General features: G+C 46.9%; 5 protein-coding genes, 1 long non-coding RNA gene and 1 pseudogene across 6 annotated transcripts; 2 read left to right on the forward strand and 5 right to left on the reverse strand.

Moving 5' to 3' along the window:
* Nucleotides 1-1,672: 1,672 nt before the first annotated feature.
* Nucleotides 1,673-49,674, reverse strand: LOC121838336 (fatty acid synthase-like). Its single transcript, XM_042294527.1, has 10 exons — nucleotides 49,565-49,674; nucleotides 49,053-49,408; nucleotides 47,445-47,798; nucleotides 37,555-37,798; nucleotides 35,639-35,875; nucleotides 28,946-29,155; nucleotides 18,663-18,904; nucleotides 6,968-7,225; nucleotides 5,438-5,695; nucleotides 1,673-1,884 (listed from the first exon to the last, which is right to left on the reverse strand). Exons 2-10 carry the CDS (start codon nucleotides 49,281-49,283, stop codon nucleotides 1,768-1,770), a joined length of 2,151 nt encoding a protein of 716 aa, XP_042150461.1. The 5' UTR covers nucleotides 49,284-49,408; nucleotides 49,565-49,674; the 3' UTR covers nucleotides 1,673-1,767.
* Nucleotides 49,675-52,150: 2,476 nt separating this feature from the next.
* LOC121838354 lies at nucleotides 52,151-69,236 on the forward strand (annotated as a pseudogene).
* Nucleotides 69,237-70,172: 936 nt separating this feature from the next.
* Nucleotides 70,173-93,328, reverse strand: LOC121838355 (fatty acid synthase-like). Its single transcript, XM_042294550.1, has 7 exons — nucleotides 93,100-93,328; nucleotides 92,368-92,541; nucleotides 84,550-85,774; nucleotides 83,156-83,313; nucleotides 80,416-80,619; nucleotides 79,399-79,728; nucleotides 70,173-70,228 (listed from the first exon to the last, which is right to left on the reverse strand). Exons 1-7 carry the CDS (start codon nucleotides 93,326-93,328, stop codon nucleotides 70,173-70,175), a joined length of 2,376 nt encoding a protein of 791 aa, XP_042150484.1.
* Nucleotides 93,329-110,208: 16,880 nt separating this feature from the next.
* Nucleotides 110,209-134,815, reverse strand: LOC121838356 (fatty acid synthase-like). The gene is made up of 8 exons (XM_042294551.1): nucleotides 134,639-134,815; nucleotides 133,033-133,222; nucleotides 129,595-129,824; nucleotides 126,850-127,083; nucleotides 116,584-116,814; nucleotides 112,913-113,129; nucleotides 110,473-110,523; nucleotides 110,209-110,318 (listed from the first exon to the last, which is right to left on the reverse strand). Exons 1-8 carry the CDS (start codon nucleotides 134,798-134,800, stop codon nucleotides 110,209-110,211), a joined length of 1,425 nt encoding a protein of 474 aa, XP_042150485.1. The 5' UTR covers nucleotides 134,801-134,815.
* A 1,097-nt stretch (nucleotides 134,816-135,912) lies between these two features.
* LOC121838358 (fatty acid synthase-like) lies at nucleotides 135,913-156,583 on the reverse strand. Its single transcript, XM_042294552.1, has 4 exons — nucleotides 156,501-156,583; nucleotides 144,998-145,299; nucleotides 136,076-136,231; nucleotides 135,913-135,936 (listed from the first exon to the last, which is right to left on the reverse strand). Exons 1-4 carry the CDS (start codon nucleotides 156,523-156,525, stop codon nucleotides 135,913-135,915), a joined length of 507 nt encoding a protein of 168 aa, XP_042150486.1. The 5' UTR covers nucleotides 156,526-156,583.
* Nucleotides 156,584-234,470: 77,887 nt separating this feature from the next.
* LOC121838337 (RING finger protein 151-like) lies at nucleotides 234,471-236,890 on the reverse strand. Its single transcript, XM_042294528.1, has 2 exons — nucleotides 236,571-236,890; nucleotides 234,471-235,154 (listed from the first exon to the last, which is right to left on the reverse strand). Exons 1-2 carry the CDS (start codon nucleotides 236,838-236,840, stop codon nucleotides 234,471-234,473), a joined length of 954 nt encoding a protein of 317 aa, XP_042150462.1. The 5' UTR covers nucleotides 236,841-236,890.
* A 25,373-nt stretch (nucleotides 236,891-262,263) lies between these two features.
* On the forward strand, nucleotides 262,264-267,947 carry LOC115310565. The gene is made up of 3 exons (XR_006078466.1): nucleotides 262,264-262,303; nucleotides 264,910-264,980; nucleotides 267,930-267,947. It is a non-coding gene; the product is annotated as an uncharacterized LOC115310565 (long non-coding RNA).
* The last annotated feature ends 20,411 nt before the right edge of the window (nucleotides 267,948-288,358 follow it).

Raw genomic sequence — 288,358 nt, forward strand, 5'->3', positions numbered from 1 at the left:
ACTCCATTCCCTTGAGCTGCGGCCATCAATACATAGGTCAGACCGGCAGATGCACCAATCACAGACTCCGCGAAGATCACAACGAAGTTTCTAAGGCATCTCCAGATTCCAATCATCTTATAGTCATACAGGCCCGTTCGTGTTCGCTTTGTCATTGCCTCTTTGACGAAACAAATATCCTGGGGGCATGACAGCAGATTCGGCATGACCACAACAAACAACAACCTGTCAATCCCTTCCCTCCTGCTGGCGAAAACTGAGGTTGAATTTCCCCCCTAAAATTGTAATTGTAATTGTAATTGTAATCTTTATTTGCTCAGGAGAGCCGTGGCACCGCGGAAAGGCGACAGCCCGTACCATGGAGGCCCGCGGTGCCACGTCTAGTGATGATGATTATGAGATGATATATACAAGGGGGGGAGGACGACGCGGCCTTCTCAACATCGCAAGCAGCGTTGCTTTGGGGTTTGCCAAGACACTTCTACCAGCTGTAAGAAGTGCCCGGGCGAACGGTAATGTCCGGAGGCTTCACCGTGCGGTGGGAAAGCCTTGGCAGTTTGATGGTGTTGAGGACGACGTGCTCTTCTGATCCGCCGTCTTGGAGGTTCGGCGGCGGTACAGGCCAGTAGGCAAGCGAGCCAAGGTGACCTTAGGTAGGCTGTTCAGTTCTGGATGGTAAAGCCGTGGAGATTGATGGTGCGCTCGCTCGCTTCGTTGAAGGCAGCGGCTCCAGGCGGTGGCCCAGTCAAAGTAGACTGCTGCCACCCCCGATGCATGGACGTCCAGGGCTAGAACGTAGCGCCCCGGTCACCCGGTATAGCTTCCTGGCATCGTCGTCGTCGTCATATACGAAATAAACCTGTCTCTCTCACTTGCTCTTCGCGTTTCTTATCTCTCCTTTCCCCCCTTTCCGTCCTGGGTTTAGTCGGCTGCTCGCTGTGTTAATTTTGAATCGTCTGTTGCTAGTTTAAAGATTGGTTGTCTTCTTCCAGTTTTAATTGCTTACTCTTCCTTCATCCATCACTTGAACCAACACGCTCTTCTCCCAAGAATATAAATGAGTCAGCTTTTTTCTTAAATTTCTATGGCGAAAACATTTTGTGGCTCTTTGTTTTTGTATTTTGGTTTTCTTTTTACAACTTCGAGGACGCGCGGTGGATGAAATTTGATTTCAAAGTCGTTTCATGGTTCCTTTAACGACGTTAAGATTTTCCCCATCAAAAACACGTCTCGTGTCTGTATGAAACCACAACATCTATAATGTTAAATACATAAGCACGCACTTATCATCTCAAGACACTGGCTTCACACGAGCTGTGCTCCTCACGGGAAAGTGTAAGAAGAGAGGATGTTGGGGAGAAAAGCGACGGCGCCCACGCCTACAACAAGCGTCCATGTCCACAATATGATGCACTCGTTGCAAACTCAAACGTTCCAAGTTCTCGGAACTATTTTTACGCCGGTTTCTTTCGAGGTTGGGGATATGCACTGCGAGTCCCAGCAGGCCCCACACATCCTGGAATTCAATAGCTCTTTATTGGCGGCAATACAATCAACAAAAATACAATATGAGTATACATAAATGCACAGTAGTGGCGAAAATGCTGTTCGCGTCGTCTGTCTGCAGTAAAAAAGGAGAAAAGGGGTGGGGGGGGGGGGGGGGGGAGAGCACCGGAGGGACAACACACGAAAACAGCCAAGCGGCAGCGAGGACCGTTCCGCCGCAGTAGCCCGAGGATGCCGCCACTCTGGAATGGGCGGGCCGAGCTACCCCGTGCCGACTTGTTGGGAAATCAGGTTGGCACACTCCAGCGCCCCTTTGCCTAGGATGAAGGTTTCATGGAGTCCCTCCACCACGTGGATGCGAACTTTTCCCTCGCAGCACTGCGAGAAAAAACGAAGGACGCTCAGCCAATGTCAGGGAACAATCGGCCTCTGGAAAAAATGTGTCGACAACCCTGGATTAGGAGAGGTTTTCTTCGGACAACTTCAGCGCAGATGGCCCAGACTCGTTTCCTCGCAGTATTCCAATATATTACTGCTTCGAATTCAGCCGCATTCACTATACTTCATTCACCCCTTCAGCTCACAGTGTGGTGGAGGCTGCATGCTCGTTGGACCAGTCGTAAGCTTTTCTTTCGCCACGTGATCATCCCGCCCATACACACACAAAAAGAGTGGAGCCGGACGACGAAAGGGGAGTGGAAAGGGAAATTGCACCACACCTGCGCCGAGATGGGTGTAAAGCAAAGAAATTAATACGTTATTATTGGTCGTTCCTAATATTTTAAAAGTTAAAGAAAAGTGCAAGTCATGGGACATTCGCTGCACTTGGTCAACCGTATTCACCAGGCGCGGGTAGGGCCTGTCTGACCACTGACTAGTGACGTCATCGACTAAAATGATCACGTGGCGAGCGATAGTCGCCGCTAAGTGAGCGCTTGGTATTCTCCGGTCGTGTTTAGGGTTTATTCTCCCCGCGCGACTAAGAAGCCGACTAACAAATCTTAGTCATGGGGTAGGGCTAGTTTAGCCGGTGTTTAGCGGTTGACTAGCGGCTCAGCGCCATGGCCGACTCGTACCACCGCTGACCGCCACCGCTAGCGAAGCAGTTACTGTCTCGGAACGCTGGGGGACACACCAAGAAAGAATTGGAGGAGCAAACATTGTATAAATAGCCATCTTAAACGGTCAGAGATGCCGCAAAAGAGATCTCAGCAAGGCGCTGGACGACGAGAAAATACGCGTTTACGGGCGCTTCCATAATTATTTATGTCGTTGGCAATGCGGCTGCTGTGATTCTCCCTTGCGTTTTCTTCCGCACTTTTTTCTTTGTAAAACTCTCTCGCGGACAATTATTCTCTCATTGTAACTTTCTTTTTCCTGACAAACATTTAAATATTAGTTTTTATAGAATAAAATGCCCATTTACGCAGCGGTGTTTAAGTACGCGTAAACGTGACCTATCTTTTTATGTCACTTCCGCTAGTTAGTTCTGACTAGATAGTCACCCGCTCGCTTCGAGCTCGTGAATACCGCAGAACTAGTCGATCCTTAGTCGCTGATTTTTTCTCTTAGTTCGCGACTACTTAGACGCGATACTAACTTTAAAACAGCGCTAGTTTGTCACTACTGGTGAATACGGTTGCACAGGTTTAGGCGATGAAGGAACACGTACAAGGAGATGAGGAATGCCACGATGTCGCTCTTTGACGGTGCGAACCAACCGGCGAGATCCACTGATAGTGAGCATCAACCGCTCTGGCCGGTTGATCGCCGACATCGTCTAAATTTGCGGACGATGTCGGCGATGTTGAGAACTAAAACTCCCGAGAAAACTTTGCAGAATACTAAGATTGCGGCTAGTGTGGTTAGACAGAACCAGGGTCGTGTACTCCTGACCAGATCACTCGATTATCACATCCGCCACATGCTTTCGTGCCGTGACTGCAGAGCAGAGTGTCAATTGTGCCACTCTACGTGTACCTTCATCTCACCAGAGTGCGAGGGTCGAGGTTCACCCCTTTGCATCGGAGTGCTATGGGCAGCGGCTGACTTGGAAAAGCGCCTGGGTTAGCGCGATGGGCACGCAAAATATGCTCAGGATTATTACAGGTACACCTTATTCGTCCTAATTGTAAATTAATGTATAATAAAAAATGAAAATAAAAACTGAGCCCAGGGTAGGTTCTTAGGGGACAATTTTACAGAAATTTTATTTACATCCTAAATAAACGTTTTATTTAACCTGCAAGCTAATTATCAACCAATGAAGTGTTCAACTAGAATTCACTTTTCATCCTTTTTTAGTACCAATTATGAGTGAAACCTACTCCTAAAGCCTTATTTCTAAAAAGAAGACTGTAATACTTTTGCACCGTACCTCTTCTTATCACAAAAGGTAATATGTAATATGCACTAGTCTCAAAGAGGAACCCTCGATCACTATCATAAATTAATTCATTTAGAGATGCAATCACTTTTTATCTTGAAAGGGACGCCGTAACAGTTGTGGGCATCTTCTCCAAAAGCGTCAGTAGCTGCTACAGAACAAGCTACAAAACGTCAAATGCCGCTTCCATCCCTGGGATTGGCTCTGCGAGCACGTAGGTTTGGCCCCATTGTCAGCTTAGGGGTGTACGGTGTATAGGCACAGCTCTGGCAAGTTATACCATTCCGTTCCGGTGGTTAGCACTCTATCGTTGAGGTAGAACCTAGCATGCCAGGTTTTTTACTCTATTAATTTATACCCGAGGAACACACCTTGCTCGGATGTTGCGGACGGACGAAAGCAGGCACGAAAACAGCAAACGCGCGAGGCACAGCCAACCCAGACTCTGGGTATCAATCGTTAGTCCGCGACTGTTTCGCCGACATTCTCAACTTTCCGACGATTATAACCAGCGATATTAAGTTGAATGTGGCATACATGTAGGACCTTGGAACAATGGTAGTGCAAGCTGTAAAACAGCAGTCCCCCCATCCCCCAATCACACACAGACAGCATGTACAACCCCCTTACTTTATGCATCAGGTAGCTGAACAGGCTTTGCGCCCCGGTCTTTGTCCGCATGTGGAGCTAACCTAAATTTGTTTTTAAGATCCTCTCCAAATTGGTGAGCACTGGTTCGGTCCCGAATGACGTTATTTCGGACCATCCACTTCAAGGCTGCTTCATACACTCGCGACTGGTTCCGAACGACTGCATTACAACCTCACGCGATATCTCGTGGCCAGAAAATACGCTGGCACGCTGGCGCCATCTATGAGGCAACCCTGGAACTGCATTTTACGACATTGAAGCTTTTGCAGTATTTGCGGGATGAAACGTCCGTACTACGAGAATGGTTGTTTATAAAATTTTCAAAAACTTTTCAAACAAATAGCGAAAGAATGATGCGCGCAGAAAACGGTAAATATACGAAAATCGCGAGTGATCCACGGCTATTGGCAGCAGTGGTCTCCTGGTCGTAAGGAATCGCAAAGAGTGGCAACGCACTGAGTTGCAAGCAATCGCAAGTGTATGAAGGACCCTTGACGCTTCGGTCCAACTGCTAATACAAAAGACAATCTGCAGCCGACGACGTCTTCTTCCTTGTAGGACGGCGCACTCACATTGGTCATGCAAAACCTCGGACAGGTTCGAGCGTGCGCATGACACGATACACTTGAGGCGTTTCCGTAGGTAATTCTGTCACCGCGTCTTCAGTGAACAAAACCGGTTCCTTCTCTCCATTTCCATTCTCTCGCGCACTTTTTTCTCCTATAACCTAAGGAGCGGGTGTCTAGACCCCCCCCAGAAAAGAGGAGGTGTCTCGCCCCCTCAAATGAAAAGCGGGAATCGAGTTGCCCCCTTTCTGGTCGCTCGTCAGCCTTTAAGGCGCGACCGCGCGCAGATTCCAAAATCGGGCGGGAAACGTCACCGAACGCCACGCACCTCGGAGAGGCCGTAGTCGGGGGGAACCTGCATGGCCACCTTGCGGGGCCTGGAGGGCTTGACCAGGGTGACGTCCCCCCGGAACTTGGCCGTGGGGGCGTATGCGCTGCCGGCCTTGAGGAAATCATAGAAGGCGCTCGTGGCCAGGGCGATGTCCTCCCGGCTGGGGCGAACGTCGGAAATGCCCGCCAGCAGCAGGTCCGTGGCCGCCTCCTGCTTCGCCTCCCACGTCGGGTACTGCACCATCTGCCGCTTCACCTGCGGCCGCACGCACGGGACCAGAGTGTAAAATAGACAGGTGGGGAAACGAGAGCCAAATGAGCGACCGGATTGTGTCCCCCTCGGGTTTCTCTCTTTCTGTGGCGCCACCTATGTGGAGCACTACGAACTCTCACTCCGGGTGGGCGACCGGTGGCGACCGTCTAAACTGACAGAGATGGTTTCTTGTGGATTTTCAATAGAGGACTGTCGTGCTCTCGGTTTATTTCGCGTACTCTTCCATAGAGTTCCATGCAATTCCGATTCCAATTTTTTTTCCTCTCGCCGCACCGCCATCTGTCGCAATTCGGGGGTACCCGCAAGCAGACGAGTACACAATCCGGTCACGACGCTGCGGTAGGCTTCTATGGGCAGTTTCCCCACCTGTCTATCTTACACCCTGCACCGGACGTAGCACAAAACACTCCTTTCTACGAAACCTCTCGCTACGGTGGCTGGAATGCGCCTCCGATCAGTACGGCGCGTTCGTTGCATCCAACAAAGCGACCTCTCGATTTCCACCGGATGACGTTCTAAAGGTGTCCCGCTGTCGCCGGCCACGATCCTGGCAGTGTCACGGCAGCGGAGGTGGAGGAGACAGGCGTTCGTTCCGCCTCAGGTCCCTCTCCGGCTTGAAAGTCCACGGAAGCGTCGGCAGTCAGGAGCTGTGACGATACGACGACGGCGACGCTCACAGTCTCGCGCCTTATGGCGGGACTCCTTCGTCCAACTGCCAGCATCGCGACATCCGGCAGCGCGACACTCCGGCTTTTGTGACGTCACTTGCTGCCCCTTGGAGGCCACTTTTGATGCACTGTGATGGGAACTACAGTGTGCCAGAATACGCAGGTTTTTAAGAGCAGCATTTATATGGTGCTTCACCATAAATAGCGTCAAATTACGGCCTTTAGGTGGCGCTTTGAAGGAGGGAGGAACAGAATAGGATAGAAAGAATAGGATATGGGTTAGGTTGAGGTACAATGCCTCGACTGCATTTCCGACTTTCGTATTCGTCATCCTTTCTATCCAAGCATCGAGAGTGGCACGAAAGTGGCAATAAATTGCGTCACGAGCACGTGTCTAGAGCCGCAACAGCAGGTCACTTCTATGACACCGTCGCGCGGAAATATAGGACCACTTTCGAAGACTTCCCAAACACACCAGTCGGAGAATGTTAGTCATTCTAGTTCAGGTAAGGGTTCGGTTAGATTAGGTTAGGTTAGGGTAGTGTGGGCCCAGCTTTGCTCTTAATAGCTTGCAAAGGGCGCCCACCTGAAGGAAATCGATGTCTATGTACTGCGCAAGAAAGGCGCACAGGAAGAAAGCCTCCTCCTCATGAACGTCGGTGTAGCGGCTACGGTGGTGCACCTTGTGCACCTGGATGTACTGGGGCGCCCCGTCGAGGAGCACCAGGCTGCCCACAGGGGCTCCTGCCCGCTGCAGCTGCACCGCCATCTCAAAGGCCACTGTGGCCCCAAACGAGTAGCCCACAATGTGGTAGGGCCCTTGGGGCTGCACCTCCACTAGCCGCTGCACAAAGGTGAAGGGCCACGTGAGACAACGGAAGCGGGACTACGGCACACTCATTATTTCAAACTTCAGAAAGCCAAGAATTTTGTTTCAATTATCGAAAGTTTCAATTATCAGACATTCATCTAGATTAGATGCGAGATAAAATTATGACTTGCCACATGAACGGCTACATATACAAAGCAGATATTTAATAACTTCCTCTGCGTAGGTCTACAAATCATAAGCAGGTGTGCACGCATTAAACATTCGTGAAATGTGCGACATAACTATATTTATCCCACAAAGAGGGTTATCGTGGACGGTTTAGACAGCACAAGACAACTCAAATCAAAATTAGGTTTGTTCACTGGATGAAGAAGTTGTCTAATGTGACCTTTTAGGAAGGTGACACATGAGCGATGAAAATGGACACCACAGGGCAGTTTTCATAGCGACTTGCGCGGACGCTGTGATGTGAACCTATGCCATGTCGCCACGTCACAGTGACCGCGAAAGTTGCTGTGGAAATTTTCTCGTGGTGCCCGTTTTTATAGCTCAGGTGTGCCCTGCTGGAGCCCCGTTGAGTGCGCTACTCACTGAGCAACGGTGCACCGCGGAGAAGCAACACGTGCGGAAGCAAACTCCGCGAGTGTTGCCACTCTGCAGGGCCACGGGAAGAAAAAGTATTAATTATACGAAAACTGCGTTCGAATAAAGAAGTTTTGGAATTAAGCACAAGTATGAAATATCCGAGTTTCAACTATCACGATGCTTACAGACGGCCCTCTGGCGGCAAAGCCGGAATGAGTCGTACAGCTAACCTATTTTCTGCACAAATGGAACCCGAGAATACTTGAATAAAACGCCGCTGTCCAAGAGGCTGATGATGCGTTTGCATTAGTACCCGCATGACAGAGAAAAGCTGACGTTGTCCGTCTGTGACAAAACAGTGGAAAGGGAAGCGCGCTGCTTAGAGACGAGGAAAGTAGTGAAGGACAAAGGCGAGATGGAGATGATGTCACGGGGCGGAAGCCAGTGCACGCGCGGATGCTGGGGAGAGTCTGAACTTGCATGTGCACGGAGCGCGTATGCCTTGTTTGCGCTACAAAAAAGAGTGTGAAGCTTGTACTAGCGCTGGACTAAGTAGTCTAGGAAATCGCGTACCGCCGCCGATTCGCAATTTCCCACGTGGTCCGTCAACAACCCAAGTCCAGCCTGGTTCTTTCACGAGAGAGAGATTCCACTCCCCTCTTATTGGTACATAAGACACAACTCTCAAAACACTCAATCTAAACTATAAATAAACGCGACGTCACACAAATATTCACAAACGCACGCAAAGCAAAGGCTAAACACAAAAAGGGTCCCCAGGCCTCGTGTCCCGCGATTACCCCAGATCCCGTCGCACGCACTTGCCTGTCCCAGAGCCCGCCCGGAGTCCTAAGAGACTTTTGCCCCCGGTCCCCTCGTCTATATCCAACACCCCCAAGAAGTGAAGGCCGCAATGCTCTTCTCGTGACGTCGCAAAGGAAGGCCATGGGGGGCGCGCGTCGAAGCGAAGGCAACGCGCGTGGATCGACCGTCGTAACGCGCTTTTAGTCACATACGCGTGTCATATTAGCTAAAATGAAAGCTGCACGTAGCAATGGGTCTAGAAAACATTTTATTACACGTGCAAAATATTACACCGCTAAATAATTGGTGTGAAATGGCACGAGGTAGGCGTATAAGGGAATACATTGAGTCACGCAATTATTGCTGTAGGAATGCATGTTTTACACAGAAAGACTTTGACAAAATGGCGAGACACGCAATGCTTAGACACAGCAAAACAGATCACTGTTAAATGTCAGGTAGATGTTATCAACACGGACACGGCTAGACAAGTGTCACTTACAATCATGTAAGCAATGCTATCGCATTCAGTCACTGAATTCTTGCATCATACCGTGGCCACAGGGCAAGAGTAATGTAATTTCGATCAATTGACATTATGGGGTCGACAAATCAGCTTGCGACGCTCGTATAATCACTCAAGACCGTGAGCTGTTAAGTTCCATATCATTTAATGAAAATATATTAACTTTTCCGTGTGACAGGGGTACTAAACTTACCATTTACAGTCAACTAATTTACCTCTCCCTATGAGCTCGAGCTACCTTAGAGTAAAATATAACTTATTTTGTATAAAATTTACAATTACCTTAGTACAGTTAAGATTCTAGTATAAACGCGGTAAGGACAATAAATTAACATTAGTATAAATAAACACATAAGCACAAGCAACGCACTTTGTATAATTGCACGAACTTGTTCACCTTCCAGTGAAAACTAGAACATTACCACGCATATTTACAAATGTCGACGCAACCGCACCCGGGTACCGACGATTGGTGGCCAAGTGTACACCCTACTAAGTTGGCTTGTTCCTTCGTTATAGCGTCAACTCATCTTTATCTGTCTCGTGTTGTCGCCCTTTCCACCACCCGTCGAGCTCGGCTCGCGCCTGGCTCCGGTTGGTCAACTTCAGAATCACCCAAGAAGTGACGTCTGCTGGACAAGACTTCTCAGTGCTCAAAAGGACTGTCGTCCATCAAAGACGCAGGATTTGCGGCCAAGTGTACACCCTACTAAGTAGGCTTGCTCCTTCGTTACAGGTGAGTGAACAGAACTTGAATCTTCCCTTTGTTTCGGAATATTCTTCGAGTTTTTGTGGCCGCAAATCCTTGCAAATCTGTGTGAATCTCTGTGATTTCTTTGTACTGTTAAGGGGGTTGATTTGGGCACGTACAGAGTTTGTATTGGATGCTTTGTTCCGCGAAAAAAAAGAACCGTACCTTTACTTCGCATCAACATGTTTTGAACGTCAAATCAATCTTTCCCAACGCGAAAATTCTGCTTCTGTCATTATGCATTGCGCGACTGTTGCTTTGCGCGGGATGTGTTGAGGCTAATCCGGGACCTGACAAGATGGATCTGGTCTTGGAGTTCCTTCAGGGTGTCATTGCTTCGAACAAAAAGAACCAGAGAGAAACTACAGTTACACTAGCGTGCATTAACGCCGAAATTGCAGACATATCACGGCGTGTGTCGCATCTTGAAGAATCTTTTCGCGAGGTTACTCGCTTAAAAGAGGAAGTAAAATCTCTGAATCTGACGGTTTCTAATCTTAAAACAGAGATCGAAGGTATCATCACCAGGCAACACAGAATGGAAGATGTAATTAGTGTCGTTGATGACTTAAACAATCGTTTTCGTAGAAAGAACCTATTAGTGGAAGGTCAACCTGAACAAGAACGTGAAACCTGGAACGACACAGAGAACAACGTTCACGCGTTCTTCTTAACCCATCAAAGCATCACCTCCGGTGAAATCGAGCGCGCGCACCGGATTGGGCGGCCTAGGGCTGGGACACATAGGCCGATAGTTATAAAATTTCTGAGTTACAAACGCAAGTGCGAGGTCTTAAGCAATGCTCCCATGTTGAAAAACCTGATATCCCCCGAAGTCTGAATTGAAGAGGATTTTTCGCCCAGTGTGCAGCTTGCCCGCAAAAGACGCCGTGACTATGCGAAAGAAAACCGAGGTACAAATAGATTCTGACTATCATACGATAAGCTTACATTGAATGATGTTGTTCACTCTTACGATGCAAACAGTGATCAAGTTATCTCAGTCACCCGAGGCGACACGATAGACCACCGCCATGACCTCAAAATAAATATAAAACCAATTCTTGCCCACTACGCATATTGGCCCACACTTTTTCCTGGTAGCCAACTTCCTCAGTCTATTGCCGAAGCAGGATGACTTGATGGCTTATATTGACTCTTGTTCTGCTGATGCTGTTTTGGGAACGAAACCCTGGCTTATTTCGAATATTGCGAATTCAGAGCTGTCTCTTGCAAACTCGTTTACTATTTATCACAAAGACCGAACTGGTACCAGGGGAGGCGGAGTTATGGCAGCTGTCAGAAACACCATCCCATCCTCTTTGCTTTTCTTTCATAGCTTTCTCAAAATTTTATGGATTACCGTTAAACTATATTTTCAGTCGTGTCTAATAAGGGCGTGTTACAGGCCCCCTAGCTCTTCCAGCCGACTTTGTTGAAAATATAACTACAGTTATTGACGAAGTTGATTCTAAAATCCCTCAGAGCCCTCTCATATCAGCTGGCGTTTTTAACTACCCCGGTATTGATTGAGCTAGGGTGCCTTCATGTGCACTTCGCAATGCCAACTGCCAGTTTCCCTTTCCCACACCTTCTTCCACCGCCATTTTGTTCCTCTCATTGTTTTCCAGTGCGCCGGAAAGTGACCTTTAGTCCATCGGTCCTCCCATCCGAGGGGGAAAATGCTAATCCTTCCTCCGTGGGTTTCACAACGCTGCTCCGAACTTGTGAGATAAGGTGCTTGTTTCCCGTAGGGTTATAAGTAGGGTGTGTATTTTCCGGTTTTAACCGAAAAACACCGATAAACATCCGTCGGTGACGAAAATACAAAATCGGTTAAAACCGAAAAACACCGGTGGTTGGATTTTTTCGTTCTGGTTAAAACCAAAAAACACCGGTCGTGGCATGATTCCGACCTAGCGAAACCCTTCCCCCGTAGAGGTTCGTCAAACGTGTTATCTCGTGGATCCTGCATTCTTCCAGTGTTTATACATGGCTTGCACGTGGCGTCAGTCCGCCCTCCTTTCTAGGGGTCAAGAGCATTTAGTGAACGCAGTGGAAGCTAAGCTCTCATACGCCTTTTCCCCCATTGTGTCTCCCATGGGCCCCTTTTGTGGAAAAATTAACGCAGTGGAGGGTAGGCTCTCACGTGCCCTTTCCCCATTGTGTCTGGCCAAGTGATGTCGGTGCAAACCATGTATTCAGAGGTTGCTGAGGTTCCTGGAAGACACTGCCAACGTCCGTGTCGTACAGGAGCCTGCCTTTTCATAATTGTGGGTTGTGAACCGCAAGGAACGTGCTGCCATGACGGATGCAAGCCTCTCGAGGTATGCTTGCATCTACTATAATAACCAAGTGTGAGAATTAGATGCTTCCTAGAGAAGAAGTGTATGAAATATGCGAATAAAATTGGAACTCTCTGTTGGTGATCAATCGCATTTTTTTCCACCGATAATCACCGATTTTAGCCTCGTAGTGAGACGTTCCACCGAAATACACCGGTGTTTTGAAAATAAATAAACACCGAAAAACATCCGCCGATTTTTCTCACAAATAAACACCGGAAAATACACACCCTAGTTATAAGCCCCACGGATTATCGCCAAGAACCAAAATGGCTGCTGGTTTGTCGACAAATTGTATTACAAAGGGTGGCATCACCCTAGCAAAGCGCACATGAAGGCTCCCTTGATTGGGCTACATGTACAGTGTCCGATAAATGCCCCGAAAAAAATGAGTGGCGGAGATTGTTGGAAATGGCCGACTATACTTTAATCTGCAAGATATGATTACCACGCCTACACGTGAAAATGCAGTTTTATATTTAATTTTCACCACCCTTCCCGAGCATGCATCTATACGCGTCATCGACAAAATTAGTGATCATTGTATTATCCACTCCGATTTTGCCCTGACTCTAAACAAACGGAACCAAACTAGCAAAGAAATCTTTGATTATAAGAGAGTTGATACGAAAACTTCGTATTCTTTATTAAGTGAATTTTTTTTGTGCATTTCTGAGTGGGTTTGATGAACGGTCTTTAAACCACGATTGGGTCCTGTTTCGGGATAAGTTACTGGAGGCTCATGCTGTATGTGTATACCCACTGTAAAAATCACCCCTAGCCTGTACAAACCATGGTTTACGACAAGAATTAAACGCTACCTCCAAAAAAAGGAACATCTGTACAGTCGTGCCGTGCTTTCACATAGTTAGCACGATTGGACCATTTATCATGCTCACTCAGTATTCTGCGAAAACGAAATAAAAATGCCAAGCAACTTTTTTTCGATGACGATGTCTGAAACATGTCTCAATCCGCCGCAAAAACGTTTTGAAAAGTAATAAATCCAAAGCCAACTCCAGTATTACCTTGTATCTTTTGTGACGACGGATCAGTACAAACTTCACATCAATTAGCTGTTGGTTTTCATACTTTTTAGCAGTATTTTTACTGAGGAGAACGCGTTTCCACATCCTACTTGTATTTCCTCACTTACCGAAAATATAATGAACGATATTGGCCATTTCTAGTTACGGAGTAGAGTGTGCCATTGATCGTTTGCAAACCAACTCTAGCCCAGGTCCCAATGGAATATCTACTAAGTTTTTAAAATTAACCAAACACATATTGTCACGGATGACAAGTCATGAGGCGATAATAACTGAAGAGACTAAACGTTTAATGGGGCGAACTTGTGCACAGAAAATAAAAAAAGAACAGAAAAAAGCAGAGAGTCGCGGGCGTCGAGGTCGGCGTGAGAGCAGAGTCGAACGCTGGGGCGAAACTGACTGCGGCTCGCCACGCGGAGCCCCTTATGTACAGTCGGGGCCCAAAGTCTCCAGGACGCGCGAGCTGCGACTGAAACGCATTGTTCTGCCATCTGCCGGCGGGTTGCCTTGTTTCGAGATCAGACAAAAGCGCATGCGCGTCCTACTGTGCCTGCAAGCATGTGTGGTTTTCCGCTTTTTTCCGGCGCGGCGCCTAACTCGAAATCGGGCGGGTGGTACTGCCTCGGAGATAGCGCTTGCGGCCGACGAGCTCTGCTACACATTCCGAAACCGGAGATACCGCCTACGGCATTACGCCGCATTTTGCCGTGTCAGCGCATCTTGCTTTATAACCAGCTGAGCTTATCGCTCAGTTGAGCAGCCGTGACTCCTTGCTTCGTAAGTGCCATGTCAGTAAGCGGTATCTGCGAGGCGGTACCACGCGCCCGATTTAGAGTTAGGCGCCGCAATGCAGAAAAGCGGGAAAAAACACATGCTTGCAGACAGAGTAGGACGCGCATGCGCTTTCGTGTGATCTCGAAACCAGGCGACCCGCCGGCAGATGGCAGAGCGATGCGTTTCAGTCGCAGCTCGCGCGTCCTGGAGACTTTGGTCCCCGACTGTACATGCGTTAGCTTCTGGAATAATCGGCGTAGAATGTTCGACGCGTAGAACATTCAGACCTCGAACAAGCCCAACAGGATTCTCGAATTTACCAGAAAACTAAATTGCAGGATTAACAAAAATGCGTCGCTCCCAGGAATCGAATCCTGGCTTTTCGCGTGGGAGGCAGGCAAGATAACCGTTAGGCCACGCACGCGCTGCCTACTTGGCCAGCTGCGCGCGCGGCAATATCTGGAGTTCTACTGTGCAGGCTGTTTCAACAATCTGTCTCCACTGTCAACTACCTGATGACAGGAAACTTGCTCATGCCATTCCAATTTTTAAAACCGGAGATAAAAATAATTTCAATAGCTACAAGCCCATATCGCTCACTTCCGTTTCATTTAAAATCTTTGATCATATACATTCATCACACGTTATGACCTACTTACCTTCAAACAGCCTTCTGTTTTCTAATCAGCATGGGTTTCAACGTGGTCATTCCTGCGAAAAACAACTATTTGAATTAATTACTGACCTTCACCTTTCTGTTCATTCCTCTTTTCCTACGATGCTATTTTTATTGATTTCGCTAAAGCTTTTGATCGGGTTCCCCATAGCAGACTTATAAAGAAATTAGAAACTATGAATATAAACGCTTCTGTTATTAAGTGGATAACTGCTTTTTGAACAAACCGCTCTCAATTTTTTGTAATTAACAAGTGCGTCTCCTCCCCAATGCCGGTGAAGTCTGGCGTCCTTCAGGGCTCCGCCCTCGGTCCGGTATTGTTTCTTTTATATATAAATGACCTTCACTCTAACATTCAATCTACCATACGTCTCTTTGCGGACAATTTCGTCATTTATCGGGTCATTTCTAACCCCTTGGATTTTCGCATACTCCAACGGGACCTAGACGTTGTCCAGCAATAGTGCGCCACATGGTTTATGCAAATAAGCACTAACGAAACTAAAGCTGTTACATTTACAACGAAATTACAAATCCCTCATCACGCGTACATGAATGGAGAGGACCACTGAAAACGTTATGTCGATTAAATACCTCGGCGTCCACCTAACAGCTAACTTATCATGGAACCTTCATATTGAACATGTAGCCCGGAAAACTTCCAGAACTGTTGGTTTTCCTAAACGCTCTTTATTTCAAGCTAAGAAAGAAACTTAACTCTTTGTCCATACTACCCTCGTCATGTCGCAGTAGGAATACGCATCCACCATACGGCACCCTCGTCAGCTTTACTTAACCAACCATTTGAGGCACTTCAAAATAAAGCTGCAAGATTTATAACCCGCGAGTTCTCCCGTACTTCTAGCGCGTCTAACGCAAAACGTAGCCTCAACCTAACCCAACTGCAGTACAGACGATGTATTGCTCCCATGTCATTTTTCTGGAAGATCTATCATAAATCATCTCCCTTTAGGACCTCATTCATTCAGCCTGCACATCGTATTTCGTCTCGCGTAGATCATCGCCCATCTTTGCCCGCACTAACTTGTTAAAGAATTCCCCTCTGGGTATTGTCATCTCCGGATGAAACAGCCTGCCCGGAGAAATCTCGTTAATCACTTCACCTAATATGCTCATTAGTTCCTTAAGTAATATGTACCAACCTATATAGTGCTGCTTTGTGTCATGTTTTCATCCAGTGTTCTTGTTATTTATATTGTTTATTGCTTCTTTAACATTGTTTAAGCCAACTATGTAATCGTTTTGTTTCCACTTGGCCCAATAGTATTAAATTTTGTACTATCGCTCCCCCCCTATGTAATGCCCGTTTGGGCCTTTAGGGTAAATAAATAAATAAATAGAAAAATAAATATCATTCTATCACGAAAAAAAAAAACCGACTGCAGAATTTTACTCGCGTCCCACATGACCAAGAAAGCCCGTAAATAGTTGTTTCTCACCTGCCGATCGTATCCATACGTTCCACAATATCTGGCACGAAAACATTTGAACACGAACTTTAAGTTTCTCTTTGTCGTGAGAGAGAGGTCTATCGATAATCGACCAGTGTCATCGTTGGCTAGTTGCCACACATGTCACTCAAACCGTAGGAGGACCTGTCCCGCGAATCCACGTAAATGCCGTAGTATCAAGCGAACACACACAAAAAAAAAAACTACCCGAGACTGTGGTGACGACAAAAAAAAAACGACGGCTGGGAAGATCAAAAGAACTTCATACACACACACAAACAAGAGCAGCGGTAGCAGTGTAGGAGGCTTAACGTTGTCGATTCATCTCTTGCTCGTGTGCGCTACCAGCGGAGATGACTGGATTTTTCCTCGGTTCCCTTCCCTTCTGAATGTCTCAGCCTTCCTTCTTAGATAGTCAGCAGGTCACACACAACGTAAATTTACCGAAATCGGAGCCCGTAACGGGGGAAGAAAGCGTCGCAGCGTACCGGTTCATTTGAAAAGTGTGGGGGGCTGCTGGACTGCACGTCGTCCCGCGGTTACGGGGATAATCATGAATATAAACTTGGTACTTTCAACTTTGGTAGCGCGTTGTATATTACGTTTATATTACATATATAATAAATTGTACAAGACTGCGCTTTCAAAACATATATTAATGTCGGATAAACGCTCATGAACACCACCGTGCCACTCGACTAGGAACGTTTATTTCACGTCGATTCCAGAAATTTTCTCACGTTGTTGCGCCATGGACTTCCTTCTCCGACATTGTGACGTAACCACTCGGAGCGCTACGGCCTTCTCTTCTAGGAGGTGTTTCTATATCTCGTCGATGGGCGAGAAGGTTTCTCTTCGCCCGCCCTAAGGCGCCTGCAGCTCCATCCAGTGGCTAGGAGAGAAAGTGGCACGTCGGGAGCCGAATTCAAGATCCAAATCGACCCCGCGGCAATACGACCATGTGGTTGTCTGTCTGTATGGGCCCCAAGGCACTCTCAAGCTGTCAACGACAACTTTTTCGCCTGGGGACCCTCAACTCTGTGTTGGAAATAAATGGAATTGAATTAAATCGTGTCTGAGGCGAGGCAACTGCATAGCCGCATCGTGGAAACGATGCCAGAGTGGCTTGATGGGCGCCCTCGTAAATGCACGGTGTACCGTAGTAGGTGGCAAAAAAAATAAATAAAAGAAGATCCATCGGTGGATCTTCAGGAAATGCGTCAGTACGACCCTTGGGAAACGCCACACATGTTCCCCTTTGGAAAACGATAACACCGATCCTGTAACGAAGTGAAAAAAAGACATCGAAAAATAGAGGAAGGAAAAGAGAAAACCAAAAGAGAAAAGGAAAGGGGTGAGCATTAGCGTTTCCCAAAAAAGGCATCATTGGCGTTTCTCGAGAGTCCCCCTAACGCATTTTATACCCCACTTACACGGGCAACCGTAACCTGAGTTGAGGTACCCTTGACTGCAGTTATGCTCAACCGCAGTTACAACACTATACTTTCGGTCAGCTATTTTTCGGAAGTCAAAAGTGTGCGTGCGCAGCTTCGATGGGCGCTCAAGAGGCGGAAGCGCACGTGCGCTTGTCGTTGGTGTCGTCAGCGATGCAACCCCCAGGATATAATCAACGAGCTTGGCGATGTCCGCAGCGTCAATATCCAAACGGGTGCCCACTGGGCAGCCGTTTAGCCACTGTCGTGTGCGCTTCCGGCTCGGGTACAGTGTGTGCAAGCATGCACTACCAAAGCGTTCGATTCGGGCTCGTGACAATACCTCGACGTGAATTCGGGTAATGATTCGTGCCCGATCGCCGCGATAACGGGAATAGCCGAATCCTATCAATGTCGGAACTCTGTCGAGTGGACGAATATCGCTCTTTTTCTTTAATTTTTTCCGCCACTCTCATCGCGTGGAGAAAAATTAAACTAAGGCGCGCTTCACAGCTATAGGTTACGAATTTCAGGGAACGATTCTAAGCGGTATTAACTAAAAGTCCAAGAATGGTTACATCGCCCCTTTAAGCTGCAGTCGCACTTCCCATACATAGTACAGAAGACGAGATCATCTGCCCTCGCGCAGGTTAGGAACATGTTTGTACGTATGCGAGCTTCGAACATGTCTGTCCAATCTGGCAGGAAGGAACAAGCCTCAGAAAGTGTCTGCAGAATGTATTTAGGCGATGTATTACAGCGCGGTCCACTTGTAACGACAATGAGAAATCCCTAAAATTCATTTGTAATAACCGATTATTGTAGTATCAGGATGAGAAACTGGGCCTTTCTAGTCTGGAATCGATTGTTATGGGCGGTACATTGTTATACGTGGTATCGTTATAAGTGGATTGCACAGTAGGAGCGTCACCGCGACTAAGAGTTTGTGCAGTCCTCCTGCAATCTTTCGGTCGACACCGCGCGCGACACCTCGCGCCTGCCGGCCGGAGGGAGGGCGGGCGGTGCGAACGCACCTTTAGGTAGATGGCGGCCAGCTCCCCTATGCTGCGTGCGGGGACGTCGCGAGTGCGCTGCAGCCCCACGGCCCGCACGGGAAGCTCCCGGGCCAGCTTCGAGAGGGACCCCACGTGGCCCTCGATGGGATGCACCAGGAACACCGGCCCGCCGGGGCGCCCGTTCATCTCCACCGCCACTTGGTCCGGCACCAGCTTCTCGATCAGCGTCAGCCGGGGAAACTCCGACACCGACTCGTCCTCTGCGCGGCAAAAGTGCCTGTGAGCCTGGCACGCTCGCTAGGTATTTTTAAACTACGGCAAAGAAGATCACCTCAAAATCTTTTTACTGTTTGGACCATTATTCACTTTGTGTACGATCGCTGTTGGCTCTGGTGATTAACATTAGCAAAATTCGTTCCTATGTACGTATTGTTTTGCAACTAAAGCGGTATTTGGACGGGGGGGGGGGGGGGGGGGGGTGGCGACATGAAGTGCTTCGATCGCTTACGCCTTCCTTGTACTTCACATTTTCTTCGCTGCCTGGAACATACAAGACGGCACACCAATTCTTCGGGCCACAACAGACCTGGATGACATTGGCATTATCGGCAACCTGGATGACATCGGCATTCCCCAACACTCGACTTCCTACGACTGCCTGCATCTGATGCCTATCGGCTGCCGCTGATTGGCATAAACTTCGACGCCAGGGGACCAAAAATGGGCACGGCCTTTGACCACAACCTACAAAAGGAGCCACCGGTCTCCGTCTGGACGGGGCTCGGTGCCGAAATGAAGTGCTTCGATCGCTTACGCTTCCTTGTACTTTAGGTTGGCCTCTCTTATTATGACGTTAGCTACCGTTCAAAAGAAAGTTACTTGTCGGTGCCGTGCCTTAGCACCATCGTGTATGTGTGTATTCATGCCATTTGTAAAACCTTGCTATTTCAATGTGCTGTTGAAGCGTATGTAGTTAAGCTGTTACTAATGATGGCCGGAGATGTCTAGGACAACCCTGGGCCATTCACAGAGCGACAAGCGGAACATCTGCTCAAGGGTATTGCGATCCTGCCAAAACTAGAAAAAGGGCAAGATTCTCTTTTTAACGAATTAACAGTTGTAAAACAAAACCAGCTTAATGTTAACACAAAACTGGATAACCTATCGCGCAAAATGGCTGCACTAGAAACAGAAATGGCGTCGTTAAGTACTGTGAAAGTAGAGATGCAAGAAATAAAGGATGTCGTCACAGAGCTTACTAGACAGGTCGATCATCCGTCAGCACTACAGGATGACTTGGAAAACAGATCGAGGCGTTCCAATCTTATCTTTTACGGAATAGAGGACGACGAAAAAAAAAAAAAACGTTGTCCCAAGCACAAATCAAAGATATGGAAATATGTGAAACTAAACTCGGACCAAAACTTTCCGAGTCATTCAGACATAGAGCGCTCCCATACGCTGGGATGCTTTAGATCTGACAAGCTAAGGCCCGTGACTGTAAATATTTTGTCTTTAAAAAAAAAAAAACGCCTTCTATCTTTGGGATTTAAGCTCAAGGATTCTGGAATTGCTATTAGTGAGGATTTTTCCAAAAATATGCGTTACGAACGAAGGCAGCTTTTGCTATTTGGGAAGTCGCAAGGAGATAGGTTTATTGTCGGGGACTCTACTTTTTTCTATGACGACAATAAACAGTCAGTTAGAGCTCTATCATAACAATCCCGTAATCGGCATCATCAACCCGTATCTCCAGTGCTTGATCTTCTTGTTCTGCTTTTGAGCTGTCGCAGCATACAAATAAGGTCGACGACTTCTCCTCCCTTCTTGCATCAATAAAATCTAGCCTAGTCATTGGCACTGAATCCTGGTTGGATGCTTCTTTTACTAACGCCGAGGTTTTTCACTCCGACTTCTGTGTCTGTCGCAAGGACAGAAACACGCATGACGGTGGCGTCTTTATCTTGGTTCATCACAGCTTGCAGAGCACTGGAATCAATACTAATCACTGTGCTGAGTCAGTATGGTGTAGGGTAGCACTTCAAAACGGTGTATTTTTGACGGTTGGTTCTTTTTACGGACCTCCAGGTTTTAGTTGTCAGTCCCTGCTAGAAATATCAGACACGCTGCTATTGCCCTGAATATTTGATACTAGGAGGTGATTTCAACTTTCCCTTGTGCAATGATAATCTGGTCTTCCATTTCTTCTTCGTTCACCAATTTTATTTCAAGTTGCAATATTTATCAAAACGTATTATCGCCAACAAGAACTGGTGTTTAACGAGCCAGTATGCTGGATCTCCTTTTTACGAATCAAAAAGCTATTTTGTCTTCTGTGTCGGTTCTGCCAGGAATCAGCGACCACGACGTCATTATTGGTAATTTGAAATGCCCTCAAGGCTAAAACTTCCAATTGTGTTTCCAGAAGGGTTTACTTCTATGACCTGGGTACTTACTCTAGCCTGACGGAAGAACTATTTTCCTTTAATTTTGAGTTTGAGGAACTCAGTTTATCTTTAACGAACGATCTGTGAAATACCTTCTCATGTAAATGAAAGCATGTAATTGATATTTACGCACCATCAAAAATACTACGGTCAAGGCAGTGCAAAGATAAATCATGGATAAACGGAGAGCTGCGGTCCATCATAAAGAAAAAAAGGCGTGCTTATTTACGCTATCGTAAAAACCAAACCACTGAGATTTTTAGTCAACTAGAACAATCAAATAGTCTTTTAAACAGCAGCTAAAAACGGCGAAACAAAGCTTCCATAATTTTCTGGAACAACGTTTAAAAACAAATTCCAAAGTTGTATGTAAATATATTGGAAGTAACAAAAAAGAGGACGCCAGATTACCGCCAATTGACAGTAATGGAACAACGGTATCTGATGATTGCGAGGAAGCATTTTGCTTCAATAATTACTTCCAGTCAATTTTTTCCCAACCAGGAACTTGCGTGCTCCATCATGTTCTGGATGAGTCACTTCCTCCAATGTTGAACTTAGAAACAAATGCTGACGGAATTCGTAGCCTTCTTCTGAACTTGAACATCAATAAAGCCACTGGCCCTGACGAAATCCTAAATCGAGTTTTGAAGGAATGTGCTGACGTGGTTTCCTCTTATCTCGCTATTCTCTTCCCAAAATCCTTGACATCCTTAAAGATGCCAGCAAAGTGGAAGGTAGCCAGCGTTGTGCCTGTGCAAAAAAGTGTATCTAAGAGTAAAGTAGATAACTACCGGCCTATATCTCTTCTACCCGCATGCTCAAAACAACTTGAGCACATAATATTTAGCACTTTAGTCAATCATCTGAACATGAGCAACTATTTTTCTCCCTTCCAGCATGGGCTTAGAAGCGGCTTCTCATGCGAAACGCAGTTACTAGAATTTTTGATGATGTGGCGTTCTCTTATGATAGAGGTTCTCAAGTGGATTGTGTTTCTCTTGATTTTAAAAACGCGTTCGACACTGATTCACACTAATTAATATTACTTAAATTATGCTCATTAAATATTTCAGTTAATGTGTTACTGTGGCTAAAAGATTAATTTACTGAGCGAAAACAGTGCGTTGTTGTAAACGGTAAAAAAATCTGCATATGTAAACATCACTTCGGGGGTCCCGCAGGGTTCCGTTCTAGGTCCCATTTTATTTCTCATTTTCACTAATGACATTACCATGGACATAGAGCCAAGTATTCGTCTTTATGCCGACGACCGCGTAATATATCGATCTGTTCAGAATTTTGTTGATGACACTGCTTTGCAACAGGATATAGACTGCATTGCAGACTGATCAAAAAGTTGGCATATGAATCTACACATTGATAAATGCCATCATGTGCGCTTCTCAAAAAAAAACAAAAAAAAAACAACTAAACCGCAAATTTTTTTTATACAGCCTAAATGGCACTACACTGACCATAACTCTAGAAGTAAAATATCTTGGGATAGCTTTTAGAGAACGCTTATCCTGGCAGTCTCATGTTAACAAAATAACCGCTAAAGCGACTAATAGGTTGTATTTTTGGACGCAACTTTAGAAAGTGCCCTTCCAAAGTTAAGGAGACATTGTATTCGACAAATATAAGGCCCAATCTTGAGTATGCTTGTTTACTCAAAACTTCCAGATACGGTATCTTTGTGATGACCTTGAAAGGGTTCAAAACGTAGCAGCGAGATTCGTGACCGGAAATTATGATTTTAATGTAACGTCGAGTCTCCTAAAATACTGTCTTGATTGGCAGCCGCTAAAATGCCGAAGATTTGCTTTAGGTTTAAAACTCTTTTATAGCATTTTTTTACCAAAACGGGCATAAACAGGGGATCGTTTCTTCAGCTACCTGACTTCATATCACGCAGGGTAGATCATCAGAAAACGGTTCGCGAATATTCGTGCCGCACCAATATCCTTAAACACTCTTTTTTTTCTTACGATTCATCAATGGAACTGTCTCCCGGAGTCGCTTGTCCTGAAATTATCCAGCAATGTCTTTTTTTTTCAGACTTATTGAAGAGTGCTTGTACATTATGTCCTGATTGTGTTAAATGTGTTGAAGTTTGTATAAAGCTTACTATTCTTATTGGTCTTGCCACTTGCAAACTTTACGTCACAAACCTAGAGTTCGGTAATGGTTTTCCTCTCTCTGTATGTACCCCCCCCCCCCTTTTTTTTCTGTAATGCTTTTGAGCGCTGAAAGGAATATTGAATAAATAATTAAATAAATAAAGCTTGAGTTTCAGCGCGACATTGAACCACTTATTTAAAGAAGGGTTCATTTTCGAGCGTCTTTTTAAATGCGCCGCAGTCACCGGTAATTTAGCGCGTAACTGCGGACACATAAGACAAAAGCCAAGCTTCGAACAGAATTTCTTCAAGATAATCAGCTCGGAGGAAAAATGCGCGCAGCACTGTCAAAGCATCTCGACCGCTTCACAAATTCAGGGAGAGAAGTCGCCGTAAAGAGGCGAATAAATATTTCTCCAGAAAAAACCTTCCTCGATTCATCACTAAACTCTGGTTCAGACACTTGCGTTTGGTTTCAAGAAAGCGCAGCCTCGTGCTGCCTCGTAAATAGGATTCCGGGTTTTCGGAGTTTATTTTTCGTCAAGTACGGAGGGTGTTTTTCGGAGTTTATTTTTTCCCGAAAATTCGGAGTTTATAGGAGTTTATTTTTGTTTGATTCCAAAATCTTCAAAATTCGGAGCTTAATTTCGCAGCGTTTCTTATGAAAAACAAAAAAAAAATGATACCCGGGTGTATGCCTATGCTAGATAAGGAAAAATAAGACGCGCTTATATCAAATAATATTTCTTCAGCTGCGTTTGGTGTTGGTGCCATTGCCATTGGCAATACTAGTTTGTCCCAATGCAAAAGTTGCACACATACGTAACTTGGATAAACGCCGACACCTTAAAACTAAACTCGTGGAGGTAGTCGCTGGGAAGCAGGTATTTATCCAATCATATTCCATGCTAACCCGCGGTTGCGCTAGGGGGTGTGGTAAAGGATGTAATAGGGAAGTTTCAACTGCCCCTCTTCCAATTTTATGCAATCTCTAGGATCCATATATAGCTTTAGCTGTTACAAAAACACAACCTCTCTTCCTCTTAAAACACAAATAGTATGGCCCAAACTGAAAACCAATACAGGGGCTTTTGTCGTGACCCGAATGCACAATGAGATGTCGTTCTGAACCTTGACAAGATGATCGGTAAGACCCCTTTTTGTCAATGAACCGAGATTTGAAAAATAACTGGTGGCATTTTCCCGGGACCATTGACTCTTTGCGCTAATCAACCTAATTATAAAATACCATCTTTATTTAGTTTATTGGAAGGGGGAGCGGGGGGCATTGGCATATCAAAATTTGGAGTTTATCGGATGAATCCGAATTGATTAAAATTTTATCGGCGGTGTTTCTCGAAGATTTGGGGATTTATCCGAAAACACGGAGCCCTACTCATAAATGACCAGAAAGAATAGTATAATTTCTTCACAACTGAGGACAAAACGTTTGGTGTTAAATGAATGCTCTCGAAGCTCGCAGCAGCACGGAACAAAAGTGCACTGTGCGCGTTTTTCTAGACTGCCCGCCCGTCCTGCAAGTCCGCCTTCCAGTGACGTTCCGAATTTAGAGATCCCAAACAAAGTGCGGAAAAGAGTAAAGGTAAAAAAAAAGAATAGCCACTCTGGGTGTTAAAAACAAAACTGATCTCCATCCGAGGGATAAAGTCTGTGTACGCAGAACGTGTTTCCGTGGGAATCTTTCGGGGTAGCCGCAAACTTTTAAGTTTTTTCTTTTTTTTTTCTTTTCGTTATTTTAGTTATACAGACAAAAGCAGAGAGATCAGAGATGAGAGCACGCTGGGATATCCGAGCGCTGAATCCTGCTTGGAACGATTGTTGGGTAGACTCCAAGATAGCCGCCTTCGTCTCTGCTCCCCCTTCGAACACGTTCACACGCCGAACGGCGGCGTTTGTGTTCTCCACTGCCCCTCTGTGACCGGCGCTCTACCATTACCCGTTTGGCGGTTCCTGTTGTTGTACTTTCGGAGTTTGGTTTTCTTCTCAACTATTTACCGCGCCTTCTCAATAATACTGCCGGGAGCGTCTCTGACCAGACCCACCCGTGGACGAATAATTATCGTCCTTGGCTCCTACGCAAAGGGCTCGAGGTTCGATGCCTGGGAGCGGACGCGCCTTTTTGTTGTTACTATAATGGTCGCGTTCTAGAAAATTTGATAACAGCGCTGCGTATTCGAGTTCCGAATGTTACACGCACAGAACTTTCTACGCCGACTGTTTCGGATTCGGATGCCCACGCGTGTACATAACGGGCTCCGCGTGGAGAGCCGCAGTCAGGGCTTCGCCAGCGCTGAATCCTGCTGCTACGGGGAGTTCAACCCCTACGACGTCAGCCTTTTCCGACTTTCGTTCTGGGCACAAGCTCGCCCCCTTAAACGTTCATTTCTATCTGTTTGTTTCACCACCCGTGGCATTCTGGTGGAGGTGGGGGTACGCACCCTATGTTTCTTTACCGTACCCCTACGACGAACCGTTCGGCAAGCCCCACTCCAAGTCGAACTTTTGTAGAAGAGACAGGGCTCCCGGCAAAACAGCGTCTCCGACGACAACGCCCTTAGTTTCGACCACTGCCGGAAAAGACAAAGAAGTGTCGAGGCCGACGATCAGCTCCACGGCCCAGCAGACGGAAAACCCTCGAGCAGTGTCGTCCCACGTGTTCTTGCCTGTGTTTCCCCGTGCGCTGATGCCATTTTGCGGTGAAATATACGAGGACGTAGAGGACTGTCTGCAGCAGTACGACCAGGTGGCCCGCCACAACGAATGGACTGATGAGCGACGCCTCCAGAACATCTACTTCTCGTTGGAACGAACAGCGCCGCAATGGTACAAAAATCACGAAGTCGCCTTGACCACGTGTGAAGTTTCTAAGAGCCACCCGACGGGAGCGGGCCAAAGAACTGCTTCAAGAGAGGAACCAGGCATTCAAGGACAGCGTCACCAGCTTCGCTAATGACGTCCTCCACCTGTTCGCCCGCGCCGAACGGTAAACCACAGGTGAAAATGAACTGCGGGTACTCATGCGAGGTGACAGGGATGAGATTTTCGGCTGCCTTGCCCGCAGTCCTCCGACGACAGTGGAAAGCTTCGTCTCAGAGGCAACCAACCTGTAAAGGGTGCTCCTCGCGAGGGCGAACCATTACCAGCGGTTCACCGGCACTACCGGGATTGCACCGTCGAATTGCAGGATCGGTTCCGGCAGCTCTGACCTCTCTGCGATCCGTGAGATCGTCAAAAACATTGTCCGCGAGGAGCTTAGCAAACTGGTGCCGGCAGTAGAACGACCAGCTACGCTCTCTGTCACTCAGCTCGTCCAAGAAGTGCAGCGAACCTTTCAAACGGAGGCTCCTGTTGACATCGCTGAGCCCGAAGAACCGGTGGTAACCTACACTTCAATGACTCGACGGCCGCCAATGGCTACCCGCCAATACTCGTCGCCACCTCGTCGAGGGTTCCAAACGCCGCCGTATAGCCGACGCCAGGAAGACGGTGTTCCGAACAGCCGCCCCCAAAAGCAGTGCCAAGAAAGAGCGACCTCTGGCGCACAGCTGACCGACGACCTCTGTGCTACCACTGCGGCGAGGTTGCCCACGTCTACCGGAGGTGCCCATACCACACAAATGGGCCTACGAGAGTTGGCGCCAAACGACGCCCGGCCAAGGTACTGTAAACGCCCTTGCGACATCGAGGAATACCTCCGTCGAGCTCTGTCACCAGCGCCGAGACCACCACGAGTTTCCCGTTGTCCATCCCCCACATTCCGCATCGCCTTTCCGTCGGTCGCGCACTGACAGCCTGTCTCCTCTATCTCGTCGGGGAAACTGAGTTTGGCGACGCCTGGAGTTGGCGTTGCCGAAGACGACCGAAATAAAGAGCCCCCAAGAACGCCGGAGCGCTGCCACTCTCCCGACGCCACGCATCGCAGCGACACTCTTGCAATGGTGCCCAACAACCTAAACTGTAATACTGGAGCAGACTACTCAGTCTTAAGTAAAGGCTCTCTCGCTGCTTGCGGAGAGTGACGACGACTTGGGATGGACGTCAATTCCGAAACGCCGGAGGGCAGCTCATTACACCAGTCAGGAGATGCATTACTCGCGTCGAAATCCACAGTGAGACGAGCCTGTGAATTTCATCGTTCTTCAAGACTATGCGAGGGACGTTAACCTCGGAATGGACTTCCTCTGCGAATATGGCGCTGTCATCGATCTAGGAGAAACCATTCGACGCTGCGAAAGCCTGTTCTGCCGCCGGTGGTGACCAACACAACGTCAACCATGATCCGAGTAATTGCCGACCATGTCAACCTGCCACCGCGTACGAGTGTTTTTGTAACCGTCATAACCGACGCAGCCATGCGCGGTGAAGCTCTTCTGGAAGGCAGCGTCCAACTGCTCATTGAAAAAGGAATTGGAGTCGCACGAGGCGTAACGGATTTCCAAGGAGGACGAATAACTTTTCTCGTGGCGAACGTTTGAGAGGAGCCGCAGCCAGTGGCGTCACAAGGAGGAGGTGGCGGGTGGGGGGAGATGGGGTTGGACCGCCCCGGGTGCAGCGCTCAGGGGGGTGCCGCGGCGGGCCACGAGAGCGGGGGGTGGGGGCGCGGCGGGCCACGAGAGCGGGAAGGGGGGTGCGGTGGGCCTCGAGAGCGAGATGAGGGGGGGCTTGTCGCGGCGGGCTACCGTCTTAGGGGCGTCTGACCTCCGAAACGCCATTGGCCGCAGCACCTAACGAAGGGTACTACCGTGGACAGCGTCGAGGGGCTTCAGGCGCCAGCCGTGGTCACCGCAATCTCAGAGAAAATCTCGTCGTCACAACACAAGAGCACGTCGCCGCCGCATCTCGACATCGAACGCCGAGCACCGAGCTCCAAAGCGTCGGCAACTGGTTGATCTCCTCGCTGAATACAGCGACTATTTTACCACGTCGTTGAAAGTTCGCCAAATACTAGTGGCGAAACATCGTATTTTTACCGACGACGACGTGTACCCAGAGAGGATTCTAAACTGCGAGGTCTCATTGAGAACCTAGAAGGACAAGAAAGTGCTGTTACCCGCGTTTTCATACGAACACTTCCAACATTCTCCATTAGAGAAGGTGCGCTCTACAAGGAGAGCTTCAGTGAAAACAACTCGCAGTAGCTGTTTATTCTGGAATAAATGCTTAAAGCCTGCCACGATGATCCTACGGGGGGACACCTTGGCTACTGCAGGACTCTGTCAGGATACGCCAGAAGTACCACTTGTCCAGGCTTCCGAAGACATGCTATCACTACACCCGATCTTGCCACGAGTGTGAACGACGGACGAGACCACCGTTGAGACCGGTATGACTGCTTCAGCCTATCGCGCCACCATCTGCCACAGCACAGCAGGTCGGAATAAATTTACTTAGACCGTTCCCACCATCGACGCAAGGAAACCGATGGATAATCATGGCGACCGATTATCTCACACGGTACGCCGAGGCGAAGCTCCTTCCATTAGGTACGGCTGTTGAAGTCGCCAAGTTTTTCATCGAGTCCATCGTCCTCTGGCACGGCGCCCCTGAAGTCCTTATTAGAGACCGTGGATCATCATTCATGGCCCAGCTGACGCAAGAGGTCATTCGTCCCAGTCCACCGTCAAACAACTGAGTACCACAGGCACAAAAATAAACCAAGTCAACGGCTAAACAAAACTACTCCGCGTTCCGCGAAAGAGGGAAGGCCCACCTGCCCCCCGGGGAGCGGCGGAGCCTCTGGCCGCTGCCCCTCTGCCGATCTCCTTGAGTTGTCCGATGCTGAGCTGCCGAATCTCCTGCATGGACAGGTTGAGGTCGTAGTCCCTCTCGATGGTCTGCATCACCTCGACGCCCATCAGGGAGTCCATGCCCAGCTCCCCCAAGGTCAGGGAGGGGTTCAGGCTCGAGGGGTCTTTTACACCTGCAGCCAGGGAGCGCCACCTCAGGTCGCCGCCATGACAAGCCCGCGAGTCACCCCACAGAACTCGTTCCGAGAGCACCACTACGCGGCCTAGAGCAACGCTTGGCTGGTTCGCGCACTTCGAATTGCTTACGAGGGAGTGGAGAGCTTCGCATTTTCGTAAATTTCCTTCCTTTTCACGCATCGTTCTTTCTTTCTTGGCTCGATAAATTTTCGATAATGTTATAACCTAGCAGTTCTCATGGTTAGTATATACTATCCATCGCAAATATCGGGAAACCTACGCTCTAGTGAAATGCAGCTTTAGGATCCCCTCATTGACGGCACCTGTGTGGCAGCGCACTCTCCGTTAAGATAACGCGGTTGGTCGTAATGCAGTCGGCCTTAAGGAAGCCCTGAAATGATGTTCGCTTGAAATGTGTTTTGCTTTACACGAGCATACTTGCACTAAAAATACCCAAGTATATGAGCGCACACAACACCGTTGACCAAGAAACCTTTTGTTGCGGTGTAATTTCACGAATAAAAAATTAAAGTCGTTTAAAAATCTCTAATTCGAAATATAGTGCAGCTCAAGGTATTTTGCATTTGGCGAGATACTGTGTTAAACAATTTCAGAAAGAAATATATATATATGTACAGATATAGATCACTCTCCTCACATAGTGGTTCTGCACCCTCCTACTCTTCCGGGCCCTCTTCCTCCTTAGGATCCTCCTCCGTGTATTCCCCTCTTCCTCTTCCGTATTGTCCCGTCCTCCTCCATACCCTCTCCTCCCCCTACGTACCCTCCCCTCCTCCTCCTCTGTACGCTCCCATCCTCCTCCTGAGTACCATCACCACTGATCTCTATGACAATTGCTGGATCGCGCTTCCCCGCTTCTTCGCTGCAGCGCAAGTGAAGCCACCGGACTTCACTCGCTTGGGATACGATTTGCCGTTTTTGCTAGCCTTTGCTGCGGTTTTCCAGCGTGCTGTAGACACGTTTTCTACTCGTTCGTCGTCATTCGCTGAAGAAGTTTTTTGAAGACTCTGTGTATTGTTCAGACTTGCCGTTGTGAACACGTGGAAAATTTTACGAAAGTGCAGTGTCGCAGGAAAAAGGCACAACGCGTCGAAAGGAAGGGCTGGCGGCGTGTTCAAAGCTTCCTTGGCACGCCGAAGTGCCGTGTCTCTGTGCCTTCGCGCGCTTGGATACCGACCAAGAACCGACGCCGTGTGTATGTGTTTAGCGAGTGCAATGTGCGTGTAGCTGTTCGTGCCTCTGGATCAGCGTCTTTTCCCCTCGCGGTTTAGGAACGAGCTTAATCCAGCGTCCACTAGCGACGGAAGATGGGGACAAGGTGCGTCTTTTTTTCGTCTTTAGACGATTTACACAGTACCGTGCACAACAGCTCCTTATCACTGATCAGTGCTGGCTTATTATCAACCTACTTAATTGCACTTGACGTTTGGGCGCGGCTCGCCTAATTGTAATTGGTCAACAGATTGCACACAACCATATCGGCCGCGCTTCAAAGATTTTCATTCTCGCCGTCTTGTACTTTTGCTTTCGAAAACCCCCCTGGCTCTAGAACGTTGCCCTATTCGTGCTCCCACGGAATCTATTAGAGTAGATTTGGGAGATAGCCATGGTTAATATAGTACATAAGAACACGTACGGATCTCCCCCTTTTATTGATAGCAACTCACCGGAACAGCTGGACGATCCAGAACTCCGTGTCCGATATATATAAATGATCTAAAGGCATCTACGCGCGACACACGTTCAGAACTTTAGCGCGGCGTCAATACTTGACCGGTATCCAAGCGTGCGAAGGCACAAAGATGCATCACTCGGCGTGCCAAGGAAGCTTTGATCACGCCGCGACACCGGCGACACTTGTTTTCGACGAGTTGTACGTTTTGATACGGCTTCACGCACATTGCACTCGCAAAACACATCCACACGGCGTCGATTCTTGATCGGTATCCAAGCGCGTGAAGGCACAGAGACACGGCACTCTGGCGTGCCAAGGAAGCTTTGAACACGCCGCCAGACCCTTGCTTTCGACGAGTTGTGCCTTTTTCCGGCGACACTGCGCTTTCGTAAAATTTTCCACGTGTTCACGACGGGAAGTCTCAACAATACACAGAGTCTCAAAAACTTCCTCGGCGAATGACGACGAACGAGTAGAAAACGTGTCTACAGCACGCTGGAAAACCGCAGCAAAAGGCTAGCAAAACGGGAAATCGTATCCCAGCGGGGTTGGGTCCGCTGGCTTCACTTGCGGGAGCGGCAAGCGCGATCCAGCAATTGTCATTGAGATCAGTGACCATCACCTCCCTATTCGTACCCTCCCCCTCCTGTGTACCCTCTCCTCCTCCTCCCTACCCTACCCTCCTCCCACAGCTTCCCCGCTAACTTCAACTGGAAAATTGACGCCACGTGACCTCAAAAATTTAATTTCCCCGCTAAGTTTAGCGTGGATAAAGGCGTCACACGACACCGTGTCACGTCACCTATGAATAAATTCAGTTTCTCCGCTAGATTAGGCGAGAGGATTGACGTCACGTGACCTTAACGCCATTTCAATTCCACGCTAAATTTAGCGGAGAAACTGAATTGGTGTGTAGGTTTGTGACATTTGATAATGCAACACTGCGCATTCAGTTTCCCCGCTAAATTTAAAGGCAAAACTGTAGCCACATGACCTCAACACCAATTCAGTTTCCCCGCTAAATTTAGCCGAGTCTGTGACATCCAATAACGCAACATGCGCGGTTACACCGACGCCAACGGCGACGCCGAAGCCGATGCCGCTCAACGCGGAAACGGGTGCTCAAGAGCTGCGCTCTAAAACGAGCGTTTTCTTTCAATCTCTTCGCAAAACTTCACGACGTAGTTTAGAGGTCGCAGTATTGTCATAGTCCCCAGTGGCAAAATTTGAATGCGGCTCGTACTTTGGACCTGATCATGGCACGACCACTCGATTTGGGCTGACGATAATCAATAACTTGACGAGCTTCCGGATAGTGGCTCGTGTCCAATCGCTGCAATGACGACAATAGCCGAACCCCTAACAACGTATGTCTATAAGAAACATCGGCGGCATATAATCGGCTCCAGATCACATGGCTGCTTGTTCTGGCTGCGAATTGAGAGAAAAAATGCTGTTCGTGTTTCTTATAACTGTTTAGGGCGCTGCGCTTAGGCGCCCGTTTCCGTGTTTCGCGGCGTCGGCGTCGCCTTCGGAGTAACCGCGCTAACTTTAGGGTGAAAACTGACGCCACGTGAACTCAACACCAATTCAGTTCCCAGCTAAATTTAGCGGGGAATCGAATTGCTGTTGAGGTCACGTGACGTCAATTTGCGAGCTAAATCTAGCGGCGAAACTGAATTTGTTCCTAGGTGACGTGATACCAAGTCATGTGACGTATTTTCCCCACTAAATATAGCGGGAAACTGAAGTGGTGTTGAGGTCAGGTGGCGTCCATAGGGAGTTGTAGTAGATCGATTTCTCCTCCGCTACGGCATCCATAAAGAAAACGCCGCAGCTGCGCATGCGCGCCGCCAGCCTTGTGTGCATAGTTCATGGTCTTGTGGCGGATTACGGAGCGCTATCCCGGTGCTCAAGGGGCTGCGGCGGCGGTCTACTAAAACTCCCTAATATTTTAGCTAAATTTAGCGGGGAAACTGTGGGAGGAGGGGAGGGTATGGAGGAGGACGAGGGTACAAAGGAGGAGGATGGGAGGGTACGCAGGAGGAGGGGAAGGTATGGGGGAGGTGGACGAGAAGGAGGAAAGGTACAAAGGACTAGGAGAAAAGGAAGAGGAGAAGAGAAGGAGGCTAGAAAAGGAGGAAGATGAGGGAAGGAGGAAAAGGAGGGAAGATGAGGACGAGGGAAGGCGGAGGAGAAGGAAGGAAAGGAAGGTGGAGAGGAGAGAAGGAGGAGGGGAGGAGAAGAGGGTATGGCGGAAGAGGAGGGGCCCATACCCTCCCCTCCTTCTTCCCAAAAGCATAGCTCTCGAGAACGAGGAGGGGAGGGTACGGAGCAGCATCTACATCTACGGCGGAAGCAGCCGTATATGTAGAAGCTGCTGCCGATATGGAGGCCGTAGATGTAGACGCGGTCGCCTCACAGTCCTTCGCACAAAACCCAACCATGAGCACAGATCAAGTCCGAGGCGCAACTGACACGCCCGAGGGAGCGCTCCACGTCTTCCTTCTGCACACGGCGCTCCGGCGGTGACATCGCGCACCCCCACTGCGCAGGCGCGGCGCCCCCGCCGGCTCCACGGCTTCCGCGACGAAGCACCTGCGTTGCTCTGCATTTTAGAGCGCAGCTCTTAGGGGCCCGTTCCCGGCTTGAGCGGCGTCGGCGTCGCCGACGGCGTCGGCGTCGGCGTAACCAAGGTCATGCCAAGGTCACGTGACCCCCAAGGTCACGTGACCCTTCTCAAGGTCATCTCAAGGTCACGTGGGGTCATCTTGGGATCACGTGACCCCTAAGGTCACGTGACCCCTCCCAAGGTCATCTCAAGGTCACGTGACCCCAAGATGACCCCACGTGACCCTTTGAAGGTCACGTGACCCCAAGGTCACGTGACCCCCGAGGTCACGTGGTCTCCTCCCCAAGGTTACGTGACCCCCGAGGTCACGTGACCCCTCTCAAGGTCATCTCAAGGTCACGTGACCCCAAGGTGACCCCCACGTGACCCCCAGGTCACTTGACCTCCAAGGTCACGTGACCCCCTGAGGTCACGTGGGGGTCACCTTGGGGGTCACGTGACCTTGAGGTGACCCCCACAAGATCACGTGACCCCCAGGTCACGTATCCCCGAGCAACAGTGCATCATGGGAAATGTCCCATAATGCACCGCGCCAGCCCCCCACCGGGGTCACGTGACCTCGTGGGGGGCACGTGACCCCCCCGAGGTCACGTGACCCCGGTGCATAATGGGAAATGTCCCATAATGCACCGCGCGAGCCCCCCCACCGGGGCCACGTGACCTCGTGGGGGGCACGTGACCCCCCCCCGAGGTCACGTGACCCCCCGAAGTCACGTGACTCCCCTTAGGTCACGTGACCCCCGCCGATGTCGCGTGACCCCCCAATGACGTCATCGTGACTGATGACGTCACCGACATCCACATCGTCATCGTCATCATCACTGATGACGTCACCGGCATCCACATCGTCATCATCACTGATGACGTCACCGGCATCCACATCGCCATCGTCATCATCACTGATGACGTCACAGGCATCCGCATCGTCATCGTCATCATCACTGATGACGCTACCGACATCCGCATCGTCATCGTCATCATCACTGATGACGTCATCAGTGACGTCACTGATGTCGTCACCGGCATCCACATCGTCATCTTCACTGATGACGTCACCGGCATCCGCATCGTCATCGTCATCATCACTGATGACGTCACCGGCATCCGCATCGTCATCGTCATCATCGCTGATGACGTTACCGACATCCGCATCGTCATCGTAATCATCACTGATGACGTCATCAGCGACGTCACTGATGACGTCACCGACATTCGCATCGTCATCGTCATCATCACTGGTGAAGTCTTCAGTGACGTCACTAATGACGTCATCGGTACCCGCATCGTCATCGTTACTGATGACGTCAGTGATGACATCATCGGCATTGGGGGTCACGTGACCCCCAAGGTCACGTGACCCCCAAGGTCACGTGACCCCCCCTGGTTAGTTTAACCCCCCCCCAGTGCCCTTCCCTCCTCCTCCTCAAGAGCTGCGCTCTAATTCGGCGTTACAGGGAGTTGTAAGCAGCTTTCACTTTTTTAGAGCAGCTCTTAGGCGCCCGTTTCCGGCTTGAGCGGCGTCGGCGTCGGCGTAACCGTGCGGCGCATTATGGGAAACGTCCCATAATGCACTGCTGTGACACGCGCGTTGTATTATGGGACATTTCCCATAATGCACCGCACGGGAGGAATAAGGAGGGTGCAGGGGAGGAGGAGGGGAGGAGGAGGATGTAGAAGGATGGGGAGGAGGAGGAGAGAGGAGGGCGAGGGAGAAGGTGGAAGAGGGGAAGGAGGCGAGGAGCACGGGAGGAGTAGGTAGGATGAGGAGGAGGGGCATGCCATCTCCTCCGTCCCCTCCCCTCCTTCCCCTCAAGAGCTGCGCTCTAATTCGGCATTACAGGGAGTTATCTTTCATTTTTTGGTATGTTTTATTTCTGAGGCGCGTCCGCTTTGACCTTGAGTGGCGCGTGCTTGATGACTTATTTTTATGGCCATCTTTCGGGCACAACGCCGACGCCGCCTTTTACCGTAATGGGAAATATAAAGCTTTCCCATTAAAAGCGCACGAGTGTTTCATATGTTATAACCGCAAGGTAGTAATTCTAAATGACGTTTTTCTAGAGTACATTGTTGCACCGCCCCTTTGTGTAAGCGCAACCGTGTGAACGAGCCTCGGCACCTCCTACGATGATCACGAGGGGGAGGACTTACCGAAAATGTGGGCTACGGTCTGGACGAGGTCGTGCTTGTCCTTGGTCTTGGCCCCGGAAAAGAGGTCGGCCTTGACCAGGCTCGAGACCACAGGGTGGCCTTGGCGCAGGAAGCGGTCCAGCACCGTCAGGCACGAGCCGATGCGCTGGGGCACCGTGCCGCCTACCACCACGTCCGCCCCCATCGTCTCCCGCAGGACGCCCACGTCGCCGATGGCGCCCCACTGGATGGCCAGGCCTGTGGGGACGAGAGGGGTCAACGGGGGCTGTCCGGCCTCGCGTCCAGCTTCCGCGAGTTTCACCTCCAACTCACTAGATTGCTCCACTGTATCGGCAGAGATTTCCGGCTTCGCGCATCTTGCGCTTCAGGTATTAGAAATAATGGAAACAGCGCGCAAACGACAAGGACGGGAGGAAAAGGGGTACACAGGACGAGCGCTCGTCCTGTGTACTCCTTTTCCTCCCGTCCTTGTCGTTTGCGCGCTGTTTCCATTATTTCTAAGCATGAACCAACTCGCCCACATCGCTACTCTGCTTCAGGTATGTACAAGAATCGTTCAAGGTGTGCCAGGACCAAGGGCCCAGATATAGAGGTGTCGGTACCGCGCGTGTGGACGCCACACGTGATAAATTTAGGGCAAGTGTGCATTATAATTGAGTACATTCTTCTAAAATTCACTGTTGACCCTAGTTTTGTGCCTCAATTAACGGCAGCAAGAGCAACGAATTGAAGTGGAGAGATTTTTGACGCAGCGCTCGAGCCAGGGTTCTTTGAGATCGGAGCAGATGCACCAAGCAGAAAGTGCTTGCACCCGGGTGCCATGGCAACAGAACACTTTTTTTTTACTCAGTTGCGCCGTTAGGCCAACATTGACGATCTTGGTATTGGCTATTCGGGCACATGGCAACACGACTCTATGCAGTCGATCACGTCGAAGCATTCGCCGGGCAATGTGTCCTCACGCAGCCCGGCGGAAGTAGTATTTTACACCGTGGCTGGGACTTTTGTCAGTGAGATATCTCTGAACAAGTGTAGCACGATGAAATTTACAAAGGACATTAACATAATGCTTCGTGCCAGGAAAGACATCTTTGGTGCGATTCCGGCAGTTCCGGCCATCGTGAAGAGCGACGTGTCCACCATTGGGGCAGCAGTGCACAATAAAATGTTTAAAGGAGACGGTCAAACTAGCTGCAATTTTGAGAAGATTGCAAGCACAACATGGTATCTTCGATAGATGTACATAAGAGTATTTTACACCATGTCCCAGAGACTATTGGTCCCTAGGAACTCTGGGGCTCCACAGAGAGATTTTAATTCAAACCCCTAATTGAATATTCGCACAATCCTAGTTCCCCAAACCAATTCCCTGACCGCTCTTCCTCTAAGCCACAGTTTAGCAGAAATGTAAGCGCTACTTCGGAAAATTTTAGCCATCCAATGATGCACACTCATGAACCAGACAGTCTCTAGTGTGTACATATTACTGTTTATGTTATTATTTGTGGGCTTCTCAACCGCTTTATCGCATCACCGCCGAGTTTAGGAGGAGTTACTCAGCTGTCATATTCAAATACTGTTGTGCGAATGTTCAAATTTCCTAATAGTAGTTTCGAATGACACACCATTCGATATTCGCCTCGAGGTGAACTGCGATATTTATACTTTTTGAAGCGTTTATCGCCGCGGGTTAGCCCCGTTGAGTGCACTTCTGAACGAGTACCTGTGCTCCGCGGCGAAGCAATAACAGCGGAGTCGCCACAATCAATATTTCGGTAAGTATGAATATTGCGGTTCACCTCGAGGCGAATCAGAAACTAGTTTTAATTGAAACCACTAATTGAATATTCGCACAACCCTAGTTCCTCGGGATCGCAAAGTCCGAGACGCCTTGACCCAGAGCTAGAGACACCCACCGGGCAGTCCGTCGGCCACCCTCCTCTCGCAGACGCGCTCCATGACCGAGTTGGCGTAGCCGTAGTTGGTCTGTCCCTTGTTGCCCCGGCCGCACGACACCGACGAAAAGGCTACGAAGTGGTCCAGCTGGGGACACAACTCCCGGGACGCCGCATCCAGGTGCAGGGTGCCGGCCACCTTGGAACGGCACACCGCCTCGAACGCTTCTGCAGTCTGGTTCTCCAGCAGGGCGTCCCTCAGCACCTGCGCTTCACACACACACACACTCGGGAAAGGCTCACGCGTCCGCGTTTCCCTGCGACAAGAGTAACTGTAAATCCTCCGCTTGCAGAGCAGAGTGTCGCGACAAACTCAAAGTGTTTACTGCAAGTATTGCGGGAGAAGAGATCGTCGCCCTTGCAGGAGACGCAGCGGGTGAAATGACATGAGGCGGCGATTAACCGCGCATGCGCCGTCGTGTCTCTCCCAAGTTGTCGTCGGCCGTCCCTCGGAGTCGACCGTTCGCCTCTAGGTCTCCAGATGGTAACTTCTTTTACGAAAGAACGACATACACCGGTTTCTTAGGAACAAATCGCAATTATTAGGTCAACAGGAGAGATCTGGTCAATGCTTTGCCCGCGAGGTCACATATATGTCGAGTAAGCCTGTGCGCATGCATACGCCTGCACCCCTGGCCTTTTATTCCTTCTGCCGCCACTTATAGAGGGCGCTGTATATATAGTACAACCAACATTGCCGGCATCTATTTACGCAAATTTCGTCCTTTTTGGCGATTCCTTTCCGAGCATAAGTAGCAAGGGACATAAAAAGGCGACAGAAAGCGATACAATGGTACGATGCCAATACACTCTTAAGAAAAGGGTCTCCATAGTGCTCCGTAAAGGGAGGAACGCTCTTGTAACTTATGATTTTTTAGAAAGGGAGAAAGTTTTGTCCGGAAAGCAGGGGAGCAATGTTTCTCCGTCACCTGCTTCGCATTATGTCGGACCCGAATCGAGCAAATCGAGCTCAATAAGGCTTAGCGAGGACGCTACGTCTATTTTACGAGGCGAGAGGAGCAGAAAATAAAAAGCATAACATGAGCGTTCCGCGAACTGTATTTATTTGCGAAGCCAGCATCCTCCTTCAGGTAAAGAAACTGGGCGTTTCGAGAGCAGTCACTCAGTCTTCTCGTCGTCAGAAGATGTTGAACGGAGGCCGCCCCTGATCTCTACGGCAGTTGCTGGATCGCGCTTTCCCACTTGGTCGCTGCAGTGCGAGTGAAGCCCCCGGATGGCCATCTTGCTCATAGAGAAATTGCGGTTTTGCTAGCGTTGAAGAAGCTGGCTGACGCACGAGTAGAAAACGTGCTGAAGACACGTTTTCTACTCGTGCGTCGTCACTCTTGCCGTTGACAACACATAAACTTGCCGTTGAGAACACGTGAGACTTGCCGTTGAGAACACGTGGAAAGTTTTACGAAAGCACATGCTGCAGGGAAAAGGCACAACTCGCCGAAAGCAAGTTTCGCCGGTCTCGTGGTGTCATCAAAGCTTCCTTGGCAAGCAGAAGTGCTGCGTCTCTGTGCCTTCGCACGCTTTGATACCAATCAAGAATCGACGCCGTGTGGATGTGTTTTGCGAGTGAAATTTGCGTGAGGCCGTCTATGCCTCTGGAGCAACTTTTTACTTTAGTCTGACGACAGTATTTGTAACTTGCGGCTCTCGCAGACCAGAAATGAGCTTGACCCAGTGTTCAGTGGCGACGGAAGGATGGGGGGGGGGGGGGGGGGGGGGGGAGGTAGGTGTTTTTCTAAGTCGTTAGACGGTTTACAAAATACTGCGCACACACCTCATCACTGATCAGTGGTCTGGCTCATTATCAACAACTGCACGTGACATCAAGTTTGAGCGCGGCTCGCCTAATTGTGATTGGTCAACCGATTGCACATGACCATATGGGCCGCACCTCAAAGATTTCCAATCTCGCCGTGTTCTACTTTTGCCTTCGAAAACCATGCTTGCTCCACAGCGTTGCTCTATTTGTGCTGCCATGTGATCCATTAGAGTATATTTGTAACATAGCCATGGTTAATAGTGCATAAGAGCAACCGTACATGTTGTTATCCCCCCTTTATGGATAACAAATCGCCGGAACAACGGGTTGATTCAAAACTCCGCGGCCGATATAGGATGCAAAGACATCTACGCGCGACATACCTTCAAAACTTTTCCGCGGCGCCGATTCTTGATCGGCATCCAGGCGTGCGAAGTCACAAAGACGCAGCACTTCGGCGTGCCAAGGGAGCTTTGATTAGGCGGCGAAACCGGAGACACATGCTTTCGACGAGTCGTGCCTTTACATACGGCTTCACGCACATTGCACTCACAAAAAACATCCACACGGTGTCGGTTCTTGATCAGTATGCAAGCGTGTAAAGGCGCAGAAACGGAGCATTTGGGCGTGCCAAGGGAGATTTTATCATGCCGCGAAACCGGCGAAACTTGCTTTCTATGAGTTCTGCCTTTTTTCAGTGGTACTGCGCTTTTGTAAATTTGTTTACTGGTTCTCAACGACAAGTCTCAGCGCTTACACAGGGTCTTAACAAACTACTTCGGCGAATGACGACGCACGAGTAGAAAATGTGTCTTCAGCACGCTGCCGCCAGCCTCTGCAACTCTAGCAAAACCGGAATTCGTCTACGAGCAAGATGGCCGTCCGGTGGCTTCACTCGCGGATGCCGGATCCGCGATCCAGCAATTTTCATAGAGATCAGTGAAGCAACCGATACCCAGTTACTTCGCACACTTTACGTCTTACCTTCGCTATTCCTCGAGCCACAATTCCTTCGTGAACCGCACATCCCGGAGATGTGGTAAAGCATTCGCGCTCGTTATTTGGTCTATATGTGTTCAAAAGAGCAGCATCACATCGAACATACAATATCTTATTAAAAAAGTCACAAAAAGGAATTTTAGAACGAATTAAACGATTAGCAAAGAGCACCTGGTGGATGTCGCTAACGCCTCGCTTATAATGCCCGTCAAGGAACCTTGACAGCTAGTGACGGAGGTTGTCTTGCCTCCAGCCACGACGAGAGAAGAGGGCAGAAGGAACTCCCCTTTTCCCGAGAATGCCTTTTGTGTGTCGCAGAAGTCGCTATTGTCCCCGTACAAGATTATAGAAGATTAACCCGTCACTCAAAACTCGTACAAAAGCAGTCGCTTCGGTGGGTGCAGCGACTAGGCCATCCTCTCGACGTCAGCCTCGCCGTAGCTTTGCTCGTCCTGAGACGACCTACGTCACGATTGCGTTGGATGTCACGTGGTCTCCGCTGGGCCTTCTTCGAGCGCTTGCCAGAGTGGGCCGTTTATAACTAAGAATGCAGCCACCAGGCTCAAAATACAAACGTGCGATTGTCATTTACGGATATTGTGGATCATATTCAACCTATTTTTGAACACGACGGTAATATTTCAAATTTCGTTGAAGTATCCCTTTAATGGAGCAAATTCGCAGTGGCCTACTTGGCTTTGTTACACGAAATGAACGCGAAGCATGAAAAAAGGTTCAATCGCTTGCCACCAGATGGCAGGGTCAAGCAGAGTAATTGCAAGTGTCTAGGCTAGGGGGCGCTACATACCGCTCAAATCATGTTCTACAAAAAAAAAAAAAAAAACGTTTATTTACTCACGCCACCATTGCGCTTCAGGCCCTTCGGGCACCTTTTTATACAAATGCAGACACATTGCGGATACTACAAGCATCAGCTAAACATATAGACGCTTTGCAGCAGCTGTGCATGGGCACCGCCATAATCAACCTTTAGTTTTTGTCTCCTCGAATTCCGTTTACTCGACTTCATCGTTACCACAGCTGGACAGGTTATTGTCGCTTTAGATTCCACTGGGTCCTTCTCCCCAGCATTGGCTTTTGTGGAAGCTCGTAAAAGACAGTTTCAGAAGCCCGGTATTTCGGTAAGACACGGAAGGTCAGCAATGGCGGCTGTAATTTGACGCGTGTGTATGCCCTGTATGCATTGACCGCATACACATACACGGCGCATACGAACATCACACTTACCCGATCACTATTTGCGAGCTCTGTGTTTCAGCATTTTATTCTTGTCAAATTGAAGGTACGAATTTTCTCGGTGTCCACCTCAGCCATAAATAATATTCCCAGCATGTTGATTTTTTTCAGTAATGTCTGCCCTCTGAGAGTATCTTGAACAGCTCAGAAGATAAACCTCTCAGTAGAAAGTAAACGCTGATGCCGTAAATATTTGAAAACCAATAAAACAAGCCGTTCCACTGCGGTACGTTCCAAGCAATGTGTTTGCTTCCCCGCACGGCACGTCGTAGCCAGTTTTTTGTTGTTGTAGTATTTTTTTTCTATTTGTGCTGTTCACATGCGGCTGCCATTGTCGTCTTGAATTAATCTTTGTAGAGGAAGTGTTCACTGAACTGGAAGCGATGCTTCACGGGCAAATAAATCACTTTTTGATCAACAAGAATGCAGTCAGAGCCGTGACTTGCGGCAGGTGTTAAGTATACGGAACTATGCCGTGGTGAGTTCGAAAACTTCTTGCGCTCTTTCCGGCGGGCCACTTTTAGGGCAGTTTCTTCGGGAGTCTTAGTATGTTTAAACAATAAAATAAAGGTTAACTTTTTGTCAATTTTACCTATCATCCTCCCTTAATGCTAAAATTCCAAACTGTAAATATACGTAATTTCCGTTATATTTTCATAGGGTGCAGTCCTTTCCTCAGAGCGCATAAGCTCTCGGGGTAGGGACAACAGGCAGACGACAGTCATTTTGGCGACTGTACGATAGGAGCTACGGCTCAGACCGGCGTTCCAACATGACTATCCGCAGGTCGTTCGATTGCACCGTAATTCCTCAAGCGGTTTCTAAACTCTTTAATGTGAAGCGGAATGTCAACATTCGACACCCCGCCGTGACAGATCGTGATAGATGGGGATAGATCCGGTGCAGATCCTGGAGTGTATCCGGAACAATTGGCTCAACCAACAAGATGACAAAGTTTGTTTCCATTACCCAGAGTTTGAGGTTGAGCCGACACGGCAGCGGCTCATGCAGCGTGCATCTTTTAAAACCATCAGAGATGGTCGCAACTTGGAATGCGAGCAAGTGAGCAAGTGTGTTTGGCTACACTCTGTCAAGGAAGGCTCTGGCAAATTGAGCAGCTTGCTCTGTAGATCTTCCACGAGTCTTTGCCCGATGCCCTTCGTGCCCTTAAATCAAACACAAGTCTTTGATACTGTGAGGAAACAGCGAGCTTCATCGAAATCATAGTGAAATGGTGGAAGATTATGAATGTCAAGACACCATGCAAAGGAATGGCTAAAAGGGATGATTTTAAAAAAACCCTCCTTCCTTCGATGGATGATCTCAAGGTGGATTTTCTGTGCAACCTTCTTGACTGGCTTAACGAGTGGAAGAGTAGGGGTTTTACCGGAGTCAAGCTAACCCCGGAGACCCATGCCGCTCTCCACCAGACGACTTATGAACCCTTGGAGGTCGCCAGGTATTGCTTCGAAGAACTGCAGCTCTCCTACGTTCTCTTGGGGAAGACCCAAACGGACAGCTTGAAGGACCGCTTTGAAAAGTACAGACGGCTGGTTGGATCCCAATATCATGTGTCTATAAGGCAAGTTTATGAAGCTGAGCATGAACAGCGGCTGCAAATCACTCTGTCAAAGATCGCCACAGTGTCTAGATGTGTCGGGGAAAGAGATGAGCAACGGGAAGATATCTTCAAACACACGGTTGCCCCACGCCCCATTTGCGACGTCGAAGTAACTGAGGGAGCGCTGTCACAGATAAACGGCACCATCCCGGTCTCTGTCTACGTGCCAAGATACGCTCTGTATGCAACTTTGAAAGAGCTTAATTGTGCGAAATGCAGGGCTGCATTGACAATACACAAGAGAATCACGGTTTCAGTCATGCAGCAGCACTACGACCTTGTAAGATAACTTGACAGGGGAGGACTCATCCATCCGACAATGTTTGTTGTAAATGCCGTGGCAAACAACTATGTTGTTGTTGTCCAACTGTCGAAGCAGCCAGTTTTTGGAGATGCCGAACCAGCGGCAGGTGGCAACAGAGCTCACTGTTGAACTTCTAGCCAATAACGAATGCTCGGACTTTGACGCCTGTAAGAATGTACACACGGGCGAGCAGTTGCTTAAGCATATTTTATGGTGCAGCAAGAACATTCTGGTGAAGAATCTGTCCCGCAGGTTAAATGACGAATTATTTGATGCTGACGTAAAGCCAAAGAAAAAGAAAGCGGAAACTCTTAGAGTTAAATCAACAACCACTGGACATGCGCAAGCTCGCCACAAGTCTTTCGATTCAACTGCCACTCAGCGATAAGTTTTCCGCTTTTATACCTGTGAAAGCCTATATCACATAACAGGCACCTCAGTGTTTTATTTCATTAGTGATATCTTGCTGATGATCAATTTTGATATGAACATTATAATTGTTTATCCTGAGAGTCACGCAACCAAAAAACTGAAGCCCTTTAAGGGGTATTCACACGAGGGAGAAATCCCGGGGATTTCTCCCCGGCACGCGAGAATCACGAGATGAAAACGCGAGGCTTTTGCACATCGCAAAGCCTAACGTTTTCGTCGTGGAATGCGCGTGCCGGGGAGAAATCCCCGGGATTTCTCCCTCGTGTGAATACCCCTTTATTGCACACAGCGAAGAAAGAGTATTGGTGCGTATCTAAATTATATGTGGTGTAGGGTTATGACACATTATTCTGTGTTATGTGTGCTGTTCCTCGACTATTCTGGTGGTGGTACGACATTGAGGTCTACATGCAGTATGATTGGTGCATGTCACATTGTCGGGAGAGCAAAAAACGGCATGCGAAATGCGCAGGCGCGGCTGTATGAGAACCAATGGACAGCCAAGAAGCTTTCTTCCTCAACTCTCTCAGCTGAGAATTGCCGTATCTACAATTTCTTTTTGTAGTGCTGAATGGAGTGCATAAAGATCATCCAACTACTAACATTTAAACTGAAAACCTACTTATACGATTGTGATACTGTCCATATTCCTTTTGTTGAAGTTTGTAGGCTTGTCAGATGACACTGGAGTACTATTCCTTGTAACTGGAGAGATTTATTTTCAGTTTTCATAGAACACTGTGATTTGCATAAGAAACTGGATTGGGGCTTTGTCATTTCTGCCAAGCACGAATATATTGATGTAATGCGCGACTAATATATTGAAGCAGGCACAAGCAATACACATGCTGCACCAAACTAGTTACAACTAAGTTCTTATGATAACATTACTGGCTTGTTAGAAATCTTCCCAATTTGTCGGAAGCATGTGATGAAGCAGACAAGTTTCCTCCTATTAAAGCTTTTGTTGCAGTGTCAGGTAGCCATTTCCTTAAAAAGCCTCTGACACGCGAAAAGAATTTTTTTTTCATGTTATGCGTTGATATGGCGTCAGGACATTACAAAAAAATTGTTTCACCATAGAGTTGCGTAGTTTTTTTATAAAAAATAGAAATACGAGGCCCAATTTAAAGTTCCCGCCAGTGTACTGTGACGTAACAGTGTACCGCAAGGTGTCGGGGCTGTCAGAAGGGAGGCATCGTCCTATGTCAGTAAAGGTGGGTTCGCAGGAAGTGACGTGAGTTTCACTCCTCGTGCTCTCCGCGACCGTGCCTAAGACTTTTTTTTATGCTCCTTGTACGAGCGAATGTAGGAAACGAAGTTTCAGTTCCACTAGCTCTTTATCGCTGCACCGTTGGTTAGTTTGCGCGCTGTAAAAGTTGAGGACGAAGAGTCGGTGGATCTACGTGATGGAGGTCTATGATGAAAGCGTTCCGAGTACAAGCCAGTGTACGAGCGCATGCCGTCAGTCCGATGATACAGAGCTATACTGGGCACAAAAAAAGCTATCAAGTTTTGAAAAAAAAAAAATTTAGAACGCTCGCAGAAATTAGGATTGCTAGCGTACGACACGCCCAATTGCATTGCTGAAGGTTCGGACACCGAGGTCGTCGAATCATCGTATACCCTCCAGGCTGAAGATGCCTGCCGTCTCTCGGAAATGCACGCAGTGTGATCTTTTCTTCAGTTGCTGAAATACCGGGACAGTCCCTCACACAGCACCTTCTAGGCATTGCAGTTGATCACGTCAATTCACTGACTCCTCTTCTTCTACCTTTACAGCAACTTTAAGCGATGAAAAGCAAATAAAAGAAACCTTGTCTGCTTGGATCGCTCGTGGAAGTGCGGAGAATAACAAAAATGTGTAAAAAATATTACACGCGCTCGCGGTAAGCACGAGGAGGGATACAACTCACGTGACTTCCGGCGATGCCTCCCTTCTGACCGCCCGACACCGTGCTGTACACTGTTACGTCAGTGTACTGGCGGGAACTTTGAATTGGGCCTCGTATTTCGATTTTTTATAAAAAAATGTACGCACCTCTATAGTGAAACAATTTTTTTGTAATGTCCTGACATGCCATTTCAACGTTTATTATTCAAAAAAAAAAATTTTTTTTTGGCGTGTCGCTGACTGGAATATAAATGATAAGATATTAGTTACATTCCAGCTGACAAGTTACATGCAGTCTTCCTCAGATAATGTTCACTACTTTTGTAAACATTTTATTGCCAATCCTTTGGTGCTGTACGTTTTGCACTTACGCATGAAAAAAAAAAAGGAAAAAGAAACAGTTCGTGATCAGAGGAATTAGACCACTCGTCTTCAGTTATAACTTCTCACGCTTTAATTTCACGCAAGGATGTGGTTAAATCGCGATCACTGCATCTAGTCATTTCATAAAAATTAGTTTTTTTATAAAATCTATCTTCAAAGAATAATTATACCACTCAGAATATTGCTGCTTACAAATGAACTCAGCATACCTTGTGACAATGTTAAACACGTACAGCATTCGTCCATTTAACGTCAAAAAAATTCGACGCCCCAATACTTTTCCCGAGTAATAAAATCAGCTTCCAAGCTTAGATTGTGAGCGCAGTGGCAATATAGCTACTTAAAAACGCTTGTGTGACTAAAAAGCTCGGGGTACACCTAAGCACTTCTTATGAGTTGTGAATGCGAAAGCATGCAAGCCGCTGGTCCGCTCCCTTTGTCGTCTGCTCGTCCGCTCCCTTTGTCGTCTGCTGCGTACTATCGCGCGCGCGCGCTTCGGGATCTTGGAGGCCATGGCGCAGCGGCCAATGGGAGCCCCGTCGACGCGCTCCAGTCAATGAAACCGAAGACGAATCGCTCCTATTAGGATCGCGGCGGAAACTAGGAGCCGTTTTCGCGCTTCAAACTGATGACGTCAGCTCGCTCCATGAGGCACTTAATTCTTTCGCATTAAAAAAGCGCAGCTGCGACGGTGGATCCACGTGCGTTACCTTCGCTCCGGCGTTTCGACGCGCGCCCGTAATGGCCTTCCTTTGCGACGTCCCGAGAAGAGCGCTACGGCCTTGTCTTCTAGGAGGTGTTGCTCGCTCCCCCTTCTTCTGATGTCCGCGTGGGGACGCATCACTAGAAGGGAGGAAAACGTGCCATTGCTACCTTATTCCTCCATTTCTTTTCTTATAGTGTGTGTTCTGATGGAGGGAATAACGCTGGGGCAAAGTTGGGATGCTCTTCATTTGTAGTTCGCAGGCGACACCCCCGAAGGTACTCGCCACTCGGAAAAAGTCCCTCGATCGAAGAACCAGTTCTCGTCTGCCACTGACACGCGAAAGTGACGATGCTCGACCAAATACAGCTTCGCGACTGCCATTAGTTTGCGAAAAAGCGAAACTGCTTTTCGAGCCACCAGATGACACCACATTTCAAAAAGAGTGCGACGCTTTCGCCGCAGCCGGGCGACACCCACCAGGGCGAGGTTGAAGATGCCGCCCACAGGACCGAGGGCGGCTGCCTCCCGCAGCAGCGCCCTGGCGCCCTCCTCGGTGGCCATGTCCGCTCGGCTCACGGCCACCTTGGCGCCGGCCAGCCGCCAGCGGTGCAGGCAGAGGCGCTGGTAGCCCATGCGGACGCCCGAGCGGGCCGTGAGCAGGAGCCTGCGGCAGCCCCGGGCCACCATCCAGTCGGCCAGCTCCAGGCCGAAGCCGCCCAGGCCCCCGGCCACCACGTAGCTCTTGTCCTCGAAGAAGTAGGTGCGCGCGTGGGCCTCCACCGAGAGGGGCGTGGCCGCCATCGTCTGCCGCTGGGGCTCTTCGGGCCGCACCTGGGAGAGGACGCGTTCGGACGTTAGGCCTCTCGGCAAAATTCACGCTTCCCGTTTGTTTCGAGTACCGAAAATAATTCTTTTCAAGTACCGAAAATCGCGAAGTCGTTCCGGGGCACGAAGAAAGTAGAGCATTGTTATTATTGTTGCTCAAAACGCGCGGCACCAACGAATGCTCAGTCGCCATTCGCATCCAAGGGTGGCTCATTTCATAACTTCACCGCCATTTCCTTTTGCCGCACGAGCCACGGGCAGCGTGCACTGGCAGATTTGACGCTGAAAGAGCTTTTGACACATCGAAGAGCTTTACCTGGTTGCAGTCAGCAGTGACTCCGACCGTCCGTGGAACGTGGCAAAAACAAGTCAGGCAACGCAGAAAACGGCGGCGCTCCAGTGCGGATCAAAACGCGACACAACGGCCATCTTCCGAATTCACTCTATAGGCTGGTTCACACACTCGAGTTGAGTTGCAGCCGAGCGCACTGTGCACTATTGTGTAGTCTAAACGTCGCTTCACACACTACTTACTACCGAGTGCATTACAACCTTCCGTGTTCTCTTATGACTAGAATAGGACCTAGAAGTAGAGAGGATCCATCTCAAGCCACGGGGAGCGTTTGCAATTTAATGGTGAAGATTGATCGCAAGTGCGCATGCGCCATGGTTTCGCGTGGCAAGCTTTGGAACTAAACTTCATAAAAGCACAGTGCCAGTGGTCTTGAGAGGATTCCACTTCAGTTGCCCTTGAAATCTAGAATTACTGACAAAAGGTGTTGGTCTTTTAGCACTTCGACGATCCTTTGAAACAACGCGTGATGGTACCCGGACCTTATTTATTTTGCTCTTGAATTTTCATGTTTCTTATTTTACGCAGTAAAATAAACTCCGAATTTCAAAGAATGCGTAATCTAACAAAAATAAACTCTGATAAACCCCGCATCCCCAGCAAAAAATAACCTCCGAAAAACACCTTTCGAAATTCACAAGAGATAATCACCGAAAACACGGAATCCTAGTCATAATGCACTCGGTCGCAAGTAGTCCGAACTGTCAATGCTTGCGACCGAGTGCAAAAAGACACTTGCTGCGGATGCAACAGAATTCTCTGCAGAGGCGCCTCAAGTATGTTGCAAAATGTCTGTTTCATACGTGTGCTTGCAACGTGTCCCAATACAGTCCTCGTGCGACAAATGGGACGAAAGCGCCACGGCAACACTGGCCGGAACTATCTGGCGAGCGGCGTGGGGCACCCACCTCGAGCACCACCTTGCCCATGTGCTTGCCGGAGGCCATGAAGCGGAAGGCGTCCTCGACGCGGTCCCGGACAAAGCGGACGGCGTCCAAGGGCCGCACCGCGCCCGAGGCGATGCCCTCGCGCACCAGCTGGATCACCCGGCGCTTGTCCACCGCCACCCGGGGGTCGTCCCCGAACAGGGCGCCCAGCAGGATGCCGTGGAAGCTGACGTTCTTGAGGAACACCGCCATGCCCAGGGCGTTGTTCTGGAACAGGTCGGACTTGCCGATCTCCAGGAAGCGACCGCGGGTGGCCAGGCAGCGCACGCTCGCCTGCAGCTTCTCCTCGGCCAGCGAGTTCAGCACCAGGTCCACCCCTGGGTGTGCACGAGTGTGCTCTTGGCCAACTCCCGCGAGCTCCCGGATGTAGTCTTTTTTCTCGCACCGTCTTCTCGTCCGGTATAACGCGGGAAAAGGGAGGGCCGTCGAGGCCTGGGGTCTAGGTGCGGGGCAAACGCAAAACGCCGACTCACCCCTGCCCTCGGTCTCGCGTAGGATGTGCTCTTCGAAGGACAGGTCCCGAGAGCTTGCAAAGTTGCGGTCCTGCAGTTGTGGAAAGCGCCGCTTCAGGAACTCCCGCTTCTCCTGGGAACCTGCGGGCAACGTCGAGCCGGCAGCGTGAGCAGTATGGATGCCAGGGATCGGCAGTTCTGTTAACACCGCGGGTTTTGTTTTCCTACCCCCTCTAGCACTTGGGCATTAAATGGCTCGTAGTACTATATTTCTCGGATTATAGTCCGTGCAATACCTTAAAGGGACACTCAAGCGGTTTTTGGAGAAGCTACTTTTTGGTGCGATGGTGTTAAGGAAGTGTCAGTGAATGAGTATCTTCAGTTTTAGAAGGCAGAAACGTCTATTAATCACGCAGGAATAAAATACGTGCGGACTCTTTTCTGTACTTGCGAGGACCAATGAAATTATCGTATGTTTGAAAATTTTGGCGGTCTTTTTAAAGTTTCGCTAAAAAAACAATTTTCAGTTCATTTAAATATGTTGTGCATGATAATTTCACAAGACGTAAAATATTTCTAGTTTAGAATACGCGATAGCGAAATTATCGTTTCACAAACAAGGGACTACGTTTTCTATTTCCCTTCCTCCGCGGGGGGTGAATTTCCCGTTCCCCAGGGATGCGCTGAAGCGCACGTATCTCCGCGCGTTGCAGGCCGGTCGTGCCGGTCGCGGGCCGGCCGGCTCCTTCTATCCGCAAATGTGGCGTCGGTGGTGATCGTCGGAATGGACGGCCTGGTGAAAGCTCATCGTTCCGCGTAAAAGCGCTATCCTTGACTGTGAATTTTCGTCGTGTTTCGCTATGATAACCCAGCACGTACTAGAAGGGAACATCCACCTACTCGTGCGGCGATGTCGTGGCGGCACTCTCAAGAAAGCAGAAACGCCCGTGCCGTCGTGTTTGTTTACTTGGACTACAGTGGTGCTTTCTAAGCATTTGTGTCCTCGAACATCGCCCGGATTTCTGATTTGGCGCATTTGATGCGTGTGCTCAAGTTCAAGGTATTACTGGCGCGTACCGTATAAAGGATACGAATTTTCACGCGTTTTCATCACCGGAGAAAAGTGATTAGTGTTAGCAATCCTGAACGCTCGCAACGTCTTTCTGATCACGAAATCATATTTCTACGTTGCTATATCGCTGTTAAGATTACATTGTCTTTTATAATCGTAGAAAAGGCGTGTGGCGATATTTGTACTATTGCAATGTCGTGTATTAGAGTCGTGATCGTCCAAGACGGCGCTGCATCTTTTTATTTTATTTTTTTTTCATTCGCTGTACCCTGCAAGCCTATCAAGAAAAAATAATAAAGCTTTAGACTAGAAAACTGTCTGTCTATATTCTGCTACGGCATTGAGTAGCAGTGCGTCCCCTTTTTTAGAGGGGCCAATGACACAGCTGACGGCGGCGCACAGAAGCGGTCGCCGTGCTGACGACCCGCTGCGCTTGTTGTAGTGGTTACAGGTGCGTGTACGCGCGGCGCAGTGCGGTCGTTCCCGTCGCTCCGGTTGCAACGGACGCAGTCGTAGGTACGCGCTCGTTGCACATGTCTGAACCAGCGTTCCCCCCGTTCTCCCGAGGCGAAAGTCAACGTGGCGACATCCTTTGACATCACGTACCAGAGGTAACGCTGCGATGTCACACGTTGGTTTGGTTGCGACTTGCCCCAACCGCAAATCGAAGAACGCCCGAAAAGGTCTGCGTTTCGTCGTCCTCGGAACCCGAACATGACTCCGAAGCGCTGCTATCGTCCACATCGCACGTCGGAGTGGCGTCATAGGAAATCATCCCCAGGTCGGCTGTCCGCTGAAGAACTTCAACCTCTAACGGCGTCAGGTCCTCGAGCGTGGAGAACACCGCCATGATCGAAGCTCGAATGACAAAGAGGTTCGGCCGATGCGGCTACCTCGGGATCACTGCGCGACGGAACGTCGTCCAACGCCATTGGCCCGAGATCCTTTTGATAAGCGTGCGACGACCAATGAGAGTGGTTTCGTTTTCGGATGGATCCGAGGTTTGGCGGCCTTCAATTACATTTTTATTAAAGAAATAATCACCGTATGAATATACTTTTTGGTTTTTAGGGATACTTAAGGCGTCTAAATTCAGCTGTCATTATCAAAACACAAACTCAAAAACCACTTGACTGCCCCTTTAACGAAATAATTGAGTGTGCAGGTGAGCTGGTGATCATTAGTCCTAATGTAACACCTAAGTCTGGTGTGGGAAAAGTAAGAACCTTTTAAGTCGAAAAAAAAAGACAACAATAACCAAATTACATTTTGTTTTGTTTTTTTACGAGGAGGGTACATTTGGTTTTAGAGAGCAGCCCTTAGGCGCCCGTTTCCGGCTTGTACGGCGTTGACGTCGCCTTTGGCTTAAACGGGCGGTGCATTATGGGTAAATTACCCCGCTAAATTCAGCGGCCATTGTGAATAGCCATTGTGAAAAAAGGTTGCACAGTTTAGTTGAATGGGTCCTGATGTAATAATAATAATAATAATAAAGAGTTTATTTCCATCGAACATTGATGGTGGCGCACGGCGACTCCACCAGGACTATGCGTCTAAACAATCCTTTCGCTCTTTTCGTCCAGGCAAGAGACGAACGTTACGATCACTGCTCTAGTAGCAATGGTGTTTGTCTGTTCGAGTTGCCGTGCCCACGGCCATTGTGCGATGTTATTCGCCTTTGTAGGAGTGTATTTAGTGTGCTTCTCGTGCTGAGCGGTGAAGTTAAGTGTAATCCTGGACCCGACATGGCTCAGCTTATGGAGCAGCTGCGAATAATCGCCAGAGACGTTAAAGATATAAAAGAAGGGAAGGCTGTGACGGACTCACTAATTGCAGAAACGAACGGGAGACTGACCACAATCGAACAAAGAGTGGGCACCCTGACCAAGCTGACAGCAACTGTGACGGCTTTGCAGGATAAGATCTTGTGTCTGGAAAGGAATGTCGACGTTCTAACGGCTAAAATTGACGACTTAGAAAACCGGAGCAGACGTAATAATTTGATTGTGTACGGAATTCACGAAACAGCGGATGAGAATAGCACCTTTCTTGAAAACCTTGTGAAGAAAGATGTGTTTGAAAGTATCCTGAAATTTCAAACTGCTGAGAAAGAATACATCGACTGGACAGGAAAAATCCAAACAAAACCAGGCCAATCACTCCTAAAGTACTCGATACTAGGGACAAAACTAAAATTTTTAGCAGTTGCCGGCTATTGAAGGGTTCGGCTTATAGCATTTCGGAAGATTTTTCCCCACAAGTGCAACGAATTCGAAAAAAGCTATGGGAAAGTGCCAAAGACCTACACACTAAAAATTTCAACACCCATGTTCGTGTTAAAAGGGTGTTTTTCCGAGCTCACACCCTTCCTACACCATTTTTACATGATTTTTGAATATTCAAGGGTGTACGGAAAGGCCTACACCCTTCGTACATCCTTTTTACACCCTACGGCTACCGAAATCGTGTTAAGAGGGTGTTGCGGTGGTACACCCATGATTTCCGAATCGTCGAACTCGGAAACCGCCGAATTGCAGACATAAGCGCCGACAGCAGAAGTCAAGAAGCAGCCTGCTCAATTTAGAGGATTTCGTGAAGTTCAAGTAAGCACAATGGGCAGCTGACATCCAAGCCAAGCCAACGCTCAAGTTGTTTTCAAGCCAGATGAATGCCGGCGTTGTGTACAAGCTCCTTGGTTGTTTACGTGCAAGCGACCACGAAAATATCATCGGTTACTCACGCACTTCTGCTCAGAATGGTGAGACCACATCGGTTCTATTATGATACATTCCGTCTCATCCTGAGATGTACTAAAGCGAAGGCTAGACGTGCGAGACGGTTCGGGCTCACAGCTTTACTGTGAGCCTGTACCGTAAAGGTCGGTTCCGACACTTGCGTTTGAGTGTGTTTGTCTGCGTTGCGTTTAGAACCGAAAACGAGTCACCGGCACATCTGTGCTTCATATGAAGCGTGGATTCCAATTCAAAGAATCATCTTGGCACGCGATATAAGCAGCAGGGATGTCCTGGTTTCTCGCAGCCGCAACGCGGTCAAACGCAACTGTTTGAACCAGGCTTTACGTGGTTGTCCTGGGCTTGTCCCTCGCGCTTTATTCTTTCGATTTTAAGTATTCATTTTCAACTCGCTCGCTTTTACCAGTATTAGTAGATACTCAGGCTGCACGAGGGTTCGTGCAGTGCGACCATCTAGCGATGCTATGAGCTTGTGCTCGAGCCTTGGCTTTAATGCATCTTAGTGGGGAAGGCAATCATCGGGGATATATGACACACGATGATGCCAAGTCTGTTCACGGCGGACCCTCGTGCTGTTCTGATTGGAGGAGAAGGGGCGTGTAAAAAATTGGCAAATGGAACATGGTTAGCGACAGCGCAAATATATGTTGGAAAAAGTTCAGAACGTTAAAGTGCAGCAGCCTGAAACTTTGGAGTTAAGCAATTAGAGAATCATTTGAAGACATCTTTAGAGGTTCAGCCTTCTCTCCCCCCACACCAATATCGAAGGCTGCTAGGATATTGGTTCAGGCTAAGCCCTCTGTCTTTCAGTCAGCGAACTCGAGCCGTTCCACCTGACCTTGTTATTTCATAACAGATATGTTAGAAAATGGAATGCAGATTTTCTTTACACGGCCAAAACATAAAGTGTTATCAAATAATACCTGCCATATTCATATTCTACATTTACAGACCGGGGCTGCCCCGCCTGTGGAGGGTGAAGATGCGAGCAGCCTCGAAGCCCACCAACAGTGGCTGTGTGCTGAGAGCGAAAGCTGGTGCCTGACGAAGGCCAGATTGATCTTCGAAAGGATGCGACTGCCTGCAAATGGCTACATGTGTTGATATTGATGGGCATATAGACTGCAAAGAATGCTTATCCCTACCTGATGGATGCTAGGAGGGTATGCATTCCATATTTTTTTACTGATCTCTACAACAATTGCTAAATTGCGCTTCCCCGCTCCGTGATTGCGGCTGCCGGACGACCATCTTGGGACACGGAAAATTAACCTTTTGGAGCGTTGCAGAGGCTGGCCGGCAGCGTGCTGCAGACATGTTTTTTGCTCGTTTGTCGTCATTGGGAGCGTTAAAGTGGCCCTGCAATAACTTTTGGACTGGTTTTTAATTTGGACCGAACCTGAGCGCACTCAACGTAGTAATTTAAAGAAACTTTTCTCCAATTTCGCTTTATTTTAAAAGTTATAGGCAAATTAGACTTACAAAAACAAGCAAAAAATAACATCCTTCATGACGTCGTAGGTCCTGGTTTGAGTGGCCGTGAAGTAGTGAGCTCATCGAGCGCTCACGGCTGCCGCACTCAGTGTCGACGGCTCGAGAGGGTGCCACTAAAGCACGTGTTGACTAGGCTGTATGAAGTGGGCGGCCAGGGCAGCTCGCATTGCATTTGCCGCGCGATTAAAGACTGATTCGGCATAACACTTCATTGGCCACAAACGACGGTAAACACGGGGTAAAGATCAGTTCAGAACGGGAGCCACTTCGCGCTGTCATACCGCCAAAGGGTCAAATCGCCAGCCAAGCCCGCGCCGAAAGCCTTGGGAACGCTCGGAACCGGTCGGATCCTCGAGCCAGTATACGACCGCAGCGCCACCGCGTACATCCGGGACCTTTCTAAGCCCATTGTTCGTCGGAGCCTCATCCCACTACGCCTTTCTAGTACAGTAAAACCTCGTTATAACAAAACGGGATATAACAAAGCAATCATAATTCCCCTTGCTTGCTAATAGTGGGAAGAAATGGACATTGGCTATAACAAACTAATGGTTATAACGAAATAATTACGACCGCTCCTTCAACTTTGTTATAACGAGGTTTTACTGTATGCGCCGTTTTTTTCACCGCTTGGTGGCGGGTTTGTCGACGGGTCTTTTCTTGTTTCCGTACTTTATAAACTGCATTTGTTTCTTTTCTGATCTAAAATACTGAACAAAAACTACTTTCATACATAATTGAAACGGTTCGCGACACTTATATTTTGTATCGACTAAAAAAAAAGCTTTTAGCAGCTCTGACCAGTAGTAAGCCCAGGACCAAAGACGTCACATATTCCGCGCTTTCGGCAACGCGGGTCGCCCTCGTAGGTGGAGGAGGTTTCCGCGTCGTCCGGTTAAAATATGACTCACTGATATTTAGTTCTTCTCTCCGTGCCCGCTGGCTTACCCGAACCCAAAGAGACGTGGAAACCGCAAAAGAGGTAGACGCTTAAGTATGATTGCAGCTCCCCTTTAAGTCCACACTCCTTTACCCCTACTCTGACGCTCCGAGTTTCATACTCCAGGCACAGCAACTAAATGGCGCATGGCGTACAGGAGCGCGACACACCGAATCTATTGACAAGCCGCACAAGCTCCTTCCCACCGCACGGTTATGACGAACCTGGCATCCCGTGGATACGGGTGGGAGAAGCCAAAATTATTTCGGTGGTAAATTAATTAAAGCCAGTGTAGAGCGGCAGGGTACAAAGTAAAAGAGACGGCGACGTTATGAAGTTTCTACGAACGTTTAAGTATTTCTTAGAGGTTTGGAGACTCGCTTCGAGCACGTGCGGGGAAAGGCACCTTGGCTGATCTATTTATTGACCGTGCAAGCTGTTTATATTTGAATTAAAGACAACATTCTTGAACTTGTTCGTCGACGCACGAAACCCTCACACTTGCCAGATATTTCGTGGTTCCATATTGCAGCGAGACGGAATGCGATGGAAGCTGTTGATGTGCTATGCCGATACCGGAACACTGTCGTTCAATAGATAGCACGTCAATTCGTTTCAGGCGAGACTTGAACATGATGTTTCGGCTTTCCATTCGAAGTATCTTGATTCTCTGGGCAAAGCATCCTAGAAAGGGCAGCGCTCTGACTGTCTTCTCATCTCAACAACTTTTCTGTCGCTGTGCTGTCGGTAACCTTCCGTTCAATAGATGAATTCGTTTTCAGGCGAGATGCACAAACAAACCTTTCCCGCAATGCTAACTGATGCTTCGGCTTTCCAATCTAGGTATCTTTATTCGCTGCAGCTGGACTAAGCAGTTTAAAAAGGGCAGCCGTCCCACTGTCTTCTCGGCCGGCAACTTTTCTGTCGCCGAGCTATCAGCACGCTCGTTCGATAGATCGCTTTGTTCTCAGGCAAAGCACATGAACAAACCTTTTCCGGAATGCTAATTGCTGTCTTGGCTTTCAAATCAAATTGTTTTTACCTGCTGGATTAACCACTAATGACTGAAAAGGAGCAGCTGTCCGGCTACGCCTTTTGTTTCAACAATCTCAACAATGGCACAGCCATCTTGTTTGTGGACGTGACATCACGGAGCGCAAAGAAGTCACTTGTGCTCCAAGAAATGCTCGGAGCACGAAGAGCACGCTCGAGTGTCAGTCTCCGGCGGCGCTCCCTCTGTTTAGTGAAAGTAGCGCCAAACGCTCGCAATGTGTAAACTATAAGAATTTCCTTTGAAATCGCATAAAATTTTTTGCAACAGCGCGGCACCGCAAGAAAAAGGCACAACTTGTCGAACGTCGAGTCTCGCCGGTCTTGCGGCGTGATCAAAGCTTCCTGGGCCTGCCAAACTGCTGCGTCTCTGTGCCTTTTCACGCTTGGATACTTATCAAGAATCGATGCCATGGCAGAGCTTTGAAGGTATGTCGCACATAGGCGTCTTCTCTATCACCCAGCTGTTCCAGCGAGTTGCTATCAATAGGAAACGAAATCGGTGGTTGCTATTATGGATTAATCATGGCTGTGTTCCAAATCTATTTAAATGGATCACATGACAGCACAAATAGAGCAATGCTGTGGAAGAAGGTAGGTTTTCGAAGGCAAAATAATGAAGCGGCGATATCTGAAGTTTTTAAAACGTGGCCCGTCCATATGGTTGTGTGCAATCTGTCGTCGTCGCCATAGCTTCCTACCCCTCCTTTGTTGCCACTGGATCATGCCCGCTTCTGGACTGCAAGTGCCGCGAGTTACAAATACAGTCGTAAGAGTAAAGTAAAATGCTGCTCCAGAGGCACATGCATCTTCATGCTCTTTGCACTCACGAAACAAATCCACACGGCGTTAATTCTTGATCGGTATTCAAGCATGCGAAGACAAAGATGCAGCACTTTGGCATGCCAAGGAAGCTTTTATCATGCCGCCAGAACGGTAAGACTTGCGTTAGACGAGTTGCCCCTTTTTCTTGCGGTGCTGAGTTTTCGTAAAAATTTCCACGCAATGCTCCAAAACGTTGACTGATAATCTTTGTCCCAAGGTGGCCATCCGGTGGCCGCACCTGAGCTGCAACGACCAAGCGGAGACACGCGATCCAGCAAATTGTCGTGGAGATCAATGGTATTGCTTGCACGGAGTACTATTAGTCTTCAGAGCAAACACAAGTGTCGCTGCGGTCGCCACATCTTGATTGGGTCAGGTGTACCGTGACGTCTGGTGACAGACTCCGCTTCGCGTTCTGGCATCTGGCTGGCTTCCCTGCGCCCGTTTCCTCACGATCGGAGGTTTGTGATCATGCTGACCTACTGTTCAGCGCTGCAATGCAATTTCCAAAAAGAAGCTGGTATCATATTCTACCACCCGAAAACTTCGAGATTAAAAAGAGCATGGACAGTCAGACTAAGGATGGGAAAGGCACCGTCAACATCGGTCGTTGTGAGCTGTAAGCACCTTGAGAAGCGGGGCTTCGTTTACCCAGTGTAAGAGGCGCTGGGTGAGACTTATGCCGACAGAATTTTCATAGCTTTTCCAACCGTGTTTGTCACGTTTACCCTTATAATTGGGTTATAAGTATGGAAAGCTATCGGTGGAGGCAACTCCCGTCGATGAACCCCCCCCGCCCCCTCCACACGATATAAGGCGGTTGTGCAAGGGGTTGTGGAAGCGGCGGTGTAAGTGTTTCAGACACTGAAATTCTGTTCTTTGCAGATTCATGAGTTAAGCACGAGACACATGCGCGAAAAATCCATCCGATCCGACGTCCGATCCGACAATACGACTGCCTGATCCGAAAAATTTGGTCGCTTCAGGCGTCAGATCGGCGATCCGACATGCGTCAAACGCGCCAGATAGTTTTGCACGGCAAACGGATTGTCGGATGCGTCCAGCCAATGACAGCACAGCTAGTGCGGACGTCATGATGACATACTTGGTCTGTCGGGACCAATAAGAAAACGGGACGGGCGACGGGAAGCCGGACGCGTGGATCCCGCTGATCCATTCGAGAAAGATGGCCCCGGCAAAGAATGCACGCGCTAACAAGAACGAGCTCCTAGCTTCGCTCGTGCGAGCTAAACCATCAATCTGGGACCAGAGATCTATGAACGCGGACCTCCGCTGGAGTGCTTGGAAGTTGGATCTCCTGGGCGGAGCCGAACGGATCGTTGTGTCGCTTGCAAGATCGGAAGTGTGTGCGTGTGTCTCAATTCGGAGCGGCGTTCGGACTGTCGGATCGGACGATTCTGCCGTCCATTTGTCTCGCGCTTTAGGAGAACATCAGACCCCGCTTTGCGGGCATACAAATGGCATTTAAGTCGAAGGCCTTTGGGCGGTCTCACTTGTAATTTTCTCCCCATGGCCCAGAATATATTTAACATGTTGCTCGAGCAGAGTGCAGCTTTTTCGCTGAGACGTTTTTGTTTAGAAACAAAGTTGAAAAAAACCTCTTAATTTATTCAAATCATCAGCAGTGTTGATTGTGCAGGATGCAAATATATTGCAATGCTCCTGCAAGTGTGGTGGCATTTCTTCCTTTTCATATACCATCTGTGATTCATGCACTGTCTGCCCTGGAAACCATGCTCGGAATGTTGGTTGAAGTTTCGCCTGCAGCTACAGACCATACCTCAATAAGGCCGCATATAATAATTCACATTTCCTACGTAAAATGCGCACAAAAAAAAAAAAAAAAAAAAAATGAAAGTAATATGCCGACAGCTAACGCCGTCTCGGCCTTTGTAGGGCGAGTGAGGGGGTAAATTTTGTCCTCAGCAGGATGTCGCCCTGGCTCGCTTTAAAAGGTCGCCTCCCAAACTTCTCGGTGCTAATACTCTCACCATACAATGCACCTGTTATTTGTTTGGCCCCTGGTCATGAAATCATTCTCAGTTTGCCATTCCATCTCACCGAGAGCCCGATTTTGGTCATTGAGGTCTCAACCGGCTTGCACTGAAGAAGTATTAGCGAGTTCGTTTCACGGCACTCGTGCCCACGCGTGTCCACTCGCAGCGTGGAGCGGGTTCGTTTCAGCCGGCACTCCACAAGTGGTTGCGCCCTCCGAGTTCGTTTCATTGCTGACACCCCACGCGTGCATGCACTCGCTGCACTGAGAAAATCGAGATTGCGCCAAAATGCAATCCCGTCGTGCCTCGCTCCGGCTAGGCCGGCAAGGTGCTGGAGCAGATGACGAAAGTTTGTCTGCTACGATGTGTCGCAGAACTGAAAGGAAAAAAAGTAGATTTTCTGATAGAAATTGCGTCCCGCGGGCAACGGAATCAAATGCGAGCTTGAACTGTGAGCGTCTCCTATTTCATGAAGGAAGCAGTTGACAAAATGTGCTTTATTTGGAGGTTTTAAGTCGCTCTGTTGCCATAAAAACGCTGAAATATACCAGTGTGTAAAGAAATGCTCAGAACAAATGCATCAGCGGCCCCCGAGATGTTTATCACCAACGTGTGCGGGTGAAAAATTGAACATTTGTCGACAAAACTGCCCCAGCAGAAACTTTGACTGCCCAATAAGCATCAGAGAAAGCTAAATTTAGTGATTTTACCCGAGGCTTGGGCAACATCATCATGTTTAACATTTACCTACTTCAGCTAACTTGCCCCGTCATATTTTGTTCGAGAAAGCTCTCGTTCTCGACGCCCTCACCAAAGCTAATATCTGATCCACCTGTAATGACGATCGAAATCGAAAAGTTTTGCTGGGTATTCCAGCAGACTAGTTTTAATGCGTACCCTTTCAGTGGTCCACGCATAATGCCATGCTGAAGTGGATCAAGCTTCTGCTCAGACAGCATCATCCATTTTCTTCAGTGTAAACGGTTATGAGAATTGAAAGATCGCAACCAGCTGCTTTGTAGACAGCTGGTTGCGGAAATTTACGCCGTCTGTAACTATCCCTATGACGGCCGTGTTGCTTGAAGTAATCGCAACTATAAACTAAAGGCTGCAGCGACCAACGTTTGTAGATAATCGTTGGTAGCGACTGTACTCTCGCATTCCCACCCATCACTCCGAACAGCAAGGCGCCAGTTTCGGTTTGAGGTCGGTATTCTTCCTACAACATAGATGGCGGCAGCATCAGTCTTCCGCACTTGGTGCATTTGGCGAATTGGTTTGAGTCTAGTTCTCAGTGCAACACTCTGCGAGTGCAATGCATTCTGGGAGAGAACTCGAACGGTGCCAGTGCGTGTGAAACGAACTCGCTATAAAATACCGCTACCAGACGCATCGCCTGCTAACATGAGGGAATAATAATGAGTTTGTTTGCTACTAGGTAGGTATCATTCTCTGACAGAAACAAAACGACGAACAGACTGGCAAGTCATCTGCGAACATGCCAAAAAGGGACAATCGTCTGCTATAAATTGTGTGCTGCGCAGAGTGAGATCAAAAACTAATTGAAATATGGAACATCGGCTATTTTACGGATGCAATTGTCCTGTGCTTCGTTTGGCTATGCTGATTTGTTTTCTGGCTGTGTGTAACTTGACACCCACTGGTGCTAAAACAAGAGCTTGGGACAAGCACCCACCTTACCACGATATTAATCTCACTATCCGAAAGAGTATTGGATTTAATTACTGAGTGCCTTTTCCATTGACAAGAAGGCCCCAGCATTTTTTAAGAATGCCAGTAGGGTTTTGTTGTTGCATCTTTATACTCGCAACTCATTCACTTTGCCAATTTCGTTTTTCTAGCCTGGCTCAGCTGGCAAGCTGAGCAGCGAGTCTGAAACTGTACCAATATTGTTTCCGGTCAGACTGTCCATTATTATTTATTTTTCTTCCCTGCTATTGTGATATGTCTGCACTGTAGTCATGACAGGGGCTTGAATGGTGGCTCCTACTTTCTACACATGGGTCCTAGGAAACATTTTGTAAGTGATGAGGTGCCCACAATCATGGGCGTCAGCAAAGTGGCGGAAAAGGGGGGCGGGATTATTCTGAAGGGGTGTAGCTTTCAAACCTATAACTTTAAAAGAAAACAAGGTTTGCCCTCCTCCCCGTCCTTTTCCTGCAAAACATACTGCAGGTGCCCATGCCCGCAGTTTAGGCCAACGGTTCTGGAAAGAGGGTTTGTGGAACCTCTCTGTAAAGGCATTTTAGGAGTCCGCAAAACTCTGCCGGCAATAATTTTTTTTAAAAATATGATTTGGGGCATTGAGTTGAGCCCAGCCCGGCCATGGCACATTCACAGCTCTGGGAGAAAAAGGAATCTACAGAAGAATACCTCTTTTCACTCTTCCCCCTTTTTATTCTTGGTAAACACGTTTGCAGTCCACCCCCCCGCCCCCTTCCCCTTTTTTTACATTGCCTGGCGCCTCCCATCACTTCTGCCAGTCCGAAAAGGGTTTGCTTGCCACGATTGGTGGTTTCCTTCTTTTCTCTATAACATCCTTTCTGCTAAAGTGAAAAGAGTGTAGACGGAGCTTCTTCCCCTCACCGTACCATCTTAACCTGCAACATACTATACTCTCGGGAACAAGATAATAGCCTTGTATCTTTTCTGCCGCCACAAATGCTGTGCTTAGCATGTTTTTGGCAGAGGCTTTTGCTGCCACCACATGCCACGCTATGAAGTGAGTGCCTCGGTGTGTGCGTGCCACCTGTCGCATAAAGCAGTGCACTTTCAAGCTGCGTGGATGCAATGACGGCAGAAAAAACACCAGCAGAGCGGACAATACAGAGCATGTTATTAACAGCACTGGTTAATTCCCAATAAATCACAATCTGAATCATTACTGTAAAGCCATTTATTTTTGCAAATCGGTCACAGAGGACATAATCGTGGCCACTAAATTTTGCGAATTATAGACGCCTGCATTCAAACTCTTAAAGAGATTATAAAAGCAATTTCGAAAGTTTATTTGACGTCTGAAATGGGCGTCGGGCTCATCTCAGACACTGTTGACCAAGTTCCAGCCCGAACAGAAGTTTGTGTGCCGCACCAATCGATTAAACAGTTGTGGTAATATTCGCGCGGGGACGATGCCTGAGACCCCCCCCAAGACGGCGGCAGAAAGGTGAACTAAAGTGCGCCGTCAAAGCGTGACGACAACGGGCTCCTCGTCAGGCGATTGCTTCAAACGGTTTAAACGAATGATGCGCTCTTGGTTTAGAATTCGGTAGTGAGATGGCATACAAAAAAGTAATTTGAATGTTGGATAATTTTTTTAAAGCTGTAGTTCGGAATTAATAGGTTTCATAGTGTGTATAGGAATAGGTTCCATAGCATGTGTAGCGTGTGGGATGACAAGGAAGAAGACTTGTGGAAATAAATGACAGCTGTATGCTGTGCTGGTTTTGAGACGGTGGTGTGTATGTTCCTTTTTGTTTCCTTGTCTCAAGGAAACAAAATTTTGACAGCAAATTTTGAACCCTGCTAGTGCACACCTTTCTGATCCAAAACTGACTTCGAGACCCAGTAGGTTTCAAAGCCGGTTTCAAATAAGAAAACCAACGCAAAAGTCAACTTCGAAACCTGGGATGTTTTGAAGTGATTTTTGGCGTTAGTTCCCGAAAAGATATGTCATCAGTTTGGTGGCCGGGAGCTAAAAGCATTTCATGCTTAAAATCATACTCATCAGTGCGGCCTTTATTATTCTCTGACTGAATCAATTCTGCTTTTATATGCAGGAGGGAACCATTTGGCTTTTCAAAGGCTTTACTGTGGTCATGGCGGCCTACTGGCTTTTCGGCTTCGCCCATGGCCAGAAGACGTACAATACGAGCTGCCTTCTTGAGAGGCTTTGTCTTGTTCTAATCTACTCACAGCTACGGCCAGTTGCAATCAAGGTGATTAATACAATCAAGAAAACACCTGTAGCCTGATTGCTGATCACATAGTGCAATCGCCAAAGTCTGTGAAACTCCTGCCAGGATTGTTCCGATTTTCGAAATCATTAAAGGCTTTGTTTGTTTTTCTTGAGATGGCAGCTGCAAGTTGTGTGGCTCACATACCTAAGTATGCTTCAATTCATGACCAGCTTTATTCGTTTATATTCATCACATTTCTCTAGTCCTCCGTGTTGTTTCCTAGTCATCAAACTAGGTATTAGGCACCTGTATGGAGTAGTTACATTTTGTTTTTACGTTTTTATCAAAACGGTTTGTGTCACTCTGTCTGGAATTCATCACCCTTACTACGAAATGTCAAATTAATCTCACGTTGAGATACTTTTTAAAAGTGGAGATGACCGGCATTAAATGTTGTGTTTCTTTATCACTCCTGTTCATACTTTGTATATTACTTCAGTCAAAAGACACCACCAGTGTTCAATATGCCCCGTCCGAGCACAAGCTTTTCAGCCTGGATAAGGTGAGCGTGAGTGAGCACGTACTAAGCAGTACCGAAGGTAATGAGCGTGCACTGCTGCATTTTCAAAGTTTCATAAATGCTCTTTTTTAGAAAAAAATAAAAGCCAGGCATTGTTGTGGTATATTCATAACATTGTGGCTTTCTTGAAGAATGCGGGCATTCTGAAGGTGTTGCCGAAGGCTTGCCAGGGTGACAGCGCGGTCGAAGGCGACAAGTGCGAGCTAGTACACGCTCTATCGCAAGCTCTTGTTCTGCGAAAGCGCTTCTCAAAGTCGCTCTTGCATGCCTGTAGCCTTTGCTGCCCCACAGTGGTAATGGTAGGCAACTCCGGCTGACACAAGAAATCATCCCATCGCCGCCACACTCCGTTTCCCTTTAAAGGACTGGTGAACCGAAATTTGGATTTCAGAAAACGATGCAGAAGCCGTAGGCGGGACGCTACAATCCCTAAAACACTACTCGTAGTCACAAGGCGATATCTCGAATGGACGGCCGTATTTGGAGAAAGAGGTTGAGATTGAACGAGACCGATGAGGCGCGTGACGTCGAGATATCTCGTTTTCTCCTCTCTCTGCTTCGCCCTTTCAAGGCAGCGAGGTGGAGGAGACGCGAGGTCCTTCCCTTTCCTTCTCGGAGAAACAAGACAAACAAATCTGTCAAATGCGCCTCCTATTTTTAAAAATAAGGTCATCCATTCGAAATATCGCTGTATGAGTGATGTTTTGGTGTTTGTAGCATCTTGTTACACGCTTTTGCCGCCGTGTTTTATGGAATCCAGATTTCGGTTCAACATCCCTTTAAGTGCAAGTGAAACTGAAATGCCAAGAATGAGCACGTTGTCCTGAACGACAGTTGCACTGCACAAGCGCGCATGCTTAGCAACATTCAAAGCATGGAGCTTGCTCTTAAAGCCTCTGCATCAGGCTTCCTGTTGCAGCTTGTGGTACCGAAGCAAGCTTTTGGGCAGACACTTTTTTATAAGCAGAAACTTCACCTGGCACCGCAGAGCTCCGACCGGTACTCGGAGTACTTAGTTGCGGTACTTTAGATAAAACAGAAGGGCAACAGGTGAAGTAGAAACTTCACCTGCACCGCAGTGCTCCGACCAGTACTCGAAGTATTTAGTTGCGGTATTTTAGATAAAACAGAAGGGCATTGAGCAGTGCAAACTACGATTATTGTCAGGTAAGAAGTATTCAGTTGCAGTAATTGTTTTGCTTTACATACAAAGAGGCTGGAGTATGCTTAAATGCTGGGCTAGCCCAATTGCTACCAGGGGCCCTATGCTACACGACGGGACCAAGCGGAATCAAGGGACCGGGAGCCATCCAGCGACCTGGATGCAAAGATGGGTTCAGCTTCCACGGGATTGGTGCCACCTGGATCTTGTCCCAAAGGGCCAGCAGCAGCTGGATAGCCTCGCATTGCGATGCGGGGATGGGGATGCCGAGCGAGCTCGGGGCATGCCGCCCACTCAGTGTGAGGGCCAGGTGCTCCCACTGACTGGCTAGGTGCACGTTGACGAGTTCCTGGAAGGTGTTGTTTACACTTAGCCGCCGGAGCTTGGCGTTCGACGCGTATGGCGGCACCCCCAGTGCCATCTAGTACCCCTTGTGAATAATCACGTCCATCTTGCCCTTACCTCTCGACAGCAGGTTGAGATACGGATTTGCGCAGGCGATGTGGCTCACGACGAGTGGTTGGGTCAGCCGGATCAGGTCCGACTCCTCGAGCCCGTGTCTGTGACTCGTTATCCTTCTCACCATGCGCATGACTTGCGTGGTTGTCTTGACGAGTCGGTCGACCGTGTACTTGGGTCCGCCGTCCCGCTGGAGGTGAAGGCCCAGGATCCGAACCCGCTTCACCACCGGCACGGGGGTACCATCCTTTAACGTGAGGCGGATGTCCGCCTTCTTCTTCTTCGGGAATTGGCTTGCCCGCGCGGAGGAGCAACAGCTGAGACTTATCGGGGGCGCGCTGGAGGTTGCCGGCCTCGAGGTAGTTCTGCACCGTCTCAATGACTTCTTCGAGGAAGTCTTGCCTCCCGCTGTTCGATCCCGACGTAGCCCAAATCGTCAGGTCGTCCACATAGAGTGGCATAGAGTGTATGCTTCATCCGGGGAATCCGTTCCAGTAGAGGAGGCGGCTTGCACATCACCAGGTAACAAGGTGGGTGACAGGACCGAGCCTTGCCGATTGCCCTTGCTCGGTATCGGGATGGTGCTTGTGCGGATGGACTCGATTCCGATGGTGGCCATCCAGTTGCTCAGGAAGTCCCGCACATAATCATACATCCAGGGCCCGCACCTAGTTGAGGCCAAGTTCTCGAACACCAGCGTGTGACTGACGTTGTCAAAGGCGCCCTTTATATCCAGGGCCAGGACCGCCCGCGTTGTCGTACAGGAGATTCTGTCAAGGATATCCTCCTTGATCTGAAGCAGGACATCCTGCGTGGAGGTGTGACCAGAACCCGAAAATGGTGTTCATGGTGGCATTGAGTTCAATACAGGATGGTCCCCTCAAATATTGCTGTAAACAGCTGATCAGGGCATGGGCATTTAAAAAACTGAAATGGAGTGTCCAGGTCTGTGACGCTCGGTGGTATACCTGATAACTTCTATTTCTTTTGGATCCTTTTCAAGGGAGTATATTTTCCACTTCGGGGCACTTTTCTTGTTTCTGGCACTTACTACTGCAGGAACTGTTTCACCCTCATTTTCTTCTTTGCTTTCACAGCACTCATTTGATGTTAATGTGGAAGGCAATTGGCCCGATTCCACTCTTCGTTCCTACGTAAAATGTGCTGGCGTCCAATACCTGCCACAAAAAGGGTACTTAAGATTCCAAAAATAACTAAGAGTCTGTAAACATATGATGCCAGCATTTCTTTTTTTTTTATTTCCAATGAGCAACATTATATTATGCCAAAACTCTCCCTAAATGCACACTGCATTTCACAGCGTGCTAAACTCTGCCGGAAAAATCGGCGCCTGCACGCAAAGGGGCGTCGTTTCCTCAGCAGTGTATTTTACCTAGTGAAATTTTAAGGCGCTCCTTTCTTTTGCAGCTAGAACATCCTTAAAAATACTAAAAATGCGTTCGCCACGGACGACCGAGTCTTCCACCGGCAAACGCTGTCGTTTGCATACGATACGCCTTGAAATTTTCACCCCATGGTCGATCAGGCGCCGATTTTCCGGTTGCTTTCCCATACCTTGAGCCACCCAGAAACACCGCACGCCCCCGTAAAGAAAAAAAAAAAAAAAAAAAAAAAAGAATGGAACGGCATTGAGTGTTTTGTTTACTTACCGACTTTGTGCGTGGACCGCGCCACGTTGCGCTGCCTGTTGCACCCGCGTTTTGGAACTAATTCAGTTGACAGTTCCCTCCGAAGATGAAGCCACTGAAGCCACGGCGGTAATCGGACTGGTAGGCTGCTCCCTTTCGAGCGGGCGGAAGAAGACTACGAAGAATTCGGCAGCGAACGGGCGGAAACTAGATTACGTACAGCTTCAGTAGTCGACGCTTTGTTTTCTCGATTGCGTTCGCGGCGTTCACCGTGGACTCGCGCACTCGGCCGTAGCCGAACGGCCGAACCAGCTGGACGGCTGCCGGCGCGCGTATCGACAGCGTCGCCATAGCAACCACGCCGCGAGTGTGGTTGCCAGACAGAATTCACACGATTTTTTTTTTTCTCGTCACTCACGTTGAGTTACTAGAAGTTAGGCGCGTATCATTATAATACATTATGCTGTAAGAAGTTATTAAGGGATATGTGTACCTACCTAAGACAAATGCAGAAAAAATATTATTGAAAAATAAAATTGCCGTAATCTTTTCATATCCTGATTAAGACCAGCGTGGTCACCGGGCTAACCGATGCGCGAAATAGGAGGGCATATATACCGCTCGGGGCACTTGTTGGTATAAGTAGGATGTATGTACCATTTGTTGTGTGTTGTGCAATTGATCAGTGCTTGTATGCCCTTGTGTATGTACAGTGTTGTGTGTATGTCCATGTCGTAAGTGAATGTAACCGCGCGGTGGGCAGCAAAAAACTGCAGTTTTCTTTTTTCAAATGTTGATCACTTTTTTTTTTCGTCGCTAGATGGGGGTTGTCGCCGCCCAATTTGAAAAGTGTGCCGGTTGGTGGTCTATAACTATTAGAGGGCTGGATGCCATTAGTCCATCCGTCGTGTTGATCGCTCCGAGTTTTTTCGGTTCCGCTGGTAGCTGTGTCGTCGTGTTATGCTGCCTGATTGCAACAAAAGGAGGTTAGGCGGCTTCCCCAGCGCGTGTTCTAGGTGCTGAATGCCGCTGTTCACGCACAAGCGTTCATGAGTGGATAACGCACGTAACAGAGGTGAGCACAGGCAATAGTTAATCGAGAGCCACACGGAGCGCGAGTGCGATACCTCCTAGCCGCTGTCGACAGAGGGTGTCGGAGCGATTCGTTGTCAACTTGTCGTCCACGGCAAGTGGGCGTTTTGTTCAATAAAGCCAGCCTGTCAGTGTTTTGTAAAGCTATCCCTTCTTTATAAGCGCTTCTGATGCGATGAAAATGCGACCGGCATCGAGCAGGCCGAGCGAGACTTCGGCGACAGTCTTGGCTGTTCATTCTCCAGCGGTTTCGGCCTTACTCGTATTATTTGCGGTGTTGGCGCTTGGACATAGAGATGTTTGGAAAGTTTTTTGCGCCTACAGATGACACCAAACGAGCGTGCGAGCCGTATGCTCTTGCTCCGGCGAGAAGCCGCGTACGGCTCGCCACGCTCGTATCGCCTGTCGCATACTGGCCGCCATATTGTTTTTAGGGTGTTAGCAGTTAACACGATTTTCACCACCTCCGGCGGCTAACACCCTTACACGAATAAAGGCGTTAGCCAGAGGACGAGCCATTTACACGAATAAGGGTGTAAAAATTTTAAGTGTGTACGAAAAAATGGCTATAAAGTTATCTTTCAACAAAATAAAAGTAAATGGCAAGGCTTTCCGCTGGGATGACATTGCGAACGAAAGAGTGCCACTAACTTATACCAGGCGAGAAGATACTAATTGACTCTGGGCCAGTACCCCCCCCCCCCCCCCCCCCCCCCCCCAGTTCTAGAGCGGTTTCCGTCAACTGCTCCTGAAAATAATCCTTGTATTGTAACTAATAATCCCCACGCTGCAACTAATAAACCGCTTCGATTAATTAACTTAAACGCTAGAAGCATTGTAAATAAAACGGTGGAATTCGAAGATATAATTCTCAGTTATGACTCCGATGTAATAATAGTTACAGAGACTTGGCTCACGGATGGTAGATCTGATATTGAGATTGTTCTTATAAAATTGTTCGTAAGGACCGTTCCTCCCGGGGAGGGGGGGTCGCAATCGGTAGCAAAAATAGCATTGATTTTTTCCAGCTAAATGCGAAGTTCACAGCTGAGGCTCTATGGGTGAAACTTTTTTTCTGTAACTCATTTCTTCTTGTTGGAACTGTTTACAGGCCACCAAGTGCTGGCATAGCTGTGATGTATGAACTTCAAGACTTCTTACAGCAGCAATCTAAGAGTTTCATGAATACAATTATGGGGAGTGACTTCAACCTCCCAAACATCGATTGGCCTTCGATGACCACAGTGGCCTCTTGTAAACATTCCGATGCTTTAATTGATATTGCCTTCGCATATAATCTAACGCAAATAGTGTCAAGTCCCACTCGCATCACAGATTCTACTAGTTCGATTTTTGATCGTGTTTTTGTTTCTCAGAATTTGTATGTTGCCGATGATCACTTTCTGGTCACTGGGGGTTTATCTGACCACCATATGGTTGTTTTTGATTGTCCGGGACTGGTCCCCAAGCGTTGTCCTGATAAGAAATCAAAGTTTCAGGACTATAAGAGAGCACAAAACGAAAGTGTAATAGATTACCTCGAGCTATCGTTCGACAGATTTGCTGATACGGCTTCAGTTCCGGGATGCAATGTAGACGAACTATGGTGCACTTTCTAAAATGCGGTGCACACGTGTATAGAAAGATTTGTGCCATCTCGTAGGAAGCGAACTAAAAAGAATAACATATTGATCACGAGGGAGATTTTAAAAATCAAAAGGAAAGCCAATAGGCTAAGCAGAAAACGAGGAAACAAAATATAATTGACTGTCTTACGTCATAAATTGAGAACATTCATTATGAATTCCCAGTATGAGTATTTCAACGTTAAAATGTCGAACTTCCTTCGTAACGATTTCCAGAAGTTTTGGAGGCATATATCGGGTTAAAGACACTCAGTTAACAATATCATTCATCACGGGAGAGAATTTGTTGATACTAGTTCAATCGCGAAGATATTTAACGACTACTTCGCCTCTGTGTACACCGCAAGTGACAACTTCGTTCCTGTGTTCTCGATTAAACTCGCTCACGTACCAGACATACAACTATGAGAGGAGGGAATCTTCTCTGCGTTACTAAATTTGAATACAAAAAAAGTCTTGCGGTCCAGACAAAATTCCTAATGTTATTTTTTAAAAAGGTACGCTGAGTGGTGTTCTAAATTTCTTTCTCTAATTTATAGCAGATCTCTAGAGAGAGAGGTGGTACCTAAACAGTGTAAAGTGGCAAAAGTTATACCCATTCATAAGAAAGGAGATAAACATGACGCATCGAATTACAGGCCCGTTTCCTTGCTCTGCTCGTGCAGCAAGGTTCTAGAGCACTTTTTATTTAGTCACCTCATGTCACATTTTAAAACGAATAATTTTTTATCAGAGAGCCAGCATGGTTTCCGGCGTGGCTACTCTACGGTAACTCAGCTCCTTATAGAGCAAATGACCTTGCAAAAGTCGTTGACAAAAAAGGGGGGGGGGGGGGGCAAATGGATGTAGTATTCCTAGATTTCGCCAAGGCTTTTGACCGCGTGTCACACAGCGAACTACTTATCAAGCTAAGAGTGATTCTAAAAAACGATAAGCTCCTGCGATGGTTGGATTCATACTTGAGCATCCGTCATCAGTTCGTTGAAGTAGGTGGGGCTTGTTGCCCATCTGTATCAGTTATCTCGGGCATTCCACAAGGATCGGTGCTGGGCCCACTGCTCTTTTTTGTTTTTCTAAACAATTTGACGGTTGACGAGCGTGTGCACTTCCTGTTTTTTGCAGATTACTGTGTGCTTTTTACTGAAATAGCTTCAAGCAGTGGCCAACTTAATTTAAACAAGTACCTGTGTTCAATTTCTCAATGGTGTAACGAATGGCAAATGTTGCTAAACAGCTCGAAAAGTGTACGAATGAGAGTAACGCGCAAGAGGTCACCCTTGAAATTAAACTACTGTATACAAAACTCCCATTCATAAGTTGTGCATGAATTCAAATACTTAGGTGTCATTATCTCCTCGAACCTCAGTTGGAATAGCCGCATGTCCTGGACTGCTCAGAAGGCATCAACAAAGCTATGGTCATTGAAGAGGCGGCTGAAGCACTGTACCCCTGCAACCAAGCTTGCAATCTACACGACAGTAATACGACCTGTTTTAGAATACGCGGATGTCGTTTGGGACCCTGCAACTAAACTTAATATTGATCGACTCGAGGAGGTACAGAAGAAAGCACTGCGCTTCATTTACAACGAATACAGAAAAATGAGCTCTATCACTAACTTGTACAATAGGTCGAAAATTGAGCTTCTTTCAACCCGGCGCAAAATTAATTGTCTAAAGCTTTTGTATACCATTGTACATGACTCATCTCGCCTTTCATTCGACATATTGATGCAATTTAACACATCCCGTCACACACGACACCAGCACTCGAACACAATTGTGGTACCTTACAGCAGAACCCAATGTTTAAAAAACTACTTTTTCGTACGAACCATTAACGAATGGAATAGCCTCCCTGCCAACATTGCCAATGTCTAGTCCGTTCAGGAGTTTGCCTCATTATTACAGCGTCCTAGATGCTTTTTCTTTCACTAGCCTGTGATGCGGTTTTCTTCTTGCCTGCTGCCTTGTGTGCCCTCTCCTGCCTCGGCACCCAAATGACAGCCGGCAGCATGTATAAATAAATAAATAAAATAAATAAATGAAAAAGCTGTGTGGCATAGCTTGACAAGTCCTTGACCGGCTCCAAGGCACCAATAGCAGCAACTCAAAAAAAAGAAAGAAAAACACTTAAGAGTTTTTATTACCGCAATTCAACAAAGCGTGTTTCAGACAATATATTTTATCATTGGCTATAACATAAAAAGTGACCATTTGCAGACAGAAATTATGAGACCCAAAAAGTTTGGTTCATACTTAAATTCTATTACGGAAAAAATCAGTCGAATTTCTCTAACGGACAATGTACTGAATTCTAATCCTTCATCTTCAAGTAGGTTAAGCATTTTTGGGATAGTATGTTTAAAGGGAAGCTACGGAGCTTCTTAGAAAAAATGAGTTGGAATGAATTCTAGTGTATTTTTACCCCGTGAACCCGAATACCCAAACCATTTGCTGCGTAAGTATTGTTAAACGCGAGAAAAACGCGAAAGACAGTCGCTGTCCGTGACGTCATCGACGGATCTTTTGGCTGCCCAAGGCTAGGGAGGCGGGGCTTCAGCCCTATTTTGAAATTGCTCTTGTGGCTCTCCGGCGCGTTGCATTGAAATATAATTTTGATATGTGTTATTCTAAAGGCCAAATGAACGCAATTCAAACGTTTTTTCTCAAATGTAGAAGTGCCCCATCTTCCCTTTAAGCATTTGTGTGCCATAGTTCGTTCTTGCAGTGACCATTTTCCAACATCCTACACGACAAGTAGAATACGTGTGAATATGTTGCGAGAGTACGCGTGATTATGTTAAAAAGGTCATTCGGTTGTTGTTTCCATTAAAAGTGCATCCGTCAAGAGGTAGGCGATATCAACACCGGGTATATATGATGAGAGAGAAAGATAAACATTTTTAGCTGCGTTTGAAACGTGCTCCTACTGTTGTTTTTTTTTTTCTTCGACTTAAGTTTCTTAATTTTTTCGCACCATAGTCTTGGGTGTTACATTATGATGAATACACTATACATGTTTAAAAGTTAAACTTTTATGCAGCGCAGACTATCTACAGGAGGACTATACATAAAGTTCTGTTTTTCTGGTGGTTTATTACAATAAGACGTGAGATGTGTATTTTTTAATGACTGAGTATAGGCTAACGGTGATTAATGCGTCATATAGGTTTTTTCGTGAGCTAATGAAGCAGGCACTTGCCAAGATGTGCTTTGCCTGAGAATTTTTTACACGCAGACTGGGCACCACGTACAGGCGATCTAAGGAAAATATTTTCTTTTTCAACCGAACTCGTCCCTTCAGACTATACACCAGTGCACGGCTCCTACGCCGTGCCGCCGAGGTGCCGCCAATGTCGGAATGGTGCAGGCAAAGACAATTCACGTCCTGCTAATCAGGTTTCTGCACACGTGTAGTGCCCTCACTTGGTGTAAGCAAACGTGGACTTGCATGTAAAAGGCACGTTGATCTATACACCGGGCGTGAACTATAGGCTGGGAAATACAGTAAATGGTTCGCAGTCGCCTCGAAAAAAAAAAAACTCAGCAAAACTAAACAGCACGCAGCCTGGTTGGGCCATAGAGTTAATATCCTGCAGTAGAACCTCTTTGATGCGTTTCTGAAAAGACCGCGATATGAACAAAAAAGGGAAAAAAAAAACATGGCCCTTAAGTGCTGGAGGCTCGCTGGGACCGGCGGTTTTGAACGTAAAAGGCGGAAAAACGTAAAAACCGGGAACGTATCAATGAGGTTCTATTATTTATTTATTGATTTATTCTTTTATTTTTTATTTATTTACCAATACCCCTAACCCTCATTGTATGATTTTTATAGGGTGGTGCAAATCCACACATGCATAAACACAGCTGTGTTTATGCATATGAGGATGTTTTCTCTGTTTTCTCTGTGCTAGCACAGAGAAAACAGAGAAAACACAGCACAGAGAAAACAGAAAACAGAAAACAGGGGTCAACAAACATATCAAACAAACGGAGTGGATGAGACATGGTATTTTCGCATCAAGAGCGCTTCGACACCATTCATGAACTGTGTTAGTGAGCTGGCGTGGACAACGTGTTCCGGCAAACCGTACGACTCCTAGACTGCTAGCAGAAAATATGAAAATATAAAGCAATTATTTTTAGGTTGGAACTCCTCGAATAATTTTCTTATGTTCGAATGGTTTGCTCTTCCATCGTGGGGAATAAGGAAGTTGGATTTTTCTATTTTAGTCAAGTTATTGGGTTTTTGGTAAATTAGTTTCAATCTCGTGAGCTTAGCTTTTCTTTTCTAGTGGCCCACCATCTGAGCCACACACAGCTCAGATGGTGAATCACGCGTGCCAATTTTATTGGTAATGAACCTTATAGCGAGCCTCTGCACTTCGTCCAAGTTTTGTATGTTAATTCTTGTGAAGGGGAACCGAACAGGGCTAGTATATTCAAGCACAGGCCGGGAAGTGTTGTGTAGGCCAAGAGTTTAGTATCCGGGGACGCATATTTTTGTCGCCTTCTTATGCACCAAAAGTACGTCGGTGCTTTTTTGACCACTGCGTTTATGTGCATGCCCCCCACGTACCTGACCTCGTGCACGTCTTGTATTATGTTTGAGTTGATTTTATAAGAATTAATTCTTATATTTTCCCTCCTACTTATAGACATGGTTACTGTTTCGTCTCCGATAATAACAATCTGCCATTTTTTACACCAGTCTAATATCTTGTCCACGCGCTTTGTAATGTTAAGTGGTCCGAAGCATTCGCTATTTCAGGATGTATTATAAAATCGTATGCAAAGAGTCTAACGTTGATGGCGATGTTATCAGTTATATCATTATTAAAGAGCAGGAAGGGAGGCGGAAAAAGTACTGAACACTGAGGTACTCCGGAGCACACTGACTTATTACTTGAGCTATTTCCGCTAATTTCCACGAACTGGGATCATCCAGAGAGGTAGTCAGTCCTTAATCCAAGTTACAAGTTCTCTATCGCCTAAAATTTCCGTTAATTTGAAAAGTAGTTTATTATGGGAGACCCTCTCAAATGATTTTGACAGATCTAGAAATGTGATATCCGCCTGGCTTTTACGATTTATAAACGAGGAACGTGCACGCTTTCAATTCACTGAGTTACGGCTGACAAGCCGGATCGAGAACCATGCTGGCACATATCTAACACGTTGTTTTCTTCTACGAAAGCAGTTATTTCTTTAGGATAACACGTCCCATAATTTTCAACACGTTGATGTAACTGAAATCGGTCTATAATTTGAAATGCTTCCTCTGTTGCCCGATTTATGAATTGAAATAACTTTAGCTTCCTTCCAGTCGGGTGGAATGATTGATTCATGTAGCGATTTCCTAAATATTAGTGATAAGTATTTTGATACCTATTCTGCGTACCTTATCAGAAACGGGTTTGTAATGTTATCTGGCCCGGCAGTTCTTTAGGGTCAAGATTATGAAGACAGAGCATGAAATCCTCAGAAATTGTGATGTTGCCTACGGTACCTTGCAATTGCCTATCCATGAAGGGTGACACAACGTCGTTGTCACGTGTTAAGACTGAAAGGAAGTAGTCATTGAAGTTGTCAGCCTTGTCCGGATTTGCTGACGATTGCTGTATCGTTACTTACGTTTGCGCGGATTTATGTGCCTTCATAACTTATCTGGTGGTGTTCTGATAAAGGAATGAAGACTGTCGTTGTAAAACTTCTTTTTGGCACACTTTATTTGACTCCCATGTTCTTTAGTTAAGCTCGTGATTTGTTCTTCTATGCTCTTTTCCTAATCGTTGCTTCTTTTGGTAGTATGTTAGTTTCTCGCTTGGTATGAATGATTTCACAGGTTATATATATCCAAGGAATTCGCTGAGCGGTTCTATTGGTTTTAATTGAAATATAGGTGTTCATAGAATGAAAAATCATGACTTGAAGAAATTGCAAAGGTAATTCGTGGAAGTATTTGATCGCAGGAATAGTTTCATAAGAAAGGTCAAAGTGAAAGTTGAAACAATCCAGGATGGCCACATCATTAGCATGATGAAAATCGAAAACTTGAATAACTTCGCTGGTACATTTTGGCAAAGCATCTAGTCTTAGCGAGACTGCCACAATCTCACGGTCATATATGCCGTCAACGGTGGCCACGTCCAGCTCTTTTAGAAAGTAGTCTCACAAATATCAGGTCCGGGACACTCTGCGCGAAGCCTTTGTACGTGTAAAGTCTGACACAATCTGGGTCAACTGATAACTCAATCAAATGTCGCACATAGTATTTATTGCGACAAGACATGCCAAAGGGTCTTGAGATTCGGGCCAAGCAATTTGAGGCAGGTTGAAATCTCACGCCCTTATTATTTTATCCCTTAGTTGAACGTCCGATTGCATCTAGGTATTCAAAATGCCAGAAAAAATTGCAGATTCTTAGGAGGCCTGTAAGCAGACGAACGTAAAGGGTGAAATCATTTAAACCAAAGTTTGCACCATAATGACTCCATGTCTGTCACGTCGGGGATCTGCGTGGCTTTAAGCCATGTTTTGTACAAGATAACCTCCCCTCCACCGCGCGACTGTCGATACTTTTTTTTATTACAGAGTAGTTTGGTAATCAAGCTCGTTATTTTGAATACGCGACGAAAGCCAGGTTCCAGTCACTATCATCACGTCTGGTTCGTGAATCATGGTTATCCTGATCGAAAAGACCATCGAGAAAATATGATGGTCCATCAAACTTTCTTGATGGTCCATCAAACTTTCTTGATGGCCCATCAAACTTTATTGATGGCCCATCAAACTTCCCTGATTTCCCATCAGGCTTCCTTGATGCCCCACAAGACCTCCTTGATGGCGCCTGATGGTCCATCAGACCCTCGAATTAGACCATTAAAGGGATATGATGGTCCATAAGACTTCACTGACAGCGTCTGACGGACCATCAAAGGCGTTTTGATGGTCCGTCAGGAGCAGCAATGGCACCTTATGGTCCACCAGACTTGCCTGATGGACCATCGAAAGCCTTTTGGTGGAACGTCAGGGGCTCCAATGGCAGCTAATGGTCCATCGGACTTCCCTGGTGGATCGTCAAAAGCGTTTGACGGTCACCAGAAGTTCATAACGGCACTTATGGTCCGTTATGAACGGCGCCTGAGACAGACCTTTTTCAAGACTTGAAGAACGTCTGTCTCAGGCCGACATGTCGACGAACTTTACGAATAATATGTTATAAAACTCCAAACAACCGTCTTAAGTACGTTTTTTGTTTTGTTTTTTTGCCGTATATATATTAACACAGTACTTGTAACCGCGCTCATAACATCATAATTAACTGTCGATGGTCCGAGAGGCTTACTTGATGGTGCTTGATAGACCATCAAACCTTCCCTGATGGCGCTGATTGACCGTTAGAGGCTTCTGTTTGTAGCTCAGAGACCGTCAAAACGTTTCTTGTGGTGACCGACAGACTTCCAAAATGTTTTGATGTTGCCAGGGTGAGACCATCAGAATATCTCGATAGACCACCAGAACGCAAAAACGCTAATGGCGTTTCACATGACATCTTTCAGTGGTGGAAAGAACCTGACTATAAAGCGCCAATGATCTCACGTCGTCGCCTATGCGTGATTTGCATTCGATGTGGTAAGCTGACAGCGGCGTGGCTCAATATTAGGGTGTTCAATCCGTGATAATTCGCCTCAACAATTGTCCTAGGATACTGGAAAGGCAACGAAGATAACTTCTTATAAACTCAGGTATGTTTTTTTGCAACCATAGTTTTGTTTTGAATTGTTTTATCATCCGTTGGCGAAACAATTTGTTGATCCGCTTTGAATGTCAAGTAGGTCATGTTTACGATTTAAGTGGTAGAGAATGTGCCGAAAAACTAATTTTGCTTGATAGGAAATTCATTTACTAGGTGTACGTGTACTGTGAACTAAATGTTTGCGAGGAAAAGCGTTTACAAAGCTGCGAATGCGATAACACGACGCTTGCTGCATTCTCGGGCTGACGAGGCTTAGTGCATTCCACGCTGTCGCACGACGCCGTCATACCCAGCATAGACGATGGGGAGAGTGTTGATAGCCACGGGGGTAACGGACAGCGATGAAGTTGCTGCGCATCGTGGAGTCTCGAGAGTAGTGAGTGGATTAAACGCATTTTCTCTCCCGTTTAGTTTTTGCGGTTTAATATTTCATCGTTCAATCATTTATAAATAGAAAAAAAAAATAACATGCCATAACCTAAATACAAACTTTGCTTTCAGGTCCCTACAGCGAATTCGGAAAGTACCCTAACGCTTCGGATGTTCCTTTATGAAATAATAATGGGCACAGAATAAAGTTCACAACTGACTCTAATGGAGTGTTTGTTTCCTGCCGTCCATATGTGCGTTTAGAAATTCATACCGACCAAGAGACCATTAAATCATTAAGCCGTCAGATATTCCAAAATACGACAAACCATCACACCACTAAACCATCAATGTCCCAAAATACGACAGGCCATCAGCCTGATGAACCATCAGAAAGTTTATGACGGTCTTTTTTTATTAGGCATGGCCTCAGGCTTTTCCAGTGTATTGAACAAGCTTCATGCGTTAACGTTTAGTATTTCTATTGCAGACTTTTTAGTAACAGCTTTTGGACGCGGTCATTCTTGGGTACTACTTCCAGGCAGGGGAGTGATGTCATTCTTGTTTTTATCCCATGCATACAGTTGGTCTTTTTTTTTTCACTTTGTCAAAGCGTACGGTGACCTTATCTTCGGACGTTTTGTTGGGTTTCGTTCGCTTTAGCAGCTTTTTCCTGCCTTCTTGTACAACAATGTAAAGGTCCCATTCGTTCTGGCCCCTTTGTAACAGCGGGGCATAGACATAGACATTGGTGGTCCCAGTATGTGGTCCCGATGAGCCCATCTCGCCAGCAAAACGTCCTCCGTAAGATATGTATCCAACACGTTTCTAGCTTATTTCGCAAAAAAAAACGCCGACGTCGTGCAATGTCTTCAAAATAGATAATGCTGACGACCAATCTAACATTTTGGACTCGTCGCAGCGAAGTCAACACGTCCAACTAATCATTCGCATTCTTTTTCTGCTCTTCCTTTGCTCTCGTTTTCTTGTCTCAAGACCTCCGACGTCGGCACCCGCGACTCTTGCCCCTACACGGGGTATTTAAGTGAGGAGGGTCCCACCCACCGACGGTGGTGAAGACGGTACACTCCATGGAGAGGGCGATGGAGATTACGGCCATGCCGACGCCTCCGCTGCCCGAGTGCACCAGAAGGGCCTCCCCGGGAAGCATGGCGCCCCGCACCAGCAGGGCGTAGTAGGCCGTCGAGTAGGCCACGGGCACCGTCGCCGCCTCCTCCAGGCTCCAGTCCGCCGGCACCTCCCACAGGAAGTCCGGGTCGGCCGCCACAGCGGTCGCCATGCCCCCGGCCACCACCAAGCCCATCACCCGGCGCCCCGAGGGGTCCCGCCCGGAGAACTCCAGCCCCAGCACGCACTCCGACGTCGCTAGATTGCCTGCATCTCAAGACGCAACGCGCGACCCTTCTTGTCGGTTTCGAAGATGAAAGTGGTGCACCCGTTAGCTCGAGGAGGGAAGAATGTGCAAAAGCCCAGACAGCTGCACTTTAACCATTTGACTGTCGAGTTTTTGCCCAAAACGGGCTTCCCAGAGGCCGGGTTTCGTTTTCGAAGCGAAGGTCAATACGCGGGCTGTTCTCAATTATCTAGCGGGAGCGCGTACGTTGCACCCAAGCTTCTAAGATTTAGAAGCATCGAATAAAAATATTGACGGTAAAAAGTTGTCACCTTTTTTCTTATTAAATTTTATTTTCATGCATCCCCTTACAGAACATTCTGGCGGTTTCGGATTTAGAACCGGATGACTTTAGAGCTGGTCTGTGGGACAGTAACATCGGATCCTCCGATTTCAACTCTGAAAGGCGTTAAAAGTCTGAATTGGAAGGCCCGGCACTCTGATTGCCAGTACTGCCGAAGCAGCTGACACGTGAAATTCGCGAAGTACCGAGCCCACGAAAATAAAGTCGTTTACATTAGTATCCCATCCCACGGAAGACGATAGTGATCAAAGTGGCGGAGCTGAATTTCGGAAAGGATCTATTTACGTCCGTCACCGCGGGAGACACCACCCTTCTAAAAAGAACTAAAAGCGATCCGCAGCGTTGCTGAGCGACATGCACCCACCGGGGAGGGCGTCCGGGGCCAGCTTGCCCGTGGCCAGCATGACGTCGCGAAAGTTGAGGGGCGCGTAGTAGACGCTGCACAGCATCCGGTCGTCCGAGGCCGGCCGGTACCGCAGGGGGCTTTCAAACCACTGCAGGCTCGACAGGTCACCCCGGGTCTGCACGTTGAGGACCGCGTGCTCCGTCCACAGCCGGGGGGTGCCGGCTGGGGGCCGAGAGTGAGCCGTCGAGACGGGGTCCAGTCTTGATAGCGATTGTATTTATTGCACTTAGTTCGAGGCGTGCTCGGCATGCAGGTGACCGCGGAAAGGCATACTGAAGAGCCGAGATCATGGAGGGTTTCCAACTGCTCGATCGCGGTCATGTGGCTTACGGACCCCATTTGCAATACGAGCGGGCGAGGCGGTGACGACCGCGTCGATTGTCAGCAAACGGTTCCACCTGCTTTCCTCCTCTCCACGCGCAGTGCATGCGCACTTGGCATCAGGAGGCACTCGCAGGAGGCATTGGCGATCAAATCAAAGACGCTCCCCATGGTTTGAGATGGACCCTCTCTTCAATCTAGGCTCTCTAGCTTACACACGGTAAGTGCCCCTGGCAACCGGTTGCACCTGGAGTAGTTACGAAAAATAAAAGCACAAACACGTGCACTTGCTTCCACGAATATTCGGGTGATAGCAACACAGAGCCAAAAGATGTCATGTCTGTCACGAGCTACTGTCTCTGTTAACTCGAGCCAGAGCACGGAACACCAACCGTTCGACGTGCATCCATTTCACGGAAGATACGTAATCCGGGCACCGAAACCAGTCTTACTGGAATCGGCCCCTAATGTTACCGTTCTTGTGGTAGAACTTTTCGCCCAAGTGCCGTCGTAAGGAGTGACTTCGTCCCTTACCGGACGACGTCACTACAACGGTCGCTCGTCCATTCGAGTCGAGTTACGTTCGTTTACGCGGCTGCAGCCCATGGCTGTCTTGTCGTTCTGTCGTGCGGGTGTGAACTGCGGCCGTTTGTATTTTAGACCCTGCGCCGAGAAACGGTGCTGTCTCGCTCCGTCACTACAGTCGGCGACAAAATGACAAGGGCAGGGAGGAGTTTCATTGCTAGTCTCCAGAGCGAGCTCCCTGCCTCCGACGACGCTCCAACATCTCGTGCACCACGAGCGTGCGCGTGCATGGTAGAGCACGACGGAAGGCACGGAACGAGAGCTGAAGGCCGAATGTTCGAAAGACGCGCCCTGCCGTTCTTATTCTGTCAGTGCCTAAAGCCATTCAGAGACCGCGTCGGCGGCTCCTTAACCGCCAAGTTTCGTTTGTTAGCTCTTTTTTTTTTTTTACTTCCGCGTGCTAATCCGGTTTACGCGGGAAATGGCAACAGTCTTTGTCATTCCTTGACAAGCTGGAAATGGTTCCTTGGCGCAGGGTAGATTTTAGAGATCATCAAACTTCCGGGGCCTGCAATCATGAAGCCTTCGCGGCTGGAGACGCCGCGGCATTCGTGTGCAAGCAGTAATCCACGCTGCGGCTCGGCTGCTTTGCGCGGCTCTCTTTTTCGTCTCTGTGCAGTTCCGCTGGTTGTGGCCGTACTCTGGCTTCACGGCAGCAAAAACCCATTTCTTTCGAGGACACGACTGTTATACAGCAGATTTTGGATCTAAACCCAGACGAAATAGTTTCACGGTCAGCTAAAACGCTAAGATATTTCTTTCCACGCGCGCCTTGGTGCTCTGGTTGTGCAAACGTCGTCGCGGAATAAACAGTTCAAGAACTATTTCTTGTTCCAGCAGTTAGCCCGCCTAGAACGTTCTCGTTGTTATTTCTTTTTTTTTTTTTTGCGGCTCATAAATGTTTGTTTTTTCTTTGTTTTTTTTTTTTTGCGGTCCGCTTAAGAATTCTTTAAAGCGCGTGTTTAGCGTAGTGTCAAAAGAATAATTGTTCATTACAAAGCCCGGCCTTAAAAATTTGCGGTAGGCCCGGTTTTCATATAGCGAAATATGGAATATATCGAACTAAAGTGCGTGTACAACGGAGTTCGGTATAAACGGGACGACTGAGAACAAACACATCAGGGGCAGCAAAACCTTGTATTGCTTTTTGTATGCGCTGATGAAACGTTTTTACCAAAAATATTTGCCCGATTGTAAACTCGCGATTGGTTAAATACATGAAAGACGTTTACAACTCCTTGTAATGCCGAATTAGAGCGCAGCTCTTGAGGAGGACAGGGTACGGAGGGGACTGTACGCCTCTCCTCCTGCCTCCTGATCTACTCCTCCCCTGCTCCTCACCTCCTCCCCCTCTTTTCTTCCTTCTCCCTCTTTCTCCTCCCACTTTCTCCTCCTCCCTCCCGCGTGGTTAATTATGAAAAATGTCCCATATTGCAACGCGCGCGTCACTGCGGTGAATTATGGCACGTTTCTCACAATGCACCACACGGTTGCGTTGACGGCGACGCGTCACGCCGACACGTTACGGCTACGCGTTACGGCTACGCCGACAGTGACGGCAACGCTTCACGAAAAAACGTTACGCCGGCGCGTTACGGTTACGCCGACGCCGCTCAAGCCGAAAACGGGAGCGTAAGAGCTGCGCTCTAAAAATGTAATGTTAGTTGATTGCGCGCAAGCTGTGGCGCCACATCCAATCAGAGGTTGAGAACGCTCTCGCTGACTATGGTCAAAATTGGACCCCAGGGAGTGCTAGTCCTTAGGTAAAAAGGCTGCATGAAGCCCCACTCACGTGACTGCGTCACGGTGTGCCTGAAGGAGCCCCACTTTCCGTCGCGGTAGACGTTCATGACTAGGTCACGTTCCACGAGCTCTTTGTGCTCCCAGCTGGCCGGCTGGAAGTCGGCTACTGGCTTTGCGCCGCCTTCGAGGCTGGCATTGAAGACGCATCTGTGAGAAGGACCACACTAAAGTTAGGTGACCTGCAGTTAGGTAAGCCATGGTTCGGTACACTGTATTTAAGTTCACTATATCGGGTTAGCTCCAAGACATCTAGCTCCAAGACAGCTAGGTCACTGACAGCTACGTCCAAGACGGTTCGGTCAAAGACAGATCAAAGACAGGTTCACGATGGTTGGTTAGAAGACCGTTGGATACTGTAGGGTTCGGTGCTACTGCTCACCCAAAAGAAGGACCCACGAGGCAGATCTCAGAAAATTACATCTTTACTTTATGCTTGCGGTGGATGATCTCCGGCAGCCCGAGCCTCGAGCGTGGCTCGAGCGCACGTTGCGCGCCGGGCGCGGAGCACGAGTACCTTCGCGCAGTAATGGGCCCCAAAGCCCACAATACACAATGATTAGGCACGTTACTGTCAAGCACACTGCCCAACCCATTGTCAACATGACATCCTCACTTTTTTCTCACTACTTATAGGGACTTGTGTCATGTATTAAACTGTACGAGCTGTGTTTGAACCCCGCTTAATAATAATAATAATGGTAATAATTTTGTTGCAGATAAAAATACAAATTAGGTTTGGGACAGCCCAAGTCCCAGGGGCTTGTCGGGCTGTACCCGGTAGTCAGCAACATCAGCGCAGAATTAAAAAAAAACAAATACCAATAAGAATATGAAGACAAAATATTACTACAAAATTTAAAAAAAGTTCTTTCGCAGATACAATTTTAACCCACGCTTCGACGTCAAATAAAAATCTGATCAGGCAAAAAATAAAGATATTAGGAACATAAACGTTTCTACGGAACCAAAGCGAGTATAACACCTTGGAATTAAAAACAGTAGACTATGCCTGAATGATCTTACAGGTATATGGGGATGCAAGAATTCACTACACCAAAATAGCCAATGAATAACACAATGAAAGAACAATGGATTAAACGAAGGCAGTTGAAAAAACAGATTCGCTTCAGGCGGGATGTCTAAATTACAAGCCACGCTCTGAAGAACGTGTTTTATAGGTAGAAAGAAGTCTCAAGGACATCGCTATGCCTGTGTCAAATGTAACAGGAGACTTTCAACCTAACTGTCAGCTTACACTATGCTTCATAAGACCAGGGTTAGGTACATTTAAGCAGCCTGTGGAACTCTAACGATAAACCGAAACCTCTCTCGGACGCTTGCACACTGCCGGAACCGTTCGCTTCCGCAACGTGGACTGCCCACCTGATGTGGTCCCCTCCAGTCTCCTGCCTGAGGCAGTTGGTGAGCCCGACGACCCCGCTGGTGCCCACGTCCTCGGCCACCAGCCAGACGTTCTCGCCCGCCGGCTGCTCCTGGTACTCGATCGCCTTGGCTTTGATCTCTTCCACCCAGTCGAACCTGCCACTTCCGACCCGGATTACCGCCTGCTTTTCTGCACCGGCCGGCGTCGCCGACCCTTTTCTGAACAGCAGGAGCGCAGACAAATTGTTGGATCGGAGGCCCACAACCCGGAAGCCGCGCTTTCTGAAGGAAGCCTCGACGAAGTCTCGAGAGTGCACCCTGAGCGGCACCTTGCCCACATTCGACAGGAACATCTCGGCGGGCGTGAGCGCGGTCCGCAGAGACAGCAGAACGAAGCCGCCCTCCCTCGAGTGAGCCGCGAGCGCGTCCATGAGCGCCTCTAGCGCCTCGCTGCTGGCTGCGTCACGGGCTACCAGGAGGTCAGCCTCGGCAAGCGCGGTCTGTGGCGGAGATGCCACATCCCAGGCGATCTTCTTGGCGTCTTCCGGAACTTGCTCTTCCGTCAAGACATCCGGCTGCGGATGTGCAATCGTCAGGTCCGTCTTGAGGAGGATGTGGGATAGCGCCAGGAGAGCGGATACCCGGGGCGCCAGGAGCAAGGGGACCGCATCCGCGGCCATTTCGAGGACTTTTAGCCTCTTGACGCCGGTGTTCTCGACGACCACGTCCAAGAGGTGCCGCAGTGGGTCCTCCTTCAGGAGGGCCGTGTTGAGGAGGTCCCTCTCGAGGTCCTCCTTGTGGGCCGCCAGAGCCGACTGGACCGTGGTCACCAGGGAGCCCGCCGAGCTCTTGGCCTCGTTCTGGACGCTGGCCAGGACGCGCAACAGCCCGTGGTTCTCGGCCAGGCTCTCCAGGTACTTGTGCAAAACCTGCTCGGGAGCCTCGCGAAACCTGTTCATTATGTCCGAGATCTGAACCTTGTTCTTTCCGGACGATTCGAGCACGCGGCGGGCCACGCTGCTGCAGACCTCGACATATTCGAGGACCGCGGCCTCGCGCTGGCGGCCAGCCGACTCGTCGTCCAGGTACGGCACGAACTGGTACTCCTCAAGAAATGGCTCCTGCTGCATGGCCCGGCGGGGCACCACGTTTGCTTCGAGGCCCTTGATGGCCACGCCGCCGGTGCGGAAGGCGTTGAGGTACTTCTCGTAGAACACGTCCACTCCTTCGCGAGAAGCGTGAAAGGCGGAGCTATTAGCTAGTTTGCAAAAATATACCTCGAACATAGTTCCTGAGAAAACTGTGCACCCTAATGATATTGTCAAGAATGTACACGGTGCAGCACTGTTTCACAAAGTAGTGATCGCCATTTTTTGTGCGTGTTTCTTAGAAAGAAAGGGCAGCCCTATTGAAAATAATTCTCAGAGGCCCATCAACCTTGAAGGATTATGGGACCTCACAGGCCTTCAAAATCCTTCAAAACTACCCTAAGAAAAACCATTCAGGCATACCCCGCAGAAAAACCCTCCAGCCCTACAGCCCGTCAACCCGTCCGACCTTTCAACTCAAACCCCTTAGCCCATCAACCCTTTAGGCGCCCAAATGACTGTGAACCATAGACAAAAATGCAGTTCAAAACGTTATTTGAAGTTTATTGCGGACATTGAGTTTCAAATGCATATTAAAACTCAAAAAGATGATAAAAACCAACACATGTTCAAACCCGGGCGCAAGCAGCTGTAGACGAAAGAGATCACATCAAACACGGACAACTGACTTCTTTATCACAGAGAAAAATATCTTTCAAAGTACTCACAATGCTGCTGAGTAAATTCCAGATGTACGGTAGTTCAACTAAGAAAACCGAGCAGGTGTACCTCACGTAGTACATATACACAGTCTTAGTAAGCACGTTTAGCGAAAATCACGAACTCGCAAGCAGCACCCGTCACCGTTGAGAAATCCCGAGCACACTCACGGTTTCGTCCACGATACCGTCGGAGCGGCGTCTTCGGCGTATTTTTCGCTCGCGGGATGCTTGTGAAGCCGGACGGAGGAAGAGGCGCAAGAAACAAGGCGGGAAAGCGGCCGTCATCCACCGTCTCAGGACCCACAGTGCCATGATCTCGGTATGCAGGCACTACTTGCAGTGGGACGCTGATCCCGACTGCCAGGCTTGCGGCGGGTAGGCTGACACCGGCCACCATATCCTTGAATGTGCTGAACACGATGGCGCTCGAGCGGTGCTGAAGGCGCCGCTCGAGCGCCCAAGAGCCCAAGAGAACAAGATGCGAGCCCTCAAAGCCATGCTCACCTTTCTGGAGGAAACCGGTCCGTTCCAGATATCCACGGCGGTAAGAAACAAACCGCCCACGAGTGGAAAGAAAATGGCTATAGCGGCCTCCTGGCTTCCCCGGCTTCCTCACACTACTCTCTCCCGCCTACCACTGGAGAAGCAGGTTGCCCGTCCCTGGCGGTTCTGCACCCTCTCTCCATTGCCGATTGCCGGACAGAGAGAAGCGCAGTGTGTGTGTATAGGCGTTGTAAAAGATGGGGAGGGGGGACAATTTGAGTTGCCTGTTCGAGTTTTTGACGACGACGAAAAAGAGAGGACTCCCGACTCTGGTGAAAAGCAAAATGGTTCTGTTTATTTCCTCCTCTTCGGGAACCGTCCCCCGTGGAGGAACCGGTAACCGGGACGAGTCGCTGCCGCTTCGCCCTCGCAATCTCCCCCGCGTCCCTGTTCTCGGGCAACGCGCTACTCTCGACTTGCCATTTTTTTATTATTATTGGTGCAACAAGTAAAGCTTGTTTGCCTCAAAACGCCGCTCGGCCGACAACACTCGTCCCGCGCCTCGTCAATTCTCCACATGGGGCGGTCGCCCCCCGTAGCCCCCTTGGCGACCGAACACCCGGCCAGTGACAGACGGGTCCAGCAGCCCAGTCGTGTTTGATAGAATAACAGTACTAAAAATCTGACTGTACACTCATACGATCGACATTCTCCAAATACTTATTTTGTCCCCTTCGCGAAAAATACGTAGCTATGTTCTAATTCTGCGAAATGTGTTTTCTCCACCTAACCCGTGGCCCACAGACATCTCAAAAAGCCTGAAGGTTTTCCTGACCCCACTAGAAAAGTTCGTGACAGGCTTTCAGACATTTCAAGGCATTGTAAAGGGCACTTCAGACATTTCAGGAGAGCTTCTGACGGGGCCAACGAACCCACCAGCAAATATTGGTGCCCCTTTCAAACATACAGCGGTATGCTTGTCTCCTTCCCTCTCTATATTCTATTTTCTAAGTTCAGCTGTCGTTTTTTTGTATTATGCACCAACAAACCCAACTACAGCCTGTTAGTCACCTTCAAACATGTCAGGAATTCCTGAAGTCCCCTTCACACCCTTTAAAAATTTTTTTGAAGTCCACATCAGAGCGATTTTCATTAGGGAGATATACAATGTGCTATTGTGGTGGCAGGTTCTGTTTATGAGCACAAACCTATCTGGTACAATTAGATGCCTCCCAATAGCCTTAGAAGTAAAATGTGAAATAGCGCAGATATCGTGCTTGGGCTTGCAGTGTTACGAAGTGTATGTAGATGAAACTGGCTTGAGGTAACCCCCCCCCCTCCCAAGTATACCTGGTTTAATGTCAGAGTACGATACCTGCGTGCAGTTTTTTAACTTCGGTCTAAGACACATGGCGTCGCACGAAGCTACTGCATGTTACACCGAGGGGTGGCACCGAGCAACTAGTCTTGAACAATGAATAACATGAAGGACAGAGGACAGGAAAGAGAGAACGAGGACGAGTCTAGCACTTGTCCCATCTTTGTGTTCTTGTCTGTCCTTGGCGCTATTTGTTGTTCATAATGCTCATCTATTTAGCACGCTTTAACATTGAACTAGAGGTGCCAGTGTTGCATTAAGCTAGCCGGGAATCGGGGGGGGGGGGGGAGCAACGGGGGCGTGAGCACCCGCTGACATTTTCCAGGAAATGTGGGCAATATGCTGAGCCCCCGTGCGTTTGGCTGAAGGCCTACTGAACAATACCTTCACCCTGTCACCTTCCCATCTCTCTCCCCTCCCATCCGTCTTCCCAAGAAATTCTAGAAAAAAATTACGAAGTTAAGCAAAGTGTCAGGAAACTGCGGACGACGCGGCAGCTCCGACAAATGGGAAGAAAAAGAAAGCCGGCACCTGGGGCCCGCATAGCACAGTCGGGGAGATCTCCTCGCTACCCCTGCTTGGTCGTTTCCCTTAGGACTCTCCCATACTACACTCACGTGTTGGCCATGCGCGGGAACGCGCAGTGCGTTGTTTTTGTCCACTCAGCCAGCCAGCTTCTTCGTTTTGCTTCAATTTTGTGCAATGGTGTTTCTCAAAAGACACAAAACATTTCTTCTAGCTTTGTTTTTTTTTGTTTTTTTTTTTTGTTACAACTACGTTTTTTTGTTTTTGTGTATGCTTTGGCGATCTGAGCAACCACGAGGGTCATGTAATTGCTTCCGTGGGGTGAGCCGAAGTGCGAGGCGGGGAGACGGTCCGCGCGAGAATTAAGTCCTTGAACGAGGGACTGCCTACGGATGTAGCAAGTTGAGGAAACCAAGTATCCCAACTCCCAAGGCAAGAGGAGGCCTTAGCAGGCGACGCAGGTTGTCAAGGGAGAGATCGCACTGCAGTCTGTGTTGAAGCGCCGCTATCACGGTGATCGTCAGAGACATCAAAGAATCGCGGCATTCTCGCCTGTCTTTCTGTGTCTGGTTTTCGAAACACCATTTGGTTATTAGCGAGCCAGCCTGCTGTGTTCAGGCGGGCACCCTATTATACACATAGACTGTATTACCCTTTTTTCAAAGACGGCCGTAGAATCAGGAAACGCGCTGAAATAAAAGAAGGGCATCGCTAGTGAGTGGGCGCGTTAAGTCCGCGCTCCTTTACTGCGACTCCGAAGCTCCGAGTTTCATACTCCGAGCGCAGCAACTAAATGGCGCACGGCGTACAGGAGTGAAACACACCGAAACTATCGACGAGCCACACGAGGTGCTTCCGACCGCACGGTTAGGATGAACCCGGCATCTCGTGGAAACGGGTGGCAGAAGCCGAAATTTTTCCGAAGATAAATTATTTTGGCCTGTGTGGAGAGGCAGAGATTAAAGTAAAAGGGGCAGCGACGTTATGAAGTTTCTAAGGACGTTGTAACATTCCTAAAAGGTTTGAAGACTCGCTTCGAGCATATATGCGGAAAGTTACCTTGGCCGATCACTTTATTGACCGTGCATGCAGTTCAGATTTCAATGGAAGACAACTTTCTTGAACCCGTTTGCCGACGCAGGAAACTCTTAAACTTGTCAGATATTTCGTGGTTCCGTCCTGCAGCGCGAGACTGAAACCGTCGATGTGCTACACCGATGCCGGCACACTGTAATTCAATAGATAGCACGCTAATTCGTTTTAAGGCGAGACGCATGAACGAACTTTTTCTGCAACGCTGGAGTGGAGTGGAGCCGTTGGAGTATAGCCTAGTGGTTAAGACGTCTGACTTGTAAGCAAGCGGTCGTGAGTTCGAACCCCCGTGCTTGCGTACGTTTTCTTTTTTTTTAAGATGGCCGATGCCGGTGGCAGTGCAATCGATGTGAGCACGGACGTCGGACAAGGCTATACCCTAAGGAGCTTCGCCCCTAAAAAGGCAGCGGTTCGACTGTCTTCTCATCTCGAAACCTTTTCTGTCGTTGTGCTGTCGGCACGCTACCGTTCAAAAGATGAATTCGTTTTCATGAGAGATGCATTATCAAACTTTTTCCCGCAACGCTAACTGATGTTTAGGGTTTCCAATCTGAGCATTTTTATTTGCTGCGGCTGGGTTAAGCATTTTAAAAGGGCAGCAGTCTGTGTTTTCAGCACGACAACTTTTCTGACGCTGAGCTATCGGCACTCTCGTTTGACAGATCAATTGTTTTTCAGTCAAGACGCATGAGCAAACTTCTTCCTCAACGCTAACTGGTGTTTCGGCTTTCTAATTGAAGTATCTTTATTCACTGAGCTAAGCATTATAAAGGGGTAATGACCGCATGTCTCTTCATCTCCACAACATTCCTGCCGCTCTGCTATCGGCACGCTACCGTTTGATAGATAAATTCGTTTTCAGGCGAAATGCACGAACAAACCTTTTCCGGAACGCTCATTTCTCTCTGGGCTTTCAAATCAAATCGTTTTTACCCGCTGGAAGAAGTATTAATCAACTAAAAAGGGGCCATGGTCCGGCTGCGCCTTTCGTCTCGGTGGTCTCGACAACAGCACAGCCATCTTGTTTGTGGACGGGACGTCACGGAACGCGAAGAAGTCACTCGCGCTCTGAGAAATACTCGATGCACGAAGAGCGCGCTCGAGTGTCAGTCTCCGGTGGCACTCCTTTCTGTTTAGTGAAAGGAGCGTCAAACTCTTTCGTCCCGGAGTACGGACGTAACGCGCCCACCCAGTGGTAATTTTTTTTTTTTTTAGTCTTCAAAAATGCAAGACTTTTTCTCAGGAATGTGGCTGCGGCGAGACATTTCAGAGGAATGCGTCCCCAATTAAAATACACCTTCGTTGAAACTGTTAGCTCTTTATGTGCAGGCGCCGGATTTTCCGGTGCATTTTACATCCCCATCGTAGATCGATGCTACCGTATGTACTAGATTACTGGCTCAGATTGTGTCAGCATCTCATTGCTGCGTGACAGGAATGTTAGATGAATGCATAGACACACGGTACAGGTAATGATAATAAACCTTCTATAAACAGTAAACCAGGGATGGGCAAAATACATGCAAATATGTATCGAAATACAAGTACAAAATACTTCGTCAAAAATGTATTTAATTACAAATCTAATTACATTTCCAAAAAAAAAGCATTTAAGTACAAGATACAAATACCTCCAAATGTATTTGGTCTCCTCCAAATACTTTTTCCAAATATATTCCTCAAAATTTGCGTCAGCGACTTCAGGGCACCTGCAACGGGTTTCTGGGTATATCATTTTAATTTTGGATCGCACACTCGGGAGTTAGTGTGCGAGGCTCTAGTAACGTAATAGAAATATAATCACAAAAAATGTAATCAGCTTGGACGTAATAGGTGAAAAACGTACAGAGCTTCAAGCTGCTTTTTTTGTCGATTACATTTTGGTATAGACCAACAAAGAACAGAGACGACCAAGACGCGCAGCACTAGCTAGATAATTTTCTATTGTTGCAACTCGCACCAGTTACGAAAATCTGGACGACCCGCGCATTTATAATGTTCCAGGCAAAATATGAATGGAAATCAGGCTGGAAAACATCCCAAGTTGTCACAGGCACTTATTTAGCCAGTCTGCATGTGAACGTGAACACTGCATTCGGTGCTGCGGAACGTAGTTTTCTTCATGCTCTGGACAGTGACAATAAATTTGAGGGATGTATTTTCGCTCACAAAATTGTACTTAATTACAACTGTATTTAAAATACCCACGTTTTAGTATTTAAATACACATCCAAATACATTACCCAATTTGTAATTAAATACAAATGCAAAATACACAAAGTGTTTAAAGTACGTATTTCAAATACTTGCATTTGAAATACTGCCCATCCCTGAGTAAACCCTTCCTAATGCTTCTTTAAAAATTTCTTTACCCCCCAATTAACTTTTTCTTTTTTTTTTTTCGACCGCTAGCTCCCCACGTAAAGCACAGTCCCGGGTTCGCTGGGTGTTGCTTCAAGGTGCGCCAAGCTGCCATTGTCGCTCCGAGGCGTTGCAATGAGCTACGTCAGCGTCGTGCTGAGCCACCCACCTTGGTCTCCCGCTCCACCGACGACCTTGGCGTGGACGGCCGGGTCCACTTTGCACGAGTGGATCCTGACGGGCAGGTTGAAAGAGCGCACAGGGTTGCTGAGAACGCTGAACTGGAGCATGCTGTCCAGAAAGGTCACCCAGTTGTCCTCCCACTTGAGTTTGCCGTAGGGGTCTGTATCAACGGGCACACAGTTGCACTCGATCAACAAAATGGTAGAGACTACTATTTTAAAATGACACGCACAAATCGAATGAAGCATCTCGTCGTAAATGCTCCTTTACATACATGCTACTGCTTACGACAGAGTGCGTTACAGTTTCTTGTGATCTCTTGAGAGAAAACACTGGAGCCACGTGGAACACTTGCGATTCCTGCACAGTAATTAATTTTTTTCGCTCATCATTATTCCCTTGTTGGCTCGAAAACATTTTCAAAATGTTATAAACGAGAAGTCTCAGTGATAGTATCTACATTTGATCTCTCAAATCTCGCAAATACCACGAAACCTTCGCTCCAGTCCAGTGCACTTCCAGGGATTCTTCATAGATAAGGCCGGCATGCAAGTGTGTTCTCTGTCGTCACTTATGGCGAAGGCTCGTAATCCCCTCGTAAGAAGTCGCAAGTGTGTGAACCAGTCCTACCAATGACCTCGGACCGGATAAGCACCGTGCCCCTCACATGAGCCCGAGGCACACTCGTGGCACCAAATCCCCACCCTTTCCGACTTACGCAGGATGTCGGCCTTCAAGATGCCCTGGAAGCTTCCCGAGTACTCGTACCCCCGGAGGCGCAGCTCCTTGTAGATGTCTTCGGCGTCGAGGTCAAAGGTCATGGACTCCGGGGGCCCAGAGGGCACCTCGTGGTCCAAAAGCTTCTGCCGGTCCTCGGCCAGGAAGATGCGGCCGCTCGCGGCCACCGTGCCGGCCTCGCACACCTCGAACTCGCCCGACACGCGCATCACGTTCACCATAAAACGCACTGGGCCTGCACGGCGACAAAACACACACACACGCACACGCACGGGGTGTAAGAAAAAATATAATTGGCTGCAGTACTTCAATTATGGTCACCATGGACACCACAAATCTTCGAAAGTTAAGAAACGCTATGCACATATTTTCATTTAGGCGTTAATGCTTCGATTATTAAACCGTGTTGTTTAAATCGTTCGCTGTTCAGATTCTTGTATGTTTTTATAGAGTTGAATGTTCGCTGAGCGCCGAGTATTAAATTATCTGTACTTCGCTCGACTATCCCTGTCACGCTGCTCCTCTGGAATATATGGGGGCGGAGAATTCGTTAAGCGTTCTAGCGCGTTTTTTTTTTTTTTACCTCGGTCCTTACTGTTAAATTGAAATGGGTGTAAATCGTAATATTTATGATGCACGATGAATTATATATATGCGTGGACACCACATGCATTGCAGCTGCCTGATAAAGTCTTCTGCCTGTCATGGTCGTGAACGGCGCCACTTCGGTCGCAGGCCACTTCGACGAGTTGCCAGTGGTAGCCCGTCAAGGGCTCGGTTTCCCACGTTTTCCACGAGAGACGCTCTTGTTTTTCAAGTCGTTTTCTGAGTGGGCCACGTCATGCAGATCTTGCCACTTGCCTTCCATGTGTTGCTTAGAAGCTGCTTCGTAATAGACCCGTTTCGTGCCTTAACGCCCGCCAGAGCAGTTGAATGTTCTTGCTGAACTTAGGAAATCGCCGAAGCGGAGAGACGTCTAGACGGGTGTTTGAGCTATCGCCCACAGGGATCCGAGTAGATGTGCCGACCAGAAACCGCATGCACTTGGGGGCCATAAGACCGAGGTACTGAGGTACTTTTGTTTTTAATGCGAAAGCATTAGCTCTTTTATGGAGCCAGCCGACGTCATCAGATGCGCCAAACGCCAGATAAATTCGGGAAGCCGCGATCTGAGGCATCCCAGGTTTGAAGCCACTCAAAACGGCAAGTAAACGAAGCCGAGGGAGGCCGCCGCGGGTCAGTTCTAATCAGCGCCACCCCATGGCGCTGTGTGCCTGCGCGCCGGCAAAAGGAATCGGCTGGCGCGCTTGGGCGGCGGCCACCCGAGCGTGCCAGCCGATCCCTGCAGCACCGAGGCGCGGAAACTTCACGAGGACGCGCGCAAGAACGACATTCATGCTTTGGCAATCACAACTCATAAGAAGTGCTTAGGTGTACTTCGAGCCTTTTTGTATGTTTCTATTCCCCTCGATTGCGTCGTCTTGGCGCTGGAAATATTTCAAAAATAGGCTGCTCGAGCACGTGACATGTATTCACTGGAAGCAGGGATGGGCAGTATTTCAAATACAAGTATATGAAATACGTATTTCAAATACTTTGTGTATTTTGCAGATGTATTTAATTACAAATTGGGTAATGTATTTTACGTTTGTATTTAAATACTGAAACGTGGGTATTTCAAATACAATTGTAATTAAATACAATTTTGTGGGCGAAAATACATCCCTCAAATTTTTTGTTACTGTCCAGAGCAGGAAGAAAACTACGTCTGCACCGAATGCAGTGTTTCTCAATCAAGTACAATCGTTTAGTGACTTTGTGATTATGGTGCTAGTCCAGGGCAAGAATAGTGACGAAATCGACGTTCACAGGCAGACTGGCTAAATAAGTGCCTGTGACAACTTGTGATGCTTTCCAGCTTGAGTTCCATTCATATTTTTGCCTGGAGCATTCTAAGTGCACGGGTCGTCCAGATTTGTGTAACTGGTGCGAGTTGCAACAATAAATAATTCTCTAGCTAGTGCTGCGCATCTTGGTCGTCTCGGTTCTTTGTTAGTCTATACCAAAATGTAATCGACAAAAAAAAACTGCTTGAAGCTCTGTACTTTTTTCATCTGTTACGTCCAAGCTGATTACATTTTTTGTGATTATAATTATATTGCGTTACTAGAACCTCGCACACTAACTCCCGAGTGTGCGATGCAAAATTAAAATGAGATACCCAGAAACCCGTTGCAGGTGCCCTGAACTCGCTGACGCAAATTTTGAGGAATGTATTTGGAAAAGTATTTGGAGGGAGACCAAATAAACTTGGTTGTATTTATATCTTGTACTTAAATGCTTTTTTGGAAGTGTAATTAGATTTGTAATTAAATACATTTTTGACGAAGTATTTTTATTTGTATTTCGATACATATTTGCATGTATTTTGCTCATCTCTGACTTGAAGCCGTATCTAAGGGCGGTGCTTAGAGCGCATGCTGAGAACTGTCGTGATTGTCGTGATAATTTTGTTTGACCACAAGGAGGGAAACGGAACAGACCGAACAACACCAGAGAGCTCGGTCACGCACGCGCGCCCAACTAGGTGCCCCCTCTCGGGGTTTTATGGGGTTTTTACACATGAATATTACCACGTCCCCCCTTCTTTTAAAGGGGAGGTGGAACTAGTTCCTGGATCTCTGAGGTCGAATGATTCGTCGCCCAGCTCCAGTGTACTTGTAGGACTCCTCTTCCTTTGTGTTTTAGTCGATGTCCGAATCCTCTGGAACGAGAGCCACAGCTGGATCTCGCTGTGGATCGAACACTTGTTCGGATGTCGGGTCAGCGTCGTTGATGCACGAGATCTGAGCAGTCACTTTTAGACCGGGCTCTTGTTTAGATGTAGTTCTTCGTCTTCTCTTGGTTTTTCTGATGGGACTAAATGAGAGGTATTCCGGACGAGTTGTCTGGATGGTGTCTTCACAATATATGATTTCGGTTTTTTTGTTTTCCTCACGATCTGCCCCTGAGTGCCAGGGTCTCTGACCCAAACAAATCCACCGATGAGCGGTTCCTTGTGACAGCTTACTGTGTGCCGTTGACCGTACTCTTGGGCCTGTCTCCGTTTCTCTTTATCTTTTCTTTGTGAATCCGGATGGTTTTGCATTATCGGAATCAGCTGTGATGGCCACATAGGCAACGTTGTACGCAGTGGCCGTCCCATGAGTAGTTCAGTTGGACTGAACCCGCAGGGGCCTGGTATAGTTCTGTAGATCAAAAGTGCCAAGTCGGGGTCTTCGGCCTTCTTAAGGATGTCGTGGGCAACTTTTACCGAACGTTCTAATTCTCCGTTACTTCTGTGATAGTGTGGACTGCTCTTCATGTCGCGAATCTGGTATTTGCTTGTGTATTAGTGAAAACGCTTAGACACAAACTGCTGTCAGGTGTCTGACCTGAGGACCTCAGGTACCCCGTAACGGGCGAACACAAATTTTATGTGTGCGACAACCGCTTCCGGTGTCGTTTGCGTCAGTCGACACACTTCTATGAACCTGGAGTAGTAATCTACCACTACCAATGGTAGTGCTTGCCATTCAATGGAAAAAGGTCAGCTGCAGCACGTTGCCATGGATAGTCTGGGTGCCCTGATGCTATCATAGGTTCCACTTTTGATATGCACTTTTGGATGCAGCTTGTGAAATTTCCAACCACCTCTTGCAACCGAGTGCAGAGTCCTGGCCACCATACTGATACTCTTGCTCGTTCTTTGTGCTTGGATACTCCTTTTTAACCTGCATGTAACTGGCACAGCACTTTCTCCCTCAATGACTTAGGGATAACGAGCCGGTTGTATTTTACTAGGAGATGGCTCTGCATCATGAGGCTGTCTCTGTTTTTGAAGTAGGGAGCAATCTCTGGTGGGACGCACGTGTTGTTGGGCCAGCCCTTTGCACAGTACTCTCTTAACTTGCACCACACGGGATCTTGATTCTGAGTAATGCGTACTTCGTCCAAACAGTGACCCGTAGCTGGCAGGAAGCTTGTCAGCAGCTGGATATACGCCTCTAACTCCTCTTCCATCTTCTCTGGGGGCTCTACTGGGGATCTCGAGAGAGCATCTGCCGTCCACACCTCTTTTCCGGGTACATGTTCCATGGAGTAGCTGAAACGCACAAGCCTCAGCTTGAAGCTGTGGATTCTTGCAGGGATAGTATTCAACTATCGGTCACCCAATAACGCAACCAGGGGTTGGTGGTCCGTTTAAACAGGAAACTTGGTTCTTATCAGGAACTTTTCAAAGCGTTCGCATGCCCAACAGCAAACCGTCCATTTCTATTTGCGCATACCTTCCGTCCGTCTCGCTCAGTCCTTTTGATGCAAAGGCAACAGGGCGCACCTGTCCTTGTCTATCCTTCTGTAGCAGCACGGTACCTAGTTCATACGACGAGGTTCTGTCGACACTATTAACTGCTGTTAGGGTTCATACAGCATCAGCGTTATAGATTCCGTGATCTCTCGCTTCACTTGGTCGAAAATTCGTTGCTGGTGGACGTCCCAGTTTCATTTCCCTGTCTTTTCCAGGGAGATCTTGATGGGCTTTAGATTCTGCAACAAGTTGGGTATAAATCACCCCACTTGATTAGTCATGCCGATAAACTGGCGAACCTCAGTAACGGTGACCGGTGCCCGGAAGTCCATGATTGCTCTCAGCCTTTCAGGGCCTGGCTGGATTCCTTCCGCATTCAGGATGTGTCCCAAGAACTTCAGAGATGTTTCAGCAGCCTCTCGTCGTGTTCTTAGAGATTTGCTCCCGTGACCAAAATGTAATTCATCTGGCATAGCACTCCAGGTATCGCCTCAAGAACTTGTATGTATGTATGTATGTATGTATGTATGTATGTATGTATGTATGTATGTATGTATGTATGTATGTATGTATGTATGTATGTATGTATGTATGTATGTATGTATGTATGTATGTATGTATGTATGTATGTATGTATGTATGTATGTATGTATGTATGTATGTATGTATGTATGTATGTATGTATGTATGTATGTATGTATGTATGTATGTATGTATGTATGTATGTATGTATGTATGTATGTATGTATGTATGTATGTATGTATGTATGTATGTATGTATGTATGTATGTATGTATGTATTCATTATTTCAGACGGAAGAAAAGTCTGGGAGGCTGGGATAAAATAAGACAGTCTTGTCTTCTGACGGGACCCTGGCCCCTAGTCTTTTTACAGCACTCAGCAAAAACAAAACAAACACTGAAATGAATTCTATTATAAACGGGTATATGTCGAAAACATAAATGAATGCAACTGAAGATTTATGACACGAACGGCAGATAATGAGAAACTTAAAATATATGTTACAAGGTTTTCTTCGAATGTCCGAAAGGAGCCGTTGTTTTGTACCATTTGAGCTATAGTAAGGTGTGTATTCAATAAGATATGAAAGTTGCTGGAAACCATAATTTGTACGAACTTTGCTTTTTATGCAATGACTATATCGCAAACTGTAGTTTCCTGGGTTTTTTTTATACATGTTAAAAATAGTGACTGATCCTCTCTGATCTTGTTAAAATAATGATTGGTATTTTTAGGGTCATAATTTGCTCTACAATCAATATCTTATACTCCCGAAAAAGTGGCATTCAGTGAGCATATTTCTAAATGTTTCCAATAAATCGAACGACCTTTTTTGCAGTATAAGTAATTTGCTGATATTTGTTTTTGTAGTTGTACCCATACTATTATATAATATCAAAGTCATGAACAATTAAGTGTATAGTAAAGTTGTAACTTTAACCACTTTGGTAAGTATTTCCGGAGTTTATTTAATAACCCTATTGATCTGGATATACTGATTCTTATTTTCTCAATGTGGGGAGTCCAGTTAAGGGTTTCTTCAAACAAGACACCTAAAAATGTGTGTGTTATAACGCGCCCCATTTTTAATCCTTCGAAACAAATGTTTAAGTCGTAACAAACTGGTTTATTCTTTGATATCAAATAATATATTTTGTTTTACTAGCATTTAGAAGCAATTTAATGTAGTTTAACCACTCAGATAAATTTTCTAGCCAGTTATTCGAGACATGTTCAAGGTGAAGCAGGTCTCTAAGTGAAAAAAAGACGCTCGTACGTTCAGCATATAAAATGATATCGTGTGATTGAGGTATAGTTACAATGCCGCTTATATATTGCCACGCGGGTCGGCGAGTGACCGCATGCGTGGCAGAGTGGATTCCACTTCCGGCCGCCGAAGCGTACGGACGTGAGATGTCTGGCTCCGAAGGAGCGGTGTCAGCGGCCCACGCCGGCCGCGGTATCAGGGCTTCCGATAATGAAGATTACCAGGTCATGCTGCCTCCCCTGCCAACCGGGTCTGTTGTTCTAAATACCGTCTTTTTGCATGCGGACATGAAAGGGCGGCCGTACCGCATCGAAGATTTCCGCGACGCGTTGGTTCGTCTGGGTGCGCTCCCTGAGGTCTCTGCCCTCGGGGCGTACCAGATGAACCACGTGTGGGCGGTAACGTTCAAGACTCCCGTGGGAAAAAAACGGATCCTGGAAACGCCGGAGCTGACGGTCAAGGGCCGCCGCTGCGTCGTCGTTGACCCCTGCCACCAGGACATACGTGTGAAGCTGCACTGGCTTCTCTTCAACGTGCCCGACGACGATGTGAGGGCGGCACTGGCGCCGTACGGCAAGGTTACCGAGGTGGCCAGGGAGAAGTGGCGCGTCGACGGCTGCCAGAGCGTCGGCACCATGACGCGCACGGCGGTGCTGCGACTCAAGGCTGGAGTCACCCTAGACGACATCCCGCACCAGCTTCGTGTGGGCGGCGGGTTGGCCCTCGTAGTCGTCCCTGGCAGGGCACCACTCTGTCTCCGGTGTCAGCGGACGGGGCACATCCGCAAGGAGTGCCGTGTCCCGAGGTGCAGTGTCTGCCGCCGGTTCGGCCATGAGGGCGCCCAGTGCGTCCGGTCGTACGCGGCGGCTGCTGCGCCCGTGGGGGGCTTGGAGAAATCTGAGCTCCTCATGGATGAGGCTGAGACCGAGGAGGCTGCCAAGGGTTCTCCGGGCAACGAGGGCCCTGCGGTGAACGACTCCTCTCAACCTAAAGGCGGCGGGGCCTCAGGACCGGAAGAAGCGGCACCAATGGTGGAGAAGCAAGCTGAGCAACGGGAGCTGCCGTCGGTGGAAACGCTTGCACCGCCTGGTGCGCAGGTTACCGTTGGTGACGACGCCGGTGAGGGACGGCCCGACGACGTGCCTATGGCCGACGCTGACGCCTCGGCGGGCAGCTCTGCGGCGAAAAGGGCGCATGACGACGACGGCATTGACCCAACCGAGAAGAAGAAGGTGGAGCCACCTTCAAAGGCGGCCCCTATGTGGAGGCGACGTGGCCCCTTCAAGCCTGACATTCCTGCGGAAGACAGGAGGGCGGCCAAGCCGCCCCCGTGAGTGCCCGCGCCGAAGTTAGCCTAGGGCCTCGGAATCGGAGCCACTAGAGGACAGACGCCAGCCTGCGTCGAGACGGGTCGTCGCGCATGTCCGTTCCGAGGTAAGCGCCATACGGTCTGTCTCCCTTCCTGAATGGCGGTGGTGTTAGAGGCGCCATTACGTGTTGCGACGCTTAATGTCCGCGGGCTTGCAGCGAGGCGTCGGCAGTACCAACTAAGTCGACTGTTCGCCGAGAACGATCTGGACATCATCGCCATTCAGGAAACCAAAGTCGGAAGTCTAGAACAGACAGATCGTATGGTGCAACCTTTCCGAACTCTTTTTAATGTATGTGTTTCGCACGCTGTGGGAACATCGGGGGGATGTTGTTTGTTTATTCGTCGGTCTCTGGAAGTTGTCGAGACTGCTATGCTTTCTTGCGCGTATGGCCGTTTTGTTTTATGCGATTTTTTCTTTTCGAATATTGAGTGGCGCGTCATTTGTGTCTATGCACCAACCAGCGAGCGTGAGCGCAAGTTTTTTTTTGAAGGCGTAAGTCAGTATCTTAACTGCGATAAGGTAGTTATTTTCCTGGGGGACTTTAATTGTGTTTGCGCGCCTGAGGATCGTGCGAATATGACCCGAGTTCGTGACCAAAGTGCTTTTTATTTAAATGATGTTATCATGGGTAATTCATTGGAGGACATTGCGCACGTTTCCTCAAAAAGCAGCGTCCATTTTACACATTTTCAAGGCTCTAGTCATGCTCGTCTCGACAGGGCCTATATTTCGCTCGATCTTGTCCCGTTATGCGATCAGTATTCTGTATTGCCAGTTTCTTTCAGTGACCACGCTTTAGTCATGTTCACCCTTGGCGACAAAGTTAGAAAGCCAAGGTGGAATTGGTCGCTTTGGAAGATGAATAGTAGTCTTGTGAACGATGAAGTATTCAGAGAAAAAGTAGATTACTTGTTCAGAAAGTTCCGCGAGGATGAACCGACAATGTGGGGGGTGCGCTGGGAGCTTTTTAAAGAAGACGTAAAACTTACTGCCATTGAAAAGAGCAGTATTATTAATTATCAAAAGCGGCAAAAAGAGGAAAAGCTACGGAGCCAGCTTAATTTTCTTTTAAAGGAAGACGGCGTGAAGCCGGGCGAGTTTGAAAAAGAAATTAGAGATATAAAAAATCAGCTCGAAATACTCGATTGTGAAAGATACCGAGGGGCTATCGTGCGATCACGATCAGAAAAGCTGTGGCTGGGCGAAAGGCCAACGAAGCGTGCGGTGAGCGATGAGAAGAGGCATGCTCATCGAAATGAGATAAAAGAAATTTGTTACAGTAATCTGATAACGCGCGATCAGAAGACAATCGAGCGAGCTTTTGTCGAACATTACCGCGATCTGCTTGGTCACTGCGCTCAGAAAGGTACCGGGTTTGAAAGTGAATTTTTGGCACTCATGCCCAGGCTTGAAGGGCATGTACGAGAAGAGTTAGAAGCGCCTATCAGCGTTAGCGAGTTGGAAGCGGCAATCGTGGCCTTAACCAATAGTAAAACTCCTGGGCCGGATGGGCTCTGTGTCGATTTCTATAAAACGTTTAAGAAGGAAGCCGCCGACGCTTTGTATGAGGTACTGTCGGAGGCGTACGAAATATCTTTGTTGCCGCCATCCTTTCTGAAGTCCCATATTGTACTAGTCCCAAAGTCCGACGACCGAGTCAAACTTTTATCCGTTTCGTCTAACAGACCAGTAAGTCTTACGAACGTCGACTACAAAATATATATGAAAGTCTTAGCTAGACGGTTGCAAAGCGTTATCACATCCCTGGTCGGGCCGCATCAGACGTGCGGCATAAAGGGTCGTACCATATGCACGAACATTCATGTTGCGCGAAGCATTTTAGAATGTTGTGACGCTTTGGAGGGTCGTGTTGCAATGCTGCAACTAGACCTGGAGAAGGCGTTTGATCGTGTCTCGCATGATGTCCTTTTTTGTATTTTGGAACACGCAAACGTAGGTTCTGTTATTTTAGATGGATTAAAAATGGCTTACGCGAACTGTTCGACAGCAATTATAGTTAATAAGAGTGTCAGTGAAACTGTCGAAGTCCACTCTTCTGTGCGGCAAGGTTGTCCTCTATCCCCGTTGTTGTTCGCGATTTATTTAGAACCCTTTTGTTTAAAGCTTCTTAATAACAAACTCATACAAGGTTTTAAATTAGAGTCATCCGAAGTTAAAGTGCTTTCTTACGCGGATGATATAGCAGTTTTTTGTACTGACCACGACAGTTTGCGTGAAGTTGTCAGAGTCGCGGCTGGCTTTTGCAGGCAAACTGGTAGTGTAATAAATTGGGGCAAATGTGCAGGGTTCTGGCACGCTAACTGGGCCACCACACCTGGGATTTTTTTGAACGTCCAGTGGACAACCTTGCCGGGGAAGTATCTTGGTGTGCCGCTCGAACACTACCGAGACACTACTCAAATGTGGAATGAAGAGACTGATAGGGCAAGGGCGAAAGCGGAGGGTTGGAGGGGTCGCGATTTATCTATGTTTGCGCGCGCCACTGTCTGTAATTTGTTTTTGATCGCGAAAATTTGGTATATACTACAAGCATTGCCTATGTCACGCCTAAACGTGCAGAAACTGCACAGAGTTTTTGCGGTTCTTATTTGGAGTTCGTGCTGGGAACGCTCTTCCCGTACAAATTTGTTTCGCTCTGTTCGCAGTGGAGGTCTGGGGCTGTCCCACTTGTTTATCAGTCAGGTTGTTTCAAGGTTCATGTTTTTACGTGACCAGAATGATTCATTTTTGCGTACAGTTCTGCAGGTTCTTTTGCAAAATTCTCTGCCTGAGTTTCTGGTGTCGTCTAGTGACCCAATATGTGCTAGTGTTCAAGGGTTCATGCGAGAAGTTGTACTTTCCTTTCGTATGCTCAAGGTACGCTTTTCCTTGGAATACCTAAGTTCAGTAAGTCGCAAGCGGCTGTATAAAGACCTCGTAGACGTGCTTTTACCCGTACCTTTATATAGGTCACTGTACTGTGGCGCACCAGGGCAGGACGTCTTAAAGAGGGTAAAGAAAATGCCGGTGAAGCCTTCGTTTAAATCCTTTTTCTTTAAACTACACTGCGGCGCGCTGCCTGTAAAGCCGTGGCTTGAGGAGAGAGGTCTGTTTGTCCCATGGTCGATCAATTGTCTACTATGTAAAAAACCCGAAACAATAGAACACATATTTCTCGATTGTTGGGATGCGGTTTTCCTGTGGGACATTCTTCAGCGCACGTTGAAGAAAGACCTCCCCCTCACCCCACATGGCATCCGTTTTTTGCCGTTGGTCAATGAAGGTGGGGTACCGTACGACTTGCTCATGCTTCTCGGCCTCCACAGTCTCTGGAGGACCAGAACGGGAGTAAACAACGCAGATATAAAGGTGCGGCCCGCTAGAGAGTACTTTATTGAAAGTGTCGCGTATATTCGGGAAGTGTATCGCGCTTTGTCAGAGCCTCCGGACTGGATATCCATTCTAGACGGATTGGTGTGTTTAAAAAGTTTTTAAAGTAGTCGCGTGACTGCACAGAGGCCTACGTGTTTTACCATCTGAACGTGAGTGTGCTTTCTGTTGTTGTTCCCATTGTCTAATCAGGCAATAAATAAAAAAAAAAAATGCGTGGCAGAGTGGTTACCGCGTTTGACTGTCGCGCGGAAAGTCTAGGTTCCATTCCAGACGGTGGAATGTTCTTTTATTTATTCTTTCAACATTGCGCTCTCGTGAGTTCGAGAACACTCTTGAGTGTTCGAGTTCCGAATGTTCTAGTCGCCGAACGTTCTAGGTCGATGGTTCCAGAAGCCAACGCGCGTGCATAAGGGGCTCCGCGTGGCAATCTACAGTCAGTCTCGGCCCAGCGTTTGACTCTGCTGTTACGCCGACTTCGACGCCCGCGACCCTCTTCTGTTATCTTTTGTTTCCTTTTTATTTTTGAGCACAAGTTCGCCTCATTAAACGTTTAGCTTCTTCAGCTACCATCGCCTCATCCGTTGTCATTCGTGACAATATAAAATGAATAATAAAGGCCCAAGAATAGAGCCTTCTGGAACACCCAATCGAATAGGTGCCAACTCTAACTGAAAACCCTATAGTTTTGTATTATGAAAACGGGATGATAAATAACTACAAATTATTTCCAGCGCATTCCCTCTAAATTCAAATGCCTCCAAATTTGTAGCAGAATTTGGTACTTAATTGAATTAAATGCATTTTAAAGTCTAAGAATATTCGAGTTGTATAATCATAGTTTTCTGTATTTGAAATTTTTTTTTGTCTTTTATCTGCATCAGGGTTGATTCAGTTGATTTTTCCTTCTGAAAACCAAACTGGTGATAAGTTATCAGTTTATTGCTTGCACAGTAGTTATACAATCTTGAGGTAATAACTTTTTCCTCAACTTTCGGAAAAAGAGGCAATACAGATATGGGTCTATAGTTATTGAGAATTTCAAATGTACAACTTTTGTGGATAATAAAGACTTTTGCAATTTTAATTTTATCTAAAAAAATACGCGAAACAATACTTTGATTACATATATAAACTGAAGGGGGTAACACGAAGTCTATTATCACCTTAATTGGAATAACCTTAATACCGCCATCACCACACGCACAACTGTTTTTAAACGACATTATTTGTACGTACTTCTAATTCATCAGCGGGATGAAGAGAAATTGAGTTTATCATACGCGGCTGGTCGGTAGAGTGATAATTCGAAATTTCTTCTGGCAATTCACTGGCACCAGACGACAAAAAATATTCATTAAACTTGTTCGCCGACAAGCTCCAGGCGTTTGCGTAACCGTCAATTTCTCACTCATCTGGAATGGCAACATGATTTAAAGGCACTAATTGTTTCTTAGTGTACCAAGTTTTAGTAGGGTCCCTAAATATTTCTGTATTTTTTTATAAACTAATATTTTTGTTTTTTTAATATCCAGTGCCAGTTTGTTCCTCTATTTTTTGTGGTCACTGAGTAAACTCGTATTCATAGTTCTGATAAATTTGGCGAACATTTTATCGCGCGCTACTGTTCGTTTGTAGAGTTCACGTGTAACCCAAGGTTTCCTTGACTTTTTTGTATTTTCTTACTTCAAGTAATGGAAAGGTTTATGGTAGTACTCTTGTAATTTTATTACAAAAGAATCGAAGGCTTTCCCTGGATTTCGTTCATTTAATGTAATTTTATGTTTCTAAGAGAAGAGGTTGTAGAAGCATTCCAAGGTATTGTGATTTATATTCCTAATAAATATTTTAATATTGTTGGAGGAGGAATCGTGATTTGAATTGTTCTAGAAAGAAAACCAAACAAGGGCAATTGGTCACACAGATCTACAGTTAGTACTCCAGCAAAAACATCAGAGCTTCGGCAGTTTGTGATACAGGTATCGATCAAGGTTTCCGTACTTTCGGCTATACGAATTGGGATATTGATAATATTCTCGCATCCATTTAATTGAACAATTTCTAAAAAATCAATTTTTATTGAATCTTTTCCTAACACATCAATATTTACGTCACCTATTAAAGCTATTTGCAGATTCCTTGAGGTAACGTATTCTAGTAACTCTTCCAAAAAGTTTAGAAAAACATTTAACGTACCAGATGGCGGTCGATAAACTACAGCAATTATGATACTTGCACACCTGGTAAAAAAGAGTCGAAATCAACGTTTAAGCAAGTTTCTGTTGACTCTGGGGTACCGCAGGGGTCTGTTCTCGGGCCCCTAATGTTTCTTGTATTTATTAATGATGTCTTAAACGACATTCCAGTCCAGATTAATCTCTTTGCAGACGACTGCATCCTTTATAAAGAAGTTAGTAGTCCTGATGATCATCTCCTTATTGAAAATTTCCTGGAAAAAATTAATCAGTGGTGCAAAACGTGGCAGATGACACTCAATGCAACAAAGTCCGTATGTATGACCATCACGCGAAAAAAGAAAAACATTTCACAATTTCCCTACAAGATAGATGGCGCACCTTTGCAAAGAGTGGAATCTTTAAAATATTTGGGAGTCGTCATATCATCCGATCTGCGGTGGAACAGTCACATCGACTACATTGTAAATCGCGCGTACCAAAAGCTAGGCTATCTAAGACGGTCCCTGGGTCACTCTAGCATATCAGCAAAATTGATTGCCTACAAAACTTACGTACGGCCTATTCTTGAATACGCAGCCGTGGTATGGGATCCACACACGGAGGTGAACATAACGAAGCTGGAGAAAATACAAAGAAAGGCCATTAGATTTATTTACAACTCCTACAGTTGGTCAGTATCACCAAGCCAGCTCTTAGCAGATGCTAACCTTGAATGCCTGGAACCAAGACGCCGGAGGGACAGGTTAAAATTTTTGTACCTTATTGTGAACGACAGCCTAAAAATCAACAAAAGCAATTATATTTCCTTCTTCCAACCACGGGCCACAAGGAGATCACATCGACTGTCAATCAAAGAATTTTCTGCTAAAACAATGCATTTCTTCATTCGTTTTTTCCACGCACTATCCGCGAGTGGAATTCCTTGCCAGCTGACGTGGTCGAAAGTGTTTCTTTATCACAGTTTCTATCACAAATTGAATAGACAATCTTGTTTTGAACCTTGCTCTGTGCTTTCTTTGTCGGTTTCTTTTTTTCTTTTTTTCGAGTCATTGCTGGCCAACGTGGTCGATGGGGTTCGTTGTCACGGTTCTTGTCGCAAGCCTAGTAGATATGATTCTGTCAAAACCTTGTTGCACGTTTGCCTTGCTGTTCCTTCATATGTGTGATTCCGATCGTGTTCTAACTTTGAAATAACTATCTCCACGTTTATCTCTTGCACGCTTGTGTTTCTTTTGGTGTGAATTGATGCTTGTATTTAGTGCTGCAGTGCTGTGGGGCACTGCCAACGCTGTTGATATTATGTAACCGAGCATTGTATATTTGACTTTATGTTGTACCACTCCTGCCAAAGCCTTGAAAAGGGCGAGCAGTATGAATAAATAAATAAAATAAATAAATAAATAAATAAATTGCGATAGTAAGCGGCGCGCCATTTTACACTATACTGCCCTTGCAACGAGAATCGCGGCAAGTCGCTTCACACTTCTAACCATCAAATTGAACAATATCTCTTTCGCCAGAATACCGTGTTTCAGTAAAAGCTGGGATATCAAAAGTACAACAAAGCGATTCCAGATATAGACAGACATCATCAAATTTATTACGCAGACTACGTGAATTTAGGTGAAACAGTTTAAGCGTTACAATTCGGAAAGTTTTTACTTATACAGCTTCGGCAGGACGTCACGTCATAGTAAGCACCCTTCATGCCCTGAAGCGCCACGGCTAATTCTATATTCCAAACACTTCAGAGGAGCATAACACCAGGATATTAAATAGATCGCTGTCATTTTTTATGCTCATAGGTCGGTCACCTGACTTCTTTCTAACAAAAATCTTACCACCCTTTTGCCATGTAAACTGATAATGCATTTCGGTGGCCTTGGTTTTTGCAAGCCAGAGCAGTCTTTTGGTTTGAGCGGTCAAGTTTTCCATCAACCCAACATCAGTATTGTTCTGCTTAAGACACGTCCTATTTTCGAACCAGCGGTCTCGAGTCATTCTGGATGCAAAACGGATAAGAACTAGGGGTACCTTATCTGGTTTCCCGGGGAGTCTATGGATGGCCTCAATGTCTCCCTCTGTGAGCTCAGCAACGTCTAGCAGCTTTGCTACCTTATTTAGTCTGTTCAACAGGTTTTCATTCGATAGGCATGGGATACCATGCACCTCGAGGTTCTGCCTCCGACTGTACTTCTGTAGATAATTTACTTGTTGCCTCAGTCCTTCTATTACCGTTTGTGTCCTACTGTTTTCGATCTTTTCCACGCGTTCCTTCAGCTCTCTGATATCTTTATTTTGTTTTTTTTTATTTCTGCAAGTTCTTCATCGTACTTATCGGACATGTGCTGCACAGACTGCTCGATCCTATCCACGGTTGCTTTCAAGAAGAAGGGCGTACAGTTATATTTTCATCTGTGCCATTCGGTTTTACCGCTTCGTCAGGCTTTTTCGAACTAGGCAGTGCCTTTTGTTTTTGTTTTTTTTTGCAGTTCGACACTTTCGACACTGCCATGATTCTCTCGTCTCTGCAGTCATTTTGTTCAGTGCAGCTTATACTATTTCTGAGCATTTAGGAGGTATTTTGGGTGTCATTTTTTCCGAGAACTATCTATGAGTGGAATCGATTGCCTCAGTCTGTGGTTGGTGTATTATCAAATGATGACTTTTTTTTCTCTGTTAGATTACATCTAGCTTGATTTCTTTATATTAACTTGCATTCCCTTGCGTGGTTTAAAAGCTATGTTTATATGTATTGTTTAGGAGTTTCTATTTACTTCAATGGTTTATAAGGTGCGTGTGTTGTTCGAATGATTCATCTGCCGTGCAGCAGAGGCCTGACTGACATTGTATGTTTTTTGTATGTATATACCCCCCCCACACACTGTAATGCCTGAATTGGCGCTGTGAGTATTGCATAAATAAATAAATAAATAAAATTTCCCCTGGTGATAACCGAAGCTGCACCCTGAGCAAATAATGCACGTTTCACCCGATAAGGGCTATTTTACAAGTCAACCACACATCATCTTCCTCCGACATTGTTCGCCCTTTCTCCAACCCTTCTTTTGCACGAGCGATGGTATTAAAAATTTACAAACCGTAACAGCAGTGGAAGCAGTGGCAGCAGCGATAGGAAACGTTCAAAAGGTTTACGGAAAAACATGTAGTTCCACCAACCTAAAAGATGTGAAGCAGCAGAAATTTGGCTGCGTGCAGATCACTTGCTACCGCTGCTGCCGCCGAGTGCGTGTGAAGATGTCTTGGGGCGTCACGACTTTTTGGAAGTGAAAGTGGAAGTGACGTCGCGGCGACGTCCCTTCCACGCGCTTGGATGCGTCCAATTGTTGAAGTCCGGCTTTCTTTGTGCTGCTTGTTACGATAAATCAGCACACTTGTTCCGTGCGTGTGTCGGTCGAGTTGGCAATGCAGTTCACAAGGTATTGCCTGAAAGACGTAAAGCAGCAGAAAATTAGCTGCGTGCAGACCACTCGCTACCGCTGCTGCCGCCGAGTGCGTGTCAACGTGCCAACTTGACTCACACGTCTTTGAAAGTCCTCAGGCGCTGAGGAGATGCCGAAGGGAAGCCTTTGGAAACAGAACCAAGTTCTGAGCAGCTGCGACTTCTCAGCCAATTTCACTTGTCAAAATCCTGCTTTGGAGTCCAGCTTTAAAAAAAAACCTTGCTCCAGCTAAGTGCCCCAGAGTTTCTTTTACCGATGGTAGGACAAGCTTCCCCTTTTCGATGGACTTGTTCAGGTTTGTTAAGTCAAAAGAAATCCTGACTTCCCCACATGATCTGGGGATCACCACCACAGCTGAGCCCCAAGGGGTCGGCTCGACCACTTTCTTAATAATGCCGTATTCCTCTACCTCCTTTCGCTGGGCCTTGACCTTGTTCAACAGCGCCAAGGGCACTTTGCGTGATGTGTTTACTGACACTGGGCTTGCACCTACCTCGTGTTTGATGGTGTAGTCGCCTTTCATTTTCTAGAGTCCGCTGAACATTTCCGGATATTTTACTTTGTACTTTGCGTCTGCGTCTGCGGTGTCCACCTGCAGCAGCTGTACAATCTTGAGATCCGTGCTTGCCCGAAGACCTAGCAGAGGTTGTTCTAGCCCTTTGATAACGTACATCTCCTCTCAAGCGGTGTTCTTTCCACAGCTGAGGGTGGATTGAACCTTTCCTAACACCTTCAGTGGCCGTCCACCGGCACCGTAGGCTTTCACTGCTCTGGGGCGCACTGCACTCACATCCGTCACGGTTCCCAGCGGCGATGCATTTACATCTGCCCTTGTATCGATCTTGAAAATGCTAAATTTTTCATAGTCGCTGAGCTCTTTTCTTTATGCTGATGCATTGCTGCCCTCCGTGAGTGCATCCAGTGACCCTCTTCCAGGCAAAGGTTTCTTCTGGTCTGTGGTGACTTCCCGTGGAGTTTTCTCGTAGAACATTTTTTGCCAGTGGCCTCTTTTGCCAAATGAATAAAATTTGGACGTGAAAGCTGGACAGTTGCTCTTTTTGTGCAGTCCTTGTCCGCCGTACCTCCCGGAACCGTGCGGTGGGCTCTTCCATCTCGCCTTCTTGTTTGTTGGGTCTCCGGAACTGAAGCGGCCTTTCTTGGACGCTTTCCGGAGGGCGTCGAGAGACAATTTTGCTGCGTTTTCCTGATGCAGGTCAGCCTGTTGTCTTCGTACGGCTTCTTTTTGTCTTGCCTTTTGGACCGCCGTCTCGAGGGTGAGTGCTGGATCACTCTGCCACGCCTCTGAGTGCTTCGCATCTTGCAAGCCAACCACCAGGTGGTCGCGCTCTAGTTCGTTTTTTAATGCGCCTTAGCCGCAATGGAAGACCACTTTGTGTAAGGCAGTTACGAAAGCTTCGACTGTTTCGCCGGGTTCTTGCTTGCGTTGGTGAAACCTGGCTCGTTCATGGATGACGTTGCTCTTCCCGATGCGATGATTTTGTAACACTTCGATCACCTTGTCGAAGTCCGCCTTGTCCTCTTCTAACAGCGCTGCTGCAGCGAGTATGTCCTGCGTATCTCCACCCAGACAGTAAATTAGAGCGTCCACTTGGGCTGGCACTTCGTCTTCGACTAGACATGAGACTCTGCTGTTCCTGACGAAGCGGTTCTACCAGGCTGTCCACTCCTCTGGGCGTCGGAAGTCAAACGCCGTTGGTGGCTGGAAACCGAGGGTTGGCTTGTTGGACCGTAGCTCGCGCTTCGCCATGTTTGCCTACAACGAACAATGGTAACCAATTCGTATACCCTCTGCTCTATCGGACACCTCTTTTTCAGCTCGCTCTGAACGTCGCTTGTCGCCGGCCCTTTCTAATGTCGTAGCCGTCACTACCCCATGTCCTGATATCATGTCCGTGATAATTCTATTTGACCACAAGGAGGGAGACGGAACAAACCGACCGACACCGGCGAGCTCAGTCACACACACGCGCTCAACTAGCTTCCCCCTCTCGTGGTTTTATTAAAACACATCAACGTGAATATTGCCGCGGTCGCAGCTGACCAAGTAGGCAGCGCGCCCGTGGCCTAACGGTTATCGCGCTTGCCTTCTACGCAGAAGGCCAGGGTTCGATTCCTGGCAGCGTCCACACATTTTTGATGAGGCTGTAATGTGATGTTCTGGTAAAATTGAGAACCGTCTTGGCTGTCGAGGTTAGAATGTTCTACACACCGAACCTTCTACGCCGCATGTTCCAGAAGCCCAAGCGGGTACAAAAGGGGCTCTGCGTGGGAAGCCCGGGCCAGTTTTCGCCCCAGCGTTCGACTCTGCTCTTCCGCCGACTTCCACGCCCGCGACGCTCTGCTGTTATCTTTTGTTTCCTTTTTATTTTTGGGCACAAGTTCGCCCCCATTTAACGTTTCAGTTTCCCCAGTTATTCTTTGTTTCCTCGCCTGGCCATTTGTGACAATATTACCACAAGAACGAGCTCACATTAATAGTCTGCTAAGACCGGGAACCTTAATGGTGCGGAGTGCACGTTGCAGAACTATAGAATCTCGCCGTCAGCACGCGCTCAGCAGTCGCGCAGAAAGCTATGGCGGCTGGTGAATACCCCCTATAGGACTATCTGGTGGATTGTGTCGCAGCATTGGCTGTGATGTGTCTCCTCAGCTAAAGAGAATTGCAATGAAAGAAGAACGGGAACATTACTTTTTCCAACACTGGAATTAACCATGCGACGTGCGAAATAGAATGGGCCGAGTCATACAGGACAGAATATTGTAAGCAACCAAATTTCCACGAGCACCAAAGGTTCGCAAATCTTGCAACTTGTAATTATAGCAAAAAATTAATTGCACGAAGATAGGAGTCCCTTCTTACAAATATATAGCATATCACTTTAAATCGCGAAACTTGGGGCCTGAAAAGAATTACTGAACTCCACTCTTTTTTCAGGTTTGTGAAATAATACGCCAGTGAAAATAAAGTTCTTAAGTGACCAAGTAATTCAGGACAGGCCCGGAAGTGCTATGGTTTGATCCTGCTGCGACGAATTTGACGGAACACGCGGAAAGGAAAGTTGATTTTACATCACTGCTCCGTTCCAACACTCTTCGCGGCATCCGCGCGTAGGACAAAAGCTTACGAATGTAACCGGCACATATTTCGTCGGAGATTTCTAGCCGAAAGCGGCGATGCATTGCGGCGTTGTATCGCGGCGTGGACGTACCGCTCTTGGGAAGGATGGTGGCCCTGTGCAGGGTGACGTTCTCAAATACTACGGGCAACTGGGTGTATGGCTTGCCCGACCGCTTGGCCAGGAACATCCAGGCCAACACCATGTACCCCGTGGTCGGGAACAGCACCCGCCCGTCGACCTGGTGCCCCGCCAGGTAGCCGTCGTTCTCCCCGGCCTCCAGGTCAAACACCTCCATTTCATCGGAGTCCTGTGAGACGGAAAGGACGAAATCACTTTCAACCCGCGAGCGAAATCTACGCGACACTATCAGAGTTTTTTTTTCTGCTGCAACAAAAAAAGGTATAGAGACACTAGCTAATGAATATCTGTCAAAACTATCAAAATGGTTAGAACTGAATCGCTTATATTTAAATACAAATAAAACAAAGTATGTAATTTGTAAGCCGGTAAATAAACGAGATGACAGCACTGTCCACATAATATTTGAAGGCATAGTACTGGAGCAAATGACAAACAAAAAGTTTTGGGGTGTATGGTTCGGTGAGGACCTTTCATGGACAACACATATCAATCTGACTTATCTCGAGTGACTGGGTGTATTTTTAAAATAAAAACATTTATTGCCTACTAGGCTTAAACAGATCTTGCACTACTCACTTTTTTTTTTCCAAAATGAGCTATGGCATTATGGTCTCGGGTACAACGGCTGGTACAAACTGCAATAAGTTAATCCTACTGCAGAAGAAGATTTTACGTATATGCGAAAATTATAAACGGATAGAAGGGATCTACGCACACAGCCACTATTTATCAAATATAATATGCTGAAGGCAGACCAGATATATTATTTCAAACTCCTCCAATGGATACAGGTAAACAAACTTGACACCGCACCAATAAATAGTTTGAATCCATACACATTACGAGATTCAAAGCGAAAGATGCCAGCCATAAGGACGAACTACAGTCGGCAAGCCTTCACCTATCAGATAACTAGAACTTTAAACAGAACAGATATAGACATACACTTTGATCAAGCATTATATACTTTCATAAAACATTGCAGAAAAATGCTGTTGTTAAACGACATTGCATATTCAATTGTATGTGCTCTCCGGTTTAGGATGTGTCCACCATATAGTTTATTTGAACTAATGTCCTTTTCGTAAACTGTTCAATTTGTTTCTTTTTTTTTTTTTTTGTTGACAGATTGTACTTTTTTTTTAAAGTAATGTCTTGAGAGTGTGATCGCAAAGATTTTGTGCATTTTGGTATATCTCGTAACAGTGGCGTGACTGATGTTCTGTATGTCTAGTGTTGCTTTTTATTTCTTCCACAGTTGTTCCAGAGTTATTTCATATTTGTTCCATAGTTGCCTTATATTTGTTCAATAGTTCTTTCTTATTTCGTAGACCGTATATATTGTGTTGCTGAACTGTAAGGAGCGGCAGAAGCTCCGTCAGGCACCATGCCTTTATCTCTGCCCCCCTACGCAAAAAAGATCCCCAAACAAATAAAGAAAAAAAAAAAAGGCTGCCGTATCGCGACCGGTCGGAAGGCGACGCATTCATTTCGAAGGGACCGAGTACGTAGTGCAGCCTTGGGACCGCTTACGAAAGGACAGACTGGTGAATTCCGTCGGGTAGTCTTGGCATACTTACAATTTGAGCATAGTTTCTAATTTTTTATGCACATCACTTTTTCACTCTGGGCTTTAAATACTTTTGATACTATTACATGTGACCGCTTGTCATACATGTGACCACCTGTACATACATTAGATCCCTCAGATATTACAAAACCTTTTAATTTATTTATTCTGTTTATTTTCGTATACTGCAGGCAGCGGCGCTGCCCAAGCAGGGGAGGGTTACAAAAGGAGTTTATTCAATATATGTTCGAATCGGTTGACATCAGTACATTCCACAATCAATGACGGCAAGCAGTTCCATTGTTCAATTGTGTTAGGAAAATATGACTTCTGAAAAAGGTTAGTTCTGGCATAGTATGGGCATATGACTTGGGAGTGATTTAGTCTAACTGATCTTTGTGGCACAGGAGGAAGATAAGTGTCATTTGATAGACCAGGTGAATTGTTATAATGCAAGTAAAGAAACTTCAGCCTAGGGATTTGTCGGCGAACGTGGAGCGGTTCGAGCACAGGCTGCTTTAAGAAGTTGGGTACTGATGATGAAGTGCGGTACGTAGTCTGATAGGATGAATCTTGCAGCGAGACGTTGGATCCACTCCACCCCCGCAATGTGTTTTACAAAATACGGGTCCCACACAATAAAGGCGTACTCTAGAACTTGGGGAACTAGAGAACGATAAGCTACAAGTTTCACAGCCGAGTGACACCCTTTGAGTTTTCTTTGAAAAAAGCATAGCTTTCTGAACGTTTTGGCACATATGTTGTTGATGTGCTGGTCCCATTTGAGGTTGTTTTTAATTGTTGCACCTAAATGTTTCACTGAGGAAACTTCTTGAATGCACTGAGTGCCAATATGGTAAATGTAGGAAAGAGGCTTTTTTGTAGTCAGTGTCATTAAGACGGTTTTAGAGAAGTTAATTTTCATTTTCGGAAGGTCGCACCAGTCCGCAAGTTTACAAAGGTTTTCATTCAATGTAGTCTGACAGGAAGAATTTTTGACAAGAATATACGTTACGAGGTCGTCCGCGAACAATTTTACACTACCGCATTTATCAATATTTATGAAATTGTTGTTAATATAAATTAACTGTAGTAAATGGAGTTCCAGGTATACCTCATAGAAGGTAAACCTGGAGCCAGGTCTACCAGTTCTTTCGCTACAGCAAACCGCCTTAACGCCGGTGTGGACGGCCCTATTTTACCGGCCTAGTTCGCCGTAGGAAAATTCTGCACCCAGGGGAGAGTGCTTTCGACGTGCCCTCGCATCTCCTGCCTCGAGCTCTCCACAGACAGAACCGCGCACCCTAATAAATTTCCGCCGAGACACCGACCCACTAGCTACGCAGACTGGACACGCCCTCGCCCAACAAAGCCGCCCGACCACCAGAAACACATTTTTGACTTGCCGCTTGGCTTCGTGCAGGCAGCGAGCCTCCCCTTGCACATATAACTCTTCATTCCTTTCTGCGTCTTTCCTTGTCTGTCCTCCCCTAACCATCATTTTATGACTAGGACAGGGTGTATACAATATTGGTTCTCTCAAATTGTGTGACCTTACCGGGTTTTTGCCGAATATTTCGATAAAACTCCCCGATCAATACGAATGTGCAGTAGATGGAGTTTCGGCGGATGTTCGGACTGTTCCTATTTATTTCGGAGAGTAGGGTGGTGGCTGAAGCTGCACAGTGTTACCTCGGGAAACTGTCGCAAGGCGCGAAGGTCATCCGTGCCACCACAAGCCTCACCGTCCCGCTTTGTTGCGTGTCGCTAGGCCGTCTTTGTCGGCTATTGTTTCCGAATTAACCAATTTTTGGATGAATTCCCAGACAGTTCCCAGGGTTTGCCAGATGCTTCAATATTCTTTAACAATACCAGATTTTGCAGGTTAAATAGACAGCTTATACAGTCAAGCGAAACAGAATCCCATTTAATTTTCACATAAACGTTTCGATAACGACATGGAAGCACAAGGCTGCACAACGCGCTTGGTTGCAACCAGACGGAAGTACATAGACCGGCCTTTCTCCGCGGGCGCTGCAGCCACACTCACCTGTGACGAGGTGGAGAAGTCGTTGTAGGTGACCACCGACCAGGACTGCGAGTGGTCCCAGCTGACCAGGTGGGCCACATTGGGCGTACCCCTGGGCACGGGCCACGGCACCCGGGGGAACAGGGGCTCCAGCTGCAGGGGCACCCCGTGGGCGTGCAGCTTGCCCAGCGAGGTCAGGAAGAAGGCCGGCACGTCCGGCACGTCCCGCTTCATCAGCCCCAGACAGGTCGCCTACGGAACACACGCGCGGATCAGGATGACCACTCTGCCACCACAATCGTGCGCCATCGTTGTTATGTCTTTATTCTGGAAATACCACTACCGGTACTTTCTGGCTCGGGACGAATCAAGTGCAACCGTACCCTGCCCCAAAAAAAAAAAAAGAAAAACGCGGGACGTGAATTGGGTAAAGGCTGTTTGAAACACTTGGGACAGCCCACGACCGAGTGTGTTACACCCTCTTAGGATCTCTCGCGACGAGACAGCACACTGACACCATCTATAGGGCAGCCATAAAACACTCAACATTTCTGGTTTTACACTAGTCTTTTGAGTGTGATTGAAAAACCTTTGACAACGTTATAAATGACCATATCTCGGATAGTATGTGTGATGTACCGGTAAATTTAGAATAATGCAGGACATATTTATTCAACTGTTAGGTCTGGTTTGGTCTGCGACCGCGCCCAGTCTGCTCTTTTCCAGGCATCACATTCTTCTCCGTGGCTCGCTTTCCACCTCTGGCGTCTCCGGTTGCATCAGCTTCCGCCGTTGCCAGGGACAAAGGTCCTGTTGGCTATGCGTGGCAAACACGCACGTAATAGATGTGTGTGTGTGTGTGTAGGCGTTTTAAAAGTAGATGAAAGGGGGGAGGAGAGGGCCAATTGTGAATTCGCGCCAGGCGCGTTGATCACGGCAATATCTCCCAATTAAAAAAGCTTCACGTTCTCACAGGCCCAGCCGCGTAGGTGGTTGGCGCGTTTGTGTTGATCTTCTGAGAAGAGGAGGGATGCCCTCCGTGCCTTGGTCACGTGTGCCTTCAAGCGGTGTGGCTGGCGAGCTTGAAGTGCCTGCCTCCGGTGTTGCACGATTGTTCTGACTGTCCTAAATCGTAGTTGGAAAGTCGTCACTGAAAATCGGAGACGGTGAACCGTTTCGCTGACTGATGTCGCCGGAAGGGGCAGACTTTTTCGATGTTCTTGCTCACCTGAGGCTATCGTCTTGATTCGGAGATATTCTCTCTTTACCCTTGGCTACATGTCTCAGCTGTTCGATATGCCGTTTCCAGGCATTTCCGTCGTTCGTGCGAATCTCATATGTTCGGTTTCCTAGAGCTCGGACGACGAATCCTTTCGTCCATTTCTTGCTGTTCCTATAGTCTCTTGCCCAGACCTGGTCGTTCTGATGTAGGTTTCGTCCTTTAGAGTTGCGCGAGGCGTGCTGCTTCGCCTGTTTTGGTCGCACGACATTCGTTATTGATGGTCTAAAAATATCAAACCTTTGCGAAATTCGTCTCTTGCCATCATTTTAGCGGGTGTTGAGCCAGTTGTCGTGTGCGGGGTCGTCAGGTTTGCCATCAAGAAGTTATGGCATGCCTCGTCCATGGTCAGCCCCGAATTCAGGCTTGCATTTACAGAGTTCTTGAATATCCCCACGAAGTTTTCTGCCGCACCGATCGTTGCACTATGGTTCAGGGGTGAGAATGACTGCTGCACTCCGTTTCTTGCCATGAAATCCCGGAATTCGCTTGATCGGAATTGAGGGTCATTGTCTGTCACAATCCTTTCGGGCAGTCCATATCTTGCAAAGAGAGTTAGAAACAATGTTATGGTGGCTGCCGAAGTCATCGAGGTCATGGGCACTACCTAGGGCCATTTGAAATATGCATCAATGATCACCAAGAAATTTCTTCCATAAAGAAATCCTGCGAAGTTCTTTTTTTTATTCATACTGCTGACCTCTTTCGAAATTGTATCAGGAGTGGAAAACACGTAAATAGAAGGATCGCATTGTGCATTCATTTACACAAAACATCGCAAAAGCCAGAATAGGTGGCTGCATTAACGACATGGGTCAATTACTGTTGTAGGAAAGAAGGAACATTTTAATTAATCATTTTTATAATTATATTGTTTGAGTGTCTTCTGATGTGAATATATGGAACTCTGGGGGCAAAAAAATGCAATGTTTACATTTTTGTCTATTCCCAGCTCATTGCTAACAATTAAATCCAGCACTTTCAGACGACTTTGTTTCCTTCTTTCCTGTGACGTTTGGAGTCCTGCTCTAGAACACAAGTCTGTGGGGGACACATAAGAAGAAAGCATTTTAAAAACAAATTGCACTGGAAGTCTCCTAACTCTTTCTAAATCAGCTATGTTTCCAGTCGCGTGCGGGTCCCAGACACTGCTAGCGTACCTTAGATTTGGCCTAATAAACGTTTAAAACAACAACTTAGAATCACTTGATGCATGTTTAAAATTCCTGCGCAAAAGTCCAAGTTTATTTACTGCCCTCGCAATAGTTTGGCCGATATGCATATTCCAACTCAAGTCAGACGTTATGGTGACACCGAAGTGCTTATAAGAGGACACTCTAGGTAGATGATGACTGCCGACAGCGGTTAAAGTAAATAGGTTTCTTTTTCTGAATGACAGACATGCACACAGTTTTAGTAAAATTAGGTAACATATGCCAATCTTTGCACCACATATTAATTTTTTCTAAAGACGAACGTAGTATTTCATAGTCAGTGGAACTCTTAATTTCATGAAAAAGGATACAATCGTCTGCAAACAGTCGCAACTTTGCAGGAACTCCGGTCCGAATATCATTGATTATATTAAAAACAATAGTGGCCCAAGCACTGATCCCTATGGGTCATCAGAAGAGACATGAACAAATGAAGAGCGTGCGGTGTTCAACTGCACATAGTGTCGCCATTGTCATGGATTAATCATGGATCCAGATTAATATTTGGTCGTTGTTTAAAATTGTGCTCAGCTTCTTCAACAGCCTTATGTGGGATACGCGATCGAAAGGTTTCCAAAAAGTCTAAATAAATTACGTCTATCTGTCCCCGCTTGTTAATTACTGAGGTGAACTCGTGAACAACTTCAACTAGCTGCGTAATTGTGTGCACGTTCTTGCGAAATCGATGCTGAGTGCTGGTAAAAAATGATTACACTCGAGGTACGACGATACGTGCTTGAACACTACATGTTCTAGCATTTTACTACACGCGCTCAAAAGAGAAACAGGTCGATAATTAGAAATAATTTTAGTCACCTAATTTAAGTACCGGCATTACTTTGACAACTTTCCACCCCACAGAGACAGTGGCGGTACTTAATGAGCATCGGAATATGACAGCCAAGTATTTAGCACATCACTCAGCGTACCATTTCAAAATTTCGTTATGAATACAGTCGGGGCCTAGTGCCTTTTTAACCTTGATATTCAGAAGTATATTTAAGATGCCCTTTGCTGATATAACGATATCAGAAAAGGAATTTATGATTTGAGTGTAGTCGGCTGCCGCCTCAAAAACATGACCTAACCCATCATCTACGATAAAAACAGACTTTAAATAACCATTGAAGGCATTAGCCAGTGAACAGGGGTCATCAACGCTCTGGCCGTTAACAGTAACTTCATTCACATTATGCCTCAATGGCGACAAGAAGCGCCAAAACTTCTCAAGGGAAGCTTGGAGGAAATCAGTAAAGTTACGTTAAAGTACCTATATTTGGCTTCTATGATTTTTCCTTTTAGTTCACTATTTATGTTTTAAATGAGAATCGCATCTCACTTTCGATTTCTTAGCCAAGAAAGCCTACGGAGCTACTGAATAATTTCTCTGGTTATTCATGGGTTCAGCTTAATCAAGACCTTCTCCCTTTTCGTCATGAATTTAATAATGCAGTCAATAGCAAGCCTTTGAAAGAGTTCCATAGGAAATTGACATCTGGTTCTGGCATGAGAGATACGCTTGAGAACCCAGAAAACGAAAAAGACACGGAATCAATAAGGCCAGTATCATCTGCTCTAGAAAAGTCACAGTACACTTTTTTGTCGTTCTTCTTTAACACTTTTTGTAGCTGATTAAGTAAGATATACCACGTTATGCTACGAAATGCCCCCAAAAATATCAACATCCTTCACTCTTTCCACCACATTCTGAGAAAGAAAAACTAAGTCAATAATCGAATCTCTTCTATCCGACACTCTGCTTGGTACGTTTACTATCTGAACGAAATCATGGACTAATGTTAACTCAATCAACGCCTGTGAGATACTGCAGGACGACTGTGTGCTCTCCCACTTGATATTAGGGAGATTGAAATCTCCAGGTAAGATAATACTTGAACTTGAGTGTACGTTTGTTAAGAAATACTGATTAACGTCTTCAAAGGAATCGTCGTTACCAGGTGGACGATAAAAAGCACCAACGATAAGGGAAGTAGAATAAATACTAACACGAACCCGCAAGATTTCCAACCCGGCCATATCAGGCATGCCAGGAAAACGTATATCCTCCTTTAGGATTATTGCCACAGCCCCGCCCCGTGTATTTCAGTCTTTCCATATCATTTTATGCTCGGGTGGAACTACTTCCAAATTCATTATGTTATTAGTTAGCCACGTTTCTGTAATAATCATGATATGTGGTTTATCTGATAGAAATATATGCTCTATGTCGACAGTTTTATTTTTGATCAGGGATGGACAGTATTTCAAATACAAGTATTTAAAATACGTATTTGAAATACTCTGTGTATTTTGCATTAGTATTTAGTTACAAATTGGGTAATGTATTTGATGTGTGTATTTAAATACTAAAACATGGGTATTTCAAATACAATTGTAATTAAATACAATTTTGTAGGCGAAAATACATCCCTCAAATTTATTGTCACTGTCCAGAGCAGGAAGAAAACTACGTTCTGCACCGAATGCAGTGTATCTCAATCAAGCACAAGCGTTTAGTCACTGTGATTACAGTGCTAGTCCAGAGCAAGAATAGTGACGAAATCAACCTTCACAGGCAAACTGGCTAAATAAGTGCCTGTGACAACTTGTGATGCTTTCCAGTCAGATCTCCATCCATATTTTTGCCTGGAACATTCTAGATGCGCGGGTCGTCCAGATTTTCGTAACTGGTGCGAGTTGCAACAATAAAACATTCTCTAGCTAGTGCTGCGCGTCTTGGTCTTCTCGGTTCTTTGTTGGTCTATACTAAAATGTAATCGATAAAAAGAGCTGCTTGAAGCTTTGTACTTTTTTCACCTATTACGTCCAAGCTGATTACATTTTTTTTATTATAATTATATTGCGTTACTAGAACCTCGCACACTAACTCCCGAGTGTGCGATGCAAAATTAAAATGAGATACCTAGAAACCCGTTGCAGGTGCCCTGAAGTCGCTGACCCAAATTTTGAGGAATGTATTTGGAAAAGTATTTGGAGGGACACCAAATACACTTGGTTGTATTTGTATCTTGTACTTAAATGCTTTTTTGGAAATGTAATTAGATTTGTAATTAAATACATTTTTGACGAAGTATTTTGTATTTGTATTTTGATACATATTTGCATGTATTTTACCCATCCTTGTTTTTGATGCTTCTTGCATTTAGGTTAATAAGTTTAATGGCTGCATCAGGCTTTCGCTTTGACTGTCAGTTCTGAAAACCGCTGGTTCATTGGAACCCTCGTTCGCCTTTCAAAATCCCAGACATAAAGCGTGTTTTTTATTTCGAACTTATCGTACACTAGATTGACTTTATCGCGCCTCGTGCGGTTTTCGGCAACACTGTTCCACAACTTCTTACAAATACCGCGTACTTTTCTCTGAAAAATCCTTAGAGAAAGAGATTGTCGAGCCCTTCAGTTTTCGGCAGTTCTTAAAAATAAACGTTTTTTCGAAAAAATGGAAACGTTTCACTATAACAGGCCTTGGTCTATCAGCCGTTCGTTTACCAATATAGTGCAATCTTTCCGGACTTGTAATGGACACCCCGAGCTTTTCATCGAAAATGCCACTCACGATTTGACTCTGAAGGGGTTCTGCCGTCTCGTCGGCTGCATCGGCAACGCCGTAAACGATAATGTTGTTGCGTCGGCTCCGGTTTTCAAGATCATCAATTCTGTCCTCCATTTTTGCGACTAGGTTTTTGAGTAAGAATATCTTGTGCTGATGGATGGGAAACTGTTTTGCAGTCGTTTGCAAAACAAACATTTTCGCATCTTTGGCAGCCAACTTTTCGTTTAACTCCTGAACCTGATTCTCTGCATGTTTTTGGTTTTCTTTTATAGCTAATAGCTCCCTCGTCATCTGGGTCTTATTTTCAAGAACTTGCGCCAACATCTTTTGGACGGTCGGTCCGGGATTATGTTCCACGTCGCCACATAATTGCAATAAAAGGCAAACCATGTCTAACATTTCAACAATGCACTCAAGAAACGTTTTGGGGCATGCAGTCTGCATGCAGTCTGCGTCCAGGCGTTGCCATTTCTTTTTTGGGTATTCCCACGGATGTATGGGAACTTTGGGTGCCTCGTTGCTCACTTCCTGGCAGGGCCGACAACTTCGGACCATCGTTTCGATTTAATAATCCAAAAGCGGCCACCACACGTAGGTTCGTGCCAGTCCCTTCATCTTTGTCATTCCCGCATAACCTTGATGCAAATCGTTCAAGACTTGTTTTCGGTACCTCGAAGGTATGACGACGCGTGCTCCCCACATTGAGCCGTCAAGCTCCACGGTTAGTTCCTTTCTGCGACGGAAGTAAGGCTTGAGGTCATCGGAATTCACTTGTTCCAGCCATCCATCAACGGTGAATCTTAAAACGTTAGACAACATGCGCCCTTTCGTGTATCTGCTGATCTGCTTATGTGTCAGAGGGAGTGTTTGAAAATTTTCTAGATGGAGACATTTGATTTTGTCCAGTTTTGTAGTTTAGGATTTTGTAGCGAACTTGTCAGTCATTAGAGTCTCGACAGCGTGTCTGCGACTACATTCTTATCGGTTGAAACCCACTTTGTGCCGATGTCATACCCTGACAAGATGATTGCCCATCACTGCATTCTTGCTGCGACCGTGCCTGGGATTCCCTTACCGGGATTGGAAATCGATACCAGGGGTTTGTGGTCCGTCCACAGCCTGAAGTGGCCTCCAAACAAATAGTGGTGAAATTTCTTTACGCCTCCTTTGTCAATCGGAGAGCAGTTTCGCTCACTTTTGGAGCGCGTTCATGACATGAAGACGATCGGCCTTCGTTGCTTGTTGGGTAGTATGTGTTGAAGTACTGCACCCATGCTATGAGTCAATACGTCACAGTGCAGTTTCAGAGGAAGTGCAGCGTCATAGTGCACTAGCAGACTCTTGGTGAGTTGCTTCTTTGCTTCATTGAAGGCTTTTTGGCATAACCTCGACCATTTCCTCCTTTTATCTTTTCGCAACAGTTCATATAGCCGATGTAGGATGTCGGCGGTGTTGGTGAAGAACTTTACGTAGTAGTTCAGCAGTCCCAGAAATACTCCGAGTTCTTTTTGATCTTTTGGCGTCTTCGCTTGTAGGATCGCTTCCACCTTCTTAAAATTTGGGTGGATCCCTTGTTTGTCTACGAATTGTCCTAGGTACTCGATGGAGTCCTGCATGAAGCAGCAGTTTTTCTTTCCGAAGCGAACACCACTTTCTTTGAGTTTTTGCGGTACGATGTTCAGGTTCCGCAGGTGATGTTGATCGTTTTTGACAGTTACCACGATGTCATCCTGAAATGCACCTGTGCACTGCAAGTTCCCAACGAGCTCTTCGATGACGCGTTGGAAGATAGCTGATGCTGGGGTTATTCCAAATGGCACTCTGATCACCTGATAGAGCCCTTTGTGTGTATTGATCACAGTGCGGTCCCTTGATTATTCCGCTAAGGGGATCTGGAAGTAAGCTTGTTTGCAATCCAGCTTGGTGAACTTCTCTCCCCATTGGAAATCTTCAGAAAGATATCTTCAGTCTTCGGTAGTGGGTACCTATCTCGCTTGAAGGCTGGGTTGAGTGTGACCTTGCAATCCCGGCATATGCGCATTTGTCCCTTTGCCTTCGTCACTGGAACGATTGGAGTTTCCAGCTCACTCTTCATCCCAAGAGTGATTATGTGCTCTTTCTCAAGACGATCCAACTCCTCCTCGATCTTATGTCGGAGGGCGCATAAAACTGACCTTGGTCTTAGAAACTTTGGTTGAACATCATCATTCACGCAGAGTTTCACGGCGTAGTCCTTCAGTTCTCCCGGACCTTCAAAGATGGAACTCTGTTTCTGTCTCACACTTGCGAGAGTTAAGGTTTCTGCACACATGTTGTGCACTTCCTTTGAGTTCACTTCAAAATCCTGAAGCTATGCCCGTCCTAGTATGGGAGGTTCCCCATTCTTCACCACTTAGATTTCATGACGCTTGACTAGCCCGTTGTACCGTAACTCGATTTGAACCATTGCCTCTGGAACGATGGGCTTGCCAGTGTACGGCTTCAGCGTTATTCCCGAAGGTTTCAACTGGAGGTCTTGAAGAATTTCTTGAAACGTCCCCAGATTGATCCCAACCACGGGTGACCCTGTGTCAATCTCTGTCTGAAGAGATTTGCTGCAAATGTCCACAGTTACTTTGATGGGTTTTGGGTAGCTTGAGCCGATGAAATGAAAGAGAGTTTCGTCTCCCGAGTTCTGTGTAGTGACATGGTTGGTGGAGCTTGGCTTGTCCTTTCTTCTTTTGTCTTGTAGACTTCGTTTTTTGTCACGGCAGACCATTTAGACCTATCCTGTTCTTTCGCATATTTTACAAGTCGTGTTCCTTGCAAAGCAGTTTTCAGGGTCGTGATCGGCTTTGCCGCAACTGTGACATAGGAAATTTCGCTTGTGGGAAATCTCGCTTGTGCGAGATTTCCCTCTTCTCTCGTTTGCCTTTTTCGAAAGCGACGTCTTGTATTTCCGCCCTTGCGCCAAACGATTGCTATCGTGTTGGGTCTCGGTCTCGCTCCTTATTTCCTTCGCATCATTCATGGCTACCTCCATCGAAGTAGCAAGATCCACCGGTGCCTCGAATGTCAGCGTCTCTTCAGCCAGCAGCTTTTCGAGAAAGTTTCCGTCCTTAATGCCGTTAATGAGCTTGTGTAGAAGTCGGTCGTTAAGGGAAACATCAAAGTTGCATTGCAGTGAAAGCTGTTTGAGCGCAGCTACGTATTCTGCGATGGTTTCGGATTCCAGCAGCTTCCGGTGATGGAATTTGTAGCGTTCAACCGTTTTATTTGGCGTCGGGTCGATGTGGCTCTGCACTAGTTGAACGATCTGTACGTACGTCTTGGTGCTTGGTTTAGCAGGTGCCACCAAGTTCCGTATTAGTCCGTACATTTCTCGTCCGACGACAGAGAGAAGAACATCGGCTCACTTTGATTCCGGAATGTCGATTGCAGAGAAGAGCACTTAGATCCTTTTGACGTACGAAGACTACGATTCCGATTTCTGACCGAACTCTTCAATTTTCCCGATGCGAGGCATTCTCCAGGTTTAAGAATGGGCGTCACTCACGTAACCGCTGTCTCCTTTGTTTCGATGCCGCTTATTTGTTTACATCCGTCTTTATTGCATGGATCCCATCCTCGCCGCTATTGTGATGTACCGCTCTCCCCCTCCGGCGTCTCCGGTTATCATCAGCCCACCGTTGCCTGAGCCAAAGGTTGTGTTCGCTATCCGTGGCGAACACGCACACAATACACGGCAGTATGTACATTTCATCACGAAAATACTGCAATACTTTGGCTCTAGTAAAATGCAGCTCCAGAGTCACGCCGTAGATGCTGCCAGAGTGCCAGCGTGTTCTCTTGTCGCAAGAGGTCTCCATGCACTCGGTCGCAACCAGTCGAAGGTGAGTGAGCTAGCCTTAAATGTTATTTCTTTTCTGTGTGCTCCTGTGCAAAAACGTTTCTATCATTGTGAATTGACAGATTCACATCTCTATCTATGTTAATGTATTAATGCTTCTATCGATAGGAATACATTTATAGAAATAACAAAGAATGTGCAGGTGAACCGGTGAACTTTCGACATCTCAAGCAACCGAGACATCTTAGGGAATGAAAGTGGACACCACACACACAGGTTTGTTCTTAAATATTCTGTTTCAATGTTTCGGGTGTTCAATACCTAGCGAACACAATACTTGGGTACAAAGAACGTCAGGCAGACGTCTAGCAGATTAAAAAAAGAAACCCACCTCCGGTCCCAGGGCCCGTCGCAAGATGGCCTGCAGCAGGCAGTGTGGCGCAATCTCGACCATGATGGCATTTTTCGGCACGTGCTCCAGGGCCTCCCGAAAGAGGACGGGCGAGATCAGGTTGTTCACGTGGTAGGCCGCCGAGCACTTCCGGGCCAGCGGCTCCCCCCAGCGGCTCTGCGGCACCGACGAACTGATCCAGCGTTCCGTACGAGGGCGGGCCTCGGGGACCACCTAAGAGGGGGCGGACACCGTCAACTTCGAGGCGACGACCGCCCGCTTGCGGCGGTTCAAGCGGGCGCTCCGGGTGGCGGAACGGCGCATGGTCGAAAAGCGGGCAAGTCGGTTCGCTCCTTTTTTGTGGCAACAAACTCGATGGCACCGTCTATTCGATAGCCCCGGCACACCGCCGATTCGTGCATATTTCCTTAGTCTTAAGCGAAATTCTTTCGCCATCAGGGTGAATTCCATCTGCAAGTGCTCTAAGTGACCAGTTTGTCGAGACAAGGCATAAATTTCTTTCGTAAACACTGCAAATTGTTAATTTAGTTGAATACTGCGGAAGTGTTAGAGGGTCATTTGCACACCGGTGCCACCACGTTTCAACTCACGTGAGAAATAATGAATAGCCTGTTGCAGGTTAACCCCTTGACAGCCGAACTTTTTCACCGGTGCGCATCTTATGCTAGGGTTCTTTCTGCACGCTGGATGCAAATTTCAGTGCAAGTAACGTGGTAGAACGAAAATATATATGTAGAAAATGTGGACACGATCATCCTTTTTTTTTTTCTGTTCCCTCTGGGTTTTGATGTTTCTCTTCTACCCCACTCTCAGGTTAATTCAGCGCAGCGTTTCATAAAATCTACTCGCTTGTCAATTACACACTTATTTAGCGGAACGGCGTTAATTGATGACCTTGCGTCTCCAACCGAGGAATATTTTCTGGCGCTGTTTGTTCGAGACACTTTACGATGCAAAATGTTACCTCGACCTTGCAACTTGAGGGCACACTTTTTAATCGGCCACTCGGCGTTAAAGGGTAACTGCAAAAAAAAAAAAGGTTTTTTAAACAACCCAATTGGGACAAGCGTGTCACAAAATGTTTCCGTGAAAAAGAAATGGGCAACATTTACGCCACAGGATTAATTTAGTAGGAGTCACAACCATTTCCTATTTGAAACTCCCGCACTTTCACCCCGCGCGGAGGAGAAATACGCCCCGCCCCTCACTCTTGGATGTGCTCTTGGATTGACTTGGCTGAGGTGTTGAACGACGTATGCAGCGTCTCGACTTTCGGTGAGTTTTGTGCACTATCACTGCCACCACAGCCTTTTGCAGCTTCTGTGTTCTGTGGGAACTACGCGCAAAATGAACACTGAATTGAAGCGTCAGCTTCTTGGCCACTACGACGAACTGGGCCTTCGGCCATACGAAGATACGCCGCGGAGGACGACTGCCAGCAACGAAGACGGCGCACCGCCTGAGCCTCCCGAGCCTTCAGCGCGCTCGACAGGAAAAGCGACAGGACCGCCCCTGTCTCAGTTGAGGACGTTCGGTGCACCCAGTGCGAATCTCGAAGACCTCCGGAACGAAATGGTGAGAACATGCCTGGACACATTTGTCGCTACGCGAACGCCCAATCGCCTCAAACCAAATAGCATTCAGCTTGTCATCTTTTGGGGCGGCATGGCTACCGGAAGACTCGCTCTCGCGATCACTAATCTACCAGCACTTTACAGAGCAACGGCGCCGCTTTACAGAAGCTAACATCTCCAAAAAGTAAGCATTTGTATCCGCAAGTAAAAAGAAAGCACGCTCACAAAGCAAAGAGAACTCGCAACGAAAGCAAAGGGAACACCTGAAGAAAACGAAAGTAACTAATCGCGCTATGAAAGCCAAAACCCCGCGTCGCTTCCTATCACTAACACCTGCGGCAGCTGCTAAACACGCACTACTTCACTTCAGGAAGTCTCACTCAAGCACCTGGGTCAACAGGAGACAGGCGGGAGCACAGATAACAGCGGCCATTGAAAGAATAGCGAAGTTTTTGTTTGTTGTGGTATGAATCCAAACAAAAGTGACCGTCTTGTAAACCCTTTGTAAACGATAATAATAACTCATTACATGAGTTATTCTTTAAACGTAAAAATATGCTACTCAAAAGTAAATTACAACATATCACAAAGGCTTAACAACCAAGATCTAAGCTGTAAAACAATCTCTTAGCCAGTGAGAAGAGTTGCTATCGCACGTCACTCCATGACGTATAATACCAACTTTGTGGCGCGCGATGTAAAACGGACCAAATTGCCGCAAACTAAAATCAATCTCGCGCAATAAATATTGCTGTAAAATATTTTTTTTCGCGGAAACCTTTTTTTGTGACATGCTTGTCCCACTTAAACTGTCTAAAAAATCTTTTTTCTGATTTGCTGTTACCTTTTAAGAAGGAAGTTTTAGATCATTCAAAACCGCGAACCACAACTTCCTTATTTTCCCAATCGTCGGATTCAGAATTAATTCCTAATTTATAGATCTCTGTGTGTTTCTATGGAGCGCGGAGTCGAACGGAAAAGATTCGCCGTTCTGGGATAGCGAAGGAACAAACTGAAACGGAAGTTGCCTAGATTTCCACTTTCCAAAAAGTGGACATACCGCGAGACAAACAAATGAAACCAGGCAACCAGATGACACGGGTACGGCGGTGGGTGTGCGTTGGAGTGAGCACAGGAGAGCGGGCCCCACCTTTTCAAGGACCTCCTGCAGGGCCGGCCCAATGGGCTGCATGCAGCGGCTGTGGAAGGCCATGTTCAGGCTGTTCACCTCTCGGGCAAACACATTCTCCGCCTTGAGCTGTGCCACCAGCTCCGCCACCGCCTCGGCTGGGCCGGACACCGTCACGGAGTCCTCCGCGTTGTGGCAGGCTGGAATCACTCCGTTAGGGCAACGTTGCTTCGCCTGGTCCCAGGTCAGGCCTAGGGGATGCCGGATAAAGGTCCCTCCGGTTAGGGCAAGAGATCGCTGGCCATGCCCATTACGGCTTCGCAGAGATCACGATCATTGGTTGGTTGAGGATATACAATGTTTATTGACAACGTTGCCTGAACATCACAACTTCCGTTTGCAAGGCACAACAACGTCAGCACGGCATTCGGTAGTCGGGGGTAGCCCGCAATAGCCTACCGCCTATGGACCACGAAGTCAATACTAGTGTTAGGGCAGCTCACTTCTAGCGGCTACTACCGTTTAAATTCCTTCCAATTGCCAAAATGCCTCTTTTTCAGAGACGTTGCATTGCAATAGTGCAGTACGATCTTTTAGTCATTTTTGTGCAAACCATTTTACAGCAAGCCCGTTTTCACTGACATGGCGGTGCTCTCGTTAACATTGACAAAACAGCTCCCGAGTAATTTCCTATCGCCTTCACCGAATATCGCCGCCAGTCTGCTGTAGCTAAACGTTAAGGAATTGATGGCATCAGAAGGGCTCCGCTTTCGTGTGATTTTTTGGGTTCTTCAAAGTGGCTCGAGTGAATCTCTCACTGGAATTGCCTTGACATAATAACTTTCTTTTTTTTAAATATAAGTTGAAAGCTTCTGTTTTGCTGCTGTCGTGCACGTTTTCAGCAAGTTGAGTTAATGATTTGATTAAACTATTTTGCGAAGGATTAGAATTAAATAGACCGACACGAGAAAGATGACGCGAAATACACAAATCAATGCCATCAACTAGCCCCACTTAAGCACTGTTCAATTTTGAGCTTCACAATCCTAGGTCAACAAATGTAAAAATATTAAAATTCATTTTTCGAATTCGGAAAAACAATATAGATGCAACGTGCTTTTTATGCAGCGTGTTTGGGGTGCAAATATTGGGAAATATTGGGTTTTATCTAAAAACTAAGGTTGCTAAATATAGACAACATTCTCGGGGACGAACTGGATAAATATATGCATTTTTGTCTCGTTATTATGAACCACTCATTATGAACGCTTTTTGAGGGAACGGAGGCGTCCGTAGTAACTACTAACGAGCAGTGCTGCGCAAATATTCGAAATTTCTAATAGTAGTTTCAAATAATACACTATTCGACATTCGATTCGATATGAGCTGTGATATTAATACTTTTCGAAGTGTTGATCGCGGCGAGTTAACCTCCGTTGAGTGCGCTTCACACCGAGCAAAAGTGCACTGCAGGGAAGCAATACCCGTTGCATCTCCGCAGTGCACAGGTGCTCGGTGATATGCGCACTCCACGGGGCTATTTCGCCACGATTATGAGAGAGAAAATTATATGCAGCTATGTCTTGATAACCGAAGCTCCTCATTCGTGCCTGTTACAGCCAAGCTGTATATTACTCACAGGTCGCATTTATGGTATGCTATCGTTTCACCGTCCTAACGAGAAAAAAAAATTTCAGTGATGGAAGCGAAAAGTGCATATCACGCATACAACATAGACCACATCATTCGTTTCAATAGAGCAGAAGCACCAAACAAGCATCAGAACCAGATAATTGATGATAAGGCGCCCCTGACAACAGTGCGAAACACGTAGCGCTCACCGCATACGTTTCGCGGTAAACATTGATGTTGCCCAAGCTGCCGTGGCAACGGCAGCTTGTGAATGGGGAGTGACGTCACTAGCCACATATAAAAAGTTTTGGTGAGTGCATTTACTTTTATTGCGAAAGGATTATATGCACCAATACGCGAAAACCCGGCATCGTCGGCGGCGTGACTGAGCGATTGTTTCCGAAAATGGCCCCCGGCGAAAAGAGTGAAAACAGGTAAATAAATGCTCAGATTAACGTCGAATTTCTCATGCAGGTTCGCGTAAACAATGTAAATTAATAGCTTTGAAAAGAAAATTGTTTAAATTTTGGTCTGGCTGAGAATCGAACCCGGCCTTTCGGGGTGCGAGACGAGCTCGCTTCCCCGACGCCACGACGGCTCCAGGATTTTGGGCGATTAAAGGTGTGCCTCGTCTGTGTGTCATCGGGCACGTGACGGCGCAGACAATGGGGAGAGGGTGGCGCCACTTTATTAGTGTATACAATGAGCGCGCTGCCTCCCGCGCGACACACACCGAATCAGCAGAAAAACCTTTAATGCATGTCGAAAACATTAATCAAAAACCTTTCACCAAAGCGACTGTAATGCTTTCGAATTTCCGCACGTAAGAAGTCTTAAGTGTCGTTGCCGAAATTTTTTTTTTCTTTCGTGAATCATTTAGTATAGCCCTTTTGCTGTTTACGAACATGAACTGCCGCTTGCGTCCCAAGCGACGTCCGATCGAACCGCCTTTGCAAGCCTGTCGAGCTTGCTTGTCACAGTGCTTAGAAAGCATAAATTCTATACGAAAAACAAAGTTAGAGATTTAAAGAGTGCCTTCGGCTGTATAATATTACATGTTGAAGGAGGCAAGTTTGTTTACAAGTTCTATACTCGAAACATTTTAATAAATCTCGCACTCCTTCCTTCGTTTGGCGTTCACCTGGTAAATTGGTGGTTAAACGTTTCATCTACATTTCAAGCAGCGGTATTAAAGTCGGCTGTGTTTATTCTTTTTTATAAACGTAGAGTTTTCTGGGACGTCAAAGACTGAAGCACCAGCTGGTGGCGTTTGCCATAAAAAAAGTCTATAGTGCAGTGGCCAATCGTTTAATATCATAGCCTCGCTGTTCAACCACCTTCAAAGCGTGGGTTTGAGCCCCAAATGTTTTTGATATTTTTTGTTAAATTTTTTATTGAAGAAACACTATTTGGCAAGTAGAAGGCAGACTTACAAACCTCCTCGATTAGGATAGCTGCAACAATTGTGTTTTTTTTAAATATGTCACTATTCATAAATATAGCTATACTAATATTAACTAAGCTTAGTAGTGGACAAGTGGAAGGATGGAAACAACCCTCAAGGGTTCCCCTGATTTTTCGTTTAGGCATGGTGCACGGTAGTGAAAGGCTCGGAGAAACTATTCGACATTCTACCAGAAAATAATTGGCCAAAACCACTTTTTGCTTCAAATTCGCTTCGAACTCAAAATCCACTATTTGCACATTACTAACGAGATGTCAGTGTAATTAGACTTAAGGGAGTTTCCAGCAGCCTCGACGACACACATAGAGCCCATGTCCAGACTGGACAACCTGGAGACAACGACCCGCGCAGAGAAGACTGACCGACGGCAGCCATGGCCCCCTTGGGCATGTTGCCCAGCTCGATGCAGCGCCCGCTCCAGTAGGCGCACAGCACCGTCTGCTCGGCCGTGAAGCCCCCGTCGGCAAAGCCGCAGCCGATCTCGCCCAACGAGTGACCCACCATGCCGTCCGGTTTCACCCCCACAGTCTTCAGCATGGACACCAGCGCCACCTGCGGGGAAGCGCAACGTCACTTGTCCTGCCAACCACGCCCGAGAAGATGGAAAACAGACGCGTGCAGCTCAAAGAGGTAATCTATAATTATAGAGAGGGAAAGGTCCCACGTATTTCGGTCGCTTCGGAACTGAGGGGCACATGTACCGACATCGGTGGTTGCTGAGGGCCCATATCGCTGGCGATGCTTTAGTGTACACAAAGCGGCGACAAAACACAACTTGCAAGCTCTGTACTTAGCCTTCTAGCTTTATCTTGCACGAAAACACTGGCATCGGGTATTGCATAAGAATAAAGGGGTAGATATGACAGGCACTCTAACAAGTCGTCGTGGTGAAGCGAACACACTTAACCTACCGTCTCCTTCCTGTCTTCACATTTCCGTCACTCTCTTTCTATTTCTCTCGGGGCCACAGATGTCGGCGCTTAGTCATGTTCTGCTCCCGTCTTTACCCCCCTGGTGCAGCTGCACTCCGGCCAGGGGTGAATTTATAGGTCGGGCTCGGTGGCCTTTTGACGTGGCAGACGGATGTGACGTTACGGGCAAGGCGTTTCCCAGGTCTATCTGGTTCACCTCGAATTCGCCATTTTAAGAAAAAGAAAACACCTCTTCCCTAAAAAGTTGAAGTGTTTGTTTTTCAATAAAAAAAAAAAAAGTTGCCCTGGAGACACTTTTGTGTGTGGGGGGGGGGGGCGGATGGGGTGTTCATAATCTTTTTTTTTTTCGTAGATGTTGAAGTTTCAAATTAAATCCGGAAGCATGACAAAAAATGATGTTAGATGTTGTAAAACGGGACAATATGAGTGCAGTAGAGCTGTTCTTCGTAACATGTTACAAGACGTTTGGTGATGTGAAACGAGTGCTGATTATCAGCTCATGCCAGCAAGACAAAAAAGCATGCGTAAAACACTGGAACATGTGATGGGCTCCTTCAATTCACCTGCACTAGCCTGCGCCGGTCCAGGAAATTGTAAATTGAAAATCGAACGAAACCGACGTCACCCCACTGGAGAGTGGGGCAAAATGTGAATTATAAATTTAACATCACCTTTCTTTCCCATTTTCTCAATAGCCATTCCGAATTTAGAGGTATCCCTACCGAAAAATCCGGTATAACTCTTCGCTATCCGGATTATGGAACCGGAAATCTATCTGGATTCTATCTGGATTCTATCTGGAATTTAGGTTTTCAGAAATTTTTCCTTTCTTCTCAATCTGGATTTCGGGTTTCCAGTAACAAATTTCCGGTTCCATATTCCGGATAGGGAAAGTTATACCGGATTTTTCGATAGGGATTAAATAGCACACCAGAAAGAGTACAACCTGGGCTATCCGAAAGTGTGTTTTATTTTTGTCGCTATAAAAAAACCGCCCGAGCTCCCTTTCTAAACTTAGGCTCTCAACGTGACTCACCTGCACGGCGGCAATGGAGACAAGGGGCGACACCATCGTCTGGTTGTTGGCATCGTCCCTGGTGATCAGGTCTACGAGGTCAATGCCAAAGGGTGCTAGGAGCTCGTGGGAGCGCCGGATGGAGTTGGCAAACACGTCGAACTGCATCATCTGGCGGGCCATGCCATTCCACTGGCAGCCGATCCCCGTAAAGACAAACCACAGGGGCCGCTTCTCAGACGGGGCGCGCTGTAGCGTGGGAGAAAGGAGCAAAGGTCAGGACGCACACGTAACTCGGGTGCGGTAGTGGACAGAAAATAAATGGCAAACGACAACACAAAGTGTGCTACATGCGATTGGCACCGGTAGCTGCCGCGTTGAGGAAAAGCACGTTGAAGAAGATTGGCTTTCAGCCAGTGCGCTGTACCATATGGTTGCCATAGGTTCTTTGCTTTCAGTGGAAGTGATGTAGGAGACGTGTGTGAGGAGATGTATACTTTAATGGAAAGATTGTGCGAGATGTCGCATCTGTTGGAAGAAACGAAAACGTGCTTTTTCGGGGGCTGAAACGCTCTATAAGAACGGCGGCTCGCATGACTGCACATACGGTGGAAGAAGCGGCAGTATGCATGCAAACTATACCCTAGAGCCGCGGAGAGACGCGAGAACAGAACCTGGGCGGCGGCAGTGGGGACGCGAGGGAGCGTGTCCGGACAGAGCGACCTGGTGGGCATTTCGCTACATTAGCTGCCGGAGGGGTGGGGGAGGAAGAGAGGGCGCTGCGGGAGGGTATCTGGATGTAGCAGAACGATGGGGAGGTGAACAGCTCTCTTCCCATGATCGCGTGAATTTTCCGAAACAGCGGAGGCCTACCGGAGGGAAAGAAGGTGGGAGGGTGCAAGGAGGCTAGAGAGAGCATTGCCTTTTGTGAGGAACGATGAGGAGAGGGAGAGCAGTGCCTCTGCTATAGAGTGGGCTTTTGCGTTCATATATGAGCACTTTTTGCCAGGAAGGAGCACTAACAGCTACCACTGTAAAATAAAAGCCTCTGACGAGGCTCTTGCAGATGCGTTTCAAATGCCCCGTGGCATTCCGGCCACATGCCTAGTACATGCCACGCACATGCTCTTGCACAAGTCTTATACAGATCTTTCACGTGGCTTGCACATGCTCCGCAGAACACGCCTTGTGCACAGGCCTTCTGCAGAGGTTTCATGCGTGCCTCTATTTTTACAAAGACGCCACGTACGACGACCCAATTCCAAGGAAACATAATTGCAGCTCGAGATTGGGCTCTATTCGCAGACACTCGACTGGTACTGGAACACACATTCGGTGCTAGCCCCAATCTCGAGGAAAATGTAATATAAACGTACGTTGAAGAACGCCGCCCTCGATGCAATAGCACTGGGGCTGTGGCGCCTGGGCCACCGAGACTGGAGGAAGGCTGGTACCCACCTCGACCGCCTTGATGGGCTCGCGAGAGCCGTTCACGGCCACCACCGTGTAGCCGCGGAACCGGAACTGGTTGACGCTGGGCTGCCCCACCCGGTTGAGCAAAGCGTAGGCTGGGTCTGGCAGGGGTCCGTCCCCCTCCAGCCGGTCCAGGGTGGCCTGCGAGATCACAGGGGTCTGCCGTGAGCATTCTCATCCATTCAAGATTCCCAGGCACCATAGTTCACAAAAATATGAAAGGTTTCGGACATTACGGCCATCGGAATGACAGACGTGGACTTCCGCGGTCTCTATCGGGCCATATCACTGGCAACACCTTTATATACACAAGGAAGCAGCACAACGATGCTCCCAAGGTCTGCTCCTAGCTCTTTCCTAGATTTATTTTACGTAAAAACATTCTGCGATTTATAAAAATAAATGAAGCTGACGAGCGCTCGAATAACTTCAATCCATCGTGGCAAAACGAATAAACCAACCTATCGTACGCTTTCTTCGGAAGGAGGGAAAATACGCAGGCGAGCTGGTTAGGAAACATCATTAAAAAAAACGTGAGACTGAGACAAATAAAAAAACACTGACAGCACGACACAAAATCTGAAACGCAGCTCCGTTTATTCATATAAGGACGTCAATAAATAGCCGTTCACTCGAAAACAGAAAGAAAGGAAGAAGAAACAAACATTTCCCACGTAATGAGAAAGGTTCCCTTCCCTCTCTGGATGTACTGGTAACCAGAAGTGGCAGTCATCTAAGCCTCTCTGTTTGCATGAAGCCAACCCACACTGGCAGATACTTGGGTTTTGATTCCCGCCATACCCTGTGTCATAAAGCGTCGGTGGCTTCTGCGCTTTTCAGGCGCGCCTTCGCCACCAGTTTCGCAAAGAAGAGCCTCCAGGAGAAAATCAAGGTCGAAAAATCGAATTTACGCAAGAATGGCTACCCTCGACGGCTTATTCTTCGAATACTCGAGTACTCAAAGCATCCCAACGTAGGGCGCAGCATTCCCCACTCCGATCGTATCTGTGTTCCCTACATTAGCCGCACCAGCGAGGCCCTTTCCCGCTTCCTCGGTCGCTACAGGATGGCGGTGCCTTAAACGCCCGTGTCAACACTCGGTCATTGTCACCAGAGTGTCGAACCGAAATTTTTATCGGTTCGGTTCCGGTTTGGGTTCACGGCTTTCGGTTCGGTTCCGGTTCAGTTCCGGGGAGCAAAAAATAACGGTTCGAGCCGGTTTGAACCAGTTCGAACCGGTTTGAACCGCAAAATTGGGAATATATTTTTCGCGTTGTACTGGCAATATACATTATTTACGCCGTGAAACGATTAACTACATAGTTTCTTCGATCGTCCGTGCAATTTACTTTTGTTTTTAGGTACCAAAATATTAACATTATTTAATTACGACGCAAGAGTAGAAAAAAATCTGCATTAACATACACAACGTGTTCATACGACTCCACATCCCTTTGTTTACCAGTAACATATATTTTACCTGAATCAAAATGTTTAAGTACAAGAGTAAAGAGTTGAGCTGGTGTAAATAGATCAGCTACAATTTTAAAACTATACTGTACTTTATTATTCTTTCTTTGTGTTTAAGTAAAATTCTAAAGCTCAAGCTGATCTATTTACACGGTATAAAATGTTGTCGCAAAGTGTGGTAGGTCGCCTAGATACCCGTGATTGGTACAACTTTGTGTCGAACTTTGTGTCGCAGTGTTAAAAATGATATCGTGATTGTGTCCTTGAACTAAGGATTTGCATCACACAAAATTATGAAATAAGCACTTCGTGCTCATGCTAAATATGAAATAAGGTTCACGAAATACACTTCCCAATATATATGCATATGATGACGACACAACAGAGCTAAAAGCAATAAAATTTTCAGAATGTAACAATCCTTTCAGTCTATATTTTTATAGAAACACAGAGCGGCAATCCAAATGCCTGTTGTTCTAACCAAACATTGTTTACACTCAGCACCGCATGCATGCCACTAATCATGCAGCAAGAAGTAATCGCAATTGTTCACTCTAATCTATACGCACCTTAGCACTCAGATCGAATCTGGCCCAAAATAGCGCTTGCCCAAGTGAACATTTTCTTATGCAGAATAAGCTGGCATAGCCCGATTGTTGAGGTTTGTTCTTGACAAGATGCCGGTCAATTTAATTTGCAAATGAGCATCACCTCTGCTAACTGATGATTTTAACTCGATAGCGTTAAGGAGCTCATGTCGCAGAAAAGCCGATGTCGGTGGCGTCACTGGAAAATCCTGATTGGTCGATAGGTTCATGACGTCAGAGCTACATACCCTCGCGCAAGAATTTCAAGCAACCCACAATGCTCACGCGAAACGTGACATCACGCGTGGGATGAGAGTGATTAAAACAGGACATGTAATGCGAATCAAAGGTCACCGTATGTCTCGTACCCACGACCCTTTAGTTGCGAGTCAGACGCTTTTCACTAGGAACGGCGCGAGCGTCTGGCACGACGAAAACGTGCTTTTTGGTAAGAGCGTTTTTGCAAGCAAAGTAGTTTCCGGAGTCACGCTTTTTGGTCTGCACCAAAGATGCTGGGAAGAGGAACCTTTACAACACAGTATGTTTTTAAAACTCCCCCCTCCCCCCCCCCCCACACACACACACGCGCCCTTCTTTATACAGCGGAGCTGTTAAGGGTTAGTTTCACTAGTGTCGTGTCCGTCAGCAAACAAATGATGACACAAAACTCTGGACAGCTACCGCCATCTATAAATGACGACGGCAACCAGAGAACCGGCTTGCCGGTTGTCTGGTTGCCGCTGTCGCGTATAGATGGCGGCAACCTCTCCAGCCTTTCCACTCTGGCTTGCCGACTTGCGGCCGGCCATTACTTCATTCCCACCATAGTACAGCATCGCTGGTCTTCCTTCTTCACCAGAGTGGAAAGGCTGAAAGCATTCCTGAGGAATTGCCTCCTTCTTTGGTGTGTGTTCATTCGACAATTTTATTTGACACTTGTTAACCGCAACCCTTCATTCCTTTTATTTTGCACCCCGTGAAGTTTAGATGGGTCATAAAACGACTTCGGGTTGGAATGTTCATGACTTTACCGAGGCGTACTGGTCCTCTGGCCCAAGTATACGTGCACAGGCCGCATCTAACTGAGAAGCTTTTTTGTCGCGGTGCAATTGCGAGGTTTAAATGAGACTATTTCTTTTAGTCTTGCCTTCCCAAAGATTGATGTCGCAATCGTAGGATCAAAACCACTCGCCTGACGACAGTCGAGCGCGGCTCATGGATTGGACAGGAGGACTGCGTGAGCACCGTACATCGGCTCGTAACAATCATTGTCTCGGCAGACACTTGGGTAGAGGCTCGTGTCCAACCACTGCGGTGATGAGAGTAACCGAACTCTAACAATGCCTGGAGCTGAGCACGCGTTTTCTTCCTTTAAAACTCCAGCTCGGGGGTATTATTAACGTTGACGGCATAAGATAGGCACCAGGAAAGTGGCCGCTTCTGGCTCCGAGTTGAGGGGATGAACGATGCTCATATTTCTCGAATTTTTTGGCGACTGCCATTGCCTAGAAAAAATACCAAAGCCAAGTTCAAGCAGTTATTAACGTTAGGGAGTGATCCTGAGCAGTATTTAGTGATGTACAGAAATATTTTAAAGCTCCTTTAAGCAAAGCACAAAGGGAGTCGAAACTTAAGCAATAACTTGAGAACGACGCTCGTGTGAGACTTACAGCGACTGCCAACGTTTGGCTGCCTCTCTGAGGTCACTAAAATATCCTTTTTTTGTATTCCTTCCGTACACATGTGTAGTTCTATGTAACGTCATATCAATAAGTCGCATTAGGTAATTTCAGTGCTCCTATTCTCAGGGACATCTTTCGGATGCAGTTCAGCAAAAAACAATAATAAAAAATGGGTCTTGCAACATTTTTTTTGTACTTTCAATAAATACTGTTAAGAAATAACCCCTAACGTTGATAGCTTGCGGAAACAGCCATTAGTTTTCCCCTAATAGCAGATGTACCAAAAATAAAGGAAAGAGACAGCTGTCGATATCTCCTCAACTTGCAATTTAAACCAGCGGCCACGTGATCTGATACCGCCAGTGTTCATCACAGTCATCCTCTAGGCAGCTAGGGTTTGGAAAGCAAAAGCTTGGGCTGAGCTTCAGATATTTTTAGAGTAGGGCTATTATCATATTTATTTGACATGAGCCGTTACCCGAATGTTTGGCGGTGCTGATTGTCACGAACCCGAGCACTCGACGAGGGGTTATGAAAATCGCTTACGTCACGGTGTCATTTGACTCTCGGTGCGAAATCATGATGTTATGTCCCGTCATGCTGTCAACAATGTTAATACACCTAGTGACTTCCTCAAACGAAATCGAGTTGACGCAGTGAGTCTCGTGACGTCACGAGGTCACGTGACAACATGTATTGACACCATGACGTCACGTGACAACGTGACACATGGTTAATCATAGTGCCATGAAAACCCACAACTTACTATGCTTTTCAATTCTGTATATGACGTAGAAGGGCTAGTTGGTGATCCATGTTTGTGTGTTTTCACATACACATATATATGTGTGTTTTCTGAGAATAAACTTCAGTTGCAAGTAGCGCTCTGTGTGGTTTGTTTCTTTTACTCGTCCGTTGTTTTTAGCGCTTTTACCCTCACAAAACTGTATATGACGATTTGATCCATAGATAGAAATGCAGCCGCCAATTTTTTATTCCCATATGTTCATTTTGTGATACTAACAGAAAAGAAAAAAAATATTACCTTGAACCGTTTTGAACCGGTTACCGTTATATTTTTTTTCGGTTCGGTTCCGGTTCAGTTCCAAGATGGCGGCAAAAATTTTGGTTCGGTTCAGTTCCGGTTCGGCTAAAAATAACGGTTCTGTTCCGGTTTTCGGTTCGGTTCGGTTCCGGTTCGACACCCTGATTGTCACAGCCTCCCGAAGGATCGGCTCCCAAAAGAAAAGGCTATGGTTTGGTCTATCGTATCCCATGTAAAGATTGCCCGGCCTCATATACGTTGGCGAAAGTAAGAACTTCACAGAGAGGCTTACGCGAAACAATTACGTCTGGAAGAAGGATGTAGGGGCAAGCGTCCTAGCGCAACTCGCACAAGCAGCCGGTTGCACAGTTGACTTCGTGGGAAGCACCGTGCTGGCCTTGGAGAGAAATTAGCGAAAGCGACTCTTCGTTGAGTTTTGGCTTATCCAACGCACAAAAGCGAAAGAGAATCCTTCTTCGGGCTCCCTGCCCAGCAGCTAAGTGTCGGGACTGCGTGACGTCAGCAGAGCCTCATACATCCGTTTGTGCATTTAAGCCACGCGTGTTCTTTCCGCACTCACCCTTGAACACGGGACCGAACTGGTCTCGGAACATCGGGTGAATGTTTATTAAACTTTTGGTCACATATCCTATTTTTCGCTTACCGGAGCAAGACAGACAGACACGATCCCCACATAGACAGAATCGCCACCCAGAAACACTACCGGTTCCCAAAGACCTGGACGATAAGCTCCCTCGAGGCCGTGCGAGCCAGCCCACACATGAAATGAACCCTCCCCCCCCCCCCCCCCCCCCCCATCATCCTTCCCTCGCTTGCCTCAAACTCCAAGGTACCGAAACAACAACAAAAACGAGGCAACAGAAAACAATCGAAGCTAGAAAAAGCCTCTGACGCGTTCCCCCAGCAACAGAGACGGTTGACTCACCCAATTACCGTGGTCGCCTGCACTCAAGGTTTCTTTTATAATCATTTTTATACGTGTCTCTTTTTTAAAACAAATTGAGGTCTCTTCCTACAAATGGGAACACAAACTACATCACCAATGTGTAAAGCCAGTTCAGAATTTGGGCACTTATTTCTCACATATTTCTCATGTTCAAGCAGGTGGTCGTTTATGCAGCGGCATGTCTGGCCCACATAGCATAAACAACAATCAAAACAAATCTTGTACACAGTCTTCTTTTCTTTTGAAAACCAATCGACGGATCTATATGTTTGTTTGCACGTTCCTGTTTCCTGTACTGGCTAAATGGTGTAAGTTCGCAAGGGCGAAAATCTGCCTTGAAAGCAACCCGTACCTCGAATCATTCCGCCAAAGCATTTACGTTTTTTGAGAACCCATAGAAATATGAAATTTTGGCTACTTGTTTCCCAGAACCAATGTCAGACCTGCTGGATGTGTCCCTTATTAGCCTGCGCAATACTGACCCGATGAAGTCATGAGCGCAGCCCGCTGCGGTCAACCTCTCCACTTCTAATAGGTAATGCACTAAAAGAGGCGTGCACTCATTGTGTTGGGATCGCACTTGGAAGACAGCTGGAGCGGTTGAGAGCAGAGGGCTATGGTCATGACAACATTGGGTCAGTTGTGCGCAGGCTGAGGGGGAAAATCTAACAGGTCTGACACTGGTTCTTGAGTTCAAAAGTTTTTTTTTATAAAAACCAACATGGATTTCGACGAGGGTTGTCCACAGTAACGCAGTTGCTTGAAACGTTTCATGTTTTTTCGTGCTCGTCAAATGACAGAGGGCAAATCGACGCGACTTGTCTAGACTTACCAAAAGCATTCGATCGGGTATCTCATGAAGGACTTATAATAAAACTAACTAGTTACAGAGTTAATGATCACGTCACTCAGTGGATTAGCGCATATCTTAGAAATAGGATACAGTTTGTAGCTGATGGTGTTGCGCCAAGGGTCAGTTCTGGGACCAGTGTCATTTTTATGCTACGTCAACGATTTGGCGGAAACAGTAAGCTCCAATATTACACTTAGGTTATTCGCAGACGACTGCCTGCTCTACACTAAAGTTCGCATCCCTGTAGACCAAGAAAACTTAAACTTGTCGCTCGCCTCAGCAGATAATTTGTGTTAAAAATGGGGAATGAAACTGAACCCGGAAAAGACTGTATTTATCAGAATAACAAGCAAAAAAAACATTCTTACTTACAATTATAAAATGGAGATGTGTCTTTAACAGTAGCTGATCATTTAAAGTACTTAGGGGTAACGATAGCCTCAGATTTAAGATGGAAACTGCACGTAGACAGTTTGTATCGTAAGGCTATTAAAAAGTTGTGGTTCTTGAAGCGCAATCTAAGGCATGCTCCGTTTAATGTAAAATTAGCCGCATACACAACCCTGGTACGACCAACTCTGGAATACGCCTGTGCTGTGTAGGATCCGTATAGGAACAACCAAATTGATAAGTTAGAAAAAATACAAAGATTGGCAGCCCGCTTTATCTGTTCGAGGTATGGTCGAACTGACTCGGTGACTTCAATGCTCAAAGAACTAAGCCTCCCTTTATTGTCAAGTCGCAGAGAAATTGCCAGACTTAAACTTCTTTTAAAGCTCTCTCGAGACGAGCTGAACATCGACACCTCCCGTTACTTGCTACCACGCTCGACTCGGCCATTGTGGGGTGTGCATTACAAGGTCTTTGAAATACAACGGGTAAACAATGACATTTTTAAGTATTCGTTTTTTGTTGGAACTGTTAAACAACGGAACGATCTACCAGAAGATACTGTAAATATAGAAACTATTGTTGATTTTGAGGAAACGCTGGAGAAGCGAAGCTGTTTGGTGCTCTGAGTGTGTCTTTTAGTTACATTTCAAACATTTTCAGAAAGCGTGTCAAAACTTGTGTGCTTGTATCCGCGTGGTTGTACTGTATACTTTCTTATACATTGTGAAATGTATTGGTATGTCATTTTCTTCCACTCCTGTAACCGCTCTGAAAAAAGGGTGAACAGTATTAATAAATAATAAAATAAATAAAAAATAATTCCATGGGTTCTCGCCTAATTCAAATACTTTGGCGGGATGATTCGAGGTACGGGTTGTTTTCAAGGCAGATTTTCGGCCTGGAAAAATCACATTATTTAGCCAGGACAGGGAACAGGAGTGGGCAAAGAAGCATAGAGATCCGTCGATAGATTGTAGAAAGGAGGTTGTGTACAAAATTTCCTTGGATTGTGGTTCATGCTATGTGGGCCAGACATGCCTGCGTAAACGAGCGCCTGCTTGAGCATAAGAGAAATGTGAGAAATAAGTGTTCAAATTTAGAACTGGCTAAACACATTGGTGAATGTAGTTTGTGTTCCCACTTGAGAAAAGAGGTCTTAATTTTGTTCAAAGAAAGAGACACGTATAAAAGTTCAACCGTCTTTGGAGCTGGGGGAACGCGCCAGAGGCTTTCTCTTCCTTTGATTGTTTTGTCTTGCATTGTTGTTGTTGTTGTTTTTTCAGTACCTTGGGGGTTTGCGGCAAGCGAGAGAGGTGTGGGTGGGTGTGTGTGTGTGTGGGGGGGGGGGGGGGCGGGGGGGGGGGCTTATTTCATATGTTGGCTGGCTTGCGCGGCCTTGAGGAAACTTATCGCCCAGGCCCTTGGCAACCGGTGGTGTTTCCGGACGGCGGTGTGGTGATGGTGTCTGTCTGTCTTGCTCCGTGGGGAATGTTTCTTTCCTCCTTTCTTTCTTCGTGTTTTCGTCCGGGCAGATATTTATTGGCGATCTCCTGTGAATAATCTCAAATGCGTTTGAGAATGTGTCTTGACGTCCGTTTATATTTTCATGTGTCCCGGTCTCAGGTTTTCTTTCAATCTTATTTCTTAGTTTTTATTACACTCTCTTTCTTATTCTCTCTTGGGATTACCGATATCATCATTTATGTTTTGCCGTACTCTGTTTTTGTCTTTAGCCCCCCGGCCGAGGCGGCCCCCGTCAAGCGGAACACTAGCTCTTTCGCCGAAAACACTTTCTGGCAACGCCACTGCTTTCAACTTTTCCAGATTTCCCAGGTCGGTAGACATTTCGCGTCGCAGCCCAAGACGCCCAGAAATCTCTCCCCCGAAAAGAGAACTCCGGCAAACCTCACCGTGAGCGACTCCTGGGTCCTGCCTGCGAGCAGCACCAGGCGGGGCAGCTGGGGCTTCTCCCGGGGGAGGGAGTCCACGTGGGGGCCCGGGTTGGCCTCCAGGATGGTGTGCACGTTGGCGCCTCCGAGGCCGACGGAGTTGACCCCGACCAGGCCCCCCGGGAAGGGCGTGTGGCGGTCCACCACCCGAATGCTGCCGTCGTTCAGCGACGGGATGCCCGGGTTTGGCTCGTTGAAGTGCAGGTTGCCCGGGATGATGCCGGTCTCCATGGAAAGGATCACCTTGGCCAACGAGCAGATGCCTGCGAGGGGATGTCAGGGTCACCATCATGGCACCTATAACCACCCGCTAATACGTAACACTAACTAGCAAGACTCTTATTTATACCCGTTTATAACTGATGGAAGCGATGTATGTTTTCCGTCTCTCCCTCGTGAAGAATACCGCCACGACCGTAAAGCTCTGCTCCTAGAAATCTCCGCCCTTGCTTTGAAGGGGACAGAAGTTAAACTGCTCGTTTAAGAAAAAACAAAGTAGAACGCAGTATTCGCCTCGAGATCGAACTAAAGGTGGCGCTACTGCCGCGCTATCATCGTCAGCAATGTGTGGATAGGAAGATGGCTACCACATTGGCTATCTGCGGCCCCGACGGAGAACCTGCAGAATATCGCGTTTATTTCCTCGCACGGTATCATTGTGAAAGCAATTTTAACGAAAAAAGGTCCGTTACTGTTTAGTTCCCTAGTGCGATACCTAATGCACCGAGGTGGGTGTCAGTTCACCGACATCCAGCGGCCGGCGCGCTGGAGAAAGAGTGGCTTTCGAAGTTGAGATTACCGAAGGAGCCGTCAATTCACGCGATCCATGGTTTGCTCTAAACATTTCATTGCCGAAGACTTGAAACCAACGATGCATAACAACCGAGGAAAGTGGAAAAAGAAAACTGTTTTGCATAGGTGTCACGAGTGTCCCAAGGTAGAGTACGGGTAAAGTGTGCGTGTTGATCCTCGCTGCTGGGCAGTGTGATCGTCCTTACTGGGGGTTCTCCCGCTGCGGTGTTTTTGGAGAGGATGCGAATGCCACGAACATATTACTTCGTGAGAATCCGACTTTTGAAATGTTGTAGAGGTGTCACTCCTACGAGCCTATCTACACTATGATACGAGAAAAGAGACATCAGCTGCAGCGGAAGCGGTGTTGTGGGCATTACCGAAAAAAAGTAAAGTAACGAAATAAGCTACTTGTTACTTGCACATAAAAGTAACGCGTTACCAACCTACGTTACCTCAAAAGAAAAGTAACGCGTTACCGTTACCGACAAAAAGTAACACACGTTAATTTCGCGTAACCTTTTTTTTTTTTTAATTATGAATTAACACGTGTTACTGTTTTGACTGGACAGCTACACATAAGCGCCCTATTTCAAGAAATATTATGTCCATGAAGAAACTCGACATAATAACTTTATCTTCTTTTTACGATTTCAGCTGAATGATCGCAAGAAAAACGCAATAAAATGCAGACAACGCAAAAAATTCACACGACTTGGCGGATAAAGGCACAAACAAAATTTAAGTGTATTTTTTTTTAAGTTTTGCGAAGAAGAACCAACGAGTAACGTAAGTACGTTAACCGTCTTGAAAAAAGTAACGAATAGGTTACTACGTTAATGGTAGCACCGTTACTTGTAACGCGTTACCGCCAACACTGAGCGAAAGTGACTCGCTCAGTGCCTGCTTGTGCGTCGTACGCACCAGATCAATTTCCTTGAGGTTGGGTCGGAAGCACGCGGTAATAGGGCTGATGGCAACTGGTCAGTCTACCGAGGGAGCAACAGGGACTATCGAGCCTAATAAATTACTTGTTTACACTCCATTAATTTTGCTTACCCTCCGCGTGACAGAGGTTTCGTGCCACGTGGTTTGTAAAAACGAATTTTCGACAGAAAATCATGCTACATGAAAACGGCATGATTACATCTCGGCTTTTAAAACATTCAGTCGGTCGTTGACTTGGGGGAATGGATTGCCTTTGGTTTACCAGCCTGTGTTGAAACAAAAAATCAAGCGCCACAGCACCACATGCCAGAAACATAAAAGGTAACGCATCGCTTTAAGAGATTATATGATCAGTAATTACATTCACATGCAATGTGTTGTTGCTAGAGATAAGTTAGGTTAAGTTACGTAAAGTTAATGCCTCTGTGGTAATTGACGACATTAGTGTGTCAGAGGTGCTTGGGAGACGAGGAAGGAAATTACACAGTTCTAGTACCATTGCAAAAAGAAGTTTGAAGGGAGTGGGACTGGTTTTCCTTTTCTCGTGTTCCCCTTCCCTCAAACCGCTTGACCACATATATCTACCTCTAACGTTTCCGACGGTTGGAGTTACAAACAGTAGTTACCCGGCAGAGCAAGTGCACGAAAGTTCATCAATTGTGTCATTGTCCGTGAGTTTCACGTCCACAGTGTGGGGATCCCTGCTGAGAGCCGACGACCACAGCACGAAACTCCGCACGTGTACGCTCGTCGACTTGGTCATCGGGGCTTCAACGCTGCCCTGATTAATGTGCCCGGCATTCGCAAGTTGTTCGCCTTCGACACGGCACCGCTGTCCGCCGGCAATGTACTAGTATGCAATGGCACTGCAACTGAAACAAAACTGCATCACTACACCAACCACAATAGCAACATTATGTAAGTCTCCGGCCTCACATCCCTTGCCTTCGCGTGTGTCCACGATCATGGGACGATACAATCTTTTCGAAGAAACAAGCATTCACAACGTAAACAGCCCAGCTTAACCAAAAACAAGCCTTCATCGACGCGAGGATTCATACTTCAACGGGCGCCTTTTCGGGATCTCGGAGGCCAGACTCGTTATGCTTCCAACATCGGCCGCACGGTGGCTACTCTGTTCGATCTCGAGGCGAATAGTACTGAGTATTGTACTTCGAGCATAGAAAGATCACGTCCAAATGAGACGACAGCCCTTCCCCTCAGATGGTGCTTGCACTTGTAGTCCAGCGGGGTGTGTGGCAAGACACTACACTGTTTTCTCGTCTGCATTTTCTAGTAGCTGGTACGCGCTCCCGGCAAAGACCTACCTTCATGCCAAGGAAACAGAACTGGGACTATCGCCAACAGTCAACGAGAGCAAGCGGCGGTGGATGATGAGCGCAGTATGTCGGGGTGCCTGAGTCATCGCAGAACATCAATCTGCCCCAAGGAAAAAGTCACGGAATTATCGCACAGTGAAACCATACTTGCACTGTCAGATGTTAATAGTCGCATGAAACACGATTGGTTCAAGTGACGTTGTTGGCTACGGTACCTCCCCCTTGCGGTCAACAAAACCAAGCAGCAGTCTACGGCGGGGCGCAGTCCAGCGGGGTGTGGCGCAAGCCGTTTTCTAGTTTTCTCACCTGCATTTTCTAGGTAAGAATCTTTTCTGGTCAATCTTGCTTTCTTTCGTTTGCCGCCTCACTGGACTGCTCCCCTTTCCTGAATGCCTCTTGTTGAGTGTTTGAGCTGTTTGAAGTCAATTCCAGCAGATAGCCAAAGTCTGAAGTGTGTTGAATGTAATAATAGCTATCCTGTGGGGAAGTGTGCCGGGGTGACTAAGGCTCTGCTTAAAACCTTGACGAGAGAGGATTTAGGTACTTGGCAGTGTGCAACCTGTAAGATTCGGGAAGCTAGACAGACGACAAAGGCGGCTAGGAATTCCCAGGAGGCTAGTCGATTCAGCGTCGTGGGCGCAACTTCGGAAGAACCGAATGCTTCAGATTTATTGAAGCACATCCTTGCCATGAGCACAAAACTAACAGAAGTCTTAACCCGTATTAATAACATCAAAAACTCCATCGATGAGCAATCTGACAAACATTAGGCGGTAATTGTGAAGCTTACCAGTCCAGAAAAAACTGTGGAAGGCTTAGAACACTGGTTAGAAGTGATGGGAAAAGTGTACCACAAACTTCTGGAGAAGGTGAATGTCCAAGAAGCAGAGCTAAAGGAAATAAAAAATAAGACCACTGAGCTGAAAGGGACGATGTATAAGAAATACTTAGAAATCCAGGAGCTGAAGGCCGCAGTAGATGCGGCAGAGCAGTACTCAAGGAGAAAAAAATGTTTATATTCACGGGATCCGCAAAAAAGATAACGAGAACCTGATGGAAACTTTCCCGCAACTTTCTGCTAAACTGCAGCCACCTGCTCCGTCACATGACTGTATAGAAGCGGCACACAGATGAAGTCCAAGGGAAGGAAAAATCTCGCCCATGACTGTCCGCTTCAAAACGAGAGTGGTAAGAGACATCTGGATCTCCAAGAGAAGGGCTCTGGCAGAAAAAACGGGTATTTAATAATGAAAATTTAACTAAGTTACTTCGACAACTACTATAGAAAACGAAGTCGTGCGCCAAAGAGAAGGGCTACAAATTTGTGTGGATTACCAACGGAAAAATTGTGGTCCGGAAAGAAAATGCGGTTGCGATCAACGTGGAAAAGGAACAAGACTCCTCTAAAGCACGTTAATTATGGCTAAATCATTCCCATCATTTCAAGACTGGGACATCAACGCTCAGAGTGTGATAGAAGATGTAGAATGTTAGAATGGATCTTAACTTATTACATATAAATGTAAAAACTCTACGTAAAGGCTGCGACCGATTAAATGTCTACTCAAGCAACAAATTGACGCGTCTTAATATACTTATTTTGACAGAAATCAATATAGATATAACGCGGAAGGTTTGGTGGTGTGTGTATCGAATCATCAGGTGTTCTTTGTTATCTGTGCAATATATAGACCATCCGGTGCGAATATACATTCTTTTATCGATAAATTTGACGAGCTACTCAATAAATTCCATAACAACAAATATTTAATTATGCTGGTGACTTGAACATAGATATTATGAATGCAGCCAGGTAGGTGTGTCTGAGTACCTGAATCTACTGGCAGGCTACGGGTTAGAACATGTAATTAATGATTACACTAAGAAAGAATGTTTAGGAACGCGCCTAGCGCGATCCTGCAGCGATCTTAAGTCAATTTCAGGGGTGATTAAGCAAAACGTTTCAGACCACTATTTTCTAGCTCTGACCATATTGGGAGTAAATTCTACATAATAACAGAATTGACAAAATGATAAGAGCATATAATTGGGGTTACTATTGGACTACGACCATATTACTGTTTATCAAAGGTTCAGAGACAAAATGAGGCCCATTTTTGAACTGTGTTGGAAAACAATGAAACTGAAACAAAGAAAACCAGAAAATGTATGGATAAATGATGAAATCATGACACTATGCCATGAAAAAGATAGGTTATAGAATATATGCAAGGCAAACCCCGACAATACTCAAATGAGAGCAGGATTTCGAAAGTTACGTACTAAGGTATCCGCGAAAATAAGACTAGCAAAAACGTTTTCTTATACAAATGGATTTCAGATGCGCCAGGGAAACCTAAAGGAGACGTGGGACTTGATCAACCAAACCACCGGCTCAAAAAGGAAGCGAACAATTGATGATACAATTGCAAGGGCTTTTGGAAACGACGACATTGTCTCATTGTGTGATTTATTTAACGATTCTTTTGCTCAAACGGTCACTGATCTAAAAAAAAATAAAGATAAGATTTGAAGGGGGAGGACCAGAGGTTGCGTAGTGTGACGAACGTTTCTCTGAGAAGGAGGGTGTATAACGCACTGGGTGAGTCTATCCTACGTTATGGAATATTGTTGTACGGAATGTGTTCCAACTAGAAAAAAATCAAATCGATAGTATGCTCAATAAAATTGCATGTAACATCACATATGGGCAATGTACGAAGAAGTAGAGAAAGATGAGAAAATGGATGCCGCGAGAGCTTTAACTACTGAGAGGTTGCACTGTTATGTAATTCTGGTAAAACATTACTTCAATAGTGATATTAAAATTCCTTTAACAAAAGAACGAATTCTGAGGCGAACAGAAATGTTCATTCTTCCTAGGATTTATACTAAATATGGAAAGAGTGCAAGGTCATGCTATGTTCATTTTTATTTTAATAAGTTACCAGAAGAGTTTCATAACCTGGATTCTCTAAAAAGACTAAAACAAGACCTGAGAGAATGGTGCTGTCAGTCGATGGGTGACTAAAAAGGACCAAGTTCTTCGCTTATTCTCATGTCAGGTATAATTCTCTTTGTTTGGTTTTGTTTACTTGCATGCAAGTAATGCGTGCTTTGTTATAACTGCGTAAGGAACTTGTTGGACGCCAGGTCCCGCAGACAAGCATACCCATGCTTTTAAGGGCCGGTCTATGTACTGTGTTAAAAAAGAGACAATAAATACGTATTTATTATTTATAGATAACCCCTCGCAAAATCGAAGCAATATCCTAACGGTGTAGTGTCGTGCAAAGAATCTTGGTCATCACTTGGTCACAGTTTCAGTTATGACTCGCCAATCTCAGTTTACGACATCCATGTCACAATTAAATATTGTCCGTGAATTTTCGAATATCTGACCTTCCTTAAATTTATGATACGGTAGGTGTTGCCTATCAATATAAACCTAATGTTGGAGCAGTTTTTTTTCTTTTCTTTGGGCGGGGGGGGGGTGATGTTTCCCGACGTTGCAAAAAAAAACAGGACTACGAAGACACCTGTAAGAAGTAGTGTTTGCAAGTTATCCTGTTTTAACTTCCCCTGAATGGACTTCTTTCGTTATTCATGGACTTGTGCAGAATTAAAAGTTATTTAAGATAAGATACTGAAAAAGTTAGGGTTCCAATCCACGCTGTGAAGGTCGTTGGTCAGCGAAGCTGTGGTATCACCTCCAACAAGTGCCTACTGCACTATACAAAATGCCGCCGCCGGTCGCAGCACGCCGCCGCGGGTTGTATTGCTGTTAATTTTCCCTTTGCCGCTCCTAGTATTCACGCTGCTCCTCGGGAGTCCTAACTATGCGTGGCCTTTTCCTCGCGGTGCTGCAGCAACAATGAAATCAGTTGCTAGACTCCGTTTCATCTTAAGTTTAAGTCCAGCGGATGTTGCGAGCCATCGGAGCCAATGGGAGGCCGCGTGAGCGTCACATGACCTCAGAGAGGGGGCACAGCGACGCACGGAAAGCGTATCACAGGCCACGTCCACAGAGCGGGATTGGCTAAGATAGCTCGTAGCAACCGCTGCGTCCAGACGAAGGTGAAATGGGGCATAGGCGGCTTCTTCTTTTATATACGAAAGGCTAGTGACGTCGTCACTCTCCACGTCGCAAGCTGCCGTCACAGCGGTTGCTTGGCCAACAGTAATCTTCACCGGGAACGTATGGGGTGAGCGCTACGTGCTTTGCATTGTTTTCAGAAGCTCCTTATCATTCATTATATGGCTATGACGCTTGTTTTGTGCTTATATTTTATTGAAACGAATGTTGTGCTGTATGTTGCATGTGTGGTGTTTGTACTTTTCGCTTCAATCTTCTGAAGTCTTTTCTTTTTTGCGTGAGATGTTTGACACGAAAACATACGCGGGGAGAAAGAACGTGCTTCGCACTGTTCGCTGGCGCCGTTATCACCCGTTATGCGGTTTGCGCTTCACACGAGGGCTTCAACTGACGTCAACCCCTCTCGAAGCAGCTGCAAACCTACTCTTTAGCGGAACGCGTGGGAGGGTGTTCCTATTGCTCACACGCGCCTTGTCACCCATCATGTGGTTGTGATGCTTGTTTTTTTTTTTTTGGCTTTCTTTATTGAAACGGATACTGAGCTGTTTGCTGTAAGCCTGATTTCAAAGGAGATATGCTGTTTTGCCTTCAATTGTTCGACGGGAGATTTTCGCTTACAACGCCAACGACACGAGAATCACCTTGGCTGGTAGAGATGTACAGTTTTTCTGTAATATTATTTTTAAAATCTAATATTTAAATTAATTTTACAACGAACTATTTTTAGCAGAGTACAAATACCTGAAGAGTTTCAACGATACTTGGCAAGTATGTTCAAAGCTGGTAATATAAGAATAAAAAGCCTAAAGGGAATTGTCTACTTGTGATGACTCTGCTAAAAATAACATTCTGTTGCGATCATTATGCATTTCAAGAAGCGCCTTAGCTTCTGCAATCTAAGTTTACTTTAAAATATTTCAGGATATGCAACCCATTGAGTGCAGAAAGATTTTAGAAAAAAAAAGGGGTCTCACATATTGTAGACATGGCACCTGCCATGCTTTAGTTTGGCGACAGGCTTGACTCAGGACACATTCCGCAATAAGTTTCATGCTATGCCTCGCCGCGATTCTTTGTTTAGAAGTTGTCTGTCAACAATGCCGTGAAGCTAACCGGCCTAATTGCGCTTCTGCGGCCACGTAATTCGACAGCGCACCATCGCATGATAAACTATTCGCAAGTTACTCATAAATTGAGCCGACAATATGACTTGAGGGCAGCGATACTCGAATCGCTTCACGCCGGAAAGTCACCTAAGCAAACCATTGCGCGGTATGGCTACGAGACGACACAAATTTACAGCATTGCCAAGATGGTTACATAATCTGTCATACAGGAAGACGTTAGGGCAGACTTTGCAAATCACAAAAAACGGTCGATATTTACTTTATCTTTGCCACTTTGTTCTCTCCGGAATATGGTGAATATATCTCCGGATTTATCTCGAAGACCCTGTATATGCCTAACAGCCAAACTATAAGTTGTTATACAGTCAAACGTGTAGATGAGTACGCTAGCGAACGACAAACGTGCACGCTCAGGAGGAACATAGACGCGAGGACAGTGGCCTCTGTCGCTCACCAACAACAAAGAATGAGTACAAGTGGTCCTCTCACCTTAGTGAAAAATCTTAAAGGTCCTTGGTCCAATATACGCCTATGATCAAATAGGATCATACAAGAACATACAAGAACCTTATAAGAAAGTATAAGAACAAAATGAAAGCCGTTTACAAATCCCTGTAACGCCGAATCGGAGCGCAGCTCTTGAGGAGGAGTAGGGAAGGGTACTGAGGGGGGTCGCGTCACCTGCGGGTAGTCACGTGACCTCGGGGGGGGGGGGGGGGGGGTCACGTGACCTGGGGGGGGGTCACGTGACCTGGGGGGGGTCACGTGACCTGGGGGGGGGTCACGTGACCCCCCCCCCCCCCCGGTTACGCCGACGCCGCTCAGGCTGGAAACGGGCCCCTAAGAGCTGCGCTCTAATATAGGATTTTATAAGAAGTTATAAGAAACTGATAAAAAGTTTCTTATAACTTCTTATGCTATCCTATATTGTTCTGATATGTTCTTACAAGGTTCTCGTATGTTCCTATAGGATCTTAATTAATCGTATGCGTTTATGGGACAAAGATATTTCTTATACATACAAGACTTTTCACTAGGGCAGTCGAGGGAGGGGCGGAGCACCAATACCTTCAAACAAAAAAAATATGAGAAAAGTATAGACGGAAACACATGTAACACAGGAGAGGGTCCACCGGCAAGGCAAGGGCAAGGGATCGAATCCCTTCTGCATCTGCTGAAATCATTCGTGACGTATTGAGGTGAAGGTTTCAGAATCAGAATCGATCAGTTTAGAAATAACTGGCTCCACCTGGCAGAAAACTGGGTTCGACGATTTCGAGGATGAAGCAGTGCTCGCATTCGGAACGAGATGAAAGAAACACCTTCAGACTAGCTTGGGAGCAAACGTTAAGCCAAAAGAGGCAGACAAGGGGCTTTGGAGAAGCCCAATCTAGGTAACTTAAGCTTAAGAAAGCCAGTAGGATCTAGCTTCCTTGGCCGAGGGAGTGCCTGCGCTCGATTAAAAACATGCTTGCGCATTTTCATAGCAGAACTTTCTAAACCGGTGATTTCCAGAAATGGTCCATTGGTCGTTGCCGTCACAAATTTCCGCCGACAGAAACCCTCTAGCCCCAAACAAAAGGTGCGGTTTTAGGTACAAAATCCGGGTGACGTTACTAGCACTCTACTAGCTCCAAGTGTGATGTGTCTTTTAAAGAAAACGTTAAACAAAAAGAGAAAAAGAGGAGACATAAACATGGGCATACTTGGGGCTATCAATTCGGTCATTTGTTGGCATTTGAAGAGTGTATTTTGCAGGGAAGCTGAATTGCTGTTCAGGTCACGTGATGTCAATTTTTCCGCTAAAATCTAGAGGACAAACTGAATGTGTTCATAGGTTACGTGACACCAAGTCATGTGACGTTATTTTCCCCGCTAAATTTAGCTGGGAAACTGAACTGGTGTTGACGTCACGTGACGTCCATGTTCCCACTAAATTTAGAGGGGAAATTAATGTTGTGTTTATGTTACGTCAATTTTCCCGCTAAATCTAGCGGAGAAAAGTAATTTGTTCATAGGTGATGTCACACCAAGTCATGTGACGTTATTTTTCCCGCTAAATTTAGCTGGGAAACTGAATTGGTGTTGCGGACATGTGAGGTCAATTTTCCCGGTAAACTTAGCGCGGTTACGCCGACGCCGACGGAGACGCCCTTCAGCCCGGAAACGGGCGCCTAAGACCTCCGCTCTAAAATAACTTTAAATTATTGTCATCTACTCCCACCGAAGACGAGAAGCTGAGGGTCTCTATGATCTGAACTACACGTTCGACGAAAGTCTACCCTGTAGTTCAGTTTAAGCCAAAAGTCCGCGAGTCATGGTGCCTGCAGGGGTGCCTGGAAACGCGTCTCCGGCATGATGTGTTTACCGCGGGCTAAAAAGTCCAACTCTAAATTTACGCGTGCCCGATGTCATAGAAGTGTCATGCTGTCGCCGGTTGCGATCCTGGCGGCGTCACAGCGGCGATGGTGACTGTGGCAGACGCCCGTTCTGTCGCGGGTCGCTCTCCAGCTTGGCAGTCCACGGAAGCTTGAGCCAGGACGGAGGACCTGAGGGACCCCGCGGCGACAGCGACACTCGCGTTCGCTCGTACGTTTTGCAGGGACCTCCGGCGCCAACCGCCAAGATCGAGACATCCGCCAACGTAACACATCAGCTCATGTGACGTCTCTTGTCGCCATTTCGGGACCACTTTCTTTTATACGGCCAGGATGGGCCGCTTAACACGGCAGTCGGAGACGCGTTGCAGACCAACGTTACAGGGTCGAGCTCAGTTGGCAAGCTTTCTAGAAAGCCGGGCGTCTTTTCGTGGCGCCTGCACTCGGACCTCAACGAGCTGTCAGCAACAGAACAGGGACACACGCGTACGGAATCGGTGGAACGTTGAATGTACATTGGCTGCGGTAAAAAGCGATTTTCTTTTTTTTTCTTTTTTTTAACGGTGAACGAACTTTGCGCAAATCGAGGGTCGTACATAAGCCGTTTTTCTCCGGCCGTCACCCGTAGGAGCGGTAGCGATTGGATCGCTATACGCCCGTATGTACTCGCGACCAGCGGCATAGAAGAACCGTTTTCGAACGCCACTTATTCGTAAAGCTGGTCAATTGATCTAAACATGTTGCTCCGGTTCGGGCACGTCTCGTCGCGGGAGGGACGCTCACCGGAGGCGCCCTCGGAATGGCCCATGTTGGACTTGACGGAGCCGATGAGGAGCGGCTCCTTGCGTCCCTCGCCACAGAAGACGTTGCTGATGGCGCTCAACTCCTGGGGGTCACCCGCCTTGGTGCCCGTGCCGTGCGCCTCGACGTACGACACCGAGTAGGGGTCGACCCGGGCCTCCTCGTACACGTCCCGCAGAAGTGCCTCCTGGGCACGGCCCGAGGGAAACGTGATGCCTGCAACGAGGAAAGAATCACCGCTCTGCGCCCCAAGTAGAGAGCGTACTCCCCGCCTCCCCCCCCCCCTCCCCCCACACACACACACCCCAAAAAATGTGCTCTTCTTTTGACACGAAATATGTTTCATCGACCATTTCCATTGAGATTTGTAAAGTTTGTTTGTAAAGGGCTGTTCATACATTTGCAAACGTGTAGGACCGGCTAAGTCAAGACCGGTTTTTGACCCTTTTGCGACGGCTTAGAACTTGCTCCGCACCAGCGCATCCGCTCCTAAGCCGTCGCAAGAGGCTTAAAACCCGGTCTTGTTTCGGTCGGTTCTACTCGGTCGCAAGTATGTGAACGGGCCTTAACAAAAATTCGACACCGAAAACAGCTACTACTCCTGTAGGGAACCATATAAAAGACCCAAAAGAAATCTCCGGTGGGAGTTGAACCCACGGCGTTGAGATTGCGAGTCAAGTGCTTTACCCAGAGAACTATCGAGGGCTTTTTTTTTATTTTAATTGCACGAGTATTTTTTCGCGAATAAGGGCGGTTCCTCCAGCTCCTGTTGTGGTGCGCCATCTCAGGGCTTTTTGTCAACAATTGGAGCGAATCTTCGACCCACTTTCTCCGTGGTGAAACGTGCCTTCAGACACCTCTTCTGACACCGTGGCCTCCCTAAAAAGCAGAACCGTAGCGCGTATGCGAGCTTATCGGGAACACAAGAGACGGCGACGAAAGTAGCAGGAACAGCCTTCACCAGGGGCCCCTCTGTCGATAAATGGCTTACTACACATTGGAGGAGCCACTGGTTTCCCTCCCCCGAGAAGGCGTAAGCCGTGAACGTGCCGGCCGGAGTTGTCTGGCTTCGAGCTGGCTCGTCCCGTATCGTGTCGGAGAGAGTGCGCCACCTTGCTGGCCTACTCTCTCGCGCTCCTCCGCACGTCTCCGGTTTTCGGAGATGACCGAAATCGCGGGGTAGAGTCGGGCCTGCCCTCCGTATGGACGGCCGTGTGGTCGGGGAGTCCTGGATTGGACTCCGGGCAACAGGTTGAGTCGCGGCGTGAGCTCGTCCGACCGGCGTTGACTCTACGCTATCGATTCTCTGGCTATGACAGTCGGCGTCCTCACTGCCTGTGGACGTCCGTGTGCCGAGAGCCATGGCCCCGAACTCCTGCGACGACGGGTAGCTCGTCCGACCAGCGATGACTCCGCTCGCAATTACCCCTGTGGCTCTCAGGTCGGCGGGCGCTACGGCCACACTGTGTCCACGGCTCGCTTGACTGCAGTGTCTTGTTAGGGACCCCTGGTACTCAATAAACGCTGGTGGATACCGGGATTCTCGTTGTTGGCAGGGCGTTGGCCGAACCCGGCGCGGCGACCACCCTCGCTGGTAGCCGTCGGCCGCGCGGTGGGACGGGCATCGGATTACCCTCAGAGTACCGGAAAGGTCCCCGGACGTAAAGGTGCGTAATCCGGCCTCCCTCCTTTTATTCCCCCAGCATTCTATGCTTACCAGTTTTTGAAAGTATATTGGCGCTTGTATACATCTTGTTTGTTTCCTCTGCAAGAACAAATTACGCATTACCAAACGCTCAAGGCTGGTTCACGCAACCGCAACTGCCGTAGACCGATTGCATTATGATCTTTTTTAATATCTAGTGGTAGTATAATGTGTTGATTAAGAGGAAAGAAACTCCAAGATAGCTTGACTGTGAGTCATCTTAACAGAAGGGGAAATGGGAGGTTGGACCGAGTGGTGGGGTGAGATCGAGTGATGGGGTGAGATCGTGTGTTATCCCATGTTCGCTGACCCGACGTAGTCAAGGGCCGAGACCATAATCATCTTGGTTTGCTCCAGTTCTTTTCAGGGGGCTAACCCTAGAACTGCATTCCTCCAGAGCGAGGGTTTGGCAGCATTTACGAGGCCAAACGTCGGTACTCCTTATGAAAAATGGTCATTCATTGTGTAAAGTTTTTACATGCCGACAGCGAAAGAACGATGCGCGAAAAAAAGGAAATATACGGCAATCGCGAGTGTTCTACGGTTTTTCGATAGATGGAGCCAGGGTTTTCTTTCGACGTAAGTGCCTACAAGATGTCGTAATGCACTCGGTCGTAAGCAGGGGCAAGCGTGTGAACGAGCCTCGAGTATGTCTCTACCCAAATGTAGCTCTAGCGGTCCGGACCAGATGCCAAGTATTACAACTAACAGTTATCTTCTTCAAGGGCGATTTTCTTAATTTTCCAATGTGGAATTTGCGACCGACGGAAGGAGCACTCCCACACAAGCCGAACGCCGTCAGTTACTGAAAACTAGCAAAAACGGGCCCCATATTCCTATCAACTGTTTTCAGAAAATCACAATTTTGTAATGATACAACGGTTAGTTCTTGAACGCTGCCATCTGGTTCGAACCTCTAGTGCTATATTTAGGCGGAGAACGAGCGTTCGGCGATGCAAAATTTATTCTTGCAGTAAACAACAACAACAAAAGAACTTTCTGTTAATATTTTGGGAAGCACACCCTGCAAGAGGCGTCTACAGGTGAAGGCCCACCCGCGATGTCTGGACGAAGATGTCTCCTGGACATCTTGCTCCATTCGCCTTTGCAGTTACCACACATGGAAGGGGCGCATGCAGTAGCGTGTTGCAGCGGACTGAGTCACACCAGCTCGAAGACAAGGCCCGTGCATGATGTCACTGTTAGTGGACCCGCCCTAAGCGGCAAGCACGCTGAACCTCGTCACCGCAAACTGGCACGCGCATCCACATTGGCGTCAGCCGAGTGCTAGAGTCGCTCCCGTTGCATCGAGACACGCTGGAAGGCGACGCCGACGCAAGCTGTACGGCGACGCGTGGATGTGACGACGTTTCATAAGGAAAGCGTTTTCTAGGTGCTATTGACCAAGCACACGACCGACATGCAACAGTGGCCAGTGTGTCCACGACACAGCCGAAGTTCCTTCGGGGTCCGCGCTCACCTTCGGCCTTGAAGCCGTCGGTGTTGGCCTTGACGTGTACCAGCTTGGCGTAGATGCGGCGTGCATCCGAGACCCGCTGGAGGAAGAAAACTCCCACGGCCTCGCTCCTCACGAAGCCCTTGCCTGGGAGGAAAACCCGGCTCATCAAAGGCACGCCCGAACATAGCGCCTCTACCGAAGGGTTTCCTCTCGCTTCCGAAAGGTCCCTCGTGAGTTCCGAAAGCACTCGGAAAGACATCAAAAGCAAATGCGAAGTTTCACCGCGTTTAATAAAGAATCTCCGGATAAATAGTCTGGATCTAGACAGTCTAAACGCTTAAAGACAACGTTGCCTTTGCGTACAATATTTCTTTAAGGCATGTGATCTTGTTTAGGTCTGCACGTTTTTCTAGACCCATGATTTTTTGTTTAACCTTAGCTCATTCTAGTGCGTACGTTGCTGTTTTTGCGTTTTCTCCGCTCATTGTGAAGGTCCGAGTATTGTCAAACTGTTCACTACAGCTTCTTTCTTTGAGTTTACCATCATACTCGATGGAAATTAAGGCTGTTTATTAATATTATTATTATAAAGAGTTTCATAACTAAATGACAACTAAATCCAATCTGGTGAAAATGTTCTAAGCTCACCGAAGCCTTCTAATGTCTCCCCCTTTAGGACAACCTTCGTCTTTACATGTCTCCCCATAAGAATCCTCACCAAAAGTTGGGAACACCGGCGGCCGCCATATTTTTCGGGGCACGGCTACCTGCGCCAAGCGTGCGATTGGATCCGAGTTGACGCTGAGCGTTAACGCAACGCTCGTGTACCCAATGCAAGCTCAAAGTCCAAACTCCAAATATGGCCTGATAATTTCGGAATAGCTAGTAAGGAATGCTCGACTACAAACACCCCGTAGAGGCAACTCCTGGCCGATCACTGACAAGCTGAGATTTTAGAACGACAGGGAAAACCTTCAGTTGTCCCGCCATTAAAGCGGTTTACGCGGGCAAGTCATACGGCCAAGGGGACATAGTATAAGGGCCGTCACGATCAGCAAATTATGCCAAATATTGGTTCAAATATTAAAAAAAAAACGCCAGGTTTAAATTAGAAACCTGTAGAGTGTCATCAAAAAGACTCAGAGGAGCATATTGCCGCGCGCGCAGCTGGTCAAGTAGGCAGTGCGGTCGTGACCTAACGGTTATCGCGCTTGCCTCCCACGTGAGGAGCCAGAGCTCGATTCCTGGGAGCGACGCGTCTTTTATTTATTCTTGCAATTTAGTGACTGGTGAATTTGAAAACTCTGTTGCATGTTCGAGGTAAGAATGTTCTTCGCGTCGATTCTTGTACGTCGATTGTTCCAGAAGCCCACGTCAGTACAGGAGGGGCTCCACGTGGCGAGCCGGAATCAGTCACGCCCCAGCGTTCCTGCTGTCACGCCCCTATTGACGCCCGCGAGGCTCTATTGTGATCTTCTGTTTTGTTTTTGTTTTGGGCAAAAGTTGGCCCTATTAAACGTTTCTTCATTCCTGTTTATTTACCGCTCTTTTGGTCGCCGCCCAAGAGATTCTAGTGGAGGTTCGGGGTACCGTATATCCCTGCCGCGTACCTCCTGAGGGCCCACAGTGCAAGTCCGACAGCAAGCCCACGACGATCCGACGAAGACACTACCAAGAACCGATTAAGTAGCCGGATTCAAGGCCTACACCCGGAATTCGGACGTTAGCCACCCAGCGGCCAATACCAAGCAGCCAACGAGGACGACGATGAACAACGAGTCCTCGCGGACCCAAACCGCCGCTGCCGTTGTACACCTGCCCGTCGCACCAAAGTCACCGACGCAATTCTACGATGAGGTCCACGAGGATATCAAAGATTGGCTGCAACACTATGAATTGTGGCCCGCCATAACGGGTGATCAGCTGAGCACTGCTTGCAGAATATTTATTTCTCGCTGGAAGAAACTGCGAGGCCCTGGCTGGAAAACCGCGAGGCTTCTTTGACGTCATGGGAAGTGTGCAAGCAAGAACTGAAGGAGACGTTTGCGTGCCAACATCGGCGTGATAGGGCCGAAGATCTGCGAACAAGGGCCCAAGGCCTAAAATGAGAGCATCACCAGCTTCGTCGAGGATGTTCTCCGCCTGAGCGCCCGCGCCGATCCTCAGGCTACCAAGGAGAAGAAGCTGCATCACCTGATGAGGGGTGTGAAAAGCGAGATATTCGGCGATCTCATCCGCGATCCCCCGAAAACTGTTGATGGGTTCGTCACGGAGGCGACGAATATGGAACGTGCCCTACTAGCACGCGCCAGACACTATCAGTGACTTCCCGGCGTCGCTGCGTTTTTGTCTTCCGGCTGCAACACCACGGACATCCGAGAGATCATATGCGATGTCGTCCAGGAAGAAATCAAGAAGCTTGTACCTGCCGCCGCAAGCCCAGCTTCGCCCTCAATCACGGAGATTGTCAAGGAAGAATTTTAGGAAGCCCTGCAATCAGAGGTTCTCGTCAGTGCCGCTCCAAAACCACCTACGCTGAGCTACGCCACAATGGCCCAACGACCGCCGCTAGCTACTCAACATTACCCGGTGGCGCCACGACAGGACTCAGCAGCGGAGGTGCACACCCGACGCCACGACGAACGACATCAGTGCGACAGCCAAGACCAACCGGCTCCAAGGAAAACCGACACCGGATCGTCGACCCATGTGCCATCACTGCTGTGAAGCCGAACACACTTACCGTCCATGCCCCTACCGACAATTGGGGCTGCGCGGGTTCAACCCGAGTGACCCGCGCCCAAGGTACGGCGAACGCCCTCGCGACATCGAAAAATGCCTCCGAAGTTCGCCATCCTCAGCGCCGCCTCTCCGCCGTGAATCCCGCTCGCCGTCGCTCAGACGATCGGCGTCTCCAGCGCCACGACCCCGCCAAGAGAGCCTGTCTCCCCTGCGTCGCCGGGAAAACTAAGTGCGGCAACGCCTGGATGTGGCGGTGCCGGAAACGACCAATGTAAAGAGCTTGCAAAAACGCCAAGGCGCGCCCACTCTCCCGACGCTACGCATCACAACGACGCCCCTGCATCGGTGTCCAACAACCTAAACGTTATTATCGACGGCCACGACACATCGGCACTCATGTATACCGGAGCAGACTACTCAATCTTGAGTGGGAGGCTGTCTCGCCGCCTGCGAAAAGTGACAGCGCCGTGGGAAGGCCCTCAAATATGAACCGCCCCTGGGCGCCTTATCACACCAGTCGGGAGATGCACTGCTCGCGTCAAGATCCATGGTGAGACGTGCCCTGTGAAGTTCGTCGTTCTGCAAGACTGTGCGAGGGACGTTATCTTCGATATGGACTTTCTCTGCGAGTATGGCGCCGTCATCGATCTGGGAGAAACCGGTTGAAGCTACGGAAAACTTTCACCACCGGAGGAACCCAAAGGCACGTCTTCCGCGGTCCGAGTCCTCACAAGCTACGTGAATTTACCGACGCGGTTGGGTGTTTTCGTGCCCGTCGAAATCATCGAAGCTCTCTGTGGCGAAGTTCTGCTCGAGGGAAGCCCCCAGTTACTTCTAGAAAGAGCAATAGGCGTCGCAAGAGAAGTAGTTGAACTTCAGGATGTCCGCACTGTGGTCCTCTTGACGAAGTATCGAAAAGCAACGCAACACCTCACGAAAGGTGCAGCCATTGGCCACGTCGAGGAACTCTGACACTCCGCCGAAATCGCCGCCATTACTGACGAATCCTTGGCACTTCATCAAGACAGAATGTCGCCAGCGCAGCTCGACATTGACGCTAAGCTTCCGGGCCCCAAACGATGGCAGCTGATTAACCTCCTCGCTGGCAACCGCGACTGCTTTGCGACGTCGTCTAAGGTGCGCCAAACCGCCATTGCGGAGCACCGCATCGTTACCGAGGACGACGCGCGCCCTGTGCATCGATCGCCGTACAGAGTCTCCTTTAAAGGAAGGGAGGTGATCCAGGAGCAAGTTCAAGAGATGCTGAACGACGACAGAATCCATCCTTCAAGCAGTCCATGGGCCTCTCCAGTCGTACTGGTTAAGGAGAAGGATGGAACGCTTAGGTTCTGCGTGGATTACCGGGAGCTGAACGCGGCGACGAAGAAAGACGTCTATCCACTCCCCCGCATCCACGACACGTCAGACCGTCTGCGCCACTCTCGATACTTTTATCGATGGACCTGACGAGCGGCTACAGGCAGATCGAAGTCGATGAACGGGACCGAGAAAAGGCAACTTTTGTCACACCGGGTGAACTGTACGAGTTCAAGGTGATGCCCTTCGGACTATGCAAGGCGCCAGCAACTTTCCAGCGCGTCACGAACATTGTACTGGCAGGACTGAAGTGGCAGAGCTGTCTCGTCTACTTCGACGACGTCGTAGTGTTTTTCGGCGACTTTGACGAGCACTTGCTACGACTCCGAGCTCTTCTCCAACCCATACGGACCGCCGGAGTCACCCTCAAGCCGTCAAAGTGTCGGCTCAGCTATGAGGAACTGAAGTTTCTAGGTCACGTGGTTAGTAACGAAGGCGTATACCCAGACCCAGAGAAGACTCGCGCCGTCGACGCGTTTCCAGCGCCGACAGACAGGAAGGCTGTGCGAAGGTTCCTTGGACTACTATTGGCGCTTCGTTCAGGATTTTGCAACAATTTTCGCTCCGCTCTCAAACCTCACGAAGGACGCCGACAAGGTCGAATGGACTGAGGAGCAGCAGCAGGCATTCGACAAGTTGAAGCGATGACTGCAGACTCCTCCTGCTCTTGGACATTTTGATCAGGATATGGAAACCGAGATTCACACGGACGCACGTAACACTGGACTTGGCGCGGTGCTGATTCAAGTGCAAAAAGACATCGAGCGAGTTAACACCTACGCATGTCGGGCACTGTCCAAAGCGGAGAAAAATTACTCCACGACTGAGAAAGAATGCCTTGCGGTCGTCTGGGCAATCACGAAGTTTCGTCCGTGCTTGTACGGCAGCCCGTTTCGTGTAGTCACGGGCCACCACTCGCTGTGCTGGCTTGCGAACCTGAAGGACCCGTGAGGACGCCTGGCTCGACGGAGTCTCCGACTGCAAGAGTTCAACATGACTGTGGTCTACAAGTCAGGCCGCAAGCACAGCGACACCGACTGCCTGTCCAGAGCCCCCGTCAAAGCACCTTCCGGCAGCAGCGACGATGAGTGCACGACGTCAACAAGACGATCCTGAACTGCGCGAAGTAATAGAGTACTTAGAAGGGCGAGAGAGCACCATACCACGTGTTTTCTCATGAGCACTGCCGTCCTTCGCCATTCGACAAGGTGTACTCTACAAAGAGAACTTCGGGAACAACAACTCGCCGTGGCTGCTAGTAATCCCGACCGACCTTCGAGAGGAGGTCTTTCATGCCCGCCACGACGACCCGACGTCCGAACACCTTGGATATAGCCGTACGCTGGCCCGAATTCGTGAAAGGTATCATTGGCCCAAGCTCCTCGAAGACCGTTCACCTCTACACACGATCGTGCCACGAGTGCCAGCGACGGAAGAAACCGCCGAAGAAGCCGGCAGGTCTCCTGCAGCCGATTGCTCCCCCGACCGCACCGTTCCAGCAGATTGGAATCGAGCTACTTGGCCATTTACTACCATCGACGCAAGGAATGAGATGGATAATATTCGCCAGAGATTAACTCACTCCATAAGCCGAAACAAAAGCCCTTCCTTCAGGGACTTTTGTGGAAGACGCCAAATTTTTCACTGAGTTCATTGTCCTCCGGCACGGCGCTCCCGAAGTTATGATCTCACACCGTAGATCATTGTTGACGGCCCAGCTGACGCAAGAAAGCCTTCGTCTCAGCCACACCAGCCATCGTTGCACCACAGCGTACCCCCCTAGACTAACCGGCTGACGGAGAGACTCAACAAGACCATCGCCGACATGATCTCCATGTATGTCGACGTAGAGCAGAAGACATGGGACGAAGTGTTGCCGTACGTCACATTTGCCTACAACACGGCCATGCAAGAGACCACCGGGGTGATACCCTTTCAACTGGTTCATGGTCGCAAAGTAACGACAATGCTGGACGCGATGTTACCCCACGAACCGGCTGTCGACGGAAGCAGCGTCGCGCAGGTGGTTGCTCAACGGTATCAAATTGAGCTTCTGGACTAGTTGGTTTTGAATAATTACAATATAGCGCAAAGACAGCACAGGAAGGAGACAGAGATAGGAAAGAACGCTACTCATACTAAGTATACACAAAATACATACAAGAGGTAAACAAACTGACAAGTGCGATGAATATCTACACTAATGGTCGTGAAAGAGGCGAACGAAGTGACAAATGCAATGAAACTCAGAAAAAAAGAAGAAGACACTTCGATTTACTTTGATAATCGACTTAAATTACCCCTTCAAAAAAGAAGAAAAAAAATTGATCTAAAATATTTTCAGTTGCCCGCTAGTATTAAGAAAAACTGTCTAGATATTGCTGTTTTTTTTAGACAGTGCGGCAGAGGGTGCACTTATGCACTTAGTCCCGTGAGTGATGATAGTTTTAGCCTAATATATCCCTCTTGTCCTCTTGCTGTGATTGCGCTTGACGACTCTAGTTTGATTAAACACAGGGGTGCAGGCACAGTCTCTGACATGGATGGCGAGAAGCCCTGATGGTGATGATTGAAGAGCTAAGGCATGCTCTCGGAAGCGCACGTGGACAAAGCGGCCTGTTTTCCCGACGTACACACTCCCACAGGATCACGGGATTTCGTAAACCACATAGACGTCGCAATTCACGTACTTATGTGTGTGATGGACTGTGCATAAACTAAGAGTTTGTTAAGGTCGATTGATTTTTGGACAAAGCCTCTTAGGTTTATCCGGGGCTGAGAGGACCACTTGTATGTCATATCTTGAAGCTAACAATGATTAGATTTGGGCTAGTTGGTTTGCCATTCTGATGTATACTGCGCTGCAAAGAAACACTTAACACATAAAGACGTAAACTACGAGATGATATGAAAGACAATTAAAAACATGACGCACTTGTGAACGCGCATACTATACTCTGTTTCACCTTATGATGTACCGCAGGAAAGACTACAGGCGCGAGCTCCTTGCTCTAGGGCATATCTCGGCGGCACAAGCTCTCGTGCACTAGGGGCAGCTGCCTACTCTGTGAGCTCGCGCTTCCAGCCTTCGCTGCGGTACAACGCAAGGTGAAATGGAGTATAACAACTGTTTATTTTTGGTTTCTTTTTCTTCCTTCTTTATACCTTTCTTTTGAAGGATGAAGACTGTCTGATAATTCACGGAATTGAAAATTAATGTCTTTGCGGCCCTTGTAGACAAGGTGGGACTGAAGTTTGGATGATGCGTATGGACGTGAGAAGTCGTGGAAAGGACTTCTCAGGTTATGCAATATTTTGTGGATGTAAGGAACCACTGCCGGCCGTGTTCTTCTCTCAGCACTTCTCGTTCTTCTTTTGTTGGGAGTTACCAAGCTCTCTGCAACCTCAAACAACAAGAAATTCGGATACCCTGGCTCTTATAGTCTTAGAACTGGTGATTTAAAGCTGTCCTTGGCTGCATGTCTGCAGGACTTTTGCAAGGCGGCTTTTAGACAGCTCTGCACAATTCATCGTTTTATGATTTTTGAGTGGGCCGAATCACGCTGAAGAAGTCGTTTCTTAGACCGTGGTAACTAAGTCCAACATATATGGTTCTCTTCAAAAAAAAAGTTGAAGGTTCAGTAATTGAAGCTTACTGGCGGTTGGTAGTTCATATGTGAATTTCAATTCCTTGGCCTGTTTACAAAAATTAGGCTGGATGGTGATGACTGTCACTGACTGAAGTTGGGCAGGTCTTTCATTGAAGAGTACGAGGTAAACATCCACATATCTAAAGACACGTGCCACCAGGTTGTTGGGAAGGTTCTGGGATATGTCATGGTCACACTGGGAAAGGAAAATGTCACATAGTACTGGGGAAACACAGGATCCTATGCAAATGCCTTGCTTTTGTATATAGGAATGGGTGTTGAACATAACAACGGCGGATGTAAGATAAAATTTCATGAGTTCCTGGAAGGACTCTACTGGTAACCCATATTGGTCTTGAAAAGCCACGTTGCCATTAACCTCGATGCAAGCGCCTACCGCCTCAAACATACCCTTATGTGGTACAGAGTACAGGGTGTCACAAAAGAAAATTTACACGGTCTTTTTTACCGCAAAAATAAACTAGGCATCGCCGAACGCTCACTCTCCGCCCAAAGGTAGAGCTAGAGGTCACAACCATATGCCAAAGTTTCAGCCTGATCCGATAACTTAATCAAAAGTTACAAGTGATTTTCTGAAAATTTCTATGGGAAAATGGAGCCCATTTTTGCCCGTTTTCGGTTTCTGGTGCCATAGAGCCCCATGTGTTTGAAAACTCCGTCGGCCGCCATTTTCCCATTGAAATTTTCAGAAAATCGCTTATAACTTTTGATTAAGTTATCGGATCGGGCTGAAACTTTGGCATCTGGTTGTGACCTCTAGCTCTACCTCTGGGCGGAGAATGAGCGTTCGGCGATGCCTAGTTTATTTTTGCGGTAAAAAAGACCGTGTAAATTTTCTTTTGTGACACCCTGTAGATTAGGTCCTCCACGTCTAGGAAAAGCCCGAACTTTACTTCCATCGCATCTTGTGTTAGACATTGAATAAGTGCCTTTGAGTTGGTAATTAAGAAAGGGCCGTTCAATTTAAGGGTGCTTAGGTTACGAGAGCTACATCCCCTAGTAGTGAGAGACTCGGCTTTCCACGGTGTCCTGGGTGCACGGAGACTTTTAAGATGGGGAACGTAGGTCCCCCAAAGGGAACTTCGTCATCTGGCTTGCTGAGGCCAAGAGTGACCTATACCGTGGGATTTGGCCAAGACGTGGGTCGCCACAGCCGGCAAGGACACCGAGACGGGACCGATAAACCGGACCTGTCGCAACGGTTCAGAGCGAAAAATCCTGCAGATCCTCTTTGCATGTCGCATCGATGGACTTGCGTAGCTGAACAAAGCAGAGTTCTTGTGCCACGACACTGTGTTTGATGGCGAACGAGTAGAACCGCGCCTTGCACGTCGAATTCACGATTTTTGTTACGTAACCTGAGCACCCTTAAATTGAATGACCCTTTCTTAATTACCCACTGAGGAAAGTGATTTAATATGAACACAAGATGCGATGAAAGTAAACTTCGGGCTTTCCCTAGACGTGCAGGACCTAATCTACTCTGTACCACATAAGGGTATGTTTGAGGCGGTAGGCTCTTGCAGCGAGGTTAATGGCAACGTGGCTTGTCAAAACCCATGTGGGTTACCAGTAGAGTCCTTCCAGGAACTCCTGAAATTTTATCTTACATCCGCCGTTGTTATGTTCCACACCCATTCCTATATACAAAAGCAAGGCATTTGCATAGGATCCTGTGTTTCCCAGTACTATGTGACATTTTCCTTTCCCAGTCTGACCGTGACATATCCCAGAACCTTCCCAACAACCTGGTGGCACGTGTCTTTAGATATGTGGATGTTTACCTCGTACTCCTACATTAAAGACCCGCCCAACTTCAGTCAGTGACAGTCAACACCGTCCAGCCAAATTTTTGTAAACAGGCCAAGGGATTGAAATTCACATATGAACTACCAACCGACAGTAAGCTTCCATTCCTGGACCAATTCAACTTCTTTTGGGAGAGAACCATACATGTTGGACTTACTAACCACGGTATAAGAAACGACTTCTTCGGTTTATTCGGCCCATTCAAAAATCATAAAACGAGGTATTGTGCAGAGCTGTCTAAAAGCCGCCTTGCAAAAGTCCTGCTAACATGCAGCAAAGAAGAGCTTTGATTCACAAGTTCTGAGACTACAAAAGTCAGAGTATCCGAATTCCTTGCTGTATGAGGTTGCAGAGAGCTTGGCAACTCCCAATGAAAGGAGTACGCGAAGTGCTGAGAGAAGAACACGGCCAGCAGTGGTTGCTCACATCCACAAAATATCGCATAACTTGAAGCGGATAGCTTCAAGATATGACATACAAATGGTACTCTCAGCCCCGGGTAAACTTAAGAGGCTTTGCCCGAAAATCAATCGACCTCAACAAATTCATAGTCTATGCACAGTCCATCCTAAAAATAAGTACGTGAATTGCGACGTCAATGTGGTCTACGAAATTCCATGCTCCTGTGGGAGCGTGTAGGTCGGGAAAACAGGCAGCTGTGTCCACGTGCCGTTACCGCAACCATGCCTTGGCTCTTCAATCATCACCATCAGGGCATCTCGCCATCCATGTAAGAGACTTTGCCTGCACCCCTGTGTTCAATAAAACTAGAGTCCTCAAGCGCAATCACAGCAAGAGGGCAAGAGAAATATATGAGGCTAAAACTGTCATGACTCAGGGGACCAAGTGCATAACTGCACCCTTTGTCGCACTGTCTCAAAAAGAGCAGCAACATCTAGACATTTTTTCTTAAATCTAACGGGCAACTGGAAATATTTTTGGATCATTTTTTTTTCTTCTTTTTTTTGAGGGGTAATTTAAGTCGATCATCAGTGTTTTTTTTTTTTTTTATTTGATGTAGAGAAAGGAAATCAGAGATGTTAGTCTGGAGTTGATCTTCTGACTGGCTACTCTGAGTGGGAAGGGGAGTTAGGGAACGGTTTAGATAAGTAGAAAAAAAAGGCGTTCCATCTCAGGCCCACACACACACTCACACGCACGCGCAGTACATAAATTAGAAAAAAAAAGGCGGGCAACTTCTGCGATCTCAGGTCAGAGTCTTTTGTCAAGGCCTGTTGGTGAGAGGAACTTTAGAAGGGCATTCGTTGACTTTCGGGCGTAGCTTTCGTCATCCCATGGTCCAAGAAGATGTTGAAGAGTGAGGGCTGATCCAGTTGTCTGATGAATGTCTTTGTAGAGCTAGTGCCGATTATCAGTATACTTAGGGCATTCATGTAGTATATGTTTGATGTCTTCAATGGTACCGCATAGGGGACAGTTGGGTAATTCGAGCTTTCCGATGAGATGAAGGTAGTAGTTTGTGCAAGACACTTTTAGGCGCATTGTATGAATAACTGCCTTCCGTCGCCTCTTGAGACCGCGTGTAACTTGGAACATTAAATTTGGGTCAATTGTTTTTAAGAACAAGCTCTAGTGGGCGACCGCTTTCCAATGACGCGCTGCAGTAAACCTCCCCAGGAGTGCCACAGCTGCACGAATGTCTGATCTTGTAAATGGAGCCATAACTTGCTGAACGAGGTCATGGCCACGTGCAGCCATAGCATCAGCCATTTCATTTCCTTGTAGGCCACAGTGGCTAGGTATTCATTGGAAAGAAATTGAATGTCCTAAAAGGTTAACATCTGTATGAACTTTCAGAATTCGTAGAACTAATTGCCTGTTTGGACTGTTTCTACGTGGAGACTGCAGCGATTGGAGGGCTGACTTAGAGTCAGTAATGACTGTCCAAATGCGAGGAGACACATCTACCATTTAACAAAGCGCCTCAAGAATGGCTACCAACTCTGCCGCAGTAGAGCACATTCTGCGAGACAACTTGTGGCCCGCGCTCAGACAGAGCGCCGGGGACGCCAATCCAATCGATGATCCTTCATGTGTAGTTGAAGCATCTGTGTATAAATGGCAGGAGGAAGAGTGCCGCATATACAAAGCAGAAACAGAAGGCTAACGAAGAACAACTGGAGAGAGCGCTGATTTTTTAATTATTCCTGCGATGGCTGTGTGGAGCACAAGAGAAGGCAACAACCAACGAGGCGTAGCGAGGATGAGAGAGTCCTGATATGCATCTGGAATGTTCTCTCTGTGATCAATAATGGCCTGTGCAATGCGGCTGTAGAAACACCTCTCCGGTATGTCCGCCAGGTGGTGCGAGTTATGCCATGTAAGGTGCCTTATGTGCTTTCGTAGAGTCTCCTGAACGCGAATGGCTGATAGGTAGGCAGTGCGTTTCAGCTATTGTACCAATGGTCGAGGTTGAACGAGGTTCTCCAAGGCATACTCTGAGCACCTGTGCTTGAAGAGATTCAAGCTTTTTCATGTTTGTCGAACTTAAACCATGCATAACTGGCAAGCTGTAGCGGAGAACGCCAACGAATAAGCTGTTATATAAACGCAGAAGTCCAGCTACGGATGTCCCCAAGGTTGTGCCGCTTATAAACCTTCCTAAACTAATAAATGCAGAAAGCTTCGTCTTAAGGTGTTTCAGTTGCGGATTCCACGTTATGCCCTTGTCTATATAAATTCCGAGAAAAAGATGATTGGGAGTGTAAGGAATATCTGTACCATGGAGGGGGAAAGAGGGTAACGGCTCATTTTCATTCTCGTGAAAGCTACAGCTGCTGATTTTGTTGGAGCAATCTCAAGCCCCCGATCGTAAAGGAATTGGGATATTTGAAACCTGCTTAAGAGAGGCAGCAGTTGACCAGAGGGAGATGACGTCGGCATAAAGTGTAATGTGCACGGAATCTGGTACAGCCTTCGTAAGCCCGACAAGTGCGATGTTAAAAAGAACCGGACTAAGAACGCCCCCTAGGGGTACGCCCTTCGTTAAAACATGGTAGGAGGTGTCGCCTTCTTTGGTGTGCATGTCGATTGTTCGATTATGGAGGTAGTCAGCAACCCAGTCAAAGAGTCGCCCACTAATTCCAACTGATTTGAGTTCTTGTAAAACGGCTGAATGTCGGATATTATCAAAAGCTCCACGTACATCGAGAAACACTGCTATAGTAAACTTTTCACGAAGCTTCTGGTCTTCCACATGGGCTACAAGATGAATGACGTTGTCAATCGAGCTACGGCCTTGCCTGAACCCCGTCATTGTAGCTGGATATGCTGAGCTTGATTCGAGAAACCACTCCAGCCGTGACAGAATTAACCGCTCCTTGCATTTGCCGACACAGCTAGTTAAAGAAATTGGTAGGTAAGACTTCAAATCAAGAGGAGACTTACCCGCTTTGAGTACAGGAACGATGTTCGTGATTTTCCACGCTTGTGGAACATGATGGTTTCTCCATGAGTCATTAAATATCTGAAGCAGCAGCTGGCGAGCTGCTGGTCCTAGGTGGGCAAGTGTACCGTAAGTGATTTTATAGGGATCAGGCGAGGAAGAGTGATCAAGGGAGGCTAAAACTTTATCTAGTTCTGGCGCACTGAAGATGGCATTCATGGGAGCTGAAAAAGGAGTATAGTGAAAATGTTCAGCGCTTAGATGCAGTGGAACATCGTCGTTTAAGGCTGGCAGAAAGAGTGAAGCGCAAAACTCTTCAGCGATGTTACGTGGCGAGCACCCTGTGTGGAACGATAACGCAAGAAAGGGCGATTTTGTTGCGGTTGGGATCTTAGTCCGCGAGCAACGTGCCATATTTTTGACAGTGGAACACGGGGATCAAATGAGGAAGCAGATGTTCTTCTCCACTTCTTCCGACCTAGGTTATCCAAGTGACGGCGGATATGTTTTGAGTGCGCCTGACTACTCGTACGTCAGCAGCTAATATGGTTCGTCGAGCGCGACGCTCTGCCCGTCGACAAATCGCTCGAAGTTTTTCGTATTCCGCATCCACAACGGTGCGCGAGGCTGGAAGACGGACAGTCCTGGTCACTTCCGTCGCTGATAGCTCTATCGTTGAGACAAACTTCCCGTAAGTGCTTGTTACTTGCAGGCGCAGTTCTCGAAAACATGGCCAATCTATATATGAATTGAGAACATGATTATAATAATTTGCATGGAACCCTCTGACCATTATGTAGGTAGGCATATGGTCACTGCCATGAGTCTCTATATCAACAAGCCAGAAGTTTTGGGACAGGAGTTCGCGCGACATGAATGCAGCATCAATGCAACTACTGCAGCGACTACCTCGAATGAACGTAGGTGAACCCTCATTCAGGAGACATAGGTCATGAGAGTCCGCCAGATCGGGTAGCTCTCGTCCCCGTGGCGTCGCCCTTACACTGCCCCACGCCACATTATGGGCATTGAAATCACCTACCAACAAAATCTGTGATTTGCATTGTCGAATAATATTATCTACTATCGAGATATCGAAGCAGCAGGCCGGAGCTATGTATACAGCAGTAACGGTGAATGTAAGTTTTCCCTTTCGAAATGTGACACTCACATACTTATTGTCCGGATGAGAGGCGATATCATTTGACAGATAGGTTAGGTCTTTCCAGATCGCAAGAAAAACTCTACTAATGCCATTAGGACGAACCCACTGAAATATTTCATATCCCGAAAGTCGAAAGCCGGATGCTACGCGTGATTCGCCAATAGCTAAGATAGGAAAGTGATATTTGAACATAAGCTGTCGGAAGTCGGAAAGCCGATGACGAAGTCCTCTCACGTTCCACTGAAAAACGGTCGCATTTTTAACTCTCTCTTGAAATCACAAAACGCAACCATTATTCTGATGCGAATTTCCTGCCATCGCGATAACAGCCGGTTCAAATACTAGAATTCCTTGCAGAATGCTTTTCAAGGCGCATGATGGTAGTTGTGCCGTGAAACTTCGTAGGGCAGAGAAGACAAGGCAGATGATATCGCCAATTGTCATGGAGCAGAATACGGAAGGTGCAGGTTGCTGGAGACGCTTAACAGCTGAGACAACGTCGCTGTATGTGCGCCTGTTGGCCGAGCGGAAAAATACGTCTGTAGCTTTGAGCTCATCTGAAGAGGTAGCGGGCTTGTGAGGAGATCCTTGGCTTGGCGTTGGTGTGATTGTTGCAGACGCCCGAGTCTTCTTCTTGGTCTTCTGTGGCGGCCCCTTAGGCTTCGCACCCTATTCGACTACGCTAGGCGTTTCGTGGGCATCTGCAGTGTCCGTTGCACTAAAAGTAGCGCTTTTTGGAATTGTGTCCTCGTTCGACGGCGAAGTGCGCTTTGGCCCATGAACAAACTGCTTTGTTCTGGCTAGGGCTTTCAGGCGCACCTTGCAATTTACATATTCTGCAGGGTGGTCACCACCGCAGTTTGCACACTTGACAGCCGTTTCTCCCGGGCAGTCCCTCGTTAAGTATGATTGAGCACATTTCTTGCACTTGGCGTCTCCTTTGCAATATTTTGCAACATAGCCAAGCACTTGGCACTCGAAGCACCTGGTCGGCGCTTCGATGTGCTCGCTGACCTCGTGTTTGATGAATCCGAGGCTTATTCTGCATGGGCGTTCTGTGTTGGGGCGGAAAGTTAAGACTGCCTTGTCGGTTGGTTGGGCAGCTTCCCCAGGTTTTCCTCGGCGTCGGTAGAGTCGACGGGCTGCAATGACCCTGTCTTGCTGCAGGAACGTTGCCAGCTCGGCGTCCGTGTGCCAAAGGGCTACGCCTCTGATTATACCACAGTTCGTTAGATATGTTCTGGGCACCGTGGCTTGAACGGGAACTCCGCCGAGGCTGCGGACCTTCAAAAGGCGGTCCACTGTGGCGTTTTCAGCGACTTCTACTAGAAGTCCGCCTCTGGCAGTGAAACGATTTCTAATTATGGCAGCCGCCGCCTCCGCGTTTACTTCGGCGCTCAAGCTCAATGGATTTTGATGTTGCAAACGATGTCCTTCATTTGCAGGCACAAAGAGGACAGGGATGCCAGTTGTTCTCTGACGACGATGCTCCACGAGAGCGAACCCCTCAATATCGCCCTCGATGAGCTCTTGTTTCATTGAGTCGCTCTCCGCTGCCATTTGTTTGGCAGGCGTTAAAGCAGAATTGTCGCCTTCACCGCCGCGTCGTCTACCGAGGGTAGAGCGCGCGGGTGAGACGTCTTAAGTGGCGAACGTGCGGTCTTCGTTTGGAGATGTCTGTGAATAACATGAAGACCCGGTCGCTGATGCTAGTGCAGAAGTACCGGGTCAAAAGGTCATGTCGTATTTCGGGTTCCCCGAAGGGACCCTGCCGTGAGGAGCTGTAACCGGTTGTCCCTGGCCGCGGCTGGTGCTTTCGGGTCTCTTCTCTTTATGTCCGAGCGTATCCAAATGTATTCAAAGCTTGAAATACTCAAAAACGTGAGGGCAGAGAAAAGAACGGTAATTACTTCTTGAATAGTCGTCTTCCTCGATGGCAACTCAGCCATGTCAGTCGATCATCAGTGTAGATCGAGGTGTCTTCTTTTTTTTCTGAGTTCACGACCATTATACTTCGTTTCAGCTTCGGTCCAGACGCAGCCAAAGCTACAAGCGCGAGCTCCGGGCTTTCAGCATTCATGCCAAGCACGCGCGCTCGTGCAGTGCAAGCACTGTTCTGGGCCACATGCTCGCGCTTGTAGCATCGGCTGCGTCTGAACCGAAGCTGAAACGAAGTATAGTGCAGATATTCATCGCATTTGTCACTTCGTTTACCTTTTTCATGATACATACAGTAAGCACCTAGTTGTGAGTAACGTTCTTTCCTATCGCTGTCTCCTTCCTGTGTTGCCTTTGCGCTACATTGTAATTATAGGTAGCTCAATTGGCAGAAGTTCGTCAGCTCGCCCGACTCCGGATTAAAGCCCAACAACGTGTCGGCACTGGCCGCTACAACCTTCGTCGTTGGGACGTCCACTTCCAGCCCGGAGACAGGGTGTGGGTCTGGACAGCGATTCCCCGCCGTAGTCTCAGTGAGAAAGTCCTTAAATGGTGTTTCGGTCCCTACAAGGTACTTCGTCGACTTGGAGATCTGAACTACGAGGTGATGCCCGACAGAACAAGAACATCATCACGCCGCCCACCACGAGCTGAAGTCGGCCACGTCGTGCGTCTGACCCCGTACTACGCTACTGCGGACCTTATGTGTTCTAAATGACTCTTTAGTTTGCCTTTCTTTTTATTTGCTTTGTTTTGTTTTGTGCTGCATCGGGGCGATACACTTTAAGGGGGGGAGTAATGCCCCGCGCCCAGCTAGTCAAGTAGGCAGCGCGGCCGTGGCCTAACGGTTATCGTGCTTGTTTCCCACGCGAAGAGCCCGGGGTTGGTTCCTGGGAGCGACGCGTCTTTTCTATATTCTTGCAATGTAGTGTTCTGGTAAATTTGAGAACTCTGCTGCAGATTCGAGGTCAGAATGTTTTTCACGCCGATTCTTCTACGCAGATTGTTCCAGAAGCCCACGTGTGTACAAAAGGGGCTCCTCGTGGCGAGCCGGAGTCAGTCTCGCCCCAGCGTTTGATCCTGCTGTTACGCCGCTATCGACGCCCGCGAAACTTTATTGTAATCTTCGGTTTCCTTTTTGTTTTGGGCGCAAGTTCGCCCCATTAAGGCTGACCTCCATGGAACGAATATGCTGCGAATAACCGACGAAATTTGCCCGGCGGCTTTTGCTCTGCGCGTGGAATCAACACACTGGCTGCAATGTCGCGCGCAAAGCGAGCGTGCTGTCGGGCGGCGTTCGTCAGTTATTCGTTCCTTTAAACGTTCATTTATGTCTGTTTATTTACTTTTCTTTTGGTCACCTCCCGTGACAATATATAGGAAGCAGGGTGGAGCGCTAAAGTTACCTCTGGTACAGCAGGAGCGAGGCTACCGACTCGTGCCCGCGCGGTATTTTCCTCTTTTATCCGCAGTTTTTTGCCCACGCCTCGCGCCTGTTGCACGGGTTTTGATGCACTGCTGGGCTTTCCACGCGCTCAAAGGATTCATAAAATTGCCAATTTAATGGTTTTTATCTAATTTTTTTTTGTCTATTTGCACTAAAAACAATTTTTTGTTAAGTATTTGACTTGTGACAATTATACCCCTGTATAGTGTTCTCTTATCCGTACAACTCACCTGCACAGACCGTATTAGTGTAGCTGTCACTGCTTTCTAGCGCGACCTTCGACAAAGCTGGGCGCGTCTCGCGCTCCTCTAGAACGGGCGTGCAGCCACAGCACAGTGCGGAACGCATGGAGCGCGTGCTATAGGAGCCGGCTGGTCCATGGACACGCCGTTGTCGCCCAAAAAGCGGCAAAAGAAAAAACGGGCTTCCGAAAACGGGTCCCGACAAAAAGTAGTCTCACCATCGGCGTCGAAGGCCTTGCATTTGCCGTCTGGTGACAGCGAGCCGAGGCGGTGAAAGTTGAGTGCCTTGGCGGGCTTGAGCGTGAGCGTGCTGCCCCCGACCAGGGCGGCCTCGCACTGTCCCGAGCGCACTGCCAGCATGGCCTGGTTGAGCGCCATCATGGCCGACGAACTGCCCGTGTCCACAGTGAAGCTTGGCCCTGGGAAATCATCCAAGCAACGCCGCCCGTCAAGCCTCCTTCCACGCTACAAACCGCAACGCTACGGAGTCTCTCTAGATTTGTTGAAGCCGAAAGTTCAATGAGCACACCTGTTGGACTTTGCCACCAAAGTTGTATTTGACGAACGGCCCCAAAAGTTAAGTCTTTTGTCCTTGAGGAGCTTCTATTGGCTCGAACAGCAGCCGAGGGACCCCCTTGCCCTTTCGACATTCATTAGATAAGGCAGCGCATAGCAGGACGCTCAAATAGGCCAATCAGGGCCGGGAATTCGCTCTGTGGTTTTACTCCCTGAGGAAATCGCTCACCGTTGAAGTCGAGGCAGTAGGAGACGCGGTTGGCGAACATGGCCCGGCAGCAGCCGACCAGGGCGTGGCCGTCGATCTTGTCTGTGTCCTCGCTGAAGGCCTCGTAGGTCTCGGAATCGCTGCAGCCCATGAAGACGCCGATCTTGCGTCCCCGCAGCGTGCCCGGGTCGTAGCCGGCGTCCACGATCGCCTCGTATGACGTCTCGAGGAATAGTCGCAGCTGCGGATCCATCACGTGCGCCTGCTTCGTCTGCACGCCGAAGAACTGCGCGTCGAACTGGGACAGGTCCCGGATCTTGCCGGACCGTCCGGGAAGGCCCAGCAGCCCTGCAAGAAGAAAAAAAATGGTTGTTTTTTTCCAAAGGGCTTCAAAATGTAGGCATTCCTCATTCGCGCTCCTCTCTTTAGCGGGCAGAGGCCCGCTGCGAGGATTCTTTATCTGTCACAGGACACTATGGAGTCACGTGACGTCACAGTTTCACGTGACGTCATCGAGGCTACATGTCACGAACACAAAATCTCATGAGGCTGGCCCTGTAAATGCTATAAAACAGCTCGCTATACAAAAAGGGTCAGCGCATTTCTTTGCTTCTCTCAACGCTCGGTATCTTAGGGGAAAAAAAGAGCAAGAGTAGCCCGTAGATGTTTTCGAACGTTTTTTGGCACTCTCAAAGCCAATCACCTATAGTACGTTGCAACTCAAGAACGTAGGGCGATGGTAAAGGCCCGTTCACACTCTTGCAACCGAGTACGACCGAGAGGGACCAGACGTGTTTTTAAGCCTCTTGCGATCTCTTAGGACCAGCTCCGCTGCCGCGCATCCGGTTCTAAGAAGTCGCAAAACGCTTAAAAACCGGTCTGTTCCCTTTCGGTCTTACTCAGTCGCAAGAGTGTGAACGGCGCTTAAGACGGGCCGGGGAGGAGGAAACAGACGGAACGCTGGAGAAGAGAGGGGGAACGTCGTTCTCTTTTGGCGTTCCGTCTGCTTCCCCCTCCGCGACCCGTCTTACCCTCGCCCTGCGTTCTTGAGTTGCAACGGACTATAGTTAGTTATATCGTGCGTTATTTTTTTTTAATTGAGAATATATAAGCTGTAGGTTTGGGTTTGGAAAGGTTTCACTTAGTAACCGTCTGGATTTTGTGATGATTTTGTGCACAACACGAACATATGAGCATAGCCCAGTGTGAGTACAGCCAAATATGACTACAGACAAATATGAGCACAGACCAACATGAGAATAACCCAGTGCGAGCATAGGCTAATGTGTATATAGGCCAACGAGAGCTAGTTTATAGACCACTCTGGAAAAAATACAGAGAGCTTTTCATCGCCCTTTCAACACACTCTGGCAATCCCATGTGCGGCCCGTGAAGCAGTGCCCATAGATAGGCGCTGTTCATGTTTGTTGAGCGTTTGGGGATTTCAGAACGCAAAGAAAGCAAGACGATGACCAAACGGGATACGCTTTGTGATACGTTCTCTATGTTTCCTTCGTGTTCCGAACTCGGAGTGGCAACAGAGAATGAATTGAGCCACTTGCAAAATGTACGTAAAGTTTACATGGGAACGGCCCTACAATTCTCCAAATCTGTTTGCTTGACTTAATATTCTCCATGTCACCAAAAACTAAACATTCTTTCTCAAAGAGGGCGATAAGGAAAAACCGTGACGCACTCCTCTTTCTGCACCCTGAAACAGACACTAGGGTGCACCGTCGGACGGCGTTTTCAAACAGTATTCGCCGTATTACGTCTCATACACCCAAAGATTTGACTTTTTGTCAAAATTTAATGCACAACGAGCCAATAAAAACCACTAATACTAACGTTCGGAATGCTCACGAAATTAACTGTTTGCATTGTTCAAATCTTATGGGAGTAGTGAGAATCCGAGGATGCTCCTGCCGCCCCCACACCTCCTCCCCGAGAGAAAATAGTGCCCTTGTTTTTCTATTGCTGCAAGTGTACTAGGACGTCTAGCCATATAGAACTGGGCCCGTTTGCTCGAAGCGCTAACCGCATCCCTACTGAGCCTGTCACGTGACTGGCTCAGTAGGGATGCGGGGAAACATGGCGGTGCGCCGGTCAGTGAGCGCCACTCGCTCTGAAAATATGTCGTTGTAGCTGCAATATCGGGCGCGTTAGTCAGCAACGAATGATGCAGGAGGCTTTCGCTTTGCCTTACCTCACTTAACTCCCAAAGCGTGAGCAATGACCTCGCCGCATTTTTTAGATAGTCTTTTGATTCTGGCCATTCCTAAGCCTAAATGAACGCGATAATTGTCGGCATTGCCACGTCTTTGGAAGGTGGATTTCCTTGACCCAATCGGCCGGGTATTGATAGCACACAAAGCAGACAGCGTCCCAATAGACCTTTTTCTCAATTTCCAAAGCACCGAGGTGCATGCTACGAGTGTAGTTACACGCGTTGCACGTGCTGGCGTCTGCAGTAGTAATTGTTCAAAAGCAAAAAGTCTAAAACAAATTTTGCCTTGCACGCGCGTTCGTCAAAGCCTTGTGATTATTTACTTCGAATCTTTTATAAGAGAAAGGCCAGCGCGCGCGGACCGTAGAATTACACTTCCAGCGTTCTCCTCGATGTTTGGGTAATTTAGAAAAAAAGGTTTATTGGGGACGCTGTCTGCTTTTGTGTGCTATCACTACCCGGCCGATTGAGTCAAGGCAATCCGCTTTCCGAAGACGTTGCTATGCCTACAATTATCGCGTTCATTTAGGTTTACGAATGGCCAGAATCGAAAGACCATCTAAAAAATGCGGCGAGGTCATTGCTCATGCTTTGCGATTTAAGTGAGGTAAGGCAAAGCGAAAGCCTCCTGCACCATTCGTTGCTGACTAACGGGCCCAATATTGAGGCTACAACGACATATTAGTTCCAAAGCGAGCGGCGCTCACTCACCGGAACACCGGCATGTTTCCCTGCATACCTACAGAGCCCCCCAGTCAAGTGATTTCAAAATCCCTCGCCTCGGTATTGCGGCGAACTTTAGCTGCGGTTAGCGCTTCGAGCAAACGGGCCCTGGTCTTTTTTATTGACAAATTTCCGACAAATATTATGTCATCAAAACCAACTTCTTCAAGAAGCACATGAATACCCCTTTAAATCTGCCGATGGAGCGGGGTCGGGGCAAGAGGCCTTTTGGGACTTTCCGGAAAGGTGTATTGCTCCAAAATAAACTAGGTCCTCGGGGCTCCACGCACGTGCGGTGTGATACACGGAAACGCAGGGTCCTTGCGTTCGATGGTATACGCAGTACTAAAACTCACTATTATGTAGCATGGTTAAAAAAAATCATGAAAAGTTTCTTCCAATAAGCGTCTGTAGAAGCCGGCAATTGCGACGTATCCATAATGTCGTTGGGGCGCGAAAGCAGGCGTGACGAAGAAAGGCGCATGTGGTGACGGATCGTGTAAAACTTGGCAAGCGCCCCGTCCAGATGAGGAGTAATCGGACGACGAGGAGAAAGTTTCTGGCAAGCTATCACAGCCCCTTCATCTTCAATGCGACTTCGGCTTCCTGATTTGTACTAAAGAGATGTGGTTAATCCTTCTGGACCAACCGGAAGATCAAGCGCGTGTGACTGTGGTCCCTTGTCCACGCATAGAGCATAGATTTAAGAACGGGACCAACTGAAACCATGGAGAGCGTTTGCAAATCAATGGCGGACGCCTCCTGCTGGTTGTGTGTGCCCATGCATCGCGCTTTCGCGTGGCGAGGAGGAAAGAATTTTACCCGGATAGAGGCAGTCTTGCGTCCGTTAACTAATAATCGAGTGGTTATGTCTGTTTCGATTGACGACACGAACGAGCCGGTTCCGGGAAGAATAAAAGGACGTTTGTTTATTCAGTTATCGTATTTGTAGGGTGTTATGGAAAGAAGGTAAAGAAGAGGGAAAGGATGAAGTTGCTACAGAGCGTGCGTCACGATAACAGAGTGTGAGCGCTGATACCAAGTTCGGGGCGTGTCTCGTGACACAACCAAACACGATACATCTTCCTTTCTTTAAGGGAATGAAAAACAAAAGAAAGTACAGCACGACGACGGCGTACTAGCTCGACGCTCGGTGCGGGAACACTTGTCATAATCCTTGAACAAAGTTCTCGCCATAGCCTAGCCGCTCTGGAGGTCTTCTATAACGCGTGGACCTTCTCAGCACTGGTGCTGTCGTGGCCACGCTGCCTGCGGGTCGCTGACGTTGTTCCGGTGTCTCGTCGTTTGAGTTTTCTTCATCCGACGAATATTCTCCGGAACCGTTGAACTGTTCTTTCGTTGCTGGCAGATGTTGGCGATTACGTCGTAAAACGTTGCCCTTTTCTGTGGCGACCTGATAAGACCCGGGCCACGTCCTGTTGATTACCTTCGCCTTCGTTGCCTAGGTGTCGCACCTGATCCGGACCACTTGTCCTTCTTGCAATGCTGGAAGATGGCTCCTCTTCAGCTTAGTCTGATGATGTTTTTCTACCGCTGTGCGTGGTGTTTCGTTGAAGACTGATATTGGCGTCCGCAGTTGCCGGCCAATTGAAGCAGCTCCCCTGGGGACTTGCCGTCTTCCAAAGGACTGGACCTGTAACTGAGCATTCCAAGCCAGAAATCGTTTTTTCCTTCGGTCGTTTTCTTAAGAATTCTTTTAACCACCTGCACCCCCTTGTCCGCTAGGCCGTTCGAGGAGGAAACCTAGGGCTGGAAATGGTGTGTTTGAAATCGTAGTTCTTTGCAAAGCTGGCAAATTCTCGGCTCGTAAACTGCGGCCCGCCATCGGTACACACTTAATAATAATAATAATAATAATAATAATAATAATAATAACTTTATTTCCATCAAATGATGGGGGGCCCAAAGGAAAAAAGCTGCAGTAGGCAGCTTGACTGGTCCTCGGGCCCCTTACATTCGTCAGCAGCAAGCATCGCAAGGTATGGCATCCCCATACCTTGCGATGTTCGCAAGGTATGGGGATGCCATTACCTTGCGAACATCGCACTTAGCCTATCGATGACTATAGCGGACGATGTGTCGCGCAGCAATTCTACTTCTGGGAAGCTTGATAATGCGTCGTACGCGCACAGGTAGGACCTCCTGGCATACTCAAAAATGTCAACACCAATTCTGTACCACGCGTACTCAGGAACAAGGCGTATCATGAGATGCTCACTAGGTTGCTTGTAAGCGTACTTTCTGCAAACTTCGCACTTGCTGACAAGGTCGTCAATGTTGGCATTAAGACCAGGCCAAAAGACGACACGGCGTGCTCGTGATTTGCACTTGTTAAGTCCCATGTGCCCATCTATAGCATATTTTAATGTATTAGTTAGCTGATCTCCCAAGCAGCAACGTTCGAGCAGAGCGAAGAGATAAAAGTGTGACACCCTGTCAAAAGCTTTGCTTAGGTCTACTTGGAGGACTGCTATGGGGTGTTGCTGCGCCTCCGCTGTCTCACAGATAATTCTCCTTGTATGCGCGTTCGATGTAATGGATCTGCCTTTGAACCCATAAGACTTATGGTTTCCTACAATAATACCTCAACCATGATCAAGTTGCTTAGTCAGAATTTCATTAAGAATCTTATAATCCGTCGTGAGTAAGCTGATTGGCCTGAGGTTGTCCGCATTTGTAACGCTGGAGGCCGCGTATTTTTTCGGAATAAGAACGGTGAGTGCTTGACGCATCGATGGAGGGAGCAAGTTTCTTTTTAGAATGTCTTCGTATGCGTTGCGAAGCATCGGAGTTAAGAGGCTTGAAAACTTCTTATAAAAATCTGACCCCAGTCCGTCCACTCCAGGAGACACTTTAGCTTTCAGTTCTTTCATCGCAGCTTCTATTTCTGCACCTGTAATTTCCCGTTTATTTTTTCCGAGATGTCACGAGGCGTTTCAGGCATTACTTCAAGAAACTTCTCTAAAGTTGTTTTGTCGGCATGTTTATGCTCATTTGGCAGCTCTGAGAACATGTCCACAAGATCATTTTCAATATTGTTCTGCTCTGAAACGATCTTGTCCCCGGTTTGTAGTGATATTTTATCGTTACGAATGTGGTTACTGTTTTTTTTGTTTTGAAAATGTTTACCGGCTCTTTTTCTTGATGCAGAAAATGCAGCCAACATCGGACCATTTCAGCTTGATATTCCTTCTCCAGAATCGTAAACAGTTTCGCCTTGCACTCACAATTATCACTGGTGAACTGGCCAGGACTTAAGTTTTCTAAGCGAATCAAAATGGAAAACGTCTCTTCTAATGCGCGCTTCTCTGCTCGCGTGCGTGCAGCTTTATCTTAGCTGTACCTAAAGGTAATTAATTTTGCTTCTTCTTTAAAAAGTTCCCGACAAACTGCGTCGACTACGCAAGCTTTGTTTGTTTCCCGAACAACTTCCTTAATTTTTTCAACAAGTGGCTCATCTTCTAGCAAAACTCTCATTCATTTTTCATGTACTCCACCCGGAGTCTTTTTTTGCTTTGGGTCTAGTTTTACCCAACCGAACCGATACGAATGCGCGATCAGAGAATGCAACGGGGGTGACCGCGTATGCTTCGGCACTCGTCAGACATCTTGTTGCGTGCACTCGATCCAGATGCGAATGACAATTTCCCTGCCAAAGGGTATAGACGGGGGTCGGTGCCGTCACCATCTCTGTTACGTCCTGGAGGTCAAAGTTCCGTAAGAGTTTCCTTAGCTCTTCAAGGCTGGAGTCGGTTTTATACCCGTTTGAACAGTCTCCTGCATTTAAGACACAGTAAAATTCATCCGCTAGTATCGTGTTGGCCGGTGTGTCTAAGTATTGCCACAGACTAATAAAAAAGATTTACTGTCGAAGGCCAATTGGGGGCGTGAACACAGACTACTTTGAACAGTTCGCGAAGAAACAGCAGTTCGACTGCGCAGATACGGCCATTCTTATCACTTTCCCACTCTGGTAGGATGCTGAAAGCACTTTTTTTACGGATAAGAATAGCCGCCCCTCCGCTATGAGCGATAGCGTTTGAATGAAATAAGCTGAAATGTTGCTCCAGAAAGCAAACCATTTCTTGCACCTGTGAGCTGCAGGCAAGCTTCGTTTCTTGCAAGAACACAATATATTTTGCTTCAGCAGCTCACTTAAGACCCATTGTTTTCGTTTACGATCTATCAGACTAACGCAATTAAATGTTACAAATTTAAACTGTCCCATCGTGACCATAATAGTGGCAAGACCCCAAAACCCGCCCACACGAAACTACGAGCCAGAGAGGGGAACGAGAAAACCGCGCATACCGTAACCTTTGTGGTGCGACGCTTTTTGACGCTGAAGAAAGTTCGGACGGTTGACCTGCTAACAGGCCTTTTCATCTCGGTTGTCCGAAGGGGTCCGTGACTTGGGTGGCCTAAGCCGTCCGGGCTTCGTCCAGTTGGCTTTCCAGCGTTGTTGGACCGGTTCACCGACAAGCTCTTCTTCGGCACTGTTCTCTTGTTCGAGGTGTCGCTTGCTTGAGGTAGTTGCCACCTCCATCGCTTCAGCGTCCTGGGCCGAGTCGACCGCGTCACAAAGTTCTGTACCGCCCTGTGCTGCATTGCCACGTCAAGGGGTGGCTCCTCCGTGGCCTCGGTCTCGGTTGCGGGCCCGCCTTGTCGCTGTGCCGGGACGTCTCCGAAGGAGCGTCTAAAGGGCGCTCGACTTTAGGAGACGGGGTCCCGGCGGCGGCTTCAGGCAGTACACCTGCCCCCGAAGTCCCGGGTATACGGTGTTCTCATGGCTGCCCTCGCTGGCAGCTTGTTCCGCCTCTCCTTCATCCATCACCAGGTCGGAGTTCTCGACAAAACGCGGGCCGGCCGTGGCCGTTGCGTAGGATCTGACGCAGTCCGCCTTGGTGTGGCCGAACCGATGGCAGTCCTCACAGCGAGGAACGCGGCAGTCCCTCCTGATATGCCCCGTCTGCTCGCATCGGAGGTATAGCGGGGCACGGCCGGGCACCGAGACGAGGGCAGTGCCGCCGAAAAAGCGGAGCTGGTGAGGGATGCGCTTTTTGTTGACGCCCTCCTTCAGCGTTATCCGGACTAGCCTAGTCGTAGACTGCACGCCCTGGAATCCTTGGGCCCGCCACTTCTCGCGTACTACCTCATGCACTTTGCCGTACTTCTCCAGGGCTCGGCGAACCGTGCCGTCGGATACATGCTAAGGGACCCAGTGAATCTTCAGGCGAATCTCCGAATGTTTCGGCTCAATCAGAATGCACCGCTTGCTTTTGATGAGCAGTTCCTGCGACGCGAGGAGGCGGTCCTTTGCTGTCGTTGAATGGAAGGTGGATAGATACATATCATTCATCTGGTAGGCGCCGAATGGCGCCACGTCGCCCAAAAGTTCCAGTCGTTCGAAGGCTTCACGGAAATCGTCAATTCGATACGGCCTGCCGGTAACGTCGCAATGCAGTAATAAAGAGTTGAGTGTGACTGCTTCAGAAGGCAGAGGGGGCAGAATTACCTTATAATCATTGCTTGCAGAAAAAAAGCGGCCAGTGGGGGCCGTTATCACTGCTTCATCGGAGCCTTGCCATTCCACCGTTCGCACGCTGCGAGCGCCGGCGGTAGAATGCTACGCTACACTCCAACGTTGCACGCCTTAAAGTTTGCATGCTTTGGCTCAACGTTTATAGAAGAGAGCGCGCTGCGGTCAAATGCTCAAATGCGCATATAACCACGATCCATACCACACATTCTCTTTCTGACATGGACCGTTGACTTAAGCGGTGGAGATGCGTTCCCACGGCTTCTAGGGGATCCAAGCTGATCCGCTAAAAGAACCACTGGCTCTGCATTTCACCGACCATAAAGCAGTAATAACGAAGTCAAAACGCAACTCGGAACTCAGCACTACCTTTGAGCAATAAAAGAAATCAGCACCATTAGCACTACCTATGAACAATAAAATCAGTATCATCAGCACCACCAGAGCACCGCCCCAATCAACATAATTCACCACGTGGAGATGCGGCCTCCTTTTTTATTTGCTCTCGCCACCATTGCGCTTCGAGATCTTGGGGAGCTTTATTGTACACACATGTAAACATATTACGCGCACTAAAAGCATCAGCTGAACATATACATTGAGCACATACACGGCGCATACAAGCATCAATACAACAGCGCACTAAGCCGATCACTACTTCCGAGCTCTGCGTTTCCGTCTTTTATACTGGTCGATTTGAACGTACGAAATTTCTTGGTAACCACCTAAGCAATAAAAATATTCCGAGCACGTTGATTTTTTTTTTTTTTTCAGCAATGTCATACCTCTGAGTGTATTTCGAACGGCTCAGGGGATGAATTTCTTCACAAAAAAAAAAAAATAAACGCCTACGCCATAATTATTTGAAATCCAATAAATCAAGCCGCTCCAATGCGGTTCCAAAGCATTTGTTTGCTTCCACGCACGACAGGTCGTAGCCAGTATTTCTATAGTAGTGTTTGTTTATCTATTTATGCTCTTCGCGCGCGGCTGCAATTGTCATCTTGAATTCATCTCTGTAGATCGGATATTCACTCAGCTGGGGGGGGGGGGGGGGGGGGGGGGGGACACGGGCCGCCCCCTCCCCCCCCCCCCCTTCCCCCAAAACACAATCCTGGCTACGTGCCTGTCACAGGCAGAGAAATCGCTTTTCGACCAACTTGAATGCAGTCAAAGTCGCGACTTGCGGCAGATGTTAAGTGTACGGAGCCACGCCGTGGCAAGCTCGAAAACTTTTAGCGCTCGTCTCAGCGCGCCACTTGTAAAGCAGTTTCTCCAGGAACCGTATTATATTTAACAGCAACATAAAGAATAGCTTTTAGAGCGCAACCCTTAGGCGCCCGTTTCCGGCTTGAGCGCCGTCGCCGTCGGCTTTACCGCGCGGTACATATGGCTAAATTTCCCTCCTAAATTTAGCAAAAGATTTTCCCCGCTAAATCTAGCGGAAAATTTTCCCCTAAAAATCTAGCGCAAAAATTTCCCCCTAACTAGCGGGAAAATTCCCCTCCTAAATCTAGCGGGAAAATTTCACCGCTAAATCTAGCTGAAAATGTTCACCGCAAAATCTAGCGGGAAAATTCACCCGCCAAATTTAGCGGGAAAATTCCCCTCCTAAATTTAGTGGAAAAACTTCACCGCTAAATCTAGCGGAAAATGTTCGCCGCTAAATCTAGCAGGAATATTTACCCGCTAAATTTAGCGGAAAAATTTCCCCGCAAAATCTAGCGGAAAATCTTCCCGCTAAACTAGCGGAAAAATTTCCCCGCTAAATCTAGCGAGAAAATTCCCCTCCTAAATCTAGCGGGAAAATTTCACCGATAAATCTAGCAGAAAATGTTCACCGCTAAATTTAGCGGAAAAATTTCCCGGCTAAATCTAGCGGGAAAATTCACCTCCTAAATCTAGCTGGAAATTTTCACCGCCAAATCTAGCGGAAAATGTTCACCACTAAATCTAGCGGAAAAATTTACCCGCTAAATTTAGCGGAAAAATTTCCCCGCTAAATCTAGTGGAAAAATATTTGATAAATCTAGCGGGAAGATTTCCCCGAAAAATCTAGCGGAAAAATTTCCCCGCTAAAGCTAGAGGGAAAATTCCACTCCTAAATCTAGCGGGAAAATTTCTTGCTAAATCTAGCGGAAAATATTCACCGCTAACTTTAGAGGAAAAATTTCCCCGCTAAGTCTAGCGGGAAAATTCCCCTCCTAAATCTAGCGGAAAACTTTCCCCGCTAAATCTAGCGGGAAAATTCTAAATCTAGCGGGAAAATTTCACCGCTAAATCTAGCGGAAAGTGTTCACCACTAAATTTAGCGGTAATATTTCCCCGCTAAATCTAGCGGAAAAATTACCCTCCTTAATCTAGCGGGAAAATTTCACCGCTGAATCTAGCGGAAAATGTTCACTACTAAATCTAGCGGGAAAATTCCCCTCCTAAATCTAGCGAGAAATGTTCACCGCTAAATCTAGTGGGAAAATTTACCCGCTAAATCTAGCGGAAAAATTTACCCGCTAAGTCTAGCGGAAAAATTTCCCCGAAAAATCTAGCGAAAAAAATTTTTCAAAAATTCTAGCGGAACAATTTCCCCGCTAAATCTAGCGGGAAAATTCCCCTCCTAAGTCTAGAGGGAAAATTTTTCCGCTAAATCTAGCGGAAAGATGTTCCCGCTAAACTAGTGGGAAAATTTCCCCGCTAAATCTAGTAGAAAAATTTACCCGCCAAATCTAGCTGGAAAATTTCCCCGCTAAATCTAGCAGCAAGATTTCCCCACTAAATTTAGCGGAAAAAATTGCCCCGCTAAACCACGTGGAAAAAATTTTCCCGCTAAATTTAGTGGAAAGAAAAAATTTCCCCGCTAAATCTAGCAGAAAAATTTCTCCGCTAAACTTAGCGGAAAAAATTTCTCCGCTAAATCACGCGAAAAAATTTCCCCGCTAAATTTAGTGGAAAACATTTTCCCGCTAAATCTAGCAGAAAAATTTACCCGCTAAATTTAGCGGAAAAAATTGCCCCGCTAAATCACGCGGAAAAATTTCCCCGCTAAATTTAGTGGAAAAAATTTCCCCGCTAAACCTATCGGAAAAATTTCCCCTAAATGGAAGGCGAGCAGGAGAGGAGGAGGGGCATAGCCTCCTCTCCGTACCTTCCTCTCCTCCTCCTCAAGAGCTGCGCTCTAATTCGGCGTTACCGGAAGTTGTAAACGACTTTATTTTTAGAGCGCAGCTCTTAGGCGCCCGTTTCCGGCATGAGCGGCGTCGCCATCGGCGTCGCCGTCGGCGTCGCCGTCGGCATAACCGCGCGGTGCATTATGGGTGAATTTGCCCGCTAAATTTAGCGGAAAAATTTCTCCGCTAAATCTAGCGGAAACGTTTCCCCACTAAATCTAGCGGAAAAATTTCCCCGCTAAATCTATCGGAAAAATTTCTCGTTAATACTAGCGAAAAAATTTACCCGCTAAATGTAGCGAAAAATTTCCCCGCTAAATCTACGGAACATTTTCCCCACTAAATCTAGCGGAAAAACTTTTCCGCTAAATCTAGCGGAAAAATTTTTCCGCTAAATATAGCGGAAAATGTTCCCCGCAAAATCTAGCGGAAAAAATTTTCCGCTAAATCTAGCGGAAAAAATTTACCCACTAAATCCGCTTGGGGACGCGTCGTTAGAAAGGAGGTCCGATACGCGACACCCCCCCCCCCCCCCCCAAGGTCACGTGACCCCCTCCCCCCGAGGTCAGGTGACCCAACACCTCCTAGAAGACAAGGCCATAGCGCTCTGAGAGGTTACGTCACAATGGCGGAGGAAGGAAGTCCATGGCACAACTACGTGAGAATACGCTATCGACGTGAAAAAAATGATCCTTGACAAGCGGCGCGGTGGTGTTCGTTCATGCGCGTTTATCCGACATTAATATACATTTTAAAGGCGCAGTATTGTACAATTTATTATATATATATTATAAACGTAATATACAACGCGCTTCCAAGGTTGAGATTACCAAATTTATATTTATGAATATCCCCGTAACCGCGGGACTACGTGCAGTTCCGCAGCACCCGACACTTTTCGAAAGGACCGGCTGCGATGCTGCCGATGCCACATGGCTCCGATTCTGGTAAATTTACGTTGTGTGTGAGCTGCTGACTGTCTGAAAAGGAACCCTGAGACATCTCAGAAGGGAAGGAAACCGAAAAGAAATCCAGTCATTGTCGCAGGGAGCGCACACCAGCAAGAGATGGGTCGACAACGTTAAGCCTTTCGTCGCCGCTGCTCTCGAGTGTGGTACTTTTGAGACTCGTTTCCCGTCGTATTTCTGTCATCACCGTAGTCTCGGGTAGTTTTTTTTTTTTTTTTTTTTTGTGTGTGTGTTCGCTTGATACTATGGCATTTACGTGGGTTCGTGAAACAACTCCTGCTAAGGTTTGAGTGACGTGTGACAACTAGCTAACGAAGACTCTGGTCGATTAATCGATAGACCTCCCTCGACAGAGAGAGGCTTGGAGTTCGTGTTCAAATGCGTTCGTCACGGATATTGTGGGACGTATGGATACGATCGACAGGTGAGAAACAACTTATTTACGGGCTTTCTTGGTCATGTAGGACGCAAGTAAAATGCTGCAATCGTGTTTTTAATCGCATGATAGATTGCAATTTTGTTCTTTGTCGTTATTCGTATGCAGTTGCGTAGACATTTGTAAATATGCGCGTAATCTAGTTTTCACTGGAAGGTGAAAAACAAGTTTGTGTGATTATTCAAAGTGCGTTCTTTTTGGTTCTGTGTTTATTTATACTAAGGTTATTGTATTGCCTTTACCGTGTTTATACTAGAATCTTAACTATTAAGGTAATAGTATTATTATATACAAAATAAGTTATGTTTTGTTCTAAGGCAGCTCGAGCCCATAGGAAGAGGTAAATTAGTAGACTAAGCAGTACGTTTAGTACCCCTGCCACAAAGAAAAGTTAATATATATTCATTCAGTCATATAGGATTTAATCAGCTCGCGGTCTTGAGTGATTATACGAGCGCCGCAAGCAGATTTGTCGACCCCATAATGTCATTCTATCGCAATTGCATTAATTTTGCCATGTGGCCGGGGTATGATGCAAGAATTCAGTGACTGCACGCAATAACGTCGCTTACATGATCGTGAGAAACACTTGTCTTGCCTTGGCCGCGTTGACTACGTCTACCTGATTTTTAACTGTTCTGTTTTGCTGTTTCCAAATCACTGCGTGTCTCGCCATTTTGTCGAAGTATTTCTGTATAAAATATGCATTCCTACAACAATAATTGCATGACTCAATGTTTTCGACTTAAAACAATCACATTTTTCTACAGACGTCTTATACGCATACCTCGTGCCATTTCGTACCAATTATTTAGCGGTGTAATATTTTGCTCGTGTAATAAAATGTTTTTTATACCCGTTGCTATGTGCAGCTTTCATTTTAGCTAATATGGCACGCGTATGTGACTAAAAACGCGTTACGACGGTCGATCCGTGCGCGTTGCCTTCGCTTCGACGCGCGCACCCGATGGCCTTCCTTTGCGACGTCACGAGAAGAGCGCTACGGCCTTGTCTTCTAGGAGGTGTTGGGTAACCCCCCCGGAGCATATTAAAGAATGAGGGGAGGAGGAGGAAAGGTCTACCCTCCCTCCTCCTTTACAGTGCACGGGCGGATAGTTCGGTGCGACGTACCTCTGGGCCAGCGTGCCTCATCGTCGGTGACCATGTCGACGCCATCATAGAGCTTCTTCCGAAACTCAGCTAGGTGGTTGGCCTGAGGAAAGTAGGCCGAGAAGCCCGTGATCACCACGTCTTCGTCCGCCATTGTGTTCTGCAAAGAGGAAATACCCGCCGGTGAGCAGACCATACGAAGAGCAAGTGGCCCAAAACCACGCGTCCTCGGCGCATCAAAAGGCAAAAAAGGACGCGCCAACCGACATAGAGAGCGCGACTTGCGATGACGAGACAGCCCAGTGCGCGCTCTCATTGCTCCATATCGGGGGAAAGAAATGCACGTGGGCGCAAATAAAGGGCAAGTAAACGCAAGAGGTCCTCAAAAGGCAAAATAACTCGCGCCTCGTGCCCAGCGTAACGGAAGCAGGCCGCTTCACACATTAGCGTAACAGCTTAATACACTGGCACCCTCTATCGGCCATCCTCGGAACCATTCCAGCCTGCGTAGATAACATTTTCTACGTACCACTCGTTCGCCGTGGGCTCGAAGTAATTTCGTCGCGAGCGACTGTTTCTCCTAGATAGTGCGGAGATATCATCTCGCAAACATCAAGAAACCTTTCAGTTTGATTATACGCTATAGTCGGTGACAGATGCACAATTCGGGAGGGAAACTCCCCTTTCCACTTTGGCAGAGCGAACGCAGGAGAGGGTCGCGCCCTCTCTAAAGCGTTCGCTCTGCCAAAGCGGAAAGAGGCGGGAGGAGCTTAAACTTTACCAAACTACTGAAAGAACTATACCTCGCCGACAGGTGGCGCCCATGTGCTTGTGTGCGGTCACGACAGAACACGAATGTGTGAACCAGCCTCTAGAACAGTGGTCTCAAACTCATTTGAGCGTGGGGGCCAGATAGCCGACACTGGGAAGGCCGAGGGCCAACGTTAGACGGGGGGGAGGGGAGTTGAAAGATTTTGAAGAAAAGAGACCTTGCGCTCTATGCTATTAGTAAACTCAGTTTTGAAAGTAACATCTTTAGATTTGTTTCGTTCATATGATTACTTTGGGCCCTGACCTGATGTGATAACAATAAATGAAACGGCACCGCCCCGCCAAAGTGCTCGAATTTTTATAGAACGAGAGACCTAGTACACTATCGTTCCCTTTGCTCAATTCACTCAGAAATGAACAAAGTTCAACATGTCTCTAAAAAAACAGTCAGTTATTTGACAATTCTTGCTTTCCTGACGATTTCAATTACAATATCAAAACTTGTATTCTAATGGTGTTGTTTTTTTAAGGCGAGAATCCCGAGCTCGGCGCTTTATTTTCGGCAGGTGCTCCATGCAGCTGATCGAGACTTCGCGCAGGCGAAATACATCCTTCAGCAAAGAACTCGCGCTTGTAGCCTTGTAGCGGAATTGTTGTACCTTACAAAAAGTTGGGAAGGAAACAATAAAGCGAAACAAAGGGAAATGAACACGGTTAAGTAAAACTATATGAATACGCTAAAAGAGCGGAGCGATTTTTCGAGCGAAAATGAATCGGCGAGATGAGATCACAAAGGCGTCTGCCATTTCTAGTGCTCGAGATATTGGAATCGGGACTCGTAGCCGGTTGCCGGCGGGCCGCATGCGGCCCACGGGCCGGACGTTTGAGACCCCTGCTCTAGACCGAAGGCAAGACCGAGCAGTCAGCATCTGCGATAATCCCGAACATCGAGAGAATCCTTCGAGAGCGCGGTGAAGACGACAACTGTTCTACCTGCTCAGGTGTTTGCGACACTTCCGGTTGTGTTGTGTTGTGTTCGTCCCCTTCTGTGTTCCTGAGTCTTGGGTTTTATTACCATGAATCATCACCAGCTCGCTTGTTTTTTAAGTATTATTTCAGTCCTACGTGTCTCGAGGAGTACCCAAAGGGTGGAAAAAATTCACAGGGTCTCTTATACAATACAATACAATACAATAAACTTTATTTTTTCCGAAGCACTGGAGGGGTCCACAGACGAAAAGCTGCTAAAAGCAGCTTGACTTAGTCTGGGTTCCCCTTATACATGGCAGCAGCTCGGACTACAAACATATGAAACACTTTACCAGGATAATGAGAAAAATAATACAAGTTCACATAACATTGAAGTAGCAGAAGAACAAAATTAGTTATGAATAGTTGAAACAATAGGTACGTAAGCTTTTTTTGCCAATTGTTTAGATATTTATGTTGTTCGTGAAACATTTATTTAACACGTACGGTACCTTGTAATGCGATGATTGGAGGTTGTAATTTGTGCGGCGCCGAGGAAGGAGCCAAGTGTCTACACGGTGTGTGTTTATATTACTTTCACGTTTCTCCCAAGTTCAGAAATAAAATACAAAAAATCTATGAATGTTAACGATGAGAAACGAAGGGTACAGAGTAAGCGATAATTATATACGCGTTCTACGGGAAGTATGTGATATCTAGAAAATAATGGTTCTGTATGGTCTGTATATGAGACACCCGCGATATAACGTAAAACTTTTTTTGCAATAATATTAGATCTTGAAGGTTTGTCTTAGTTGTCGTAGCCCATACAAGATGACAGAAATTCAAATTGGACTCGAACAGTGCGTAGTAATGTTTTAACCTAATACTGATTGGTAAAACATTACGACAACGGGCAATATTGCCAACAACTCTGGAGAGTTTAGCAATTAGATAGTTAACATGGCAGTCCCACATCATATACTCGGAAAACAGTACTCCTGAATATTTATGTTGGCTAACTAATTCAATTTGTGAATCACCAAGTTTGACTTAATTTTAACCAGAACTGGTTTAAAAGTAAAGATTTGACAGAAGTCTGTCTGGTTGGGAGTAATTAATATTAAAAACAAATTGAGAGTCCGTTAAAACTGGTTTATTAATAGATCTAAATAAAACGGCTTTAGATTTTCGGGTGTTTACTTTAAGGCCATTCACTTTGAACCACATGTCAAATTTACGTAAGATATTATTCGCTTTATATATCAGAACATCAGCATCAGTAGCAAAAATAAAGAGGCTCGTAACATCAGCATAAATCACAAACTGAACTTGGTGATCGATGTTAACAATATCATTTATGTATACATTAAATAGAAGAGGCCCAACTATGCTCCCTTGCGGTACACCAGCAATAACATTATGAAAGGAAGAGTAATGACCGTCAATTACTACGCACTGTTTCCCATATTGTAGATATGATGTAAGTAAAGCAAGGGGTACTCCGCGGACACCATAGTTGCCAAGTTTAGCAAGAAGAATGTGGTGATTGAGAACATCGAACGCTTTACTGAAGTCTATAAATACACCTAACGTAAGAAGCCCTTTTTTCCATATTTTGCAATATAATTTCTTTTTGAAGTAATAAAGCGGCTTCGGTGGATTTACCTTGTCTAAAACCAAATTGACAGTCCGAAAGTATAGAATGTTTTGTAAAAAAACGAATTTAGGTGTGCGAGTAAAGTGCCTTAGAGAAGATAGGTAATACTGATATAGGCCTGGTAGTTATTCGGGACGTTCTTATCGCCTCCTGTTATCCCTAAGACGACTTGAAGGCGAAAGCCCCAGCGTCGAGGCACTAAAAACGGCCATATGATTTACTTTGTTTCACGTTCGCATTTTTCCCATAGCCACCTTAATTAGCCAGCTTAATTCGTTGAGTCATCCCTCTTAATCTGCTGTCTCCTTCTTAATGTGCTGAGTCACCCTTCTCAATGTGCTGAGTCATAATCTTAATTAGCTTAGTCATCCACTTAATTTGTTTAGACATCCACTTATTTCTTTTTAATTACTCTTAATTCACTTTTATTAAACTTAATTCACTTTATTTCCTCTTAATTAGCTGTGTCGTCCTTCATCGTTAGCTTTGATTGCTCTTACTTTTCTTAATTCCTCTTAATTCACTTTAATTCCTCTTAAATCCCCTTTATTCCTCTTAATTCGTTTTATAGTCCCTGAATGAAAAGCGCGGAATAAACAAGGACGAAGACGGGGACGGAGACGAAGCGCACTCTCAACTGAAGGTGTATTGAAACAAACGTTGACTATAAATGCCGTCTAGCTGGGTGTTGGCTGAAAAAGAAAAAACTCTTTATCTGTTAAGTGCAGTGACCGCGCACTAATACACAGCCTCTCCCCTTGCTCTCTTATGCGGAATGCTTCATGTATTTCTCGCGGTTTTGTTTGCGTATCTGCCCAAGAACTTTTTTTTTTCCACTTTCGGGCCACATGGGCACCTATCGCAGTGCAACTCAAGATTGCCCGGCGGGGATTGTTTCACTGACCAGGCATGTTCCCTGGCCCTCTCATGTATGCAACACCCCATTTGGCCCACATACGATTTTCCGCAACTCGTTGGTACGTTATACACCACTGACGTTGCACATTCCACGTATTGCTTAGCCTGTTTCTTTCGACACACTTTACCCTCTCCCTTTTCGTTGTTTATTTTTGAACATAGATGAGACAGCTTGTGTGGCGCTGAAAACACCACTGGCACTTCAAAATGAGCCGTCACTTTTTTTAGATTGTGAGATAGATTGGGTGGATGTAGGGAATCACCGCCGGTCTTGTTTTTTCTCTAGAAGGAATATGATCCTCATCTTTTTTCTTCATCTTGGAAACAAGGTCATCCGCTACTTCCCCCAAGAAGCGATCGGGGTACCCTCCGCGCTTTAGACGATTCACCTGCGTAAGGAAGCTTTCATCCGCGACATGGTGGCCTGACTTTGCCAGCGAGGCTCTCATTAGACACGATGCTATTCCCCTTTCAACGAGCTTGGATTGCGCAGAATTGAAGGGCAGAACCCAACAAACATGGTCACCTTCAACGTTGAGGCTCAAATCCGAAAACGGCAGCCTTCCCTTCGTCATTGTTTCATGGGTGAACATCAATTCATGTGAATTCAAGTTAAAACAATCCAGCACATCGTTAAGTCCATGCTAACACTAACGGACTTCGGGGCAAGTTTATATTCCTACGTGCACGCGTCGATTTTTAGGGTTCATTTTAGATCGAGCCTGGTGACTTGAACCACCCTATACATCAGCATACCGCCTTTTGCGCAAGATACAGTTCACAGTACAGGGAACAAATATGCACTTTTCTTCCAACAATGTTTTAACCGGAAGTTCCGCTCTCGCTCTACGTGGGAAGAGCAGAAGAACGGCTGCGGCCAGCGCGTCCTTCCCTCTTGCTCGTCACTACCAACCCGGGACTCTCAGTCTGCTGAAGCGACTGGTCGGTTCCCTCCTCCGGGTCGCTGAGCCGCCGCTTGACCGCCTCAGCGGCGAAGTCCATTTGCTGTTTCATCTCCGGCGTCCAGTGCGTCAGTCGCGTCCTTTGCAGTCGGTGTCGCCTCACTGGCGGTTTTTGCATTAGGCTCATTTGCACCAACTGTGCTCTCTGCCGTCAATGCTACGACCGAGACCTGGCCTTCTGACATCGCTAACGGCGCGCATTGCTGCTCACCGCACGCCTGAAGGTCTTGCGAAGAAATCGTCGCGGTTGGAGTCGCCGCCGCCTCGGCCTCTTCCTCATCCATTACGAGGTTTCTGTCCTGGCTGTCGATGGTCTTGCTGGCAGAAGCTCGAGCGTACGACCGTACGCAATCCGAGGCTTCATGCCCGAAGGCTCGACACTCCTCGCACCTCAGCACTCTACAATCGCGCCGTATGTGTCCGGAGCCTCGACAGCGGAGGCACACCGGTGCGCGCTCGGGAACAACAACCAGCAGCGTGCCTCCGTAAAGGCGCAGCTGATGCGGCAGGGACTCCGGGGCACAATGCGTACGATGACAGTAGTGGAATCCACGTCTGCCAGGCCCTTCATTCTACACTTCTTGCGGGTGACACTCTTGACCTCCCCGTATGGCTCGAAGGTCCGTCGAAGGGCGTCTGCAGAAACGTCGAATTCCACCCAGTGGACTTCTACCTTCAGCTCTTGTTTTTCTGGATCAATTACCAGGCACGGTCGCCCCTTCACCCCAATGGTCCCCTCTCGCATAAGCTTCTCTTTGGCTGAGGTAGTGAGTAGCTTCAGCAGCCAGACGCGCCCCATTTGAAACGCGCCAAGTCCTGCTACGTCTTCTCGAACTCCTACCTGGTTCAGAGGCCCTACGAAGTCTTCAGCACGGTACGGCCGCCCCCGGGTATTAGCATGCAGCAAAATGCAGCATTTCATGGCTTCTCCTGTCGGCAGGGTAGACAGTATCACTGCGTAAACATTTGAAACATTGCCGCGCACGGCAAGTTCCAAATGGAACATTGCCGTGCGCATTCAACATTGCCAAATTGGAGCATCCGATGACGCCGGCTCGGAGCCGCCGTCATCGGACTCCCAGCGGAGCGTTCCATTCCACGTCACGCTATACTCCAACGTTGCATGTAGCCGCTCAACGTCTATACAGGACAAGGCGCTGTGGTCAAATGCGTATATAATCGCGTAAAACTTTGCATGAACTGGCTCAACGTTCATAGACGAGAGGGCGCTGCGGTCAAATGCTCAACTGCGTATATAACCACGATCCATACCACACATCCTCTTTTTGACATGGACCGTTGACTTAAGCGGTGGAGATGCGCTCCCACGGCTTCTAGCGGATCCAAGCTGATCCGCTAGAAGAACCACTGGCTCTGCATTTCGCCGACCATAAAGCAGTAATAATGAAGTCGAAGAGCAACCCGGAACTCAGCACTACCTATGAGCAATAAAAAATCAGCATTACCTATGAAAAATAAAATCAGCATCATTAGCACCACCCGAGCTTCGCTTCAATCAACATCATTCACCCCGTAGAGATGCGTCCATTTTTTTTATATTTTCAAAGACATAGCTTTACGCATTCCAAGTCTCCAGACTTGTGATGCATCCTGGTCGCGTTCTTATTTTTTAATAAATAGATGAAGGAATCGTGTGGTTTTGTACTTACGTTTCTTCCTTAAAGGGCAACTCCGCTTCATTTTTGGTTTTGAAAAAAACAATGCAGTCCTCTTTAGTATCGCCTAGGAAGACCACACGTGAAATCTTACGACGCAGTTCTGTCTAAATGTTTCTTAAACGGTCCGGCAAACTTTGCAACTCGCCAAGTTGGCGAAATCGGCTGACTCGAGCGGGCGAATTCAGGCGCAACCAACAGCGCAGTCAAGGCTACGGCATGGGCGGAGTCAACATTGAACTAAACGCCATCTACATGGCCCCCTTTTGCTTGTTTTCACTTCTCCGGGCGAGCGTAGCGCATGACGTCAGCAACGTTGCCTCTCGGTGCTCAGCAGTGTCCACGTGATTGGCGTAACGCGCCTGCGCAGCGCGTTTCTTGGGAGCCGTCCGGCCGCCCGCCGTGGTCCCGCCGTTAACGCCGTCTTCCGCATCACAATTGCCGTCGTCGTCTCACCGATTGTGATTATTGTCTCTTGGAGTTTTGTCCACACTACGGACACGACGTGCGCGCACACTTATGCCGCAGTTGTGCAGACGTCGTCGAATGCCGTAGACACCAAAACGTGGCGAAGAGTGCGGTGCAGACGACACTGGCGCCAGCCACACGCCCGCCCCAATCCCGCCCGTCGTTGGGCCGAGGATCACGTGACATCTCGTACCACGTGATGGTCACGTACTTGGCGACCAGACGCCAACGTTGCCGGGCGGAGCCGAAGTTTCGGTTTCGATTTCCGCTCGTATTTAAAATAAGATTTAAAAATATATATCCCATTTTTCGCGAAGCAAACGACGTAGTGTGTTTTACTGGGGCTTTTTAATTCTAAATCAATTATTATCCCGAAATCTTCGGAATTGAGCGGAGTTGCCCTTTAATTTGTACGCCCAAATATTTTAAATATCTATTCAAAAAGTGGCATTTTTATACGATTTTGGAGTGTCGTAACCCAGTAACGCAGCTACAACATCCTAAGGTGCACTAAAGGCGTTTCCAAGATTGTCTGTTCTTGGTGATAAATCATTCTACAAGATCTTAGCATCCAAGAAATTGAAAAGTCACGCTCTTGCAACGTATTCTACGGCGACAGCGTAAACAAACAATCACAAACCAGATAATCAAAAAGACAAGCACACGCGCTGAACTTACAACGTTTGTGTATTCGACTACTTCGTTCTTCTCTTCAACGTCTGGATTGACTTTCCAGAACGTGATCAGCAGCAGAAATAGCAGAACATACGAAAAAAAAGGCGAAAGACATGACAACAAAATAAAATCTTTTAAGGATATTCCTCTCCCTCACCGCTTTCATTTAGATAGAAATTGAAGCTCTTTGGTCAACAGCACTATAGAAGGACTACCTACACACTTTCCCTTCAGACGCGCCTAGTTTTTGCGCTTCCATCATTTCTCTTGTCAGCGGGTCTCGGCTCCTACCTATTACGGAACAATTTTTCAAAATGTGCTACTTAACCCCAATCTCGACAGTGGATTCCCAAATGTTCAGCGACGACTTGGTGGGTGTTATAAAAATGCTCCCTTAAATGATCATTCAAACACCTGCCAGTCTGGCCTACATACCCCTTACCACATGAGAGTGGGATAGAATACACGACTTTTTCTGTGCAATTTACAAGCCCAACTTGGTACTTTTTTGAACAGCCAACTTCCCTGTGTCCCGACCCATTGACTTTCCTGCAGAGACTGAGAAGCTTATTTGCTGCCGAAAAAGCTTCTCAGCCTGTCGTACGACGTCCATTTCCCTTCCAAGAATGCGATTGAAGTTCGTGCCAAGCCTTTTTCTGAGCGTTGAAACCTGGAGCATAGAATTCAACAGAGGCTGCGGCGGTGTGACGCCGGACGCGCGTCAGCCAATCGCGAGCCGCCTTTCCCAGAGAGGCGGCTTGCGACTGGCTGACGGCTGCCCGTGTCACGGCGCCGGCGCCTCCGCTGGATTCTGTGCACCAGATTTTTCAGCTCAGAAAGGGGCTAGTCACGAACTTCGATCACATCTTTAGTAGGAAAATATAGATGTCGCACGGGCATAATTTTGGGATTTCTAGGATGCTTTGAGCCCGTAAGATAAGTTATCACCAAGAACAGACGATCTCAGACACGTCTTTAGCGCACCTTCAAGCGGATATGCTCCTGGGAAACATAGGAATTCAGCATAAAGAATATTAGAAGTTCAACGCCAGGAGTTTTTTTTTTTCGTAAACACCACTTGATTATGATAAATTTTCAAAGAATTCATTCAAACTGTTTTTGCTTTTTTTTTTAGATGATCTGATCTAGTTTTTTAACTGCATGCTAGAGGAACCAGGCCGATTATCTGCAAGGCTGGCTTGGTTGTATTCAAATTTAAATTTGTTTAAAACAATTTTACGTCATGGGACTATTTTGAAGCTCGCCTCTGTACGCAAGGAACCTGTTTCAGAGAAGAGGAGAGCTAGTTAAACAACGATTCTTTCATTAGAGGTTCTCTCGTTCTAAGTAAAATCACTTTTTATGATTGTAATTTTTTTAAAGCGTACTATAATTGTCCTAAATATCAAAAATAACTTACGATGTAGCAAACGACGCGCACTTGCGCCATCTTTTGAAAGGTGCTTGAAATTTGAGGTTGAGAAGTTCAGGAAAAGTGTCGCTGATTCCTTCCCTGATGCACAAGATTCTTGTCTCCAATATTTTTTCGCGCTCCTTCCTCGTTCTTGCAGTGAATCATAGTTAGTCTTCCGGAAAAAAAAAGATCAGAAAAGCGCGGTCACGAGCAAGTTCTCGAAAACACCTAATAGTTGGAGTTGTGTGAATATTTATAGAGCGTGTAGTTGGTCAGCCATTTAATAGTTTTGACGAGTCACTCGCTGTATATGAGCAATTTAGCCAGTGCAGTATAACCACTAGCCTGGAATTTTTAACGTGCCCCACCCATTAGTGAGACATGACCGCACGCCGGTACGATGCTCATCCCGATCGAAACGGGCAGGGGTGGGGATTGAACCCAGGATCCCTAGGTTCTGCAGCGCGAGCTTTCGCTCCACGTGCTCCAAGCTGGTGTGCGCTAGCACTCTCGGCCACAGATCCCCTTCGAGAACACCTAGCACCTATAAATAAACTATTAAATACTGCCCGCCATATTCCGATACCACGAAAGGTGCAAATGCTGTCATGAATGAAGACGACGAGAAAATAAACAGTTAACTAAAAATAAACGTTTAATCGGCGAACTTGTGCCAACAAAATAAAGAACGAGCGTCGGAAAAGCAGGAAATGCGAGAGGCTGCTTGGCGGCGTAACAGCAAGCGAGAACGAGACTGACTCGACAAGGTCCCGCGCAACTCTTTATCTAGTGTGCGTCACTACCTAGAAAAGTCGACAAAGAAGGTTCGAGCGTCGCGTGCTCGGGGCGAGAAAGATCAGGCACTTTCGAGAACAAGAAGGCAAAACGCAATAATAAAATATACGTCCGGACCACGAATAAACGCGAATCTTCTAAAAGTTTCTGATCGAACGTAGCTTTTTCGGACTTGCGGGCGAAAATATTGAACTACATAACATAGCGACGACAAAGTGAACTTTCTTTCACTTCACTTCAAGATGAACAAAAGTACATTTTTTTTTAAGGTTCCAGCTTTCTGACCGCGCCGGTTCTCTTCTGTCCGCCATCGTGCAGGGACTCGAAAGCTTCAGTTTTAACCATACCAGACACCCATCCACCTATTTTCATCAATGCTCAAAATATTAAAAGAGCACATCAAGCGCCAGGTGCTTTGGCGTCTTTGCCACAATGGCGCCGGTTGCAGAGCTGACAGGCCCGTGACTGGCACAAGCCATGGCATGGCCTTTGGGAACCAGGGAATCGAGATTAAAGAAGTAGTGCAGAAATTGGAGGCGGGTGGTGAAGGTGAGCAGAGTTAATGGAAAATAAGGATGAAGGGGGTCCGTAATTTTGCATGTAATTTTGAATGTGCTGTAGGCAGCTACTCGAAAAAAATTGTTACTTGTACGTAACTAATCAAACATATCTCTTGCAGTTTCCACGGCCCACAAGCCAGCAAGTGCCAGTTCGCTCTCGTTCAAAGGTGAGGATTCCAGATTTTCTAGTTTGCTCTAAAGCAGCAATACTGAAGCCAAACAAGCGGTACGGCATATTTAATTGACGGAACTTAGAACTGGGGACGCTTTCACTGAAGCTTGTTTTGCTGCAATACACGCGTGTATTGCAGCAAAACAAGCTTCAATGAAAGCTTCCCCAGTCGTTCTGAGCTCCGTCAATTAAATATGCCGTATCGCTTGTCTGTCGGGCTTCAGTGTTGCTGTAGGCGACAAAACATGTGCCCAGTTTTGTCACAAGAGGCATATTATGTCACGCACATGTAATTTTGATTTTATCCGGCTAGTGTGCTGTAGGTGGCTGGTCAAAGAAATTGGTACTTGGACGCAACTAATCGCAAATCTTTCTGAGAGTTTCCAAAGCTTAAGAGCCAGCAGGTCCCAGTTTGCTTCTCCTCAGAGGTGAGAATTCCAGATTCCTGAAGCAGGAATACTGAAGCCAGACGACCGGTACATCATTTTTAATTGACGGAGCTCAGAAGGACTGGGGGCTCGTGCATCGAAGCTTATTTTTCTGTAATACACGCGAGCGACATTGACGTATGCCCAGTTACGTCGCAAGAGGTTATCTTTGTCCCGCGCATGTAATTTTTTTAATCTTTTCGACTTAGTGTACTTTACGGGGCTACTCAGTGTAATTGCTACTTGAACGCAACTAATCGCAAATCTCTCTTCCAGTTTCCATGGCCTACAAGCAAGCAAGCACCAGTTTTTTTTTTTTTCCTCAAAGGTGAGCATTCCAGATACTTTAGTTAGGTGCAAAGCAGGAACTGTGAAGCCAGACGAGCCGATAGGTGTATTTAATTGACCGAGCTCAGAATGATCCATGGCAGTGGAATGGAAGCTTATTTTTCCACAATCAAACGCAGACATAATTTTGAATCTATCCGGCTTAGTGAAGGATTGCTACTTGTTGCAAACTAATCACACATTTTTATTTTGCAGTTTCTATATGGCTACAGCTAGCAGGTGCTGTTTTCATTAAAAGGTGAGGATTTCACATTCTGTTTTCAAACAGCAAGTTTTTGAATGAGGGTCCTAAACAATTAACTTACTTTTGCAGTAAATGCCAGATCCTCCAGTTCAGAAATATGTTAAATATATTTGGTATGGATAAGCCCAGTGTTTTGCTTCTTTATTCATAATTTGACAACAGCAACACTTTCTATTTTATCACTCAGAAATACACACAAGAAGAGACTGCGTTGCAAAGAAATGTCGTGCTGAATGTGATATTCCAACTCATATATAGTTTTATTGGTAGCCGATATAATATATTGGATTCCAATATCCATAATACGCTAAAACACTGGAACCGTAAACCCGTATTGAATCCCCATACGAGACATGGGGATCCAATAAGGGTTTATACGGTATTGGATTTCAATGTTTTCAGCGTATTATGGATATTGGAATCCTATAACAAACCCTTATTGTAATACAATACAATAAATCTAATGTTTTCCAATACACTGTCCATATTGTATTGCAATACAATAAAAAGATATTGTTTACCAATATCCATAATACGCTGTTCATATTGGGGTTTACCAGTAGGAATGGAGTGAAGCCGGCGTTGTCTAATGTCTTTAGCAGCAAAAACGGCACCTAAATACCCATCGGCTGAGCGAAATGGCACGTAAATTCCCACTGTCTGCAAAGCGGACGCGCCTCAGTAAAATAAAATACAAAGAAAAGCGCAGCAACGCAGATGCCTCGTCACGGAAGCAGGCGGACGTTCAATGTGAAAGCGGACGCGCCTCAGAAATAAAGCACAAAGAAAACACAGCAACGCAGATGCATCGTCACGGGAACCGTGGAGCCGGCGGAGGTGCCGCGCCTGCGCACTGGGGGAGCGTGATGTCCCCACCGGAGCGCCGTGTGCGATAAGAACACGTGGCGTGCTGCTTGTAGGAATGCGCTGCGTGTAGGATTGCTTTCGCATGCCTGCACCTAAGCAGGCTTAGGTGTCATCGTTTAATTGTTTATTGAAAAAAGATAAATGTCAGACGACCGATTTTCACTGTTGGTTTAATAATGCAACGACTCCAAGCTTCACTTTTGCGCTTTACACTCACAACGACTATTGTCATTTGCAAGAAAAGATAAGCAGCCAGGGCCGACTTCCTGGAAACAGCGTCTCAGCTGAGGAAAAATGTCTGAGACTGGGGGAAAGGAAGCACAAGCTGAGCGGGACTCATGCCGCGTCTCAAGACGCTCGCCCGCCCCAGCCTTTGCGGTGCCTTCTTTCACCCCGACTCAGCTGAGACCGCGGTGGCTGAGACGCTATTCTTGCAACTCGAGCCAGGATCGCAACTTGTGAAGTTTCCTCGCGCTTATCTTTCTTTTTTGTGCCCACTTTGTGCCCACAATCAGTGTGGAGAAATGAAATCAAGCAAGATGCTCAGTGCTGCCCAGCCATGTTCTTTTACGGCCGGGCTAGCAAGCGGTTTTCTCTGCGGCCTTCACTCTCGCTTAAGAGCAATGGGACTTTAGCCGCGTGGGGGTGCGACCACACTACCATGCCCAACACCGCCTGAGTCATACTAAACAAATGTTCCCCGACCACAGTCATTCAAAATATGTGCCGTTATACTTATTTGAAATAACTGTAGTGAGCCGATTGGATAATTCTTTTCTTACGATAATTGAATGCTTGCCTATACAAGTTCGTTTCTTGAGGATACGAAGATAAAGAGGCGTTCCGCACAAGTCCCTGCAGGCAGCCGCCCTCATGACCTTTGGGCCTAATTACTCTAGAAACTTATCTAACCCATTCCCGGATCAAAGAAGACAACACACTCTTCGAAATAAAGGGTGTAGAGGTGTACGCCCCTTGTCCTATATGTAACACCCCCGAGTAACAATTCGACGTTCAGTACACCGACGTTGAACCGGTGACACCAACCTTCACAAGAGGCTCGATAGTCGAGCGATAAAACTTATCAAAATAGCTAATATGCGCATTAAAGGCTACAGTAAGACAGTCAATGTCTTTTTCTGGCCCTGCTGGAAAATCTCAGTGTTTTTTTTTTTTTTTTCCTCTAGTCTTTGATATGCACCTTAGCTATTGAGTACGTTATACCCAACAGCTATTAAGCCGCTCGTAAAACTTGGTATCGCCAGTTCGACGTCAGCTATAAGCGAACATCAGCGCAACTGAAATATAAATCTAATTACTTGCATTACCCGGACGATCTGAAATCGATGAACCGGCGCTCCCAGCCTTCCAGAAACATTGGCTGCCACGGCTGAAACGCTAGGCGTGCCCACGCCGCCGATCTGTACGTCCAGTATCAAACGGGCTCCGGAGAGCCGTTTGATTAAACCGGTACAGTTTGCAACATGGTCACCGGTTTGAGCAAACGTGCGACAACTTTGCCCAAACGAGTCGCCCATTTGCCCAGACGAGCGACCCATTTGCCCAGACGAGCGACCCGGTTGCCAAAGGAGTGACCTGTTTGTCCAAATAGGTGACCGTTATGACTCATACGGGGGACCCCTTTGAGCCATACGGGCGACCCCTCTGACAGCTGGTGACCGGTATGGTTAAACTGTTACCGGTATGGACCCGTTTATTTTCATATAGGCGCCAAAGGTTTTTTTTTTTTTTTTTCAGTAGGGAGTGGACTGAAAGTCGAAATGTAGTTTTAGGGTGTTGCATATGGGACAAGAGGTGTACCCCCTACACTCCCTATTTCCGAGAGTGCACGGACAGGAGGCGGAGGGGCCTTTCAGAAGGAATTAAGGTGCTGTAGGAAGGGTAGGGTTACAGCGACCCCTTCGAGCCACAGGGAGCAACTACTCCCTATGCATAGGTCGTAAGAGACCGCTCCTCTTGACTCTAGCCCGACCATGGTTTCTCCAACTGCTGAAAGAATAACGCGGAAGGAAAACTTGCGCCGCAGAACCCAGGAATCAACTTGAACCGCGCCGCCGCCCGTTTCGATCTAGATGAGCATCGGCCTGCTAAATTTCTTACCCACGTCGGAGACACAAGAACTGTCTTGGGAAATTACTAGTTACTAGTAACGCGTTACCGGAAACCAATTACTTTCTTTAATAACTTGTAACTGTAACTCGTTACTGCTTAGTGAAAAGAACTTCTAACTGTAACAGAGTTACTATTTCTCGAAAGTAACTGTAAGAAGTAACGTTGTTACAGTTACTTCTCAGATTGATGTGCAAAAATATTGCAAACACGACCACCGAACCGCGTCGCCACCCGTGAGAGAGTCTCAAGTCCTGGTGCGCGAAGGGCACAGCAAAAAGTGCTACAGAAAACGTCTGCAGTAGGAGGCGAAAAATTAAAATATAAAGAAACTAATTTTTGGGTTTGCAAGCATGGCCAAGCTGGTCCCGCCAACTGGAAGGAGGGGGAAGTTTGTGTCCGTACCAGCCATGTATGCTCACAGCGCACGCATATGTAACAAAGCGCGGCATCTTTAATCTGTTTTCTTGTTTCTTCGTCCGGCGAAGGGGGCGAATGCTTTTTCCAGAGTAGAGTTTTTAGTAGTTGTCGCCCCAAACGCCCGTGGGATTACGGGTGTCTTCTTGCCGCCAAGCATACGTTTCCTTCCCTTCTGATTTGAATCGTCCAACCCCCAGATGTACTTCTGCGGGGTCTCGACTTCAGGCACATTTTCTCTCCCGTCCTTTTTTTTTTTTTTTTTTTACAACTTAATTACCGGCTTGGCTTCCCGTCACCCACTTGTTCCTTCTCGGGTCCCGTCACGTGAGAAAGAGTATTCGCTCGAACTGTCTGTGTCGTTCTGCTAGTTTGTGTGTTTTCTTGAGATTGAAAGACCGCCCTAAGCCGGGATCAAGGGCACTTGGCATCGGTTGATTTACAGATATTCACGTCGTGGGCTTTCCGGGTGGTCACTTCTATTTCGGTTGGTGAGATAGACGAGCGCAAGCGTGTTCGATCTGGTTAGGAAGTGACGGAAAAAAGGCAACAGTCGTTTGTAACTCTACACGCAGTGATTTTTTGTACCTCGATCAGTGCTTATTGTGACGGAGGAATGTTGCCGCAACGTTCCTCTCCAAGTTTTCAAGTGAAGCATCGTGTTTTATGAAAGACTGTGCGCACGCAGTAGAAAACGATTCTACCGACAAGTCGATTGGAGTGGCACAAGAAAACATCTACAAAGCTGATTGCAAAGTATGACATATTATGTTTGACTTCATATTTGCCTCAGTCCAATTTCGCCTCATCAAAGAAATCCGAAATTAGGAGTGACCGATTGTAAACTGGCACCATGATTGGATGTACACGAGATCCGGACGCGTACCGTTGTGTTCGTGTATACCTTATGGTGGTTGTTCTTGTTTTAAAGTTCTTCATCAACCAGTTATCTGTTAGGCTAAAGTTTTTAAAAAACTAAAGTTGCCTGTAATTTTGCCAAAGAAGAGATTCTACGAAACAATAGTCAGAGTTCAGGCGAGCTGGTGTAAGTTGAACATGATTGTAAACCTGAGATTGGGGAAGAAAAGAGAACACAACGGAAGGTAGAAAAAGGAAACTGTATAAGTAGGCGTCATTGCAGTTTGGGAACGAATGTAAATAATTTCTACGCTTGTAAAGTTTTTTTTTTTTCATTTTTTTGTATTTGCGGTGTTTATATGTGTATCCTTGGACTTGTTCGAGAAAGTCGCATTGTTTAGCCAAGTGTGGTTCGTTGTAGGAGGGCAATATCGTTCTCAGTTTTGGAGATGGCCCCAGTTCCGGCTGTTAGCAGTGTCTAGTATTGTTTCTTTGGACTACGTTAGTTGTTAGAGGAAACGCACCATTGAAGGTTAAACCTTTTCTTTGTGTTCAGTAGTGATTCACGTAGGTTCGCCGGGTGGCGGTGGTTATGCTAGAATGTGACCCTTTGTGTGAGTGTTTCGCAGCCTAGGTCAAGGGAGATAAGAGAAGGTTTACCCAAATTTCATTGTCCTCTTGTCATATACTTTTTTTTCTGTAGAGACGGCGTTGGAGTTGTGGTATATAATATAAGGCGTGTACGAAATAAACTTTGCAGCTGAGTTTGAGACGTTGCCTCCCCTTTTTCTACCTTCTGTTGTGCTCTCTTTTCGGCCCCAGTCTCAGGTTTACAATCATGTTCAAGAGATTCTAAAATCTTTATCATACAGTGGTTTTACTTGGATACTGCCTTAAATTATGATATGAGCTATTTATTCATGGTGAAAATTGAAATAGGAAGAACCAAATATGTTGATATTGATTATTAATAAAATCTTAGTTTCTCAAAATAATCAGATTCACTACCATGAACAACACAATAGAGAGTTTTAGTAGATCGTTCCGATACCTCCGATAGCCCCCATAACGATACTATGCATGCGCAAGGAAGGCGGTGGCGGAGTATCGGGTATCGTTATCGGAGTCATAGGAACGATCTACTAAAACTCTCTAATGTCTTATCAGAGTGGATGCTCGGGCGAGTTGGATATTCATATTGTAGGAGAGCGCAAACGTAAACTCGCTCACGCTGAAAATGCACGCACACCAGAAAAACAGTCACTCACGTCGTGCTGACTTACAGCTCAAATTATATTTTCGTCTTCATTATTTTTCTTTTACCCATATTAAACACGTCATGTCTTACTTCGTTCTCTTTTGTACAAACAAATATCAATGCCTATCGCACAATACGCCTCGCAAGTGGGCTCATTTTCGTCTTCTGCGCATGAGAAAGGAAGTAGCGGTGACGTCAGAACGCCGAGCCCTGATTGGCTGATCGCGACCCCCTATCTCAGCGTCGTCTGCTCCTTTGCAACGTCGTCTGCTCGCAACATCGTCTGCGTCTGTCTTACCTTTCCTGCGACTTTCGGAAGTGCAGGTTTTTAGGAGCGAGCTCGACTTCACCTTTCAGAGAGGGCAGACGAAAAAACTCGAGCGGTACTTTGTTTTTGTCTAACAGCTAGCAAACGCGCATCAAGGAGGGAAGTCAAAGGACTCACTGGCGAGGTGTCCCGAGGCGCCGACGTTCGTTTGCCAAGAACCGAGATTGAGCGTGTTAGTGTCCGCAAGTTCCCTCCCAAATACGTTTTCCCTCCTTTCGTGTGCGGCGAAACCCCTCATTCTTTAACGGCGTCGGCGGGTTAGCGCAGTTAACGTCGTCTGCTTTACATCTGATAGTCAAAGCGATGGCTGCTTTACCTTTCCTGCGTCTGTCGGAGATACACCGCTTTTTCACCGGCGAGAGTCACCGTTTCCTCGGGAAACAAGGAGATAACAAGAGGAAGAAATTGACCTCTTAATCTCAAACTGAGGTCAGCGATCAATGTATAATACGGGAAGGATTCGCAAGGGGCGCGCGGGCATATTCCATTCAGCACACCAGCCGGTCGTGCGCAGACGGTCGCCGAGTCGCGGAGTGCCTGCTAGGCCTAACTGCCGTGCTCGCTTGGTCGCGCTCGGTGGAATCGTGGCCTTTGGAGCTTTTCCCGGGTGTTTGTGAATCCAGCGTTCTTGTTCGTCGTGGTCTGTGTCAAGTACTTTTTACTTTTTTTTCTTGCTGCTCGAAGTCGGGACGCGTGAGAAGCGCACGAAGAAAAATAAACGTCCGTGGGTCGTCGCGACCGCGACGCTGTCGGGCATGCTGATTTGATCGTAAGAAGTGCGTAAGACAGCTTCGGAGTTGTCGAAGAATTTCGTCGTAACCTGCGCAAAACTTGCGAAAATTTTGTTTCGTGAATACGAATTTGTTCTTAAGGTATGCCTAACGCACATTTTTAGCGTAAGATCGTCGCCTGCACTTCCGAAAGTCGCACGAAAGGTAAAACAGACGCAGACGACGTTGTGAGCAGACGACGTTGCAAAGGAGCAGACGACGCTCAGATAGGGGGGGTCGCGATCAGCCAATCAGCGCTCGGCGTTCTGACGTCACCGCTACCCCCTGCGCAAGAAGCAGACGAACTTGCCCTCCGCATACCTTCGAGTGATAAGATAAAAACAATTCTTTTTTGGTAGGCGTTATGGATGGACTACTAACACACAAATATCACTCCTTTTTATGATGTCAGCTGCCTCTATTATTTCACGTGTTAGTTGGTGATGGTTCTTTCCGATTGCGGTGCTATTTTTGAAGTCCGCAGTGCACCCACAGTCACGGCAGACCAAAAGTCCTGAGTTTGCTAATCGGGCGTTGTTGTTATGTTCCCTTAATCTGTCACTTATACATCTTCCAGTTTGTCCTATGTACTGTTTGCCGCATAAAAGGGGAAAGGAATAAATCACTTCCTCTGAGCAAGGTATGTGTGGGGTTCTATGCTTTTTAGTGCAGCCGGTATTAGTTTTTGATATGGCGTTAACTTTTTTACATAGGCCTGAGAGTTTGATGGGGGCCGAAAAGACTACATCGACATGTGTGCGATTCCAAATCTTCTTCGGGTTATGAGAAATACTATGAATGCAGGGGATGACTACCGGTCTTTGGTTACTGTATCTGTCGCGTGGCTTGCGGGATGTGATTTGACCTTTTTTTAATATGTTTAAGGAGACTTTCGGCGACTGAAGTTAATATGTGTAAAGGATATCCCGCACTTAGTATCCTAGATACTTGTCCTGCGACGCTTGTTTGGCTTGAATGCGGCACTGATTCATTATGCTTCTCTTTACCAATTTAGAATGCGCCGAATTATAATTTAGGTGTGTTTTTTTTTCTCTTGGCTCATACGACAAACAGATATGACGGGGTTGAAGATACAGTCTTAGGTCCAGAAATCTTAAGGATCCTAGCTCTGGCGGTTCGTGTGTAATCTCCAAAGGGTTTAAACATGTTTTAAACTTGGCGAGCACATTGACCACATGAATCGGGAAGTCTTTTTCGTTGGTGTCCAAGAGTATCAAATAGTCATCAACGTAGCGAAACACCTTTAAAACAGTCGCAGAATCTAAGCTAAGTTCAGTCGTTCAGGCAGTGCTGTTCGGCGTCACTCCCTACGCTATTCTCGCGGCTTGGCTTCTAGTCAACATGCCTCACCACTGCGCAGCTCTTTAATTGCACAAATAGCAGCAAAAATGGTTGAAATGAGAGACTTTAAAGAAATGCAGCAGCCTTTTCCGGGTGCTGTACGAAAGCACACCCTGCCCTTTCTTCCTCGCTTCCAAAGGAAAGGGAGGTAGAAAAGGAGGGGGGGGGGGGGGGGGGGGGGGGCGGGGTGCTCCTCAACGTGACGGCGGGACATTCTTCTTTTAACTAAAATACAGTAAGTGAGATTAAAATAATCCCTGGAGAAGGAGAACAAGAGGGACAAAGGACAAACAGAAATCTCCAAACGCAGCTAGGTGACTGGTGCGCGACCGAAAAAATCCGCCTGGTCCGGGTATTGAACCCGGGACCTCTCCATTACAGGTGGAGCGCCTTACCAACTGAGCTCACCAGGGGTTAGACATCAGTAGAGCAAACGGGTTTTATCAGCCGCCACCAGTCTAAAACCAACAAGGGTGAAGCTTTCAATTTAAGGTTAGGATTATAATGCAATTAAATGCAAAGGTGCAAGCGAGCTAGACAAGAATGACGAAAGTAATCCCTGGAGAAGGGGAACAAGGGGGACAGCTCGCTTTCATCTTTGCATTTAACTGCATTATAACAGTAAGTGTTCCCGATAGGTTGCACAACGTAATCATATTGTACCCGATACTCGAGTAAAAATAAGTGGATAAAGGTTTCCTTTCTTCAGACGTGCGCTATACACATTCGTGTCATGCCACGTTAAAATTGAAAAAGAGAAACAAAATCGGTCAGTGGCGAAGCATTTAAAGCGTGCGATACGGATTCAAACCCTATGGAGACGGAACCCTGACGGAACGCCTTGGCCACCGACCGCGAACTCCCTGTTTGCAGGGCCCACTTCGTTGGAGGTTGGTAAACGTGCTGAATTCAAAGCGAGATTGTTTTTACCATACCGTCCCTTACATTTGACGGTGCAAGCGAGCCTTCGCGATATCGAGATCGCCCGGATTTCACCCTGTCAGGATTTGTTTACCTGTTCCCGATACCCCGTGCGCTCGCGCGCTACAAAGGACGGCGAAGTGACGGAACGCAATAAGCTTGACTAAGTTAGGCGCTCAATGAGTGCGAAATCAGGTGTCTGTAGCGGCCGGGCCTCATAAACGGAGCTCCCAAGCTCCGAACAAGGTGGCTATTTGAGTCGGGATCAAAACTCGCTATCATCCCTTTCCTCACGTTTTTTTGAAAGCCGACCCCTGCTTCAGTTGCTTGCACGACGCCACACCGCGAAGTGACTCCGAGTCGACGGTAGGAACCGATGCGGCGTCGGCGGTCTATCCATCATTGAAAGTATAACAAGGTCGTCTGTATTGTAGACAGTAGCTTTCATTAATCCTCGAGTGTCGTCTTCAGCCATTTCGAAGTAAAGATGCACGCGAAGCGACGACTGGCCTCGCGCTGGCGCGGACTGCGGAGCCACGGTACCAGAGCCTTCAATACCGTTTCGAGCGATTCCCGCGAGGGTGCGCCTCGATCGTGGCCAAACTCTGAAAAAGGTCAATTGCCTAAACACGTGCAACTGAATCCAAATACAACTAAACACATGCAACTGAACCAGAAGTGGGAATTGTGTTTAGAATAGAAGGGGAAGAGATTCTTTGTTCAAGTTTGAAGGAGGATATATGTTGCTTATCGCGTCGACCTGTAAGGTTGTCCACATCCTTACATTGTGTGATGGAGACTGTGGCGCTTGAACTGTATAGGCTTTGTCCTATTGTGTTGGTGGAGATGACCCTGAGATTGAGACTATATAAGAAGGTGGACTGAATAAATAAGGCCGAGGCTGCATTCACGCGCGGTGGCCTAGCCAAGTCAGGACCAGATAAGGCTCCATCCACGCAAAAGGTCACGTGACTTATAATACAAGCACGTAGTTTGTTTTTATGTGCATATTATGGGGTGTTCTTATAAGTAGATATAGGATATAAAAATAAAGAGGTTACATTTTATTCTTGTCTTAAAGTTAATATATCACATGACCTTAAAAATTCTTAGACGATTTATAAATGTTTCACTGTTTTCTAGCACTAATGGGAAATATCATGCGCCATAAAAATAGTATCCATAGATATCTTTATATTTATGTTGTCCACGAGTCACACACACGTGTGGGCAGCGTGCTTGCCATCCGTGCGTGCGGGCGTGCAGCTAGTGCAGCCTACAGCCTTGTGGTGCGGGCTTGATATGCTTGGCGCGGGTGCGGTGATGTGTGGATCGCTGCTACAGCGAGGCGGCGAGGCTTCACCTTGTATGGGAGGCATTCTAGTGTGAGCTTATGTGCATCGTAGGGGACAAGTGTGAGCCCGCCGCTTCGTATGTTCTTGACTTGCGCGCACGCTCGCAATCTCACAAAGATTGTGACAGAAGGGAAGCATGCTTTAGTCCCAGTAATAACTAACCTACTGAGAGCATTCAATCGAGAAAACTGGGTAAAAGATTACAGAAACAGATTATTTCATGACAAATAAAACAGTAACCGATGCACAGATGCCACTCGTCCACGAGATCACCGTAGAACACGAAGCCCTTCTTGCAGCAGAACTCCTGCAGGAGCCAGTTCACTTCTCCGTGCCGATCATTCAGCGCCTGGATCACTGCACTCTGCCTACGGTGACACTCCAACGAAGAGAACCTGTTCTCCCGCCTCGGAAGGAAAGGCGATCTGCGTCGTCGGATTGCGTTCCAAGATCTGAGCGGCCACCCGACGGTACCTGTCAACGTACGCGCTGGCACGAACGCTGGTGTTGTTTGTGCCGAAATCGAGCAGGGCGCCAGACACCTTGAAAAACAAAGCCTCGATCCTAATGCCACTAATCACCCGCACTTCGACCGCCACCCGTTATTCCATGTGAAATACTGGGACAAGTATTTTACCATCGAATCCCCGACAACCAAACTGGAGGCATATCAAAAGCGCGACTGTGCGAATACACAAAGGGCCCTGAACTTCTTGACCAAGAAAACAATAAAAAATAAATAAAAAAAAACGCTTCAGAGAAAGTCACACTCGCTTGCGGAAGACCAGGCTGCAACAGCAGTACGCGCATGGCAGGAACGCAGGGAGCAATGGGCACCGAACACATGGCAAAACAACGTGAGGCAAGACCGTAGGTTGATCGCTTCGTGGACGGAGAGAATACGGAAGGAGAACTGCCCCCGTCCACGCAAGAAGTGACGTAGGGCGCCGGAAGTGACGTAGTGCGTGGATGGAGCCTTATCTCCTCCCGACGTGGCTACATCCTCGCGCGTGGATGTAGACACTCCCAATAAATAAACGAGTTAGCAGAGTTTGAGACGCCGTCGTGCCTATTATTTTCTGTCTCTTCTACGTTTTGATGTTTCTTCTCTACCCCAGTCTCAAGTTAACCGAACATGAATTTGTCTTTATAAATACACCGTGTTCGCCCTGTTCTTGTTTGTTTTATCCCGCATGTTGATTGTCACAGTGCCTATTTTGCTCCTAATTTGTTCCCGATCTCGCAGGTGCCGGGCGCAAGTAATGTCGACGAAGCAGCCGAGCGATTGCTCCTTTTGTGCGCTCACCTATACTCGGGTGTCTTCCGGTGTTCCGGGGCAGTTTCCTCGTGCTAGATCCGAAATGGCTGAAGGTGGAGGCCGCCTCGTCGCCGCCGTGCGGGTTTTCTTTTCGGTATACCTGGGATTCCGGCGACGGCGTCTGCGGACCTCAATCCCGATCGACTGAACAAGTGAGGAAAAATGAGAAGCGCTGCAAGCGCTTTTTATTCGCGTCGTCGGCTGCCGCTTGTCGGACCGTCGGTTTTTTATCCCTCGCCTGGCACGTGGTTGACCTCTTAGCTACACATCTAATCGTGCGCTGCGTGGATCATGTTCACGAGAGCCAGGATCAGAACGTCGCGACTCGGGTAACGCCACAGCCGGCAAGTTCGCGTCGGATTCTCTTTTCTTTTTCTAGAAAACGGGGGCAGGCGCCGTGCACTCAACTTGCCCCGAACGCCGATTCGGCCTTGGAGAGGGACACCTGTGTGCGCGTCATGGGTTGCGCCCGATGACGTAGCTCACGCGTTCTGGATGAACTTCACTTTGTGTACTTTACAGAAACTCAAACCGTAACCAAAACCGAAAGCCGTTTAGGAACGAAATTTTTTAAGTAACCGGAACCGGAATTAAACCGTTGTTTGAAAGGCAATAAAACCGTAACCGTAACCACAAATTATTTACCGGTAACCGATATTAACCGACAAACAAAAATATTACCTTGCGAATTGGGCACCGATTTTCTTAAAAATCCCATTTTTAATTTCCTTTTTTTTTAAGTAGTAGTAAGGTATGATTGTGGTTTATTATAAAATATAAATAGAAAGTGTAGTATATTCTTTGTATGTCCGCAATTAAATTTTATATCTCGTAAAATGTGCCTCGTTAATGAGCCTTCACACGGGTGTTGTTAATTATTTATTTATTTATTTAAAATACCCTCAAAGACATTGGCATTACAGAGGGGAGTGGGGGGTTACTGGCAGTGGTACACTTCGCAGCTCAATCTGAGCAGTAAAGATTATTTATGGCAGTTCTACATAAATAGTCAGGAACAATTGCTGCGATAGATGCGGGAGGGTGGTGCCAATCCACTGAAGTTTTCGGAATGAATGACTCTTGGAGTGCATTAGTATTCCATCTTAGAATATCTACTTTATTCATATGATAAATACGTGACAAAATATAACACAGGTGATTCAGCAGTCGGTTGTGAAGTAATGAGTTATTATGGTTTATTAAGAGACATAAATGGTATATTAAGAGACAAAAACGAGCTATTTTGCGAAGTAAATTGAGGTCAGGCAACGATAGGCTAGTTTTCATGGAGCTCACGCTTGCGGTGCGATGAAAGTTATTAAAAATAAAACAAGCAGAGCGATTCTGAACTGATTCCAGGGCGTTAGTTAGTTTGGAATGTTCAGGGTCCCAGATAAAAGAAGCATATCGTAATTTTGAGCATGAAAGCGTTTTGTACAGGGTTACCCTGTTGGAAAATCTCGATGATGGAAAGATGATGGAAACGGCTCATACAAGCGTAACAGTAATATGGGACATCCTATACAAGCGAAAAGGCGGCTCCAGTATAGTGGATTAAGCGGAACGATACAGGTGGGCGGAACCATACAAGCGTGTCGTATTATGGGACATCCTATAGCATTTAGGCGGACGGAACCATACATGCATAACGTAATATGGGACATCCTATACCAGCGAAAACGCGATACCAGCATGATGGAGCCATATGGCTCCAGCACGCTGGTATCGCCTTTTCACTGTTGTACAGGGCGATTTAGTTTTAAGCTTTACATATATGTTTAGAAAGGTCGTGAAAGCTAAATTAATGCGGTTTGTGCAGGCGAGTTGCACGGCCAGGCGTACGTAGTATAGAGACCTAATCGTAACGATCAGTCGGATAATTAAATACAATTTGTTAATCAACTTTTTAATTAGTGACAATGAACATATGGTTTCAATTAGCAACTTGCTGAGTCATTGAAAACCACAAAATCAACTCTTTTTAGACGGATATAATACAGGGGTAGCATTTTACGCGTTCTGTAAAAACGCTTGATTTGGATGAGTTTCTAGGTTTCAGTTTCTTATCGGACGCCGTAAAATGCTGCTCTTGTCTTATATCTATCTTCGCAAAAAAAGTTGATTTTGTGTGTTTTTATGATACTTAGCAAGTTTCTAATTGAAACCATGGATCTATTTTCACAAATTAAAATTTTAAGAAACATATTATGCTTAAAGGGAAGCTGAAGCGGTTTTGCATTTGAGGAAACAGGTTAAAATATTCCTCTTGACCTCCAGGATATCAAATATCAAAATGATTTCTCAATTTGGTTAATCGAGGCTGCATAGAATCATTTTTAAAGTACTGCTGGAGGCACTTCCCTGGAGAGCGACGTCACAAAAGCAGCTTTCGAAATCTTTGCTCACGCATCTTCAGCGCCTATCAATGCTATGCGCCCACATGCTATTTTTTTAAAAGGGCAGAAAAATATGTCATGACTGGTGCCAGTGCGAGAGAATATACCTAGAAAACTTGCGATAGGACGCGCGGCCCTTAAGCGACACACGCTTGGCGGCCGAAAGGTCTTCTTACGATGTCACTATTGGTAAAATGTTTTTTTGTATTTTCTCACGTTTAGTTATATCTTTGTGGAAAACGAACGGGATATTCAGATTCGCGGGATAAAACTACGCTAGAATGAGCCTCCGTCTAGTTTTCTGAAAGAAGTCTGGCACTTCTCTGTAATAAGCCGACTGATCATTACGAATTAGGCTTTTATACTATGCCGCCCTGGCCATATACCCACCTGCACAGACCGCGTAAATGTAGCGTTTACGGCTTCTTTAAAAAAATCTGTAAAACATACAAAAAAACACACTGTAGAATGTCCCCCCATACGATATGATTGTATGGTTCCTTCCCCGCTTGTATCGTTCAAGAAGGACTTGCGGACATCCAGCCTTTCGTTGGAATGCTGGATGTCAGCGAGTTTCTACACCAGTGAGTGGTTTCAAACAAGCATGAAGTTTGCACACCAGTAAGCTCTTTTCTGTGGCCCTCCAGGAGCACTAAAAGCAGAGGCGAAATGTAGTGACCTGGTAAATTTGGTTGCACGTATTTATTTTTAGAAGAATCGCATGCAGCAAAGTTTAACTTTGTTCAAAAGAAGATAATTATAAATTCAATACTGAACAATGGTGTCCCTTGAGCTGTCAGAACGAACTCCCTCTCTTGCCACTCAGGAGTTCCTAACTTGTGCGTAGAGGATCAGCACAACCCAGATTTGTGCTGCGAGCGCACCTGCAATATAAAAGTTGAATAAACATGAGATCAAAAATGAGACGTTTACAATTCTCTGTAATGTGAAATTAGAGCACAGATCTTGAAAAGGAGGATGGGAGGGTATGCCCCTCCTCCCCCTCCCCTCCTCCTCTTCTGCTCCCTCCCATTTAGCAGGAAATTTCCCTTTAATTTAGCGGGAAAATTTCCCCACTAAATTTAGCGGGTTAAGTTTCCCACTAAATTTAGCGCGGAAATTGATGTCACGTGACCTCAACACCAATGCAGTTTTCCCGCTAAAAGTAGCGGGGAAAATGACGTCGCATGACTGTGTCACGTCATCCATAACAAAATTCAGTTTCTCAGCTACACTTAGCGGAAATATTAACGTCACATGACCTCAACATTAATTCAATTTCCTGCCAAGTTCAGTAGGGCGGTTACGCCGACAGCGACGCCGCGAAATGCGGAAACAGGTGCCTAAGAGCTCAAAAAAACTAAATGCCTCAGGTGAAATAAAGTGAAAATTAGAGATAAGACAAAGAAAAGAGAATCTAGGATGCCGTTCTCACATCCTTCCTTTTGTCCGTTCTCGAATGTTTTGATTTGAAGAAATGTTTATCTCTTTGTTCATACCCAGGGAACCCCTTCCAGTTTCAGCATGAATGCAATAAATCAATGCAGACTAGACCTTGTAAACTATAATGTACATGAAAATGAATGTTTGTCACATAGTCATGTATGAATCGGTGGCTCAGATCTCTAAATACATTTGTAGTGAGGAACATTCTTGAATAAAACTTCTAGCCTTCGAATTTAACAGTTTGAACTTCCATAAAGAACACTGTATGGCAGATTTCTTTTGTGACACATCAGAAATGGTACAGCATTCTCATCCTTGCATGGCATGGGTGCTATTCTAATGCCCATACAGCCCCCTTTAAAAAATTCCTTTGTAGAGCTTTTTATTGGTTCTTACTCAACTCGTACGACAGATTCCGTACCTTGAATTCTCACTCGGCATCAACAGTTTTATATATTGATGTAATAGCGAAAGGCAAGATGTATGAGCTTGAGTACGGCTGAACAAGCACAAATGTTTTAAAAAAGTACTGTCGAAATCTCAAATGTCAAAATAAAAACTAGGTAGAATGTGGGTACAATTATGGATATAGTCATGAATACAGTTAGCAGATTCAATATGAAGAATATGTGTTAGACGCACGCTCAAAGAAACCTGTTCCATCTATATTCATTCAAATTACTTCGGAGAACCCAGCGCTGCAGTCTCAGGTGGGAGTTCGCTGAATGAGTCTACCGAAAATTAGTGTAGACGGAAAAAGCAATTTGATCTGCGACAATGAGCATTACATAAGTGACATGTCAATATTACTGTTACAGTGCCGAATGTTTCAAATTGTCAGTCGCGCCATTCTGTGAGTTCCCTCCATACATTACAGGGTTTGGCTCTCTCGAAGGCTTTGCGGGAAAAATGATGAACTGGAAATATCTATAGTCGGTTACAAGTTAAGAAGGTAGTAGAAGCCCCTCCCCATAAGCGTGATGCGCCCGCTTCAGACGCCTCCGCAGTCGAGAAGATAGTTCGCTGAAAAAGCCCCTTCTACTTCAATGGATGGATATTGACTACAGACAGACCTTGTAGCGGGCGGCAGCTTGCGCCACCTAGCCGAGGCAAATTACTCGCTCCGGAAGGTTGACGTAAAAAGAAGGCTTCAGTGCAACGAAAATTGTAACTTTTATAAGTAATGCATATATGGTTGTTGGTTTTAGCTTGCTAACCTTCCTACTCGAATTAGGTACATTCCGTGTATTTTCTGCGTTTGTTAAAAAAAACCTGCGTTTCGGGTTTTGAAAGTTCCTGCGATTCGCGTTTTAACAATGCCGAAGTCGCCGTTTTCCGTTATGAATCTGTCACGATCTTTCTCGAACGTGGACGAAGGGGGCCGAAGCACCCGCCGAGGAGAGACGACACGCAGCCTGGTTGTGAGGGTGGACGATGTCTGACCGGAGCAGCGTGTGCTCAACGGTGTTTATTGGTGAGGTGAACAATGTTGCCCGCCGAGCCAGGCGGCCGCGGACGGGCGGACTGGAGGGGGGCGCCACTAACTTGTTACACTCCTCCCCCCCCAGTTTGTTTTTCCTAAAAACAAAAAAACTAAATACACGACGCGCACGGCCGACACCAACTCGGCGTCTGGTCGTGCAAAGTCCTGGCCGGTCGATGATGAAGATCACCCAGGCGAGTAGCGGTCAGGTGGCCTCCGCTGCCGTGCACTCCGCCTGGGCACTGATGTCGACGGGCCAGGTGTGGCAACGCCGGGCGCTGCCTGACTTGGTTGCGCTCCACCCGGTGGAGCTGCAGTGACCGGATTTGGGAGTGGCACCGGTCCAACTGGTGCCACAGGAGTGTCGACGCTTGTCGCCTCCGGGGCGGATGGCGCTCCGCCGGCCGCTACCGGTGCTGTTGGGCCCCCTGCAGGCTGGTCCTCTGAAGCGACGACCGAGGGTGCAAGCCAGGTCCCGGAACGAGGCCTGACATGGTCGGCGTGCCGGTGCCAGGTGGTTCCGTCGGGCATGCGGACGAGCAGCGATGAGGCACTCGCTGGTGAAACCACACGCCCGGCAGACCAGGGTGGGCCAGGACGGAAGTTCCTGGCGTACACCGACGCTCCCGGCTCCGGCAAAGGCCCGGGACGGCACCCTCGGTCAGCAGCCAGCTTCTGCTTCAGCTGCTTCAGGAGCGCCGAGGACCGGAGGTCTGGGTGCAAGACGTCCAAGGGTGTCTTGACCATCCGGCCCAGCAGAAGCTCGCAGGGGGCACGGCCAGTGACCTCATGGGGTGTGGTCCTGTACTGAAACAGTACCCGGGCCACCTGCGTCCGGAAATCCCCGGGCTGGCTCCTCTTGAGCTTGTCCTTGAGTGTCTGTACCACCCGCTCTGCTGCACCATTGGAAGCGGGGTGGTACGGCGGAACCAGCTTCCGGCGGATTCCATTCCTCTGCAGCCAGTCCAGGTACTCGGCGCTAGCGAAAGCGGGACCATTGTCGGACACAATGATGTCCGGCAATCCCTGCACCGCAAAGACCTGCCGCAGAGCCGCAATGGTCGCGCTTGCCGAGGGACTGGTGACTGGCAGTGCCTCCACCCACTTGGAGAAGGCGTCCACTACCACCAGGAAGTAGTGGCCCTTGAAGGGTCCCGCATAGTCCACGTGCAAGCGGGACCACGGCCTCTGTGGGAACGGCCAGGGGGTGATCTCCACGTGGCGCGAGGCTCGCTGGTTCTCCTGGCAGACCTGGCAGCCTTGCACCTGGTGCACGATGTCCTGGTCCAAGCCAGGCCACCAAACGTGCGACCGTGCCACCATTTTGGTCTTTTCCATGCCAGGATGCCCCGCGTGCAGCAACTGCAGCACCTTGGCCCGCAGACTTTGTGGAATCACCACCCTGGAACCCCACAGGAGGCAGCCTTGCTCTAAGCTCAGCTCGGCGGTCTTGTGGCTGTATGCCTGGTGACGCAGCTCCTCCCCTCGGGCAACCACCTTGACCACCTGAGACAGGACCGGGTCCCGGCTGGTCGCCTGCGCCACCACAGTCCTGGTAAGCACCCCCGGGTAGGCCCGCTCCAGCAGGAACACATCAGCTGGCTCCGGAACGGCAGCAGGCACCTCCGGCAGGGGCAGGCGGCTCAGGGCGTCGGCAGGTCCCAGGTCCTTCCCAGGGCGGTAGACCAGCTTGTACCTGTAGGCTGCCAGCGTCAAGGCCCAGCGTACCACACGAGGCGATGCTTGCACTGGGAGCGCCTTGTCAGGTCCCAGCAGCCCCAGCAGCGGCTTGTGGTCCGTGACCGCCTCGAACTGCCGGCCCCACAGGTACTGATGGAAGCGCTGGACCCCGAAGATGAGGGCCAAGCCTTCCCTGTCGAGCTGGCTGTAGCGTTGCTCCGCCGCATGAAGCCGACGAGAAGCAAACGCCACAGGGCGTTCCTGACCATCCTGACCCCGGTGCGACAGGACGGCTCCTACCCCGTACGGCGACGCATCCACGGTGAGGACTACAGGCTTGGCCGGGTCGAAGTGCACCAGCACTGGAGCCTTAACGATGAGCTCCTTGCTGCGCTGGAAGGCCAAGTCCTGCTCCTTCTTCCAGGCCCACTGCTGCCCATCACGAAGCAGGCGATGCAGCGGCTCCAAATGCGTCGACAGGTTGGGCAGGAACCTCCTGTAGAAGATGAGGCCGAGGTAGCTCTGAAGCTCGTTCTTGCTCTTGGGCTTCGGCGCCTTGAGCACGGCCTCAATCTTGCGGGGTGCCGGGGCCAGGCCAGCCTGGGAGATGATGTGTCCCAGGTACTCCACGCTGGGGGTCAGGAACACGCACTTGTCCAGCCTCAGCTTGAGACCGACGTCCTGCAATCGTGTTAGGACTTTGCGCAGGTTCTGCAGGTGGTCCCCGTCGTCTGTTCCGGTAACCAGGATGTCGTCCAAGTACACCGCCACGTGCCTCATGCCCCTGAAGAGGTTGTCCATCTCTCTCTGGAAGATGGCTGGGGCTGAGGCCACGCCGAACGGTAGGCGCGTGTACTGGAAGAGTCCCATGGTAGTCGAAATGGTGACATACTTCCGGGCGGCATCCTGGAGCACCAGCTGCTGGTAGGCCTCTCGGATGTCGAGCTTAGTGAACTTCTGTCCCCCGGACAGAGCTGACCAGAGATCTTCTACCCGAGGCAGCGGGTACTTTTCGACGGTAGCGACGGGGTTGATGGTGACCTTGAAGTCCCCGCAGATCCTGACGCGGCCGTCTCGCTTGAGGACTGGAACGATTGGTGCAGCCCACTCAGAAGACTTGACGGGCACCAGGATCCCCTCTCGCTGCAGCCGTTGCAGCCCCTGGGTGACCCCGTCCTTCAGGGCAAACGGCAGCGGGCGCGGCTTGAAGAACCGAGGCCGGGCTCCCTCGGGAACGTAGATGCCGACCGTCGTGCCGGCAAAGGTGCCCACCCCCGGCTGGAACAGGGACTGGAAGTCGGTCAGGAGGCTCGGGACGTCCTTCACCACGTGCAGCGCAGCTTCTTGGTACTCCGGCAGCCGAACACCCAGCGAGTGAATCCAGTTCCGGCCCAGCAGCGTCGGCGACGACCCCTTGGTTAAGTAAAGGGAAAGGATTGCCTCCCTGTCGCCAAGGCGAACGCTGACTTGGGCCCGACCCTGGACCTGGGAAAGCTGCCCGGAGTAGCTGCGCAGCATGACGTCAGACGCCTCGATGGACACGCCGGGGAAGCTCCGCTTGAACAGCTTCCCGGGCATGACCGACACGCTGGCCCCTGTGTCCAACTCCATGGTGATGGGGTGGCCGCAGATTTCGACGGACACCAAGTAAGGTGGCACGGACGATGGAGGCTTACTCGTCTGCCACACGTCGAAAATCTGCGGGTCCTCGGCCACGACGTGGACCCTGGCTGAAGACGGACCCGGGCCTGGTGCCGCTCGTCCCCGCCGCGTTTTCTTGCGACGGCCACCCTGGCCGCGGGCTTGGCTGGAACCCGGGCTTGAACCAGGCTGCCGCCGCTGCTGCTGGCCGCCACTCGTCCTCCCTCCTCGGCAGACACGTGCGAGGTGCCCAGTTCTCCCGCACGTGAAACACTGTGCTTGGACGAACTGGCACTGTGAGGGGGAGTGGGCAGCACCGCAGCGGCTGCAGGCACCGCTCCTTGCCGCCATCTTGTTCACCGCCGCTTCCGTCGACGGTGAGCCGGCCGCACGCGCAATCTCGCTGGCGTTCTTCGCTGCTGCTTCCATCGCCAGCGCTGCCTTCACCGCGTCGTCCAGCGAGGGGTCGGGGAGCTCCAGGAGTCGCGTCTGCATGGCAGGGTTGTTGATGCCGCAGACGAACCGGTCCCGGAGTAGCGAGTCCAACTGGTCGCCGAAGGCGCTGGTGCTCGCTAACCCTCGTAGCGCAGCGACGAACTGAACGAGGGTCTCCCCGTCCTGGCGGCTCCGGTTGTTGAAGCGGAACCGCTCCATAAGCGTGGACGGCGCCGGGCTGAAGTGCGAGCGCAACGTGGCGAGCAGCTCACCCAGCGTTTTGACGTGCGGCGTGGCCGGCTTGAGGAGGTCGAGCAGGAGGCTGAAGACTCGGGTCCCGCAGCTGGCCAGGAAGATGTCCCGTTGTTTCGCCTCCGGCGTGTCGTTCGCCCGGAAGAACACGTGGACTAGTTCTTCGTAGACCGGCCAGGCGGACCCATCTCCCTCGAACGGCTCGAGCCTCCCGTACAGCGGCATGGCGACAGGAGCGGGGGGCGGTGTTGCGACTCTCTCGGCGGCGTGGGCCGAACCGTGCACGTTGGTGGCCTCCAGTGCCACGGATCCTCGTCGCCAGTGTCACGGTCTTCCTCGAACGTGGACGAAGGGGGCCGAAGCACCCGCCGAGGAGAGACGACACGCAGCCTGGTTGTGAGGGTGGACGATGTCTGACCGGAGCAGCGTGTGCTCAACGGTGTTTATTGGTGAGGTGAACAATGTTGCCCGCCGAGCCAGGCGGCCGCGGACGGGCGGACTGGAGGGGGGCGCCACTAACTTATTACAGAATCCCAACGTGGAGACAGCGGAATGCGATTCCTCCGATTCTTCTTCGTCAAGAGAGTCTGGTGCAGCCTCGCCGCCTACGCCAAGGCGCCTCTACAAGAAGCATAAGAGCGGCGATGTCCTCAACCGAGCTGCACGGCAGCTGATAATAAAAGCGTACGTTCAGGTGCGACACGAACCGCCCGCCAAGCCCGGCCAGCCCGGCCTCACTGTGGAGGAGTCCTGCATCAAAGTCAGCAAGCTGCTTGGCGTTGGTGTACGCACCGTCCTCGAGATTAGGAAGCAGGCGAAAGAAACCGAGGGACAAGTTGTGACACCTTCTCGGAAGCGCCCAGCAAGTGAAGGCAAGAGGCGGCGCAAAGTCAGATACGGCGAGTTCACGTTGTGCGCGCTAAGGGCTCATTCACACTGGAAGCGGATCCGCGTTCGCAAAGCGGTTGCGAACGCGGTTGTATAAGGATTCAGTACAATTGCACGCGCACACGATGACATCAAATGCGCGTGCAATTGCACTGGATCTTTATACAACCGCTTTCGCAACCGCTTCACGAACGCGGATCCGCTTCCAGTGTGAATGGGGGGTAAGATCGTGCGTCCACCGTTTCTTTCGACGGAACGAGGTCCCCACGGTCAAGAAGATAACGGCCGAATTCTGCGCGAGCACTGAACTTCCCTCGTTGAAGGCTTGGACTGTGCGTCGCCTTCTCCACGACATCGGATTCGAGCATGACAAGAGGGAACGAAACTCCCGGTTGATTGAACGAGAGGACATAGTCGCCTGGCAGCAGAAGTACCTGCATGAGATCGCACGTCACCGACAAGATGGTCGGAAGATCTTCTACTTGGACGAGACGTGGGTGACGGCAGGGCACACTGTCTCAAAGGGGTGGGTAGACACGACAGTGGCCTCGTCTCACGACGCCTTCATGCGTGGTCTCTCGACTGGCCTCAAGCAGCCATCGGGGAAGGGCCAGCGTCTTATTGTCACCCACATCGGCAGCGATGAAGGCTTCGTCGACGGCTGCCTGGACGTGTTCCGTGGACAAAAAACCGGTGATTACCACGAGGAGATGGATGGCACCCGCTTCGAGAAGTGGTTCGACGGTGTCCTCGACAAACTGCCGACAGGAAGCGTTATCGTCATGGACAACGCTTCTTACCATTCACGGCGGTTGGAAGCAGTGCCGACGACGAGTTCCCGGAAGGACGACATCCGACAGTGGCTGACGTCTAAGAAAATTTCATGGGACCCCAAGATGGTGAAGAAGCAGCTGCTCGACATTGTGGCCTTGGTGAAGCCACAGCACCTAAAGTATCGTGTGGACACTGCTGCCGAGACAGCTTGCTGCACTGTGGTCAGGCTCCCACCGTATCACTGCGAGTTCAACCCCATTGAACTGATATGGGCGCAGATCAAGAACGGCGTTGCTGCCCGAAACACGACGTTCAAGATTGTCGACGTGGGGAGACTCCTCAATCGAAGAAGTTGACAAGGTCACCACTGACAACTGGATTAATGCTGTCAGGCACGTTATTGACATTGAAGCAACGTTCCGACGAGGCGGTGCCACAAGTGCCCACATCCAGCCCATCGTCATCCAGCTGGATGGAGAGGACACCCCATCCGAGAGTGACCTGTCTGGTGTCGAGCCCCTTGACGAAGCTTAAGGCCACTATTATAGAGAAAGCGTGGAACATCTCGGAACACAAAACGGTCCTTTTAAGGACCACTTATTTGCTTTAAGATCGGATTGTTGTTCTTGACCACCACTAATCTCCCGTGTCTCATGTTGTCATGCTTCTCTGCTCGTTGCCGAATAGCATTTTGATATGCAGCCACCAGACAAACTTTTTATTTTTGTTGCGATAATGTCTAAGCTGGTCTATACATTGCACTGTGCCATAAATCACCAGTATAGATTTTAACTTCACGAAAACAAAAGTTTGCAGCTTATCTACGGCAAAGACATCAGATGCCATATTGACCCTTCCCGCTGTCTAAAGATCTTTGCTACGCAGCAAATGGAATTTTGATTGCAAATAAGCTCTTTTTTGTCTAAGAAAAACGACACAACATATCACTGCCAGTGCTCTGCTTTGAAGCATAAATGGGACGTCTGTGGCCATTTACATGACTGAGGCTTCTGGGAATAACAAAGCCGTGTGTTAGCACAGTGGAGAGCGAAATCGCAGTACCAGTACTCTGTTTCTAAGTCTAAAGGGAACGCCTATGGTCATTCACATGACCGAGGCCCCTCTGAAAACAACAATAATGTGAGTCAGCACATTGGGAAGCTAACTCTTAATGCCAATGACCTGTTTCGAAGCATAAACTGGACGTCAGTGGCCATTCACATGACCGAGGCTACTCTGAGAATAACAATAACGTGCATCAGCGCTGCGGGGAGCTAACTCTAACTGCCAATGACCTGTTTCGAAGCATAAACTGGACGTCAGTGGCCATCCACACGACCGAGGCCACTCTGAGAATAACAATAACGTGCATCAGCGCTGCGGGCAGCTAACTCTAACTGCTAATGACCTGTTTCGAAGCATAAACTGGACGTCAGTGGCCATCCACACGACTGAGGCCACTCTGAGAATAACAATAACGTGCATCAGCGCTGCGGGCACCTAACTCTAACTGCCAGTGACCGGTTTCGAAGCATAAACTGGACGTCAGTGGCCATCCACACGTCCGAGGCCACTCTGAGAATAACAATAACGTGCATCAGCGCTGCGGGCAGCTAACTCTAACTGCCAATGACCTGTTTTGAAGCATAAACTGGGCGTTAGTGGCCATCCACACGTCCGAGGCCACTCTGAGAATAACAATAACGTGCATCAGCGCTGCGGGCAGCTAACTCTAACTGCCGATGACCTGCTTTGAAGTATAAACTGGACGTCGGTGGCCATTCACATGGCCGAGGCCCCTCTGAGAATAACAATAACGAGCATTAGCGCTGCGGGCAGCTAACTCCAACTGCCAATGACCTGTTTCGAAGCATAAACTGGACGTCAGTTGCCATTCACACGACCGAGGCCACTCTGAGAATAACAATAACGTGCATCAGCGCTGCTGGCAGCTAACTCTAACTGCCAATGACGTGTTTCGAAGCATAAACTGGACGTCGGTGGCCATCCACACGACCGAGGCCACTCTGAGAATAACAATAATGTCTGTCAGCACTGTGTGCAGCTAACTCTAACTGCTAATGATCTCGTTTCAAAACATAAACAGGACGTCTGTGGCCATTCACACGACTGAGGCCACCCTGGGAATAACAATACCTTGTGTTAGCACAGTGGAGAGCAAAATGCGAGTGCTAGTGCTTCGTTTCGAAGCTGAGTAGACGCGTCGAAAGTTCCCTTGAAGTCGACGGCCATTATGACTCTTGGGTCGCACTTTGGCGAGTTGGCCAACACCTCGTGGTGGATGAGGAGCAGGCTGCCCTGTGCGCCGAAGTGCGGTCTGAAGTAGTGCGGCATAGATTTCCTGAATTTAAGAGGCGCCATTGTACTCGCTTGAAATATATCGTAAAAACAGCACTAATTGCTTGACATGAGGAAACGTCGGCTACAACATTGATGAAGGATTGGTGAGAGGACGGAGATCTGGGGAATGCCAATGCCAGTAACTGGGCCTAGTAACTGGAAAATAATGGAATTTAAAAAAAATTATCACTACACTCTTTCACTCGATAAAAATAATTGTTCTTCCCTCATGTAAATCGTTTCGTCCACTGCCGTTTGGGCGTTGCGTACTGCATTCCGCTGGTCTTGTGGTTAGGCCTGTGTGGGCCAAACGGGACGATGCATTAATGACAGACTGAGGGAGCACTGCAACTCTCTTCGTTCGAATCCGTCCGGCCATTTAGCAGTCCACTGCAGCAGGTGTGGGTGGGCTCCCGTGTTTGAGAATGCAAATATTTTAGGAGTGGTAAAAGCGAGTGAGTAGAAAATTAGCACTTAATATAGAAAGAATAAAACACGGAGGACAAGCACGGGACAAACACGTTTTTTCATTGAGCCCAACGTTTATTTTGGGCCCGAAAATTGCACCCTGAAACGAAATTCCAACAAAGATAAGCTGATAGGGGGAAGGAAAACTGGGGGATGGAAAGGGGGAGGAGGAAGCCAGGAGGCACGGGAGGAACTACAGTAACGATCTAGTTTTTACGGGGAGTTGCGATACTTTTCAAATTGGGTTTTGTATTGGCACGCGTTCGTGTAATCACTACTGCGTGATGCACGTTAAAAACCTCAGGTTAGCGGTTGTACTGCACTGGCTAAATTTATCATCCACGGCTAAAAGAATGATCACCCGTAGAGGAATACCAACATCAAGGCTGAATAAACCATTCAAAGCAAGACTCTTTTTATTTTTTTCAATTTTAAGCCTGATGAATTTTATATCCCATCTTGATAAGCTTACTGAAGCCGATGAAACGTTTTCTGCGTTATCGCTGAGACAGGTTTCGATTATCTCACGTCCATAGCGATTGCGGGGCCCCCCCCTTTGTCTTGGTTCCCGCGAAGTCGGGCGCGCATCCAAGGCATTCGTTGGCATGAACCGCGATCGGATGAATGGGGTTATCAGTTCTTGAAGTAGCTTCATTTGTGTGTTCACGTAAGCGGTAATTTGTACATCGGCCGGTTTCCCCTATGTACTCAGCTCCGCATTCGAGGCCGATGGAGTACAACTTTTCTGTCCAGCAAGCCCAAAAAAGCGTGGTGTTTTTTTTTCGCAAGTTGTTATGGCTTTTTTTTTTTTTGGTTAATCGTGTTTCACATGCTTGCCAATTTGAATCTACTGGAGAAAACCCCCCGTATGGAACTAACCAACCAACAGGGTAATGAGTAACCTTGTATGCTCGAACACAAAGGACGAACACGAAGGCGGGGACAAGGACGAGCACATTTCTGTTCGCCCTCGTTTCGCGCATACATGTATACTCAGTTTCACAAGCCAACTCGCCCAACAACAAGTTTTGCTAGTATGGACATTGTTTCCGAGTTCGCCATGCTGTGAGGCAGAATGTGGCTCTACTATTGGGAAACATCAGGCGACAAAACGTTAGCCGATATTTGTTGCCACAATGTGGCAAGTTCTCAGGAAAAGCGTTTAATTCGTACATGTTTACGTGTTTCCTCAGGACGTATCTCATGTAGTGATCGAAATCTACCGGTTTTTGCAATGTTCGCATAGGTGGACCGTTATGTCAGGTGTATAAGACTCCTTTTTTTTTCTCTGAATTTGGTCCCTGCGTTGTATACAACCGTACAAATCATACGTTTTTCTTTCGTGGTTGTAAGTACGGCATTTATCTGTGCAAGGTGTAGGCTTTGTCAACGTTAACAACAAAATAGGAACGGCAGAGCCCCCACCAAGGGCCTGCTCTTTTGGCGGTCCGAAGGCGCTTCGAAGCGTTGCAGCATAAGTCCGCGGCTGAAGCGACTCTGCTGATCATACAAAGAGGAGCCGCTTTTACAACTGTGCGCGACTCATACACCGCAGATTAAAATAGTTACACGCGAACACTTTGTTAAAAACATAAAATAATTGGAATGCCGTATGCGTCTACAGACGTACCATATACGTGAGATCGGGGGACCTGCAAAGCCAGGAATTGAGATAAGACTGACGCATACCGCGCCTCAATGCGAAGTGAAAAACACTCAAAGCGGTCGATATCTTTTGGGTGATGATGCCCTGCCACCCTTCCTGTAGTTTTGTTTGAGACAATTATCTGACAACAACAAAAAAAGTTGGATGATTCGATTGATACTTCTGATATTTCTCCGCCTCGTTACTTACGTCTGTTCGTTTTTCTTTTTTCTTCTTTTTTGCCGCTACATGTTTTTGTTTTGCAAACAAAAAAATCAGGCTTGCCTTGATCGTTCTTAGAAACCAGGGGAATAAAAAAATTGTCATGCGTGTATTATGCGCTCGTTGCGATTTGCGATGCTTGATTGTGGAGAGCTTTGGGTGGTTTCGAAGGCGCTCCATAGACCACACACTTTTCTGGTCTTTCGGTTTATCGGAATTATTGATACAAGTTTACATTTCTTGGTGTAGTGTCTGTCACGAAAATGTCTTAATGGGAAGTTTTAGTGAGTTCTGCTTCTTTTGTGGGTGAATGTAAGGGCCTGAATTCTAAGCACACTTGGGTTCTTAGAAGCCGCTCCTATGGAAACTAAAGTAATCGGAAAGAGAGGAGGTTTATCGCGCTCTTTGATCTATCAATTTACTTTTGTCTGTAGCACTGACGCCATACGCCGGCTCCGCTACCCCTTACTGCGTCGGGAATCGTCGGGAATCGTCGGGAATCGGCTGCGTGCGTCGACGGTTGGCTGCGGACTACACCTCGTTTCACCCTAAGTCCAGACGCTTCCGAAGCTACGAGCTGATGGAACCAATCAGAGAGCGCCAAAAGAGCACCACGTCATATCTCTGAACGTGTTCTACCATCGCTGAGTCAACTATGAACAGAAACTTTTAGGGTGACCTGTACTTTTGAGCTCGATTCATTGGTCCCATTAGCACGTCGCGTCGGTCGCATCGGATCTTAAGCTGAAACGAAGTACGAGTATAATGGACTAATCATCATTCACCGCCGACATGCACCTGCTCTGTTAGAAAGAATCGTTTAAGTACAGACGCTTTAAACACGCGCAAGATTACAGCCGCCATTGCTTATCGTCGTTTGTCTATACGGAGCCAGTAAAAACGACGTAGAGAAGCCTCCAGGGAGACCAATGCTGGGCAGTAGGACACAGTTGAATATAAAAGAGAAATAGCCTATCCTGTTGTGGTAACGACGAAGTGAAAGACGGTTATGGCTATGCCCGTGCACAGCTTTCTAAAAGCGCCTATTGGCTTCTGCAAACGGGGCATCTGGGGACCGCCATGCCTCTGCTCGTGCGGGCAAGTGGGTGCAATTGCAAGCTTGCCAAAAGCTTTGTTCACGCGCACTCTGCAGATGCACGCACGCACGGACACTAGTCGGGCGCCGTGCTTGCAATTGTCTATTGGACAGATACATACTAACCTTTTTTCCACGTGTTTTACATTGCTGTTTAACTCAAGAGCGCACAACACGAGAGCGCCGCGACATGAGCGCGCAACGAGACCGCCTGTGCGCGTTCTGGAAAGTTTCGAGAATTCTATTCGCGTTTATATAGCTACCGAAGGGGTCACTGCTCAATCAAGAATGCAGCGTTCATTGGGTCGAGCTCTGCGGGTTCATCAGAATTCTTGGGACAGTCCTTAATGCGAATTCGGGCCAGTGTTTTTTGTATCTTTTTCTTTACTGGTTTGCCTCCCCCTTCCCCTTTCACTCTTGCGACTTCCCTTCCAGCTCACTCCGTGTCGGTTTCGTGACGCCTCGGCCCGCCACTGCAAACGTTTGCCGACCCCTGCCTTGAACAATGTTATCTAGAGAGAGGAGAGACTCACGCGCTACATCGGAATCTACGTAGCAGACGGCTAGAGGGGCATATCCGCCACCCGCGCACTCGCAAATGTTCCTTTTAATGAAATACCGAGCTCAGCATAAAACAAAAAAACAACGAATTTCGTAATATATGTGACGTAGGCAGCGCAGTGTTCGATGCGAGGCTTGTTGCCCGCCAAAGTAGCAGAATCTGTTGAATTGGTGCATGTCGTAGATTTTTGACAAGTTTAATACAGATTTAGAGAGAGTTACATCCTATTATGGCAGTTGCGGCATTCGTCGCCCTCACTAAGGAAAGTGCATATTTAGAAAAAAAAATATCTACAATTGAGCGGAGTTTTTTGTTAATATACAATATGCAATATTATACACGCTGCGGCTTCGTTTGGATGCCGGCTTACTGTGGCAGCCTGTCGTGAAGAGAAGTCCTATATTTTATGTTATACTCGTAGCTGCAATGAGATTATCAGTGCTAGTTACAGTGCGCACAAAAGGAATTCCTGTTTCCTCCAGGAAAATACACTGAAAGGGGCGTGTCGCGTACTCGGGACGCGTTTTTTTTTTTTTTTTTTGAAGAACGAGGAGAATGAGTAGTTCCATCCGTTTTATGTTTATTTGGATCAGGTAAGCGTTTTTTTCCAGGCAGCAGAACATTTTTTGCTCCTCTCGATAATAAATTATTAACCTACCGGAAAAGAACATTACGGCTCAACTTGGAGAAAGCAGTGCAGCGAATCGCCAATAACAGACCCTTCCCGTTCGAGCCCGTTAAAGGTACTCAAGATCGTAGTTCCTAAGCCAACATTACCGTCTTGTTTTGGCATCTGGCAGCTCGGGTTGTACCAATATCTGCTTGCAACGATTTTATCAATCTTACTTTTTGCTTTGTAGCGGGGATGAATGACGCCGAGCGTGTAAGTCTTCCTGAAGGGCCATTCCAGCTTTGAATCGTTGACACCTGGATGGATGCATATATACAACCCTAAACACGTCTGCCCCAGTAATCCGTCCAACCGAATACGGATGCACACATTATATCCACATACATACTGTAAGGGGCTGTCAGTGACCACAAACCCTGTGTCTAATGCACTTTTTTTTAAGTCTTCCCAGCCTTTCAAGTACCAGTGAAATTCTTTTTATGTACCAGTGACATTCCGCAATATGCAAGCACACAATTGGATATACTCTTCGTAAGTTTTTCGTATTGTACACGTAACTCCTGAGCCATGTGCGTCTTCACTGTGTCTTCAATGGCAAGTTTCAGTTCTTTCTTGACTGCAGCGAAACCTTGAGTTTCGATTCTGACCAACTGCTCGGAAAGTCTCGACGATTGAGCTTCCGACTGCTCTTTGCTGTTTCTGGCTGCTTCCCTCGCATCTTCCCGGCACCGCTCCGCACAGGTGTTCAGACCGGAGAGATGGTCAGAGACCTTTAGCATTGCATCCTTCAGTTCCTTGTTTGTGTTTTTCTCCAACGTTCGGACTTCCTCAAGCCACTGGTTGAGGCTAGTCTGAAGACGAGAGAGATCCTCGGATATTTTGAGCATCTCTCTTTTCCGTTCACTGCTTGTAATTTCTAAGTTATCATAATTCACGTTCATATAATACGGAATGGGCACGGGTGTAGTGGACGCAGAACTGCAACCGTCTTTACAGTGACCCACGATCTCAGTCCTTAGCACTGATGATTCGCACCTGGGGCAAGGCACGACGTGAAACGAGCACTGCTTGTAGTGATCCACGAGCCTAGAAGCTTGACCTATGAAGTCGCAACCATTGGGTGCATTGACGCAGGCTACCTGTGAAAAAAGAAAACGAAAGAAATGTTCAGCCCTTATATAATTATAACCTGAAAACCAAAAGACGGCACAAGAAGCTAATATCCGAGTTGGAGACCGGAGGCAAATCTACGAAAACATGTGAGTTGTTCACATTGATTATTTGAAACGATTAGAAAAATATATGTAAACATTTTTTTAAATAAATAAATGTTTAACATGCATTTTTTTAAATTATATATGAGTGGGCAAGAGAAAGGGTGGCGTCTTTTCGAATAAATTCAAAAAAATCCAAAAACAAAAAAAAACTCGCCGGTAAAACTTTCTTGAATTCAAATTTATTCAAAAAATTAAAAAAAAACCATGGCAAACAACAAAAAAAAAAGTTCAGTTTTCTACGAGAAAGTTTGGCCACAGCACATATTCAGCGGTCATCAGGAGAGGCGACGGACATTGTAATTCTGGGCCACGACAGAAACCACTGCTTTGGTTTACAGATTCAACTTCTTAAAGGAAGAGTTGTGATTTGATAATCGTGAAAGTCATAAACTCTTAAGGCCCATCCACACATTTGCGTCTGAGTGCGACCGCCACCATTTGCGTCTTTTTAAGGCTTTTGGCGTTGAGCTGCTGCTACGGCGAAATTTACGACGATCAAATCGAGTAGCGCTGTGCTGCACGGCGCAACGCAGCACAACGCACTCGACGCAACTTTGTGAACAAGTCTTTAGATTTCATAAGAGGGACAGCTGAGGCTTCTATTTCACCACTCCACCCACCGCAGCCCCAGGGAAAAGCGGTAGAAAAGGATGAAGAGAAAACAAGCTTTTTAACGACTGCGTCAAGGAGTCCATTTATCTTCATATGATATTGCTGACTGGGAAGTACAGTAATCTTTGCTTCATACCCCCTTGCCGCGATAACAAGTCTGACAGAAACATATTATATACTTACAAAATTTCTTAAACGTTTCTTGATTGCACACCGAAAGTTAGCCCACTCCTTATTTACTCCCAACTTTATCTCAATTATAGGTGGGCTATTTCTCATGATTTTACGGTAGGACTGCTAATGGCAGCGGTGCCAATGTCACGCGGTACACGTGCGTTTTTATAAATCTAGGGCAGAGTTATACCCGCAAGTCATATATATTTTTATTTTCAATTTTTAAAATTTAGCAACAGAGCAAATATGCTACGTTATACTACGTACTTCAGAAAATTGGGAATCACACAAAAATAATCTCCCATAAATTCCGAACATTTGGCAATAAAGAAAGTCCGAAAGACACCCTCCAAATTTCACGATAAGTCAACTCCGAAAACACAGAGTCCTGGCTATAAAGAACGAGAAAAAGTATTCAAGTGTTGAAGAGCTTGTAACGCTCCAACAATATATATAAAATCTATACCGCCTCATTTATTTAGATTCACTTACCGTATGGTTCAGGATGTAACCTCCCGAGATATCAAGGTGAAGAATGTTATCGTCGGCGAAGGATTCTTCATCCAGTAGACAAGTGCTCCCTCGCCTCTGGGACTCCTCGTGACATTCCGAGCAGAGTGTGTGCTCACAGCGCAATCTGACAACATTTCTCGAAACCAGGCCACACAGGGAGCATACAATGTTCGCAACGGAGGACTCTTGGAAGTACAGGGGCCTCCAATCCAGAGTGTCGGAAAATCCGGATATGAAGGTGGGTCTCATCTTCAAAGGGTCAAGGTATCCAGTCAGGATATCGCCCGACGACCAGAAGAAACCTGCAGAATGGAGGGCCCTTGATCTTAGAACCAATACCGCCTACACACCAAACAGGAGAGCAGCGCGGATAAATGATGCGGACGCCACCGACATACAGCTCGTGCCTGGACCCCCAAAATGCGGTAAGTATATAAATAACCTAAAATGGGGGCGGGGGGGGGGGGGGCTGCAAGGGCCTTTAGACAACACGAGAGAAGTGCATGATGAACGGGTGACTTACATGACGGAATGGATCTTTACCCCGGACTTCCTGATTAATAAAGCAAAACTGTGCGCACGTTCGTAGGTTTTATTCACAACTGGCTTAGAAATACATATATCCAGCCCCCACCCACATACTGTGAGTCTAGGGCTGCCATGAACTCCTTCCCCTACCTCCATCCCCCTAAGAAAAAACGTTTTTTTAGTACCACTACTTGATAGTATTCTGAGAAATATTATAGGCATTTGATACAAAAATATTTTGGCATAGTGTAAAGAAATTACTGTTTGAACATTATTTATGGCCAAAAATAACCGGTTCAAAAACTATATCTAAATCTCAAGCGGGCCCATCTTTGTCCTTAACATTGCTTAACATATTGCATAGCGACGTATGACTCAACATAATATCGCACACTGATGTGAGAGGCACGACAGGTAACATGCTGCTTCATAAAGAGGCCTTCCTTGCCCGATCAAGACGGTGTCTTTGATAGCGATGCACATAGTTTTTAAAGTTCAGCTAAGCACCCAGCAGACACTGAAAAGGTACAAATAAAGATAAGGGCCATCATCCCCAGTTTTAGTTTTGTGTCTCAGAATATTTACGTCCTTCATTTTCGTATCTTCCTTCAGTAATCCTTTAAACAGATAATAGTATGAAGACTCAATTATAGAAACGCCATTTTTTTTTTTTGCTTCATAAGATTAATTTTTTTTTGTTGGGTCTCACAAATATTGCACTGTGCCTGCAAATCTTTCTTTCCCCTACTTTTGAGCCGTGTTATTGACGCTGTCTTTCTCACTTGGTTTTTGTATTTCTTTGTGCTGTAACTTTGTTCTACCCCAGTTTTAGGGTCTACCACCGTGCTCGTATTTTTTGTTACTTTTTTTTACTTCCGATCATTTTTAGTGCGTCTTTTGCTTCGTGTCTAGCGTGCCTGCTAAAAGCTATGTCACTCAGATGCTATCCACCTTCAATAGGTTACCCTTTTTTTTTCGAAGACCATGCTCTTAAAATGTCAGTGTACTCCTCAGGATGTACAGGCTGCAGTTCGCCGGCGAAAAAAAAAGGAGCACTTTTTTTTCGCAGTAAGTTGTTGCGTGAATGTTAACTGGCACATTGGGGAAGGCCCGTTTGCCCCGAAGGGCGTCACATGTGTCCGCTAACATCATAAATGTAGGCAGAGCAGTAAGACATCCAGTCTGCAGTGTTTAACATGCATCCCGCTGAAGAGATACACGAAAGCGCTCCGGTACGACGCTCGTACCAATTAAAACAGGCGCGGAACGTCCAGGTTCCATAAAAGACACATAAAAAAATATACAATTTTGAGGCACAATAACGCTTTTTTGATATTGACGCTTCTTACGTACAAGGAGATATTTATGCGTTTATTTTTAGCATCAAATTGTTAGGCAAAAGAGGCAGCTGTCACCGATGCTATTTGAGAACTAAAGATAGGTCATTTTTTGTCGTTTTCTTTTTTAAACTGACTGATGCCTATTCGATCGAATTTTTTTTAAGACACTAGATTGTAGAAAACCTTGACAGCAATCTGTGTAATGCCTAGGTTGAGTTGGTCCAGGGAAAGTCGGTTAGTTGCAACTAAAATAGTATCTAGATAAAACATTGTCAAGACATTCTTCATTCACCCTTAAACTGAGACTTGAAACTCCGCCTTCAGCGCGAGCTCGCTGACTTCCGCAGTGCTTTGGTTGCGCGTGGCTGCGCGTTCACACTTGTGTTAGCAAGGGCAGAAAGCTCGCGCTGAAGGCGGAGCTTTATAGTCTCTGCTAAAGGGTGAAGGGAAGATAGGTTTATACCCCTGTCAGACGGGCTAGTTTAGTGTCACTACAAACGAGTGCGCTTCAACCCGTCGAAACACACTCGAAGTGTGCTGGTGCTACACGGGAAAACTTAGTGTCACTCCATAATGATGGCAATGACGATGGGTAAGTAATGGGCACGCAAAACATTACAGTGCATAGGTATTTTTTCATAAATAACTTCGTCGTCTTATTAGAAACACTTTACCACACATTGTTGCGCTGAGTCACGAGCTTTAATCTAAATTTAAATCCAACTTGATCATTACGATCAGCCATTACAAGCCAGTGATACACGTCGGCACGCCGGTACAATGCTCATCTATACTCCGTTTCACCAAGGGTAAGGTGCCTTCATGTGCGCTTTGCTTAGGGTGGAGACATCTGGCAATTTTGTTACCACTTTTACATTTATTTTTTGTTCAGAAGCGCGTGAAAGAGAGTGTCCCTGCGCGCGTCTGTGGCGCTGACTGTGCTATGGCGACATTTTGTTTTTGTCGATTTCTTTGTATTTTGCCCGTGTGCGCATGCTGTCGGCATCGGGTACTACAAAGGGTGGCATCACTTTGAACAGAAGGTCATTGAGGCACCCTAACATAGGGTGCCTCAATGACCTTCTGTTTAGAGTGATGCCGCCCTTTGTAGTACCCGATGCCGACAGCATGCCCTCACGGGCAAAATGCAAAGAAATCTACGAAAACAAAATGTCGACATAGCACAGTCAGCGCCACAGACGCGTGCAGGGACACGCTCTTTCAAGCGCGTCTGAACAAAAAATAAATGTAAAAGTGGGAACAAAATGGCCATATGTCTCCACCCTAAGCAAAGCGCACATGAAGGCACCCTAGTTTCACCTTATAATGTACCGAGAGAAAGGCTACAAGTGCGAGCTCCTTGCTCAGGGCACATCTCGGCGGCACAAGCTCTCGTGCGTTAAGCCCCCAACGCTATGAGCTCGCGCTTCTAGCCTTGTCTGAGGTACAGCATAAGATGAAACGAAGTATAGATCGAAACGAGCAGAAGTAGGGATTGAACCCAGGATTCCTGGGTTTTGCAGCGCGATCTTTCGCTCCGCGTGCTCCGAGCTGATGTGCGCGAGCCCACTTGGCCACTCGCCACAACGAAACATCATGGAGTGTGTGGAGGACGAGCTGGAGGGTGATATCCGCGATGTTGGACAGTGGAAGCGCGTGATTCGGGCATGTGCGCCTTATCCTGTGCCTTATCCCTGGGAGAGCCCAACGCCTTTCGGATGGGAGGCAGTTGGGCCTGGATGCCGACGCACAGGCAAGAATTTGAAGTGACATCGATCATCAGCTGCAGGCCAATGCCTTCACCATAGACGCTCTCATGACCGACAACCTGCCCGTGATCAGTCGAGAACGGTGGACTTTCCAGAGGAACGAACGGTGGTTCGAAGACACTTTGCCCCATTTGAGCGAGTTCCATTTCAAGCAAGCCTTTCGCGTCTCTCCTGCCACCTTCTGATTCCTGGTGGAGTCTTGCAGGTGCCTCCTGGCCGTCGCGCAGGGGCCAAGGCGGGAAACTACAGGGTGTCACAAAAGAAAATTTACACGGTCTTTTTTACCGCAAATATAAACTAGGCATCGCCGAACGCTCATTCTCCGCCCGAAGGTAGCTGCTCTAGAGGTCACAACCAGATGCCAAAGTTTCAGCCCGATCCGATAACTTAATCAAAAGTTATAAATGATTTTCTGAAAATTTCAATGGGAAAATGGCGGCCGACGGAGTTTTCGAACACATGGTGCTCTATGGCACCAGAAACCGAAAACAGGCAAAAATGGGCTCCATTTTCCCATTGAACTTTTCAGAAAATCACTTATAACTTTTGATTAAATTATCGGATCGGGCTGAAACTTTGGCACCCGGTTGTGGCTTCTAGCTCTACCTTTGGGCAGAGAATGAGCGTTCGGCGATGCCTAGTTTATTTTTTCGGTAAAAAAGACCGTGTAAATTTTCTTTTGTGACACCCTGTAGATTAGCCGCTTGTTTTTCTACAATGCACTACTTTCCTGCCAACAGAAAACAGGTGCGCATCTAATATTACTCCTATCAATATTATACTAATTTTATGCAGCGTTAATTTCTTCTATTATTTTTACTCCTTGAAAACTGCTATTGAGATTACACACTCGGTCTATCGGAGCGAGCGTAGTGCGCTCCCCGAACTCACTTCATTGGAAGTGTGTTCTTCGGGCAGGGCTGGGGATTGAGCTCAGGATCACTGGGTTCTCCACGTACTCCGATCTGGTGGGCGCTAGCCCACTCGGGAGTCAATACTTTTAATAAAGACGCGTTAAAAAAATTAGACGTTTACAATTCTCTGCAATGCCGAATTGGAGCGCAGCTCTTGAGGAGGAGGGAGGAAGGGTACGAAGGGGAGGGTATGCCAGCGGCTCCCCCTCCGTACCCTCCCATCCTCTTCTTCTATTCCCATCCCACTTAGCGTCAAAATTTCGCTAAATTTCCCGCTCAACTTAGCCGGGAAATTTTCCCGCTGAATAGACGTGTGACGTCACATGACACGTCATCTGAAATTGTAAATGTGGCGTCAAATGGGTGAAATTTTTCTTCTAAATTTAGCGGAAAAATTTTGCACCAAACTTAGCAAAAACCTTTACCGCCAAATTTAGCGGGAAAAATTTACCCTCGTGACGTCACACGTGACATTCACGTGTGACGTCATCTTGGGGAACAGCCCGTATAATGCAACGCGCGTTACGCCGACGCCGCTTAACTCAGAAATGGGTGCTTAGGACCTGTGCTCTAAAACAACGTTACATTAATGAACGATTTTTACGCCAATTGGATGATTCTGATCGATCACCGCAAGCCAATATAAAGAACGAAGCATATCCAACTTTGGCGTTCCGCTTCGTTCCACTGAAGTCTACGAGGAAGCCCTGACTGCCTAATCAGATAATAATTATCGTGTTGTCTCGAATAATTACATGCTGAAACAAAAGGAGACTCTATCATTCTCTGCTAACCAAGATAGCCATGACTGACTGACTTTGTCGTCCTCTTTTATCAATTCACCGCTGCGCTAATCTTGATTCAGATAAGCCTAAACTCCAAGTCCACCCCACTACTTTTTTTGCAATGCCATTCTTCTACATGTAGTCTCTTTCACGATTTTTTTTTTTTTATAAAATAAAACTTACGCAACGCTTTTGGTTTCTGCGTTGTTATGTTTTACTGTTGAAACACTGCTATTGATTCCACGCACTCGATCGAGTGAAGTGAGTTCATCAAACTCACTCCAAGCCAAGTGTGTTCCTCAGGAAGGAGCCGTGTGGCACACTACAGAAATGACACTAAGGGCGAAGTGCACTCGTTTGTAGTGACACTAAACTAGCCCGTCTGACAGGGGTATTACCGCCGAATTCAGAAACCTCACTCAACCTGCAATCAAACTGAAGGGCCCCTCCACTTCCTCGAGGAAGGCGCGAGGGCCGGCGCTGGCCAATCGCGAGGACGGACCCGCCGTCGCGATTGGCCACCGCCGGCCCTCGCGCCTTCCTCGAGGAAGTTTAGGGGCCTTTCAGTTTGAGTGTAGTTTGAGACAGGTTTCTGAATTCGGCGGTTAGACTCTCGCTCGCCACTACCTTAGAAATCTGTTTCCTTAAGATTCATAGACAATGCCGATTGGTTTCGCTTAGAGAAAGCCAACCCTGAATAGTGAGAAATTAATTATGTAGGAAATTTGCATCAAAGTTATCTACAGCTTCACATAAAACCAGGATTAAGTGGCCAAAGTGTCGTTCAAGTGAGATTTGCAGGTTGTGATGGCCCTATATTATTCTTTCTTTTTTTTAAATGAATTGTCACACTTGTTACTTTATAAAAATAGTGAACTTCATGAGTTAGAAAAGGAAAGTGAAAACTTAATTTTAATAATTGAAATGTACACTCGACTTCAGGCATCTGAAGCTGTTTCAAGACATAAAACTAATATGGCGCTTGTTGAGCTTACAGGGTTGCAAATTCAAAAAACCAAACTGTTAACGCAGCTGATCACCACAGTACGGTGAAATCTGTGGGTAGTACCGGGTGTTCCACAAAAAAATACACAGGATTTTTTTCTCCTAGCAAAAATAATCTACGCATCGCCGAGCGCTCAATTTCCGACCAAAGGTAGTACTAGAGGTCCGAACGAACGGATATCTTATTCAAATCTTATAAGTGATTGAAAATTCAAACACGAGAGAACCAATGCCGCGCAGAAGCTTACCCCTTCTGTCAGCGAGCGGAGAGCAGTGTGATAAAATATTAATTGGAAAACAATTATTTGGACAATAGACCGTTTTCAAAAGTCCACGCCAACGCCTTTCCGCCATTGCTTGATCACATAGGCTCCCAGCATACACTGGACACGTGGACTGCGACAGGGTTGGACCAGGACTCGGATCCCATCGCGCGCTTCGTGTCTAAGGAATAGCGACCGCCAATGTTGCCTGATGAACGTTTTGATAGGGTCTATTCTTTCAGTCACTGTCACTAGCGGCTCTCAAACTCTAGTCATTAAGACTGTCAAACACACAAAAACATAGTAGAATCACTTACCAGCGAAGGCTTCCTAAACACAAAAGGAACAACAAATCTAGACTAGGAGAGTGTTTGCGTGTTCACCAGGCAGTGGGGCAGAATGTTGTCTGACTATTGGAAAGCAAGTCGATGAGGCTGTCCGCCAGGCTGCAACACGTTTGAGGATATTCACATTTGCCTCAATGTGGCAAGTTCTAATAAAGCATGTTTACTTCTTGGTTAAAAGCAAAATTCAGTAGTATTGTGTCTCGCATCGTTCCTTAAGACATAACGAATGTAGTGATCGGAAACTACCCCTTATTTGCATTGTTCTTGTAAGCAGACCTTAACTTCATTGCCGCTTTTTATTATTTACGAAGTCTTTGTTGGTGCATCATATGCGACGGTGCGATTTACTTGGATCTATTTTTTCTAAGTACAAACCTTATTTCTGCTACATATAGGCTCCATCAACACTTACAACTAAATGCGGACGGCAAAACTCCCGTCGACGCCCTGCTCCCCTGCAATTTGCTTTTGGCTGTCCGAAGGCGGCCTAAAGCGTGGTGGCCTCCTGCGACTCTGCCGACCGTACAAGGAGGGACAACATTTACAAAGATATATATATATTTTTTTTTTTAACAGCCCTTTATACGGTGGTGCGGCTTATACACGGAGCAACTAAGAGGCCGAAGAATACGGTAGTTTCAGGCCAACATTTTCTTAGAAGACGTAAAATACTTCAAACTACGTACATGGGGTATATACCAGGTGTCTTCAGATCCGCAAAGCCAGGACGTTGAGATAGAACTGACGCTCACTGCAGCCCAACTTTATCTCGCGCGAGGCACTGGCTGCGTTCCAGCAGTTATTTCTGTAACCGGCGATAGCAGATAAATGGGAAGTCGCGTGATGCGGCCCATACGTCTGATTTATCACATACTTGTTTTGTAGTAGTCTTTAAGCGTTGTTATCCCGCTGCATTTACTTTTTTCTGCGCAAGCTCCTTTCACACATTTCCTAAAGCATATCCCTGACAGCTATTATACTATTATACTAAGCGGAAACGCTGCTAAAGTAAATATCTTACACCACGTCGACTAAACGCCAACGCGACAGCTCCCGCTGTCAATCGCTGCACGCTTTAAGTGGTCGTTTGCAATCTTTTATTGAATTTTTAAAAAGGTTTTCTTTTCAAAAGTCCATTGAGCAACATCGATTAATGCCATTTCTTGGTCACGAAGCGCTGATTCAATCCGAGTTTATGCCGAACTCTGACGCTGCGCTCGTGTCCAATAGATGCTCAGGGTTCGTGATCAAGCAATGGCGGGCAAAGAATGGCGCCGACTTTTGAAAGGGGTCTTTTCCGAAAAGTCCTTCGTCCTCCCCTTTGTGCAGCATCATCTAAATAAAAGGACGCACCAATGCGGAGAACAAGTGGTCTGCTTGTTGCTCAGGGGTTGCGGTAACTTCAGAACGACGCCGAGCTTTGATTAGCTTTTACAGGAAGGATTGTGGGTAGACGTCAATGCTAGAAGCCTCGAGGTTTACCCAGTATTTTGTTTCGATCAGCCATTAGGTGCTTGGCGTTCTTACATCATCACAAACCTTGTGCAAGAAGCGGACGAACTTGCGCTCCGCATAAATTTTCCACATCACCTAGGGTCGTCCCTCGCGCGGCACAAATCACTCGCGAACTCCGCGTCAGCGTTTGGCTTCGAGCCCCGTTCTCACGGATTGGACACAAGTCCCGACCCAACGCTCACGCAGCACACGTGGCAAATTTGTGCCGCGCACTGGCCCGCGGTGCGTATATACTGTTTCACCTTACGTCCGGATGAAGAGGACACTACGAGCTCTCCTAGCCAATCCCGCTCTGTAGACGTGGCCTGTGCCCGTCCCCATTCGATTCGCGACATTTAATGTCGCGAATCGAATGGGAACGTCGTGAAGATCGCGTGAGCCGGGGTCAAAACTTATCATTTCCTTATCGCGAACAGCGGTAGTGCATGCGACCAGGGCGGGAGCACCGACCGCCTCCTCCGCTTCGGCGCCGTCCATCATGTAGTCGGTTTGTTCTTCCGTCTTGCGGTCACGGGCCATCGAGGCATAGGTCTTGACGCAGTCGTCTGCCTCATGCCAATAACGGTGGCATTCAGAGCAATGGGGGGCGGAACAATCCCGGAGAATGTGTCCCGTACGGCGACAGCAAAGGCAGAGCGGTGCACGTCCGGGGACCACGACACGTACCTTACACCCCTCCAGGCGGATCTCGTGCGGGAGGCAGTTTACTGTGTAGACGTCCTTCAGGGTCAGGCGTAGTACACTGCGGGTGTTGGATTCGACAGCCTCAAATCATTTCTCACGGAAGAGGTCCCTGGTGATCTCGGAGACCTTCCCGTCGCGTTCCAGTTCCTTATTCACCTGGCTGTTGGGCACGTCGTACGGGACCACACGGCTGTGTTCGCCGGGTTGATAACGAGGCAACGCCCCCCTTTGATGGTCGGCTCCTTGGCATCGACGAACCTTTGCTTCGCCGCGAGCGAGGTCAACCGGAAAATCCAAACGTGGTTCATCTGGTGGGGACCGGCGCTTGCCAGGTCCTTCATCACATCCAGCCTCTCGAGCTCCTGACGAAAGTCTTGCATTCGGTGGGGTCGTACTTCTACGTCGCAGTGCAGGAACACAGTATTGGTAATAACGTATCCCGTTGGCAGTTGGGCCGTATTATCTGACAGTTGACAGCGGTTCCAGAAACAGACGTACCAAGGCCTAACGCGGCCGTTTTCAGCGCTCCGACGGAGCTCATGAAAACCCGTCCGTCTCGTTCGAGTGCCAGAAGTGGCGTCATGGCTAATAAGCATACATTCCCAGCACTTTGCTCTGCAGCACTGAAAGCGGGTGTAGAAGAAAATGGTCCTGGAAAAATGGGTCTCATGTGAAAGGCAAAAGAAATTGATCCCATATGACGATCATGGTGAAAATCAAGTACAGGGCGAATTCAGTGTACAAACATTTAGGCAGCTTCGAGTTGAAAAAAAAATACTGCAGATTTTTTTGTTTTTTTTTTCCCGACCGCTTCTTTCGATGATACTCTACCTTAACCCTCCCTCGACCTCGAGAGTAACTGTAACGAGAGTTAGTTTCTTCTCGCGATATCACGGGCTGTCGATAGATGGCGCCGCTGTATGGGTTCGGCGCAAGTTCGACGCTGTTCGGCGCAGGTATTTTTTTCGCTTTCTCGGGGAAACCTTTTTTCCTATCCGCTTTTCTTTTTTTTTCTTTTTTTTTCTTCTTCCTTTTTTTTTGGGGGGGGGGGGGGAGGGGGGGAGATGGGGCAAGGATGTTTTAATAAATGAGTTAATACAGCCTGCCTTGACGGGTTTATATTTCAGTATTTATTAACTTAATTATTACCTGCGGCAGGAAGATCATTGGAGCGGGGGACACTTTTTTATCCAAGCAATAGGCAATTAATGTTTTTGCTAGACAGATATATTAAACAATAAACATATAGACCAGTGTGTAAACGGGTGTATGAGCGGATGCTGACGCGCGTGTGCGATTATGTTTCGTTACATAAGTGCCTAGGGTTGTTATGTAGCCCAGAGATGTTTTTGGGGCATTGTTATATTTTTGGGGGGTCGTTTCAAGTTACTGCTGAGCCCGACCTCACTGATCGTAGGAACAGGTATATGTATAAAAAAAGTATTTTTTTCCACATTCGCATTAAAAGCAAGCAACGAGGAAAACCTCCCTCCGTGACAGAAGAGGTCGGCTTCGCGCGGTCTATTGCATACGCCACGTGACGACCATTTCATAAAGCGTCGCCCTAAACACGGCGTTCGTTTCGAAGCCATGTATAGGTTCAAAAAACCTATACATGGCGGCAAGCCAGGTTTATGGTACGTGACACTAGGGGCTCCCTTATTTTCACGGCCGTGGAGACAATAAACGAGGGAGCCAGAGCGTTTGGAAAAGTTGTTAGCGATGATTTCCAAACTTGTTATGCGGTCTGTGTTTTGAGTCATTCAATAAACTTGGCTCGACTACTACCTTTTTTTTCAATATTTACATTTTACTTTCCGAAGCGCGGGAGTCGATCAGTCTTTTGCTCTGTTCAAGAAAAGCTCTGGGGGGTTAAACCTTTAACTCTGCACAGTTTGCTACATCCTTTAACTGTTTTAACCTCGCTCTCCGAAGCTCCCTTGACAGGAAGGTTTTCGATATAAGGGAACATTCAAGGACCGCTGCTATTTTCCGCTGATCATCAAACAGTTTGTAATGGACAGCGGAAGCACCATGTAGCATTTCGGTAATCGATATTTGTGGTGTGATACTGACTGGCTTTAAATATAGATACATTAGTGTGGATTACAGATGTCTTATTTCGCTGTCCAACAGAGCCACATTTAAGCTGCCACTGACGGGTTCAATTTATGTTCAATTAATTCTACACTGTAAGCGATACCTCAATTATTTTGGGAAGAATGTAGACTGCTCTATGTCGCCCTACGATATGTTAAAAAGTATGCTAAGCTTCTTAAGTGCAATGTCCCCGAGGTACGAAACAGGGACGACAGAGGCTCAGTTAAAATGAATGAGCGAAATTGTCTGTATGTTCTGTAACTAGCGGTAGCTTCCTCCATCTAGCATGGCCTTTGAAAAAGCCTGTGTCTGAAGTGCCGTGGTACTCTTGCCAAGCGTTCAAGTGCCCACGTCCGATGGCACTCTAAGCACGCATTGGAGTGCAATCCGAAGGCCCTAAATGGGCTGTACAGAAGACGTGGGTCAGCGCGTCCCGAGAAGCATAGCCTGCCGCATCCGTAAGCTAAAGAAATCCGATTTACAAAAAATTTTTCACCATCGAAGTGCTTCGGAAGTGAGGGAAGTGTCGCAAGCGGAAATTTAGAGGACCCAGAGGAAATTGGAGAGTAAATAAATTTAGAGGAATTTAGAAGATAAATAAATCTGTCTTTTAGAGACAGCCAAATTTACTTATAAGCTTGGTCTTGGTACCAATCCAGCCAGCTGAAAGTCATGATGTGGAAAGATTGTGAACTTTAATTTGGTTTCCTGTGGTTGTTAGTTACCGAATCGACAACAAACCAGCACCGACCAACCAGCTCTTTTACGACGCAAATAGTTTCACAAAAAAACTTTAAAAAAAAAACTTCGAAAAAACAAATAAATAAACACAAAAAAGATGGTGTGGAATGGGCATGCTGCGGACACTAAAGTTCGTTAATATTTTTTTTTTTTTTTTTTTTTTTTTTTTGTATGGAGCATTAGTGCAAGCTGGGTGCAAGGTGCGCAAGGAACGAGCGAGGCGCCCGTTGAGTCCGGATTCCCTGGATTACCGCCTTCGGACGCACACGGTGTCCTCAGTTGCCACACAAAGCCTTTAGTCATGGATCGGGGACTTTATCCACCGTAAGCTGACAGCGCGGTGGAAACTACGTGCTTGTTAGACCGTTTGACTGTCAGTCTCGCACCACGTGATCACCCCTTCTCCGCATACACACGCGAGGCGAGCGAAATCAAGCGATAGGAGTCAGGCCACTGAATGGTTGGCTAGCGCTTAGCTTCACCGCATTGTCAACTTAGAGATGAACGAAATAAGAGCTCACCTCTACAATCAATTTCCGGCCTGTTATCGCCTGACATCACTTTCTGCGCGCGAAACCTCCAACCTTGAAAGCAACAAGATCGTTTTGCCCACGAGCAAGCTTCCCGGAACTTTAGAACGGATGCCTTGCGAACGATGGGGCCTAGGAAGAGTAGCGCTGCCATAATTTTTTTTTTTTTTAATTCTGTTTTTGATTTTACGAACGGTTTCGGAATATATGACCGAATACCGTTTTGGCATCTCCACAGAACTAAGATTTAGTGACACTATGAATGTTAACCATTTTGTTCTTAGCCCGAGACTGAGGCAGGTCCTCGACTGTTCATTTTTCTTCTACTTCGAAACTTTCCTCTTTTCCTGCCTCAGTCTCGGGCTAAGAACAAAATGGTTAACATCCACCAGCTCGCCTGCGCAATCACTACATTATCATTTATTACTATGAATGTGTCATTGATAGTAGGTATTTCATGCGCAATTATGCATAAATATATAGGACAACGATAATTTATTTGTTATGTTTGTGAACACAGAAAATGCATAAATGAATTAATTAATATATTTATAAAAGTACCTGTTTCACATTTTTTCTCAAGAAGGTCTTTCTCGCGCGCTTCATGGGTAACAACACAATCATTTAAGTACTAACGTGTGCACTTATATGGCAGAATTTTTTTTTTTTTATACAAAAGAACCTTTCGTTAATTTACCTTAATTACTTTTCTCGATTAAATTTTCCCTATAATAAGGGACGTGCTTAAATGCATATATGCTTCTGTGCAACCCTGCAGTCATTGCTGCCAAGAAAAGCAAACATCTTTTTGATAGGACAGGTCAGGACTGCTTATATTATAAATTTGAAATAAACACCCGTGCCAAAATCACCGGTGCATTTCCAATGAGAGGGGCCGCCATCCCGTGCTCGCCTGGCGTATAAATGATCAGTGACTCGTCATTCGTAATCTATAGATAGTATTTCGGATGAAAACATTATTTCAAAGCAAATGAGGGCGAAATTACAGTCGATGTGCCATAGTGAATCGTTAATTAAACAAGAGTTCCACCTACACCAAATCTATGACGTCGCGCTTAGGCGGTGGTGCAGCCTGTTGAACGGAGCGGCCGAACGCTTCACACTTCGCAAAATGGGTACATGCAGCGCGTCGTGCGCGGAGCTCTTGTGTGCAAACTTGTGCTTGTTTACACGCAATGAGTTGGTGTACACTCGATTCAAAGGTCAAACTGTTCGTGAGAGATTATTCGGCGTGAAGTCGGTCTGCCTTTCAAGATTTGCGACACTGGTTCACGCTGTACATGAGACACGCGTAGCTAGTGCAGCACGACCGCAAACCTGAGGTCGTTAACGTGCATCACGCGCTATACTTAGTTTCACCTCCGAATGAACCGCAGATGCTGTTTCAGTGCTTGTGCATCCGCGAGCGCTCGTGTGCCCGCCGAGGCGTCATCCAAAACAATTAGCTCGCGCTTTTAGCACGTGTGACCAACAATGGTCCATGCTGAGTTGAGACGACGTATTCCTGGTGTTCATAGCACGTTCTGCAGAATGAGCTTGCGCTCCTCGTGCTCCTAGCTCCAACCAGTCAGCGACTCGCGCGGGCTAGCGCGAAATCCTCCCTTTGAAACAGAAATTTCTAGCGCAAGCGGTCATTCCGCGAAAACACCTCTGAAGGCTGCACTTTCGTGCCGGTAGCCTTCGCTGTTTAAGGACAAGCCTCGGGCACGTGCAGCATTCGCGCGGAAATATATTTTGCTGTTGTAGTAGTATTTTGAAGTGCAGGAGAAAAGCTGGAAGCCACCCGCATTTATTTCACGAGCAGAGTGCTCGCGAAAGTAGCGTAAGTACTTTTAACGTAAGCTACCACATTTAGAAACAGATTGTAATTGTTTGAATAATCTTCTATTTGTTCTTTTTTTACAAAAAATTGATTTGTGATTGGAGTGATCTTCGAGAATACCGGTCACCAGTGATACCTGTATAGTGCCATATTGGCGTGACATTTGAGTGCTGTGCTCTTGATGCATCGTGTTCCTTTTTATTATTCCTGTTTTTTTTTTTTTTTTGCAATTTGACAACTGGACTTTTATGTAGTGGACGCGGTGTTTCTCTATCTGTGACAATTTGATAGTTTATGTACGAAATTAATCCCTAAAATAATGCCCCCTGCTCACTGTAGGCATTTTATAAAAAAATAGAACAAATAAATATCCGCGGGAAGGGTGCGCTAATAACTGAATGAATAATTTTCGATTAGTCTTTCAAAGGTTGGTATTTTACGGCAGTTAATCATTCAACTATTAAGCTGAGATCTGCTTTTGTAGTGAAGGCAAGTGGAACCGTTCGCGGGTTTTAGAGATTCGAAGAGCTATCGCTGTAAAATGGTAAACACTCTCCAATGTACTTTTTTTTTTTTCGGTCATGTGGGTTTGAATATATTTACTGTGGCGGATGCTTTCAACGCGTGAGCTCCTGGTTATTGGGGGCATTCGTTCAGTAGTGCACCCGCTCTCTCTTGCCTCGGTATTACGTATATCATATGATAATCAACCCCTCCAACTAGCAATCCGGAAAATGGGTTTTATCAACGTGTTTGATCCGCTATGGCAATCAGTTTGTTGGAGGATGCTTCACCGACAAAATCGTCTCGTCGACACTGCGCTGTTCCATCGACGGTTTCATCAAAACGAGCATTGTGTCGTTTCACAACATAGCTTGCTTTGCGATAGCATTTATGGGCGAGCCCTGCGCACTTTACGCGTCCGTAACGGTCCGCCGGTCGGTCGTCTGTAACGATACCACAGATTGGAGCCACCACGTAACCACAGTGGAAATAGCGCTCCATATAATAGTTACAAGGTCATGTGACTATAATCCGTGCGGGCGATGTAAACATCGTCACTGATGAATCCATGAATCCCGAACAAGAGCCCTGCCGGACAAAAGCTTTTTGATGACCCGTACGAAACCTCAGCACTTTTCTTCAGAGACTCGGATAAAAGTACATCCTTTTATGACTACACATGAGCAAAGGGTTAATGAAGAATTCCTTTTATTTTATTGCCGATCTTGATATGAAGACCGTATCTTTGTTTCTGGAAACCGAAAACTACGATAAGAAATGTCTCGATATGGGCTCATCGGGGCCGCCAAATGGGGCGGCCGATGTCTGCGTCAATGCCTCGTCATTCCGTCGCGACCAAATGCATGGGACCTTTCGCTCCAGATTATTATGTTGACTTTACGACCTCGAGAGGAAAGCTTCGTGCTCTAACTACGGGTTTATGAACTCCATTTCGTGTCCAGTGAAGAACCCCGTTGCGATTGACAGGACAAGAACATATTCTGAAGCGTGGTTATACAAGGAGGGCTCTATGACTTTACGGCACTACTGCTGCCACAATAACACGCCGAATGCCTCCAACATGGCACCAAGGCACTGATAGCAGACGATACCGTCGTGTTTGGTAACGCAAAAAAAGAAGCGAGCACAAAGAAGTTGTTAAATGCCCCACGACTGACACCCCACCCTTTAGCCCCGCCTTTAAAAGGCTAGCTTGATCAGAAGCCCATGACTCGAATCCCCAGATCATACGGCCGGGTCCTCACCGTGACGGTTGAGCCTTCTGCTTTTAATTAAGAGACAGTAAGTGTGCACGCGAGCGTGTGTAACGTAATCATGCCGTCATTTGTAGACCCTCAACATATTAGGTTAAGACATGGAACAATGCTGGTTGAAGCTCGCACAGGGATTCTGCACGTGAGGCTATAATGCTACACCCGTACGATCGCCCACATGTGGTTGGTATTTTAGACTACCGATCTGGCGCAATCCACATGTTTGCGTGCATGTTCTTTTTTTGGTTTGCATGTTTTGTTGTTTTGTTTATTTTGAGGCATAACCTAGTTAGCTTCGCTGGTGCTCCGAGGCAACGCGAAAGTGGCTGACGATTTTCTTGAAAATCATATTTCCTCTTTTCTTTTTCTTTGGGAGACATTTGATTTATCATTCTCTTTTTAATTTTGACATTAGGCTTCAAGCTGAGTTCGGAGCGTCGTGTCTGCCAGACTCTTTTTGTCTTCTTGCTCTAGAGCTGTCATGTTTAAGCAATCTCTACCACATTGGTTTTTTGGATACCCGGCAAGCAAATACCAACAGAGACAAACGAAAGAATTCGAGCGCCCTTCTCCCGCACGGAAGGGGGGGGGAAGGCGCACGCACCGACGGCCTCGAAACGGAATGCTTACAAGGTCGCTCGGCCTGGTGCAAGAACTCGTTCTCTCTTTGGGAAAGGGCGAGAGAGGGTGATGAGAGAACAGTTCCCCTCCCGTTTTTCCCACACTGCCCTACACCATCACCAATCTCTTCTAATCTCTTCTTTGCCAGCGAAGAGGACTCGTCCTTGAAGGAGGACTCCCTTCATTCCTAAGCTGACAGTGTCGAGCGAGCTAAGCGCCCACCGGACCAGTTATCACCTGCCTCGCTCTCTGCGCGTGGTTACAGGAGGGAGCGTGATCACGTGGTTAAAGACAGACGTGCGATTAGTTCACCGGGCACCCCTTAGCTTCCTCTACACTTTCAGCTTAGGAGTGACGGAGCCCAGCACGCAAAACACACACACTAAAAAAAAAAAAAGAGAGACGAAAGCGTTGAGAGGCGCGCGCGGGTGCGCGCGGCAAAACGCCGACGCCGTCGAGGCGAGATCTCTTTGCTTTAGGGCATTTCGCCATTGGAGCGGCGTAGGGAGGCCTACCCGAAAGCCGGCGCACTCAGCTCGCGGACGAAGACGTCTGTCACGTGATGTTTACTGGGCGCACCGTCGACACCGCTGCGTAGGCTCGCCGACGGCAGCTCTTCCGTGACTTCGTTGCCGCGACCTCTTGTCACCATTCAACCGCACTTAAAAGGTAAGTAGCTCATTTTCGCATGTGCCTTGAGAGATAATCGAAGTGCAGAAGGAATGAAAGACGCGTAACTTAACGCGATAGCGCGTGTTGTGTCAGAAAACGCGCTCAACCTTGTTGCTTCTGCTTTCCCCACTCAGTTGCACGAGGGCAACGCATCCTCGCATGAGACTCGACTCGATTGATGTGTCCAGGACAAGGGCTCATATCCGTGGGAGTTCGGTTTGCTCTGGTTTCTTCCAAACACTTTTTGTTCGTACCTTTTCGCTTTCCGGCGCCGTAAGAAGAACGGAAGAAATCGAAAACACTGAACCGCACTCGTTGAATAATTACGATGGGCGCTCTCGCGTGCTGAAATTTAAAGAGAGGATGTCATGTTTTCTTTAGTCTACTTATCTATGTAAAAAAAAAAAAAAAAAAGTTCTTGTCTTAGGCAGTGGTGTGTTCGTTTCACATCGTGCATCCCCGCTCCGCGAATGCGGCCACCAGACGGTCATGTTACATGTCGAAAAATTGCCTTTCTGGAGCGTTGCGGAGGCTGGCGGCAGCGTGCTGAAGTTACGTGTTTTACTCGTTCGTCGGTATTCGCTGAAAAAGTTATTTAAAACCCTGTGTAAGCCGTGAGGCTTGCCGTTGAGAACACGTCAAAAGTTTTACGGAAGCGCAGTGCCGTAGGAAAAAGGCGCAATTCGTCGAAATCAAGTTTACCGCGGCGTGATCAAAGCTTCCTTGGCACGCCGAAGCGCTGCGTCTCTCTGCCTTTGGGCGCTTGGATACCGATCAAGAATCGGCGCCGCGGCAAAGTTTTGAAGGTGTGTCGCGCGTAGATGTTTTTGGGCATCATATATCGGGCACGGAGTTCTGGGTCGTCCAGCTGTTCCGGCAAGTTGCTTTGAATAAAGGGGGAAAACAATATGGACGGTTGCTCTTATGCACTATTAACCATGTTCCATATCTGCTCTAATGGATCACATGGCAGCACAAATAGAGCAACGCTGTGGAGCAAGTTTGGTTTTCGAAGGCAAAACTACAAGACAGCGAGAATTAAAATTTTTGAAGCGCGACCCATACGGTCGTGTGCAGTCCCTTGGCCAATCACAATTACGCGAGTCGCACTCAAACGTCAAGTGCAATGAAGTAATTTGATAAAGAGCCAGCACTGGTCAGTGATGAGGAGCTATCGTGCACAATATTCTGTAAATAGTCTAACAACGAAAAAAGACGTACTGAGTGCGACACAGTTTGTGCAAACAAGTAATCGCTGGTTTTTCCAGTTTTTCTTTTTGAAACCAAGGGATGTCATCCAAGTTATTATTGCTACGGAAAGAGCTCATATAATGTAAGCAAAAAACATTTCGTGCTCGCTAATACTAATTGGAAGTAAAATGTGCCGATGACGTGTTCGCGCTAACAGTATCATGATGTGTACCTTCCCCTCCTCGTTCGTTGCCACTGGCCTCTGGATCAAGCTCTTTCTGGACCGCAAGTGCCGGAAGTTACAAATACAGGGTGTCACAAAAGAAAATTTACACGGTCTTTTTTACTGCAAAAATAAACTAGGCATCGCCGAACGCTCATTCTCCGCCCAAAGGTAGAGCTAGAGGTCACAGCCAGATGCCAAAGTTTCAGCCTGATCCGATAACTTAATCAAAAGTTATAAGTGATTTTCTGAAAATTTCAATGGGAAAATGGAGCCCATTTTTGCCCGTTTTCGGTTTCTGGTGCCATAGAGCCCCATGTGTTTGAAAACTCTGTCGGCGGCCATTTTCCCATTGAAATTTTAAAGAAATCGCTTATAACTTTTGATTAAGTTATCGGATCGGGCTGAAACTTTGCCATCCGGTTGTGACCTCTAGCTCTATCTTTCGGCAGAGAATGAGCGTTCGATGATGCCTAGTTGATTTTTGCAGTAAAAAAGACCGTGCAAATTTTCTTTTGTGACACCCTGTACAGTCGTCGGGGTAAAGTAAAATGCTGCTCCAGAAGCACATATGGCTTTACACACATTGCACTCGTAAAACACATTTACACGTCGACTCTTTATTGTCATCCGAGCATACGAAGGCGCAGAGACGCAGTGCTTTTTGTGGGCCAGGGAAGCTTTGATCACGCTGCTAGACCGGTGAAACGTGCTTTCGACAAGTTGTGCCTTTTTCCTGTGGCACTCTGCTGCCGTAAAAATTTCCACGTTTTCTCAACGGCAAGTTTCACGGCTTACACAGGGTTTTAAAAAACTTGTTTGGCAAATGACGAGAAACAAGTAGAAAACATGTCTTCAGCTAGCTGCCGCCATCCTCCACCACGTTCCAAAAACAATTTTTCAATGTGCAAGATGGTTGTTCGGTGGCCGCACTCGCGCTGCAGCGAGCAAGTGGGGATGCGTGATCCGGCAATTGTCATAGAGACCGGTAGTTCGTTCGTTTCGCGGTAGGCCTAGCGGGCGAACGACGACCGTGCTTGCATAACATACCGCAGGATGGCGCCAACAACATCATTAGATGCTGGCTGGAAGCAGACGATGACGTGCCACCTGCTTTGGCCGCTATGATTTATTAAATACTTTCAGCGGATATGATGTGTTACCGCTCGATAATAAATAGGACTGAGGTACACAAACCACCTCTGTCCCACGGTGACCTGAGAGAGCACTGCCATAGACGGGAACAATTTTGTCCTTTTATGAAATTAAGGAACACCAAGTTACTCGCTTATATTTCCCTATGTAAAAGCAACTATTAAATTATGTGCTCGAGCGAAAAGTAGCCACTTTCCGAGATAAGTGTTCAACTTTTACTTTCCCTTTATAGTTGCTTCCCCTTGGCTGGAATGGTTATTGATGCTTTGCATGGGAGGAAGTGAGGTGTCAATCATTGTTTCAGTGGCCCCGATTACTTGAGGAACACTCGTATGACTCTTCCTCGCTATATTTGCATTTTAAAGGGATGCTGAACCGAAATCTGGATTTCACAAAACACGGCAGCAAAAACGTGCAACGGGATGCTACAAACACCAAAAGATCACCCATATAGCGATATCTCAACCATATTTTTTTTTAAAAAAGGAGGCGCTTGTGACAGATATGTTGACGTCTTGTTTCTTTGAGAAGAGTCGAGAAGGAGAGGGAATCTTCTTGCGTTTTCCTCGCCTCGTCGCCTTGATGGGGCAAAGCGAAGAGAGGAGAGAACCAGATACGTTGACTCCACGTCCCTCGTTGGCCTCGTTCAATCTCGATCTCTTTTTCCAAATATACGGCCGTCTATTCGAAATATTGCCTTACGAGTAGTGTTGTAAGGATTGTAGCGTCCCATCTACAGCTCCTGCATTGTTTTCTGAAATCCAAATTTCGGTTCACCAACCCTTTAAGAAAAAGTGCATGTTACGACGTGTAGTTTATTCGCTCTGTTAAAATAGTTTTATTGCCCTGCAGTTGTCGAAGACTGAACTGATTTAGTAAATGGATCGAGATTTAAAGGCATTTTGCGTTTTTACTTTCTATCCCCTTCTATTACAACACTTCCAACAAAAATCTTTTTGCTGTAAATATTTGTCTGTGTTATAATCACAGTTACAATAGTTTTTATGGCACTTTGAGGAACTGCGGGGTTTTCTATAGTACTTGCATCGCTTTTTACAAGGTGATGAACGAGAATTACCTGCTCCAAAAGCTGAAATCGGAGGGGGGGGGGGGGCACACTACCACAGCCATGATGGAGCACTCACACATATTTTTGTTGCAGTTTATACTTCTGAGCATCGCCAGCAATGACGGGCCCATGTGCTGGACGGACCATGGGACGCCACTGAACCGATCATTCTCGAGCCAACCACGGGAAAACAGCGGCTCCCAGAACCCGTCCTGGTGGATTTCAAGTTAGGAGCATTAGGAGCCTGCCAACATTGGTCGTCAGCTGCGATGCCTCTACAAAAGCCGCTATCCCATGCCGGTCATTCGGGGCACGCTAGCACAGCCGTGATGAAGCACTCAAACATCTTTTTTCTGCAGGTTGGTTATTTGAAAACTTCAACTTGCTGTCATTCTAGCAAGCTAATGTCTGCTAGTGGTATTGTGGCCCAGTGATGGCCAAATTTAACACAGTTCTCTCGAAATTTTCTGACAAATATGTTGTAAATTTTTTTGATTCTACAGTTAATGACAACTAGTTACTTTCCAAACAAAAGTTGCTAGAATTCTTGCCTTTGTTCTATGCGTTCGTATTTGGTTAGACAGCACTAAACCCTGGTACATGGAAGATTTTAAAAACTAGGGTAAAAGAAAGAAAAGACTATTTAAGATAGCCAAAAACTCGAATTTCGAGGCAGCCTGGACCAAATATAACTCTTGGGTCAAACTCTGTATCGAACGTATGCATTTCTTCGAAGACAAATTTTATAATTGTGAACTGCCTTCAATATTATAGAATAACCAAAAAACGTTTTGCAAACTTATTTCCTCATATCAGTCATCCCGTTCAATACTCTTGATGAACAATGATGGCACTGTTATTTCGGACAATGAATGTCCTACGGTTTTGAACAATTGCTTTTAGTCTACTTTTACTGATGGAGATAGTTCCTTTTTACCTTTTGTACCAGATGTAGATTTTAGGTATATGAACCCTATTTCTATAACACCGTCTGAAATTGCGATATTAATGATAACCTCAAAATTGTCAGCTTGGCTGGTGTCGACTCAATTAATACAAAAATTCTAAAAAATACCAAGGGTTGTCACAAAAAATAGGTGACAAGGCGAAGTAAAACTGAACAAAATGAATGTTTAATGGGGCGAACTTTGCCAAATTAAAGGGAAATAACAGCACGTCGGGGGCGTCGAGTGTCTTCAATACAACAGGGTCGAGCACAAGCGATAACTGATTGCATAAGGCCACGCGGGGCTTCTTTTATAGCACTCTCCTTTCTAGAACATTCTGTACTCGAACATTCTGTACTCGAACATTGTTCTAGAATTAACCACGGCCTTCTCAAATTTTCTAGGAGCATCGTCTTAGGAATAAATAAAGACATCTGCCGGTCCCAGGATTCGAACCCGGGACCTCTGCATGACAGTCGGGCGCGGTGCCCCCTGGGCTACCCCTAAGCACGCAGTAATATGCAGTCTACTTTTCCAGCCTTCATCCACTTTTCCAGCCTTCATCCTACCCGAGTGGAAGGTTGGGAAGGTCGTTCCAATCTACAAAAGTGGCGATCGTCACTCTGCGGGAAGCTACCGTCTCGTATCATTAACCAGTGTTGTATGCAAGTTGTTAGAACTCAAAATATTTTCTCATGTAGTATCGCATCTGGAATCTACTAACAACTTTTTCTACCAAAATCAGTACAGGTTTCGTAAAAGATATTCATGCTAGAGGCACTTGCTGGAGTTCACCCGTGATATTCATGTTAATATGAACACTAACTCCCAAGTATGATGCCATATTTTTTTATTACTCTAAGGCTTTCGATCATGTATCTCACTGTCATTTAATATCAAAACTTTCCTCACTAAATCTTGATTCTCTCACTTTATCATGGATTCGAAATTTTCTTCGTGAAAAACAGCACGAAAGGGAAAAGGACAAAAAGGAAGGACTACATAGGATAAGTGCTTACTAACAACTGATTTTTCGTTGGAGTGTGTAGATTGCACTATGTTCGCTCGGGTATAAGGCGCACCGTGGATTTTGCACTTCCTTCTTCTTCATTCCACACTCCACATGCTAACCAAGATTCAGAAAATGAATCTCACTGTTCGTTGGAGTCAGTGAAGGTTGGCTTACTCAAGATGGTCTGTTTTTTTATTATGTAATAGGTTTCCTTCATTATGTAATAGGTTTCCTGCAGTTTGCACCGCAATCTTGACAGTGTACCGCTAAATGCTAGTATGCGGTCCCTTGCAATGAGCTTTGGTGTTCTCAGAGTCCGATGTTCAGGCATCGCCTGGTCACCCAGGTATCCTGGTCAGCAGATAAAAATCAGAAACATTAAAAGATATATTTTTGTAATTATTGGAACTTTAAATATTCTTAAGTGTTTTCTGTATGCCCAGTAACCTATGGGGCTATCATGTAATGAATACTCTAACTTGCCTAATTTCTGTGTCCTGGCCCCTTTCAAGTGATTTCATTTGGGTTTACAGCTTTCTTAAATCACACTGGCACCTGCAGTGCACTTACGTGCAACTCATAGTTTGCAGGTATCGGCTGGTTTAGCTTGTCATTGCATTCTGTTCAGAACCTAACCACATTCCACATTTTTTTTGTTTTTCTTTGTTTCGAGGTTCTATAGTTGTTCATATAGACTTGATTGCTGTGCAGGTTACGAACATTGCCTTCCACTTAAAAGCTGGACGTAACCCAGTAATTATTTTTCAAGAATAGATACGAACATGTTTTACTCAGTGCTGCATCTTGTGTGCACTTGCTTGCAATTTCTTACTAACACAGTGTTCGAACACCGATCTCGGGAGGCGCACTTGGCAGTAACCTCTGAAATTATCTTGTGACAGCAGGCTTGAAGAAACTCATTGAATGTGGAAATTTCATTTTGAAAGGTATTTTTCGAACTTGCCTTGTTAAAATGGTTTCATAGCATAAGTCACACGTTGGTTTCACTGATTAGTGCCTGCCAGAATGAATCTGAGTTACCTGCACTGCGCTTATGTATAACTCATAGTTTGCAGAAATTGGGAGGTTTAGTTTGTCATTGCATTCTGTTCAGAACCTAATCACATTCCACTTATTTTTTTTTTTCAGGTTCTGTAGTTTTCCGTATGGACTTGATTGCTCTGAAAATCAGAGATTGCCTTGTACATGAAAGCTGGACATGGCCCACTAATTATTTCTCAAGAATAAAGGTATGAACAGGTTTTACTCCGTACTGCATCTTATGTGCGCTTGCTTGAAATTTCTTGCTACCACAGTGTGTAATTATCTCTTGAGAGACACAGTTGGCAGTAACTTCTAAAAGTAACTCGTGACAGCATGCTTGCAGAAACTCATTGATTGCAGCAATTTTGTCTTCGAAGTCATTTTCGGACTTCCTTTGTTAATTCGTAGCATAGGTCTCAAGTTGGTTTTGCTGTCTAATTCCTGTGAGAGTTAAGCTGAGGCTCTTGCAATGCGCTCACGTCTAACTCATAGTTTGGAGAAATTGGGAAATTTATTCTGTCATCGCACTCTGTTGATAATCTAATCACATTCCATATTTTTTGTTTTGCTTTTCCAGGATCTGTAGTTCTTCATATGGACTTTATTGCTCTGAAAATCAGAGATTGCTTTGTACATGAAAGATGGAAATGGCCCACTAATTATTTCTTGAGAAAAAAAAATATGAACATGTTTTACCTAATACTGTATCTTGTGTGCACTTGCTTCAAACTTCTAACAGTGTTTAAGCACCTGCTAACCGCTGGGATGCGCAGCTGGCGTTAACTCCTGAAAGTAGGTTGGGCCCACAACCTAATCAGATTTTATGGTCGCTAGATATTTACTTTGAATTGTTCCCACATCAAAAATTAGTTGGTGTGTTGTCCGTAACTTGCGGCGGCAAAAAGCTGCAACTCTCAATCACTGAGCTGCACGTCATGCGTGACAGCAGGAATCATTCAGACATTAAAAACTAGCTGCCGTGTTGTTCATACCTTGCAGTAACGGCTAGAGCCTGTTGAACTGCTAGCTGCAATGATCTAATAAAACGGATGTCTCAGTGAACAATAATTATATTAGTAAAATGTTATATTTATTGTTCACTGAGACGTCCATTTTGTTAAGTCACTGCAGCTAGCAGTTTAACAAGCTCTGGCCGTTGCTTCAAGGTGCGTACAACACGCCAGCTAACTTAAACGATTCCCGTCGTCGTGCGTCACGTGCAACTCTGTGATTGAGAGTTGCGGTTTTTTGCCGTCGCAAGTTACAGACAACATGGCAGCTAATTTTTGATTCCGGAACAATACCCGTATCCGTGCATCACGTGCAGTACAGTGACTGAGAGTTAGTTTTCTGCCATGCTTCTACCCAGGTCAAGTTACGGGGAAAACCGTGGGGCCTCATTACTGTCATGCACGTAATAGATAGTTAATGCTGTGACCGTGATGGAAGACAACACTAATTGTATCGGCATCAAAAATTAGCTCGCAATTTTCATTAATTTGACGGAATTTGTTTTCACAGTGAATGTACTTTTTGTCAGGATCTGATGAGCTTGGATTGTGTCTAACTCTTGACCGGGAATCTCCGACGAGTCCAGCGTGTAATCCACGGCGAAAGGCCCTGTACAGCGCTATTTGTAAGTGCTTTTTATTCTAATAGTCCGTGAGAGACGTTATGATTGGTTATTTTTGTGTTCGAAGTCATGTTTATTTCATTTTCGCTGTTAAAATATGGCTGTCTTCTTGGCGGTAGATGTGTGCTGTAGTAAAGTCCTCCCAGTAGGTCCAAAGCTGAATGCCACAGAGTGTTGAGTTAGTCCTTATTTGCCAAGATTCGGCTTGTTGGGTGCGAGTGGAGTGTCAGTTACGTCACTGCGATATGTGAATGTATTTGCCAGGAATTATCTTTACTCAACGAGTTTTTTTGTTATGTGACTGATTTATTTTAAATTCTTGATTCATTCAAATGTCATGTTCTGTTCAACTGTCATGTTCTTTCGTATAACAGGGTATTTATTGGACTGTTAATTTAGTAGTACATTTGACACTGGTTAGCTGAAGAGGGAGGCTAGCGGTTTGATTTTTAACTTGTAAATAATATGGAGGTAATATGGGTACATTTATGACTACATATTTCTGTGCCGCAAATACCGTAAGTCTTAAAACATTCTTTTTTTTTGTTTTCAAATCAACATAGAAATATAGGTGTGAACTTAAATGGCAAGTTTGTAATTATCAGTTCTTAAAAACACCTGAAAAAAAAAAATTTTAAAGTCTTGTTGGGGCACGCGTGTCAAAGAAAATTGAAGCAAAAAAAAACATTTTATTTTACAGAAATATTGATGGCGCGAGGTGCCTTGCAATTAAGTCAGTAGTCACCTCCTTTCAACTGCTTTTCTCTTGGCATTCGGGCGTGTGGAGGAAAGGTGGATCGGCTTCACCTTCACGTTGAGGTGGAAAGAACGAATGACCATCTCGTTGAGGTGGAAAGAGCAAATTACCATTCTGTCATGTCATGGACTTTGCCCGCATAATTTGAAATCAATCTTTTGCCGTCAATATTGCTCTGAACATTTTTTTTTCGCATAAAATTCTTTTGACACGCGCGTCCCAACCAAACTGCTTAAAATAATTTTTTTTTAGAGGCCCTTTAAAGCTAGATGAAGCGTTGAGGGTCACTATGATGTTGCAAGAGTAGGCCTAAGCAATTTATAAATTCACCTTCCTACTATTTGAAAAAAAAGAAAAAAAGAGCTCTAAATTTGACCTTGCAATGCATGTGCCTGCACCTGCATTCAGAGTGGCGCAACCAGTTCATTCACATGCACCAAGAAATTTAGAGCGCACATCTATTGTGCAGCTAGCTGCATGATGAAGTGGCACACATGAACAGCTTGCTGACTATCTAGTAGTGTCGGTTGTGGCAGAGCTTAAGCAGGCCATAATGCATTCTTTGTTTTGACATGTGGCACATTTATCAATTATTTTAACTCTTGCGAATCACAACCTGTGTGTTCTTGGGTTGGGCTACTTTTATATATATATATGTATATATATATTTTTTTATAGAATTTTTGCATTTTAGTGTGTATAATTTTTTTATTTTTTTATTAAGGTTAAATGGTACTTTATAGCAAATTAGCTCCTTGTAGAGCTGAAATTACATTTAGTCAATGGTCTCCCCAAACTAAGATGTTATATGCCTTTGCTAGCTTTTTTTTTTTTTTGTAAAGGTGTAAAATAAACTATTGTATACGGCAGCCAGCTCTGAAACACAATAGATTGTTCACACTAATTAATCTATAAAAACTTGGACGATTCCACTTGGACAAATCCAGTTGCTAAGAAATTGCATTCATCCTACCCTTCGGGAAAGTCTGTATAAATATAGAGCTATGTCTTTCGCCACTGTGGGCAGAGGCCAGCTAAATTGCTACCGTTTGGAAGGTGGAGGGGTGATGTGCAGGGAAGCTAAGCCATATTCCTCTCTCCCATATTGTCTGCTATAATTGTTTCAAATATTAAAAAAAAAGGGGGGGGGGCAACTACCCCCTCCCCTTGCACCCTTGTCCCGATGCCACTGGCAGGGGGTAATAACTTGGGGATGCCATAAATAAATGCAACCACTTACGGCTGCCATTGCATACAAAGGAGAAAATAGAGAGAGAGGGAGAGCGATGTGGATTATCTTTCTCTTAGGTATTCATGTCAGAAGGGGTACTAATGGTTTTGGATGGTTGTGGCTGAGCGAGATAGCCATGAGTGCTGCCTAAGTGTTTGGTTCGGACTCTTGTTCAATCGGCAAAAAAGCAAGTCCCAGTCAACTATTCAAGTATATCCTATGAATGGCTCCTGGGATTTTCGAAAATGGTCTATTGTCTTGCAAATGAGTGTGCTGGTATTAACTAAGGACACTTAGCAAGCTGTTTACTCATTTTTAATATTGCTGACTTTACATTAAAGCTGGTGAACTTTCAGCTTTCTGCAATGCATAGTTTTTTTTATTAGGTCCAAAAAAGTTGGGTATATCTTTCTTGATTGGATTCTGCATTATTGTGATCATTCAGCTGTGTTGAATGAAACATATGAGTTTCTTATCCCAGCCTTGATATTTATTTTTATGCAGTCGGGGGGTGGTGGTCATTGCCTTGATTTCATAGTGTTTTGGCATAGAATTTTAGGAATTATTGCCACATAAGAATACACTTACCATCAGAAAACTAAGCAACTTCATTCTTTGCAGCTCCTGCCATGGAGGTGGTAAAGAGCCTGGCAGCCCTGCTGAAGGATTCACCAGCTTCTCTCATTGAGAAGGTATGGTATACCATTCTGATATAATTTCTAACCTCTTAAACGAAGTGAAAACTGGCTCACATATCAATTTCAGTATGCATGGTAACTCAGAACCCTGCTCGCAGGTACCTGTGAAGCAAAAGCAGCCAGGGAGGCTGTTCTCGCTGGGGGAGGAGGAGGAGGTGGGGAGGGGGAGGTATAAAGAGAGAGAGAGAGAGAGGAGAGAAAGAGAGAGGAAGAAAGAAGGAGAAAGAAACGTTTGTTATTTTTTCTCTCTCTCTCTTTCTCTCTCTCTCTCTTCAAATGACCCGGCTTTCTACGAGTCTTTCTTCTTCTTCTCTTTCTTGCTGAAGAAACCCCGTGAGCTGGTGGACGACCCAACCCAACCCAACCCAACCCAGCCCAGCCCAACCCAACCCAACCCAACCCAACCTAACCCAACCCAACCTAACCCAACCTATCCAACATTCTTCTCTCCCTCTCTCTCTCTCTCTTCCCCCCCCTTCTTTACCCCCCCAGTACCCTTCCCTCCTCCTCCTTGGAGAATTCCCCCCCACCCCCCCCCCGGGGGGGGGGGGGGGCGTCAGACTAAGAGCAGCCTCTCTGGCATCTCGTAGAAAAAAGAAACCTGCAGTTTAACAGAGATTCATCATCACCAACTCGAAGAACACACAAAAAGCATTGAAAGAAATCAGAAGAGTAGCTTTAAAAAGATGAAGTTGTTTAAAAACTTGGTTTGCCAAAAAAATTTAAGAAATATTATAGTGTGACTAAATATCGTGAAGGAGATGTTCAAACACTTGCTCTGCACCTGTTGCTGGGCTGACAGGCAGTATTGGTCTTATGCCTTCAGCCTCTATAAAAGATGCTCTAATAAAGCAACAAGCAACAGTGTTTTATATAGGCATGTATTCAGTCATGGGTAAGTTACTTTTAAAAAGTAATTCGTTACAGTTACAGTTACTTTCACAAAAAAGTAACGAAGTTACCGTTACAGTTACCGCAACAAAAAAGTAACTCGTTACAGTTACAGTTACTTTCAAAAAGTAACGACGTTACTTTCAGTTACTTTTCTATAACACAAAAATTAATGAAAAACTAATGTTCGAAAGAAAAAAATATAGACACGAATCAGTCGGGCTTTCATCATAGCGGTAAATTCAAACTTAATTTAGCTGAAGAATTAGTCAATATTATGAAAAGAATAAAGACAAAAATTTAACTGGATGTGTTTTCTCAGATTTGAACACGAAGACTTGTTGTCGGACTTAATATTAACTCAAACTTAATTCAAACTTAATAATTTAGCTGGAAAATTAGTCAATATTATGAAAAGAATAAAGACAAAAATTGAACTGAATGTGTTTTCTCAGATTTGAACACGAAGACTTGTTGTCGGAGTGCTCCTTGTTGCAAGGTTTGCATACTGCGGTCAAATAGTTAGCAACCAACTTCACCACAGAAAAATACTCTGTACGCCGGCCATGCTTGTTCTTCTGTTCTGTTCTCATCAACATCCCTATCCTTGTAGCACTAGCACATTGCTGGCTCGTTGACGGTTGCGCTGTGTTTGTGGACTCCTTTGATATATTTCAGTTCGTACCTGGCAAACCAGAAACGAGCCCTGCGCAAACAACAGTAAATTTTGCCTCCACCATTGAAACTACGCCGGAGTAATGGCGCAAATCAAAATACGAAACATGCGCAGTGCCGAGTAGCGGCGCTAATCAAAATACGAAACATACGAAGTTCCCTCCGCGTGTATTGTTGTTTCACGGTTGATTCACCCGATTAAAATGCGTGCGCAGAAAAGAAAAAACCGCAACAGAGGTAGTGCTTCAATATACTAAGATGAAAGTGTTCAGTCACAAAGTACAAGCAAGTGCGTAAAGATAACTACATTCTTCTTTTTTTTTTCTTCATCAAATCTACACGTGGCTATATTCGGATAGTGACTCGCGAGAAAGAACGTATTCTCAAGTTTGTGCAAGGCCAACTGACACTCAAAACGACGGAACAGACACTTTGGAAAGTGCAAGGAATAGCTAGATTATACTCGTTTAATGATATAATATTCACAAAGAAATGAAAAGTAACGACAAAAGTAACTTCGTTACTTTCATCGTTACCTCAGAAAAAAGTAATAGAACTACAGTTACAAGTTACATTCTATAAAAGTAACTCGTTACAGTTACAAGTTACCGAAAAAGTAACGAAGTTACAGTAACGCGTTACTACTAACGCGTTACTACCCAAGACTGCATGTATTACCTCAGCAGACTCCGAGCATATCGAGATACATACAATAAAATACAAATAAGCCTGTCGTGCTTATTTGGTAATTCTGGCAATTTATAAAGACAATGTGGTGTGAAGTGGGGAAAGTTTAGGCTTCAATCTTTGAGCTAGTTGAAAGGCCAAAATTATAGCAAAAGGCAGGATATGGTGTTGTTGCTCTTATTGTGTGCTGGTGTAACATAAACAAATATTTTCATTTACAAATTGTCACTTTACTGAAGTGTCCCTTTAATGGTGTGCTACTTGATGTGCTATTTGCATTGTGTTGTATTTTTCTGGGCCCACGAGGGGGCCACATATATTGTCGCGCATGATGTGGTGGCCGAGTGGGCACCACTCCTGGGTCTCATGCAGAGGTCCTGGGTTTGAATCCGGGGACCACTGCAGTTGCTTAATTACTCGAAAAACCCGTGGTTCTAGAAATTTGCTCACAGTGCTCAATGCTCAATGATTTGTGTTGTAATGGTCTCATATATTGAACCGCCTCTACAGAGGTCAGGGAATTTCACCTGAAATTGTCAGGGAAAATCCGGAAAAGTTGGGGAATTTCAAAATAATAATTTGCTAGACACCCTGAAATTGCTCTAATTACCCCGAGGAGACTGAGTAGACTTTCTTTGGTAATTATCTTCCTTTCAAATACTACAAATTACCCATGTTTCTTCTTCACAGGAGGAGGATCATGTCCAGTCAGCCTTCCCTGTGATGCAAGTCAGGGGAGGGGCCTCAAGTTCACCACTCACAGTGGTGCTGGAGGACTGCTCCTTCGAGGTAACGGACATTGTGGCCGGTATTGCGCTCATTCTTGCGCTATACTGGGTCTATGACATTTCCTGCTGTCCAAAAGCATCCTGGTCACTTGCTGTGATTGGCAACTTCATTGACTTGACCTACAAGACCAAGTCATTCTTGGTACTAGATTTAATTTAAAAACTGGAAGATTGAGATCTTAAATGAGTGTATTTTTTTACATGTACATTAAAATCTGTTTTTTTAACGAGCACCGTATTACTGTTTTCACTCGACCTTGTATGAGGGCCTGTATGGGCACCCTCTGAAAAGGCTCAAGCAACACCTTTCGTCCTGTGAGCACATGCAGAATTCTCTTCGGACATTCGCATCCGTGCATTGCGGAGTGTTGTAGCTGTGAACAAGAAAGGCCCATATTCGAGGGAAATAAACACCTTGCTTAAGGAATTCAATGTCTTGGAAGCTTTTTGTTTGCCCTTCTATAGAGTTCAGGCACACTACATGAAAGGGAAAAGATAACACCTAACAGAGAGTACTTTTAGCTCTGACGTAGAGCTTAATTAACACTTCTTATGGAGCTGAAGTTACCCTTTACGAGGGAGTTAAAATAACTCTTGGCATGAGAGTGTAGCCTTGACCACTCATTAGAGTTGTTCTATTTGCACCTAAGAGAGTAGCCACAACATTCGCTTCGAGGGTACGTACAACACCACCTGTAGGAGTCTATGCTACTCATCAAAAGTGTTAATTTTACACCTCATTTCAAGGAGTAACCCTTACCCTAGAAAAGAGTAACACTAACTCTCGTTAAGAGTAACTCCTGGTTACTCTCAAAAGTGTAAAGTCAACACCTCGTTTTGAAGAGTAATTGTAACTCTTGTCAAGAGTAACTCCTTGTTACTCTTAAAAGAGTAAAGTCAACACCTTCTTTCGAAGAGTAACCCTAACTCTCAAAAAAGGGTGGATTCTGCGACAAACCATTTACACTCCAAAAAGTGTTAAGATGACGCCTTTTTTTTTAGAGTGTAGCTCAAGCTTGATATTGTCCGTCTTGCAGAAACGCTGTGATGAAGTGAAGCGGTCTTCCATAGAGACCTCAGTTTTGAGCCTCCCGGACTAGTGCAATGTACAGGATTAAATCTAACGTTTTCAAAGCTGATAAGAACCACAATGCACAGATTGCAGCCAGACTTGTTGCCAAGGGCAGAGTTGTGAAGTACCGAAAGGTTGTCTTGTCCAGTCCAGAACCATATCAAATTTGCCTTATGGCCCCTTATCTAATTCCGGGTCGTGAACTTTAACAGCAGAGGGGCGCGAAATTCATTTTCTTCTTTGTTTAGAGTGCATTTGTTCTGGCAATGAGTATCTAAAAATGATGCCTGCGATAGTGTTTAAGTAACGCGGCTCGGGAACAGGCTTTTTTTTCGCTGCCACTCATTTCATCAAATGACATTTCCCCGGCAGTTTGTTTCAACGCTGCGACGCTTTATCAACAGATTGTTTCATCGACACTCGCTCATCGACATATCTTGCTATGTTTCGTCGACAAGATCTTGGTTTGGTTAGGGGTGCGCTGCTTAGTTGGTGAGCAAGGGTACGGGTACATGCAGGGGGTAGGACCACCCTTACACGCTGCTGCGAAGCGGCATGTACGGGTGGGCTTGGTGGGTCCACATTTTTGTAATGAACTGCTGGAGACTGTCGCCGCAAAGCGTCGTGAACTGGGTCGGTCGGATAGTTTAATATGTGCTTCAGTGATAAACGCACAACAAAATGTTCCTACAGCGTGAAATTTTTGTGTCGATGAAACTTCACAGCACAGTGTGGCAGTATCAATGAAACGAGTCGTAAAAAGTTGATGAAACGTGTCAATGAAACAACAGGGACCCTTCTTTCCAATGGTCCCATGGAGGCTCTGACAATGAGGACTGCAAGGTTGCCTCCAAGAAGCTCAATGTTTTTACATGAGTCTGTCTTTGCCAAATTAGACCAGAAAGACGATGGCAGATTCTGAAGAGCTCGTTCGTGGCTACGACCTGGTATGATCCAGAGATAAACATACATCAGAAATGCAATTAGGCGGTTTGAGCAGTTGCTTGATTCAAACATTGTTGATTTTATTGTTATAAAGACAAATCATTCTGCCACCTGCATTCGGATCAAGATCAAGAGTATTCGGTATGTTTTCAATTCTTGATTTAAACAAATATTTCGCATATAAGAAAGCCACAATTCATGAAGCAGGAAACTGCCCTTACAATCAATTTTTATTGACCATACTTTTCATCTTTTACAAATTATTAAACCAACGCTGCGATCCAGTATTGTGGACATATTTTCCTTCTTAAGTAAATTGGAAAAATTGGTGCGTGTTTACCGGTAATACCTCAGGCCGCGACGCAAAGCGAGTGGAGGTACAGGCGTCACGTACCCGGGTTTCGAAGCATAAACATACGACTGACAGCGCCTCGAGAGCAAGCAGAATGCTCGGAAGCATTTGAGAGAACCGAATCTGCTTCCCTCAAATTCTCTGGTATTTCTTCCAAAAGAAGACATCAGCCTCTTAACGTCCAAAACAATATCAATTAAATGTTTGTAACATACGCATCACTGGCTTTATCATTTGTGTGCCACCTGTATGTAACAGCTCATTATTGCGAACGAGGGTGTACCCGCGGGTACTATCGCACTCATAGATTACCGTGCAGCCGATTGCGACGCGGAAACTTGACAAGGACGCCACGTTTCACAGATGAATGCATACTGCTTCGAAAGCGTCATTTCAATAGACAGACTATTTATTAACGCCAGCAAAGGTACGGTCGAAATTGGGTAAAGACACTTACTGTGTTCGCGTTTCACTTATGCCCCTCCCGCATAGCCCACTACACTTATAAAGAAGAGTTTGGTGACCGCTGCATTTTAACGTCGCTCCACGGAAACCACTGCGAAGAAAAGCCGATGCCTTCACGATGTTGAGGCGCAACCCGAGGCAGAGAAGCAGACGGCGTTCGACGTATGTACGATGCTAGGCCTTACTCCCGCATCGAAATTTTCGATGGCAATGCTATCGCTGGATTCTCACGCTGTCGCGCAGAACCTATTGCGAATAAAAGTGGACGCGGTTACGACTTAGCGACGTATGCTCGGGTAAGTGAAAAACCGCATTAAAAACAGAATAATTGCTGCAAGATACTCGAGTCGTAGAAAATCTGCCCGGCAGCCATGTTGAAAATATTCATTTGCCAGAACAAGATTGGTTCGGGCAGGTCGTGACATCACGGAAACAACGGGACGCGATTGGAGACGGAGGAATACAAGATTCCCTTTGAGGGGCTTTTGCCGCTACCTTCTTGACTTGTAACCGACTATAGCGTAGTTCTAGAAAAACTATTTCCAGAATCTTATCTCAGCACCTAAAAAATACAAAAAGTTTCTAAAGACAAGGTTAGTGCAGGAGTTGCATAACTAAATACTTCGTTTTGTGAAACCATCTTGCCGTACTAAACGTATAAAGTTCCCCTCGGTAGAGCTAGTCATTACGGATGATTGTGCTCATTGCGTACCATAAAAATTTAATTTGCAACCTACAATATTTACAGACTCAACCAACTCTGAATAAGTGGACACTTGGCATTAAAGATTGGTCTCACCATGACTGTCTGCAAATATGAACCTATGTATTTCAAGAAAATATTTGGTGCGAGCTGCTTAAAACACAATAGCACTTTTTAACACTAATAGAAAGCCTGTAGTGGGCCACAACTTAAGCAGTTTTCACTTCATTAATAACGAAGAGCAATTACACATATGTGAACTATGAATATAGGCCTGCACTGAATTGTTCTCTTAAGTTGAACGTGCTATACTTTGAATACTATATAAATCTTTGCAGAGCTGACAATGTGCAAGTTCCTGTTTTTTTTATATTTCACATCTCCTGACTGCTAGATGTGGTAGGAACATAAGATTGATGACACCAACGGAACACAATGATTATTTTAGGAATTTAATAGGGTATAGACTTTTTTATGTGTACTCTCGTCCCCAGACACCTAATAGGCGTATCCCGTATGGGCGATGAAAAAATAATAAAACCTGTCAACCTGTAAATAGTAAAAGAATAAAGGGGAGGCAAACCGAGAAAGTGTGACGGTTACGCTTATATCCTAAATGCCTTCTATTGGCGTGGCAAAGGCAAAACAATGTTTCGCCCATACTGGAAGTGACGTCAATTCAAGAAGGCGGCGCACTTGCAAAAAAGGTCTATGCACGAGCAAAGCGATCTGCGGAAAGTTATTTCTGTGACACCATCGAACCTACATCTGCGGGCTTTAAGTTCACATGTTAATCATGTCTGCAGACTCCTTTTTTGTAATTGGAACTCCATCCAACCCAAGATTTGAATATGTTTTTTTTTTTTTTCATTTTAGGCTTAGTAGTGCTTTTGCTGTTCTGTTAATAGCTAAGAAGAATGCTTATTTCAAGTGGCATACCTAACACGTGGTGGCACGAGGACTCCCCTGTCGTGACGCTGATCGAAAGTCACAGGCAGGGTGATACTGGGATGCTCTTGTTGCTGGGATTATTTCCCCCATGGTCCTGGCCAGACCACAGAAAGAGATTGAGTCCAAGCTTGTGGCCACTAGGATCTCCAGATCTTGAGGCACCCAAGTAGCTGAAAATAAAAACAAATCACAATCAAGTACTTGGCAGAGCTACATTAGAATGGCTAGCATATTCTTTCGTGATCAGCACATAGATCCTTTTATTTTAGTCATAGTCACCCCCAGGACAAGACCACGTAGGCGTTAAAATTATGGGTACCAAATTAAGGCGAATGACCAAATGCATTCATTTAACCCTCTTTCGCCCCGACCTGAGAGATTTCTGTCAAATATTCACATTCAACTGTTAAGACTATAAATAAAACTACTACTGCAATGCAGAGCCGTATAGTGGGAGAGTTTAGCCAGTGGGTGTGGCGACGAAGATGCCGGAGAGGAGGAAAGGGAGGAGAATACCGAAGGAGGGAGAGAGAAGGCAGCAAAGAGGAGACGACCGCCATTTTGACGCAAAGCTGTCGGCATGGAGCACTGTTGAGGCTATGCGTCGTCTGCTACGGGCTTATTTCTTTTTTTGCCTGAATAAAAGTTTGCGTTCAAACATAGAGGAACTTCTTTCTTTAGGTCTTTAAGCCACCGAGGGAATAACACTATATCATTCTATTTCCAGAGCTTGCCAAATAAAAGGAAAGATCCGAAATTTGAATATCGATCCCATACCAGGCGAATGAATGAAAATGGCGCCCCCCCCCCCCCCCCACTCAGCTGGGAGCAGCCTAGAGTTCACGCGCATGCGCTCACGCCTCTCGCTCTGTGCCGTGGGCTGATTAGCTCACTCGGAAGGGAGACGTTACGGCAGCGAAATCATAGACTGCCAGACTCTCCCCATATATGGCTCTGCTGCAACGGAAAGATTTTCCTACCCTCGTGCTCAGCGAGTGTCTACTGGGGATACAACTCCAGTTCATACACTCGCTGAACATGAGGGTAGAGTGTACCAGCAGAGGGCAGGTGTATGGATAGAAAGAGTTAAGTTGGCGCACCAAGAGGCTAACGAATAAGAATGGGTACTACTCTGAGCAAAATGCCAAAAAAGCGTGGATCTCGGCTTGACACCAACAGCGGCACACAGTATCTATTTTACTGACAAAGGGGTACTATATCATTATTTTCAGCTACCTAATAAAACTAAATATTCTTCCCGGCTCGCTTTTTAGGAAAATCTCTAAATTTACAAGAACTATTAAGACAACGGCTAAAAAAAAGCAATGGCAAAACCAACAATCGAATTCGCCTGCTCTCCAGTAGCACGACATCTATGGCAGGCAGACCTTCAGAATGAGCAAGCAGTTTAAAAAACAGAGTATGTCCCATGTATAATTTTTTTTCATGCTGCTGCAAAGCAAGCGCTGGAAGGAGGTTTCACGACATTGACGAAATTTCTAGCAATCAGTTGAGAACAAGTTAGAGCACTGAACTTGTCCTCGCCACTGGCATAACGTTTTAGTGTTGCCCATGGAAACTCACATAAATTTGTAAATAAAAACAAAAAAGACTAACCTTCATAAAAAATATGTAAATTTGGCAAAGAAAAGTTACCTTGAACCAAATATGTGCGATACAGTTGTACAGCATCCATTTTTGTGCCGAACCAATTTTGAGGCAAATCTGCGACAATGAAACGAAAACGCCCGAGTACATTAGGGAAAGACAGAAAGGATGCATACCTACAACAAAAAAAAATTTAGTACGACCACGGGCAGGAAACTCTGGTGAGGCTCTCGGAGCGGCTCCCTGCAATGGGCCTGCGCAGACCACAGAACAAGATCGGTCAGAGCTTGCAGCCATAAGGTGCTTCATACCATGAAGTTACAGAAGCGGGTGCAATTGGAAGCAAAGTGCATCTCATTTCCCTGCAGAACGAAGAGTTTAATAGCTAGCATGCATTCATAAGGTGATACAGTCATGAATGCACAGACTTTTCAATGCAGCACTATATCACCAACTTGTTAACCATGCCGGGCAACACTAAAAACCGAGAGCATTATTCCAAGCTATCTCAGCTTAAAGTTAACCACGACAGAACCTTCAAGCCATCCTTGCAAATTCAGTGCACAAAGCAAGCCATGTGACCATCTAGTTGGACGCCATGGTACGTCGCGCTTATAATCATGTGTCATGCTGTTTTTGCTGCAATGGCTTGTAGTGTCAAAAGTGGTCCAGCTTAAAGAGACGCAAAGTATAGACGTTTGTGAGTGGGGCCCTCACCTAGTGTGCAGCTACGTTGAGAAATAGGACGTTCCAACCGGGATGTTTGCTGCCTGTAACCACACGACCAGCTTGTGCCCAGCAATCGTTCGAGCTGAGTACATGTCCTCGACAGTGCCGTTATTTGACAAGCATTTTTATGAATGTTAAACATGACTGACTTACAGAGAGACGGCACCTCAACGAGTAATGACTTGGGATACCTAACTGAATACTGATGTACCCTATTGGAAAAACGTACCAGAAACAAACCTGCTGCTTGTACAGTTCTGGTATGACACCACCTAATTTCTTTGTGTTACGCATGCAGCTAGTTTGGTTTGGCGTTCTGCATAACTGGAGATACCGGCACCGCTATGGCTCCGGGTCTGTCTATACTGGCAGCCACTTTGCCTGCCGATATGATTCGGTGTGGATGGTATGATTTTGCGTCCAATGACGTAGGTGACTGCCGTCTTTCCAACAAAACGCTTATACCACAGGACCACCGGTATAACCAAATCATACATGCAGAAAGACGACCGCCATCTTCCAACAAAAACGTCCATCGTTCACCACCGCTATCGTTACATACACCATACATGTCGAAAAAGAACATAAGCCGCGTTCACACGAATGCGACTTAGTCGCATTGAATCCAGTTGCCGCATTCAATATGCGGTCATGTAAACGGCATAATGCGCAAAGCGCATTGCATTTTGGAACGGGGAGGATTATCGGAAGGCGCTCGCTGCGGGAGCGAGTGAACAGCTGAGAACATGGCGGCGGCCAATCTCGGCGGCGGCGCGGAGAGCGGTCCCGCAATTTTTTTTTTCCCGAGAACGCAAGCTTTTATTGCGATCATAAGTAAGCGGAATATAGCGGAGCTGCTCGGTGAGGGCGGCCCCGTCCAAACCTTTGCGAAGTACGACTTGCGCGTCCGAAGGTGTCACAAAGGCTTCAGTGCAAGCACGAATGACACCGAGAGCTCCGAGCACTGTAGAGCACTGCATGGTAGCGCAGAACGAGCAGCTCCTACCTCGGTGCAGTTCCTGACTCCGCAAGATCCTCTCGGACTCGGGGTCCGGTTGGTCCGGTCGCGATCGGCGATGTCTAGCGCGGCGAAACGCGGAGGCTTCCTCAAAGCGTGCACACACACGTCGCCTCTCGTTCAGAGTGAACAGGCGGCCCGGCCTGGAGTCCTAAACGCCTCCCGTCTCCCAACTACTTCCACAGCACCGAAGACAGCGGGAACGATCTTTACGTTCACTGAATGCGTCGAAAGGCCTCCACGTTAGATGCACCGGAAAACGTGGTGCGGCTGGTGCCGGAACGGAACTGCATAACTTCGAGCTTTGAGTCAACGTGCACGGCAACAAACCGATCGTGACACCAAGCCGCGGATACCGCATCGCCGGTCGACAGCGGCAAACGGCCCGTTGCTCGTATCGTGGGCCGCGACTCGTACTCGGCCAACTTGGCGTCTTTCTGTGGCCCCTCGCGTCGTCGCAACCAGCCACAAACCCGACAAATCCACCAGCCCGAAACCGTAGCGACCGTAGCCTGTGTTGGAGAAAAGCGAAACCGAAACTAAAAGCTTCCGCCCAGTGGCTTCCGCTGCAGCGGCTTTTCTAACTTCGCGGCTTCCACTTCCGGTCGTCGCGGAGATGACGAAGATAGAGCGGTGTGGGGGGTCGTTGGCTCGTTTACGGTTACGGGACAGATGTTTTCCGGTCCGTTTCTACTGCGTCTCTGGCTCTCAACTGGACGGCGCCTCTCATAGTTCAACCAGGCGTGGTCAGCCTGCGTCAGGCCGGCTCGACTCGTCCGATCGCCGGACCGCAGGCGACTTCCAAGTACGGCCGTTAGGCCTAGGATCCGAAGGCCTAGGATCCGTGAAGCGGTAAGCGAATCTCGTCCCGTTTTCGTTCTACTTTTAAATTACGTTAGGTGCGCTACAGTATAAGCATGCGTGCCAAGTGTTCGTGACAATTTTGAACTAGAATAATTGTGCTTCATTGCGGTCATTTGCCGAAAAAGTAAATCGAGCAATGAACGAGGAGCCATGCTTGAAAACGGTGTATGTACGATGTTAACTTCTACCTGGGCGGCTAAAAAAAAAAACAAGTCAAGACTGGTTACGGTTGGATGCGAGGCTGGTCCCAATGCGAGGGTGCTTAAGCACTTAGAGCGCCTTTCTGAACGGCATGTTAGCAATATAGCGATCAACGAGACGAGCGACGGCGAGAAGCTACGAGAGCTGGCGCCGAGCGCCGAAGATTTCTCACTCTCGCTGCTTGCGCCGCTCGGTTCTTGGGCTTCTAGAAAACGTCGCTCATCGCCTTGGTTGCTCGCACCAATCGCTTTCATAATGTGTGTCTCGTCGCGCGGCTGACTGCCGTGTTTATCCGAATACAAGTCGACCTTTTTTTTTTTTTCGGAAATTGTGATTAAAGAATTTCGACACCTACATTCGCGACCAAATTTTGCGACCCTACCGGAGGCATGAAGCTATCGAGTCACCGAGCCGGCGTTGTAGAGCCGCGCCGCTTCTTGTTTCAAAAAGCTTTTGGTTGCCGAAATGGCTCGCCGCCCGCGGTGGCCGGTGCCGATATCGCGTGCACCCCTCGGGCGTCGGATTTCGACATCGCGCCTCTAGCGTTCCCCTTGCTGGGCAACGGGTAAGGAGAGGAACGCGATGCGCCATGCACTTTACCCTCCATCCTCGCAAACGCGCACAAAATAAAAAAAAAAAATGTTATTTTTGTTAGTTGCTTGAGGCGGCTCGGCTCGCGTGTTGCTCATGACGACACGGCGGCTCTGCTTGCGTCTTTGTAGTTTGTCTTCCGTCGCTTCGCACCTTTTTTCGTTTCTTGTCATTTTACAACGGTGTCAGTGAAGTATTGCTGCGAATTTGCGAGGATGTCTACCCAGCTGACGAAGCTTCGGACGATGGTAACATGTCCAGAAGTTCTGACGGTGGTGAAGTTTTTGGCATCGCCCCGTGATTTAGCTGAGAGTGATGTAAATAAAGGTTTTTTCCTATCTTTTGCCCAAAATTTCCCCTGTTCTTAAAAATAAAAAAAAGTCGACCTATATTTGAATTTTTTTTTTTTTTTGTTCTTGGTGGATTCAATAAATAGGGTTGACCTATTTTCGAGTAAATACGGTAACTTTAATTTTTATTTTGGGTTACGTCGGATGCAACTCGAATGCTTGACAGTTACGTTGGGCGTAACTTTAATTTTTATTTCGGGTTCCGTCGGACGTAACGTTAGACACTCCGTTACACTTAAGGAAAATAGGGGCTGCTGGTTAATCATATAAACCAACCATTTGTGTTTAATTAAAATGCATCACTGACCTCAAAAAAAAATACTTCTATCCTAGAGTTTATGCTATAGGAACGTAGCGCTTCAGATAAATTTGTTAATTTTTACTTTTAGTCCCTGCCCCCTCCAGATACAACATCTGGCCTAAAGCAGTGTTCCGGATCTCCTTCCAAGACCTGAGGCGGGTCGTCATTCAATCCATGAGTCGGCGGCGTCTCATGGGCGTGTTGCTGGTGCTTACTGGATGGTGCTACCGAGGGAAAAGTGGTCATGCTTGGGAAAGGCAAGAATGGCCGCCGTAAGTATACATATTGTCTTTACCTTTGCTCGAATCCACTTTTAAGAAATGCACAGTTCGCATGTGTGCATCTCTCAATGTTTCCACAGTCGGCTGTTTTTTTTTTTTTTTTTTTTTTTTTTTGAGTGCTTCAACTCTGTCAGCGCTAGTTTCTCTAGATCATGCAAATGGGATGCAACACTAAACCACATATGTTCTCGCAACAAATAGTGCTGTGCAGAAGCACAGTGGAATTTACTCTAGCTTTATAATGCAGCACAAAATAGTTGACTCCAAGTATAGCTACTTTTGTGACTCCGTTTAACCAAAAGCTCTGCCGAAACAAACTTGCCGCCTTATAGGTAGTGCAAAAGAACCTCGCGTGCCTAACCTGGAGAAGGGCATTTTTTTTCATAGGTCAATTTTTTCTTAAACCAACACCTTCAGCCTCCTTGAAATGTTAACATCATGTGACACACGGAAGAACAGTAAACTCTTTAATGTTTGCGAACCTTTATTTTTGCGGCCTTTAATTTTGCAGAATTCAGTGGCTGTGATTATGTCCTCTGTGACCGATTCGAGAATAGGGGCCACGAAGATAAAGGGGTTTTACTGTACATCGGAGGAAAGAGGAAGTCACTTATGTTTCTATGCAGGAGTAAAACCAACAACAACAATCATGGTGTCGACACTTTGTAAGCCTATCTGTGTCTATTGAATGATATCAATTTTGTTTTAGTTCGTTAAACATTGTTGCCTGTACATTGTGGGATGTCGTCTTCAACACGAGCAGTGGTTTTCTTCTCAAGCAGGCAGCATGGATGCGTGCCGCAGCACAACATAGTTCATTTGCAGGTGGTACCGCAGGTTGAAGGATGGTTGGCACAATATGGGGGAATCACAATTCAATGTTCTACCTCGGGCGTAGACAAGATTTGCTTATTCTAAATCATTTTGTCTAAAAATCTGGGATTTGCGATGAATGTACCCGCATGGTTGGAAGGGCCAGACAAGCCTTGTGAGCGCTTCATTTTCTAGCGTCTCAGTCCTGAACCCACTCACGCACCACATGTGTAGATGTTCCGATAGGTGGGAGCACTTATTTGGAAAATGGTGAATGGCAACTGTTATCTTTATCAGACTTCTGTATTATGGTCAAAGTTGGACTGCATATTTGCAATACTTTTTCTCACTTAAAAATATGTTATACTAAAATATGTAAAATAGCCGATGACAAAAAGAGAATGGCTGGGCGTCCTCCAGCACGTGCTTGTGCTTTTCACCCCACTTTGGACAGATGTGCTCGCTGCAGGCTCATGAGGCGCTGAAACGTCATCGAAGGTAGCAGACGGGCTGGTGGTGGAACAACGGAGACTTCTCCCTGCCTTTCTCATGCTGTCAGTGAGCGTGTACCTCTATACTCTAACTTAGCTTAACCTGCACAGAGCTGAGGAGAATAGGCTTGGCGAGTGCCCTTACTGCATATGCATTTGTACAGCTGAGGCACTTTCTGAATCAAGAACATTGTGTATCTTACCTTCAAAAACATCATTTTGGGGGTGCAAAAGGAATTGTTATCATATCTTTGTTTGTATTGTCCTATTACGCATCGCAGGCACGTAGCCAGGGGGAGGCTTATGAGGCCCGGCCCCCCCCCCTCCCCCCCGATATCTTCCATTTTGCATGGGTCCTCCTCTCCCCCCTCCCCCTCATACAGCGTTTTGTTATGAGGGGGCCCCCCCTGAAACAAAATCCTGGCTACGTGCCTGACGCATAGACTCCAACTTAATGCGGAGTTGACCCACCCTGTTGATAAATTTAATGCCTGCCAGGTAATTTGTTTTGCATTCAGTTAATATATCAGTATTCAGTTAGGTATTCCAAGTCATTAGTCGTTGAGATGCAGTCTCTCTGCAAGTCAGTCATGTTTAACATTCATAAAACTGCTTGCCAAATAATGGCACTGTCGAGGACATGTACTCGGCTCGAGCAATCGCTGTGCACAAGCTGGTTGTGTGGATGCAGACAGCAAACATCCCGGTTGAAACGTCCTTCCTCGCAATGTAGCTCAAGACTAGGTCAGGGCCCCACTCACAAACGTCTATACTTTGCATCTCTTTAAGCTGGACCACTTTTGATACTACAAGCCATTGCAGCAAAAACAGTGTGAGACATGATTATAAGCTCGACGTACCATGGCATCCAACTAGAAGGTCACATGGCTTGCAGATTCTGCCGTAATTAACTTTAAACTGAGATAGTTTGGAATAATGCTCCCGGTTTTTAGTGTTGCCCGGCACGGTTAACAATTTGGTGATATAGTGCTGCATTGAAAAATCTGCATTCGTGACTGTATCACCTTATGAATGCTTAATAGCTATTAAACTCTCCATTCTGCAGAGAAATGAAATGCACTTTGCTTCCAATTGCAGCTACTTCTGGAACTTCATGGTATGAAGCACCTTATGGCTGCAAGCTCTGACCGATCTTGTTCTCTGGTCTGCGCAGGCCCATTGCAGGGAGTCACTCCGAGAGCCTCACCAGAGGTTCCTGCCCGTGGTCGTTCTAAATTTTTTTTTTGTTGTAGGTATGCATCCTTTCTGTCTTTCCCTAATGTACTCGGGCGTTTTCTTTTCATTGTCGCAGATTTGCCTCAAAATTGGTTCAGCACAAAAATGGATGCTGTACAACTGTATCCTGCATATTTTGTTCAAGATAACTTTTCTTAGCGAAAGTTAGATTTTTTTTTATGAAGGTTAGTCTTTTTTGTTTTTATACACAAATTTATTTGAGTTTCCATGGGCAACACTAAAATGTTATGCCAAGGGCAAGGACAAGTTCACTGCTCTAACTTGTTCTCAACTGATTGCAAGAAATTTTGTTAATGTCGTGAAACCTCTTTCCAGCACTTGCTTTGCAGCATGGAAACAAATTATACATGGGACATACTCTTCTTTAGACTGCTTGTTCATTCTGCAGGTCTGCCTTCTATAGATGTCGTGCTACTGGAGAGCAGGCGAATTCAATTGTTGGTTTTGCCATTGCTTTTTTTTAGCCGTTGTCTTAATAGTTCTTGTAAATTTAAAAATTTTCCTAAAAAGCAAGTCGGCAAGAATATCTATTTTGACTAGTTAGCTGGAAATAATGATCTAGTACCCTTTAGTCAGTAAAATAGATAGTGTGTGCCGCTGTTAGTGTCAAGTAGAGATGCACGCTTTTTAGGCATTTTGCGCAGAGTGGTACCCATTTTTATTGGTTAGCCTCTTAGCGCGCCAACTAAACTCTTTCTATCCAGACACCTGCCCTTTGCTTTTATTTGGCGGGCTCTGGCAATAAAATAATATAGTGTTATTCCTCGGTGGCTTAAAAACCTAAAGAAAGAAGTTTCTCCATGTTTAAACGCAAACTTTTATAAAGGCAAAAATGAATTAAGCCAGTAGCAGACGACACATAGCCTCAGCAGAGCTCCGCGCCAACAGCGTTGCGTCAAAATAGCGGTCGTCTCCTTTTTGCTGCCTTCTCTCTCTTTCCTTCGGCGCTCTCCTCCCTTTCCTCCTCTCCGGCACCTTTGTCACCACACCCACTGGCTAAACTCTCCCACTATACGGCTCTGCATTGCAGTAGTAGGTTTTTTTTATAGTCTTTAGAGTTAAATGTGAATATTTGACAGAAATCTCCCAGGTTGGGGTGAAAGAGGGTTAAATGAATGCATTTGATCATTCGCCTTAATTCGGTACCCATCATTTCAAGGCCTGTGTGGCCTTGTCCTGGGGTGTGTCTATGACTGTGGCTGTGAAGGAGCAGTTTTTTAATAGGTACAAGTACAAAGTATAAAAACAAAAGGATCTATGTGCTGATCATGAAAGAATATGCTAGCCATTCTAATGTAGCTCTGCCAAGTACTTGATTGTGATTTGTTTTTATTTCCAGCTACTTGGTTGCCACAAAATCTGGAGATCCCAGTGGCCCCAAGCTTGGACTCAATCTTCTTCTGTGGTCCGGCCAGGACCATGGGGGAGGTAATCCCAGCAACAAGAGCATCACAGTGTCTCCCTGCCTGTGAGTTTCGATTAGCATCACGACAAGGGAGTCCTCATGCCACCAAGTGTTAGGTATGCTACTCGAAATAAGCATTCTTACCTATTCTTAAGTGAAACAGCAAAAGCACTGCTAAGCCTAAAATGCAAAAAACATTCAAATCTCGGGTTGGATGGAGTTCCAATTACAAAAAGGCGTCTGCAGACATGATTCACATGTGAACTTAAAGCCCACGGATGTAGGTTCGACGGAGTCACAGAAATAACTTCCCGCAGATGACTTCGCTAGTGCCATACCCAAACAAATTCTTAAAATAATCATTGTGTTACGTTGGTGTCATTAATCTTATGTACCTACCCCACCCAGCAGTCGGGAGATGTGAAGTATAAAAAAAATGGGAACTTGCACATTGTCAGCTCTGCAAAGATAATATATTGAACCGAGCATAGCACGTTCAACTTAAGAAAGCAATTCAGTGCAGGCCTAGTTTTAAGCTTCACATATTTGTTATTGCCCTTCATAATGAAGTAAAAACTGCTTAAGTTGTGGCCCACTACAGGCTTTCTATTAGTGTTAAAAAGTGTTATGGCAGTTTAAACAGCTCGCTCCAAATATTTTCTTGAAATGCATAGGTTTATGGAAATTATTATGTGGATGTTTGCAGACAGTCATGGTGAGACCAATCTTTAGTGCCAAGTGTTCCACTTATTCAGAGTTGGTTGAGTCTGTAAATATTGTAGGTCGCAAATTAAATTTTTATGGTATGCAATAGGCACAATCATCCGTAATGACTAGCTCTACCTAGGGGAACTTTATACGTTTACTACGGCAAGATGGTTTCACAAAACTAAGTATTTAGTTTATTTAACTCCTGCACTAACCTTATCTCTAGAAACTTTTTATATTCTTTACGATGCTGAGTTAGGATTCTGGAAGTAGTTTTTCTAGAAATACGCTAGACATTTCCAGTTCATAATTTTTCTCGCGAAGAATTTGAGAGAGCCAAACCCTGTAATATACGGATGGAACTCGCAGAATGATGCGACTGGCAGTTTGAAACATTCGGCACTGTAACAGTAACAATGACAGGTCACTTGCGTATGTAATGCTCATTGTCGCAGATCAAACTGCTTTTTCCGTCTGCACTCATTTTCAGTGGACTCATTCGGCGAACTCGCACCCGAGACTGCAGCGCTGGGTTCTGCGAAGTAATTTGCATGAATATAGATGCAACAGGTTTCTTTGAGTGTGCGTCTAACACGTATTCTTCATATTGAATCTGCTACTGTATTCATGACCATGTCCTTAATTGTATCCACATTCCAGCTTATTTTTATTTTGACATTTGAGTTTTCTTCAGTACTTTTCTCAACATCTGTGCTTGTTGAGCCGTACTCAAGACCATTAATCTTGTCTTTCACTATTACATTAATATATAAAACTGTTGATGCCGAGTGAGAATTCAAGGTCCCAAATCTGTCGTGCGAGTTAAATAAGAACCAATAAAAAGCTCTACAAAGAAAATTTTGTTAAAGGAGGCTGTATAACCATTAAAATAGCACATGCCATGCTAAAAAAAATACAAATTCTTGTTGGGTATGCAAGGATGACACTGCTGTTTCTGATGTGTCACAAAAAAAATCAGTGCCATACAGTGTTCCTTATGGAAGCACAAACTGTCGAATTCAAAGCCCAGAAGTTTTATTCAAGAATGTTCCTCAATACAAATGTATTTAGAGATCTGAGCCACTGACTCATACATGACTACGTGGTGAACATCCATTTTCATGTGCATTATAGTTCACAAGGTCTAGTCTGCATTCATTTATAGCATTCATGCTGAAACTAGGAGGGGTTCTCTGGGTATGAATAAAGATATAAACATTTCCTGAAATCAAAACATTTGAGAACGGACAAGAGGAAGGGTCTGAGAACGGTATCTTAGATTCTCTTCTCTTTTTCTTATCTCTAATTTTCACCTTATTTCACCTGAGGCATTTAGTTTTTTTAGCGCAGCTCTTAGCACCCGTTTCCACGTTTCGCGGCGTCGCCCTCGGCGTAACCGCCCAACTAAACTTGGCAGGAAATTGAATTAATGTTGCGGTCATGTGACGCTAATATTTCCGCTAAGTCTTGCTGAGAAACTAAATTTTTTATGGATGACATGACACGGTCATGCAACGTCATTTTCCCCGCTACTTTTAGCGGGAAAACTGCATTTGTGTTGAGGTCATGTGACATCAATTTCCGCGCTAAATTTTGTGGAAAACTTAACCCGCTAAATTTAGTGGGCAAATTTTCCCCCTAAATTCAGGGAAATTTTTCGCTAAATGGGAGGGAGCAGAAGAGTAGGAGGGTTAGGGGGTGGGGGGTCATACCCTCCCATCCTCCTCTTCAAGATCTGTGCTCTAATTTCACATTACAGAGAATTGTAAACGTCTCATATTTCATCTTATGTTTATTCAACTTTTATATTGCAGGTGCGCTTGCAGCACAAATCTGGGTTGTGCTGATCTTCTACGCACAAGTTGGGAACTCCTGAGTGGCAAGAGTGGGAGTTTGGTCTGACAACTCAAGGGACACCATTGTTCAGTATTGAATTTTTAATTATCTTCTTTTGAGCAAAGTTAAGCTTTGCTGCTTGCAGTTCTTCTAAAAATAAATACCTGCAACCAAATTTACCACGTCACGACATTTTGCCTCTGCTCTTAGTGCTCCTGGTGAGCCTTGGATAAGAGCTTACTGGTGTGCAAACATCATGCTTGTTTGAAACCACTCACTGATGTAGACTCGCTGACATCCAGCATTCCAATGAAACGCTGGATGTCCACAGGTCTTTCTTGAACAATGCAAGCGGGAAAATAACCATACAATCGTATCGTATAGGGGGACATTCTAGAGAGTTTTTTTTTGTATGTTTTACAGATTTTTAAAAAAAAAAGCCGTAAAAGCTACATTTACGCGGTCTGTGCACATGAGTTATATGGCCAGGGCGGCAAAGTATAAAAGGCTAATTTGTAATGATCAGTCAGCTTATTACAGAGATGTGCCAGTCTTCTTTCAGAAAACTAGATGGAGGTTCATTCTAGCATAGTTTTATCTCGCGAATCTGAATATCCCGTTCGTTTTCCACAAAGATATAACTAAACGTGAGGAAACAAAAAAACATCCTACCAATAGTGACATCGTAAGAAGACCTTTCGGCCGCCAAGCGTGTCGCTTAAGGGCCGCGCGTCCAATCTCAAGTTTTCTAGGTATATTCTCCCGCATTGGCACCAGTCGCGACACATTTTTCTGCCCTTTTAAAAAATAGCACGTGCGTGCATAGCTTTGATAGGTGCTGAAGATGCATGAGCAAACATTTCGAAAGCCACTTTTGTGACGTCGCTCTCCAGGGAAGTGCTTTCACAGCGCTTTAAAAATGACTCTATGCAGCCTCGATTCATAAAATTACCAAATAATTTTGATATTTGAGATTCTGGAGGTCATATGAAGAAGATTTAAAAGTGTTTTCTCAAATACAAAACCGCTTCAGCCTCTCTCTAAGTATAGTATGTTCCTGAAATTTTTAATCAGTGAAAATAGACCCATGGTTCCAATTAGAAACTTGCTAAGCATCATCAGAACACACTAAATCAACTTTCTTTGTGAAGATATAAAACAAGAGCAGCATTTTATGGCGTTTTAAAAAAATGGTCAATTTGGACGCGTTTCCAGACTTTGGTTTCTTACCAGAGCGCATCTTTGCACCTGCGGTCCTGCTGCCCAGTGGCCACAGAGCGAAGCCGCCCCCTCGCCTCCCTCGTAGGATGGAGGGAAGCAAGGCGCACGTGCGTTGCGTGTCTAACGGGGAACAGGACCTTGGGCGCAGAGATGAGCTCTGATAAGAAACTGAAACCTAGAAACTCGTCCAAATGAAGCGTTTTTACAGAACGCGTAAAAGGCTACCCCTGCATTATATCCTTCTAAAAAGAGTTGATTTTGTGGTTTTCAATGACTCGGCAAGTTTCTAATTGAAACCATATTTTCATTTTCACTAATTTGAAAGTTAATTAACAAATTGTATTTAATTATCTGACTGATTGTTACGATTAGGTCCCTATACTACGTACGCCTGGCCGTATAACTCGCCTGCACAAACCGCATTAATTTAGCTTTCACGACCTTTCTAAACATATATGTAAAGCTTAAAACTAAATCGCCCTGTACAACAGTGAAAAGGCGAAACCAGCATGTTGGAGCCATATGGCTCCACCGTGCTGGTATCACCTTTTCGCTGGTATAGGTTGTCCCATTATACGTTATGCATGGATGGTTCCACATGGTTCCGCAATATTCCATTACGCTGGTATAGGATGTCCCATAATACGACACGCTTGTATGGTTCCGCCTACCTGTATCGTTCCGTCTTAATCCACTATACTGGATCCGCCGATTCGCTTGTATAGGATGTCCCATATTACGCTTACGCTTGTAAGGGCCTTTTCCGTCATCTTTCCAACATCGAAATTTTCCAAAAGGTATTAACTAAATGCAAAACAATTACCTGGCAGGCATTAAATTTTTCAAGAGGCTGGGTCGACTCCGCATTAAGTTGAAGGAGTCAATGCGTAATAAGACAATACAAACAAAAATATGCCTTAGAATTCCTTTTGCACCCCCAAAATGATGTGTTTTTGAAGGTAAGATACACAATGTTCTTGATTCAGAAAGTGCCTCAGCTGGACGAATGCATATGCAGTAAGGACACTCGCCAAGCCTATTCTACTCAGCTCTGTGTATAGAAGTACACGCTCACTGACACCATGAGAAAGGCAGGAAGAAGTCTCCGTTGTTCCACCACCAGCCCGTCTGCTACCTTCGATGACGTTTCAGCGCCTCATGAGCCTGGAGCGAGCACATCTGTCCAAAGCAGGGTGAAAAGCACAAGCACGTGCTGGAGGACGCCCAGCCATTCTCTTTTTGTCATCGGCTATACTACATATTTTTAGTATGACATATTTTTAAGTGAGAAAAAGTATTTCAAACATGCAGTCCACCTTTGACCATAATACAGAATTCTGATAAAGATAACAACAGTTGCCATTCACCATTTTCCAAATAAGTGCGCCCACCTATCGGAACATCTACACATGTGGTGCGTGAGTGGGTTCAGGACTGAGAGGCTAGAAAACGAAGCGCTCACAAGGCTTGTCTGGCCCTTCCAACCATGCGGGTACATTCGTCGCAAGTTCCCGATTTCTAGACAAAATGATTTAGAATGAGCAAATCTTGTCTACGCCCGAGGTAGATCATTGAATTGCGATTCCCCCATATTGTGCGAACCATCTTTCAAACTGCGGTACCACCTGCAAATGAACTATGTTGTGCTGCGGCACGCATCGATGCTGCCTGCTTCAGAGGAAAACCACTGCTCGTGTTGAAGACGACATCCCACAATGTACAGGCAACAATGTTTAACGAACTAAAACAAAATTGATATCATTCAATAAACACAGATAGGGTCACAAAGTGTAGACACCATGATTGTTGTTGTTGGTTTTACTCTTGCATACAAACAAAAGTGACTTCCTCTTTCCTCCGATGTACAGTAAAACCCCCTTATCTTGGTGGCCTTATTTCTTCTCGAATCGGTCACACAGGACATAATCGCAGCCACTGAATTCCGCAAAATTAAAGGTTTGCCAACATTAAGGAGTTTACTGTTCTTCCGTGTGTCACATGATGTTAACATTTCAAGGAGGCTGAAGGTATTGGTTTAAGAAAAAATAGACTTATGAAAAAAAAAAAGCCCTTCTCCAGCTTAGGCACGCGAGGTTCTTTTGCACTACTTATAAAGTGGCAAGTTTATTTCGGCAGAGCTTTTGGTAAAACGGAGTCACAAAAGTAGCT

The sequence above is a fragment of the Ixodes scapularis genome, unplaced genomic scaffold (genome assembly GCF_016920785.2).
Source record: "Ixodes scapularis isolate PalLabHiFi unplaced genomic scaffold, ASM1692078v2 PGA_scaffold6__148_contigs__length_123643588, whole genome shotgun sequence".
NCBI lineage: Eukaryota > Metazoa > Arthropoda > Arachnida > Ixodida > Ixodidae > Ixodes > Ixodes scapularis.

What these genes read in the sequence shown, in the direction of transcription:
- LOC121838355 (XM_042294550.1), bottom strand. Translation starts at nt 93,328, where the DNA reads ATGCGCGTGTCGGGCGAGTTCGAGGTGTGCGAGGCCGGCACGGTGGCC. An exon ending in GGCCCCGGACGCCCTCCCCG is followed by an intron (nt 79,729 to 80,415) that starts GTGGGTGCATGT and finishes CTTGAGATGCAG; the next exon opens with GCAATCTAGCGACGTCGGAG. An exon ending in TACCGTCTTCACCACCGTCG is followed by an intron (nt 70,229 to 79,398) that starts GTGGGTGGGACC and finishes TATTCTTTTTAG; the next exon opens with TTCGCTTCCTACGAGATGGC.
- LOC121838337 (XM_042294528.1), bottom strand. Translation starts at nt 236,840, where the DNA reads ATGAGACCCACCTTCATATCCGGATTTTCCGACACTCTGGATTGGAGG. An exon ending in GTTACATCCTGAACCATACG is followed by an intron (nt 235,155 to 236,570) that starts GTAAGTGAATCT and finishes CTTTTTTCACAG; the next exon opens with GTAGCCTGCGTCAATGCACC.
- LOC121838356 (XM_042294551.1), bottom strand. Translation starts at nt 134,800, where the DNA reads ATGGCCCGCCAGATGATGCAGTTCGACGTGTTTGCCAACTCCATCCGG. An exon ending in CACCATCCTTCCCAAGAGCG is followed by an intron (nt 110,524 to 112,912) that starts GTACGTCCACGC and finishes AGCATTTTCAAG; the next exon opens with ATCGATACAAGGGCAGATGT. An exon ending in CGCTGGGAACCGTGACGGAT is followed by an intron (nt 110,319 to 110,472) that starts GTGAGTGCAGTG and finishes AACCTCTGCTAG; the next exon opens with GTCTTCGGGCAAGCACGGAT.
- LOC121838358 (XM_042294552.1), bottom strand. Translation starts at nt 156,525, where the DNA reads ATGGGCCATTCCGAGGGCGCCTCCG. An exon ending in CCATTCCGAGGGCGCCTCCG is followed by an intron (nt 145,300 to 156,500) that starts GTGAGCGTCCCT and finishes ATCCCCTCGCAG; the next exon opens with GCATCTGCTCGTTGGCCAAG. An exon ending in AGCCCATCAAGGCGGTCGAG is followed by an intron (nt 135,937 to 136,075) that starts GTGGGTACCAGC and finishes TGTGTGTTCCAG; the next exon opens with TACCAGTCGAGTGTCTGCGA.
- LOC121838336 (XM_042294527.1), bottom strand. Translation starts at nt 49,283, where the DNA reads ATGGCGGTGTTCCTCAAGAACGTCAGCTTCCACGGCATCCTGCTGGGC. An exon ending in GCATCTTCAACCTCGCCCTG is followed by an intron (nt 37,799 to 47,444) that starts GTGGGTGTCGCC and finishes TGTGAAGCGCAG; the next exon opens with GTGCTGAGGGACGCCCTGCT. An exon ending in GGTGGCCGACGGACTGCCCG is followed by an intron (nt 35,876 to 37,554) that starts GTGGGTGTCTCT and finishes TCGTCCCCACAG; the next exon opens with GCCTGGCCATCCAGTGGGGC.